Source organism: Poromitra crassiceps (genome assembly GCF_964638095.1).
Source record: "Poromitra crassiceps genome assembly, chromosome: 12".
Taxonomy (NCBI): domain Eukaryota; kingdom Metazoa; phylum Chordata; class Actinopteri; order Beryciformes; family Melamphaidae; genus Poromitra; species Poromitra crassiceps.
This window is the reverse complement of record NC_139632.1, coordinates 178,908-460,000: the sequence shown is the minus strand read 5'-3', so window position 1 is coordinate 460,000 and position 281,093 is coordinate 178,908. Positions and strand designations below refer to the sequence as shown.

Genomic DNA, 281,093 nt, shown 5'->3' with positions numbered 1-281,093 from the left:
TCCAGATCACATGACCTTAGCCTGGTAAACCATCCAGATCACATGACCATAACCTGGTAAACCATCCAGATCACATGACCTTAACCTGGTAAACCATCCAGATCACATGACCTTAACCTGGTAAACCATCCAGATCACATGACCTTAGCCTGGTAAACCATCCAGATCACATGACCTTAGCCTGGTAAACCATCCAGATCACATGACCTTAGCCTGGTAAACCATCCAGATCACATGACCTTAGCCTGGTAAACCATCCAGAACACATGAGCTTAGCCTGGTAAACCATCCAGAACACATGACTTTAGCCTGGTAAACCATCCAGAACACATGACCTTAGCCTGGTAAACCATCCAGATCACATGACCTTAACCTGGTAAACCATCCAGAACACATGACCTTAGCCTGGTAAACCATCCAGATCACATGACCTTAACCTGGTAAACCATCCAGATCACATGACCTTAACCTGGTAAACCATCCAGATCACATGACCTTAACCTGGTAAAACTTGCAGATCACGTGAACTGAAAAAACGCTAGGCATTTTTACCTTCAAAATAAAAGCAGCAATTTATAGACGGTTTTCACGGGATGGTCAGTCCTGCACTTGAATGTTTTTTTATTTTATGTCCATAGCAAACACTGCAACAGGAAGTGAGCGGGGGTTCAATTTAGAATGTTTTTGTTGTCAAGTTAAAACCGTCTATAACTGGGTAAATAAAAATGAGGGCCGTCGACTCACTACGTATTAAAATTACCTTTTAGTTGTCTGGGTTCTATGTGTTCTGTGTATTTCGGATCACACACACACACACACACACACACACACACACACACACACATACACACACAAAAACGTCGCAACATGCATCAATAAGGCTATTCGTTTATTTAATTGCCATTATTGTGAAGGTTTTAACCAGAAGTTTCAATGTTATTCTGGCTCACTTGACGCTGCTCTGAGTTTTTTGCGGCTTCAGTCTGCACGCAAATCGTTATCACAAACGCCGTGTATAAACGCAAAATCAAAGGTGAGAACGCGACAGTGCAGTGCCGTTTTCATGCAGAGGCCGTCGTTGTCTAAACATGGCCTGATGATGTGAGATCGATCACCTTATCAGCATGCTTTTGACCCTGGCTTGGCTGAATGTCAGGTCCTGTGGGCAACACACCTGGTGAGACTCTATCCCTGATCCCTGTTGTGTAGATGTCTCAACTTGCAGTCCTCCCCCCTCCCCCTCCCTCCCCCCCCCCCGCGCACGTCAAAACTACCACTAAGCCCCCCCCCCCCTCCATCACTCCTCACTTCACCCAATCTCCTTCCTTCCTCCTCCTTAGACACAAAAACAGCTAAACAAACCCACACACAGCTCAGCTGGATGCTGTCTCATATCGGCCGACGTCTCTGTCGTGTGCGCGGGCGTTCATGTGTGTCTCTCCCTCTTCTCTTACTATCATAACAGTAAGGGGAGGGGGCTGTGTGTGTGTGTGTGTGTGTGTGTGTGTGTGTGTGTGTGTGTGTGTGTGTGTGTGTGTGTGTGTGTGTGTGTGTGTGCGTGTGCGTGTGCGTGTGCGTGTGCATGCGTGTGTGTGGCTAACTCCCATCTTTGTCCCGCTCTCCTTGCTCCCATCCTTCCCCCCGGTCGGGCCTTTGAAGAAGCCTAATCCAGGTTCTTTGCTTTGCCATGCTTGTGTCAGGTCCTGCTCTGTGCAGGAGAATGCGTCCCGCCTCTCCCCCTGTCCCGCGTTTATCCCGTAGAGAGGATGTGGGCGCCGGGCGTTTATAAAGCCCAGCTGAATGCTGGGTAAATATGATCTCATCACTGCCACTCTTTTTGATCCACCAGGCAACAACGCTCTCACCTCACTCTCACTCTCAAAACCTTTCTGTATCCTGACGTCCATTCAGCCGCGCGCTCGACCAGCCCGGCGCTCACAATGGGCCCAGTTCATGACAGTAAATAACAGCGGCAGCCATTGCATTGTGTCCTCTGTGCAAGTTGATTTAGTGCTCTTAAATGGGTCATTGTTTTTAGACCCAGTGGTGCTTCCTCTCCAGACCAGGAAGCCCCAACACGGAACCCCCCCACCCCACCCCCCACCCCCCGTGTGGGAGGGAGGGAGGGAGGGAGGGAGGGAGGGCAGAACGTGCAGCTGCAGAGGTGCAGGTTGAATGTGTTTTACAGGCGGGTAAGCTGAGGCCCGCTGTGGACTGCCGGGACGGAAGAGAAAGTTCTGCTCATTTACAAGAGTAAAAGTTCTGTTTGGGACGAGGGGGAAAGTGTGTGTTTGCATGCGTGCATATGTGTGTGGTTTTACTTAAGCCAGAATTAGGCGCACACACCAGACTTATAGGCCGTGGCCACACACATCCAGCATGTCTCTATGTCTCCACAGATCCAGCATGTCTCTATGTCTCCACACACCCAGCATGTCTCTATGTCTCAATGTCTCCACACATCCAGCATGTCTCTATGTCTCCACACATCGAGCATGTCTCTATGTCTCTATGTCTCCACACACCCAGCATGTATCTATGTCTCTATGTCTCCACACACCCAGCATGTCTCTATGTCTCCACACACCCAGCATGTCTCTATGTCTCCACACATCCAGCATGTCTCTCTGTCTCCACACATCCAGCATGTCTCTATGTCTCTATGTCTCCACACACCCAGCATGTCTCTATGTCTCCACGCACCCAGCATGTCTCTAAGTCTCCACACATCCAGCATGTCTCTATGTCTCCACACATCCAGCATGTCTCTAAGTCTCCACACATCCAGCATGTCTCTATGTCTCTATGTCTCCACACACCCAGCATGTCTCTATGTCTCCACGCACCCAGCATGTCTCTATGTCTCCACACACCCAGCATGTCTCTATGTCTCCACACATCCAGCATGTCTCTATGTCTCCACACATCCAGCATGTCTCTATGTCTCCACACACCCAGCATGTATCTATGTCTCTATGTCTCCACACATCCAGCATGTCTTTATGTCTCCACACACCCAGCATGTCTCTATGTCTCCACGCACCCAGCATGTCTCTATGTCTCCACACACCCAGCATGTCTCTATGTCTCCACGCACCCAGCATGTCTCTATGTCTCCACACATCCAGCATGTCTCTATGTCTCCACACATCCAGCATGTCTCTATGTCTCTATGTCTCTATGTCTCCACACATCCAGCATGTTTCTATGTCTCTATGTCTCTGGGTCTCCGTTCATTTCAATACGAGGGATCAGCCGAGCAGCATTTTGGTAAACAAACTGCGTCACTGGGTGGCAACGGCAATGGAACCCTATGGAGCCCAAGTGGCGCGAGGCTTGAGTGGCTGACTCTAGCCAGTTAACTCTGTTTACATTTTAAAAACTGCGACAGTTCACACAACTTTAACACGACATGCATATATTATACATCAGACTCTTGAGCTACTTCTGCTCTCACTCAGAAAGGCAAAATAGAAGCAATGTCATGTATAGTTTTTGAGATAATAACATTTGTTTGACACAACTCATACTATTAACTGTCGCGGGGTTCCGCATTTCTGGGTGGCAAGTGACCTCACGCTGATCCCTCGTATTAATTTCCTATGAGAGCTGTCCGTTGTCAGTGCTGATGCCACAGTCCTGATGTCACAGTGCTGATGTCACAGTGCTGATGCCACAGTGCTGATGTCACAGTGCTGATGTCACAGTGCTGATGTCGTGGCATCAGTTGAGTGTTATGATGCCAACACCTTAAACATTCCAAAACAAAGCAATGGACATAAATCTATCCGTTCAATCCGTATCAATTCTGTACTGAACAATTCTGTTCATATATGTCTGGTCTGCATGTACAGTAATGTGCCATCTCCTCAAATGTGTGTCTGTGTGTGTGCATACTTAGTGGTGAATGAAATGTCACTGCATAAATGTCTCTATACTCAACCTTCGCCTGACTGTGTGTGTATGCATGTGTGTGTGTGTGTGTGTGTGTGTGTGTGTGTGTGTGTGTGCATGTGTGTGTGCATGTGTGTTTCTCTGTGTTTTTCTCACAGAAACTCAGACAGCCACTCTCTCTGCGTGTGGTTCCCTCAGTGTTAAAGCCTAGCCGTCCTTCTCCCAGAGTCACGCGATGGCCGGGCGGTGGGCGCCTGCCAGGGCCTCTGCGGCCTCCGTTCCCAGGGGCCCTGGAGCCTCGGCATGCCCCGCTCCGCTGCAGCCTGGCCCCCGCGCTCCGTGTTTATGTCCTGTGTAATTGCAGACCTCAGCCCGAGCGGGAGGCCGGCGTCTGTCAAAATAGCCGTGTGCTCCCCTCGGCGAGGCCCAAATCACATTAACTCCCGCAGGCAGAACCGCCGTTCCCACAGCCCCCTGCCTGCCTGCCTGCCTGCCTGCCCGGGCCGGGCCGGCGCCCCCGGGCCCACTGATTGGATCGAGGGGAAATGACATGGAAATTCCACTACGAGCCATGTGACCACCTCTCTCACCCACACAAACCAGAACCACACACCAGCCTAATAAGTCCAAACACACCCACTCTGACAGAGACACACGCACACACACACACACACACACACACACACACACACACAACCACTCTGACAGAGACACAGGTACACACACGTACACACAACATACTTTCCCGAACTTTCCCTAATACTTAACCACACACACAACCATAAACACACACACACGTACACATGCACATGCACTAGCACACACACACACACACACACACACGCACGCACGCTCGCACGCACGCACGCATGCACGCACACACACACACACACACACTCTACACATTATCCCTATTCCCTAGACATGCAGACACACACACAGAAATACACACACGTTCTCCCTCCTTCATGGCCCCTGACAAGCGCTGGGGCCCACGCTCGCTCCCACACCTTGAGCAGGCAGCCGTGAAATGGGGCCCGATGCTCTCACAGGGCTTTGCTGGCAGGCCGGCTGGAAACAGCAGTGAGCGGCGTGGTCCTCGTTAGCTCCCTGGTCCTTGTTAGCTCCATGGTCCTCGTTGGCTCCATGGTCCTCATTAGCTCCGTGGACCTCGTTAGCTCCGTGGTCCTCGTTAGCTCCCTGGTCCTCGTTAGCTCTGTGGTCCTCATTAGCTCCCTGGTCCTTGTTAGCGAATGATCCTCGTTAGCTCCGTGGTCCTCGTTAGCTCCCTGGTCCTCATTAGCTCCATGGTCCTCGTTAGCTCCATGGTCCTCGTTAGCTCCGATGACCCCTGCTAGCCCTGCCGTCTCTGGGGAGCGCGTTGTGGAGAGAGCTTGGCTGCCGCTGCTGCCAGTGGGCTGGGAACGGAAAGGTGATGGCCTAAGAACTAACGCACAAGTGCTTAGCCTGTGAGTCAATTAAAGAAAATGTAAATAAGTGACTGAATAACTACCAGAGATGCTCACAAGTCATCTTGCAAATCCAAGTTAAGTCTCTTATGGATGAACGTTCTCTCATCTGCTGCATGCTATCCGGGCTGCTTAGACACTGCATACCTCAAACTAAATAATTCAAAGCATGCACTGTATGTTCCTCACTCATCTATTAGATAACCCGATCTCCATTTTTTTTTTTTATAGCAACGTTTTTGGACCAACGTTGCTATGTTACAATTTCGGCTCCGAAATTGTAAAATGGTAACGTACGTTTCTACAGTGGTGAGCGTGGTTTACGGAGATTTTCCGTTTCAAACCCCTCCCCCTACCCTAACGCTAACCCTAAAATCTCAGAACGTTACCATTTTACAATTTTGGAGCCAAAATTGTAACATAGTTGGTCCAAAACGTTGCTCTTTTACAATTGTCTGTGAGACTGTGTTGCTATTAGCACAGTATTGCATTGATTAATTGACATTATTATTAATAGACATTTCTTAAAGGAAGGCGTTGCCGACTTTCAACACGCTTTGTATCATTACAATGTAATCTATGCAGATGAGCAGCCATTACTTTGTCTGCATGTTTTCCTGCGCCGAGAGCTCTGCAGTTTCACAATGATGCAGAACAGAGAATTGCATGAGGGCCTGAACGAGCCTTAATGACTTGCAGCTGGTGGGGGCGGAGTTTCTGCAGGCAGACAAACGGAGGATATTTCTCCGTATGGAAAACATAGAAAAGGAAAGCGCTGTCCATCTGCTATTACCCAGATTATAATGATACAAAGTGAGATGATAATGATACAAAGTGAGATTATAATGATACAAAGTGAGATGATAATGATACAAAGTGAGATTATAATGATACAAAGTGAGATGATAATGATACAAAGTGAGATTATAATCATACAAAGTGAGATTATAATCATACAAAGTGAGATTATAATGATTAGGGGTGTCACAATATATCGTCCCACGAAATTTCGCGATAGTAAAACGTCACGATATGTATCGTTGAGATGAAATCTCATATCGTGAAAAAAATAAAAAATAAAAAAAAACTTTTTTTTTTTTTTTTTTTTTTTTTTTTCAAAAGTAGACAAAGAAACGTCTTTGTTTGTTGAAGTTCAATGTGTGGAAAGTAGTTCAGTTGAACAAGTCTCTGAAGAGACACATGAGAAGTTATACAGGAGAGAAACCATTCAATTGAGTTTCTGGCAAAACTGTTTACTTGACAGGAAAAACTGAAGATGCATAAAAAATAGACTAAGAAAAGTCTTGTTGTTTGAGTTTGAAGAAAAACTGAAGATGCATAATGAGAATTTATACTGCTGAGAAACCTTTTAGTTCAAAGTAAATCTAAGTGGCGGTGTAACTCATTCTATTTCAAGATAAGCCTTATCTCCAATCTCATGTTTTTTCTAGTTGTTATTGTAATAACAATTTCCCACAACAGCATGTTTTGTATTTGTGCATTTCAAATAAAATACTACTTTTCCAGTCATATATTGTCATTATTCAAGTTTAAAAAAATATTGTTAAAATCGTATCGTATCGTATCGTTATCGTGAACCCAGTATCGTGATACGTATCGTATCGTGAACTGAGTGTATCGTGACACCCCTAATAATGATACAAAGTGAGATTATAATGATACAAAGTGAGATGATAATGATACAAAGTGAGATTATAATCATACAAAGTGAGATGATAATGATACAAAATGAGATTATAATGATACAAAGTGAGATGATAATGATACAAAGTGAGATGATAATGATACAAAGTGAGATGATAATGATACAAAGTGAGATGATAATGATACAAAGTGAGATTATAATGATACAAAGTGAGATGATAATGATACAAAGTGAGATGATAATGATACAAAGTGAGATGATAATGATACAAAGTGAGATGATAATGATACAAAGTGAGATGATAATGATACAAAGTGAGATTATAATCATACAAAGTGAGATGATAATGATACAAAATGAGATTATAATGATACAAAGTGAGATTATAATGATACAAAGTGAGATTATAATGATACAAAGTGGGTTGAAAATGGGCCTCCCTTTAATGTTAATGCACACAAAAAAGATTGTTAGCGAGTCACAAATCTTGAGTCTCAAGTCTTTTGAGGACGAGTCTCAGTCTTTGCAACTCTTGTGTGACTCGAGTCCAAGTCGCAAGTCCAAGTCCCCATCTCTGACCTCAGACAACACCTAATGCTCTTGTTACAGTATCAGCAGCCAGGAGAGCATCGACCAGCACGCTCGCTGACCCTGAGCGGGGAGGCTTGACCACATACTTCTTTTGACCTCCAGCGCATCTCTACTCCCCCCCCCCCCCCCCCCCCTCCAGCCTGGAATCGGGGAATGCAGCCAACACTCTGCCCACACAAACCCCGCCCCTGTGACACTCCTGGAATGCCAAAGCCCTTTTTTTATTTCCACCAATTTAGGTAATTACTGCAGCGGTCACGGTGCTGCGAGCACAGACCGTGACCCTGGGCGGTTGCACAGTGACAGGCCGCGGGGCTGAGACCGTGACCCTGGGCGGTTGCACAGTGACGGGCCGCGGGGCTGAGGTGGCCCGCCGCTTTGTGCTGCCAAAACCAGACCTGCGACAAATTCATCACTGACCCCTCTCTCCCTCTGACAGTCAGGACACCCTCTCCCTCTGACAATCCCATGTTTAATGGCTATAGTGTCCCGCTGACTGGTGTATTGTGTCACACCGGGGATACCAAACATTTCCATGGAGTGTGGTGGAATGTCGGCTTGCATGTCGCTTAAGGACCTGCACGCCATCCGTGGTGAGAGAAAGACATTTGGCCAAGCCCATAGTTGCTTTTTTGATTTACGCTTCAACTGAAGTTCTAATCTCATGATGACTTGATGACTTGATGACATGATGATCTTTTGCAAACGCAGTAAGTGACGTGTCCGTCCACCAAAGTCAAAGCCAAACCGGGGCTGTCAGCACACCGTGTAGAATCCACAGAACATTAGTTGTAACCTCTGCCTTGGTTACTGTTGTTGTTTTTTGCCTCCAGGTCTGAACCGCCACAGCGGTTTGTGCTATCTGTCACATCTTTGCTGTGTCATCAACCATAAGCAAGACTGGCAGTTGTTTTTTATTTTTTTGCAGAAATCTGAATCTTGTTTTTCTCAGAAGCAGACACGTTTTTCTGCATCCAGCGAAAACAGTATTTAGATTAAAGCTGGAGCGTGTAACTTTTGTAGTGTGGAATCTTTGTCTCCCCCTTCTGGTGCTTCTGGTCGTGAAGGAACATGCGCTTTCCTTTGCTCTTTGTTGTCATATAAAAACTGAAAACAGCTATCAACGCTCTGAGCAATAAAATACAACACCTCGTCTTTGTAGCATCCATATTGTTTCCACATTACCATTTATAAGCTCTTGAAAACACAGAGGGAGAATGAATTCCCAACTCGGGAAATGGGACAATCCTAGCAGCATGTGATGCAGCATTTGTCAAAGCCATAGTCTACTATATTAGCGCTGTAACAGAGTGGATACATTGTTTTTAACGTGACAAAATCCCCGCAAAATGACTCGTTTCACTTCAGACTTTGACACATTCGGTCCAATAACATTTGGAAGGTCTAGAAGAGCCGCACGGCTGAATTATTTATCCCCATTATAGTTAGCATAAGGCTAACTGAAAATTAGCCAGCTAGGCCAGGCGGAAGTCTCTCATGTGCAGCGCGGGAATGTCCCCGGTCGACAACTGATGGAAAACAAAGGTCTTGTGGAATACAGAGTTATCGATTTCAGCATTGTGGGAACTCATTTGGCAATGGATTGGATGTAACAGATGTTTATTGAGATGTAAAAGTTAGGCATTGTAGCTTTAAATTAGTTTCCAAGCATAGTTTGTAATGGGAGTCTGCAGTCAGTTCAGTCTAGGTCGCTCTGAGTCTCGCCTATATAGCCAAAGAGAAACACAGGCGAGAGCTCCACCCAGATACAGGCTATATTCACAGGCTGCAAGTGAGAGCTCCACCCAGATACAGGCTATATTCACAGGCTGCAGGCGAGAGCTCCACCCAGATACAGGCTATATTCACAGGCTGCAGGCGAGAGCTCCACCCAGATACAGGCTATATTCACAGGCTGCAGGCGAGAGCTCCACCCAGATACAGGCTATATTCACAGGCTGCAGGCGAGAGCTCCACCCAGATACAGGCTATATTGACAGGCTGCAGGCGAGAGCTCCACCCAGATACAGGCTATATTCACAGTCTGCGGTGGGTAACAGGGGTGTACGCTCTCCCCCTCAGTTGTTTGAATGCACTTTTGATATCAGCCTTACATCCAGTGGAGCTGACGTAAATCTTATTGGCCTTGACAACAGCCACCTATAATCATCTTCAAAGGCAGCGGGGTGGCACTTCTAACAGACTCCAACACACGCGCCTGCCCTCGACCCAGCGGCAGCTCCTGCCCGCGTCCCGCCGCCTGCCCCGCCGCGCGCACGGGGCTCAGGTTGCACCGCATCCAGTAAAGATCCAGTTTCACTGCAGGTGTTCCATCAAAGTGCTGGCTGCTCGGCTGCCGGACTCAGACCCGCGGCCTGTAAAATGCCTGACTGGCTGCAAAGAGCCAGCCAGCGATTAGACTGCATGCGTGTGTCAGGGGGCACAACGTCCCCCCCCCCTCCCCCCCCCCCCCGCTGTGGGGATGTCTGAGCCTCGTGGCCCCCAGGTGTCATCCAGAGGATTCACTCAGACTAGCTCCAGGGCTCCCCTCCCTCTCCTCCACCTCCTTGTGGTACCCAAGTGCCTGGAATTGAAGATGTATTTATTGCAGGGCCAGAGGCTGCATGGGCAGGGAGGGATGAGGAGAGGGAGGGAGGGAGGGAGGTATGGGGAGAGGGAGGCTGCTGCAGCTTATGAAGATGTGGCCGAGGTGACGGCCGTAGGGTTTTGGCTCTTCGTCAGCACCATCGACTCACTCACTCACTCACTCACTCACTCACTCAATGTGTTTCTCCCTCTGCGTTTGGCTGCTCTCTTTGTTTACTGCTCCCTTCTCTCTCCTCTCTGTTTGCCCATCTTTGCTTCGCGGTGTCCATTCTTTCCCTCCTGTCTCTTTTCTCTCTTCTCTCTCTTTATCAGTCTTGATTGGGCGTGAATAGTTATAGAGTCCATTTCAAATGCAAATGGAGTCACTCTGATACAAGTTATGCGCTGCCAATAGCAATTTCTTTAAAGGGAAGCTTTGTCCATTTTAGATCTATAGATTGTTTGCTCTCTTTGAAGTTTATCCAAGTGAAACACATGAAATCTACAACAAAAGAGGACATGATTTGTGTGTTATGTGATTCTAGAGAAATTGAAAATGACTGATTCATTTTATCATTGTCCTTGATGAGTCAAGAAATGTACCATGTAAAAATAAATACTTTCATTTATTTTAGTTTGATGATTATGAAAGACTTGAGATACTTGGGAAGAACAGCCCCCCCCCCAATTATTGTTAAACAAATACAATTTATAGATATGTGTCGTGCATGACACTGGAATGATATCAAAATCAAATCAAACTCTCCTACCGCTTTTCCAAGTTATCATTCTGAGAAACACTTGTTCATAAAGCAAATACAATCATATCAAATGATCTATTAACCTGACATAATGAGCTCCACAACTCAACATTCAACATAGATTAGATTAGTGTCAATAGATTAGATTACTGTAAGTAGATTATAATACTGTAAATTCTGAGTGGAGCGGAGCAAAAACACACTTATGGAAAATATCTTTAACAATTGTCTTATGTACAACTCGGAAAGATCAGTGAAGAATGCATGTAACGCACACTTACTGGTTTCAGAGATATTTTAGCGATTTATACCTGCATGCACCCTAATTTAACGTCCATCGTTATTTTCCTGAAAGAATGAAAGGTCTTTAGTAATCGCTTAATTGTCCTTACAGCTAATAACTCAGTGCAGACCTCCTTGCAAAGGAAATGGTAAAATAAAAAATAAAAAGGGGGGGGAGGTGCAACCACCAAGAAAACAGTTTAAAACCAGCATGGATGATTGAGGTTTTGGGTTGAAGCATGGTTTTTGAAAAAGCACGAGACAAATTAAAATTGATTGATAGTCTGACAGACATTAAAATGGGAAGATTTAGGCTGTTTATGGAGGATAGCTTGGCCCCTGCTCTCCCCCGTGTGTGACCAGACTGAGATCGCTGCTAAGCCTGAGCCCTTCTGGTCTCCTGCTCCCCATTAGACTGAAGCAAAACAGCAAGACAAAAATGGCCTCTCCCTATAAGCAGACCTCTTGAGAGGCCCTCGTAAAAGGTGATTATCTTTTACGGGTTTCCCCTCTCAATCTCAGGTTCTGGCCCGGCAGCCACCGGGCCTCTGCTTTATCAGGCCGAGGGATGGGGAGGACGCAGGAGAGGCAGAGGTGAGGAGAGGTGAATGAGGTGTTGGGGAACTTTCTCTCCCCCCCAAAAAAAATCCTCTCCGTTTGTGCAGTCTACAGACAGCACTAAAGACATAATCTGAAACATGTGTCATTCGCTTGGATTTTCAGTTCCCTGCAACCTTATAGACCGTTTTCACTGAATTGTGTTGCTATAGAGAACAGTTTGGAACCTAGCAAACACTGCAACAAGTATACGCTGGGGGGCGATTTAGAATGTTTATGTTGTCAAGTTGAAAACCATCTATAGATCATGCACATTGCATGATCTAGCTCCCCCCAGAATAATTTTCCTGAAACTGAGATGTGAAAAAAAATATTTGACTTGAGGGAGTCTTTCAAACCGATATTGAATGGATATGGTCATGATGGGAGAGATGGGACACTGTTTCCTCATCCCACTTAGGTTTCTGCACAGGAGCTCACCCTGAAAGGATAGTTATCATCAGATATTTTAGATTTGAAAATGCCTAAATACTTCCTGACCTCCAGAAAGCGGACTTTGAGCAGGCACTGCCAAGAGGCCACAACAAGGCATCTATACTGTGCCTTATCACTCCCTCCCCTCCTTACTCACATCTGTCTCTGCTATGACCCAAATCTATTCCTGAACTGCTGAAAACGAACCGCCGGGTTGCTTAAGGCGCTGGCAGAATGTGATCCCCCCCCCCCTCTATTCTACAAAAGTGTATGGGGAAATCACAGAGGAAGGTTGCAACATGTGTGCCTTTTGTGGAGAGGCTGTAGGAGGGCGGCTGCTGGCACGGACGGGATGCTGTGAGTGAGTGTGCCTTGACATCGCCCACAAAAGGATCCAAGGCAGAGTAGTAGTAGCCCCTTGGCCGGGGACGGTTATCACCACCAGCATCCGCGCTGCTACCGCCTCCAAGACACGGTGGCTCAAACCAGCACCACCCGCGCTGCTACCGCTAACACAGCAGCACTCCTGGAATCTGTCAAACTGTCAGCTGCAAAGGGGGGGGGGGGGAGGGGTGCAATAAAGAGGGACAGGTGGAGGGATGTAACTCACCTTGAAAGCACGCTGGCTAACTGAGAAATCACCCCTTGCAAATGGCAGCGGCATGACAATGGCATTTCTGAGATAAGATCGAGAGCCTGGGCCGGGATGAAAATTGGCGGCTGCGAGCATTGTCTTTGCGGCGATTCCCTGACTCCCCCCCCTATGACGAACCCCAGTATAGCAGCACAGACACTTGGCAGACTGCGGTGTGCCCGCTCGCCTCTATAGAGGGCCCCTGCACATGAGAAAGAGCCAAAGAGACCCCACTTAAAAAAAAAGAAGCAAGATGTAACGCAGCCCCTTTTTTTGATGCTCGTTCTTCTGGGCCTGTGATGCTGCGGCGGCGTGGACTGGTATCCCGGCTACACTGAAAGGGCTGCTGAATTGGATGGAGCTTTAAAGTGGAGCAGGAAAAGCTCTGGAAAATCGGCCCTCAAAGGCACATTTGAACTGGAAAGCCGCTCTTTGAAGCTGTCACTCCGCGCTAGTTGACAATCCTATTATGGCACCAACTCATTGGAATTAAACGTGAGACGAGATATACGGGGCTAAAACACGTTCATCAGGGCCGCCGTCGACGACAGAAAGAAACGTTGTGGTTGTTTTGTGTGTTTGTGCCCCAGCCGGGCCAGATCACCTTATTTGCATTGACGTGTGTAAACGTATCCAGTAGCCATTTCTCTCTCTCTCTCTCTCTCTCTCGCTCTCTCTCTCTCTCTCTCTCTCTCTCTCTCGCTCTCTCTCTCCCCCTCCATCACTTCATTTGTGGACAGCGCGTTAAAGAGACAGAATGGAAAATAGGTTTTATGGCTTTTCTTCTCTCCTATTTCTTCGGGGGGGGGGGGGGGGGGGGGGGGGTCAGAGAAATGGGTCCTTCAAAAGAAAATCCTCAGGAGGTAACGATCCTCCACCTCATCAACCCTGAAGTCTAAACACGTTATGCGCTGAAACGGAGCCCAAAGCCCAATGAAAAGCAGCTCAGGAGGGATATTGTGAGTGAGCGCTCCATGCTGCTGTTTATTTGCCTGATAATAAGAGGATTGCCTTTCTTTCTTCTTCTCTCTCCCCACAATGGGCTTATTTTGAAGCAGGGACATACGATAGCCGGAGTCCTCCGGATCGGCCGGCCGCCATTGTAGGAACTGAGAGATGTCCTCAAATGTGGGATGTGATGACAGTGAAACAAAGCATTGTGGGTAAGAAAGAGTCAGATGAGGAGCGTTCTTCTCTCCCAGGGGACGATGCTACCTGACCTCTGAACGCTCTTTTGCTGACGGGCAACGTTTCTTTTGATATAAGTGTAGCCGGGTGGACTTGCGCTGGTCTGGCCGGAAGTGTAATCTGAGTGCGGAGCTGTGATTAGGCAATAAGACGCACCTGTTGGCGATCCGCGGATGTCAGACTGGGCTTGGTCGCCTCCGCGAAGGGTTGGGATCCCGCACCGCACGTTGTGGTACACATTGATTGGACTCAGCTACATTTAGCAGTTACAGCCAGCGGCCCAGCGGTGTGTTGAGCAGCTTGCGAGGCTGCGACGGGCTGACAACAGCGTGTGCTGTGTTTGGGGAGAGCGGGCCCAGTGACGGAGAGGCGTCTGGCCTTAATTCCTTGTGTGTGTGTGTGCCGGTGGACCACCTGTACAAGGTATATATAATGTGTTGCCTGTATTTTGGGGGGAGGGTGGTTTGCTGTTCACATGCCTGGTGTTAATGTGAATTTGTGTTTGTTTTATAGGGCTCTTTGAGCAGGTGCAACATAGGCCTACAGTGTGGCAATAGGGGGGGAAAACAGAGGTGGGTTTAAATATATGATATGTGTTAATGTGGGGAATTAATGATGTTTTCTCCCATTTGGGTTGCAGTGAGTGGGGCCACTGCCTTGGTTATTTATGTTAGTTTTGTGTTCTTTTTACTGTCATCCTGTCCTGCCATAATCAACCTGTGCTGTTGTGCTGAGCACTGTTTTAATTAACCAAACAACCTTCTTCTAAATAAAGATTGCTATTTTTTATATATTACTCTGCTTCCTAGTATTTGTGCCTTAACGGTGTCTGAACCTGTGGTCTGTGGTATTCAGCCGCCACATAAGCGTCCATTTTGCTACCAGTGTTTTGTTTGGAATAAACAGAAGAATACGTGGGTAGCTAGCATTAGCAGTCATATAGCTACCATGGCTGAACGAATGAGCAGCAACTACAGAAACTCAAACTTCATCAACAGAAACAAGGAAAAATACATCATGTTTCCATTACCCTCAGAAATGCGCAAAATCTAAATATCGCAATAAAAATCGGGTAATGGAAACACGTACATTTCGAAAAACCTCCCAGATATCGCAAAACGTTTTTGCGCTCTCATGAGGTGGTTTTTCAGACATGTCGATATAGCAGTTTATCGCAAAAGTGTAATGGAAACACATTTTCCGCATTTGGATGTCATGTGATGTGACCCATCTTCTCCTTTGGAAAAGGAGCGGAAAAAAATACTTTGAAAGCAAAAAAACTTTGAAGCAACGCTACCTAGAAGAAAGACGAGTGTTGTGCAAAAGCGGAGCCGGGGAAAATAGATAATGTTTAATGGCAGAAATCGATCCATGGTGACAGGCTGCCTGTGTGTGTGCATTTGGCACAGTGGCGAGATGAGGCGATGAAAAGCACACACCGGTGCAGTGCTGCTGACTGAAGTGAATACAGTGAGTAACACATGTTTCAGGTGCAATGTTATAATTATAATACACGACATTCTGATTATTGCACCAAATCAGCCTTTTTCCCCTCCATCTCTAAATCGGACCAGTTGTATTACCTTTTTTCCTCTGTCTGTTGCGCTCACTGCATTCACCGCAGCCAGCAACATGTTGCCACTCATTTTCTTTTGAATTGATAATCAGGCTTGTTTATGTGTGTTGTAACTTCATGTTGAATTTGAGCATGCAGGGGACGGGATATGGGGCAGATCCCTGTGCGTAATCACTGTGGCAGCTGCTGGTAACGGGGAATTGCGTTCAGGTGTGCGCGCCATCAGACCAAACTCAACTTCAATGGAAACGCCTGCAAGTCGCAATTGTACTTTGTCGAAGTTGTATAAATATCGCAATTATTTTGCGAAAAACTGTAATGGAAACACAGCTATTGATAAGTGAGTCAGTGATCAAGTTTGTGCTCAAACTGAAACGTAGGGGTTCGTTTCGTATAAAAACTACATAGCTCGTGGAAGCTCGTGGCATGTCGCCGGTCTTCAGCTTTGCCGGTAGAGAAAGTGACGTCACAGGCGAAAGTGTATGTAGTCTTTCTGATTTATAACTTATAGTGCAACAAACTGCGACTTTCTTGACATGCAAAGTTATGTTTTAAATGGATTTTTTTTTTTTTATATAAAAATAAATAAATTGACAAAATTAACATTGGCACCCCGTGGCACAATTCAAACGGGATCAAAAAAGTAACGTTATTCTCCGTCCACCGCCATTCATATTTCTTCAGCGCTGGTACAGGGAGTACAGGGACTGCCTGGAACTCTCTCAAGGACCCCTGGTGGTCCCTGTACCCCACTTTGAGGACCACTGATCGAGATCATTCAGTATTCATCTCAAATCACTTGAAAATTGTACATTTACTGTGTGTGTGTGTGTGTGCCCCAAAGCACTTTGAACTGTCAAATGATGTGTTCTTTCTGTTCGCTCGCTAACTAACCAGCTAATTTAGCAAAGCAACTTATATTCATATGAACATGCGACTAGCTTCAGATCAGTGGTTCTCAACCTTTTTTGGGCCAGCACCCCCCTATCCATTACCCAGGTCGGTTACCCCCCCGGCCATGGCCGTAGCTAGCTATGAGGACGGGGAGGTCCGGACCTCCCCTAATATTTCAGAGAAAAAAATAAAACAATCTGCATGGAAAAGCATGAAAAACACGGGATCTCTTTTATTTTGAAACGAAAGGCAGGTCAGGCAGGAAGTCATCTGACGCCGCGTCCGCGGTAACTTGATTCTGAGAGAGCAGCACCATGGTGGTGAGTGATGACTCTCTGTCTGCCTGGCGAGATAATTGAAGGTGAGCGAGCTGCGAGACAGTGAGCGAGTGAACGACAGACAGTGAGTGACACTGACAGATTTTTTAGCAACAACCAAGAAAGTAAGTGTCTAGTCTGTCTCTTAAGTAATGTTACCTGTGTGACACGTTGGGATGCTACTGGCTAATCATGCATGATGCCAATTGCCAAGCTCCCGAAGTCAGGTATGCAGGTGGCTATATGCATGGTTTCAGTTTCATGACCCAATAAGTAACAAAAAGAGGTGGTATAAAGTTAAAAACAACATAATATATTTTATTTTATTTTTCAATCGTTCCTATCAGGAATAAATAAATGTCCCTCTGTATGTTTTTTTTTATTATCGATGATGACTTTGTGTGTTGTGTACGGCTTGGGTTGTGTACCTGTGTTTGTAGGTGTCATTTTGATACGAATTTGGCTAAAACAGTTTGTGTTTGTTAGTTACAATTATGTTGACAGGAGAGCTGAGCAGGTGGTGACATGAAAGATAATATACTGAATAATGACATCACAACAGTATAATCCTAATGTTGATTTAAAATGATATATTACTCTAAATATGGCTAAAAAAGGGGAAAAAAAACCCTCAAATTTTTTTCCACCTCCCCTTGCTGGACCTCCCCTATTTCGGAACCCTGGCTACGGCCCTGCCCCCGGCCCCCGCCATATCAAATGTATGTCTAATTGTCTTCCCTGAATATCGATAATGATGATGATGATGATGATAATGATATTGGTAATATTATTGGGAAAGCAAGATGAAGCAGACTGGTCCTCTTCTTCATATTGGTGTATTTGTGGGAGAAGGAGGCATAGGTATTGACGACAGAATACTGGTGCCAACTAGGGTTGCCAACCGTCCCTTAAAATACGGAATCGTCCCGTATTTGTAAGCAAAAAGAGGTGTTCCGTATTGAACTGATACGGGATGCGCTGTGTCCCGTATTCGAGAGACACTGTAGTACAACGCTATTTGAGCGAGTAAACTCCACAGAGGAGTCTCGTCCGCTGGCCATGGCACCGCTGCCTCTTCCCCTATGTAGCCGGTGACAGCGGCCCGGTGTCATGTTACAGCAGTCTAGCGAGAGGCTGTGGACAGTGCGCAGGACACAGGGAGCACTCAAAACAAGTTCCTCATCACCAGGCATCACAATGCCATTGTTTTTTCCACATTGTCAATATATTTAGATGTGATAATAAAGGCTTCGAGAGCCTGCTTTAGGTACCTTGAAAGTGCTTGAATTACTCTTAAAAGCTGTACAAACCCTGCTTACAACAGTAGGCTATTGCAGGTGTAAGACTTGTTACAGTAATCAGAGATATCCTCAGTCTAACTCTAATCCATACTTTTCAATAGCCTAATTGTCCTTTTATTCAGACGATTTCATCTGAAATGTAAAATGTTTTGCACTAATGATGTAAACTCTTGCAGGTCTGTCTATTCAAAAGAATAGCTATGTAAAATTGCTGTTTGCACTGTTGAAAGAAATGTCTTGAATGAGTAGGCTACATGCCAATGTGAAGATAAATTAGGCTATCTCAAAATGTCATTTGCACTACTGTTTATTGTTTTTCTTAACATGTCGAACTTTATCCATAGCGCAATTGGGCCCCGGTGATTTACATGTGAGTGAAGTGTGTGTGTGTGTGTGTGTGTGTGTGGGGGGGGGGGGGGGGGGGAGGGGCTTGCTCTCTCTTACCTCGATAGAGCACCCAGCACTAGAGAGAGCACGGAGAGAGAGAGAGAGAGAGAGAGAGAGAGAGAGAGAGAGAGAGAGAGAGAGAGAGAGAGAGAGAGAGAGAGAGAGAGAGAGAGAGAGAGAGGAGGTTGGGAGAGACACAGAGAGAGAGAGAGAGAGAGAGAGAGAGAGAGAGAGGGAGGTTGGGAGAGACAGAGAGAGAGAGAGAGAGAGAGAGAGAGAGGGAGGTTGGGAGAGAGAGGGGGAGAGAGAGAGAGAGAGAGAGAGAGAGAGAGAGAGGGAGGTTGGGAGAGACAGAGAGAGAGAGAGAGAGAGAGAGAGGGAGGTTGGGAGAGAGAGGGGGAGAGAGAGAGAGAGAGAGAGGGGGAGCGGCTGTAATGAATTGGTGTTAATGAGCTGTTAACTCTGCTCCAGACCAGAGCGCCATAGTATCCCCAACATACGCACGCACGCACGCACGCACACGCACGCACGCACACACACACACACACACACACACACACACACACACACACACAGACACACACACACACACACACACACACAATCAGCTAAACGGCCCCCCGGCTCAGAGGCAGTAGGCTGCATCTTGATCTTGGTGACAGGTCCCAGCCAGGCTGCTGAGCTCATCACAGTCAAATAGCATTTTGAAAATAATTCTGTGTGTTTGTTTTTCCCTCCATGCAGAGCCAGAGGGGTGGAGTTGATCACATCAGGGCAATTGGGTAAGTTGTCACCCATAGAAAAGTATTCTAACTGTACTTGCAAACCCTTCCCTGTGCTTCTCCATGCTTTCTGTCACCCCGGCCTACTGAAATACACTAAAACAAACCAGCTGAAAAGATGGCATATACCTCCAAAAGGCCATTAAAGGAACACTGCCGATTTTCAACCAGCTTTGTATCGTTACAAAATGAGAAGTATCTGAAAACTGTAAACCGTTTCACAGGCATTCATTTAGTTTGACAGTGAGAGTAGATTTGAGTTATGGCTGTTACCAGTGTTGGGCAAGTTACTTTCAAAATGTAATATATTACATATTACTGGTTACTTTCATTTGAAAGTAATATGTTACTTTACAATATTACTGTCTGTGTAGAGTAACTTGTTACTTATTGCACTACTTTTGCATTACTTTCACCAACATAACTGCAGTAGCAGAATGACATCGCCGCCCCGGAACCATCCCCAAAACTTTTTCCCCACAGTCTTGAAGTCAGTGTAAACTGTCCAAAATTCTAAATGTCATCCTTTTCCTTTGTTATTGTCATCTATAGTGGTTATTTGCATAAAAACACACAATTTGATTAGGAAATGATTGTATCCTTATTTAAATATGTGCTTTGATAAAACAAATGTAACTAAATTTGTAACTTGTGTTACCTGACAAAGTAACTGGTATAATATTACTGAAATCCTATTAGTAATAAGTTATATTACTGAGTTACTGCTAAAAGTAATATATTACATGTAATATGTCACTTTTGTAACTAGTTACCCCCAACACTGGCTGTTACACACCAAGAGCGATGTGAATACAGCACGAAATTGCGATGGGAATATGTAATGCAATGTAATGTAATGTAATGTAATGTAATGAATATTGACCCACCTGTCAATCATAGGAACAAATGTGTACACGTCGGAAGCGAATTTCTGAAAAATCGACTTTGGTCCGAAAAAATAAACGGTGCAATAACGCTCAGCGAAACTTTGCTGTTGGTATGCAGCACGGTTGCATTGACTGATATTCACCTTATTCACCACGCCCACTTTTTCTCTCTTCCGCGTTCAACGCAAACGTATTTGTTCTTCCGGTTCAGCGCTAGTTGCCTTCTGTGGCTAATATTAGCCACTAGTTAGTTATGTTATATGGCAGTAAAATGCCACTGAATTACCAAATTGATATAACTTTTAACCATTTCGAGTAACACTGTTTCCATACGGATCACCAGCGTTAGTTTGTTGTTTATAACGTGGCTATATTCATAACGTTTCTATCTCGGATGCGTTATTTCGAATCGCACATAGGTTACGCTAAAACGCACATAGATTACGCCTCGAATCGCACGCAACCTATGTGGGTTTCAGGACGCAACAGCCTCGACTCCACTAACGTCATCTTTAGAGCACAATATTCCTGGAATGCAAGTTTAACTAAACAGTTACATGTCCTCTGCATTCTACATAAAATTAAGATATTACGGGTTGTTTTATTTTGTATGTTACATACATATTGGCCAAGATATGTTAGTTTATGGGGGAGTCATTTTGTCACTTTAGGAGCGGAGTGTGCGCGGCCATTTTGCCTGCGGGGTTTTTGGCAAGTCAAAACGGAAATACTATTACGAAATGACGTAATGCGGAAGCGTCCATGTGTGGGCAAAGAATAAGGTGAATAGGTTCGGAAAATATTATTGACGTGCAAATTAATCGCACAGAAAAAATGCTCCTGATGTGTAAGGACCTTAAGTTGTTAAGCTGACATATTTGACAATCTGACAATACTTCATCTCGTGGTGAGTACCTGAAGCACAACATGTATTTTGGCACTATTAGAATGTGTTTTTGGTAATTTTGAACAGGTGTACCATGGCCGAGCGCTGATTGTGACAGTGTGTTTGTCTAGCTAGCGTCTACAACATGAACGGGATACGAAGCCACCGGAGACTCTCCACCCCACCAGCGTGAGCTGTCCGAGAGAGGCGAAGGCATGGCATGGGCCCGGAGCAAGTCAGCTAGCCAGGTGAGCTAACCTCCTCTCTTCTGTCTGATGACAGCCGTGGACTTCTTTTCATCTTGTTCTTCACATGTTACAGAGCCACTGGTGCCAGTTAAACACCCCTAGACACGAGCATGATGGTTGTTATTAAGAAAACGGAGCACCCGGTACGTAACAACAGGCTAACCTCCACCCTCTCTCTCTCTCTCTCTCTCTCTCCACCCGCACACCGCTGACAAAGAGCAAACGGGCCTAGTGCTGATGCTGAGCCAGATAACCCTGCTCTGCACTTCCAGACCATCTCTCTCTCTCTCTCTCTCTCACGCACACACACACACGCACGCACGCACGCACGCACGCACACAAACATACGCACACACACACACGCACGCACGCACGCGCGCACACACACACACACACACACACACACACACACACACACACACACACACACATATGGCCTGCTCTGTGAGAAACCAAATATGCTTTCCTCTCAGTGCAGACAAGCCTTGTGTGTTTGTGTGTGTGTGTGTGTGTGGGTGTGTGTGTGTGTGTGTGTGTGTGTGTATGTGTGTGTGTTTGTGGATGTGTGTGTGTGTGTGCGCGCGTGTGTGTGCACGTGCGTGTGTGTTTGTGTATGTGTGTGTGTGTGCTTGTGTGTGCGCGCGCACGTGTGTGTGTGTGTGTGCGCGCGCGTGTTTGTGTGTGTGTGTTTGTGCGTGTGTGTTTGTGCGTATGTGTGTGTGTGTGTGTGTGTGTGTGTTTGTGTGTGTGTATGTGCATGTGTCTGAGCATTCCATTGTTGTGAGTGTGTGTGCTGCACGTTAAGCCCGTTGGAGGTAAGAGGCTAATGAGTGGAGGATGCTGTAAAGTGATTTTAGAGGCTTCACTGGAGATTTAAGAGGAGGAAGAAACATGGCCGCCAGCAAGGTGCTTTAATGGCCCCTCACAGCGCAGTGCTTTACTGCTAACAGCTGGTCCAGGTGTTAGCCTGGGCTCTCTCTCTCTCTCTCTCTCTCTCTCTCTCTCACACACACACACACACACACACACACACCGCCTGCCTCATTAAGACCAGCCGTAATAGGAGGGCTGTTTGCGGTCTCAGTGTGTGTTTGCAGCCTGTGTGAGTGAGGGCATGCTAAACTGCCAGCTTGCCTAGAAGGGGAGGAGCCTGTGTGAGTGAGGGCACGCTAAACTGCCAGCTTGAGAAGGGGAGGAGCCTGCGTGAGTGAGGCCATGCTAAACTGCCAGCTTGCCTAGAAGGGGAGGAGCCTGTGTGAGTGAGGGCACGCTAAACTGCCAGCTTGCCTAGAAGGGGAGGAGCCTGTGTGAGGGGGAGGGGAGGGGGAGGAGAAGGGGCACGGAGGGAGAGATGGAGTTGGTTGTCAAGCTCAGGCATTCTGCCGCCATTTGTTGTGTTGGCGTATAAAATACCCCCAGAACCAACCGCCCGCGTTTATAGCATCTCTTCAATGCTAGACAGCGTTTTACGATACCCACACTTGTTGTTGTTGTGCAAGTGGTGTTTTTGTGCGTCGTCAGCCTCGTCTCCCCCTCCTTTTCAGCTCATCTTTCTAAACACCAGTGTGAGACGTTAGCATGGATGGACAGTGGCCATGTTTTGACTATGTGGTGTTTAAAGCGCGCTGCAGTGCGTGAAGTCCACACCCACAACTCCTTATTGAAGTGAAGAGGATGTACAGTAAGTATGTATGAGAGTCCTGGTGTTGCTTCACTGCACGCTGGTCTTTCACGCAAATAGAGAATGTGTCTCTTTTTTTCTTTTTCTCTGATCAAGAAAGCTCTAAAACACCCCCACGAGTCACTCTAATGAAAAGCAGTTGACGCAGCACAATGAAACAGATGATACGAGTGCAGTGCCGTTTGCCCCGCTGCTGCACAGAGTGCTATTTGCCCTGCTCGCTGCTGCACAGAGTGCTATTTGCCCTGCCCGCTGCTGCACAGAGTGCTATTTGCCCTGCCCGCTGCTGCACAGAGCGCCATTTGCCCTGCCCGCTGCTGCACAGAGTGCTATTTGCCCTGCCCGCTGCTGCACAGAGCGCTATTTGCCCTGCCCGCTGCTGCACAGAGTGCTATTTGCCCTGCCCGCTGCTGCACAGAGTGCTATTTGCCCTGCCCGCTGCTGCACAGAGTGCTATTTGCACTGCCCACTGCTGCACAGAGCGCTATTTGCCCTGCTCACTGCTGCACAGAGTGCTATTTGCACTGCCCGCTGTTGCACATTGCCCTGCCCGGTGCTGCACAGAGTACTATTTGCTCTGCCCGCTGCTGCACAGAGTACTATTTGCCCTGCCCGCTGCTGCACAGAGTGCTATTTGCACTGCCCGCTGCTGCACAGAGTACTATTTGCACTGCCCGCTGCTGCACAGAGTACTATTTGCTCTGCCCGCTGCTGCACAGAGTACTATTTGCTCTGCCCGCTGCTGCACAGAGTACTATTTGCCCTGCCCGCTGCTGCACAGAGTACTATTTGCTCTGCCCGCTGCTGCACAGAGTACTATTTGCTCTGCCCGCTGCTGCACAGAGTACTATTTGCTCTGCCCGCTGCTGCACAGAGTACTATTTGCCCTGCCCGCTGCTGCACAGAGTACTATTTGCCCTGCCCGCTGCTGCACAGAGTGCTATTTGCACTGCCCGCTGCTGCACAGAGTGCTATTTGCTCTGCCCGCTGCTGCACAGAGCGCTATTTGCACTGCCCGCTGCTGCACAGAGCGCTATTTGCACTGCCCGCTGCTGCACAGAGTACTATTTGCCCTGCCCGCTGCTGCACCGAGCGCTATTTGCTCTGCCCACTGCTGCACAGAGTGCTATTTGCTCTGCCTGCTGCTGCACACACACACACACACACACACACACACACACACACTTCAGTGACCCAGATCCCCTGGATGGAAAATGAAAGACGCACTCTCTTCAGATGTACTGTAACCTCGCTCACTACATGGTACAGTATGGGCCATGGTACAGTATGGTACATGGTACAGTATGGGCCATGTGGCTGCTAGGAGACCTCTCAACTGACACCAATCTCTCCTCACTCATGAGGTGACCACTGGTTTCCTCCTTAAGAACCTCATTGCTCCAAAAAGTCTTCAACTCTCTCTGAGCATCACGTGACCTCATCTGTTTCACCTCTAACTTCAGCCACAGGCAGGAGAAAAGATGAGAATGTCTCATCACTGATGTGCTGGAAGTTCTGGGTGGAACATCACGGATGTGCTGTAAGTTCTGGGTGGAACACAGACTGACGTCTGACTCCAAGTCTCGAGTGCTCTGCTTTTCAGTCTTCGCTTTCTGCAGCTCAGGAGAACTGCTAGTGAGTGACCCTGTCCCACAGTCGACCTTAGCCACTGTGCCGAGCTCCTCACAAGCCTTCTCTGATTCTTCCTTCTCTGAAGTCTGAAATGGCCTCCTCTGAATTGTCATTCTTTGAAGCCACCCAAGGACACTCCTTCTCCGCAGCATAATCGCCTGCTGCCTCTCTCAGTGGAGTCTCTCCAGCAGCAACACTAGGCACACCATGAAACGCTCGGCGGCATGCCTCCTGTGAAAGCGTCTTTGACGCTGCATCTTGATAGGCTGTCTTGCTCTATTTCCGCGTCTGATTGGTCCATTTCAACCTCGCGCCCCCTGCCGCAGGAACCGCCCAGCGTTTCGCTGTCGCAGACTAGAGGCGGCTTGTCTCTGAGCGGTTTTAACGCTGGACCTTTCGTCCCTTGGCGGGACCTTTCGTTAAGCTACCCAATGACAGCTCTTCCTACACATCCCCCACCCTTCTGTGTACATCTACCTGAAAACGTTTCTACAGCTCCAAGCTGGAAGCTGGTTTCCACGCCCACAAAACGCTGCGACACAGCGGAAAAGCGATTTTGCCATTGTAGGTGTGCACGAGCCGAAAGTCTTCTGCAGCCATCGTGTCTCTCCTCTGAAGCTACCTCTACAGTGTCATGCGGGTGCTCTGACCTGCCGTTCCTTTATTTATTCAGTCACACCCACCACTGCCACAGCTCTGTCTCATACATCAGCTGTTACGTTATGTAGCATGTCTCATCAGCTGTTACGTTATGTACTGTAGCATGTCTCATCAGCTGTTACGTTATGTACTGTAGCATGTCTCATCAGCTGTTACATTATGTATCATCAGCTGTTACGTTATGTATCATCAGCTGTTACGTTATGTACTGTAGCATGTCTCATCAGCTGTTACGTTATGTACTGTAGCATGTCTCATCAGCTGTTACATTATGTATCATCAGCTGTTACGTTATGTATCATCAGCTGTTACGTTATGTACTGTAGCATGTCTCATCAGCTGTTACGTTATGTACTGTAGCATGTCTCATCAGCTGTTACGTTATGTAGCATGTCTCATCAGCTGTTACGTTATGCATCATCAGCTGTTACGTTATGTAGCATGTATCATCAGCTGTTACGTTATATAACATGTTATGTAGCATATTATGTAGCATGTTATGTAACATGTTATGTAGCAGGTAGCATCCCGGCCCTGGAACAGCTCGGACGCTTTGATGCGTGAGGGTTCTGGCAGACCCTCCGCAGGTTCAGAGAGTCCCATAAACGTGGGACAAGAGGAAAGAGGATGGACAATCCAAGACGAGACATAAACTAAGATAGGCTGTCGACAAACTGCGTTGCGGCCGTGGCTGCCGCCATCTTCTTTGGGGACACACTCAGCTCCAGACCGCAGGGGCGGAAGAGCCATATATGGACATGTACGGAAGCCCCATCTGGACAAAAGGGTCCCTCAGTATGAGCAGACAACATTCAATTCACAACATCCCTAAAAAATATAAATAAACATTTAGCTCGCTGCCAAGTGTGAACCGTAACACAAGTGTGAAATCTGCCGTCATGTGTGTGATGCAACTTCCTTTTTGAATTGGTTATATTCTACTGGGTCCCCGGCCTGAGAATGTACTGAATGGTAAAGCTGCTGAGTGTCACAAGCCAAACTTCAACTCTCTCCCTCTCTGCTTAGCCGACCGCAGGCCTGCCGCTTTGATGTCGGCATCAATGTGTCTATTTGTGTCACGTCTCAAAGTTCTAACAGGAAGGCGAGCCGGGCGAACAGGAAGCGCAGCCGGGGTTACATTTGTTGAGGCAGCGAGTTTGGGGATGTGGTTTTTCCCGGGGATCTAGATCTCATCTCTACTCAGCTGCCGACCGTCTTTGTTTGTCATTAGCTCTTCTCTCTTGGTTTTTTTGGTCTTGGTATGCTATATCTATTTTCATTCAAACATGAAACTATAGACATAATACTTTCCAAAGGAACAGGGCCATTCGTGACATCACAATATGATGGTAATCTAACCGAGGACATCAACTTCTGTGGGGGGGGGGGGGGGGACACCGGAGTTTGAGACTGCTGAATCGACAGCGACATTAGAACATAAATAGACCAATGTCGTTTCAACGTATGTGCTACCGTACATTCTGACAGGACAAAAGACAGTCTCCAGCAACTGTCTGTCTGTCTGCCTGCGTGCGTGCGTGCGTGCGTGTGTGTGTGTGTGTGTGTGTGTGTGTGTGTGTGTGTGTGTGTGTGTGCGCGTGCGTGCGTGCGTGGTGCGTGCGTGCAGGGGGGGGGGGGGGTGTGTGGTTTGGTGAAGCCCCCTACAGACATGTAGGAACATGACACACAGTTCCTGCCCGCGTATCCTCACTCACAGACCACAGCACAGGCAGCATTAATGCTAAGCACCTGGATTCCCACAGGCTGCCAGTTAGGCCCAATTGGCGCTAAGTGCTAAATTGGGATATGTGGGAGACGGAGCGCGAGGCCTGCAGTGAATGATCCCTTTCACATCTCCACGCAGACGAGATGAAGAGAGATGAACAGAGCCTTTATATCGGCCGTGGTGCGTTCACATGAGAGGAGACCACACGCCTGAGAGAGAGAGAGAGAGAGAGAGAGAGAGACAGAGGGAGACAGAGACAGAGACAGAGAGAGAGGGAGAGAGAGGGAGAGAGAGAGAGAGGGACAGTGTCTTTCCCAGACGAGCCCATGAGAATCCAATACACTCCCACGCGTCTGGGCTTGCGTGTGGCCACCACACACACACACATGCTCCACACGCCATGGCTCCGTGTTCAGGCCCCGCCCCCCTGCCTTCATAACATCAACCCCTTCACTCCCTCAATCCGGGACACACTCCCCGCCGACTTTGATGCGTTTTTTTTTACTCAATGTGTTACGACAATAATCTCCTTCACCCCAGCAAAGGAGCGGGGCCACGGGGAAGAAAGGCCCTGCCCGCTCTCCAGGCTTTACTCCATCTTTCGCCCCGGCCCTTCGTGGAGCACCACAGTGCGGTTTTCAAAAGAGACCAGGAGCAAATCCCTCTCATGCGCCCACAAAACATCACTGTAGGCTTTTCACTTTGCCTGCTCACAAGGAAAGACCTTTTCTCTCCGCGGCCAGGCGGACACAGTGTCTATCTCTCCATACGCTCCCCACAGATGTTGACACTGTTTGTTGCGGGTTAAGATGCCCTTCTAAAGAGACATTGTTCCCCCTTGTATCTTCTGTGTTATTGAGTTTTTCCTCTCTTTTTTCCCGAAACGCGGAGCCGGAGGGAGAAAGAGAGAGAGAGGGGGAGAAAGGGGGCGAAAGACCTCCGGATGGCAGCCCCGGAGCTCCGGGGGGTCTTTCTTGCCCAGACAGACGCAGCCAAAAGGGCTTCATTGTGGGGAGCAGCAGGCAGCCACCGAGGGGCTGTGTCCTGGAAGTATTGTGCAGCTGGATGGGCCCGAGTCCCTCTCCAGAACAGGGTCAAAGGTGAGCCCCCCCTCTGGGGCTGCTTCATACCTGCCCTGCCCCGCCCTCCTCCCCCCCCCCCCCCCCCCACCTCCCCACTGGCCTGCCGGGCCCTCCACTCTCACGGGTCCGGGGAGCGCCGGCTACAATGGAAACCAGTCAACACGTTATTAAGCAGCTCTTCACATGGAGAGGAGGCCGAGTGGAGAGGCTAATTCGGGGCGGCTCTCCACTTCTCCATGAAGAGCTAATTCGATTAATGGCCCCACGGGAGGGAAGAAGGAGCCGGCTTCTCTGCGGTTTACAAGGCCTCGCCTCAGCACTTCAGCCTCAGCACTTCAGCCTCAGCACTTCAGCCCGATAAGAATCTTATCGTCCAGCAAAAAACTCAAACCTTTGATGGCATCTAAGCTATCGGGCATTGTTGATATGGGTGCGAGTCATGCGGGTGTGTGTGTGTGTGTGTGTCCCATGCATGTGTGTTACTGTGGTGGTGGTGGTGTGTTCTACGGTGAGATGGTGAAAGATCGTGTCAAACATTTGACTGGGTGCAAAGCCAGATCCCGCCCCTATCACCTTATCTCCACACCCCGTGCCTCCAGGGAATGCTTGCTGCTTGCTCTCATGTCTCCATGCGCCGTCAGCACGAGCAACACAAACACACAGCCCTGCTCTCTGGACGAGCAACTCAAACACACAGCCCTGCTCTCTGGACGAGCAACACAAACACACGGCCCTGCTCTCTGGACGAGCAACTCAAACACACAGCCCTGCTCTCTGGACGAGCAACACAAACACACAGCCCTGCTCTCTGGACGAGCCCCTCGATTATTTATGAAATCTGCCTCCCTGGAAAATGTCATCGTACACATGTGACTCTCGTATTTGGCTGTAACACTATTCTTACACCATGTCCAGCGCATTTTGTTTCTTATTGATTTAGCGTGTGTGAAACACTGTTTTTGTTAATGCTCAAACTAGTGTAATACTGATTTTTTTTTCATACTCATTATGCTGTAGCTATTTTTATCATGATCATTATGTTGTCTTTTTCTCTCATGATTTGGTTGTAAAACATTGGGAACAGCGTATTTCTCACAGTATAGCATCGTGGCTGATGCAGTTATTAGTAAGCACTATTTATGTACCATGTTATTCATTTATTTGTCTATAAAGTAGGAAATCGATCCAAAACGATGCGCACAGTATAATAGTTGGAGAATGATACAGTATCACAGGCTATTCATATGGACATAGATAGAAGATAACCCTCCTTCCCATCGTGTTGGACATTATATGAATCCTTTCTGGCAGGTTGCATCCCTGCTAGACAATATTCATAAAGCTTCAGAACACTTCAAACACCTCTTGATTTGTTTTGATCCATTCTCACCGATTGAAATGTGTCAATTGTCTCTTTGAGTGGTTCATCGGCGGAGGTGGTGCAGCTGCACAGGGAGCTGTGGAGCAGAGAGGTGGTGCAGCTGCACAGGGAGCTGTGGAGCAGAGAAGACACAGTGATTTAGCTATAGCACCCAATGAGCAGTGTTTATGACAGGGGATTGGTGCTGGCGGCGGTGGTCATCAGTGATTGGTGCTGTCAGCGGTGATGTACGAGTGCGAAGGGGCATCTCTGACCCCAGATGAACAGTACGTTAACGCTCTCCCCAGGCGAGGCTAAAGCTCTGACCCCCTGTCCCCTCTCCCCACCACAGGGGGTCCCAGTCCCCGCATCTCTCCCCTCCAAAACCCTGCATGGACTCCGTCTCATTGTGTTCCCTCTCCTGGACCGGACCCATTGTCCCCCCGCTCTATATTCCCATGGCTCTCCGGGGGGAACAGCGGGGCTGGAGTCGGGAGTCTTGGTGCCCATCAGCGTGAGTGTCGTCCCCGGAGGGGAGCCTGCATGACCACAGGCTGACCGCTGCGTTTCCCCCAGCGTCCTGCTGCTTGAAATTTGTCGTCCCGTCAGCCGCGGGGCCCCTGATGGGAGATTTGTTGATATGATAACTCGATTATAGGCCCCAGGATGGATGACATGGTGGCAGAGAGCCAGTCTCCTCTCCTTAACCTCTCCTCGGGAGGCCGCAATTAGTGATAGTAATTGCTAAATTAGCAGTCTAGCTACATGTGTGTGGGTCTGGCTACATGAGCTCTGTGAGCTGTGGATGGAATAGATGCCAAGCAGCTGAAGGCTGCTAAAGTCAACACCTCCTTCGGTCAATATAGTTGTGTGTCTCGGTGCATTCACGCCGTAGCACAGAAGGATACAAAGTGACTGTCCAAATATGTTGCTGCTGCAGGGACACAGGGCCAGCATGGCCGCCTTGTCTGTCTTCCACAGGCTCCATTCTTCATGCAGCTCCACGCCTGCAGCTCAGAAGAGATAATTCAATTAACGCAGCCGAGGCCTGCATTTCAAAACCTGCTCTTTTTGTCTGAGAGATTTGCATCATAAAACTCCAAACTCTCTGCCGCGCAGCTGAAGGTCTTCTAACTTCTCATCCTTTCAAAATGTTAAGATGGCAAAATGAGATATACATTCACTTTCAAACGAGGCCGTTACCATGGCCGTTGTGTTCTCATGCACATGTTTCATAGCTGCGCACAATTTCTATTCCTTGCAAAATGTGTTTTTTTTTGGGTTGCAAGATGTCATTGCATTCAATTTCAATGTCTTACAGACTGTGGAAATGACAGATATTGCTCCGGAGAAACGGCCAAACTTCAAACACAAAAGTAACCCTTTAAAACGTCTACAGCGGAGGGTTTCAAAGTGGGAGGCAGGCCGACCCCAGGGGGGTTCCAAACAGTTTCAGGGGAGGCTCAGTCAATGGAAGTGAAGAAATATGAGTTTTTACATTGGTTATCAAAAGGAGATCACATTAGCCTTCGTACATGTTTGTGATTTGGTTAAAGAGATTTGGGGAATTTTACTGTTTTTCTCACTTTTCCAGAGTCAGAAACAAATCAATGCATTCAGACAGACACCCCAAAGCCCCCCCCCCCCCCCCCCCCCCTCCCCCCATCTGAAGTAGCATATGTCAAACCAGCAATAAGCAATGTCAGGCTATCTTGTCTCATCACTGCAAGTGTAGCTCACTGTTTATGAGTCATTGTCACACTAATTTATTTCAACAGAGCAAATTCCAGTTATAGAGAGCCAAAGTCAACGTCACTTCCTGCTTCAGCATAAAGGTCTTCAGGATAAAGGTCTTAAAAAATGTGAATGGTGGTGAACGGCGAGAGACGACACTTTTTTAATCCCATTTGAATTGTGCCATGAGGTCCACATGTACATTTTGTCAATCCAAAAGAGAACTATGCATGTCAAAAAAGTCACAGTTTGTCGTAAAACTGAAACTTAGCGTTTGGTTTTGTATGAAACTGCTCAATCAACTACATCTCTCGTCTCGCACAATAGGCCTATACGTCACATCAACACCAACAACATGGCCTGGCGGGAGATATGTCCCTCGTGCTGCTGGTTGTAGTCTTCCTGATTCATAACTTAGTAGGGCGATAGTGGAGCAGTTTTACGACAAACTGTGACTTTCTTGACTTGCAAAGTTATCTTTTAAATTGACAAACATTATGTGCACCTCCCCTCTGGGGATAAATAAAGTACTCTATCAAAAAGCTATCGTCTCTCTCCATTCGCCACCATTCATATTTTTTTCAGACGCTGGTGCGAATAGGGCCGACCAGAAGGGGAGGGACTTTGGATCTCTATTGACGTGTGTGATGACTTTGTCACTGCTGTTTTTGCTTGAGTATGAAAGACTCAACAGTTCTAAATCCTCAAGCAAGAGAACAGACTTGAAATTAGTTAAATCTAGTCAAGAATAGTTAAGAACAGTTTTGTTCTTCTGACAAATTCCAGTACGTTTATTGTGCTTTAAAGTGATTGTTATCACAAGATAATCCAGATGGTAGACGAAGCAGCTACTCAAAGGCGATTATAGGCTTTCCACGCAGGGGAACACGGTTATTTTATTCAGAAACACAATGAATTGAGAAATTGCATTGAATAATTTTGAATACAATGAAATAGGCCTAGATATCTACGACACATAATATATCAATTAGATTTTGTTTAAATCGTTTACATGTAGAAATTTCTTTTTTTTCCATCTGGCCACAAGGGGGTGCACGTGCATCCAGTGCACCAACGTAAAATTGCCAGTGCAGCTATACTGTCAGCGGCGGTGGAGTCCAGGATTCTGGTCAGTAGTTCAGTTGCGCCTCGGCTTCCATTCAGGTCTATGGAGCTTGTCGACTCTGGCGACCTCTGACATGGGCCGCACTGTGGGTTTAGTCTGACAAATTCAACGTGTTACCATCTGTGCCCCCTCCCTCACCAAGACCCCCCCCCCCCCTCCCCCTGGACAAGTCATCTGTGTCCAGGACCACTGGGTTGGAAAAGTTGCTTACTGTTGTTGTTGTCTCAACCCTGGAGGTTCCTGGACTATGTGTGTGTGTGTGTGTGTGTGTGTGTGTGTGTGTGTGTGTGTGTGTGTGTGTGTGTGTGTGTGTTTGTGTTTGTGTTTGTGTTCCAAAAGTCTTCTGTACTTACAGGAATTACCTTGTCACCTCTGACTGTCTGTGATTTAAACAGAGCAATGGCTGCTTACTATCTCCCTGCACTGGGAGAGAGTCTGGTATAGCGGGGGGAAATGCTCTGTTTACCTTTACAACCATACACTGAAAGTACCAAGCAGGCCTGCTTTATTGCGCAATCCAAATCTTCATCAAAACTTGCCATTTTCAGTGTGTAGCAACAAGCTAGTGTTGTTGTTGTTGTTGTTGTTTCACCGAGGCGGAGGCATTTGAGATCGACAGATGCTAGTTAGCTAGTGACTCGAAATGGTTAACAAGCGAATGTTTTAAGGCTGATGAACATTGTTACAGCCAGCAGGCAGCGGCCTTAGCTAACATACAGTAGCTAGCTAACATGGCGTAATACTGTGATGGGGTCACAGGTGTGTTATATAGAGTATAGAGTATTAACGGCTTCGAACGCGGCTCAGCCAATCACAATCAAGGACCGGAACTATCCATTTTATAAATGTATTTCTATATTGGTCAACAACTTTTTTTTTTTAACAGCTGACCTCAAATCCGGGCGGAGGCTTCTGGTGTAAGTCCTTGTCAAAGGGCCCAGATGTCTTTGCAGTGGCCCTGCCAGCGACTGCACAAGTGTAAATCCACCATAGTCATGTTGCAGCCATCTGCATGCCTGAAGTCTCCCCAAGTATCCTCGGCATCCAGCGGGGCCTGCCCGTTGACGTGTGACTTGACACACGGAGCCGACCGTTAAACCACAAAACATCTTCCGAAGGGAATCTGCAGTGACGTCCGTGTGGTTAGATTCGTTTGTGACGATCAGCGCACAAATCAACAGCTAAAAACCATCCTGTTGTCCCAAAGCCTTAACAGATGGCGGTTGTGGCGACCATACAAACCCAGGACATTTTCCATGCGCGATATGTCATCCTGTTAGCGATGACACCGCAAAACTATATAGGCAAGTCAGCCCACAGACGGAGCAAAACATCCCATTTGTTCATATCAATCACTCAGAGGAATTTGCTTTCTTTTGACATGGTGAAAATGAGTGAAGATTTAGTTGCTAGATTGGGCTGTCGTGTCGGTGAGGTGCCTAATAATATACAGGCCATGGTGTTTTCCTCCTGAGTGGCAGGGCAGCACTAGTGACTGGGCCAAGGCTGTGCTCCCTTTCAACAGGAAGACACTGCCATCTAGTGGGAAGAGTCTACACTGTTGTGATAACTGCAAGTTGCCTATTAGTCACAGAGATAAAAAGACCTACTTGTTCAAACAACTAAAAGCCTCATATTTCTCATTCAAATGTTGAGCTCAATGCACGTGTCAACATTATTTATGCATTATGAACATCTCTCTTACAGCATTATTCTGTGTGGTTGGTGTATTCAAGGCTGCAATGCACAAGTATTATACAATGCTGCCATCTAAAGGCGATTCTGTTTAATACAGTTCACTGGTGGAAATGCAGTGGCAACAACTCTGTCTGAATAAGAATAATAGAGCTGAATGAATTGTCATTACATCAGTGTTTACACACTACAGAGTCTGAACAGATCAACTCCGATGTCTAAATGATGGTGGGGTGGTCATCATGATTGTAGGCTACAGCAAGAGCTGTGGCTCCATCCACGTCTGTATGGAGCCAGACAACACCTTTTCTCAAACGGTAGTCTCACTTGCCAGACTCTCTCGCTGCACCAGGAGAAAGTCTGCGTAATGCCTCCATGATGGGTTAGCGGGGGAAAAATACTCTGTTACCTTTACAACAATCCACCGAAAGTACCAAGCAGGCCTGCTTTATTGCACATTATACAACAGGTAGTTCCCACCAAGCAATCTGATTGCTCAAGGACCGTTCTCAAATGTGCACAACAGCACACAGCGCACTAGTGTCCTCTAGAGTGAGTGTGGCGTCAGTGGAGGACCAAAATGTGTGACTCATTAGCCAATGAACAGCCAGGAAAGGGTCTCATGCTACTTTTGAATGCTAAAATAAAGCTGATAATGTACAATTTGATTCAAGAAAAAAAACACTTTCAAAGTACTACACAAACTGTCCATTTTGCTGCAACTCAACAGTGCTGCTTAATCCAGGACCTCACTTCCTGGAACTCTTGAGAGTAAAAAACTGGTCCATTGGAGTGAATGGAGATGTCGCGACTCTTCTATAAACACGGCTCTGAGCACACCTAGCCGTTCTCAAACGTTCATTTGAGCATGGCCTCATCACTGAAATATCACTCTGCCGGTTTGAGCCGCGCTCAGTGGTTTGAGACTGAGAGCACACCAGTAGACAGACAACAACCTCATTTGCGGGCATGACACCTAGTGGTGCCCTGACGTGGTGCATGTTTGGCCCGGATAAACAGAGAAATGAATGAAGCTACGCCATGTCGGAGGGTCATGCCCCTGAGGTGGAGGTAATGGCCTCAAACCGTGATGAGGCGGAGAGCGAAATTGAAATGGATGAAGATTCGAGAGGGCTGGAGATAAGAGAAAGGATAGATCGAGTGTTTCTAGTGATTCTAGTCAGACAGTAAAGAAAGCGAAAAACGAGACATCTGGTGGGAATTAAAGCATTGAAGAGGATATGGTGTTTTCAATGATCCACATGAGGTGGGACAGTTTGTAGAAGAAAGGTTGGGACTAGTTAATTATGTTAGGATCACTAACAGAAATGATAGGATCACCCCTTTTCACTGCACTGTGGTGGAACAATTTTATCTTGCAACATTTTTCTGCATTGGCTTCAAGGCCCTTACGTTTTTTGTTTCTTTTCTTTTCGGCGCCACCTTTTGCTTTGTTTATGTTCATCATGTTGAGATATAGACATATACTGTTCGTATTTGATCTATTCCCCCGCGGCTGCGTTGAGTGATGTAATTACATTGACATTTTGACATGGAGGAGCCGGGAGGAGCACACTGCACGGAGCAGGCCAAGTCCACTTTTGGAAAAGGGGGGGGGGGGGGGGGGGGGGGCATGCAATATCCATGATGACCACTTGACAGAACTCACCACCTCTCTCTTCCCAGTGTGTATTGGGCTGACCTGACTGACACACTGACAGCGTACTTCGGATGCATTGAGGGCCCAAAGCGGCCCAAAATCACAACGGCCCTTCTGGCATTTGCCAGAGCTGCCAAAATGCCAGTCCAGGCCTGTGTGTTACAGAGTGAGCTTGTATGAGAGGTTTCCTCTCAGGTGCCTTAGGTGTCAAGAACATGGCCATGTGGCTGCAGTGTGTAGATGTGTTGGACAATGTGGCAAAGAGGACTGTAGCAGGGAAGATTGTGGAGAGGAGATCAAGTGCCTGCACTGCGAGGGGAGTCATCATGTAGGCTCAGCACAGTGTCCTACAAGCATCAGGGAAGTGAAAGTGATCAAGAGAAGAGAAGAGAAGAGAAGAGAAGAGAAGAGAAGAGAAGAGAAGAGAAGAGAAAGGAATATCTTACGCTGAGGCTGTCAAAAGTATGGATAGAACGGTAGAGAGGGAAGTGGAAAAGGAACCGGAGAGGAGTGGAACTGGACAAAACATAAGTGTGGACAAAAAAAGGCTTTTTGGTGTTCGTGGCGTTTGTGATTAATTGTGCTCTGGAGATGGAGGGGAAATCTGAGAGAATTAAGATGGTGTTGGACGCGGCCAGAAAGTGTTTTTTTATTAGGATGTATCAGGACAGGAGTTGAATGATACACCGAAGGCATATGAAGGTAAGGTAGTGGTTTAAGTTGTAAAGCTGTTACAATACAGTGGATGGCGGTAATGCAACATTTAAGGATGCCAACCACCATAAAAACCCAAAGAAGAAGAAGAAGAAGAAGAATGTCGTGCAACAGTATTCCAGCGCCCGAGGGTATGCGCATGGCGGGGATTTGGCGAAGAAACAAGCCTCTCATCACATCAACTGCAAACACCAGTGTGCGGAAACCAGCAGTGTCCTATTCTTCCAACCATTCGTCAACAGTAAAGGTCTTTGCACACACAGTCCGATTGTTTTCGTCTGCGTTTTCTTAATCTGTCATCTGAAAACACAGACGGGTCCCAGCTCGCTAAAATCTATTGACTGATGCGAAAAACGCAGAAAATCGAACCTTGTCCGAAAACTTAAATGACAAATGTAATTGTCGGACTCGGTGTGTCAATGATGATTGACACAAATGAGGTTGTATTCTTTCTTTTTTTTGTGCGTCAATTTTGGATTTAAATACGGACTTGGTGTGCAAAAGGTATAAGTCTGCCAAATAAATCAAAATTAACAACAAGATAGACGATCCATTTTGCATCGATGCTGTGACCCAGCTCCTGGTTTCCACACAGGTGTTTACAGTTCATGTGATGAGGAAATACTGGCTGGCTCAGCCTGGCTGACTCAACTGGGACTATTTCTTGAAATGGAACTAACACTCTGCAAAAGGTTTCTTACGTTAAGTTTGAACAAATCGTTTTCTCCCTGCTATGACAGTGTTACATTGGCTGACTGAGCAGCTCGGAGCCTGGCTGCTATCAGTTGAAATGGCCGGCAGTGGCAACAACAATCACATTTCCAAATAGCCGTTATTTTTTATAAACTGAACACATAAGGAGCATCTAAATGGTTAGTTTGTCTATTTTCTTTATTTTTTTAGTAAATAAAGTGCCAGTCGAACTGAACCTGTTCGTCACGTGCATAATGAGTCCGTTTCGGACTGAAAACATAATTTGTCTAAGATGACAGGTTGAGAGGCGGGTCATAGTATCATGTCGATGATTTTATTTGACAATTCTGGGGACTGGATTGGGCTTTGGCCAATCCTGGCGTGTTCCGCCTCCAAATCGAGTGGGATTCAGTGTGTTGTGGCGCTCCCCTCGGGAAGAGCCTTTTGAAGGGAGGAGTGGAGCTCAGCGAGCCGCAGGCAGCCAGCTGCCTTCGTGTTTCCGAGCGGAGAGTGCAGCACGTCGGCCTGGAATCTCCGAGGTGCGACCCCTGACAACCAAGCTCTCGGATGCGCCATTATCGCTGCTATAACGATACGATATCCCTGGAATGCGCGTTTTAACGAGCCAGTTACATTTCTTTGCATTCTTAGAGATTATAGTTTTTGTTTTTTGTTCATGTTTCTAACAATTTGTCAAGTTAGTAGTTAGTTTATGGGATAGGAATTCTGCCAGATGACAGGCACTAGGCACCATTTTCTACTTCATTTGGAAGAGAAAATTATCCAGAAATGAAGATTTGATTGACAGCTGCATGTCGTGATATGATTGGTTGAAATGGGGTAGAAATTTGATAGTCAGCAAACTGTACATTACTGTTATCAATGACATCTTGAAAAATGAACTTTTGAAGTGAAAAAGTGTGAAAAACTAAAGAAATTAGATTGTTGTGATTTGTTTTGCATACATTATTAAATAGGTGCACTTCATACCCAGGTATTTGAACTAAAAGAAAAGAAAAGTCATTTTTGGGTTCAGCTCGACTTTAACGGCAGTGGAGCCAAACAGCTCTGAGACTGCTGGCTGGCATCAAATTCCTTGTTTGTAATCTGATTACTTACTGTGAATCTTAAAGTGAATCTTGAATCTTGAGTCCTGCAGATTTGGGAAAAGAAAGACACATTTCTCAGCTGCATTTGAAGGAGCTGGGAAATGGGAGACTAGGCTGGGTTACACTACACTACAGCCTTCACAGGCTGGGTTACACTACAGCCTTCACAGGCTGGGTTACACTATACAGCCTTCACAGGCTGGGTTACACTACAGCCTTCACACTACAGCCTTCACAGGCTGGGTTACATACAGCCTTCACAGGCTGGGTTACATACAGCCTTCACAGACTGGGTTACACTACAGCCTTCACAGGCTGGGTTACATACAGCCTTCACAGGCTGGGTTACACTACAGCCTTCACAGGCTGGGTTACACTACAGCCTTCACAGGCTGGGTTACATACAGCCTTCACAGGCTGGGTTACACTACAGCCTTCACAGGCTGGGTTACACTACAGCCTTCACAGGCTGGGTTACACTACAGCCTTCACAGGCTGGGTTATACACTACTACAGCCTTCACAGGCTGGGTTACACTATAGCCTTCACATGCTGGGTTACACTACAGCCTTCACAGGCTGGGTTACACTACAGCCTTCACAGGCTGGGTTACACTACAGCCTTCACAGGCTGGGTTACATGCAGCCTTCACAGGCTGGGTTACACTACAGCCTTCACAGGCTGGGTTACACTACAGCCTTCACAGGCTGGGTTACACTACAGCCTTCACAGGCTGCGGCCCCTCTGCAGGCTGCGGCCCCAAGGAGACAGCTTTGAGAAAGTTGCATGACTTGTTTTTTCTCTACAGGAAAACACACTGTTGACCTTGCTATTATTAGGCCTATCACTATTGCTTTTCCCACTCACACATAACCAGTGTTGGGAGTAACAACTGTAACTTAACTACTTTTTGCAGTAACTAGTAATCTAACTAATTACTTTTCAAATTTGGTAACTCAGTTACAGTTACTAAAATAGTAACTGGGCTACTAGTTACTTTATAGGACATGAAAATAACAGACAACTTCAGAGGATTATCCGGTTTCTGATCCTCAGACCTCGTTCGGGGAGAGAGCTGCAGCTGCAGCCAGAGCCCCAGAGGCTAATGACCTTGGGTAGGCTATTAATACGCCTCCCCAATAAGCGAATGTTCAATGCCACACTGTAAGACAATCAAAGCGGACTTTTAAAAGTAATGCAAAAGTTACTTTCCGTAGTAACGAATTACTTTGGAGTAACTAGTAACTTTAAAGTAATTGAATTACTTTTTGAGAGAAGAAACTAGTAACTGTAACTAATTACCAATTTTCAGTAACTTGCCCAACACTGCATAACACACCACTGAATGCAACGTTCATGGCTGTTCTCTCGGGGTTGTCGAAAAGCATTCTGGGAAATAAGAAATGACTTAAGTAGAAGAAGGCCTAAACGAAGCAGGTTGAGTGAATTAAGTAAAATACAACACTCCATTACGAGATAACTGTATTGAACCGATGATATCGTTAGAGAATCTGAGGGACGGATTTCTTCTTTTAAGAATATATCAGGTTTTCCTCTTCATGGTTGGTATGGTAGCACAATCCATGAAAAGCGTCAGAATGGCTCCCAAGATTTAAAAAAAGAAAGAAAAAAAGACTAGACTTGCCTTAGCTGTTTTTTTGTTTTTGTTTTACTAGTAATTCCTAGGGTGGAGACTCTGGAGATGATGCGCCATGGAAATCGCCCGTTTCGGGGGCTCCCAAACTCGTGACTGACACACAGACACCACAGTTGCTCCAGTGACATCACTGATGACCTCACAACTGCCTGAGTGACATCACAGTTGCGCAAACACAAATCGTGACTGACACCACCACAGACACACACCACCACCGCCACAGAGCCCACTTACCTGATTTTAACTAAGCTAAATGGTCGTATCAGGTGACAGTTTATCTACCTTATCATTTTTAATTTAGAAAACTAGTAAAGAACTGGGCAAATTATCTTTTTGGACAAATGTCTCTGTTCTCTCATTGTTTCTCTCCCTGTACGTACACACAGAGACACAAACTCAGTGTTGGAGAAAAATATAAGTTCCATTGGCATTTCCTAATCAAATAAGCGAATAGTTGCATACGCATAATTGATGCTATGAGTTAACATGACATGACAACTCACACATAGATTCACCCCAGTGGCATTGAGGACTTCTCCCTTTGCTGAAACCTTGTCGTGCGTCGTGTACCATCACATTTTATAACAGTCTCCCTGTCAGACTGGAGCAGCGCACACACATTTATCCCCCCTCCTCTCTGCCTTTTCCTCTGTCCTGCCTTACAGTATAAAGCATATGTCAAACTGTCAGTCATGGCTGAATATTGGGACTCTGTATGACATGTATACATTGAGATTCAGTCTCTTCTATAACACAGTGTATAGGAGAATGTATGGTATTAAACATACTTTTATACAACATCTTTCTGGCTTCTGGTTTCAAGTTCATTTGGTTTATATATTATATTGCGGATGAGGAGTGGTGAAATTCCATTCTCTAACACTCAGTAATGGTGAGAATATCACTGGCAAACCATATCAAATAAATAGCATATCTTTCATTTAGGTTTCTTAGTTCATATTCTGAACAAAGAGGCACGATTGTGTCAAAGTAGTTCACATACTAGTTCAGCCTTCTCATTCGTCGGGTGTTCCCAGCGTAGACGTATCACATATCAAAAACTGAAATGACAACTCCCCCTCTCCAGCCAGTACATAAATACCTGACACCAGCTTACTCATAGCCCAGAAAGCTGTTCTTTTGTCTGCTTAATACTCTGCCTGAGCTGACAAAGGAGCCGGCATGTATTCAGTTCAGTTCATCCTATTGTTTGGCTTGTTGCTGGGGCAGACGACAAGAGGTAGGATTTATCCTCTTATTATTATTATATGTTTCTTTAATTCTTTACTTGCATGTACGAAGAGTTGAATTCCAAAATGAGTTATAGGTCAAATTTGGTTGTATTTGAATTTATTATTAGTGTTAGTGATACACATTTACTAACAAAAGTCTGGGTTTATTTTTTAGCATGCTATCATTTGTCTTTTTGCAATGATTTAGTTTCCAAAATTGTTTAAATGTGTTCTCGTTATATTATATAACCCAGTGGTTTGAAAGTCATGGTTGTCATACATGCCTTTCAAAGTGTCAAGAGAACCTGTTAGTCCTTCCTGAAAAACAGATTCCAGCACACACGGATCACATAATAAGCAATCTACATCCATGTCTCTCCAGACTCATACAAGCACAAAGAGAAGCCCACAGTGCAGTGGTGTGGCCATTCAGCCTTATGGCACTTTAGGAAATGTTTGGGAGCACCTCAACAACACGGCTAATTGTTTTCAACATTGAAAATGCTCCTACCCGTTTCCCAAAACCACCCACATCCCCTCAAATACTCCCCCCACCAACCCCTCGAACCCCAACCCTCTACGACCTTCCAATCCGGACCCTTTGCCCGTCACCACGGTCCTTCCCACCACCCAGAGCCCCCGGGCCCCTATCCACTCCCTCTACCCACCCCTCGAACCCTGAAGCTTCTGGCATACTCTTCGCGCACGCGCTGGAGGAGGGGCTCCGGGGAGGGTGCACGCACTCTGCGCAGGCCAAAACAGAACATACTCAGTGCTCAGCTCGCTCCTCCAGGCAGTCTGAATGAAATTAAATGTAACGTTCCCAATTATATGTATTAAATTCTAAAAAACGACCCTCAACATTTGGGAAGGCTAAGCCACACAACTAGTTCGTTATAATCGAACGTCATGCTTCAAAGGTGACTTTACGACGGTGAGGACTCAATCACAGCAGATATCCGCTGATAGCCTACCACGGAGATCTCACAGGCACAGGCAGCAAAACCCGACGCGCTGATAGAAAAATCTCAATGGACGCGCCGCGCTGCGCTCAGACCTCACCCCCCGACACGCCCCATGCGATGACGTCATAATCGCCGCGCGCCCTATGCGCTTGGCTGGGCGCGAAGAGTATGCCAGAAGCTTTACTCTCTATGACTTTTATACCCCTGGCTATGGCCCATTTTCCCTAGCCCTGCCCCCTTACTGATCATGTCGCCTCCCACCACCCACATCCCCATAGACATTCCCACAAACAACCCCTCAAATCCAGACTCTCTAAGACAGGCATGTCCAAAGTCCGGCCCTGGGACCAGATGCGGCCCTTTGACCGATCTTAAGTGGCCCTCGGCTTGTCTCTCAAAACATACTATATGTGGCCCTCCACACAGTGTTGGTTAGTCAAGCAAGTTCAAGTTCACATTTTTTCTGTTCACCTAACGATGACAGCACTATCATACAGTTTGTAGACAAGCACCAAGTAGGAACAACACAGGCAGAACCCATGTTTTCAGATGGTAAACAAAATCCTTAGAGTACAATTGTATTGTATGTTCTTTTCCTTTTAATTTTTAATAACCCATATGATGTGAGAAGCAGCTGGCCGGCCCCCCGTTAATTTCCATGATCTAATCTGGCCCCCATTCAAAAAAGTTTGGACACCCCAATATGAAGGTCTTAGAGTCTAAGACCTTCACATGAAGGTCAATATGAAGGTCAATATGAAGGTCTTAGAGTCTAAGACCTTCATATTCCAAGCTACAGCCTCTTTTCCCCAGCCTTGCCCCCTTTCCTTGACCCCCACACCCCCTCCCACCACTCACATCCCCCTAGCCACTCTCTCTAGCCACCCCTCGAACCCCAGCCCTCTATGACCTTCCTATCCCTAGCTATGTCCCCTTTTCCCTAGCTCTGCCCCTTAACCTCACCGCGCCCCTTCCCAGCACCCACACCCCCTAGCCACTCCCCCTATACACGCATAGAGAGCCGCAGGGATGATGTATTTTTGTAGGCAAAATGCGGAAGTCCCGAACTTCCTGGTTCTACACTGTTTCTGTCTATGGGATTTTTGAATGGGTTTTTGCCGCGATGCTTCAAATACGGTCTCTGGGCAACGCAAGATTAATCAAACACGAACCAGAGTTCCGTCGGATAATCTTCACACATGAGGACCACTTTCATGAGTTTTGAAGCGTAAATGCGAGCCCTAGAAGTAAAATGCTCGAGCTAAGCTAATCCAGAACTACACACTGTCGCATAGGCTTCCACGTCACGTCAGCACTCAACCTGGACTGTTGTTGATGTGTGCACTGATTACCCCGGGATGAAGGGGCTGAACCAGGTGAGGGAAAGAGAATTTCCGTGTTCACCCTTTGAAGTGGTGACGTTATTGACGTATATATCCCCATCGACTCAAAAGTGTAGTCTCATTTAGCCGTTTGCTAGCTAGCCGTCCTTTTAACGGCAAGTAAAAGCTTCAAAACCCGTAAAAGTGGTCCTCGTGTGTGAAGATGATGTTACTAAACACTGGTTCGCATTTGATTAAGCCAGCGTTGCCCAGAGAGATTATTAGAAGCATCGTGCCAAAAACCCATTCAAAACTCCCATAGGCGAAAACTGTGAAGAACCAGGGCTGTTAGCATCGATGATTTCCGGACTCGTTACTGCGGCTCTCTATTGAATCCCGACTCTATGACCTTCCTATCTCTAGCTATGGCCCATTTTCCCTAGCTCCGCCCATTTCCCTCACCACACCCCCTCCCACCACCTACACCTCATATGCACTGCCCCTACCCAATCCCGACTCTCTACTACAACCTTCCTATCCCTAGCTATGGCCCCTTTCACCTAGCTGCGTGCCCATTCCTTGATGGAACAGACGGACATGCGGCACAGTGACCTTGAACTTTGACCTTTGACCAACAAAATCGAATCAGTTCATCCTTTAGTCTAAGTGAACGTTTGAGCCACATTTGAAGCAATTTTGTCAAAGCGTTCCTGATATATTGCGCTAACAAGCATGAAAATGGTGTTCTTGAGTTTACAGTAGGGGTGTGCCACCTTAGGCACCTCACGATTCGATTCGATTACGATTAAGGGTGCTACGATTCGATTATTAAACGATTACGATTAATCACGATTTTCGATGCATCTTTTTCACCAAACAGGATTTTTTAAAGTTAACAAACAAATGTACCTCCATTATCTTCAGTTGCGACTGAAGTCCACGCATCACATGTTACAGCCACCCTGCATGCTTTCTTCAGTGATTCCAGTTTCCAGTACTTCGGTTTTGGTCTCGTTTTACAGTTAAGGAACTGCTTTCCGGGCGAAATACTGTATTTTTTGCAAATAAAGCAAAAAAGAAAATTGCTTTTTTTTTTTTTTTGCAATTTTTTGCAAATCGATAATCGAACATTGTGAATCGATTTTAATCGTCACGTGACTAATCGCGATGCATCGATTATATGATTAATCGGCACACCCCTAGTTTACAGTGACCTTAAAGTTTGACTGTTGACTACCAAAAGCTAATCAGTTCATCCGTTAGCCTAAGTGAACGTTTGAGCCAAATTTGAAGCAATTTTGTCAAAGCGTTCCTGAGATATCACGCTGACAAGTGTGAAAATGGTGTTCTTGAGGTCACAGTGACCTTGAACTTTGATCGTTGACCACCAAAAGCTAATCAGCTGATCCTTGTGTCCAAGTGGAGGTTTTGAACCAAATTTGACGAAATTCCGTAAAGGCGCCACCATGTTCTTCTTTGTGCTTTACATTATGTTTATGTTTATGTCTCTCATTTTCATTAAGGGCCTCTCGGGGGGACTTCAGCTCAAACCACAAGCCCCATGACGCTGTCTTCAACCTTCCCAACGAGTGCAACTCCAGCAACCTCAGCTGGCCCAAATCCACCAGCCCTTAACACGTCTTCACCTCTCATTGCACCACCAACTTCAACACCTGTCAGTGCAACTGCAACACCTGTCAGTGCAACTGCAACACCTGTCAGTGCAACTGCAACACCTGTCAGTGCAACTGCAACACCTGTCAAAGAGGCATTGTTCAACTTGAAGTTCAAACTGGAGAGGGTATTCACAGAGACTCTGGCGCACACAACGTCAGCGGATTACCTGGTATTATCAAACCAGGTAGTGTCAGTGGTAAGTCAAAAATCTTTTTCTATCAAGTGTGGCTGCTACGCTATATAATGTGTACAATTTTGAAATGTTTCAAAACGCACATCCTTTGTATCCTCCAGGATTTCCATAAACTTCTGTACATGGATTTATTGATGTGCCTGTTCCTTTTGAATACGAATCCAATTGTTGGTACCTTCTGTTCTTACAGATGAACAACGTCAGTAATGCCGCTTTTGGACGCAATTACAGTCGAAGTCAGATCAACGGCTACAGGTTTGCAGCAAAGGATCTGACTGTTGCATTTTTGCACTTAGGGATTTAGAGGCTGTGAGAGGTCATCTGAGCAATATTTCAAGCAATGCAGATTAACAACTTATCTGTTGCCCCCCCCCCCACCGGTTTCTTCACATCTTTCTGGTTATGAGTTAATTAACTGTCAACCTCTGACATTTCTCACATATTTGAAGCGTTTGAAATGTTTGTTCACAATGATTTTCTCAAACTTTTCAAAATGAATGTAATTGAATTATGTATCTTTGGCAGTCAATACTGAGGGATGATTGTTCATGAACACCTTGCTTTATAGCCCAATATCCAAACGTTTTGTCAGTTACCAGTTCAGTTCAGTTCAGTTCACCTTAGCCCTATGATGGGCCGTGGGCATTCCTTTCGAGGGTAGCCTTTCTTGCAGATTCCAGATCTCCTCTCCAGTCTATGATGTTGTTTATTATCCATTGTATCTTTCTTCTCCCTGTCCTCCTTTGTCAGTGATTTTGGTCTGCGGAGCATTCGTCTACTACAGTAGAACACACATTTTCTATTTTATTTGTTATGGTGCTGCAGATTTCCCCAGGAAAATGGTGCAGCCTGCCCAGGTCCACCTTCATTTTTGACTTCAACCCTGGTGCCAGGAACTTGGGTGCTGGTTTCCTGTTGGTATTAGCTGCAGCTTTAGTTTAGTTTATTGTGCTGCAGCATTTATTCCCTAGGTTCTCCCTGCCTGAGAAAGTGGATCGTCTGGAGCCCTGATGGACTCTTATTTCCTCTTGCCATATTCCAGATTCCTGAGCACTTGCTCATGTCACCATCTAAAGCGACCCTGTGTCAGTACGCTTTTGCAACCTGCCAAAATGTGCAGGTCACAGATTTGCTCTGTCCCAAACCACGGATGGAGGTTGCAAGGCAGGGTAAGGTGTTGTAGTCGAGCTAACCTTGTCTCTCAAAGGAGAAGAGCCTGGTTTCCATTACTGACTTCTCAGTCTTCCTGTCTAAGACCCGTCCCAGATCCGGCGGATGTGTGTTACAGTGTTATCGTTCCTAAATAGAAAGATGGTTTTATATGGTGTTAGGTCATTTTATTTTCGTGTATTAGCTACTCTTCTGCTTTCCTCCAGCACTTACGGGGCTGCCTTCTGCTTGCCACCGTCATCAATGTCCCTCTCCCTCCTCCCCTTTGTCCTTTCTACCACCTTCCTGACGGGCACCTTGCCATACCTACAGCTGCATTCTTCAGACACGATTTCTCTGAACAGGTTTAGCTTGGCTTCCATTACTGGCCCATGCAGGGTTCTCGGCGGCAGTTTGCTCAGGTGTTCGTCCAACTTTCTCCACTCCTCAGCTTCATTGGACTTTGGCCACTTTACCCTGTTCCTTTGTCCTGGGCTCTTCAGGTATTTGGCCCTTTGACTTGACTCCACACTCGGGTTGCTTGCAGGTGCTACTCGATGCACATTGGGGGTGATCAACATCCATTTCCTCCCCCTCCCTCCTTTCTTCCTGCCCTGCTACTGCGACATTGGCCCTAATGGCACTGTGGTTAAGTATTCTTAGAGGTCATGCCCATTCAGATGCCTGCAGAACAGAGTTCATGAGTATAGGTTAAGTACAATCTTTGCCAACGTTTTTGGACCCTCCACACATGAATTCCTGTTGTGTGATCTTAACTTAATTGTTCGTATGCCACCTATTTACTGTATACTTCACTAGCTATGTTCAATAGAGAGTGAAATATGTTATTTGTTTTGGTTTTTAAATTAGGTCTTAAATTCAATTCCAGGTATTACAAGTTTTGTGTTTTGAAACCAATACAGTAGATACTCTTGACATCTAGGCTCATAGTTTTGTGATGGTAATGACATATCTGAACTTTTGTTTCCTTAACCCATTGATACCTGATGCAGCATTTGCTTGTATATCCCTCATTTGTGTGTGTATCCCTTTAAGACTAAGTCTTAAGGGATACACACACAAATGCTGCATCAGGTATCAATGGGTTAATAATCAATTTGGGGGGGTACGGTGGTGCGGTGGTAAGCGCTGTCGCCTCACAGCTCGAAGGTCCTGGGTTCGATTCCCACCTGGGATGCTGTGAACGCTGAAGGAATGCGTGGCCGTCCGCATGTCCTCGAGTGCCCACCGCCCGGGTGGGGTCGTCAAAAGGGCCTTTCTGTGTGGAGTTGGCATGTTCTCCCCGTGGGTTTCCTTCAGGAACCCCCTTCACCAAAACATGCAATATCCTGGTTGCTAATGTGGTTCCTCCTCTGGTCGTTAAGGGCGCCTGTTCGGAGGGAGGGGAACTGGTTGGAATAGCGTGAACCTCCCACGTGCTATGTCCTACCGGTGAAGCTTCCCCTGTCAGGTGAAAAGAAGCGGCTGGCTAACTGCCCATGTCTCGGAGGAAGCATGGAGCCAGTTTCGGCTCTCCCCAGATCGGCAGAGGGTGGAGTAGCAACCAGGAAAAATGTATTAAATTAGCACTAATGGGGGTTAAAAATGGGATAAAAAATCAGGGAAAAAAGTATATATAAAAAAAAAGAAATCAATTTGGGATTTTTATATTTGGCGCGTTGAATGAAAGAAAAAAAGCCTATTTTTTTCTAATTGTCTTCACAGTCGAGGATCAGGATCAGTTGTTGTCGATGCTGATCTGATATTCAATGATGTCAGTTCAATATCTGCCCGTGATGTGACAGCTGCAGTTATATCAGCTGCATCATCTGACTTCCCACTGAACACTTCATCTGTTGTTGTGACAAGTAAGACACTTATACTTATATTTGATCATCATACATGGAATGCCTGAACTAAGATGCTATGTGCTGGTTCTATGTTTTACGGGAAGTGTCTGCTTCCATTCATAAAGGTTTTACCCAAAATGATAATAATACAAGTAAAAATGGCAAACATTGATATAAAAGATACATTCAGATTCACTTATTTTCTGAGTTTGCTTTTGGTCTCAACCAGCATCTGTAAATTAACTTATATTTAAATATTTTTGACTGACCATATTAATTAATGTGCCAGTAATTTGTCACACTGCCTGTTTTCAGTGCTATTTCATAATAAGGTACACTGTGAATACAGACACAAGAGCAGATTTAGAGTTTGATTTAAAAACTTTCTCACTCATTTATAGTACAGTGATTATTAATTTTTATTCTTTGTGTTTTTGGTGGCTTCACACCTGCCATCAACATAGACCGTATAAGATATGGACTATTTTGGCATTGTGACTGACCATCTGCGAGGACAGGCGAGCTGGATCACTGTACAGGCGACCTGTCAATCACGCCCCAAAACATAGTCTGCTTTATCATCTATTTTACTCAAAATAGGACCATAGTTTTCCAAATAAAAATCATGCTGTATTGAAACAGACTGATTGAAAACATTAACTCATTAGGAAATTGTTTACTGGGGTAATACATCGAGAGGTAGGATAATTTCCCCATTGACTTCCATACAACAATATTTCTTTTTGGAGCCAGTCGAGTCGTCCCCTCATGGCCATTCAATAGCATGCAGGTTTAAGACACTTCTGCATTGGCTTCATTTTTCAGGACAGAGTTGCCCCTACATTGCCAAAGCTGGTTGAAAATGAACATTACTCTTCTATGTTGACTTACAGGGGTTAGGCCTACATCCACTCAAGCACCTTCGCCTGTGACAACAGCAGATTTTACCACAGCAAATCTAGGTATGTTGTTTAAGCGCACACACACACACACACACACGATGAATCACAAGTACACGCATGCATAGTATGCATAATATATTAGGCTACCATATATATGTATGTGTATACTGTGTGTAGCCTACATCCACACATCCATGAATTAATCTTGATTTCTTCGTTCTTCCTCAGACCTGACAACCTTTGCTCATGCTGAAGTGAAGCTTACCAGCTTCAAGCAGCTGATGGAAGATGACATGACCGTTCACATTGAAGAGGTTTGTAGCCTATATGGAATTGTTCTCCATTTATATGGTTTCAACTTTTGACATGCAAAAAAATACTGAGAATGCGTAAAGAAAACAGACAGTCAGTCCTCTGTTCTCTTCACCATCAAACAAAGCCTACACAACCTGTCTGTCAGTCCTCTGTTCTCTTCACCACCAGTCTCGTCAAACAAAGCCTACACAACCTGTCTGTCCGCCTCCTTATAGACCCCATGATCTCCAACCAGCTCTCTTCCTGTGAGGCTCGGCGCAAAGCACAGCAGTGACACCATCACATGTCATGTTGTCCAGTGTCTCTTCCTCTGTTTCAGTTCCTCAGGCAGATTGGTGCTGATGCCCTCGGACCTTTGAAGGTAACAGTGAAACGTGTGACCAAATGCAATGGAACTCAGTGTGGTGACGAAGAAACTACCCATCCTCCAACCTTCACTCCCATCACCCCTCTCAACACTCCCAGTACTCCGGGCACTTCCAGTACTCCCAGATCTCCAAACACTAGGTCTCCCAGTACTTCCAGCTCTCCCAGTACTGGAAGTACTCCCAGTACTTCCAGCTCTCCCAGTACCTCCAGCTCTCCCAGTACTCCCAGTACTTCCAGTTCTCACAGCACTTCCTCGTTTTCTTTTGAGACTGACGAGTCCTCCCTTCCATTAGCATGAAGAAGAATATGCTCACAAAATTACATCTATAATGTGGTCAGCTTTGAACCATTATCCATGGAATTATAGCCTAGGATTAGAAACAGGGAGATGATGGAAAATCTGTTGAAACCTGTGTAACTGCCCCCAAAATAAGTCATATAGTTAGTTTTTATCATATGTTTTGCTATCTTGGGCTACAGCCTGCTGTCTGTGTAAAAATAAAAACATTTATTTAGGCCTTACAGCAAAAGCCTATTATTCCTCTCCAAATGAACTGCAATGGATTTGACAGCTGTGTCACTTGTTATGTAGGTTACATAAATGGATACATGTGTTTAAATCAAGTAAAAACTGTTTAAAGCCTATTCTAAGAAGACCTTTCTAGTGTCATAATCATGTTGGGGATTTAAGATTATATCCAGATATTTATTTCATTTATATATTTTGCCTATGATGAAAGTTACCTGGGATTGTTGGATCCTGTTTGCCAAGCGTTCTTTGACATAATGAATATTTTAGCATGTTGCTGAATTTTTATTTTGCAAACGATGGATGTTGTTGTCCCAACTCTACTTCCAGCCACCAGAGGGTGCCAACCTAAACTTCCAGGCCTGGTCTCCTTTTTAAATATACTTTATTCAATTATTCAGTCAGGGGTTACAAACATTTACAGTCATTTATTTTTTATTTTTTATAAACAGTAGAAAGGAATAGTTATCAAAAATAAGAAGTCTGTTAGAAGGTGAGCAGGTGCCAGGGTGTGGGTCTCTTTGTTCTGATGTCCAGTGTTCTTTGTCTTTTCAGTTCCGTTATGATTTGTTTATAGACCACTTCACCTGGGATGACGGCTTGGTGGATAACTGTGGCACACCTCGTCTTCCACAATTTGGCCACGACCACACAAACAACTGTCCAGAGAAAGTCCTGGTGTGGTCCTGGCATTATTTCATTAAAGACACCATACATCACAGCATTATAATTCACAGTAACATTAAAACCAATACCAACCATTTTCCCCCAAACATATTTAGATCTCTCACATTTTAGGAGCAGATGTTCTAATCTATAGTTTCATCCTCCTTGCAGTCGTCCATAGGACACTCTTTGGTTGTGACAAAGCAGCTCCACTTGACGACTGCTCGGACTGCTAGTCTGCCAACTGAGACCAGCCACATGATGTCTCTCTTGTTTTCTGAGAGACTCTTACTAAATATATGTTGAATACAGACCTGAGAGCTTGTTTCATCCAAATGTTTGTAGGGGAAAACACCACCATGCAAGTCATTACACAATTTTACATAATATATATTTTCTGGACATTCATTCCAAAACATAGAGGGCAGCAGAAAGAGGGCAACCCTGTTTCACCCCCTCTTAATTTCAAAAGAGTCTGTTAGAACTCCATTGTCATTTACTTGAGTTATTAATTGGGCATACAACAACTTAACTATACTAATAAAATCATTTTCAAAACCATAACACTTTAAAACTTCCCACAAATATTCCCTTGAAATAAAATAAAATGCTTTATTTTGGTCTAGTCCTATGATGAAAAATTCCTCCTCTGTATTAATTCTATTTCTCAACAAGTTGTCCTACATCAGTCTTCTCTTTATAGCACATGTCTGTTCTTTTTCTATTATTTTTTCTAGGGCATCATTCATTCTATTCCTAATAATCTTTTCAAGTATTTTATAATCAATATTCATCAGTGTGATGTGTCTCCAGTTATCTATTTCTTGTGAGTCACCTTTCTTATAGATCAGTGAGATCACTCCATGGTAGAAGGAGCTGTGTAGGGTGCCTTTCTGGATTCAATCATTGTAGACAGAGGCCAAAAAATCTGCAATATCTAACATACATGCTTAATAAAATTCAGTAGGAAGTCCATCTGGACCTGGTGATTTTCCTTTATTTAATTCTAAGATTGCTTGTTTTACATCACTTTCAGTGATCTCTCCACCCAGTGAGTTTAGGTTGGCCTCCTGTAAATTGATGGGATCCAGAAATGCACTTAGTTTAGTATAGTTTATATTTACCTTTTCATACATGTTTTCACACAGAGACTTAACTGTCTCTCTTTTTCCTTGCTCATCTTTAATGACTTGCCCATTTGCATTTTTAATTGACTCCACATATTTATTCAGAAGTTTCTTTTTTTGCATATTTATCAGACCCTGAACATTAATGGAGGACTCTTTGTTGATCATACGTGCTTGTATACATAGGCAATGATTCATATTATTCATTTTGGTCAATTCCGATTCAATATGACTCAAGTTATCTTTATCTTCTTCTGTTTTATTAGCTTTTGTTTGCAGATCAACATATTTAAACATTAGCTCTTTATATTTTTCATTTTGTTCTTGTTTCAAGATTTTACATTTATGTTTAAAGAAATTCCTGAGTCGAGATTTCATAGTTTCCCATAAATGGACAGCAGACTCAGACAATACATTCAAGCTCTTTATGATTGCAATTTCTTTTTTCAGATCTGCAATGACATCATTATTATTTAGACAGCTAGTATTTAATTTCCAGTAACCTTTCTTCTCGCTCTTGCCGAGGCTCAGCAGAGCTTCAACAGCCAGGTGATCGGAATTGACCAATACTTTAGTTTGATAATTAAATGGCGTAATGCCATCCGTAATATATATACGGTCTATTCTTGTCTTGCACATTGTATCAAAACGAGTAAAGTCAACTTTAGTTGGATGCAATATCCTAAATACATCACTCACACCACAGAAATCACTCATATTTTTAAGTGCCTTTCCTTCCCTGCTAGGCTTATAGTAGCCTGGGTAAACCCATCCCCCACGTGACCTGCTCTCAGACCTGTTCTCAGTCACTATGGTCTGGATTCCCACCATTGTTAAACGATTTCTGGGGCGATTGAAAGACCCGCGCAGACCCGCAGCCACCCCGCAGCCAATGAGTGACGGCGTGACTGCCAACATCAGTCCTGCCGTGATCGGCCAATCAGAGAGTGCGTCTTTGTCAATGACGTGTAACAGCTGCAGCGGCTTAGCACTACCTAGCCGTTAGCATTTGGCCTCTCTAAAGCATAGCTCCCGAGCTAGCTACTAGCTGGCTAGCTATATGGCTATGCAACTACGTGAGGAAATTCAAGTGAAAACAGCTGTTGAGGTTGAGGTCTGTTGATCAAAATAACACCTAGCGTTATCGAAATCGGATTTTAGCGGACCATACAAGCCAGGGCTTCAGAGCTGATCACCTGGACACATTTTATGGCGAAATTATCTGATAAACTTGTCTGTGCTGCTCTGTGGTGATCAGCTAATGTCTTCATAGCATTGTGATTATGATTTAATGCATTATGGAAGATAAACGCTGGTTTAACATAATTAAAATAATTCCCTACCAAACATGTAAAGTGACGCTTCTGGGCAGTAGACCATTTGGGCATAACATTATGTAATGTGACATGAGATTACCACATTTCAATAAATATAACGTTTTTGCACATTTGAATGCTGCTGGTCGTTTGTTTAATGCTGTATATATTGGATATTTAAAGCTGATACACAACACAATTGTGTTGAGGTAATTCTGCAAAGCTCAGTTAAAAATATAACATGTAACACTTTACACAATCAAATCTAACTTATTCACAGCAATACACAGTCCAGTAGTACAGTGGGCTAATTGTTTGAATTATATCGAAATATATTTGCATGGTGTAGCATGTAATGCAGATAATGTAGCTAGATACTCTGACACAGAAAGGCAGACAAGCTAGCAGCAGGGATCTTGTCACACTGATTCCAGATAAACTCCTCTGTCTAGCCAGCTATACAATATTGATCAAAATAACACCTATATCGAAATCGGATTTTAGCGGACCATACAAGCCGGGGCTTCAGAGCTGATCACCTGGACACATTTTACGGCGAAATTATCTGATAAACTTGTCTGTGCAGCTCTGTGGTGATCAGCTAATGTCTTCGCATTGTGATTATGATTTAATGCATTATGGAAGATAAACGCTGGAAGGCTGGGTAGCATTAGCTGACGTCATCCAGGCTACAGTAACATTAGGCTATTATAGTTATGAAACGCTGATTCAAACGTTACAATAATAAGACACAATAGGAGCCAGTTACCCTACTGTAGATAGAGTAATTTCAGACCACCAGATATCACCATATTTATGTTATTAAATGCTGTAACGTTAACGGTAATTCTCATGTGTATGGTTTATTTATAAGCATTCATTGATTGAAGCAGAGTGCTGGTCGGTTAAGTTTCTCTGTAGTCATGTCCTCTGCTCTAGAGAAGGAAACCTCTCTTTGCATTTTATTTTTTAATAAAAGTAGGCTACTTGTGATATCTCACGTGGTCGATCATCATTGCAAATTTATGTGAACAGCTAGGTTTAATGACAAATATGGAATATCACCCAAGGAAATACCACGGTTTAATGCCAACAGATAAACCATACAGATTTGTTGTAATTGTGAACACATAAGGGAGCAAAGACATGGTTTTCAAGTATAACACAATGGACAACTTTTATTCAAAGACAGGATTGAAAAATATAGGTCACTTGTATTCACTTCAGTAATGTCAGGTCTCAGTCGCATTCACGCTAACCTCTTAACGTCTAGCTATAGCTAGGTTACATCTGGATTATGTATAATATACAGAATTAAAAAACCTTACTTCCAACAATTAACTAGCCTGCACTAACTACTGCACAGTAACGTGTACAAATATTGAACGCAACAGTCTCGTTCTGGAGCGAACCCCTCAGCTGAATTCACGTTGGAATATGATATCAAGGCTTGATACATTTGATTGTAGCTACTCATACAGCCGTGTGGAGCTTATCTAGCTAGGTTGCATCTGGAATATGATATCAAGCCAGTAATGTAGCTAGCTAGCGTTAAATAGGTTTATCTGTAACCACGCTGAAATGTGAGGGCATTAACGTTAATATTTCTAGCTAGGTCAAACACACCTTAACGTTATGAGTGTGGCCGTTTTTGATTAACATTAAGTCCACGATCAAGTCTAGCATTTCGGTATATTCCTACCTCTTAACATCTAGCTAGCTAGGTTGGATCTGGAATATGATATCAAGGCTTGATACATTTGATTGTAGCTACTCATACAGCAGTGTGGCGCTTATCTAGCTAGGTTGCATCTGGAATATGATATCAAGCCAGTAATGTCAGGTCTCAGTCGCATTCACGCTAACCTCTTAACGTCTAGCTATAGCTAGGTTACATCTGGATTATGTATAATATACAGTATAATACTACGCTCACTACGTCATGACATTCACATTAACGCCTCCAAAAATCTACTGTAGCTAGCTAGCGTTAAATAGGTTTATCTGTAACCACGCTGAAATGTGAGGGCATTAACGTTAATATTTCAATTAGGTCAAACACACCTTACCGTTATGACTGCGGCCGTTTTTGATTAACATTAGCGTTAAGTCCATGATCAAATCTAGCATTTCGGTATATTCAGTGTGTGTGTGTGAAAAGGATGTTAGCATGCTAGCATTATTAGCACAGAATGTATACAGTCCATGGTACAACGTTAGGCCTTCAAGTCCTGAGGCGAACAGCACTGGAGGATGAAGTCTGCAGACTGGCATTCAGTGTCCAGCATAACAAGCACGCCTGTTTCCTCATCAGGTTGGCAGCAGCTGTATAGATGATGACTGTTCTTCACAGCCACAAATATCTCTCCAGATCTGCGGCCATCTGCAGCAGGGATCGTGTAGACAGTTGTCCTGTTCCTCTTTCATTCCCTGACCACCGTCACGCGATGTTCTCTCTTCTTGTAGCTGGTTGTAACCATTTGCGTGCTAGCAGTACTGAAATGAAAAGTGTTAGCTCATGCGCTAACAACAAAGGTCGCAGAGTGATGACGCCATCTGCTGCACTGCGCATGTGCTCTGTGCACTAAACTGGTTGGATGATGGTTGCGTAATGGAGTGGTCTATCGGGGGGGGGGCAACAACCGCAGGAAATCGTTTAACAATGGTGGGAATCCAGACCATAGTGACTGAGAACAGGTCTGAGAGCAGGTCACGTGGGGGATGGGTTTACCCAGGCTAGGCTTATAGGGTCGTACAGGAATTCGGTCATTACCATCTGTATAAGCATTCATATCACCACAGAGGACTGCATGATAGCCAACAAACAAAAGTTCATGTAGTTTCTTAAATATTCTGACTTTCGCTGCTTTGTCAGGAGGTGTATACACATTAATAATTCTCATTCTCGTGTTTGCATAAAAACAGTCAACTAAAAGGATACGCCCTGGAATAATTTCTCTACTTTGAATAATTTCAGCTTTACTTTTAAAAAATATACCTACACCATCAGCTCTATCAACTCCAATAGAGATAACAGAAGTGCCTTTTGACCACATATTCATTACATCAATCACATCTTCCTGTGTCGTCAACCTTAGTTCTTGTGTAGCCTACATAAAATATCACATTGTGTTTTGAGAAGAGCATTAATTTTTATGTTTCTATTCTCTTTTGACTTGATGCCCTCTCACGTTACAGGTACAAATTGAGAGTACCGTAAATTCCGGACTATAAGACGCACCGGTGTATAAGCCGCGGGACCAAAATTGACTATTTTTTTCTTCTATAAGCCGCACCGGACTATAAGCCGCGGGTGTTTTGATGTTTAATTACCATATGAAAGGGTTCGTGCACAGAGAGGAATGTCGGGAAAGAGATCGCTGTTTGGGGAAGCTCCCATTTATTAACATTTCAACAAAACAAAACAAAAGTCAGGTCACTAATCCCCAGACAAAATCACACAACAATAGGCTACCGTATATGTGCAGCAAACCTGTAACCAGAGAAGTCAAGTCACTAATCCTCGTCTTCCTCTTCTTCCTGCGTACTGAAACCACCAAAGTCCTCATCTTCAGTGTCGGAAACGAACAGGTTCAGGGTGGCTTCGTCAACCACTCTCCTCTCTCCTTCAGGTGCCATGGCACGAGTCCGATACCTCACGAGTCCGACACCTCACGAGTCCGAAAAAAGAGGCTAACTTCCCCCAGACCCTAACCCAAAACCTAACCTCTCCCACCCCCACGCCTAAACCTAACATCCCCCAGACCCTAACCCAAAACCTAACCTCTCCCACCCCCACGCCTAAACCTAACCTCCCCCAGACCCTAACCCAAAACCATGAGGTGTCGGACTCGTGAGGTATCGGACTCGTGAGGTATCGGACTAGGGGGCAGTCCCCGTGGCGTCATCCTCTTCATCCCGCAGCAGTCCAGCGTTTTGGAACCCGTTGGTAATTGTGGATGTTTTCACACTCCTATAATATTCCGTGATCTTCCTTTGTGTGAATTCGCCGAAGTTTGTGATTTTCTCCTGATAGTCGGGAGGGAGTTGTTCAGTAGTTCTCCCCCGGACGGACAGTCCCTTTTGCCCAGGTTACGCGCGGCTGCTCTGTTTGATCGGCGGCTGCTCTCTTTTAATGCGAGATTGACTGCTTTCAACTTGAAAGCTGCCTCGTGTGAATTTCTGCGTACCTTCCCCATGGTAAGTGAGAGTGTTGCTTCTACTGCTCGTCTTGTTGTGAATATTCCTTGATCTTCCTTTGTGTGAATTCGCCGAAGTTTGTGATTTTCTCCTGGTAGTCGGGGGAGGGAGTTGTTGCCCGAGTGGCCGTTTGCTTACCGTAATTACCATATGTAAGTGGTCACGCACAGAGGGGATTGTCGGGAAGAGATGGCTGTTTGAGGAAGCTCCCATTTACCGTATTACAACATTTCAACAAAACAACATAACACAACACCACCGTTGTTTATTTTTACAGTGCACACAGTGTCCGCGGTGTGGTGAAAAGAGGGCAAGAGAGGAAATTAAAACAGAAGTGGATTTATAGTTAGAAAGAGTGCTAAAAAAGAGAGATTTTTTTTTTTTTTTTTTTTTTTTTCTGAAAAAATCCATAGATAAGACGCACCGTTATATAAGCCGCAGGGGCCAAAAAACGGGAAAAAAGCCGCGGCTTATAGTCCGGAATTTACGGTAGAGACATTTAAATCAAGGAGTTGGACATTTTAGCTACTCAGCTGGCCTTGTGCTTTTTTTCATCCCTTTTCAGAGTGGGTGCCTTTTTTGTTTTGCACTCACATGTTCTGTAGTTGCAGGCACGACTGCAGCGGGAGGATCTTCCTCTCTGCTCGAGTCCTGCTCGCTGCTGTCCTGTGAACTTGGTTCTTCACTGGCTGAGTCGAAGTCTCCACCATCTCGATCGCTCTCGTCCTCCGACCCCTCCTCTCCGGTGTCGCCGTTCGAAGGGGGCAGCGTGATGTTATCGGCCCGCATCAGCGGGGTCTCTCTGGTCGCGGCGTCCTCTCTCGCTGTCTCTCCGACGCTCTCTGATGGCCGCTGCTGGGATGCTCCGGGACTGGAGGGCTCTCTCCTGATGGCGTCTCTCACCCGGCTTCGTCCTCTCCCATACACCGCCTGCAGGTTTCTCCTCGTCGTTGGGGCTGGTCTCTCCGCGCTCTGCTCAGTCTCCACTCTCGGCGCGCTCCCGTCCTGCGCGCTCCCGCTCTGTTCTGGCTGCGGGGCGCTCTGCACGAGGGCTGCCGTCTGTGTAGCACCGGCGCTCTCTTGTGCCTGGTTACTTTGTTTGAGAAACTCAAGCAGCTGTTTTCTCTCTTGGTCTTCAGCAACAGATTTTCTTTGAGCTCGTGCTTTGTTGCTGTATGACTGAGGACACTGGAAGTAACTGTGCCCTCCTCCTCCACACAGACTGCACTCAGCAGTGTTACAGTCTTTGGCCTTGTGGCCCAGGTCTCCACACCTCCAGCACTTCACCTGCTGACAGTCTTTGATCTGGTGCTCCGTACTACCACATACGAAGCACCTGGTCACTTGGCCCGGGTAGAAAATGCGGCCGCTGTAGGGGCCGAGCGAGATGGAGCTTGGTATAGTTTTACGTTCATTACCGTCTGTCTTGACTTTGACTTTATACTTCCGGACTTCATACCAGATGCCAAACTGATCTACAGGCTTATACGGCTGCTCGAGAATGTTACAATATCGACTTAAATACAGCTCAACATCATGGTTTGGAGACCCTGCCGGTCCAGAACTTAACCACAATGTTCACAATGTCAATGGAAATGGATGAATCAATCTGCCATTTTTTCCACACATCGTCACTGGCCTTTGAGGCGTAATGCTCCAGGAAGCGGCGGAGTACTGACTCCTGAAAGAAACATAGTTCAAACTCACGTCGGTTTGGCAGAGCAATGAATGAGTAAATGTCTTTGGCACTAAGCCAGTTTGACTTGAAAAGCAGTTCCTTCCCCACGTAGTCGCGTGAGGGAGGTTCGCCTTCTCCAGTAAATTTCAGCCTTGCCCAGTTCTGGACAAAACGGGAGCCAAAGGACGCCATGTCCTCGGCTTGTTGTTTGTACTCATGCACAATATGCTAGTTTATCTAGAGTCCAAAGCTCACAAAACTGCTAGTTGTGCTCAGAGGTAAGAGCAGCCGCCCTTTCCTCTACACTCCACCGGTTTTCCCTCTGCCAGACATTTTTTCGTTGTGTTCTTGAGATAGAGAATCAAAGAATCTCGCCGGTCTTTCCTCGTCCAGACATTTTGAATGTTTTTTATGTTTAAGTTATTGTGTAACTCACCTGTAACCTTTCTTCTCGCTCTTGCCGAGGCTCAGGAGAGCTTCAACAGCAAAGGTGATCAGAATTGACCAATACTTTAGTTTGATAATTCATGGGGGTAGTGCCATCCGTTATATATATACGGTCTATTCTTGTCTTGCACACTGTATCAAAACGAGTAAAATCAACTTTAGTAGTTTTCCCCTCCACAGCCATGTGTCTGACATACAGCAGGACGCAGGTCACGGACGCACAGATCACTTGCTTAAAAGGGGCTTGCTCTCGGAGGCGGACACTGGTATCTGGCTCCTTCTAGTGTTTTACTAGGATATTGCACACGGGGATGACAACTGTCACACCGTCAGTGTGGAGCAAATTCTCCCAGCAAGCTGACTTGACCAATATACAGTACAGACTGATGCAAAACCTTTGAGCTGTGAGCTGTGAGCGGCTGCATAAATCTGGCTTCAATGTTGGATGTTGGAATAAAGGACACTGTCTGAGAGGGGGACACACTGAACTAATTTCATTAGTTATCATCACAAATTAAACGCATCAATAAATGGAATGTACAAAAAAAAATCTAATAATCAGATATTTGTATTCATTCAATTAGATGATAAAGCTGGAACAAAATAGTGGTTCTCAACGTGGAGTCTGGGGACCACCCAAGGGTCTTTGAGGGTGCTCCAAGGGGACCCCAGCAAATTTTTGATATTTAATTTTTGTATTTGCCATTTTAAACATAACATCACAAAGACAGAGAAAAAAAGAAAAAGCACTACATGACAAGACAATAGAAACTAAAAATATAAAATAAAAATAATAGGGATGGGGGGGGGGTGATGCAGGGGTGTCAGCCTGAGCCTGCCATAGCATACAATGATATTTGTACAACAAAGATGCAGCAGATATTAGACATGGGTTTCATTCCCGGCAAATGGCAATATAAAGAAAGAAAGCACAAAGCAAAAAGCAAAAAACAAACAAGAACCCCTTCATACTCAGGTTAAGAACTTGCTAACAGTATCCCAGTGCTCCTCCCCTAGACCCTTATCAAAGTCCTTAAACAGACAGGCTGCACGCTCCATGTTTAATAAGTCCAGGTATTCCTCCAACCATGAGTCCCTGGAGAAGCAGGTTGGTTTACACTCCTTACAATTTAAAATAATTAGTCTCTTAGTGGTTAAACAGGCCAGTGTCCAGAGCTGGTCAACAGTGACATTGTTATTGCCCGTTTTTTTGGCACAACAGACATACTATAGAGGACATACAGAGAAAGGGAAATTAAGAAACTTCGACATTAGGGCTATTACATCTGACCACAATGTTTTTACAGCTGGGCAGTCCGAAAGCAAGTGGAGTAATGAACCTTGATTGCTGCAGTTATGCCAGCACAAGTCTTGACATTTATCATCTATTTTTGATATTCTAACAGCAAATTGATGAACTGTCAGATGTGGAGGGAAGTCATATTTGACCTCAACTTATTGTCTGCTGTTTAAATGTTATGAGAATGAGGATATTGTTATAATAAATGCCTTTTAGGGTGACAATGATGTTTTTGTCTTTTCACTGTTCATTTTGAACTAACATCTAACACTAACAACTTATTGTATATTTTCACTTTGTTCAACCACAAGTTTGGGCTTAGAATTTAAACTGCTATTGATAATGTATAAAGTGATATTAAAAATGTATTAAAAACTCATAAATTGTATACAATGATCAAATTGTATACAATGATCAAATACATTATACATTTATTTTTCTTGTCGATAGAAATTGCAAGAATATTCAATATAAATTATACATTTCTAAAGCATTTTTGCGGTATATTATTATTATTACATAATGCATTATTCATTGTTACACTCATATTTTTTGAAGTACAATGGCACTAAAGTATTGCATCCAGTTAGCCCAGTATGTAAAAGTATGCGTGGAATGAAATCTGCTTTGCAAAAAGGTCAAGGTCACTTTTGACAGTGTTCTAAAAAAAAACTTCAAGGACCCCTAAAAACTGACAAATTAGATCATCAATTTGATTAGACTTATATATATATAATTAGCCCCCTTTTCCTGGGGACCCCCTGGATGACATAAACCCAACAATAAAAGTCAAATATAATTTAGGCCTAGTGTTCCAACAGGGTATGAGACCTTTAAACTATTCCAATAATTTTTTCTCTCAAATTAGATTATAGGAGCAATCTATATAGAAGTCCTCAATAGTGTTTGTGTGTAAACCCACTAAATATCTTTCAGTAGCATATTTCACAACAGCTGGATTGCCTTGATGTAGGCTACAAACTACAAACAACCACAATTCAAATAACGTTTTCCCTAATGAGAATATAGGAGCTCTTTGTGAAGTAGTGTGTGGCCCTTAAAAGGGCCTTTGTGTTGGTGGTGAAGCTCTAGCGGTTTACTTGGAGCTGGTGTACTTGGTGACGGCCTTGGTGCCCTCGGACACGGCGTGCTTGGCCAGCTCACCGGGCAGCAGCAGACGGACAGCGGTCTGGATCTCCCTGGAAGTGATGGTGCGGCGCTTGTTGTAGTGAGCCAGGCGAGACGCCTCACCGGCGATGCGCTCAAAGATGTCGTTGACAAAGGAGTTCATGATGCCCATGGCCTTGGAGGAGATGCCGGTGTCGGGATGGACCTGCTTCAGCACTTTGTACACGTAGATGGCGTAGCTCTCCTTCCTGCTCTTTCTGCGCTTCTTGCCGCCCTTGGCAGCGGTCTTGGTCACGGCTTTCTTGGAGCCCTTCTTGGGCGCTGGCTTAGCTGGTTCAGGCATGACGACTTCTCGGTACTTCAGAGCAGAGAATGATGCCCGCTTAACAAAGCCACTCTATTTATAGGCAGCTCATGCAAATAGCGCTATGCGGTTCCCCGCCTGCGATAGGTTGAGTTTTGTCGCGTGACTGTGGCCTGCTGCATTGCGCGGCTCCCTGTAGGTCTATTCTGATTGGTTGAGATCCAGATGGCGGTTCACTTCCCGCGCGCGAACTCAGACTATTCTCCTCCTCCTTTATTAACAATTCTTTGATCTTTGAACTACATTAATAGAATAGAATAGAATAGAATAGAATAATAGAATAATAGAATAATAGAATAATAGAATAATAGAATAGAATAGAAGAATAATAGAATAATAGAATAATAGAATAATATAATAATATAATAATAGAATAGAATAATAGAATAATAGAATAGAATAATAGAATAATAGAATAATAGAATAATAGAATAATAGAATAATAGAATAATAGAATAATATAATAATAGAATAATAGAATAGAATAATAGAATAATAGAATAGAATAATAGAATAATAGAATAATAGAATAATAGAATAATAGAATAATAGAATAATAGAATAATAGAATAATAGAATAGAATAATAGAATAATAGAATGGAATAGAATAGAATATAATTAAATTGCTCTGCATTTGTCAAACATGAACATGTAATAAGTCTTGCCTCTTCTGATGCATGGCCCCCACAAAGCAGCTCCAATAGTGGGGGAAGGAACATCTCACATTCAGTGCGGTGACATAGTCTACTCTGAATCCAGCATTGCTTGGTCTTTATTAGTTTGGTTAAGATGACCTGAGGTAGCCTTCTTCATCTGTTTCAGGGCCACTATGGGCTTTGTGACTGGGCTCCTGCATGGGTTGGAATGGAGGAGACATCCTGTAGATCTGCCTGTTTCTCAGCTATTCTATCTTCCTCTTCCTCTCTTCCTCTGGCTTCTACACAAGTTCAAACCCTACCTGTCCAGGGGCCTGTACTACGAAGCTAGTTTAACAGATCCGCGATAAGTCCCTTTGATCTGGTTTGACTGAACAGGATCAAAGCTATCTAGTTTAAGGATACTACGACGCTGGTTTTCTAGTCGATAACTGAAGCTGGGATCTGCCTGTGCACGCGCACGTTTTTCGCTCGTGCACAGGCGCGCGTCCACGCGAAAGAGGTGCGCTAGCCAATCACATTATGAACAGCTGAGTTGATCCACGCCCACACCCATTTCCACACCCATTTCCTCGTTCAATGAAGCGCAGTGCATGATCAGAGTTTTAGCGGATATTTAATGTATCCGCGATTTAATGTCAGAATGAAAATCCGCGTTGGATAGTCTGCTGAAGGGCTGTCTAAAGCAGCAGCTTGTATTCACATCAGTCATTTGATTTACTTTGATCAGCGATTTCTGTCTGATACAGCTGCATTGATACAGGCAGCAGCAACAAATGTAAAAGTGTAATCTCAGTCTATACATTTCCACAATCTGTAAGCCTATTTAGACCATAGATTTAGAAACGCATGCTCAATGAATAATGATCTCTATCACTCATGTGTGTGGTTGCACTGATCGAATAATTCATATATAAAATAGCCTAGTATAAAGCCTAATAGCCTACTATAAAAGAGAAAACTGCTGAACTGAATTGAGACGATGCGGGCATAGTTATCATTGATAAAAACTAGCCTATTTTTGCTCATATATTGGCATACAGCCTACAGGACACAGTTCCAGCTGAAAGATGCAAGAATAGCCTGCATATTTAGTATTGGGGCTATCCCATATTTAAACTAATATCTATATTATATGTATAGGCTTTTCTGGCATGTAGGAGAATATCACCCTCACTCCATTTGAGGGTCCGTTCATGATATGCGCCGCGGTGATTAACACGTTCACTGCCAATTACGTGTTTTTACGTCAAACAAAATCCAACCGTTCACTGCCAATGACGTGTTTTTACGTCCAAAAAAAATCGTTTTTTTTTTTTTGACGGTGGGACGTTGATCTAACCCTTTTACGTCTCCTATACCAGAATTGGAGGTATTGAATGTGTATAATCTATTTTACCGACCCACTGAGTGGCGACATGTCTCTCCACAGTAGAAGAGGCGAGCCAAAACTGGAGGGAAAAGCACGAGGAAGCCGTTCTCATACTGTAAAATTGATGGCCAAAACGCTTTCACTTTCGCGCTGACGCACAGCGGTGGCAACGGTGGGGGGTTTCAAGAATAGACTGGATGCACACTTTGAAACACGCACCATAAATAAGCCCAGAATCGCAAGAGCTTCACCCATCCAGACTGCCAGGCAGCAGCCAGGCTGCAGCAACTCGTTTGTCACAGACCCGCTGCAGAGCCAAGGAGGGCGGAGGAGAACGCCCACGGAGGGAGGAGTTGGAAGCAGAGGGGGGTTTCCTGCTGTTATGGAGGAAATTACTGTTCAAAACTATTGTTTAGATGTCTGACGTCTTACTGATGCCAAAAATGAATGGTTAAAGTGACTGTTCTATCGAATTTCACAAAAAGCCGTTTATCTCAGAATAATTTTTCTGATGCTGAAACCATGCTGTATTCAACTGCTAATGCTTACATAACTACTAACTCTACAAACTAACTTTTTTAGACAGAGAAAGCACACATTCTATTAGTCCTTTTGAGATATTGTGTGTTCACAAAATCTTAGCAGAAAAGAATCCTCGGGTCTTGAAAGATGAGCCAGAATCCTCAAAAAAAACCTCTGGCAGAACCTACCTACAGTAAAAAAAAAACGGCTGGCAGTGAATGTGTTAATAGTGATCATATTTCTCCACGCATCGTTGAGCTGTTAAGACATAAAGTGGTAAGTAGGCTTAACACATTGAGTGCCAGCCAGAGAGAGAGAGAGTGTGTGTGTGTCTCCAAACTCCTCCCTCCGTCTGTGCTGCGCAGTGCTCTGCTGCTGGGAGTTTGAGCAGCGACTCTCCCTGGCAGCGAGTGTGGATAGGTCTCACTGTCTCTTGGGTTTGAGAGCCCCGATGAACCCCCGTGCGACTCTAGGCTTTATGCTGCTCACCCAGTCCATTTCTGGAACCCCCCACCGCAGCAGCGCGAAGCGTCCCCGCCTACAGTATAGTGCCTTTTAAACATGAACTCTGGATCATGTCCTGCTAGAGAGAGCAGGATATTTTCAGGTTTTGCCTTTCTAAACATCAGGGGTCTTTGTTAAGAAACAACTGGATATGAGCCGTTTTTTCTGCCAGTGGGCGGGGGGGGGGGGGGGGGGGGGGGGGTGGGGGGCGGCGCGGTAGCATCTATCGAAAACAAGAAATGTGATAGGAAGCAGCTGTAGCTATGAGGCAGTCAAAATAGTGGTCGCACCGTCGTCAATCACTGTGGGTGATCTATTTTACAAGTGGCAACTAGTCATATCTGACTAGTTTTAAATGTAGGCTATTTCTCCCCACAAAAGTTTGATAGCCTATCAGTCAGTCAGCTCCTATCCTCTACGCAGTGGAGAGGCACACAACACTGCCTGCTGATATAATTGGCTGCATCACGTTAGCGACAAATCTGGAGACTTCAAAAAGCATGCCGTTGATTTTAACGGAGTCCATTCCAACGAGGGGTGGCAATGTGCCAAAAAATGAGCGCTTCACATTGCTACATAAAGCAGGCGCAGCCCAGTCAAAATAGTGGTCGGACTGTCGTCAATCACTGTGGGTGATTTATTTTACAAGTGGCATTTCAAGTCATATCTAACTAGTTTTCAATGTATTTCTCCCCACAAAAGTTAGGCTTTTTCTGACATGGGAGCAAGCAAGCAGCAGCAGCAGCAGACCTGATGCACTGGACCTGCCTGGCTGCAGCTGAAGCGCATTGGCCAAACAATCAATCAATCCGTTTTTGCAGCACTTGAGGAAACCGTGAGTTTGCTCGTTGATATAAGCGATTGCCCGAACGATTCATTAATTAATAAACTAGTGAACGTGAAGTGAGTCACGAGCCACACCTGCCCACTACGGATATGCGGATAATAACCTGCCAGCTGTTTAACATGAGCTGCGATTGCGTGGAAGCGGATCTTATACCGGTGGTCGAGGTAGATAAGATACGGACTCGCGGGAGTGCGCGTAGGCCGGCTAATTGTTGTTTAACATGCAGGCCAACCGGCTAGGTGCAGGTTATAATACGGATTCCACTGCATGTTAAGAAGTGGCTTATGAGAATGAGGCTCGTTCGTTTCTGACTGTAAAATCGCCAAGCCATTTCCGCGGGAGGCGGCTGCTTTTGGTCCACGGGTCCCGTGGCTGTGGCTTTGTCTCTGTCTCTGTCTGGAGAGAACTGTCGCCACTTAGTGGTCGGTAAAATAGATTATACACATTCTCTTGCTCCAATAGTGATATAGAAGACGTAAAAGTTGTTGATTGATGTCCCACCGTCAAAAAAAAAAAATGTTTATGTAAGACGAGATATCTCGGCTCTGGCACTCAAGCGTTGGATTATGTAAGACGAGATATCTCGGCTATGGCACTCAACGTGTTAATTTAATTATGTAGCCTACAGAGCCACGAATGTTTTGCTTGTTCTATTCTCAGTTGACTGCAATCTATTTTTCATATGGCGATCTTATGAATGGTGAGTGACTCCAGAGAGCCGATATTATATGGGTCTCTCATGGATTTTGATCTTATCCTCTGAAGCTAACCTGGTCGCGACCAGGTTAGCTTTGCAGCGTCAGTTGCCATGGTGATTGAAAGTTAACTTGCTTTGTAGTACGGCTAAACCAGGTTTAAACTCAAACTTACTCGGATAAGGCATTAAACTAGCTTCGTAGTACAGGCTACTGATATGGAGTCAGTTTAGGAGACATTGTGTCTCTTACAGCCTTAAAAACCCTCTATTCCCTCCCTCCTTCATGGGTGATGCGTTTGGCAGCTGGTATAGAAAATGGGGGTATTTGGATCCTTTGCCCAACTCTCTGATCAATACAATCTCCCCCAGCCATATCTTGTTTTCAATTTTCAATCTATCTCTATTTCAGCCCTGAGATATGCCCCCCTTTAATTTGTATTTATTTATTTTGTATTGCCTTATTGTGCCGTTTGTCTGAGCTTGTCTTGAGTTTATATTAGGTTATGAGTCAGAGGTTGAGGAGGGGGTTTGGGGATGACCGGTGACACAACAGGACCTAGTTTCTGCAAGCTGGTGATGCTTTTGCCAGTTTACACAGCACAACAGATTTTAGGATCGAAAGGCGACTAGCTGTTTACTATTTATTCATATAAATATTTATTCATAACTATTTATTCTAATAAAGTATGAGTTCATTTTAAACGTGTGGTAATATTGCTTGAACAATAGGCATGTGTTCACATGTTATCAGTGATGGAGGTTATTCTAACAGGAATGTACTCTTTGTAAAATTTGGAAAGTGTGCCATTTAAATTGTCTGCTTTAACAAGAGCAAACTATAAGCATGTGTCCACATGTGATCAGTGATGACAGCATAAGAAACAGGAATGTACTCTTTGTAAGATGTGTGTGGCTCTTAAAAGAGCCTTTTTGTCGTTGAGTTGTTGCTAAATGAAGTTAACCTCCGAAGCCGTACAGAGTGCGGCCCTGCCTCTTCAGAGCATACACCACATCCATGGCGGTGACGGTCTTCCTCTTGGCGTGCTCGGTGTAGGTGACGGCATCACGGATGACGTTCTCCAGGAAGACCTTCAACACACCGCGGGTCTCCTCGTAGATCAGACCGGAGATGCGCTTCACTCCGCCGCGGCGAGCCAGACGGCGGATAGCGGGCTTGGTGATTCCCTGGATGTTGTCACGGAGAACTTTACGGTGACGCTTGGCGCCTCCTTTCCCGAGTCCCTTTCCTCCCTTACCTCTTCCAGACATGATGCTGATTCGTTTAGTTCAAGAACAAACTGGTGCAGAAGCTCTGAAGAGTCACAATATAAACCTTCTTTGCGGACCTAAAAGAGGAAGCAAAGAGCGCGCTCAGCTGGGCGGTGCCAAACTCTGAAGTCCTCCCCCACATTTTTTTTCAAAGGAACTTCAGTTGTGGCAAGTTAGCAGAGACTACAAGTACGTTTCCGGTTATGCGACGTTGTCTCCAAAATAAAATTCTTACAAATATAATAAACGATTTTGTGTTTGTTATCGTGTCTAATGTGTCTTTGTCATAATGTCCAACAACATATATGGACAAAGTTGTAGCTGAGTCATCAGGACAAACTTTTTTCAAACTTATTTTTCAAACTTGGGGAAAAAAGTAACTAAACATGAGGTGCCCAGAAAAGAGAGGAAAAATAAAACATCACTACACATGCTGCCTTCCAGACAACTGGGACCTTCAGATTTTCTGGCCTCCTATTAGGAAAAGTGCGCTGGAACGGCACTCAAAGTGGGAGCTCCCACTTGAAAACTGGGAGAAAAAAATCTACCCCCACTAGGCTGGGAACCAGTTGTCTGACGTCACACAACAATGGCCGCAACATGGAGTATGTAGTCCAAAGTATTAAGTGCCTTAATAAAATGTATAATAGAGTCTGTTACATTATGTGTCATTGCTGCTCCTCATTTTCATTTAAATATGTAAGGATGGTGCTCTACTCGTTGTTAAGCTGTCTTGCTATTTGCTAAACAAAAAAAAGTTTGTTGCGGTCCGCCATGTTTCTTGGTTGCGTTTTGCCTTTGTGCTCTGGAATGCTTTGAAGGTGGGGGGTGGGACTTTTCCACTGGGAAACACCCACGTCCCAGGTGTCTGGAAGGCAGCATAAGATCCTCTGAGGGAGAAAAAGGTAAGATTACCTTAAAGGAGAATTTCGTTTTTTTTTAATTGAGAATTAATTGAGAATAGAAACATAAAAATGAATGCTCTTCTCAAAACACAATGTGATATTTTATGTACACAAGAACTAAGGTTGACGACACAGGAAGATGTGATTGATGTAATGAATATGTGGTCAAAAGGCACTTCTGTTATCTCTATTGGAGGTGATAGAGCTGATGGTGTAGGTATATTTTTTTAAAGTAAAGCTGAAATTATTCAAAGTAGAGAAATTATTCCAGGGCGTATCCTTTTAATTGACTGTTTTTATGCAAACACGAGAATGAGAATTATTAATGTGTATACACCTCCTGACAAAGCAGCGAAAGTCAGAATATTTAAGAAACTACATGAACTTTTGTTTGTTCGCTATCATGCAGTCCTCTGTGGTGATATGAATGCTTATACAGATGGTAATGACCGTATTCCTCTACGACCCTATAAGCCTAGCAGGGAAGGAAAGGCACTTAAAAATATGAGTGAGTTCTGTGGTGTGAGTGATGTATTTAGGATGTTGCATCCAACTAAAGTTGACTTTACTCGTTTTGATACAATGTGCAAGACAAGAATAGACCGTATATATATTACGGATGGCATTACGCCATTTAATTATCAAACTAAAGTTTTGGTCAATTCCGATCACCTGGCTGTTGAAGCTCTGCTGAGTCTCGGCAAGAGCGAGAAGAAAGGTTACTGGAAATTAAATACTAGCTGTCTAAATAATAATGATGTCATTGCAGATCTGAAGAAAGAAATTGCAATCATAAAGAGCTTGAATGTATTGTCTGAGTCTGCTGTCCATTTATGGGAAACTATGAAATCTCGACTCAGGAATTTCTTTAAACATAAATGTAAAATCTTGAAACAAGAACAAAATGAAAAATATAAAGAGCTAATGTTTAAATATGTTGATCTGCAAAAAAAAGCTAATAAAACAGAAGAAGATAAAGATAACTTGAGTGATATTGAATCGGAATTGACCAAAATGAATAATATGAATCATTGCCTATGTATACAAGAACGTATGATCAACAAAGAGTCCTCCATTAATGTACAGGGTCTGATAAATATGCAAAAAAAGAAACTTCAGAATAAATATGTGGAGTCAATTAAAAATGCAAATGGTCAAGTCATTAAAGACGAGCAAGGGAAAAGAGAGACAGTTAGGTCTCTGTGTGAAAACATGTATGAAAAGGTAAATATAAACTATACTAAACTGGGTGCATTTCTGGATCCCATCAATTTACAGGAGGCCAACCTAAACTCACTGGGTGGAGAGATCACTGAAAGTGAAGTAAAACAAGCAATCTTAGAATTAAATAAAGGAAAATTACCAGGTCCAGATGGACTTCCTACTGAATTTTATCAAGCATGTATGTTAGATATTGCAGATTTCTTGGCCTCTGTGTACAATGGAACAGGTTACAGTAGCTCGCTCACAGAACACAACATAGCATAAAATAAACAGTAGTAAAATGCGGTAGAAGCAAAAATAAGTAGTGGAAAAGAAGTATGTGGGCAGTGACGATTACACCGTTTGAAACGGACGCCCTTATTTACGGATGAAAATGGGGTATAATTGGGCCTTAAGTCCCGCCTCTTGGTCAGTCTGAGTTGCAGCGGCCTGTGAGCTGGATGGCCCATCTGTTGCTGTTCTTGATGCTGGCACATTGCTAACATAAAGCTTGCGTTTCTCCAACTCCTCCATCAACCTTTAATGAAAAATAAAAAAAAACAGTTGGTGGTGTTCATACATTGAAATAGGAAAATATTGAAAAATGTAAAGATTGTTGCCACATACCTGCGGAGCGGGTCCCTGGAATCAAGTATTCCAGTGAGCTGATCATAGGTGAAAACCCGGCCAGACCGCAGAAATTCATGGACATCGTCTTTTGCCTTTAAAACGGCCTCATCGATGGTCTCCTTTCCTGCATCCTTCATGCAGGTACGGCGTAGGTGAACTCCGAGGGCCTGCTGTGTCTTGTGACATACAGGACAGAGGAGGAAGTGACGGTGTGCAGCACTGCAATTACAGACAAGTTTCAAGTTAGGCCTTATCCAAAACTCAGTAATGTCACAAGTAAGGAGGCAGAAAAAACAGAGTGAAATCCACAGAAATAGACAGAGTCACACACACACACACACACACACACACACACACGCACACACACACACACACACACACACACACACACACACACACACACACACACACACACACACACACACACAACACACACACACACACACACACACACGCACGCACGCACGTACACACACACACACACACACCCACAATGCTTCAAATGTAACGAAGAGAAAACATGTTTGTTTGTGTGGTCGTAAAAAAGGCAGACAGACAGACAGACAGACAGACAGGTTAGCAGGCAGACAAGCAGACAGGCAAACAGACAGACAGACAGGCCGCTCACAACCAGCTTATGGACATGACCCAGGCTACCAAATATGAAAACAAGCTGTCCTTGGAGTTTTTCAACTCAGTCCAGTCAGTGTTGACTTACCTAGCAGAAGCCATTGTAAATATCTGGAAAGGTCTTTGGAGAATCCTTGGTCTGGAGTGAGGTTCTGGTCTTGTCTCAACTCTGAAGTGACTGAACTGATCTGACTTCTCTGTCAGTATTTATAATGAAGCTCTGACGACAGCTATCAGGAGAGAGGGACGTGGGGGGGTGGGGGATTACATGAATGGATGTTAATTAAGGACAGCAATCAAGTGATAATGTTGAGGGCGGAGTCTAGATTTTACTCTGGTTCAACATAAATCCATAGAGGTTTTAACATGAGTTGAAATTATGAATCAGATTAATTCAAAATAACTGTTATTGTTTATGTGTAACAGTCAAATCCCAAATTTGTCAAGAAGGAAGAGCTGAAATTGAAGCATGGCCAGAACCAAGCAGCAGCTCGCCACCAAGGCTGCCCGTAAGAGTGCCTTGGCCACCGGCGGCATCAAGAAGCCTCACCGTTACAGGCCCGGTACTGTGGCGCTCAGAGAGATCCGTCGCTACCAGAAATCCACCGAGCTGCTGATCCGCATCACAAGACAACGGCTCTTTTAAGAGCCACCTCCATATTCACTAAGAGTGTATTCCCTTTGTTAACTGCATCTAACAATTTTAAAAAGTACAATGAAAGAATGCAACCCGCAATATTTAGAGGCCTCCGTTGGCTTACAGCTGTTTGATTCTAGTCTATTTCCTAATAAAGCACTCGTTGCTGTTGCACTTAAAACACAACCATGCATTTTATAAATGTATTACTCCCATTCATAATCTTTGGTTCTACACAGGGCATCCCTGGGGTCTTAAAGTATTAAAGTTGATAAATCAATTTAGGGAAAAAAGTATTAATTTAAAAAAAGTATTAATCACCATTTCAGAGGCATTAGATTTTGTAGCTAATGTGCCTGATGGTGTTACATACATGAGCATACAATCTGAGCAAAACCCCTGAATTGAATAACCTATTGTGACAGACTTTGTGATATGGGAAAATTGAGGTGTTGAAAGTCTCCAAATCACTCCTTGCTTATAATTGGGCCAATCAGATTCTTAACACATACAAGTAATACATATTTAATTCATGTTTAATGAATCATTAACGGACTTCTAATGAATAGTTTGATTGAAGATTAAATGTACCCATCACATCTAATCATGTTGAGTTGAGTTCCCTCCCCTGATATGTGAAGCACTTTGAGTGTCTAGAAAGGCGCTATATAAATCCAATCAATTATTATTATTATTATCACTGATAAGGACACATACGAAAGATAAACACATAAGATAAAAACAAAATGTAAAAAGATCACGAAAGATTATAAAACGATTCGGATATTAACATAAAACATGTATTTCAATTACTATCTTTGTGACCTTTATTATGAAATTTGACTCTCTAACACTCGGTTTCTCAGGAGTAGTTTTATTTTGAAAATCCAAAACACTGCACAGCGAAAGTGTTATCTGCTGTGTTAACTTGACACCAATAATCTTCTGATTGGTCGAGGATCGCGAAGCTGCAACTGACCAATGAACAAGCAGCTCGAGAGGGATATAACCCGGGCTCCCGGCTGTTGCCATTCATTCTTTGATTCTATTTCAAATCATAAGAAAACACGCAAAATGAGTGGACGTGGGAAAACCGGCGGAAAGGCTCGTGCCAAGGCAAAGACCCGCTCATCTCGTGCTGGACTCCAGTTCCCGGTAGGCCGTGTCCACAGGCTGCTGCGTAAAGGAAACTATGCTCACCGTGTCGGTGCTGGAGCCCCGGTGTATCTGGCGGCGGTGCTCGAGTACCTGACCGCTGAGATCCTGGAGTTGGCTGGAAACGCTGCCCGCGACAACAAGAAGAGCCGCATCATCCCCCGTCACCTGCAGCTGGCCGTCCGCAACGACGAGGAGCTCAACAAGCTGCTGGGCGGAGTCACCATCGCTCAGGGCGGCGTGCTGCCCAACATCCAGGCGGTGCTGCTGCCCAAGAAGACCGAGAAGGCCGCCAAGAAGTAACCTGCTCCAGCTTGTCTCCACAACAAACCAACGGCTCTTTTAAGAGCCACCCACTCACTGACAAAGAGCTCTCCTTTTAGCTTTACTAGTTATAATCTCATATTATTACCATCATAATGCTGCCGGTTTGCACACAACTAAAATTTGCTTTGGCACCAAATGGAAAACTACTTTCAGCTATAGATTATTATAGGAGTGATGCTATTTAAAATGACAAGTTGCTGCTCTCGGTGCCAAAATTATACTTCTAAGGAATTGTTTGTTAAAATGCTTCAATTAGTATTATGATAAAGCCTCAAACATAATGTGCACATATTATTTGTGTACCTATTGTAAAGTGTTACCGAATTATTCAGAATGCTGAAATACCATGAAATTGTCTGCTGTATTCTGTTTAAATCTTCACACATTGTTCATTCATTCATGCTCTACTTGTGTAAAAAACGTTTACAACGTGGGATATTTCAAATTTGAATGATGTATGATGTCAAAGTGGCGGCCAGAAGACAACACAGGCTCTGTAAGACTTGTTCAAGGTCTTTTGCTATCATCAATGTCCCCTGGTGTCTCTGAATTATGTGCTATTGCTTGTATTGTAATACTATTACAAATAACTCTGTAGTCTATACATTTGCTGTTTGTTGCCCACATTATAAGCACATTATATGAGGGATCAGCCAAGCAGCATTTTGGTAAACAAACTGCATCACTGGGTGGCAACAGCAATGGAACCTATGGAGTGTGAGCTTTGGGAGGCTTGTTAGTAGGGCACTTTTGAGGGGGTCCAGGTGCCCCCCCCTTATTTTTATTCCTAGTCTGGATTTTTGTCATCCATAGGACCTCTAAAATAAAGATTGTGATGATCCGAAGAAAAAAAATGTTTTTTTCAATGTTTTATTACCCCTATGAGACGTGCGGGATTCCTGTCGGCGAGACTGTCTTTCAGTTTTTAAATGGCTTTATTGGAAAATTATTCAGATACAAGTTATGTAGTCTCTTAGAACAGACGAGTTGGCTTCCGCAATTTTCAAATGCTTCCGCCATACCGTCTGTACTTTGTGGGGGAGAATCATGCACCAACCGGAATGGGAAGTAGAAAGGCGGGTTTTCCGCTCATTAGTCCAATCAGAATTGCAGAAAGGCGGGTCTTCCGCTCATTAGTCCAATCAGAATCCAATATGCCGCATTTTTCGTGGACACGTTTCGTGATTGGTCGGATTCCGTCAAACTTCTTTCCTGTCTGAAGGTTTTTTTCCGAACTTCCTTGTCCATGTTCTGGGGGTGTAACGTACAGACTGTATATAGCTGCATTCGCCAGATGTAGATGAGACAGTCTGTTTTAAGAGACTACAAGTTATGCAGTCAAAATATCAAAATAATAGTTTTTTTGTTTGTTTTTTACATAGTGCATCAATCAATTCAACCATATAAAATAAATTATAGTTTATAATTCATAAATATTCATATAATTATATATATTATATTCATATATATTATATTCATATATTCAGTTTAGCACCAGATACCTCTTCGTATAACTGAAGGTATTTATTTATTAGTTCCTCTTGATTTTTTATGACTGTGACATCATCGGCATAGGCCAGGACAGTTACCCGGTGTCCACTACTTGTTCTTGTCCCCGAGACTGTCTTTCAGAGACTGTGGCACGTTCAAATTTTGAGCTAGGTTAAAGGTAGGGATATCATTTGAAACTGGACAACCTAAGGTTTCCAATGGGGCCAAGACTGTCTTTCAGAGACTGTGGCACGCTCAAATTTTGAGCTAGGTCAAAGGGATATAATTTGAAACTGGACAACCTAAGGTTTCCAATGGGGCCAAGCCTTTCATGCTAGCTTGTCGGGAAGGGAGGTAAATAACTAATTATTCAAAGTCAGACCAAATTTTGGCGAGGGAAAAAACGGCCATCACCATTTTCCAAATGGTCCCTTGACCTGTCACCTCAATATATCTGAATGGAAACCACACCAGGCTCCTGTTTGATTATGGTTCAGTCTGACACAGATACCTCTTAATATGTCTTAAGGTGTTTGTTTATTATGTCTAGTTCCTTTTGACTTTTTGCATAAGCCAGAACAGTCACTCGGTCTCCACCACTGGTTCTCGTCCCACTCAGCCTGGTATCCTCCTTAATTATTATTATTTATTTTTTTAAGTATGTTTATTACATTTGTAGTTATCAGAGGGGCAAACAGTCAGTGTTGAATGGGATAACACATAATATGTCCTCTGTCCCCAGTCACCCACAACACAACACACACAATCTCCACAAAACAGAAAACCAAACAAACAAAAACAAACACACAGAGCATCTACAGCAGGCAGAAGGTTAACACTGTAAAAATAGGTACAGCAGAGGTATCCAGACACAATTAATAGATAAAGGCCCACCACATGTCAAGTCCTAAACAGAAATGTCAGTCCATGCCAGTCCGCAGAGACCACTCCCAACGGCCCGGGCCCTATCCTCTCCAATATAGTCCAGAAAGGGGTTCCAGATTTGAAAACATTTGAATGGCCTATCCTTGAGCCAAAAGCTGATAGCTTCCAAAGAGAGAAGTTCCATAACACTCCGAATCCACTGCAAAACTGTTGGGGCTGAGTCTGAAATCCACTGAAGAAGAACACAAGATGTCTTCAGTGGATTTCATAACACTTTAAAACTTCCCACAAATATTCCCTTGAAATAAAATAAAATGCTTTCTTTTGGTCTAGTCCTATGATAAAAAAAATCCTCTGTATTATTAATTATGTCTCTCAATATTCCTAAGTTGTCCCACATCAGTCTTCCCTTTATAGCACAGGTCTGTTATTTTTCTATTATTTTTTCTAGGGCGTCATTCAATCTATTCATAACTATCTTTGCAAGTATTTTATAATCAATATTCATCAGTGTATCTCTCCAGTTATCTATTTATTGTGAGTCACCCTTCTTATAGATAAGTGATATCACCCCGTGGTAGAAGGAGCTATGTAGAGTGCCTTTCCGGATTCCATCATTGTAGATGGAGGTTAGTAGCCTAAGTCTGCAATCTCAATCATACATGCTTGATAACATTCAGTAGGAAGTCCATCTGTATCTGGTGCTTTTCCTTTATTTAATTCTAAGATTGCTTGTTTTACTTCACTTTCAGTGATCTCTATACCCAGTGAGTTTAGGTTGGCCTCCTGTAAATCGATGGGATCTAGAAATAAACCTAGTTTAGTATCATTTATATTTACCTTCTGATACATGAGACCTAACTGTCTCTCTTTTTCCTTGCTTGTCCTTAATTACTTGCCCACTTGCATTTTTTATTGCCTCCACATATTTATTCAGAAGTTTATTTTTATGCATATTTATCAGACCCTGAACATTACTGGATGACTCTTTGTCTATCATACGTGCTTGTAAACATAGGCAATGCCACATATTATTCATTTTGGTCAACTCAATTCAATTTCACTCAAGTTGTCTTTATCTTCTTCTGTTTTATTAGCTTTTGTTTGCAGATCAACATATTTCAACATTAACCCCTTATATTTTTCATTCTGCTCTTGTTTCAAGATTTTGCATTTATGTTTAAAGAAATTCCTGAGTCGAGATGTCATAGTTTCCCATAAATGGACAGCTGACTCAGACAATACATTCAAACTCTTTATAATAGCTAGTTCTTTCTTCAAATCTGCAATTACATCATTATTATTTAGACAGCTAGTATTTAGTTTCCAAAAACCTTTCTTCTCTCGCCGAGACTCAGCACAGCTTCAACAGCAAGATGATCGGAATTGACCAAGACTTTTGTTTGCCATATATATACATACAGTATGCATGAAGTCTATATGATAGCAAATAGACAGTTCTCATACAAGAAGCACTTTACTCTTATGTCATTTTACTTTTTTATAAAAGAATGGAGATGTAACATCCTCATTCATGCAAAGCTAGAATGGAATGTGCTCTACAGGACACCATAGAATTGTGAGAGTGAACATGACTTTGTCTGACTGAGATGGTTGAATAAATAATGACTCACGTTGATCTCATTTAGTGGTAGTTTACAGTGTGCCAGAGGGCAAATACAACAGTGGTCTTTTCAAGATGAAGTTACCACATCGATGGTCCATGTAAACGTGCTCACTGATATGGTCATTTTATTTGTGAGAATTTTATTTTGAAGGCATAACCGGAAACGCATTTGTTAGTCTCTGCTAACTTGCCGCAGCTGAAGTTGCTTTGAAAAACATGGGGGGGACTTCAGAGTTTGGCACCGCCCTGCAAAGCCCCGCTCTTTCCTTCCTCATTCAGGTCCGCAAAGAAGGTTTATGAACTGAAGCTGTCTGACGTTTTGCATCAGTTTGTCTTTGTCCAAAATATTGCAATACGAATGTCATACAGGCTCCCCAGATATACTAACACAAACTATTGCCACCAGATATCTGGCCTGATGACATTAGAAGAAAGACTCATCATTTTAGGAAAAAAGTACTTAAACAAAGCTGAGCTGAACCCCTCGCTCCAACCAGCAATACTCCAAGAAAGAACAGGCCCCCCGAGATATATCTGCAGCACCCCCTTGTCCTTCTTAACCCAACAAATTTAATCATTTTATGATTTTATGGTTTTATTCTATTATTTCAACCCTCATTGTGAGTTTTATAGCCGGTTAATTATAACGTTTATAAGGTTAATTTTATGATTTTATTCTATTATGTTAACCCTCATTAAGAGTTTTATAGTTGGGCAATCCTGAAATGTAGTATAACATGTTTATAAGGTTACAGGCTATATTGTTTGTTTTGTTTGTTTTGGTGTTCTAACTCTTAATTTCTCCCCTATAGAAAAAATAAATAAAAAAATGCATACGCACACACACACACACACACACATGCGCGCACACGCTGGTGAGTAAGGTGATGATGCTGAGTGTAACAGCCTGCCTCCCTGATCCCCTCCGCCCTTCCATCCACTCCGAGGAACAGAGGGACTGAAGAGGACTGTCAGTCCTGAGCTGTCCCTACAATGTACCAAGATTACTACTACTACTGCGTTTTGCATCAGTTTGTTTTTGCTTTGAAAGAAAACACATTGAAAAAATGAGTGGGCGTGGAAAAGGAGGAAAGGGACTCGGAAAAGGAGGCGCCAAGCGTCACCGTAAAGTTCTTCGTGATAACATCCAGGGAATCACCAAGCCCGCTATCCGCCGTCTGGCTCGGCGCGGCGGAGTGAAGCGTATCTCCGGTCTGATCTACGAGGAGACCCGCGGGGTGCTCAAAGTCTTCCTGAAGAACGTCATCCGTGATGCCGTCACCTACACCGAGCACGCCAAGAGAAAGACCGTCACCGCCATGGATGTGGTGTATGCCGCACTCTGTACGGCTTCGGAGGTTAACTTCATTTACCACCAACAACAACACAAAGGCTCTTTTAAGAGCCACCCAATTTCTCTAAGCAAAGAGTCTATTCCCATTTCCTCTGAGTTGTGTGTAGTACGCTAACCATCTGCATTTTAACCAGTCTATTACTTTTAACACGTTACTGAAAAAATGAATGCTATAGCAGCCGCTAACTGGATTAGTCTGAAATATAACTGCGTTGAATAGTAAACTACAGCTCTGCTGGGGGAAGCGCAAACAAGATCATCTCTAAAGCAATGCTGGACTCACGTCTATGTGAAAATGCATAGGACTCTAAACGTGAAGGCCTCAAAACAAACAATTATGTATAGCGACCTGCCTACAATAGAATACTGTAGCGTTTTAGGTAATCCAAGTATTACCTGTAATGTGATGTGCAATAGAAGTGTCTAGATTGCACCTAGGAACTAATGTGTGTGGGTGTGTTCCTAGGGGGAAGGGGGTATATAGGACCAGCGGCCGGGGGCAGTCAGGCCATGTGGGCGAGCTGACCGGGTGGTTGCAGAGCTAGCAGCGAAGCTAGCTGCTAGGAGCTATATTGTGAAGACAAGAATAAAAAGCCTGTACCAACTTCAAGTCTCCAGTTCCTTGGACAAATACTCACTTCGTTACAATACTATGCGCTGAATAGGTTATTATTGTGGTTAACTCAATATGCTCTAGCTGTTTAGGATACACCCCCTTCTGATAGTTATTTTGTCTGAATTGTTTTCCAAAAGTAGCAGAGGGAATGCATTAGCCTACATGTTAAGTGGGAACATTTGCGATTATTATTATTAGACCAGGCCAGGGCTAGATCTATATAGCCTATAAGGTTACTTCACTATTGGATCTGTCCATGAAGTAGGCTACATCGATGTAGTGTAAAGGCTACTAGCTATTGTTCTGTTTCAAAAGGTCTAAATGGGACCATGCTTCAGCTTAGGCAAACCATATCACACATGTTTTAATAACAACACATGCCTACTTCCTCCATGTTATGGTGTGCTAAGGGAGGCGATTAATGTGCTGAACTTTTGAAATAGTACTTTTATTTTGAGTTTTCTTGTGTTTTTGTATTTTTTTGTAAACCCATCTGAGTCCTTTCTCTCTAAATAAAGACGTTTAAAAAGCGGAAAATATAGATCAAAGGTGCACAACAGACTTGTATTAGTTTGTAAAATGCACTTCATTCAGTTTCTGAAGAAAATAATGAAGGATATTGGAACAATAGTCAGAGTCCGCGCGCGGGAAGTGAAAATACAAATCTGGAGCTCAACCAATCAGAATACACACAGGCAGCTGCGCGTGCAGCTGAGTCGACAGGCACGCGCCGAAAGTCAACCAGTCACAGGCGGGGAACCGCATAGTGCTATTTGCATCAGCTGCCTATAAATAGGGTGCTTCTGTTAAATGGATTTCATTCTCTGCTACCAAGAAGTCATCAACATGCCTGAAGCCGCGAAGTCCGCCCCCAAGAAGGGCTCCAAGAAAGCCGTGACCAAGACCGCTGCCAAGGGCGGCAAGAAGCGCAGAAAGAGCAGGAAGGAGAGCTACGCCATCTACGTGTACAAAGTGCTGAAGCAGGTCCATCCCGACACCGGCATCTCCTCCAAGGCCATGGGCATCATGAACTCCTTTGTCAACGACATCTTTGAGCGCATCGCCGGTGAGGCGTCTCGCCTGGCTCACTACAACAAGCGCTCCACCATCACCTCCAGGGAGATCCAGACCGCTGTCCGTCTGCTGCTGCCCGGTGAGCTGGCCAAGCACGCCGTGTCCGAGGGCACCAAGGCCGTCACCAAGTACACCAGCTCCAAGTAAACTGCTTGTAGCTACATCCACCCAAAGGTCCTTTTAAGGGCCACACACTACTTCCACAAAGAGCTTAACAATTCTTCACCTTCTCTGTAATCAACATATTATTAATTCATGCGTTTACATGGACTTTGTAGCGTTGCCGTTGGACTAACGTTATAGTGTCACACTGACCGCCATGTAAAAGCCTTTCATAATGGCACGACATGGCTCATGGTGTTCCTCCCACCACCTTCCAAATACTGGGTCATCAACCAAAATAAAGCCACATGTCGATCTAGTCTATCTACATTTAAAGTGAGTTGTTGCTATTGGTTTTAATGCCTAACCTTACCTGCACACCAGAGCAATCCACTCCTGACATGTTTTGCTGCTGGAAACCCTTATCCAAACATTGTGTGTTGTTGCATCAGCCATAGAGCGAGAGGCCATGTGGATAGGTGAGGCTCTGAGCTGGACAAAAATAATAGGACGAGCAAGGAGTTCAGTTCCATTATAAACTTTTGTACGGTGACTGTGAACAAGTTTGCCCACATGAATATTGCTTGAAATGAAATGTCCAGCAAATATATATTATGTAAAATTGTGTAATGACTTGCATGTTTGTTTTCCCCTACAAACATTTAGATGAAGCAAGCTCTCAGGTCTGTATTAAAAATATATTTAGTAAGTGTCTCAGAAAACAAAATAGACATGTGGCTGGTCTCTGTCCTATGGACGACTGCAAGGAGGATGAAACTATAGAGCATCTGCTCCTAAACTGTGAGCGATCTAAATATGTTTGGGGGAAAATGGTCAGTTAATGTTACTGTGAATTATAATGCTGTGATGTATGGTGTTTTTGATGAAACAATGCCAGGGCCACACCAGGATTTTTTCTGGACAGTTGTTTGTGTGGTCGTGGCCAAATTGTGGAAGACGCGGTGTGCCACAGTTATCCACCAAGCCGTCATCCAAGGTGAAGTGGTCTATTAAAAAAAAAATATATGTACTGTAAATGTTTGTAACCCCTGACTGAATAATTGAATAAAGTATATTTAAAAAGAGGAAACCCTTATCCACCAGTGTGCCACAGTTATCCACCAAGCCGTCATCCAAGGTGAAGTGGTCTATTAAAAAAAATATATATGTACTGTAAATGTTTGTAACCCCTGACTGAATAATTGAATAAAGTATATTTAAAAAGAGGAAACCCTTATCCACCAGTTGCAGTGAATCAGTCTACAATAACTATGTTGATTGGAAACTCCATTTCCCATGATGCGTCCATCTTCTCCCCTACCCAGTATGTGAGGCATCTACTGTGTGAACCATACTGGACACATCTAGCCTTTTTTCCCCCATACTAGACACATCTGATAATATTCATAAGGTCACTCTTGACGTCACACGAAACGATGAGCGCGGATGTGAATTTTGTAAATAAACAAGACACGTACATGGTTTGAGCTTAGGGCTTTTAGCCTGAATATTAACAAAAGATCCCACTGATTCATAACAGGTCTAAAGTCATGTCATAGCAGTCGGGCGCATTCAGGCCATGTTCACATTACAGGCAAATCTGATTTGCTGATAAAGTCATTAATCATCATTATCTTGATTGGTTTCCCAAATCTGATTTGGGAGTGTGTCCGCACTGCCACACATCTGATTTTCAAGTCGGATCTGTGTCCAGACCTAAACAGCCTATCTGCATGGGTTGCTATGGTAACGACGTGGGCGTCAGTAAATACGTACGTTGGTGACATGTGTTTTTTTTCAGATTTGGTGGATCTGCGCGTCCGCACTGAAGACACACACATTTGAAGCAGATTGGAAACTACCTCCATATGTGGTTTGGGACAAGTGACACAAATCAGACTTGGAGCGTCCAGACTCATAAAACCAATCTGGATAAAGTCATTAATAGGTCACTAAAGTTCACAAATCAGATTTGGCCTCCTAGTCTGAACATGGCCTTAGTGACAAGCAAGACAACAGTAAAACGGACAGATTTTTGGATTGAGTTTGGCGTCAGTGGGTGTAACCCATAAGAGAGCGAGCCTCGTACCCCCAGCGTAGCGTAGCAACAACACCGGAAGTAACTCCAGACTCTGTGTCTATGTCTATGACATCAGTGATGTCACTTGAGCAATTGTGATGTCATCATGTCTGACATCAGTGATGTCACTCGAGCACTCGATGTCATCAGTGATGGGTGATGGTCACTAAGTGATGTCATCAGTGATGCAAAGTTTATCAAATTGTGCACCCTGCATGCAAGTAGAGCAGGCGAGGCCATGCAGCAGCCGAGCTGGACGAGCGCGCAGGATTTCTAGTAACTGATATCTGCCATAATAGACACATCTGATAGGCCTCTAACTGATATCTGCTCAATATGAGCTCAAATCCCTCACTGCCTCCTTACAGCTGTGACAGAAGACAGATCAACCACGCTCTCATAATGTATTAATAGGGTGACCAGATCCCAGCAAACCAAATGTGGGACAAAGAGTGTTTGTGAGGGACAATGTGGGACACGTTGCCAATGCTGAGTAGGGGTGCAACTAACGATTATTTTCATTATCGATTAATCTGTCGATTATGTTAGACTAATCGATTAAATTATTAATTAATAAAATGTCACCATAAATGGCAATCATCAGAAAGCCGGAACAAGAGATTTGTTTTATTAGTCTGTCTCTCTCTCACTCTCTCCTATTGAGATTAAGTATACTTTTTTTTATTATGTCCTGATATGATATTATATGATTTTACTCAGAGTAACATAATGAGACTGAAAACCACAAGTTATTTCTTTTGTTTTATTTATTTTTTCTTTCTTTTCATCTTCCTCAGTCTTTAAACAATTCTCATCATCTCTATACTGCCTTACACTCTAGTTACTATGTGGTGTGCAATGTCAATATATGTCTGTGTTTATTCTTATGTTGATGTGTTTCTGTACAGTGTACATCAGTAGTTTGTACAACCCTGTACCTTTTATGTCCTACATGTTTGTATTATGTACGCGCCTTCTGTGGAAAATAATTTGTAGATGTTTAATTACATAAAGTGCATGAAACCCATGACATTATTCATAGTGGAAATAATTTACCTTTTTTTCCCTCTGGGGACCCACGATGATCGATCGATCGATCTATCGATCTATCTATCTATCTATCTATCTATCTATCTATCTATCTATCTATCTATCTAAAGCGTACTCGTGTAAATATACTACCACGGTGCTAGTATGAAAACGTAAAATGCAAATTGATAGGCTATTTTAGTCTAGTGGACTCAAGCACAGCAAGTTGGATAGCACGGTATAAGTTTATTTGACAATCATGATATTTATCTCGAATGGAGAAAATACATGTTTGGCCAACTTTAATGTAACATCAACCTTTTAAACAAAACATATTTTCAGTTCCATTGATCATGACTGCATCATTCACAGTCACAAAGTTAATGCCTCAGGATCTCTCCCGCCTAAGTCACCACCTGCCTCAGTGTGTTTACCAACACCACAAATCTGACGATTAAAACAAAACTAATAGCAGCATTACAGTACTTTGACTTGTATTCCCTCGTCAGACATCTCTGCTTACTGTAAAACTAGTGTTGTTTGGAATGTAAAGCATATTCAACCATTTTATGAGTCGAAATGTGAGGAAATCCCACTGCGAGTAGAATACTGTGACGGGGTAATGGAGAGGTTTGAAGCTTCCCTGAATAAAATTATAGTCTCCTCGTTGCTAAAAATGACTCCATTTCGAAAGGAAACAAGTTTTCTAACATCTCGAATAAGATTTAGACTTCAGAACTGCTCCGATCTGTGTCTTTTATCCCTAAAATGTGGAAGAGAAAACACAAGTGTCGCCACATTTCAGCAGGACAGAGAGAGAGGCTGTGTGTGTTGAGTCTACATGGTCCTCATGCTGTGTATAAGTCCCGCCTCTTGGGCAGCATGGATGATATTCCAGTCAGACTCTGTAGATCTTTGTGAAGCACAGCAGACTCGAGAAGAAGAATGGCAGAAGTCGCTCCAGCTGCACCCGCCGCTGCCGCCCCGGCGAAAGCGGTCAAAGCCGCCAAGAAGAAGGCGGCGGTGAAGCCGAAGAAGGCCGGCCCCAGCGTCGGTGAGCTCATCCTCAAAGCTGTGTCCGCCTCCAAGGAGCGGAGCGGCGTTTCTCTGGCCGCCGTCAAGAAGAGCCTGGCTGCCGGAGGCTACGACGTGGAGAAGAATAATGCCCGCGTCAAGATCGCCATCAAGAAGCTGGTGGAAAAAGACGCTCTGCTGCAGGTAAAGGGCACCGGGGCGTCCGGCTCCTTCAAGGTCCCCAAGGCTGAAAAGGTGAAGAAACCCGCTGCTAAGAAAGCCGCTCCTAAAGCCAAGAAGCCCGCTGCCAAGAAACCAGCCAAAAGCCCCAAGAAGAAGGTCGCAGCTAAGAAGCCAGCAGCCGCCAAGAAATCCCCCAAGAAAGTCAAGAAGCCCGCTGCATCGCCCAAGAAAGCAGCCAAGAGCCCAGCCAAGAGCCCCAAGAAGGCGACCAAGAGTCCCAAGAAGGTGGTGGCCAAGAAGCCCGCTGCTGCTGTCAAGAAAGCTCCAGCGAAGAAGGTTGCCAAGCCCAAAGCAGCTAAGAAAGCTGCCCCCAAGAAGAAGTAAGCTTCCAGCTTGACTTCTCCCCAAAAAGGCTCTTTTAAGAGCCACCCACAACCTTTTTAAAGAGCATCCCTATTTTTATTTGATGACTAATTATTAAGCTCCACACCATGAAAACACATCATCTTACAACTGGCTAAAATGTTTTTACTAATAAACTGATATAATTGAGACACAATAACTATAGATATGAGTGACACAACGGATATGAAAATGAATCTGGATATATATTTTTATACATGATGTGGTAGGCTACATAAGACACACCAGTAATGCAAACAGCATCGTTATCATCATCAATCACAATATTATGCCTTAATTTCTGCTCATTTCCCACTTTGCAGCTTTTTTGGTTTCCTCTACTTTTCTCTTATTCTAATCTACACAGATCCATCTCTATAAACTAACCATGAATAGACGTGGCTATGGATACTATGTTATTTAGGAAAAAGCAAAAATGTGGCACAAGGAAGCTCTGCAGGCCAAACGTGAATCAGAAAAGAGAAAAAATAGCTTATTGGATACTTAGATTTTAATTAAAGTAATACGTAAATACATGTCTACTGCAACAGTAAACAATGTACATCTTCAACAATAGACAGGAGCACAACATGCAATGCGTTTCAACCTGTACACTCACATGATCATAACATATTTTTCTCTTTTTTCTTTTTCTCTGTACATACATACCTATATATATATATATATATATATATATAGATAATTATTGCTTGGTTTGAGTCTCTATAGATACAGTATATACAGTGTATATATATACAATATATACTGGCAACATTGTACATTTTGAAAAAAGCATAATGAATTGAAATCGTATTGACATAGAGGTGACAGAGAGAGAGAGAGAGAGAGAGAGAGAGAGAGAGAGAGAGAGAGAGAGAGAGAGAGAGAGAGAGAGAGAGAGGGAGAGGGAGTTATTGCTTGGTTTGAGTTTTCGGCGGGCTTTCCTCCAATTGGCCCTATTGATCTGACACGCCTCTGCTCACGCCTCCCCTCGGGCAGACCAATCAGCGTGTAGCAGCACTCCGGCGTTGCCTTTATGAAGCGAGGCTCTTTGAACAGACATTATTTTCTGACTTTTCTCGTCAAGAAGGAAGAGCTGGATTTGAAGGATGGCCAGAACCAAGCAGACCGCTCGTAAATCCACCGGAGGAAAGGCTCCCAGGAAGCAGCTCGCCACCAAGGCTGCCCGTAAGAGCGCCCCGGCCACCGGCGGCGTCAAGAAGCCTCACCGTTACAGGCCCGGTACCGTGGCGCTCAGAGAGATCCGTCGCTACCAGAAATCCACCGAGCTGCTGATCCGCAAGCTGCCCTTCCAGCGCCTGGTCAGAGAGATCGCTCAGGACTTCAAGACCGACCTGCGCTTCCAGAGCTCCGCTGTCATGGCTCTGCAGGAGGCCAGCGAGGCTTACCTGGTCGGCCTGTTTGAGGACACCAATCTGTGCGCCATCCACGCCAAGAGGGTCACCATCATGCCCAAAGACATCCAGCTGGCCCGCCGTATCCGCGGAGAGCGCGCTTAAACTCCCCTGGTACATCACAACACAACGGCTCTTTTAAGAGCCACCTCCATATTCACTAAGAGTATTCCCTTTATCTTCATTTAACAATTTTAAAAAGTGCAATGAAATAATGCAACCCAAAAAGTGCGTTTAGATCTATGTTGTGCTTACAGCTGTTGTGGTCTATTTAATAATAAAGCACTCATACATTGCTGTTGCAACACAATCATGCATTTTATAAATGTATTGCTCCTTTTAGTTAATTAAGACACTTAACAACCATTTTAGAGGTATTACATGTAGCTAATGTGCTGATGGTGAGCATAAGATATCACACAGAATACCACAATCTCATCATCACTGTGAAATCTTAGAGAAATATCAGCTCCTTAGCTTTAACAATTTTAGAACATTTAAAAGCACGTGTCTAATCTATAAATGTTTACACGGCTTGGCTCCTCCTCCTAGGGGAGTTCATTAGAAGGAAGAATAGAAATTTGAGCACAAGGGCAGCATCTAGGGGGGACTGTGAAGTCCAAGCTAGAAAAACCACATTCTCAAAAAACACCTGGTCGATCAAGGCAGCACTAGCTGGAGCACACTGCCTATGGCTATTAGGGAAAGCCCCACTTTTGCGGCATTCAAAAGCCAGCTCAAAAACTGGCTTAAAACAAACCAATTTTGTGAACACTAGCTTACTAGCTGCCATCCAAATCTTCTTCTCTTCCTGCACTAGGCACTTCACCACTTAAGTGTAGCACTTAAGAGAGAGTAAAGTAGCCTTCCATATGGTATTTATGTATTGTTATCATGTAACCTGTCGAATGTAAGGTGTAGTATTCTTCTTTTAGCACTGACATGCTGCATGTACATCCTGTCTGTGTTTTGCTGTAATTTTGATGTCTGTAATGTGTGGTATCTCTTGCGATGACACGTTACATGTATATCAGTTTGTGCGTTGAATGAATGTAATGAGTGATTGTTTTGATATTTATTGGGGACTACGGATGTAAATTAGCATTAGCTAACTCCGGCATATTTACATGTTTTCGTATATAGAGGCTTCTGTATTTCTGAACATGTCCATTAATGTGCATTGTCCCGTCACAATAAACCAGTAAAGTAAAGATATTGTCTAATATTGCAGACCCCTGAATTTAATCAATATCGTATTGTGACAGACTTTGTGATCGGTCTACCATTTGCAGTTACTGCTCAATCAATTTCTTTCTAATAAAAATAAAACAATTTGGATATGAACAGAATATAAAACATCACAAAACATGTGACCTTTATTTTGAAATTTGACTTTACACAAACATCTTTGAAATATAACGCTCGGTTTCTCAGTTTTATTTTGAAAACCCAAAAACCTGCGCAGCGAAAGTGTTATTTACTGTGTTAGCTTGACACCAATAATCTTCTGATTGGTCGAGGATCGCGAAGCTGCAACTGACCAATGAACAAGCAGCTCGAGAGGGATATAACCGGGCCCCGTTCCAATACCCATACTTGTACTTCTTTCTTGTAGTATGTACTGCCGCTGCCCTCACAAAGTATGGATTGTAGTGTGCAGCATGCATGCAAAATGCATACTATTGGGACACACTACATCTGTCGTCACGTGAGCTTCCTGAACTCCGACCTCTTGCTCACTTCCGCCGACGTCCGCAGCGCCACATTTGAGTTTTTTTTTCTTTTTTTTTTCTTTTTTTAATTCAATAAACAAAGTCTGGCAGTAACAAACAGTACATTATACAAAAACTTCAGACTAAACATTTACAAAATTGGAACAGACAATCAAATAAACAAAATAAAATAAATAAAGCAAAAACATTAAGTCAGAGATCTAAACAGGAATCAAGATATACATGTTTTGGTACACACCATGCTTGTTTGGTTTTAACATATTTCAAGGCTTTCTTAAAGTTAATTATCTCATTCATGAACACGCAGCTCAGTCAGTGCGACGTAACTCCAGTAGGTGGCGGTAATGCACAAAAAGTTGTTTGCCAACCGCCATAAAACATTAGAAGAAGAAGAAGAAGACATAACTTCCTGCTGCGCAAAGGATTGTGGGGAAGTTTGGCTGAAGCAGCATGCATCGATGCATACTCCGAAATAGGAGCTGATGTAGTACAACATCCTGGTACTCTTGGCATACTGCATCTGACATACTATGTATTGGGACATACTAAATCTTTTTTTGCCTACTAAATAGTATGGAAGTATGGGTATTGGAACGGGGCCCCGGTCTCCCGGCTGTTGCCAGTCATTCTTTGATTCTATCGCAAATCCTAGAAAACACACAAAATGAGTGGACGGGGTAAAACCGGCGGAAAAGCGTGTATGAAAAGGTAAATATAAACTATGCCAAACTAAGTGCATTTCTGGATCCCATCAATTTACAGGAGGCCAACTTAAACTCACTGGGTGGAGAGATCACTGAAAGTGAAGTAAAAAAAGCAATTTCAGAATTAAATAAAGGAAAATCACCAGGTCCAGATGGACTTCCTACTGAATTCTATCAAGCATGTATGTTAGATATTGCAGATTTCTTGGCCTCGGTGTACAATGATGGAATCCAGAAAGGCACCTTACACAGCTCCTTCTACCATGGAGTGATCTCGCTGATCTATAAGAAAGGTGACTCACAAGAATTGGATAATTGGAGACACATCACACTGATGAATATTGATTATAAAATACTTGCAAAGATTATTATGAATAGACTGAATGATGCCCTAGAAAAAATAATAGAAAAAGAACAGACATGTGCCATAAAGGGCAGACTGATGTGGGACAATTTAGGAATGTTAAGAAATATAATTAATAATACAGAGGAGGAATTTTTCATCATAGGACTAGATCAAAAAAAAGCATTTGATTTTATTTCAAGGGAATATTTGTGGGAAGTTTTAAAGTGTTATGGTTTTGAAAATGATTTTATTAATATGGTTAAGTTGTTGTATGCACAATCGATAACTCAAGTAAACGTGAATGGAGTTCTAACAGACTCTTTTGAAATCAAGAGAGGGGTAAAACAGGGTTGCCCTCTTTCTGCTGCCCTCTATGTTTTAGCCATCAACCCGTTATTAAAAATAATTAAGGAGGATACCAGGCTGAGTGGGACGAGAACCAGTGGTGGAGACCGAGTGACCGTCCTGGCTTATGCCGATGACGTCACGGTCATAGTAAAAAGTCAAAAGGAACTAGACATAGTAAATGAACACCTGAGGACATATGAAGAGGTGTCTGGTGCCAGACTGAACCACAATAAAACAGAAGGAGTCTGGTTTGGAGAGAATAACTCTCGACCTGTAATTAATATAAATGATAGAAATTATATGACAGTTTTAGGTATAAAAATAAGTAATACAAATTGTTACGATGAAAACTGGGACAGCAAAGAAATAGAAATAAAGGAAGAACTTGAGAAATGGGGTAATAAATTAAATAACTATAAAACTAGAATATTAATAATAAAAATGTTTGTTTTATCCAAATTATTGTTTTTAGCAACTGTTTTCCCCCCCAAAGCCCAGACATTAAAGAAAATTTCTAAAACTATAGTGAACTTCATATGGGGAACCACCAGGGAGGTCACAAAAAGGGAGCTACTCTATAAGAGTAAAAAGGAGGGAGGCCTTGGGGCTGTTGATCTGGGGTTAAAAGTAAACATCGCCTTCTGTAAGAATGTTGCATCAGCCATAGAACGAAAGGCCACGTGGATAGGTGAGGCCCTGAGCTGGACCAAAAAAAGAGGACGAGCAAGGAGCTCAGTTCCATATTACAAACTTTTGTATGGTGATCTTGTGGACAAGTTTGCACACATTAACATTGCCTGGAATCAAATGTCCAGCAAATACATATATGTTAAATTGTGTAGTGAATTATATGGTGGTGTTTTCCCCTACAAACATTTGGATGAAACAAGCTCTCAGGTCTGTATCAGAAATATATTTAGTAAAAGTCTCTCAGAAAACAAGAGAGACATTATGTGGCTGGTATCAGTTGGCAGACTGGCAGTCCGAACAGTCGTTAAGTGGAGCTGCTTTGTCACAACCAAAGAGTGTCCTATGGATGACTGTATAGAGGATGAAACCTTAGAACATCTGCTCCTAAATTGCGAGCGATCTAAATATGTTTGGGGGAAAATGGTCAGTATCGGTCTTAATGTTACTGTAAATTATAATGCTGTGATGTATGGTGTTTTTGATGAAACAATGCCAGGGCCACACCAGGACTTTTTCTGGACAGTTGTTTGTGTGGTCGTGGTCAAGCTGTGGAAAACGAGATGTGCCACGGTTATCCACCAAGCCGTCATCCCGGGTGGAGTGGTCTATAAACAAATCATAACAGAACTGAAAAGACTAAGAACACTGGACATCAGAACAAAGAGACCCACACCCTGGCACCTGCTCACCTTCTAACAGACTTCTTTTTTTTTTTTGTGATAATTACTGCTTTCTACTGTTTATACAATGTATTTACTGTAAATGTAACCCCTGATTGAATAATTTAATAAAGTATATTTAAAAAGTAAAACCGGCGGAAAGGCTCGTGCCAAGGCAAAGACCCGCTCATCTCGTGCTGGACTCCAGTTCCCGGTCGGTCGTGTCCACAGGCTGCTGCGTAAAGGAAACTACGCTCACCGTGTCGGTGCTGGAGCCCCGGTGTATCTGGCGGCGGTGCTCGAATATCTGACCGCTGAGATCCTGGAGTTGGCTGGAAACGCTGCCCGCGACAACAAGAAGAGCCGCATCATCCCCCGTCACCTGCAGCTGGCCGTCCGCAACGACGAGGAGCTCAACAAGCTGCTGGGCGGAGTCACCATCGCTCAGGGCGGCGTGCTGCCCAACATCCAGGCGGTGCTGCTGCCCAAGAAGACCGAGAAGGCCGCCAAGAAGTAACCTGCTCCAGCTTGTCTCCACAACAAACCAACGGCTCTTTTAAGAGCCACCCACTCACTGACAAAGAGCTCTCCATTTATCTTTACTAGTTATATTATTACTATCAACATGCTTCCGATTTGCACACGAGATTACACAACATCGTCTAAAAATCCTTTTGAACCAGACTGATGTAATTACTGCAATATAACAAATTTGCAATAAAATGACTTCATGCACTCTGAGCCAAAATGTAATTATACGTCTAACGTGGAATCTATGTTAAAAGGCTTGAATTAGTTGATAAAACTAACCTACAGACACGAATTATTAAGCATGCTGAAATACCCTGAAATAGTCATGTTTAAAACAATATTTTTTGTTCATCATTCATGTTCTAGTTGTGTTTACAACGCAGGATATTTTAAATTATAATGATGTATGACGTCAAAGTGGCGGCCAGGAGACAACACAGTTGGGGCTCTGTAAGAGACTTGTTCAAGGTATTTTGCTAGCATCGTGTCATTGTTCCCTGCTGTATGTCTCTGTATTATTATTATTATTTGTATTACGAATAACCAATACATACACAGCATTTACATGTAGGCTATGTATTGACTTTAATAAAAAAAAAACAGCTGGGGCTCTCAAACTGTTCTTCCTGCATTTCCCCACATTATAGGCACATTATAGGCTACAATTGAGCCTCGCTTGGAAAGCAGACGAGAGCTTCTACTACGTCTTCTTAATTATCTATCATGTAACAAATCAGTGTGGCTGTAGCCTGCTGACAGTGACAGAGCGAAATATCCTGAGACCCACACATGAACGCATCGTCAGACGGTTTCAACTAATACATTATGTTCCATAGCAACACAATTCCTGAGGAAGATGGATCTGTTGTGAACTACTCCCCCCTGGTGGCAAATTGGAGGAACTACATCAAAGGCAGTTCTTTATCCATGTCTTCATTTGAAGATTGTTCATGTTCAGTATGATTTACACTCATGGATTGTCTGTAGCACTTTATGGGTGATTATTCTTCACAGCAACAAATATCAGGATCATGTTAAACCAAGAAAACCAAATTAAATATCTGTATAAATCTGTAGTTTGTATATGGGGACAGTTATTTCCCCCTATATTTTGTTTATTTATTTTGCAATTTTCAGACTTACCAAGACCTAAAGATGATAGAACCTTTCTCAGTACATTTTCAGACCTGTAGTTGCCACCAGTATTTGTGAAAATAGACATGGGTCCTTGAAAGTGTTTGAATTCATGCATAATGTTTCCACATTGTTCTGCTGTGCTGTGTTAGCCTTAAACAGACCACATACTCAGCCTTCATTCTTAATTCTGAGGCTCAACGTTGTTGCCCGCTAGGGAGCTGCAGGCTCCGTTAATGGCTGTACACTACATAACACGTACGCTATGCGACATACATACATACTACTATTCATCACTTACCTCCTTCCCCTGGGCACAATCCTCCGTCACCATGGTGTTCAATTCCACTGTTACGCCGACGATACACAGCTCTACATCTCCACTAAACCCACCTCCACCCTCCCCCCCACCTCCCTCACTGCCTGCCTCCATGACATCAACAGCTGGATGAGCAGGAATTTCTTAAAACTTAATGGCAATAAAACTGAGGCCCTGCTCATCGGCTCCAAAAACACACTCACCAAATCCCAAATCCCCCCCACCCCCCACATCACCATTGACGGTTTCCCTGTTCCCTTTTCTGCACAAGTCAAAAGCCTCGGTGTCACCCTGGACAATACCCTTTCTTTCACCCCCCACATAAAAAATATCACCCGGACTGCCTTCTTTCACATTCGCAACATCTCTAGACTCCGCCCATCCCTCTCCCAATCCAGCACAGAAGTTTTGATCCATGCATTTGTAACATCCAGGATTGATTACTGTAACTCTGTTCTCTCCGGCCTCCCCACCAAACTCCTCAACCGACTCCAGCTCATACAGAACTCTGCCGCCCGGATCATTACCCGCACTAAATCCTCTGATCACATCACCCCCATTCTCATCCAACTCCACTGGCTCCCTGTTCCATACAGAATTAATTACAAAATCCTCCTGCTCACTTATAAAGCTCTCAACCACCAAGCACCCATCTACCTCTCTGACCTCCTGCACGACTACACCCCCTCCCGTTCCCTGCGCTCCTCCACTGCTGGTCTCCTCACTGTCCCTTCACACCGCCTCACTACCATGGGTGCAAGGGCCTTCAGCTGCACTGCCCCCAAGCTCTGGAATTCCCTACCCCCACACATCCGACAGTCCGACACCATCACAACATTCAAATCCCACCTCAAAACCCACCTGTTCAAACTGGCCTACTCCCTCTAACTCCCTGCTGTAATTTGCCTTGTTCTTAATTTGTATATATTTTTACTACTTGAAACTATATGTATATGTTCTATGTATATGTTGTATATGTTTTATTACTTGAAACTGTTTTTATGCACTGTAAGGCGACCTTGGGTGTCATGAAAGGCGCCTCGAAATAAAATGTATTATTATTATTATTATTATACATACATACATACATACAGTACATACATACCATGTTAGTAATAACAATAAAACAGTACCTAACTCCTGCACAAGGTTATTATCTGAAGTTTCACATAATCAGTATTCCCAAATGTTGCATAGTTTCTAAGCAGCCGTAGGCTTTTGGTTCTATCAAAGCCTTTATTTTTTCTATTGAGTGATACACTTTACTAAAATACTCATATCATATCAGAAGTGTTCTTTGTTTTGTGTTCACAGCAGTGATGTCAGTTGGAAGCTCTGGAATATTAAATCATCCATCTTTGCTCACTACATCTGCCTTTTCTTCTTACCCCAGGTGTTCATAAACTACAGGTTAATAACTGATTTTTTTTAATCAAAAAATGTGAAATTATTATTGGTTATCGGACAGGAAAAGCAGATATTTATTGATTATCATATTGGCTGAAAAAAATCAGTCTATAAATCCCCCCTATCTGAAGAACATAAGAGGGGAAATCCCCCACATTTTGCTCCCCAGCGGGCAGCAATGTCAAGGCTCGAAATAAAGAATGAAGGCTGAGACTCCCCTCGAGGCCTGCTCTGCCATCACTAACACAGCACAGGTGAGAAGTGTGTGGAGGCCTGCTCTGCAACACAGCACAGGTGAGAAGTGTGTGGAGGCCTGCTCTGCCATCACTAACACAGCACAGGTGAGAAGTGTGTCGACGCCTGCTCTGCAACACAGCACAGGTGAGAAGTGTGTCGAGGCCTGCTCTGCCATCACTAACACAGCACAGGTGAGAAGTGTGTCGAGGCCTGCTCTGCAACACAGCACAGGTGAGAAGTGTGTTGAGGCCTGCTCTGCCATCACTAACACAGCACAGGTGAGAAGTGTGTCGAGGCCTGCTCTGCCATCACTAACACAGCACAGGTGAGAAGTGTGTCGAGGCCTGCTCTGCCATCACTAACACAGCACAGGTGAGAAGTGTGTCGAGGCCTGCTCTGCAACACAGCACAGGTGATAAGTGTGTCGAGGCCTGCTCTGCCATCACTAACACAGCACAGGTGAGAAGTGTGTCGAGGCCTGCTCTGCCATCACTAACACAGCACAGGTGAGAAGTGTGTGGAGGCCTGCTCTGCCATCACTAACACAGCACAGGTGAGAAGTGTGTCGAGGCCTGCTCTGCCATCACTAACACAGCACAGGTGAGAAGTGTGTCGAGGCCTGCTCTGCCATCACTAACACAGCACAGGTGAGAAGTGTGTCGAGGCCTGCTCTGCAACACAGCACAGGTGATAAGTGTGTCGAGGCCTGCTCTGCCATCACTAACACAGCACAGGTGAGAAGTGTGTCGAGGCCTGCTCTGCCATCACTAACACAGCACAGGTGAGAAGTGTGTGGAGGCCTGCTCTGCCATCACTAACACAGCACAGGTGAGAAGTGTGTCGAGGCCTGCTCTGCAACACAGCACAGGTGAGAAGTGTGTTGAGGCCTGCTCTGCCATCACTAACACAGCACAGGTGAGAAGTGTGTCGAGGCCTGCTCTGCCATCACTAACACAGCACAGGTGAGAAGTGTGTTGAGGCCTGCTCTGCCATCACTAACACAGCACAGGTGAGAAGTGTGTCGAGGCCTGCTCTGCAACACAGCACAGGTGAGAAGTGTGTCGAGGCCTGCTCTGCCATCACTAACACAGCACAGGTGAGAAGTGTGTCGAGGCCTGCTCTGCAACACAGCACAGGTGATAAGTGTGTCGAGGCCTGCTCTGCAACACAGCACAGGTGAGAAGTGTGTTGAGGCCTGCTCTGCAACACAGCACAGGTGATAAGTGTGTCGAGGCCTGCTCTGCCATCACTAACACAGCACAGGTGAGAAGTGTGTTGAGGCCTGCTCTGCAACACAGCACAGGTGATAAGTGTGTCGAGGCCTGCTCTGCCATCACTAACACAGCACAGGTGAGAAGTGTGTCGAGGCCTGCTCTGCCATCACTAACACAGCACAGGTGAGAAGTGTGTGGAGGCCTGCTCTGCAACACAGCACAGGTGAGAAGTGTGTTGAGGCCTGCTCTGCCATCACTAACACAGCACAGGTGAGAAGTGTGTTGAGGCCTGCTCTGCAACACAGCACAGGTGAGAAGTGTGTTGAGGCCTGCTCTGCCATCACTAACACAGCACAGGTGAGAAGTGTGTCAAGGCCTGCTCTGCAACACAGCACAGGTGAGAAGTGTGTTGAGGCCTGCTCTGCCATCACTAACACAGCACAGGTGAGAAGTGTGTCAAGGCCTGCTCTGCCATCACTAACACAGCACAGGTGAGAAGTGTGTGGAGGCCTGCTCTGCCATCACTAACACAGCACAGGTGAGAAGTGTTCACACATTCAAGCATCTCTCCTTTTAATTGTCTGTGAGCTTCTGCTGCTCATCATAAAACATATTATTGTTGTAACAGTGATTAACCTTGATCCATGTCTCAAATGCCATGTTGGGTCCTTGAATTTGGGGAAAAGGTCATTGAAAGTCCTTAAAAGGTCCTTGTTGAGGAAGGTGTGGGAATAGACATTAGCCAGATTTGAGGCTCACATAAACCCTCATACACTACAATACAGTAACTCGTGTGGAACTAAGTCATTATGAGGATAAGGCTTTGAGGAGGAAAATCATCAACTATTGTTTAGCAGCCGCAACATCGCTGTTGGTGTGCATGAAATGTCATTCATACACAAATTATATCACTGGTCCACAACTTAACTCACATCAAACTGTTAGATGGGGGGAAGGTGGGTCTGCGTTCTTCCTGTAGTCCAACCATCTCCACTGTCTTTTGAGGGTTTATGTGAGCCTAAACATGTGGCTAAACTCTATTTCACGTGTAAACAGGTGTCCTACAGGTCTGGAAATGTACTGAGAAAAGTTCTGATCATTTTTAGTAAGGTAAGTTTGAAAATTGCACAAGAATTTGAAAAAGTACTATAATGTACTGTGCCCATATAGTAAACTACAGATTTATACTGTTTTCTTTTATTTTCTAGGTTCATCTTACATATCCCGATATTTGTTGCTGTGAAGAATAATCACCCATAAAGTGCTACAATATCCATCACTGTAAATCATAGTGAATCACACCAAAATCTTCGAATATTTGGAACTTTTGAGATAGCAGTACCCCCAAATCGCCACCAGAGGGCAGTCGTATACAACAGATCCGTCATCCTCAGTGCCCACTGTGTTTCTTTCCGGGTTTAACGCCCTAGAGTAGACTAGAATCACATGACAGCGTTTGTATTTAAGATAATGAAGAAGTTGAACTCCCTCTAGATGAAAATTCTTTGTAACCATTAACGAATGCGCCGTGAAAACTACAATATGCACACACGTCACTGTAAATCAAATAATTTGCATTGCTTATATAAGCTTCTATGGCTTCTATATTCGTTGTGTAAAATATCGATTGGGATTTAGGGGAGCGTTCTCATTGGCTGTCCCAAGTAGCATTCACTGCTGTTTTTCAATGGATCAGGAAGCGCCTGTCAACGACAGAGATCGTGTAGGGACGTGTCACCCTAGCCTAGTTCCCTAGTCTACCAAATACAATTTAAATCCTTAAATCTCAATCCCAGATTTATTTATTTTTTTGCTGGGAAAGGCATGTTCTTCACCTAAATGTATCAAGCTTGGGAAAACAACCCTCTCATAATTATGAAATATTTAACACAAAACTATTTTTTTACGATTATGATTATTAGAGGATTATAACCTAGCTCTGTCATATTCACAATAGGCCTACAACATAATTATCTCTAAATTATGTTATTCTTCAATCTTCATCATTGCTGAGGTTGGCTTTTTAATGGATTTAAATGTCACCATTACTTGGAAAACACGAATTCGGGATCCTCCGACTTCAGCCTTGTGATCCGAGAAAATACCAAATCCAGGCGGGAGTAGGATTTCATCCTACAATCATTTTAAAAACTGCAACAGTTCACACAACTTTAACACGACATGCATATATTATACATCAAACTCTTGAGCCAATTCTGCTCTCACTCAGAATGTCAAAATGTAAGCGTTGTGTGATGTATAGTTGTTGAGATATTAACGTTTGTTTGGCACAACTCATACTATTAACTGCCGCGGGGTTCCGCAGGACCAGAAGATTGATTCATCTTTCCAAGCGTAGACGATCTTTGGTTGAGCTCGTAGCTCGTAGTGGCACTCTGAGAAAAGCCTCTCCTCCCACGCTAGCTACTCTGGACGGCGCTTTCTCTATTCAACACATTCCCTCACAAAGATTCTGTGGCGTCTTGGAAACCATACTTTTAACAGTCTATCTTTTATGATTGAACTCACGTTTTTTTTTTTTGTATTATTATCATAGCGAGCTAGCCTGTGTGGCTAGCTGGCTAGCACAGTGACAGACGCTGGGCTGATTGGAGCCAGCTGGTAGCAGCAGTTAACAGTCAATAGCAAACAAGCTAACTAGCCCGTCTCTCTCTCAGCCTGGATTACTGAAGTGTGTGGGTTCACTCAGGAGGGAAACATGAAGATCACTGTGGAATTCGAGGAATGTTTGAAGGACTCCCCACGATTCAGGTAAGCCATGTCAACCGAGCTTCAGTCCCGTTGTAGTCATGTATTCACGTTATGGGCAAAAGTAACGTTAGCCATCTAAGCTACTTGCTCAGCTATCAGCAGGAGCTGTTTGCAGTCTACCAGTTTTCTATTTTTGTCTGTCAGAAAGCAGCTGCCAACCAGCCGAGGCTTTCTAAAGGGTACACTACTACAACAGAGCAGCCAAGAGGGACCTGGGCCAGTGTCTGTTAGTCTCTATGTAGGCAAAATGATGTCAAGATTGGAGTATAGGTTATATTAAACATGAATGCATTACGCCACAGTCTTTGCCAGTAGCCTACTGGCCATTGTGAAAATGTCAAGGACCCCCCCCCCCCCCCTCTCCCTCCTCCCTGTTGGTGTAGGTTACAGTGGCTCTGTCATTTCATCTTTAGGTCCAACGTATTTTTAAAGACCATAGCTAGAAAACACCACATTGCACCATCTATTTTCTCTCTTAAAGGAACACTCCGCCCATTTTCAACCAGCTTTGTATCATTAGAACATCAGTAGTATATCAGAAAACTGTAAACGGTTTTGAAGTCTGTCATTTAATTTGACAGTTATTGAGTGTTAAAGTGTGGACCAGTGACATCACTGGTCCACACTAACTCAAATTAATAACTCTAACTCAAATCAACTCTCAATAACTGTCAAACTAGATGAATGATGAATAGTTTGACAGTTATTGAGAGTTGATTTGAGTTAATGAGTTATTAATTTGAGTTAGTGTGGACCAGTGATGTCACTGGTCCACACTTTAACACTCAATAACTGTCAAATTAAATGACAGACTTCAAAACTGTTTACAGTTTTCTGATATACTACTGATGTTCTAATGATACAAAGCTGGTTGAAATGGCCAGTGTGTTCCTTTAACTAAGATGACAGGGAACTAGGGCAGGGAACTCCCACTTCTGCCACCAGGTGCAGTAGCTGCTGCATCCCTAGCCCTTACCCTCAGGCTCTTCTAAATGTCGTGTCAACACTGCAGTTGGAAGAGTCCTCCCATCGAGCATAGCGTTTTCCTTAGACAGTCTGTGTTGGGCATTAACACTTTCAGTGCCACGGCCCTTGGGCAAAAGGTTGCTTGCTGTGCCACATAGGCCGCAATGCATTTTAAAACAGTCATATAATTTCTTTAACACATTGAATGCCAGCCATGTTTTCATTCCTGTAGGTAAGTTGTGCCAGGGGTGTTTTTGACGATTCTGGCTCATTTTAGAACAGCCGAGGATTCTTTTCTGTTAAGAATTCATGAACACCAATCATCTAAAAATAACTAATAGAATGTGTGCTTTCTCTGTCTAAAAGAGTTAGTTTGCAGAGTTAGTAGTTATGTAGATATTAGCCGTTGAGTACAGCATGGTTTCAGCGTCTGGAAATTTATTCAGAGATAAATGGCTTTTTGTGAAACAGTCACTTTAACCATTCATTTTTGGCATCAGTAAGACCGTCAGACATTCTAAACAATAGTTTTGAACAGTAATTTCCTCCATAACAACAGGAAACACCCCTCTCATTCAAACTCCTCCCTCCGTGTGTCTTCTCCTCCTTCCTCCTGGCTCTAACAGCGGGCGTGTCAGAAGCGCGTTGCTGCTGCTGCCTGCCTGCCTGTCTGCGTGCGGCCGCTCTCGGGCAAGACGAGTCTGAAATGGATTACTGTCAAATCGCCTCGCCATTTCCTTGAATGGCTTGCTCCCGCGGTGTGTGTGTGTGTGTGTGTGTGTGTGTGTGTGTGTGTGTGTGTGTGTGTGTGTGTGTGTGTGTGTGTGTGTGTGTGTGTGTGTGTGTGTGTGTGTGTGTTCGCGCGTTGCTCCGCGGCTCCGGGGCGGAGGGGATCTCTGTCCGTTCTGTGTGTGTGCCTCCGGGCTTCTGACTGTAAAATCGCCAAGCCATTTCCGCGGGAGGAGGCTGCTTTTGGTCCACGGGTCCGTGGCTGTGGCTTCTCTCGGTCTCTGTCGCCACTTAGTGGTCGGTAAAATAGATTACACACATTGTCTTGCTCCAATAGTTATCTCGAAGATGTAAAAGGGGTTGATTGATGTCCCACCGTCAAAAAAAAAAAATGTTTATGTAAGACGAGTTAGCTCGTCCTTGGCACTCAAGCGCTGGATTATGTAAGACGAGTTAGGTCGTCTATGGCACTTAATGAGTTAATAATTACTATGTAAACACTGAACACGCACAAATAACGATGAGACTCTCTTCTATCACCTGCAAAAAAAAGTTTATTGATCCCATTTTCCGTTCTTTAGTTATGAGCCGGAGAAGATAGCTTGATTGAACGAAAAACAGAGCTTTTTTTCTACGAGCTGAGATAATGAGCCTTTTGTGAAATTAAACATTTCAAGCACATGACTGACTCTGAAGCTAATTTTCTGATGTAGTCACACCTCAAAAATAATTTCCTTCAATAAAACAGTGAAGGCAAGGGAATTTTGTTTGGAAGAATAATATTTTTAGCTGAAACCAGCAGCGCTGGCGCCTGCATGCGCTGCTGGTTGCAGCTTCTTGCTGATCTTTTGCTGCTGGTGGGCATCGGATATTCTGGCTTGCGTTTGCCAACCCTGTCCTGCTGTCTGGGTCTGTGTTGTGTACTTGGCTCTGCGTGCCCACCTCCCCCCCTCCTCCTCCCCCCCCCCCGTTGTGGGAGGAGTGTCTCTCTGCTCTGCTGTTTTCTCTGCCTGAGCTCAGCACTGAAAAAGTCCGCTAGATCCTGCTTTTTTACAGCCGCGTGTACCAGCTCCCATGCTTCGAGTTGAGAATAATAACAAATCCACGGCTGATCATGTGTTGCAGCGGACACGGAGGCTGTTGCAGCGGACACCGAGGTGCGCAATTGTGATAGCAGATTGGCTGCTGCAGGGGCACAGCTAAACGTTGCTTCAATGAAGCCGCTGCATACGGACGGATGCGATGCGATTTCCTTCCCCCCAATGACTTCTTCTGTGTGTTTCACTCCACGTTCTCTCATCTGGAGAGCGCTGTCGCCACCTAAGGGTTCTGTAAAATAGGTTAGACACATTCAATACCTCTGAATATTGTAAGAGGCGATGTAAGAGGCATAGATCGACACCCCCCCGTCAAAAAAAAAAATTCAAGTTATTGACGCCATTTGGCGTCGCTGGCACTCTACGGTAAATTTCTAATGACGCCATATGGCGTCGCTGGCACTGAATGTGTTAAACTCACCTTATTTCTGCACTTTGAAGTCACAGGTAGGGTCGGGTGGGGCAAACTAATTATATCGGAAGCCTAATTGCCGAAAAAAAAGTGAGCGGTGATGGTCTGTCTAAATGCATTGTAGAATGTATGTACAAGACAAAATGATGCCAGTGTGCATGAGTCTGGACTCTGTTTCCAGGCAACTCGGTGATTCTCGTCAAACTTTGTCTTAAAAAAACAACAGCTCACTTTTTTCGGCAACTAGGCTTCCGATATAATTAGTTTGCCCCACCCGACCCTACCTGTGACTTCAAAGTGCAGAAATAAGGTGAGTTTAATGCCCAACACAGATTGTCTAACGAAAATGCTATGCTCGATGGGAGGGCTCTTCCAACTGCAGTGTTGACACGAAATTTAGAAGAGCCTGAGGGTAACCCTAGCCCCATACCCCATAAGTGACCCTAGCCTACTACTGTACTCCATATATATATATATATATATATATATATATATATATATATATATATACACACACATACATACATATACACACACTTGTGCAGTACTAGGGTCACATAGCCTTATATAAGGCAATAGGGGGGGGGAGGCTGTTCAAAACGTTCTCCTACCGTCTCCTACCCGTCCGATTGCAGATCTGAAGATATAATAGTCCTCTTACGGAAGCCAGTAATGTAGCCTGTGCTGTATTTAGGAGAGGAGAAGCTTCCTAGTGCCGACAGGAACCTTGGGAGTTTGAGTATTTCATGACATGTTTTGCTTCCCAGGTGCGCTGGATTTGATCACTGACTGAGCCGTTGTCTCCATGTGACTGCATGTGTTGTTTGCTCGCCACGTGCAATCGGTGCACCATGATAGTAGGGATGGGCATTTCTAGCAAAAACACTATTCGAAATTCGCTGGCCAAATTCGAATTTAATTCGAAATTCGAAAATAAAAATAAAATGTTTTTTTTTTTTTTTTTTTTTTTTGTTGTTGTTGTTGTTGTGAGTGAAATGTTGCATTGTCTCCCCTGATTCTAAGTCTACGGCTTTATTAATTAATATAAAAAGCTTCTGCTGTGGATTTTTAGCTCAAACAAGCATTGCACCACTGAAGTAAAGAACATGTTACATGACATTGACATTTTCGAAAATAAAAAACAGTTTTGACAATCATGAGTGGTTCATTAAATATTTAGTAGGCTCAGGTCTGAGTGCCAAAGGGGTGCCAAAGTCACCCCCTCTCCCTCTTCATGGGATTTCATCCGCCATTCATTTTTCCATAAACCTTGCTTAAAATGCTTATAAAAATTGTTTTACTTGCTCAAACCAAGCGATTTGACTATACTTAGAATCAGGGGAGACAATGCAACATTTCACTCAATTTTTTTTTTTTTTTTTTTTTTTTTTTTCGAATTTCGAATTTCAATAATAAAAGTCGACCTTGATAATAACAACGATTATTCGAAAATTCGAAATTCGATGCCCATCCCTACATGATAGTGAGATCAAACACACCCTGCTGTAAATTCAGCACAGGCTGTGGAAAGACTGCTTTTAAACGGTTGTTTCAAGCAAGCAGTATCATTTTAACCGCCCGGCTAAATAACTGGCTTCCGTAGGAGGATTATCATATCTTCAGATCTGCAATCGGGTGTCGGAGACGGGTAGGAGAGCGTTTTCTCCCCTTGGCACCTCACATCACGCATAGTAACCTTATGTGACGCTGCAGTCCCTGAGCCATTGGCAATGGGGTGATTAAACAAATGGGGGGCCACTGCATCCCCAAAGTCACTAGCTTGTAGCTACCTGCACTATTTTACTAGCAACATATCAATATGTATTTAGATTAGGAAAGGACCTACCAAAGTGGCTGGTAGATGTCAATATCATACTCTACAATCACTCTCAATATTAATGTCACTTTTAACAGCCCCCCCCCCCCTCCAAATCAGAGTCAGCTTTGCTGTAGTAGAGGAAGCGTTGGCTCTCCTCTCCTCTCCTTTGTCACTTGGGCTTCCCAGCGAAAATACTTGAGAAAGTGCTGCCCTCCTTCCCCTCTGCCCTGCCTGCTGTAACATCCTCTCTCACTGAACCAGGACCAGATGTTACAAAGTTGTTTGGAGGAAAATGCAACGGGGTTTTTTTTTTTTTTTAATGAGAACATTTCCTTTATGATCAGCTTGGGAAGGGGGTGGGGGGGGGTCAGTCAGCTCAGCTGTGCTTAAAGCTGAGAGAAGATGGCTGCTCTAAACGCTGGGCTGACGTTAGACCTTCCTCAGGAAGCTGCTGTGTTCAATGTTCATAGAGAGCGAGTACAAGACAACACAACAGGTCTGTTTGGGCTGTTGTGGGGACCCCCGTCATTGTCACTTTACACAATGGGTAAAATTCTGCCACGCAAACTGATTGGTCACCTTCCGATCCGTAGCTACCGCCCATATTCCCTACTAGCTCCGCCCCCTTCCTGACCACGCCTCCTTGTTATGCTCCGCTTGCCTCTAGTTTCAAACCCTGCTGCTTTTATGTCACAGGGTTGCTACGGGTCTGGAAAGTGCTTGGGGGAAAAAAAAAAATCAAGACCTTGAAAGTGCTTTGATTTATAAAGAGGTCCTTAAAAGTGTTTGCATTTCAGTTTTTCTCACAGGATTTTGAGTATTTGTGGTGGGGGACCGCAGACCCCCTAGGGGGGTGCGGGGGCTTGCCCCCCCGCAAGATTTTTTTTTAAACATTTTAAAGTAAAATGCATGAATTTGGTGTACTTTGAGAAAGCTTAAGAGCAAAATTAAAAGGCTAGATCTATGAAGAACATGTCATCATTACTGTGCTGTGGGTTTACAATGGGTTTTAGGCTGACAATGTTGTGCACTAGGGATGTTCATCAATTATCGAAAATCGATAATCGATCGTTAAGGATTGGAATCGATCCTGTGGCATTTGGATCGATTTTTTAATTATTAAAAAAAAAAAAAAAAAAAATTTTTTTTTTTTTTTTTTTTTTTTTTTGGACTAGGTTTGGGTGGAATTCGTTCCTCCTCGCCCCACTCCATTGCACAGCCGACTAACGTGAGGTGGAGCTTCATATAGTCTCTAGTTTTCTGGCTGGGCACGGGCCTTTGTGCCAACAAAACTGTTTTAAACATGAGAAATTCACACCGGCATGCGCCGGGGACAGCAGTGTTGGAGAGGAGACACATTGAAATAAAGAGTTCATTGAGGAGAACACGTTGTCTTTCGTATTTTCTGCCATAGGCATTCATTTTGTTAAAAAAAAAAAAAAAAAAAAAAAAAAAAAAAATTGAAAATATTGAAAATTTTCTAAGTATTAATAAAATCGATAATCGATAATTGATCGTTAATTCTCACCGATTATCGATTTTGGAAATTTTTCAAAATGAACATCCCTATTGTGCACACTGGATAGTTAGTTAGGTTAAGTTAGTTAGGTTAAGTACTAGGGCTGCACGATTAATCGTATTTTCATCGTCATCGCGATATGAAAATGCGCGATGAACACATCGCAAAAGTCACGTGTTATCGCAAAAAAAATAAAAAATAAAAATAATTACAGTGCACCTGAACGCAACATGCAAGATACCGGCTGAATAAGTGTCCAAATGTTCATGTCATTCTGGCCAATACTCCACTTCTGTTATAACATTTCAGTCTGGAATATTTCAATAATCGTTTTGACTAAAAGGCTAAAAGTAATCTCATGTGTAAGAAATGACTGTTCTACATTGAAGTAAAAATGTAAATAATTAACTTGTTGGTTTTGGATTTTTTTATTATTAACTCATTCATGGCCAGTTTAGGACTGCCAATATTTAGCACAGGCCAAAGATTTTCATAATTGTTGGTCATCTTTCAAGACCCACAGTAAATTATCTATTAGCACCAGAGTGATTTGCAATACCTCAAAATGAAGATGTACGTCTCTGGGTTCACCAGGAAAAAAAAAGTAAGCTTTTAGCATGTTCTGTACTCCACTTATAGCCATTTATATACACCCTGTTTTCACCAAAAAGGTCTCTCTGAGAAAAGAAATTGCAGAAAATGGCATTTTTGTACAGCACACATTCTCAGGCAGAACTCGCTCTCAATTATTTTATTTTGAACTGTATTGACATCAGACATGTAAATATTATTCGTTATGACACAAATGAAAAAAAAAAGATATATATATATATATATATATATATATATATACACATGAAGTGCTTTTTTTTAACATTCAACAATACAGTTTACTCAGTGTGAGTGTGCAGACAGACACACAGACAGACAGACAGACAGACAGACACACCGACAGACAGACAGACAGACACACACACACACACACACACACACACACACGATCCCCCTTTTATCTTCGTTGCGTGATTTCTAACCCCACATAGGATAAGCAATAACCACGCCCTGTGGCGCCGGGATTGGCCAGGAGCAACACTGGAGGGCACGCAGCCCAGCGATTTCATATTTTCAATAGCTCTTGAGAACGGACAGCGGGCTGCTGTGACTGCCGCTTCTGCCTTGTTAGCTGTTCGTGTGTTTATTTTGTTTTGTTCTGGTCCACCCGTCCTCGTCCATGTCTCCCTGTCCTATCCTCCCTGCTATTTGATCGTTCCCGTTTTCCCCTCGGCTATTCAACACGTCCTCACCGCCCTCTGATCGATCATTTCCTCATTCCTCCGATGATCAAACACATTCTCTGGATTACTTTCTCCCGTTTTCTCCCGGCTGGCACACAGGAAAGCGACCAGGTCCTGCAGCGCGCCGAGGGGCGTTTCAATGGCGTTTCTCCTGTCTGCACAAGGAAGCGTTTATCCGTTTTCTGCTTTTCCTCCTGCTCAATTTCAAAACAACAGCTGCGGTATGTGTTTGTTCACGTGTTGCCGGCTTGCCTTAGATGCTAGGGACCTGATACTATGTCACAGGCTGGGGAAGTGTTTGAACTACGCGCTGCAGTAATAAAAACAAAAACACGTCAAACACGTCATTGGCCCTGAGGGCTATTTCTGATAACACGTCAAAGACGTCTTTGGCCCTGAATGAGTTAAGTACATACATAAGTGCCTGCGTAGCGAGCAGATGGCGGTATTTGACAATTTAGCAGCTAAATCATAGAATATTGAAAGATATTCCATATTCCAGACTGAAATGCTATAACGGAAGTATTGGCCAGAATGACATCAACATTTATTGGACACTTATTCAGCGGGTATCCTGCATGTTGCGTTCAGGTGCACTGTAAAAAAAAATAAAAAAAAATTGGGTCAACATATTTTTGTGGCGGTCAAAATTATTTTGTGGCGGCCCGCCACAAATTCCTTTATGTGTGGGAAACACTGCATTGAGCCTACAAGAATCTCTGAGTTTGAGCCTTGTGCGCTCCGTCATCTCAAAGTTGCTGTGTCAAGCTCTTCCTCTCTCGACAGGATCACTTCCTGCACTGCGTTGTCATTGCTGCTCAAGATCGTTTGAGTTGATGTGAAGTGTTCATGATCCATTCCCATGTGTGAGCATGTTGATGTGAAGTGTTCATGATCCATTCCCATGTGTGAAGTGTTCATGATCCATTCCCATGTGTGAGCATGCCTGGAAACACATTTGCAAATGTTTAGAGGACTGACGAGACTAGACTGCTATAATGTGATCATCTCTGTGAATTTTTGGCCCGTAATTTTGGAATAATTTGTCCTTGAAAAATGCTTGAAATCTATCATTACAAAAAAGCCCTGATGTCAGGTTTTCGTACCACCCGATTATCATTTTAATACAATTAATTAATTGCGTCGGGAGATAATCTGCAGGACACCATGTATTGATTGTAAGTTGTCGGACTTTGATGAATTTTACAGGACAATGTCCCGCAATTACTGTCCGCTTCAGCTCATTCAGAACGCTGCAGCCCGTCTGGTTTTCAACCAACCCAAATTATCTCATGTCACTCCCCTCTTCCCGGGACCTCCACTGGCTTCCCATCTCGGCACGCATTCAATTCAATGAAAGAAGATAGTAACGCACACCAATAATACGTTCCAGGAGGTGCTGATCACAGGAATCGCGAACTTGAGGATGAAGAAAGTGTCGCTCACTCACTGCTCCATATGCAAAACGTTTTTAATTACCGTAAATTCCGGACTATAAGCCGCGGCTTTTTTCCCGTTTTTTGGCCTTTTTTGCCCCCTGCGGCTTAAATAACGGTGCGTCTTATCTATGGATTTTTCCAGCAAACGGCCACTCGGGAACCTCCAAAATCTATGGATGTTGGTATGAGGCAGAACGAGAGCAAGACAGACATTATGAGAGCGAGACCCTGATTGGATGATGTTGCAAAAAATGTGCCTCGCGACCTGATTGGAGCACTGTGCCACTACTCTCTCTCAGCCACTACGGTAAAACACCCTCCCTCCTCCCTCGCTCCGGGGGGAAAAAGGCAGCGATTGAGCTTGAAAGACAGTCTGAATGAAATTGAATGTAACATTCCCAATTCTATGTATTACATTCTAAAAAACTAACAGCAACATTTTGGAAGGCTAAGCCACACAACTAGCTCGTTGTAATCTAACATCATGCTTCAAAAGATGGAGAACTGGCTGTGTTACGACGATGGCGGCGAGAAGAAGAAGGAAAGAAGGAAATCGAGTAGCAGCACGTAACCTTGGCATCAGGGTGTTGACACAGAGAGCAGACGGCCGAGGTGCCGTTCAGATCCGACTGAAGGCTCAAGTTTGCCAGTGGATCCTGACAGCGTGGAGGAGTGTCAAAACATCCACGATTACCAACGGGTTCCGAAAGGCTGGACTGCTGCGTGATGAAGAGGAGGACGCCGCCAGCTGAGGGCCTTCAGAGGCTGTTCGATTCCGACAGTGACGAAGAGGAGTTCGTTGGTTTTGAGAGCGACAACGAAGGAGAGAGGAGAGTGGCTGACGAAGCCACCCTGAGCCTGTTCGTTTCCGACACTGAAGATGAGGACTTTGGTGGTTTTAGTACGCAGGAAGAAGACGAAGATGAGGATTAATGACTTGACTTTTCTGGTTACAGCCGTGTACTGCACCTTAGCCTAAAAGATGAAGACGAGGATTAATGACTTTTCTGGTAGGCTGATTACCGTATATTTTAAGCAGCCGTGTTACTGCAACTTTAGGCTTACGCGCTTACTGTCGTGTTACAGGCACTTTATTTTGCACTTTAAAAAAAACACATTTAATTTAGCCATTGATATTGCCTCGTCAAGCGCTGTAAGCTTTGTTTTTTGTTATGGTACTACTGTAGGCTATAATGTAGATCAGTGGTTTTCAACCTTTTTCATGCCAAGGACCCCTAAATTTACACAGCACAGTACATGTTCTGTAGCTACTATTGCACTAAATGGTAACACTTGAATACGTTATGCAAATATGCAACTTGTTTTGTTGAAATGTTAATAAATGGGAGCTTCCCCAAACAGCCATCTCTTTCCCGACAATCCCCTCTGTGCACGAAGCCTTACATATGGTAATTAAACATCAAAACACCCGCGGCTTATAGACCGGTGCGGCTTATAGAAGAAAAAAATAGTCACCTTTGAAGGTGCGTCTTATAGACCGGTGCGCCTTATAGTCCGGAATTTACGGTAAATGATGTTTTGGCCTGTGGTCTTCTTCAGATTTAAATCTGACACAGGCCGAAACGTCATTTCATTAAAAACTTTTTGCATATGGAGCAGTGAGTGTGCAACACTTTCTTCATCCTCAAGTACGCATTCAATTCAAGACACTGGTACTGGCCTACAGGGCAGTACACCAGAAAGCTCATCTGTACCTGCAATCTATGGTCAGGTTCCAAACCTCTCACCACTCCCTTCGCTCCTCCACCAGTGCAGGACGCCTCGCCCCTCCTTCACTACGGGGGCTAAAAAGTCGCTCATCCCGATCTCGACTCTTCTCGTCCCTGGCCCCTCAATGGTGGAACGAGCTTCCACCTTCGGTCAGACGTCCGAATCGCTGCCGATCTTTTGGAAAAGACTAAAGACACAGACACCTTTTCAGGCTCCATCTGGGCCCTTCTTGATCTAACTTCTTTCTCTCTCTTAAAAAACAAACAACTAACCTAAACTAAACTTTACCACTATTTCTTCAGAAGTTGTAGTTGTCATAGACTGTGTTGCATAGTTTATTGCTGACAAAAATGTGTTATTGTAAGTCGCTTTGGATAAAAGCGTCTGCCAAATGACGTAATGTAATGTAACAACAGAAACCCTGCTTCCAGTCTCCTAAGTGGGCGTGGTTTATCAGCTTGTGATTGGCTGTCTGTCAATTAAACTTCATTGGCTGACCAGTCTCCTAAGTGGGTGTTAACACTTTCAAAACCTCCGTCGCAGAGGTACAGGAAGTGACTGGCAGTTGGGGTGCCTCTATCTATATTAAATGTCTCTGGTCTCTCCATGTTTTCAGTGACCTTTGCCCACATTGGGAGAGTCATGAGTCAAAGTCGTCCCACCTCAAAGTCCGCTCCGGTCCATCACGGGTTGGGCCTGACCACAGTTTCTTACAACAACACAGTTTTCCACTTTGACCAGCGTCACTTTACTCTTCATGTTATCTTTGGCCAGAGAAGCGGACAGAGCAGGAGAGTCGAGACAGAATGCATAGAAACATGGAATAATATACGCCAACAAACTCTCACTCACTCCACATCTGTTTCCATTTTGCTTTTTTGCTTTCAAGTTGGTGCCGGAGAATATGGAACCCCCGAATGCGGAGAGGGTTGTTTTGAAAGTGGTAATTTGGCACACCCCACGTTTCTTCTCTCCTCCTCTCATCCCCATTTTAGATGGGAAGCTATCTGTGGTCATAGACCGTGCTGCTCAGATGCGCTGGAGCAAAAGAAGATGTATTTTTGGCATGAAACACTGGTAGCCTAGTTTTCCACTTAGACGTTGCTTGAAGCGTTTTCCTGGCTCCACTTCAACTATGTGATTTGAAAGTTCCCTTCAGAGGATCATGGCGTCGCTCGTTAGACGTGTAGGGAGAAGCCCTTTGTCTGTTTTACACATTCAACAGGGATTTAGAGTCAACTTTCCCACAGGCTAACTAAAGCAGAAGCAGGGATGGGTATCGTTAGGATTTTATCGATATCGATACCGCTACTGCTTATCGATACCGATACTTATCGATACTCTTATCGATACTACTCTCCATAATTTGGTGCAAAAAATCAAGACATGACATGAAAAGATGTGAAAAGTTATTTTGTATCAACTTTTTTGCAGAAATAATATATTCACCATTGTGAATATGGTCATTTATTAAATCTACGCCACCTATGTAATAGAAATGTGCAATTACTTTTGAAATTGGGACTCCTATTACAAGAGAAAACGGAGAAAATGACTGTAGTTCACTCTAAGGGGGAGTCCTACTACAACAACCAGAATGCATTGCGCAAGCCCGACTTTCACTTCAGGGACAGATCAAACCAGCATGATCCACTGAGGGTTATTTTCATTTCAACCATGATCTGATCTGGCTGAGCTGTTGAATCAAACAGCACAACTAACGTGGTTCAACTCGCTACCTCAGCTTCCCCGGCTCGTATCCAAGGTTCGTCCTATTTACTGGAACAGCAAACAACGTTTCCATTGCATGAGAAGCTGGCGGGATGGTAACGCTTGTTCCTGTGGTGTGCATTCAAATCGTATAACGCACACCTAGTTGTTTATTATCCCTTACTTAAACAACCTTTTCATCAAGTGTGGATGATGATGATGATGAGCGGTTTACTCTGAGTCAGTGGCAGCTCCACGATATGAAGTCACATGACCAACAGGCCCAGGAGCCGTTTACTCCGAGTGACAGCCGCACATCACTGGCAGTCTGTAATACAGAGCACAGAGCCATGATGAGGAGCGCTGATCATGTAATAGACTTAGATTAGTTTCCCATGGGACGCCAACTGGGGACTTGTTGGCACGCCTGGTTTGCTTCAGGTTAATTTAATGGAGCTGCGCGGTCTATTTGCTTACTTAATGGTTATTAATAATGGCCATTAGCGGCAAAGGGAATTTTGAAAACGACTAACTGCTGTGCACAGTGTGGCGGAAGCTTTATTTCCCAGGGTTGGAATCCTTGAAAGTTTGTCAGTTTGAGGCCTTGAGGGGGGAAATCAGGGCCTTGAACCTTTTTTTTTTTTTTTAGATAAATAGACATGAGATTCAAGATTCAAGATTCAAGATTCTTATTGTCACTCCATAGTACAAGTATCACATGTGAAATTATTGTGCTGTAGGCTCCGTTACAACATAGTGCAAATAACATGAGTCATTGAAAGTGCTTGAACTTATATATTTTGCGCAAAATAATAGAAATTGAAGTTCTTTTGATTTTTTTTATTGAAACATAACATTTGTAAATAGGCTATGCTCCGCTGTCTGCATGCAGTCAGCTCTGACATCACTGTAACACAGCAGCACAGGGAAGAGTTCACACATTCAAGCCTCTCTCTTTTTCATAGTTGTCTTTGAGCTCCTGTGAAGCTGCTAGTTGTCATTAGAAACATGCTCAGTGTTGTAACAGTAACATGTCTCAAACTGGGCTGTGTTGGCTCCTTGAATTTGAAGGATTCGGGCCTCAAAAGTCCCTGAAAAGTCCTAGAATGTCATGTTTAATAAGGTGTGGGGGAAGGTGAACCATTTTGTGTCAATGGAACTGTAGGAAATGGTTAAGGATTTAGGGCAGAGTTAGAAACGTGCACCGAAAGCTGTTACATTTGGCCTGTGGCTGTTAAATGTGTGTAGCGGCCGTCAGGTCAGCTGGTTCGGCTCTGTAACGTTGTGAAAGTGGCTGTTGAGCGTGGGGATGAAGCAGGTGCTTTGGCCGGTGGAGGGAAGCTAGTTTCCTGTCTGTCTCTCTGTCACACTGAGCCGCGGGCGGCACAGCGATCCTGTCTAGAGCCATATGAAATCCGTTTTATTTTTCTCCAAATTCCATTTTATTTTTTCCCGAATTCCGTTTTTTCCGTTTTAATTGTTCTGAATTCTGTGTTTTGCTTTTTACGCTCAATTTACCATCAGAAATAGTGTGTAATATGTGGGGATGAATAAATGTCCACAATTTAATAAGATATAACAATCAGTTTACACAACAATTCACCATTTTTAACAAGTGATTCAAGTCAGAAATACAGTAGATGACTGTACAAAACATTCTATATAATTTTTATGTTTGTAAAGTGTTTTTAAGCTTCTCATTGTGTGCTTCAAGTAAAGAAAAAACAACTGTGAACAAAACATTCACTTCAAACAACAGAAAATGCTTCAAATATTATTTTATTTTGAAAGTTATAACAGGAAGTGGTGGTGTTTATCTTTGCTAACTTGAACGTCTTAACGTGAGTATTAGAGAAAGAAGAAATTGTGTAAAAACGGCATGTGTCACCTGAATAAGAATACACAGCCACAATTGAAACTTTTCCAGCTTCATCATGTGCAAAAGTGGATATTTCGTCTTTCATTCCCTGTTGCCATCTAGACTACGGTCGGAAGGCTTTGAAGGCAAGTAACACTGATAACTGTCTACAAAGTAGGCTATTTAAACAGTCAATTGATCTAACGTGATCAAGACATCTGCAAGTAGTTAACGTTATGCTAACGTTTTAAATGAACAACATAACAGAATTAAATAGAATAGTAAGAACGTCGAATGATGCAGAATCATTCACAGCTGACATCTAACGCTAACGTTATAGCAGGCTACTTCACGCACACTTCAGACAGGGTTCTTTCTGCAGGTTGTCGCTGAAGCGCTGGAATGCTTGGAATGCGCTTGTTAATGCGCTCATTAACTATAGTTACGTTACTGCAGATGAGTCCACTGTAAGGGGCAGACAGCTGTGTGTGTGGAAGAGAGGGAGAGACTGTGTGACATCACCTTATTAACATTATATATTGAATTTCAGCCCAATTATGGCAAATTCTGCAGTATTCCACGTTTTACAGTAGATTCCATTTTTATTGGTCAATTCCGCGATTCCGTCCGCGATTCCGTTAACGCGGATTTCATATGGCTCTAATCCTGTCTCTCTCTCTGTCACACTGAGCCGCGGGCAGCACAGGGATCCTGTCTCTCTGTCACACTGAGCCGCGGGCAGCACAGGGATCCTGTCTCTCTGTCACACTGAGCCGCGGGCAGCACAGGGATCCTGTCTCTCTCTCTGTCACACTGAGCCGCGGGCAGCACAGGGATCCTGTCTCTCTCTCTGTCACACTGAGCCGCGGGCAGCACAGGGATCCTGTCTCTCTCTCTGTCACACTGAGCCGCGGGCAGCACAGGGATCCTGTCTCTCTCTCTGTCACACTGAGCCGCGGGCAGCACAGGGATCCTGTCTCTCTCTCTGTCACACTGAGCCGCGGGCAGCACAGGGATCCTGTCTCTCTCTCTGTCACACTGAGCCGCGGGCAGCACAGGGATCATGGGACATTTAGCTGGGTGTGGTGCAGAGGACACAGGCCATTGTGCAGACCTCCAGGATCAACTTCCTACTTAGAAGAGCCGGATCCCTGTTCACACGAGCAGATACCAACGTTCATGCCAGTGTCTTCTTCCACAAGTACCTCCTCACATCATCACCCTCTGTCTCCCCCGTGACTCAGAACTCCTCTACTCTCTCACGCTCATCTGCGCTCATCAAAAAGGCCTTCTACCGCACTCCTTCATGCTTACTTTTATTTCTCTTTCCAACACTTCAGTCACTTGAATGTTGTCAGGGTACTGGATAGGGCTGGGCAAAAAAATCAATACGGCAATATATCGCGATATTTTATTTCCCGATACTGTATCGATACTTGGACGCCAAGTATCGCGATATTTAAATTTTTTTTTTTTTTTGCAGGCCATTGCCATGCCAGGCCTCGGCATCTGGTGATTCCCACCCCTAATCGATACTGTATTGATATTTCCCATATCGATGCTTTCAGTAACACTCAACACTCAGTAGTTTTGACTAAATTTGTCCACTAACTTATCAGTATAATAAAGTGATGTACATATTATTACACCACCTGGGTGGTACACAGTGTGTTGTATCTTTACCTCTATTATTTAATTTTGAGTAAATTCTGTAGAATATCGCAATATATCGCAATATGTATCGCATCGCAATATATCGTGATACAATCGTATCGTGACCCAAGTCTCGTGATACGTATCGTATCGTGAGATCCTTGCCAATACCCAGCCCTAGTACTGGCGCTCCAACTCTTGCACTTCTGCTGGTTTTCCATCCTACAATAGTTAATTAGATTGACGTGGTGGTAAGTGTGACCCAGGTGTAGCAGGTAGTTAATGACATTGACCTGGTGGTGACCCAGGTGTACAACAGTCCCTGATCGGCTGATTGAAAACCAGACCTGGGATAAGATGCTTATTCTACTGTCAGTCATTCTGGAGAGGAGCACCAGCAAAATGGCTGAACTGTAGCACAATCTAAATGTTAAAACCATCTATGTATTAAATCTCTAGCCTACATTTTTTATTTTTACATGTTCAGTAGTGGATGTCATTTTTATGGCTTTACCATTGTACAAGTTAGGGCTGGGCGATATGACGATATATTTTGTCTGGACGATAGAAAATGTATTTCGTCTCATATGATGCTCTAGCGTTTATATCGTTGTGTTGCAAATCACACTCTTTACGGCAATATTGTCCATCATTTGGATGACGCTGTGCTTTCTTTTTTACTCACGTCCACAGATCACACACGCACCAGACTGTGTCAACAAGCCCCTTGCGTCCCTTTATAAGTGGCACAAATCAGCCGTGAGTAGGCTGAAGAGCAGGGAGATGTTACCTCCACTCCGTCCGCCTAGTCTACCCAGGCATTTGCGCTGTGTTAAGTCCGCGTTTGATCCATATTTGCGTGTGTCCTCCTAACGTTAAACCTGGCAAAACATCTCCTCTCATCATCCTAAGGAAATCCCTTGAGGGCTGACAACAAAACGTCTATCGTTAGCTTTAGCTTTTAGCTTTTCCTGGGTGAGTTGCGTTGGTTAACGTTGTTCTTCTTCTTCTACTGTTTTATTCTTCTTCTACTGAACATGTAGGTATTTTGACGTTGACTAAAGAAATACTGCCGCCTAGTGGCCGCTTTTAGATATGATTCCAAATTAGTGCTTAAATCAAACACATCAAATGCTACGCTAGTGTCCTCTTTGAAAATCGAACTGGTGGCGTGGTTCAGTTTGTGTTTCATTCTACTGCCCTGCAACTAATTATTATTATTTGTGTTGTAAAGAATAGCCATGCTTATCTGTATTCTGAATGCATGTATCCTTTGTGAGGTTTGACAACATTTTAACGGGTTTAACTGCTACATAAATAAATGGCCATGTGGTCATTTTATATAAACTATAAATAGAATTTACAGAAAATATGCTGTATCGTGATATATATCGGTATCGGGATATGAAATGACTTATATCGGGATATGAGATTTTGGTCATATCGCCCAGCCCTAGTACAAGTGTTAACACAATCATTAAGATAATTAACCAATAGCCACTCAATCACAACTCACTCGATCTTTAAATCTACCCTCAGGGAATACAGACATTGAAGTGATACTGTATAATGTGTGTGTCTATACATTCTCCTGGGACTTTGTTTTTCTCCTAAAACTTGTGAACAATACAGGACGACTAAACATCAATGTAACTAAAGTCGTTCACTAATTAGAACGTGAGGGAGGCAGAATTTCACATCATTCCAGAGAACCTTTAAGTGTGTATCTTTCGATAACGACCTCATCTTGTTGATGTTATCCTCCAAGAGCGTGTGCGTCTAATGGTGGGTTTCACCACAGCTGCTGCCCCCCCCGCGCACACACAAACACACACACACACACACACACAAACACACACACACACACACACACACACACACACACACACACACACACACACACACAACACTGCCCCGCTCTAAACAATCACAGGATGTGCATCACAGCGCTCAAGCTCAACCCGTCCTTCACTCCCTGCACAGCCATTGAGTCAGTGCAGAGAAGTGTCAACTCCAGGTCTGCATCAGTATCAGGAAGAAACGCTGTCCCTTCATAGATAGTCAATGACATCACTTCCTCCTCGCATTTAGGATGTTGTTCTGATACAATGAAAGTAGGCCTGGGCAATAATTCAATATGATCATTTATCGTCCTTCAGTGGAATCATATTGTGATTATATGAAGATATTTGAACATCATGACACGTGTTTCTGCTGTCTAAATTGATGATGACAAGCAAATGTGACTTAAGAAGTCTCATAAAATGAAGTATGGTAGAAAGAAATATGATTTGTATATTTCTGTTTTGTTTGACATCATCACACCTGACATTACCATTCGCTTCAATGAGATGAACATGAATCTAAACCGATATTGCACAGCGCTAAATGAAAGCAGATTACAAATTACACCATGCAGTCCCAAAGTAGAGACATGTCGCCCAATGGGGTGGAAACATGAGACGCTGCCCCCTCTGTCCCCTCTATGGGAATCTGTAACCTATATTTTACTCTATGTGTGTCTGAGTGCACAGGAAGTGTTACACACACGTTACATCTCATTTTTAAAACCAGAACAATTCCCCTTTTCGAGCGTGTTGTCTCTGAAGGTCCGAGCGGATATAAACTTCCTCAAAAGCCGTCAGGAAGAGAGCAGACAGACAGACAGACAGACAGACAGACGGGGGGGCTTTTTGAAACGTACTTAATGCCTTTGAAGGGCCGGGGCCACAGACCCACATAAGGATGAGTAACCTGTTAAACGAGCTCACTCCCACATGCGTAACACACACGACCCGCTGGCCCGCTGCCAGCTGCCGTGCAGAGCTCTAGACGCTCTGCTTCCTTTTGCTCAATGAGTCAGTGCAGAGGAGGTACTGACTCCATGTTGAGAGGAGGTGATAGACTGTAGTAGGGATGCACGATATGCATGGGCAATCATATCGGTATCGGCAGATGTTAGTCATTTTTTTTACATCGGGATCGGTCCGATGTTGCAATGTTAATATTGGTTATCGGTATCAGCCAAAATTCTGCCATTGAGAGGAAACATTGTGATAAATCTATGATTTATGGGCTTTTCCAAATGTTTTGGAAATAAAGAAATCCATTACTTTTTCAAATTCACAGTGTTTACATTAGGGGTGTGCCACCTTAGGCACCTCACGATTCGATTTGATTACGATTAAGGGTGCTACGATTCGATTATTAAACGATTACGATTAATCACGATTTTCGATGCATCTTTTTCACCAAACAGGATTCTTTTTTAACACATTCACTGCCAGCAGTTTTTTTTTTTACTGTAGGTAGCTTCTGCCAAGGTTTTTTTTTGAGGATTCTGGCTCATCTTTCAAGAGCCGAGGATTATTTTCTGCTAAGATTTTGTGAACACAAAATATCTCAAAAGAACTAATAGAATGTGTGCTTTCTCTGTCTAAAAGAGTTAGTTTGTAGAGTTAGTAGTTATGTAGACATTAGCAGTTGAATACAGCATGGTTTCAGCGTCTGAAAATTTAAGCTGAGATAAATGGCTTTTTGTGAAATTCGATAGAACAGTCACTTTAACCATTTATTTTTGGCGTCAGACATCTAAACAATAGTTTTGAACAGTAATTTCCTCCATAGCAGCAGGAAACCCCCCTCTCCTTCAAACTCCTCCCTCCGTGTGTGTTCTCCTCCCTCCGTGGCTGCAGCGGTACAAGCGAGGCTCTGCCTGTCTGTGCTGCCTGGCTGCTGGCGGCCGCTCTTTGGGCGAGTCTGCATGGGGCTCGTTCGTTTCGGTTGTGAGCTCAGCTGGAATGAAGCTGCGTGCGATTGTGGGCTTTCTGCCGGTGTTTCAAAGTGTGTTGCACCCATAATCTATTATGCAAATTTGCAATGCCCCACCGCCAGCTCCCAGCGCGAAAGCGAAAGCGTTTTCGCCAATCCATTTTACAGTATGAGAATGGTTTCCTCGCGCGTTCCCCTGCAGTTTTGGCTCGGCTTTTTCTAGTCTGGAGAGCACTGTCGCCACTTAGTGGGTCGGTGGAATGGGTTGTACACGTTCGGTGGCTCCCATATTTTTATAGGAGACGTGTGGGGCGTTGATCCACGTCCCACCGTCAATTTTTTTTTTTTTTTTTTTTGACGAGATATCTCGTCCACGGCAGTCAAGCGTTGGTTTCTGCTTGACGAGATATCTCGTCCACGGCAGTGAACGTGTTAAGCAAGGTATATTTGTCAGTATCCATTAATTAAAGTAAACAAACAAATGTACCTCCATTATCTTCAGTTGCGACTGAAGTCCCCGCATCACATGTTACAGCCACCCTGCATGCTTTCTTCAGTGATTCCAGTTTCCAGTATTTCGGTTTTGGTCTCGTTTTACAGTTAAGAAACTGCTTTCCGGGCGAAATACCATATTTTTTGCAAATAAAGCAAAAAAAAAAATAGCATTTTTTTTTTTTTTTTTTTGCAATTTTTTGCAAATCGATAATCGAACATTGTGAATCGATTTTAATCGTCACGTGACTAATCGCGATGCATCGATTATACGATTAATCGGCACGCCCCTAGTTTACATGTGTTTTTCACTATGTACAAAATGTGATTATCATAGAAATGTGTTTTATACAGATCATATCGACATCGGTAAATATCGGTAATCGGCCATAACAGCTATGTTAATATCGGTTATCGGTATCGGCCAACATTTTCACATCGGTGCACCCCTAGACTGTAGGCAGAGGAGTTACTATGTTTAGAGGAGGTGATAGACTGTAGGCAGAGGAGTTACTATGTTTAGAGGAGGTGATAGACTGTAGGCAGAGGAGTTACTATGTTTAGAGGAGGTGATAGACTGTAGGCAGAGAGGAGTTACTATGTTTAGAGGAGGTGATAGACTGTAGGCAGAGAGGAGTTACTATGTTTAGAGGAGGTGATAGACTGTAGGCAGATGAGTTACTATGTTTAGAGGAGGTGATAGACTGTAGGCAGATGAGGTACTATGTTTAGAGGAGGTGATAGACTGTAGGCAGAGAGGAGTTACTATGTTTAGAGGAGGTGATAGACTGTAGGCAGATGAGTTACTATGTTTAGAGGAGGTGATAGACTGTAGGCAGAGGAGTTACTATGTTTAGAGGAGGTGATAGACTGTAGGCAGAGGAGTTACTATGTTTAGAGGAGGTGATAGACTGTAGGTAGAGGAGTTACTATGTTTAGAGGAGGTGATAGACTGTAGGCAGATGAGGTACTATGTTTAGAGGAGGTGATAGACTGTAGGCAGAGGAGTTACTATGTTTAGAGGAGGTGATAGACTGTAGGCAGAGGAGTTACTATGTTTAGAGGAGGTGATAGACTGTAGGCAGAGGAGTTACTATGTTTAGAGGAGGTGATAGACTGTAGGCAGAGAGGAGTTACTATGTTTAGAGGAGGTGATAGACTGTAGGCAGAGGAGTTACTATGTTTAGAGGAGGTGATAAATTGTAGGCAGAGAGGAGTTACTATGTTTAGAGGAGGTGATAGGCTGTAGGCAGATGCGTTACTATGTTTAGAGGAGGTGATAGACTGTAGGCAGAGAGGAGTTACTATGTTTAGAGGAGGTGATAGACTGTAGGCAGAGGAGTTACTATGTTTAGAGGAGGTGATAAATTGTAGGCAGAGAGGAGTTACTATGTTTAGAGGAGGTGATAGACTGTAGGCAGAGGAGTTACTATGTTTAGAGGAGGTGATAGACTGTAGGCAGAGAGGAGTTACTGTGTTTAGAGGAGGTGATAGACTGTAGGCAGAGGAGTTACTATGTTTTGTGGAGGTGATAGACTGTAGGCAGAGGAGTTACTATGTTTTGAGGAGGTGATGGACTGTAGGCAGAGAGGAGTTACTATGTTTAGAGGAGGTGATAGACTGTAGGCAGAGGAGTTACTATGTTTAGAGGAGGTGATAGACTGTAGGCAGAGGAGTTACTATGTTTAGAGGAGGTGATAGACTGTAGGTAGAGAGGAGTTACTATGTTTAGAGGAGGTGATAGACTGTAGGCAGAGGAGTTACTATGTTTAGTGGAGGTGATAGACTGTAGGCAGAGAGGAGTTACTATGTTTAGAGGAGGTGATGGACTGTAGGCAGAGGAGTTACTATGTTTAGTGGAGGTGATAGACTGTAGGCAGAGGAGTTACTATGTTTAGAGGAGGTGATAGACTGTAGGCAGAGGAGTTACTATGTTTAGTGGAGGTGATAGACTGTAGGCAGAGGAGTTACTATGTTTAGAGGAGGTGATAGACTGTAGGCAGAGGAGTTACTATGTTTAGTGGAGGTGATAGACTGTAGGCAGAGAGGAGTTACTATGTTTAGAGGAGGTGATAGACTGTAGGCAGAGAGGAGTTACTATGTTTAGAGGAGGTGATAGACTGTAGGCAGAGAGGAGTTACTATGTTTAGAGGAGGTGATAGACTGTAGGCAGAGAGGAGTTACTATGTTTAGAGGAGGTGATAGACTGTAGGCAGATGAGTTACTATGTTTAGAGGAGGTGATAGACTGTAGGCAGAGAGGAGTTACTATGTTTAGAGGAGGTGATAGACTGTAGGCAGAGGATTTACTATGTTTAGAGGAGGTGATAGACTGTAGGCAGAGAGGAGTTACTATGTTTAGAGGAGGTGATAGACTGTAGGCAGAGAGGAGTTACTATGTTTAGAGGAGGTGATAGACTGTAGGTAGAGGAGTTACTATGTTTAGTGGAGGTGATAGACTGTAGGCAGAGAGGAGTTACTATGTTTAGAGGAGGTGATAGACTGTAGGCAGAGGAGTTACTATGTTTAGAGGAGGTGATAGACTGTAGGCAGAGAGGAGTTACTATGTTTAGAGGAGGTGATAGACTGTAGGCAGAGGAGTTACTATGTTTAGAGGAGGTGATAGACTGTAGGCAGAGGAGTTACTATGTTTAGAGGAGGTGATAGACTGTAGGCAGATGAGTTACTATGTTTAGAGGAGGTGATAGACTGTAGGCAGAGAGGAGTTACTATGTTTAGAGGAGGTGATAGACTGTAGGCAGAGGATTTACTATGTTTAGAGGAGGTGATAGACTGTAGGCAGAGAGGAGTTACTATGTTTAGAGGAGGTGATAGACTGTAGGTAGAGGAGTTACTATGTTTAGTGGAGGTGATAGACTGTAGGCAGAGAGGAGTTACTATGTTTAGAGGAGGTGATAGACTGTAGGCAGAGGAGTTACTATGTTTAGAGGAGGTGATAGACTGTAGGCAGAGGAGTTACTATGTTTAGTGGAGGTGATAGGCTGTAGGCAGATGCGTTACTATGTTTAGAGGAGGTGATAGACTGTAGGCAGAGGAGTTACTATGTTTAGAGGAGGTGATAGACTGTAGGCAGAGAGGAGTTACTATGTTTAGAGGAGGTGATAGATATAAACACAACTTTATTTATTATAATTAGCGGGATACCCGTCTTGTGCAGTGCATTGAGTGATGTGGCGTTCTCTGCACATTCAACCCGTGGTATGGACCGTGTGCAGGCTGGCCAGCATGGACAGACCGTTCCCCGGCCCCATAAATGTCGTAAAATTAAATTGCTTCCCAACAGATACAAAATCATGAGCATATATGTGTTTGATGTACATACAAAGAACTGCCCCGATCAGATTTGTGAAACACACGTTTAAAAAATCACAGGTTTCTCCTCACCTCACTCTCACTCGCCTCAACAGGCAGTCAGACTGCTGGAGCTCCGCCCCCCAGCTGATTCATGGATGTATTAAAGCACATGGTGAAGTTGTGCATTTTCTCCTCTCTGATTCTCCCCCCAGCGCGCCTCCCCTCAAGTTGTCTCACGCCCCACACTTTGAAAAGCCCTGGTATCTATAGCCCGTTTCAACTTGGCAACATAAACATTCTAAATGCATCCTAGCTTATTTTCTGTTGCAGTCTTTGTTAATTCAGTAGCTGACAGGAAATAAACTAGGTTTCAAACTGTTCCCTAACAACAGAATTCCAATGTAGCCATCGACCCCCCCCCCCCCACACACACACCACTACCACATTTATTTTTATTCACCCAAAGAATGGACGCCGTCTGTGATTGACTACCGATAGGACTGGACTGACTAAAGCCCCTCCCCTTCCTGTTTGCTCTGCTGCAGATGTCAAGGTGCACAGTTGCATGCGCCTCACAGAGAAAGACGCATTGTTTCCCATAGATATGGTGGGCTTATCTCTGGCACATGGTCACAATATTGTCAGTGGCACATCTGCCACAAAATAAAACGATCAACATATTCACGAGTTTCCTGGTGAGACAGTGGGCGCTTCCATGACACCTCCCTCCCTGTTTCCAGCTGCCGGTTGCCTGTTTCCGCCCAGGACCGTTCATAGTGAAAGAGACTGAAAATAATCATAATCATTGTTGTGACTTTGTACCTACCTATGTCTTGTAATGGAGCCCCCCAGCACAATAATTTCACACGTGCATAATTGTACAACGGAGTGACAATATCTTGAATCTTGAAAGAGAGAGACCGCTAAAGCTCCGTTCAATGACCAAATAATAAGAGTTCCGGTTTGGACGTTTAGCCTTCAAAACAAAAGCGGCCGCTATGCAACCACATTTCGGCTAAAATAAGCCTGTACAGTACGAGTGAATTGACATTCACCTCGTTTTTGTAAAATATCGCCGCTATGCAACCACACAACGTTACTATTTTTAGCCATTTCGGATCAGATAAGCCAAACGTTCCCACTTTTTGACAGCGGCGCAAACCTCCTTGCTAGTGAAAAAAAATTAAACAGGAAGTCGACAACGGGCAACCGCTGAGAATCATGGGAAACGTAGGTCCAGGAATAAGGTGAATAGAAGTTGATCTCTAATGCTGCACCTAATGTGCTCATAACATGTCTGTCAGACCAGTAGCATCACATTCACACATCAACTGAGGATCAGATGTCTGTCAGAACAGTAGCATCACACTCAGACACAAACTGAGGATCAGATGCGTGTCAGACCAGTAGCATCACACTCAGACACAAACTGAGGATCAGATGTGTGTCAGAACAGTAGCATCACACTCAGATACAAACTGAGGATCAGATGTGTGTCAGAACAGTAGTATCACATTCAGATACAAACTGAGGATCAGATGTGTGTCAGAACAGTAGCATCACATTCAGACACAAACTGAGGATCAGATGTGTGTCAGAACAGTAGCATCACACTCAGATACAAACTGAGGATCAGATGTGTGTCAGAACAGTAGCAGCACACTCAGATACAAACTGAGGATCAGATGTGTGTCAGAACAGTAGTATCACATTCAGATACAAACTGAGGATCAGATGTGTGTCAGAACAGTAGCATCACATTCAGACACAAACTGAGGATCAGATGCGTGTCAGACCAGTAGCATCACATTCAGATACAAACTGAGGATCAGATGCGTGTCAGAACAGTAGCATCACATTCAGACACAAACTGAGGATCAGATGTGTGTCAGACCAGTAGCATCACATTCAGACACAAACTGAGGATCAGATGCGTGTCAGACCAGTAGCATCACATTCAGATACAAACTGAGGATCAGATGTGTGTCAGAACAGTAGCATCACACTCAGATACAAACTGAGGATCAGATGCGTGTCAGAACAGTAGCATCACACTCAGACACAAACTGAGGATCAGATGTGTGTCAGAACAGTAGCATCACATTCAGATACAAACTGAGGATCAGATGTGTGTCAGAACAGTAGCATCACATTCAGATACAAACTGAGGATCAGATGTGTGTCAGAACAGTAGCATCACACTCAGACACAAACTGAGGATCAGATGTGTGTCAGAACAGTAGCATCACATTCAGATACAAACTGAGGATCAGATGTCTGTCAGACCAGTAGCATCACATTCAGACACAAACTGAGGATCAGATGTGTGTCAGAACAGTAGCATCACACTCAGACACAAACTGAGGATCAGATGTGTGTCAGACCAGTAGCATCACATTCAGACACAAACTGAGGATCAGATGTGTGTCAGACCAGTAGCATCACATTCAGACACAAACTGAGGAGGATCAGATGTGTGTCAGACCAGTAGCATCACATTCAGACACAAACTGAGGATCAGATGTGTGTCAGAACAGTAGCATCACACTCAGACACAAACTGAGGATCAGATGCGTGTCAGACCAGTAGCATCACACTCAGACACAAACTGAGGATCAGATGTGTGTCAGAACAGTAGCATCACATTCAGACACAAACTGAGGATCAGATGTCTGTCAGACCAGTAGCATCACATTCAGACACAAACTGAGGATCAGATGTGTGTCAGAACTAGGGATGTCAACGGTTAACCGTTAATCGATTAACCGTCGCTAACGTCGTTGTTCGGTTATTGCTGTCGGTCTATCAGTTAATATTAAAAAAAAAAAAAAAAAAAAAAAATTTTTTTTTTTTTTTTTTGTCTATTTACTCAATGAGCTCATGCCCAAACAAGGCGTGTCTATTTAGATGCTGAAATGTTAATGCTTTTTGTGTTAGAAATTCTAACACAAAAATAATTTGTGTTGAAATGTTGATGCTTTTTGTTAATGCTTGTTAATGCTTTTTGTGTTAGAAATTCTAACACAAAAAGCATTAATATTTCAGCATCTAAATAGACACGCCTTGTTTGGGCATGAGTTCATTGAGTAAATAGACAAAAAAAAAAAAAAAAAAAAAAAAAAAAAAAATTTTAATATTAAAAAATTATGAATTAACCGATAGGTTAATCGATTATTAGCGTCGGTTAATCGAAAGTGAAATTAACCGAAAATTGACATCCCTAGTCAGAACAGTAGCATCACACTCAGACACAAACTGAGGATCAGATGTGTGTCAGACCAGTAGCATCACATTCAGACACAAACTGAGGATCAGATGTGTGTCAGACCAGTAGCATCACATTCAGACACAAACTGAGGATCAGATGTCTGTCAGACCAGTAGCATCACACTCAGACACAAACTGAGGATCAGATGTCTGTCAGACCAGTAGCATCACACTCAGACACAAACTGAGGATCAGATGTGTGTCAGAACAGTAGCATCACACTCAGACACAAACTGAGGATCAGATGTCTGTCAGAACAGTAGCATCACACTCAGACACAAACTGAGGATCAGATGTCTGTCAGACCAGTAGCATCACACTCAGACACAAACTGAGGATCAGATGTGTGTCAGAACAGTAGCATCACACTCAGACACAAACTGAGGATCAGATGTGTGTCAGAACAGTAGCATCACATTCAGACACAAACTGAGGATCAGATGTGTGTCAGAACAGTAGCATCACACTCAGACACAAACTGAGGATCAGATGTCTGTCAGACCAGTAGCATCACACTCAGACACAAACTGAGGATCAGATGTGTGTCAGACCAGTAGCATCACATTCAGACACAAACTGAGGAGGATCAGCAGCCCTTTGCGTGATCTTGGTCAACTGAAACCGAGCGAGGACCCAAACATTCCCTCATGATGCTGACTAGGCCTCATTCTCACTGATGTGGTTTGCCAGGCAAGACCTTTTTTCCCCTCCTTCTTCATGGCCTCTAGTCTCTTTCATACCACACATGCCTCTTTATATAGCCTCGGCTTCACCCTCACATCCAAACTGCACTAAACTCAGGATGTCTCTGTTCCTCACTTTGTCGTTTCATGCAGGGACAAAGCTAGTAATCATACGTTGCCATTTCCTTTTCCCTTCCTTCTGGAATAGATCCCCCTGCACTGGCCTTGTCTCAGAGGGAGTCACAGCTTTTGAGTCTCAGATGCCAGCAAGTCCTCAGTTGGCTGTAAAAGTAGAAGCCAGCGAATGAGCTGAATGGCTAATATCATAATGTGACACTGAAGTTCATTCACACCAAACAAACCTATGCCAGCTTTGGGCCGGTTCCACTCCATGTTTAATTCAAAGGGTAAAGCTTGATACTGCCAGCTAGTGGGAGTTGAATTCACATTGTGAGCCACCCTAAAAAACACAAATGAGGAGGTACGGTGGTGCAGTGGTAAGCACTATCGCCTCACAGCTCGAAGGTTGTGGGTTCGATTCCCACCTGGTGACGAGGTGAACGCTGAAGGAATGCGTGCCCATCCGCATGTCCTCGAGTGCCCACCGCCCGGGTGGGGTCGGCAAAATGGCCGTTCTGTGTGGAGTTTGCATGTTCTCCCCGTGCCTCCCGGGGGTTTCCTTCATATAGGAACCCCCTTCACAAAAACATGCAATATCCTGGTTGCTAATGTGGTTCCTCCTCTGGTCGTTAAGGGCGCCTGTTCAGAGGGAGGGGAACTGGTTGGAATAGCGTGAACCTCCGACGTGCTATGTCCTACCGGTGAAGCTTCCTCTGTCAGGTGAAAAGAAGCGGCTGGCTGACTGCCCATGTCTCGGAGGAAGCATGGAGCCAGTCTCGGCTCTCCCCAGATCGGCAGAGGATGGAGTAGCAACCAGGATTGAGAAATCAAATGAGCTGCTAAATTAGGGCAAAACTCATAATCACAATTATTTTTGACTGATATAGAGATCACAATTATTTAGCGCGATTACTCATTGACTTTGGCAACATCATGCATTTATTGAACTGATTTATTTGAACTTGAAATTGAATTGAAGAAGAAAAAGATAAATAAATAGGCTAACAAATAAATAATATATACAAATGAATTGTATCTTAATTATCTTGTTTTCAGAATTGTGAGAAGCCAAAACAGTAATTCAGATGTGCTTAATTGCACAGCCCTAGTGGATACAAGGTTCAACCAACTGGTAAAGGACCTGTCCAGGCGGTGGGGGGTGATGAGCTCTATCTTCTCCAGATATCTCCTCCTCACCCGTCTGCTGTTTTGGCGACAACGGCTCCTTATTGTTAAATGGCCGGAGCAAGATAGCTGATGTTTATTCAGGGTCTCTTTTCACATGAAGCAGAATACCAGCAGCATCGTCCCTGCTATCTACTCAGCATCCATCACCTACATCACATGGTGTGAGCTGCTGAGAGATGCAAGCTTCTTGATGCCACAATGCAATGTGACGATAACGTTATCATTATATTGAGAATGTATGAATGAAGTATTTGATTGAGAACATTCTAGGTAAAACCTTCATTCCACCCGTCACTGGCTGCTGTTAGCACGAGAACAAATCATGTTTCTTAAAGTCGAGGAAAAATTGTTCCATGGCTAAAATGAAATAGCCTATCCTTGTTTTGAAGCCATTCAGACCATCTGTATTCTGGGCTGGCTGATAGAGAGCATGGAAAATGATTTAGCATGGTCATTATTCAGACAGGTCAGCTGCTACAGGTCAAGCTGAGCTGTGTTGCACATATCTCTGTTGTATCAACACAGATATGCAAGTGTATCAAAGCTGTTTTATTGTGCAGCTGCGGTATGTTGTTATGCTCGAGTCTAAACAGCAGAGAGAATCAATTAAGCCGCTCTCAGAGCTACTTAACGAGCTGACAACACAGCTTTGTTGATTTGCTTACGTTCTCCTTTATCAGTTAGACTTGGGCTAAGAAGAGAGCTTCCAGGTTGCTGATATCTCCAGGTTTGGATCAATCCTGTGGTTTCCTTGACATAGTAATGCTTTGTTGTGCAATGATTGAAAGACCTTGTTAGTGCAAATAGTGAAGCTAGAAGGCCTTTGCTTGACCTGCACATTCTCAACGAGGTCTGCTGCTGTTGGCATTTTTGGCCTCTGGCACATTGGTTTTGTTCTCACGCAGCTCGCAAGAGACCAGGGGTTTCCCACAGCAAGAGACCAGGGGTTTCCCACAGCAAGAGACCAGGGGTTTCCCACAGCAAGAGCCCAGGGGTTTACCACAGCAAGAGACCAGGGGTTTCCCACAGCAAGAGACCAGGGGTTTCCCACAGCAAGAGACCAGGGGTTTCCCACAGCACGAGACCAGGGGTTTACCACAGCAAGAGACCAGGGGTTTACCACAGCAAGAGACCAGGGGTTTACCACAGCAAGAGACCAGGGGTTTACCACAGCAAGAGACCAGGGGTTTACCACAGCAAGAGACCAGGGGTTTCCCACAGCAAGAGACCAGGGGTTTCCCACAGCAAGAGACCAGGGGTTTCCCACAGCAAGAGACCAGGGGTTTCCCACAGCACGAGACCAGGGGTTTCCCACAGCACGAGACCAGGGGTTTCCCACAGAGCCAAAGCTCCGCCTCCTATTGGTCCCTGATCAGCCAGCTGCATGATCACTGGAGGGCGGGTGACCTGTCGATCACGCCCCCAAAACATATAACTATATATATATATATATATATATATATATATATATATATATAGTTATATATATCAATACCATGGTCTGGGTGAATACTCGATTCTGATTGGCTGCAGGGTGTCCATTAATTTGTGATAATGTACAGTGGTAATGTACACCTAGGTAAATGGTCTGTTCATCGTTCATATCAATGCGCCAGGATCACGACAGAGCCATTTGAGCTCTATACCACAGGGTTAATATGGCACTTTTATAAGTTTAGAAAAAAATGGAATCGGTCAAAGTAACTATTTAGATTACCCCTGTGTGCTCAGTTTATTAAAATAGCGGCTATTTAGAAATCTTGTCGTTTTCGGAGATCTGTTGATGTTGTCAGCTGACAGAAGCCGGGCTCTCAGCTGTCAACTGTCAATCCAGCTCAGTTTACAACTTTGCAGAAAGCCAGCCAGGCGCGCGCCGCCTGTATCACTGACACTGATACAAATCAAGTCGAAGATGAAACAGACGAGATCAACAAAAAGAAAACAACAAAATGGGCAGTTAACACGTTGAGTGCCATAGCCGAGATATCTCGTCTTACATAATCCAACGGTTGAGTGCCATAGACGAGCTATCTCGTCTTACATAAACTTTTTTTTTTTTTGACGGTGGGACATCAATCAACCCCTTTTACGTCTTCTATATCAATATTGGGAGGAAGAGAATGTGTATAATCTATTTTACCGACCACTAAGTGGCGACAGTTCTCTCCCAAGACAGAGAGAAAGCCACAGCCAGCCACAGCCAGAGCCACAGCCAGCCAGCGCGCTGGAGAAAGCCAGTGTAATTTTCAAGGAAGTAGCTGGGCGAAAACTCTTTCGATTTCACACACACACACACACACACGCGCACGCGCGCGCGCGCGCGCACACACACACACACTCGAGTACCTTTGCGCATAAATAAGACCAGAATCGCAAAAGCTTATTCAAAGCTCTCAGCCGACACCTCAAGAAACAGTTTTACAGTCCAGACGGCCGCGGAGAATCCTCCCTCAGCAGCACAGACGGAGGGAGGAGTTTGGAGACACACACACTCTCTCTCTCTCTCTCTCTCTCTAGTCCCGAGAGAGAGAGAGAGAGAGAGAGGAGAGAGAGAGAGAGAGAGAGAGAGAGAGAGAGCACACAGAGTGGGAGACAGACACGCTGTGGGGGCTGTAATCACAGGCAGGTGACTGTTCTGCTGTTTGATTGAATTTCACAAAACTGCGATTATCTCAGCTTCCTGTCTCATACGCTAAAACCATGCTGTACTCAACGGCTAATATCTACATAACTACTAACTCTGCAAACTAACTCTTTTAGACAGAGAAAGCACACATTCTATTAGTTATTTTTAGATGATTGGTGTTCACGAAGTCTTAACAGAAAATAATCCTCGGCTGTTGTAAAATGAGCCAGAATCCTCAAAAAAAAACCTGGCACAACTTACCTACAGGATTGAAAAAACGGCTGGCACTCAATGTGTTAACAGTAACACGTTCTTGTACAAAACATACCTGGACTCCAACATTGAAAGCTTCAGATGGTTTTCAGTCTACTCCGAGCGTGGCATGCGCCATTTCGTCTTATAAGACCCGCCGACGTTAACGTAATTCCCTGGAATGCGAGTTTAAACTAACCTGTTACATGTCGTTGCATTCTTAGACATTGCCGTTTGCTTTATTTTGTATGTTACAGTACATACAATTGGCCAAATTATTAGTTAGTTTATGGGCTAGGAATTCTGCCAGGTGCAGGCAGGTTCTCAACTCATATTCAAGGTTATGAAAACTAGATTTTGATTGCAAAATGCATGAACATATACATGAATGGTCTTGTTTTGTTTCTTTGACAAGTGACCATGGTATAAGCGGGTTAATGCACTTCGATGTGTCCATTATCAGAAATGAATAGACGACGTGGAACCGTGAACCGTCCGAGGCGAAAGCCAAGGACGTTTGCTTCCGCAAAGTCGTGCATTAACCCTTACATATACACACACACACACACACACACACACACACACACACACACACACACACACACACACATCTTGCTCTCTTTCTCTTTACACACACTCAGGCTGGACTTCCTCCAAGGTCAGAGCTGTGAAGCAACATGTTGCCAGAGCCCCTCCTCTTCCTGTCCTCTGTCAGCACTTTCACAAGTCCACCCTGCAGGCCACAGTTATGAGATCACAACATACACTGACTGTATGAAGGACACGTCATGTTCTCATGGTTAGATCACAACATACACTGACTGTATGAAGGACACGTCATGTTCTCATGGTTAGATCACAACACACACTGACTGTATGAAGGACACGTCATGTTCTCATGGTTAGATCACAACACACACTGACTGTATGAAGGACACGTCATGTTCTCATGGTTAGATCACAACATACACTGACTGTATGAAGGACACGTCATTAGGGGTGGGGGAAAAAATCGATTCACCTAAGTATCGCGATTTTTAATGTCACGATTTTTTGGATCGATCTTTTATTCCAGAATCGATAATCGCAAAAAAAAAAAAAAAATTTGGGTGTTTGCAGTCAGGCCACTCACTGAACAGCAGGCCAGGCACCGCCTACTGGTTTACTAGTGGTTTTATTACTTTATTAGTTAGTCTGAAGTAATAATTACACTTCAGGGTTAAAGTGGGTGCATCTCATTGTAAAATTGGACTTCAAACGGCCCAAATCTGGCTTCAAACGGCCCAAATTTCACGCGCGTTGGCCCATATCGGCCTGGCCTGCTTGGTATCTAATGCCCGGCCTGAATTATGATCCCAGTCCGCCCCTGTTTTTAACTATATCGCCCAGCCCTACTCATGATATATAATATACAGTCTCTAGTGTATGATTCAACTTTTCCCATGTTCTAATCTAGTGTAAAAAAGCAAACAAACTGAAAAAAGAAAAGAAAAAAATAAACAAAAATCGTAATATCGAATCGCAATAATCGTAGAATCGCAATACTTAAGAATCGCAATATAAATCGAATCGGCACCCAAGAATCGTGATAGTATCGAATCGGGAGATAAGTGAATCGCCACAGCCCTACACGTCATGTTCTCATGGTTAGATCACAACATACACTGACTGTATGAAGGACACGTCATGTTCTCATGGTTAGACACAAAACTGATGGCTGATTACGATTTTGTTTACGGCCTAGATTTCCTCAACTCAATTTTTAAATCATTATTTATCCACGGAAAAACGACGCCTGCTCTTCCTCACAATTAGTCAGATAAGACCCTAAAATACATAGTTTGAAGGTTTTGGTGCATTTTGCTTGCCAGGGTCCTTAAGGTCAAGTGCCTTACTCAAGGGCACATTGATGTAGTTGGTGAAGGAGCGCAGAATACATTCCCATTCACGTCCCCATCCGTTCCTGCAGGACAATTGGCAGACGTATGCTAGAATAAGTCTATTAGCGTTCTGCTCGAGTATTACTGTGTTGGGTTTGGGCTCAGGCTAATCTCAGTCTAATTCTCCTAATCCCCATGTGTGTGTGTGTGTGTGTGTGTTCTCGTAAACTCAGAGCCAAGTCTTCCAGGGAAGAAGACCTCCTGTGACGGCTTTGGCCTTTGCACTCGTTACTACTGGTTGCTGATGGTTTTGGGGAGCTACTAGGAATTGAAGCTCGCACGAGCATAACTGCAATTTGCACTGGGTGAGAGCGAGGCAGAGCACAGCTAAACGCCTATAAAGTATAAATATAGAAGCATACCGTAGGCTTGTGCTGAGCGCTGTCGTGATCCTGGCCGGGTGAATCATCAAAGATATGCACTTTGTTGCTGCCGACGAAGACGACGTAACAAACATGTCATTTAGAATGTGGCCAGTGTTCCTCTTTTGTCCTAGAGAGAACATGGACTGCTTTATTGCTTTTGACCCTGTTCCTGCCCTCCCTGGGTCTACCTCCCTGGGTCTACCTCCCTGGGTCTACCTCCCTGGGTCTTCCTCCCTGGGTCTACCTCCCTGGGTCTACCTCCCTGGGTCTACCTCACTGGGTCTACCTCCCTGGGTCTACCAAGGTTCTCATCCCATGTCACTGTTTGGCTAAACACAACCTCATAAAATGAACCCTACAATTATTCAGTTCCTTAAAGGCCGGCTTTACCATGAATATATATGAATATATATTAATTCTTAAAAAATCTTAAATTTAAAAAAACAGCCAGAGAAAAAAAAAAGAAAAAAAAAAAAAAAAAAAAAAAAAAAAAATGGGCCAGGTGACGCGTTTCGCGTCGAAACGCGTCACCTGGCCCATTTTTTTTTTTTTTTTTTTTTTTTTTTTTCTTTTTTTTTTTTTTTTCTCTGGCTGTGAACAAGCAATTTCAAAAATTTCAACGGATTCGAAATTTAAGATTTTTTAAGAATTAATATATATTCATATATATTCACGGTAAAGCCGGCCTTTAATATTCCTATGCTGCGAGCAGCAATCGACAGTAAAGCCATTACCAGAGACGCTGCTGCATTTTAACATGGGGGGGGGGGGGTGCATCAAAGGAATGTTATTCAGTCACAGTACACTGAACTGGCTATGTTATTCAGTCACAGTACTAGGGGTGTCAAAAATAATTATAAGATGCATCGCGATGCGGACGTGCACGATTCTGCATCGATTCACAAATGTCAAAAATCGATTATTATTATTTTATTTTTTTTAATAATCAAATAAAATATAATGGAAGTACATGCAGTTGTTTATTTGGATCATAATACAATGCAATTCCAAATGCACTTTTATTTTAAAAGTAGCCACACAGTGAGAAAAAAGAAAGTGAGAAAAAAGAAATCATGTTTGGGGAAAAAAAAGTGATGCATCGATTGAAGATGCATCGAGATGCATCGATAATCGTAATCAAATCGAATCGTAGCCCTCTGAATCATAATCGAATCGTGATGCCAGTGAAGATTCACAGCCCTACAGTACACTGAGTAAACTGGCATTTACCAAAACACAGGATCTGATCTAACTGTCCCTCATGTAGTCTGACTCACTGGTGGAAGCAGGCTGCGGGGATCAGCTCTGCCATTGGCTCCGACCGTTTCAGTCGGAGAAGAAGGGAAATCCCTTTTTGTTCTCTGCATGTCTGCTCTCGAATGCCTCCAACGCTGTGAAATAACAACAGCAATGCTAGCTAGCAAGCTACACGCTGGAAATGGCAAGTTTTGACGAAGATTTTGATTGTGCAATAAAGTAGACCTGCTCGGTACTTTCGGTGGATGGTTGTAAAGATAACAGAGCCTTTTTTCCCCCGCTAGACCCGAGGGAGAGTAAGAGCAGCCAGACTCTCTCCTGCGCTGGTAATGTCCCCGTAACTCTACGTCAATACTGTAAAGCCCTTAACTCTACAAGCATCCTTCACACCGGTATGTCCCCATGTGGCTCTCCTCTGTGTTCACACACTACCTGTGTTATTCCACTGTCATGTGGAAACCTATATTCAAAACACAATAAAGCTGCATAAGTACTGTACTTCACATGAATAACATCCCATACAGTAGGGCTGCACGATATGAGGAAAAGCTGCGATGTGCGATAAGACTGTTCAATATTGCGATGACGGTATGACCTGCGATAAATAAAAAATGCTATAAACAAAAATATTAATGGGTAGGGGTGCTCCGATCCGGCTAAGCCACGATCCGATCCGATTCCGATTCCTGGGGTCACGATTCCGGAATCTAGAATCGATTCTCAATTATGTAGTTTTATATTGCAATAACACACAAAGGTAAATCTAAGACAAAAAATGACAAATGTATTAATGCTGAACTTAAAATTCAACTTCTGAAGTATTAAATTAATTTTGCAATATGAGTGTGTTAATTTAAGCATACGTATCAGTGGCACGGGATTCTCAAAGCCTGTGTTGAGGGTCATACGAACAAAAATGCACTATTGAAGAAAAAAAAAAAAATCAAAAACCAACAAGTTAATTATTTACATTTTTACTTCAATGTAGAACAGTCATTTCTTACACATGAGATTACTTTTAGCCTTTTAGTCATAACTAATATTGAAAGATATTCCATATTCCAGACTGAAATGTTATAACAGAAGTGGAGTATTGGCCAGAATGACATGAACATTTGGACACTTATTCAGCCGGTATCTTGCATGTTGCGTTCAGGTGCACTGTAATTCTTTTTTGTTTTTGTTTTTTGCGATAACACGTGACTTTTGCGATGTGTTCATCGCGCATTTTCATATCGCGATGATGATGAAAATACTATTAATCGTGCAGCCCTACCATACATACAAGTTCTGTACAGTGTACATGTGTGCTATCTACTATGTCCAAGATGCAGTAGTGATTAGAGAAACATCTTCCACCCTCTTGAAATGTACTTGAGCATGGCACAAAATAAAGTATCACTCTAGTCTCCATCGCATGATTAGTTATGGCTGCACTTGTATTTCTATGTATAGCACCATTGTAAGATCACAATGTTTTAAATAGAGTTTCATCATTAATATGTACTTCTGGTACTGTTCCTACAGGCTAAGAGACTGGAGGAAGGCAACTATGAAATGTTACTAGGGGTGCTCCGATCCGGCTAAGCCACGATCCGATCCATTCCGATTCCTGGGGTCACGATCCGATTCCAGAATCGATTCTCGATTCCAACGATTCTCGATTCCAGAATCTAGAATCGATTCTCAATTATGTAGTTTTATATTGCAATAACACACAAAGGTAAATCTAAGACAAAAAAATGACAAATGTATTAATGCTGAACTTCAAATTCAACTTCTGAAGTATTACAGTCAGGGCCTAAATTCATTTTGCAAACTAGGGGGGAATTCCCCCTTATGTTCTTCACATAAGATGGATTTATAGGCTGGGGGGGATCTGTAGACCTTGAGAAGGATTAATAGATTTTTGGGGGAATACATTAACCAGAGTTCAAGAGGTGGTGGCACCGTGGCAGTACAGTACACAAATTACATGAACATTTGGACACTTATTCAGCCGTTATCTTGCATGTTGCGTTCAAGTGCACTGTCATTTTTTTTTTTTTTTTTTTTCAAATACGAAGAAGAATCGATTCTTGGGAGTTTGGAATCGATCCAGGAATCGCGGCATTAAGAATCGCGATCCTTTCAAGAATCTATTTTTTGGAGCACCCCTAAATGTTACCACATATGATTTGCTCTCTAATAATAATAATGTGTGTGGTGAGTGATTGTTGTTGGGGTGAGGTGAGGTTGGTGCTGTGCTGCTGGCCGGCTGTACTTCCTGTGGTGAGCCAAGCTGCTGCTGCTCCTCGTCATGTTTCCAACAGCAAAGCGCCAGATCGGACTCACGCCCGTGGCGCTGCCCAATACGGCCGCTCTCAATCTGGCTGCCTGTGTGCTGCACAATTGTGTATTATGTATCACAATTTAAGTTTCCACGATAGACCCTTCTCACGGGGGCCATTTTGTGTCGAAAAGGCAGGGTAAACACGGGTGCAAGGAAGCAAAACACTAATGAGGGTTTCAAACTTCCATGCTTGGCATTTGGAAACCCTCATTGGTGTTTTGCTTGCACCTGTGTTTATCCTGCCATTTCGACACAAAATGGCCCCCGTGAAAAGGGTCTATTACTAATCGGTGAATGTTTGTATGTCTCTGCAATACCCAACATATGTATTTGTTTAACTTGAGACGCCCACTGTATTTAAAAATAGTCAAGTTGTTGATTACCTTCCCCCCCAGGGAGGTTACACTATGTTTTCAGTGTCGTCTGTCGCATTACAGAAAAGAAAAACTACTGGGTGGATTTTCAGGAAACTTTGTGAAAGGGTTTAGCACGGCTCAAGGAAGAACCCAGTACATCTGATCTGACTCATGCTGCAATTTGCATATCATAGCATACTGGACTATTGGCCTTGGCAGAGGTCTCAGGTCTGTGCTGTCCAAGTGCCCTTCTTCTAGTTTAAACTTTACGATGCAAAAAGGTCAGTAAAATAATTGTGCCCCAAATGATCGACGAGATGATCATGATTAATAATTGTGATCACATCTTCCAAAGATAATCAGGATATCATTTGAGCCATAATTCTGCTCCCCTTTGTACTTGTGCGTGTTCTTCTCACTCTTTCCGTGCTTCACGTCATGCTGTCATGTGGAACATTAACATAGAGACACTGCAGAGCGCGTCATCATTCAGAAACCACGCCCACAACGGGGGAAAACAGAAACCCCCCCCCTCCAATCCTGGCGTTCTCCTAGCCTAGCTAAACCCAGCCCCCACGTGACCTGCTCTCTCAGTTCCCAGTCACTAGCGTCTAGCGAACGGGCCATTCAAAGGTGTTAATGTTAATGTGGGAATCATGGTGGAACCGAATAAAAATGTTTTTGTTTGATACTCTATTCTGTTGTATTGTCATGTGAGAATGAAAACAGCTATAGTAATAGTACTTCAAAACAGTGGTTCTCAAAATGTTTCCACATAAGGATCCTTAAACTGAATAATGTGATGCTAGGTCTGTTGATCAAAATAACACCTATATCGAAATCGGATTTTAGCGGACCATACAAGCCGGGGCTTCAGAGCTGATCACCTGGACACATTTTACGGCGAAATTATCTGATAAACTTGTCTGTGCAGCTCTGTGGTGATCAGCTAATGTCTTCATAACATTGTGATTATGATTTAATGCATTATGGAAGATAAACGCTGGAAGGCTGGGTAGCATTAGCTAACGTCATCCAGGCTACAGTAACATTAGGCTATTATAGTTATGAAACGCTGATTCAAACGCTACAATAATAAGACACAATAGGAGCCAGTTACCCTACTGTAGCTAGAGAGAGTAATTTCAGACCACCAGATATCACCATATTTATGTTATTAAATGCTGTAACGTTAACGGTAATTCTCATGTGTATGGTTTATTTATAAGCATGCATTGATTGAAGCAGAGTGCTGGTCGGTTAAGTTTCTCTGTAGTCATGTCCTCTGCTCCAATCTTCGGTTCGTAGTTTCTTCTGTCTCTCGTCCAGCAGCTGCAGATGTCATCATTATCCACGTTATTGATGATTATTTATAAAAAAAATCTCATTGTGTAAATATTTTGTGAACGCACCAATAGTTAGAGAAGGAAACCTCTCTTTGCATTTTATTTTGTTTTTTAATAAAAGTAGGCTACTTGTGATATCTCACATGGCTTTGATTCATCATTGCAAATTTAGCCCAATTTGTAGAAAATGCAGATGTGAACAGCTAGGTTTAATGACAAATATGGAATATCACCCAAGGAAATACCACGGTTTAATGCCAACAGATAAACCATACAGATTTGTTGTAATTGTGAACACAAATAAGGGAGCAAAGACATGGTTTTCAAGTATAACACAATGTACAACTTTTATTCAAAGACAGGATTGAAAAATATAGGTCACTTGTATTCACTTCAGACAAGACACTACGTTAAAGTCTGAAATTTACCTAGATTTGCTATAAGAATTGACATTTCAGCTTGTCACCTGATGTCATTATTAATGGACACATTGGACAGTACAGTAGTAAAGATTTTGAAAATTTTGATTAATCAATGCAAGTCAGATACAACATGTGCTGTGAGCCTTTTATAATTCAAAAACCTTACTTCCAACAATTAACTAGCCTGCACTAACTACTGCACAGTAACGTGTACAAATATTGAATGCAACAGTCTCGTTCTGGAGCGAACCCCTCAGCTGAATTCACGTTGGAATATGATATCAAGGCTTGATACTCATACAGCAGTGTGGATCTTAACATCTAGCTAGGTTGCATCTGGAATATGATCTGGATTATGTATAATATACAGTATAACATACGCTCACTATGTCATGACATTCACGTTAACGCTATAGCCTCCAAAAATCTACTGTAGCTAGCTAGCGTCAGCTACATCTGTAACCACGCTGAAATGCGAGTGCATTAACGTTATTTCTAGCTAGGTCAAACACACCTTACCGTTATGAGTGTGGCCGTTTTTGATTAACATTAAGTCCACGATCAAGTCTAGCATTTCGGGTATATTCCTACCTCTTAACATCTAGCTAGCTAGGTTGGATCTGGAATATGATATCAAGGCTTGATACATTTGATTGTAGCTACTCATACAGCCGTGTGGAGCTCATCTAGCTAGGTTGCATCTGGAATATGATATCAAGCCAGTAATGTCAGGTCTCAGTCGCATTCACGCTAACCTCTTAACGTCTAGCTATAGCTAGGGTACATCTGGATTATGTATAATATACAGTATAATACTACGCTCACTAGGTCATGACATTCACATTAACGCCTCCAAAAATCTACTGTAGCTAGCTAGCGTTAAATAGGTTTATCTGTAACCACGCTGAAATGTGAGGGCATTAACGTTAATATTTCAATTAGGTCAAACACACCTTACCGTTATGACTGCGGCCGTTTTTGATTAACATTAGCGTTAAGTCCATGATCAAATCTAGCATTTCGGTATATTCAGTGTGTGTGTGTGAAAAGGATGTTAGCATGCTAGCATTATTAGCACAGAATGTATACAGTCCATGGTACAACGTTAGGCCTTCAAGTCCTGAGGCGAACAGCGCCGGAGGATGAAGTCTGCAGACTGGCAACGGCTCTTGCATTCAGTGTCCAGCATAACAAGCACGCCTGTTTCCTCATCAGGTTGGCAGCAGCTGACTGAGAAGGGTATTGAATTAATACCTGAAAGAATAAACAGAGAGGACGTCAGTACAGTAGACACATGTAACAGTATAGATCCCCGTTATGAGGTCTGTTGATCAAAATATCACCTCACGCTATATCGAAATCGCGTTTTAGTGGACGGGCAGCGATCATCCAAACTGGGGTTCATAGCTGGTCTGCGGCTAGCTAGCTAGCAACGTAGCCATCGATTAAAACAGCGTTACATTTATGATCTTTTAGTGATGTTGGTAGGCACACGTAACAGTATAGATCCCCGTTATGAGGTCTGTTGATCAAAAGATCACCAAACGCTATATCGAAATCGGGTCTGAGCGGACGGGCAGCGACCATACAAAGGACAGCTTCTCATCACCTGGACACATTTTACGGCGAAATCATCTGATAAACTGGCTGCGCATAACATTACTTATTTGCGGGAGTGCACGGGGGAAGTGTAGATTAATCGTGCAGCACTAGTACATTAGGTTACAAGTACCGGTACATACCTCAGTCAGACTCTGGCAAATCCGACATGATTTGCTATCCTGTTGGTGTAGTTTCACACCAACCCTATATACCCCCTTCTCGAGTGGTTTGCAGCTGCCCAACTTGCCTTTAGAACGAAGGTTTCTCTTACACAACCTGCAAAAATCGTTCACATTGGTAGTAGCCATCGCGCTCCTGTTGTGGTTGCTAGCCTAGTGAGTTAGCTCGGTGAGTTAGCTAGGTGGAGTTAGCTCGAGCGCTAACAACAAAGGTCGCAGAGTGATGACGCCATCTGTTGCACTGCGCATGTGCTCTGTGCACCAAGCTGATTGGATGACGGTTGGCTGGTGGAGTGGTCTATCGAGGGCGGCCCAACACCCGCTAGAAATCGGTTTGAATGGCTCGATCTCCAGACCATAGTGACTGAGAACAGGTCTGAGAGCAGGTCACGTGGGGGATGGGTTTACCCAGGCTAGCGTTCTCCTATGTCTCCTGCATGGTTGCGTGTTGCACAAAAAGATTGTATATACAGAAGATGAACACTCCAACTTACTTATTGACAGCTAGATCCACATTTTTCTTCTCGCCAATTCTCAATGGCTTCATTGTTTTGCTCAGGAGTACAAAAAAACTTTAACTGGCGATTTTTTACATTTGTTGTCTGAGCAGCCCAACACACAACAGCTTTTAGCTATGTTTAATTCAAGGAAAATGACGCTGGTGTGTGGGAGTGAATGGAGCTCTTTCCCCCGTGGTGGGTGTGTCCTATTTCATGCAGTGTGTCTATTGTCTTCATAACTAGTGAAAGAAATGTGATATGTGTGGACTGGAGTAAGCAGACATTTTTATTTTGTATGTTATTTTCAAACATTCTCGCTTGAGTCGACATTATGCATTAAAGGCAGGAAAGACCAGGGGAAGAGGGGAAATGGGGATAATTTACCACAGAGGGAGTACATGGTATGGACTTTCACATGTAGTAGTACATGGTATGGACTTTTACATGTAGTAGTACATGGTAATATGCACTTTAACATGGAGTAGTACATGGTATGCACTTTAACATGGAGTAGTACCGTAAATTCCGGACTATAAGCCGCGGCTTTTTTCCCGTTTTTTGGCCTTTTTTGCCCCCTGCGGCTTATATAACGGTGCGGCTTATCTATGGATTTTTCCAGCAAACGGCCACTCGGGAACCTCCAAAATCTATGGATGTTGGTATGAGGCAGAACGAGAGCAAGACAGACATTATGAGAGCGAGACCCTGATTGGATGATGTTGCAAAAAATGTGCCTCGCGACCTGATTGGAGCACTGTGCCACTACTCTCTCTCAGCCACTACGGTAAAACACCCTCCCTCCTCCCTCGCTCCGGGGGGAAAAAGGCAGCGATTGAGCCTGAAAGACAGTCTGAATGAAATTGAATGTAACATTCCCAATTCTATGTATTACATTCTAAAAAACTAACAGCAACATTTTGGAAGGCTAAGCCACACAACTAGCTCGTTGTAATCTAACATCATGCTTCAAAAGATGGAGAACTGGCTGTGTTACGACGATGGCGGCGATTGAGCCTGAAAGCCATGTCTGAGACAGTAGCGAGACAGGAACAACAACAACAGCAGCAGCAGCAAAGGATCATGCACAAACCCGAGACGAAAGGGACTGTCCGTCAGGGCGCGGACGACTGTGTCAGCAACTCCCTCCCGACTACCAGGAGAAAATTACAAACTTCGGCGAATTCACACAAAGAAAGATCAAGGAATATTCCATCGGACCGGAGCAGATCATAAATATGGATGAAGTGCCTTTGACGTTCGACCTGCCTCTCACTAGGACTGTTAACAAGAAAGGTGAATCGTCCATCACGTTGAGAACCACAGGTCACGAGAGAACGAATTTCACTTGTGTTCTTGGCTGCACAGCATCTGGAGTAAAGCTCCCGCCGATGGTGATTTTTAAGCATCTCACAATGTGTGATTTTGTCTGGGGATTAGTGACCTGACTTTTGTTTTGTTGAAATGTTAATAAATGGGAGCTTCCCCAAACAGCCATCTCTTTCCCGACAATCCCCTCTGTGCACGAAGCCTTACATATGGTAATTAAACATCAAAACACCCGCGGCTTATAGACCGGTGCGGCTTATATATGTAAAAAACAGTCAACTCTGCAGGTGCGGCTTATAGACCGGTGCGCCTTATAGTCCGGAATTTACATGGTATGCACTTTAACATGGAGTAGTACATGGTATGCACTTTAACATGGAGTAGTACATGGTATGCACTTTAACATGGAGTAGTGAGTAGTACATGGTATGCACTTTAACATGGAGTAGTGAGTAGTAGATGGTATGCACTTTAACATGGAGTAATACATAGTATGCACTTTAACATGGAGTAGTACATGGTATGCACTTTAACATGGAGTAGTACATGGTATGCACTTTAACATGGAGTAGTGAGTAGTACATGGAATGCACTTTAACATGGAGTAGTACATGGTATGCAGTGTGCACTTTAACACACTGAACCTTCTCACCATCTGAGCCTCTGCCTAATCTGTTTGCCTCTGACTTATTGCCCAACACTGAAAATATGGACAAATGCTCCAAATGTTTAGTTTTGTTTTTGTCCCCACAGAGCCACCATAGAGGAAGTGGAGGGGGATGTCTGTGAGTTGGAATCCAAGCTGGACAAAGTGAGTACCACCCATGGAAAACATGGCTTTATTGTTCATTTGTTCAACTTGCCGGCCTGAGAGAGAGGCCATCCTGTAACCGGAGAGCCGCAGGTCTGAACCCCGCAGGCAGCAGCCGCTATGACTCTGGCAAAGTGCCTTTGAGCAACACATTAAAATAGATGTGTGCAGATATGCATGTCTGAGACAGATTTGTGAAGAAACACAATTGTTACACTGCTGTATGTGATTGGGCAATTGAGTGTTTTAAAAGTAAAACTTCGAATGAGGCAATTTTCGCCTCATCGCACGTTGGCTCGAGTTGGCATTTTTCAATTTTAGGGAATAACCTTGCACACATTATGCATTTTTCCCACTTTGGTGTGAACGCACAGTTAGTGGAAATGTATATTTGTGTATTTGGTTAATTTAGGTTCACACTGATCAATTTCAGCTGAACCAGGGCTTGTAAGCAAAAGTTGCATTGACACGTAGCTTGTTTATTAAACAGAGTTTTGCTAACTTGTCATCCAGCAAGGTTAGTAGTAACTTCATTTTGTACTCTGCATATATTTTACTTTCTCTAGTTTTCATACTAATTAAGAACACATGAAGTTTCATTTTGCTAGGCTAGACTTTCCAGGCATCTGTAACTGCTGCTTATACCCATAAAACCCCACATCGGATGACATTCTCAATCCTGGAAGATGAACAAGACCCTCTTGTTCAACCTTTTCATGCATTTTCGACCCCGGCTCAAACTTTAAAATACCCCCGAGTTTGAATAAACCGCTCCAAACATGATCGGTGTGAACCCACCCTTATTAGTTTCCTGTCCTGTTAGCAAACCACTCCCTCCTCGTAGCTCCTCCCCTGCTGACCTGAGAGCAGTGGTTTCGAGACCCTGACGATATTTCTGACGATTTTTCTGGCTGATACCAATTAGGGAGTTAAAAAAAATCTGATATCGATATTTCGGCCGATCTTCTTATATCATAAATATACACATTATACTACACAAAACTTTCGAAATGATCCCTCAAATATCAAATACTTGACAAAGATATTACTTGACGTGACTTGAGATATGTAATGGAGGCAGGATATTTTACAGTTTAACAATACACTTTATTGTCAAATGACATCAGTGCAATGAAACGGTAAACTTCACAGGGAATTTAATAATTATAACTAGAAACACACAAATAGAACAAATATATAAGTTGAGTTAAGAAAAAGGATCAAATATACACAACATGCTGTCTCTACTTAAAGGAACACTCTGCCCATTTTCAACCAGCTTTGTATCATTAGAACATCAGTAGTATATCAGAAAACTGTAAACTGTTTTGAAGTCTGCCATTTAATTTGACAGTTATTGAGTGTTAAAGTGTGGACCAGTGACATCACTGGTCCACACTAACTCAAATGAATAACTCATGAACTCAAATCAACTCAATAACTGTCAAACTAGATGAATGATGAATAGTTTGACAGTTATTGAGAGTTGATTTGAGTTAATGAGTTATTAATTTGAGTTAGTGTGGACCAGTGATGTCACTGGTCCACACTTTAACACTCAATAACTGTCAAATTAAATGACAGACTTCAAAACCGTTTACAGTTTTCTGATATACTACTGATGTTCTAATGATACAAAGCTGGTTGAAAATGGGCGGAGTGTTCCTTTAATAAAATCAAAAATCATCGGCCCACATATCAGCCAATACCGATATATCGACGATAGGCCAATAACGGTGAATAATATGGACTGAGCGATATATGGCTGGTTGACATGCTGAGTGAGGCCCAGAGGGAGAGCCCAGCTCATTGTTCCTGGACCTCCTGGAGGTGAGTCAGCCCCAGGCTCACTTTCCTCTGGCCTTGGAGGGCAGAGTTGCCAGATTAGGCTCTTTTCCACTCATCAGGCTGTGTTGGGTTTTGCACTGTGCACTGTGCATGGAACAAAATTAACTTGGATGGTAGGGCTGGGCAATATAATCGATACGGCAATATATCGCGATATTTTATTTCCCGATACTGTATCGATACTTGGATGCCAAGTATCGCGATATCAAAACAATTTTTTTTTTGCAGGCCATGCCATGCCAGGCCTCTGCATCTGGTGATTCCCACCCCTAATCAATACTGTATTGATATTTCCCATATCGATACGTTCAGTAACACTCAACACTCAGTAGTTTTGACTAAATTTGTCCACTAACTTATCAGTATAAAGTGATGTACATATTATTACACTACCTGGGTGGTACACAGTGTGTGGTATCTTTAGCTCTTATTATTTAATTTTTAGTAAATTCTGTAGAATATTGCAATATATCGCAATATGTATCGCATCGCAATATATCGTGATACAATCGTATCGTGACCCAAGTATCGTGATACGTATCGTATCGTGAGATCCTTGCCAATACCCAGCCCTATTGGACGGGTTTGCATGGTTACAGAGTCGCTTGTGTCCATAGACCTGCATTTGCTTGGGCGGCTTTGTGTGCGTTTTGGCGCTTTTTGAACAGTCTTTGAGCTGGAAACCATCAGCTGTATCTGGCAACACTGCTTGGTGTGTGTGTGTGTGTGTGTGTGTGTGTGTGTGTGTGTGTGTGTGTGTGTGTGTGTGTGTGTGTGTGTGTGTGTGTGTGTGTGTGTGTGTGTGTGTGTGTGTGTGTGTGTGTGTGCATGGCTAGAGTTTGTGCTTTTCTTAGAATCCCCCCCCCACCACACAAGCACTGGAACACAGCTGTGTTTCATCTGAAAGCAACACACTTTTGAATTGGGCCAATATGAAATCTTCTATTGCAAGAGCCATTTCCCAAAGATGTCAAGTACACAGGCTGGATGTCGAGATCTTCTTGGTTCAGGTTAGATGGAGGTCAGATATGATTACTAACAGACAGTTCTGTGTTGTAGGAAAACAAGTGCACATTCACAATAGCTGCCTGCAACCAATGTGTATTTTGTGCAACTGAACAGGCAGTTGTACCATATACTGCCATTGTAGTGCTAAGCTATTAGCAGTTAGCGGTGTAGCACTGTTTGCACTGCACGCACATTGAAGATAAAGGCATCCACATTCTACATTTAATAACGTTAGGGTTGTGCTACAACCCAGGTTTTACGAGTGAGAACGAGAGCTCTCACTAATGGCAAATCTCCACAAATGTTGGCGTCTCCCTTTAACACACAGGCTGCTTACTCTACAGGACGTGTATCCAGTGACATCTTCTCTTACATGATGTTTATTTGCATTAAAGTCAACTAAAGCACATCACAGGGTGCCACTACACTTCCTACCTCCCATCTTCTGCTACCAAAATAATGTGATGTTGGAGTCTGAAATCATCAGTTTTCTCAAGATGGAGGTCGAGTGTTTGGGAAAGGAAACCCGACTTTGACAGAAGAAAGTGAAAGTCAGAAGTCAGGAGCCTCTCTGCCACCTCCTGTGGGAGGGTTTGTTCAGAAGTCAGGAGCCTCTCTGCCACCTCCTGTGGGAGGGTTTGTTCAGAAGTCAGGAGCCTCTCTGCCACCTCCTGTGGGAGGGTTTGTTCAGAAGTCAGGAGCCTCTCTGCCACCTCCTGTGGGAGGAGCCTCTCTGCCACCTCCTGTGGGAGGAGCCTATCTGCCACCTCCTGTGGGAGGGTTTGTTTGAGTTGACACAACCTGGAATGATCCTCCTCGCCCCAATGAGTCAGAAGGGAAATACGTGTCCCACACAAACGTGTTGTTTTCCAGTGTTGGTCATGTACCCTGCAGCACCCCTCTCTCCAACATCCACACATCTGAAATCAATGAATTAATTTAATATATTTTAAGCAGGACATTTCCAGTTTTAGCTTTTCCTAATACAAGTGTTATCTCCCTCTCCCTGTTTCCTACTCTCTTTACTGTCTATACATTTCCCTCTCTCTGTCTGTCTGTCTGTCTCTGTCTGTCTCTCTCTCTCTGTGTCTCTCTGCCTCTCTCTCTCTCTGTCTGTCTGCCTCTGTCTGTCTCTCTCTGTGTCTCTCTGTCTGTCTGTCTCTCTCTCTCTCTCTGTCTGTCTGTCTCTCTGTCTGTCTGTCTGTCTGTCTGTCTGTCTCTCTCTCCGTCTGTCTGTCTGTCTGTCTCTCTCTGTCTCTCTGCCTCTCTCTCTGTCTGTCTGCCTCTCTGTCTGTCTGTCTCTCTGTCTGTCTGTCTGTCTCTGTGTCTCTCTGTCTCTCTCTCTCTCTGCCTCTCTCTCTCTCTCTGTGTCTCTCTGTGTCTCTCTCTCTCTCTGTCTCTCTCTGTCTGTAGCTGGTGAAGCTGTGTATTGGGATGATTGATGCTGGCAAAGCCTACAACACAGCCAACAAACAGTTTGTGAACGGGATCCGGGAACTAGCCCAGCAGTCCACCAAAGATGAGGTCATTGAGGTAAACAAAAACACACCCAGCTTGATCTGGCTGCACCATAGAAACCTGCTAGCATGATTACTTTTCATTATTGGACTTAGTCTTTGCTTACTTACCTATTGTTTTGCTTTGACATGGTTTCTGTATCGTTTACCACTGGAAATCCTCTCTAATTATGATCGTTAAATTATCATTAAATGGAGAGCCAAGGCAGAGTAACATCTGTACAGTCATTTTCTCACAATGTTTTCATGGAGAGGTCTGCCCCTCCTCTGCCTGTGCATCTCTCTCTCTGAGGACCACTCTGAGGGCTGCCCCTCCTCTGCCTGTGTATCTCTCTCTGAGGACCACTCTGAGGGCTGCCCCTCCTCTGCCTGTGCATCTCTCTCTCAGAGGACCACTCTGAGGGCTGCCCCTCCTCTGCCTGTGTATCTCTCTCTGAGGACCACTCTGAGGGCTGCCCCTCCTCTGCCTGTGCATCTCTCTCTCAGAGGACCACTCTGAGGGCTGCCCCTCCTCTGCCTGTGCATCTCTCTCTCAGAGGACCACTCTGAGGGCTGCCCCTCCTCTGCCTGTGTATCTCTCTCTGAGGACCACTCTGAGGGCTGCCCCTCCTCTGCCTGTGCATCTCTCTCTCAGAGGACCACTCTGAGGGCTGCCCCTCCTCTGCCTGTGCATCTCTCTCTCAGAGGACCACTCTGAGGGCTGCCCCTCCTCTGCCTGTGTATCTCTCTCTCAGAGGACCACTCTGAGGGCTGCCCCTCCTCTGCCTGTGCATCTCTCTCTCAGAGGACCACTCTGAGGGCTGCCCCTCCTCTGCCTGTGTATCTCTCTCTCAGAGGACCACTCTGAGCCCTGTGTGTGTCTCATACGAGTGTTTGCATGGAGAGGGCTGCCCGGTGCTTCCTCTCTGTCTCTCTGTGTATTGATTCCCCCTTTGTCTGAAGTTCAGCCACAGCCGTGTGTTTAGAGAGAGAATACACCTCCACAGAGCTCCACAATGACTACTGTACTTGCCACCAGAGATGGGGACTTGGACGTGGGACTTGGACTTGAGTTGCACTTAAGTCACATACACAGTGACTTGAGACCTGCCCTCAAAGACTTGCTACTTGACTTGGAGTTGAGCTTTGGGACTTCATGATCATTAAGGAAATGTCTACTAATGTCATCCAATCAATACTGATCCTGTATGTTAATAAAGGAGTGAGCATAATACATGATATGCTTTGAATTCCTTAGTTGTAGCTATGCAGTGTTCTAAGCAGACCAGATGGCATGCAGCAGATGATGGAACACTCATCCATAAGAGACTTGTCTTGAATTGGACTTGTAATAAAAGACTTGAGACTTGACTTGGACTTGCAAAAAAAGACTTGTGAACATCTCTGCCTGCCCCACAGAAGAATCTGTGCGTGCGCAGTAGAAATGTGCATTTGGCATTTTATTATGATGTAACCTCGTTATAACCCATGCCTAGCTTTGTATTGTTTGCTTCATAGACTTCTTATCTTTGTGTTTTATTATAATGTATTGTCAATTTGTCATCCATCTTAAGTGGCGGTTGTACTATTAGTGTTCTACTCAGTGTGTCTCTCTCTCTCTCTCTCGCAGGTTGTGTTTAACAGTTGTTCTTTTCTCTCCACAGTCCAGTCTCACAAAGTTTGCAGAGAGCCTGCAGGAGATGATCAACTATCACACGGTACGACATGTGAAACAGGAAGTGTTGTTTTCTCTCCACAGCTGGAGGAGAACAGAAAACACAGAGCACGGCCAGCGGTCCACAGTGGCTCTTTAACTGTCACGGCCCCCTGGTGGAGGGAGCACGGTCCACAGTGGCTCTTTAACTGTCACGGCCCTGGTGGAGGGGTTGCTACTAGTCTCAAGCTGGAAAGGGGAAAATGAACGAGAAACTGCTGTTGAGGTGCCATTGAGCAAAGGCACTGATGCTGCATCCACGCGCTCCTTTGGAAGCTCGTACTAACTAGCTGTGAATTCGTAATTACGACATGACGCCATTCAAGTGCTCTTGGTCGGAAAGAGCAACAAACATGGACGCCAAAAGTAAGGTTGTTTTCTCGTGGCTGGTGTTTTCTTACCAAAAGCAAGTAGTGGGTCATTATGGTAGCTACATGTGCGTCTACTAAAATAAATGATAGCTACTATGAACAGAATAACAACATATATAACTTGTTACAGTCAATTGGTGACACAGACTACATACTTTCCGCCATTGTTGTAGTCCCCAAACCTCACGCAATGTCACAACTCGGAACCTCGGGTGTCATCGACAAATTCCCAAATTCCCACTGGTAAATAGGACTTTTGAGGGCCGTTTCACATGCTTGTAAATACGTTATACTGTATCCGAGGAGCACATGAACGCAGCATGAACCCCCACAACTCCTCCAGTAGAGCTGCTTAGTGTTGCTAAAAGCGTGCCCAGCAAACTCCTCCCTTCGTACATCACGGGTAAAAAGAGTGTTTTTGATCCCTGAATGGCGGTGTTGTTTTTTTAGTCACCAATGGAGACTCAGATTTCCTTTGTTTGTGTCTTAAAATAGTCCCTTAAACACTGGAAGGAGCCACAGGGTGAGCTGGAGGCTGTGACTGGACAGTGGAAGTTGACCCTTGTTCTGCTCTGGTCTCTGTTGATTAGCTCTGTGTAGCACGTTTGGGGCTGAGCTCTCAGCAAGCATTTCACGCATGGCAACATGCAGGAGGCGGCAAAGTCCAAAGTCAATATGATATGGTACCATATAGAGAGGCAAAGTGACTGCCTACTTCCTGCTTCAGCACTGTACCAGAGATTTCGTAAAATGCTTATAAAAATAGTTTTACTTCGTCAAACCAAACGGTTCAGCTATATTTAGAATCGGGAGAGACCATAGAACATTTCACTCGGACCAAAACAAAAACAAAAAAAACAGGAAAAAAAATTTCCTTTAAATCTGCGATTTTCTAATGTTTTGGTCAGAGTGAAATGTTATGTGGTCTCTCCTGTTTCTAAATATATCTGAACCGTTTGGTTTGACAAAGTAAAACTATTTTTATAAACATTTTACGAAATGTCTATGGGAAAATAAATGGCGGATGAAAATCTCTGGTACAGTGCTGAAGCAGGAAGTGACGTTCCACTTTAGCTCTCTATATTATGGCAGGGTCAAAAAAAGAAATCATCTTAAAACGACTTAAAGGCATACGCCAACATTTTAGGCTATTTGCTATATTGCCGATATTAAAACTAGAATGTAGAAGCCGTTATCTTCACTCTGCGTGCCGTGCAAACAGCGGTAGAGCTCTCACTGCTACTTAGCTTAGCACTACAATGGCAGTCTATGGTTCTTTTGCCTACTCCGTTCAGTCGCCCATACACATTACAACAGCGCTAGAAACACTCAGATGTACGTGTTGTGACTCGTGTACTCACCACGCCATGAAATAATAATACAAAGTTACGTGAAACGGTCATTTTCGAAGTAAATCCGCATATCGAGAACTAACGAGTAACCGAACCAACAAAGAGTAACCAAAGTTACTTCCTCGTTTGCCATGAGGCGCATGCGCTGTACTGATGACTGCACACAGTTAGCTTCCTATTCGCCTTATGTTCAGCCTTATGGGGTGGGCCAAATTCTTCCGGGTCGTGTTAACACTTCCGCTGGTCACAGCGCGAAATACAAAAGAACGTCATGAAGAAGAGAGTTGTTTTTGTAGAGGACAGTGCAGGGGGTAAAACAAAGAACGTAGCCTACTACTTTGAGCTCGGTACACAGCAAGCAAGCGGAGTATCCACTGTTAGCCAGGTCAGATAACGTTATCGCCGACAATGACGAGCACTTTCTTCTAAAACATACCTGGACTCAACAAAGAAAGCTTCAGATGGTTTTCTCTCCTCCGAGCGCAGCGCGAGCCACTAACGTCTATCCACCTTATTTTTGGCGGCCATTTTTGCTTGATCTGCTGATGGGTGCTTCTTCCGGTGTGATCCTCCCAGCCTTGTTGCTGACAGCTTGACACCCGTCTGGGCGAACAGAGCAAATCACTAATCAGGTCCAGCTTGGCAAAAATCTCGTCGATAAATATCCCTTTAAGAGCGCAGTGCATTCATGGGTAATTAGCCGCTAGTTAGTTATGTTACATGGCAGTAAAACACCACTAAATTACCAAATTGATAGAACTTTTAACCATTTCGAGTAACACTGTTTCCATACGGATCACCAGCGTTAGTTTGTTGTTTATAATGTGGCTATATTCGTAACGTTTTATATCTCGGATGCGTTATTTCGAATCCCACATAGGTTACGCCAAACCCCACATAGGTTACGCCTCGAATCCCACATAAATTACGCTAAAACGCACATAGGTTACGCCTCGAATCCCACATAGGTTCCGCTAAAACCACCACCGCAAAGCGTGTGGGTTTCAGGACGAAACAGTCTCGAGCCACTATCGTCATCTTTAGAGCACAATATTCCTGGAATGCAAGTTTAACTAAACAGTTACATGTCCTCTGCATTCTACATACAATTAAGATATTACGGGTTGTTTTATTTTGTATGTTAAATACTTATTGGCCAAGTTATGTTCAATTCAGCCAGGGTTCAAGGCACTGAGTGTAGGTGGCCATCTTTTCAAATCAAGTAGAATACCATTTAGATGGCAAGCTGCAACAATAAGTCACTTAAACCGGACCTTGTACGCACATTTATTTTTTACAGTGGGGCATTCAAAAATAAGGTGGATAAGACCCGCATACGTTAACATAATTGCCTGGAATGCGAGAATTAATGAGCCAGTTACATGGCATTGCATTCTTACACATTGTCGTTTGCTTTTATTTGGTATGCTACATACAATTGGCTAAATTATTAGTTAATTCAGAGTTAGATGATATTGGAGCAGCCGGCCTTTTTCTTTTTCTTTTTTTTGTTGTTGCCGTAAGTCGTCACACAACCGGGTCAAATGGGCGTGGCTACATAAGGTGAATAATCCCCTAAAAGCCTGACTTTCTCCTCTAAGTTCCCTTATTAGCTTCCTATAGTCCCCTATAGCCTGAAGGAGCCACAGCCACTATAGCCTGAGACCATGACTCAACAGCGGAGACTGCGGTCGTGGCGGCTGACTGGCTGCCGGATACGTTTCTTACCACTCAGCGATCTTCAAGCACATGATCCATTCAAGCACAGTGCTCAATGTGTTTGTCACCGGTCGGTCGGCCATCGCAGCCACACTGCTCGTATTGTGTCGTGTGGCCCTGAAGGCAACACTGCTGTGACCCCGTTTAGAGAGAGGGGGCTTTTGCTGAAGGCTTATTTCTCAGGAAGCGTGCAGGGTAACTGTGTATGACTCACTAACGAGAATAAACACATCACGTCATTTCTCTGCTTATGTTGATGCCTTTATGAGGGGGCTTTACAGAGACAGCCTGTTAGTGTAAATTTAGCTGCATTTAATTAAGACTTGTGCTAAATTGCACCCTGTGATTTGAAACGACCTGGTTTGCTGCAGAGGTGCTGAATGCTGACTTGCAGAAAATCCGGCAGCTTGTAAATTGAATCCTTTATCCAACATGTGTTGCTTTCTTACAGAAGCCACCTACAAGATGTTCTTATAGAAGCACCTACATGATGTTCTTATAGAAGCACCTACATGATGTTCTTATAGAAGCACCTACACGATGTGAAATGCTTGAATTGTGGGACTTGTGGAGGGAAGCTCTGTTGAGCACAGAAGTAATGGCCCTTTCTTTCTTCACAGATATTGTTTGATCAGGCCCAGAGATCAATCAAGACCCAGCTTCAAACCTTTGTCAAAGAGTAAGTATCGGCAGAGCAAAGATTGATGAAGCGCGTAATATCTCCCAAGCAATTTGGAGTACATTTTTGGGGACTTAGCAGATGCTTTTATCCTCACCGACTTAGGTCACAATGAGGCACACTGGAGGTATTTCAGGTGAACAAAGAACACCTTCCATTCAAATCCATGTCAGAGGAATAAAGTTTCTACTGAAGGTAGACACTGCTGAACAAAAAAACTGCTAAGTAAGCGTATAGGAACCAGAAGAAAAAACGACCAAGGCCCTTTTTCACTTTTAAATAAAACATTCATTCAATTATTAACAAACGGACTTATTTCAGCCACATGCTATGCCAATGCAATATACTTTGTCCAGAATGTCCCACATCATATATCTACACGCAACATCCATACATCAATATACATAATACACATTGTTACTAGAGCACAGCGTATCTTTAGACTGTGGGAGGAAACCCAGGCAAACTCCACACAGAAAGGAGCAGGGTGGAGCTTCGAACCCACAACCTTCTTGCTGTGAGGCGACCGTGCTAACCACACATTGACAGTCCCATCACTGCCTTCCAATCACTGCTTTTGATCAGATATGGAGACTTGGACTTGAGTCACACTTACGTTACACACACACACAAAGTGACTTGAGATTTGTCCTCAAAGACTTGAGACTTGACTTGCATTTGAGATTTGGGACTTGAGAACAATCTTTGTTTTTGTGTACTAACATTAAGGAAAGGTCTACTAACAATGATGTCAACTACTAATACAGTCCATGCTTTGAATTCCTTGTCTTAGCCATGCAGTGTTCTAAGCAGACCGGATGGCATGCAGCAGATGATAGAACGCTCATCCGTAAGAGACTTGAAACTTGACTTGGACTTGTGACCAAAGGCTTGAGACTTGAACTGGACTCTAGCTCAAAGACTCAAGACTTGAATTGGATTTGGGACTTGAGAACAATCTTTATTTTTTTGTGTATTAACATTAAGTAAAGGTCTACTAATAATCATTTCAACTAATCGATGCTGATGCTGTGCATGCTAATAGATAAAGGAGTGAGGATAAGTAAATCCTCAGTTTTAGCTGTGCAGTCTTCTAAGCAGAACGGATTCCATGCAGCAGATGATGGAACGCTCATCCGTAAGAGACTTGGACTTGGACTCTAGCTCAAAGACTTGAGACTTGACTTGGACTTGCAAGAAATGACTTGTGAGCATCTCTGCTTTTTAGTTCATGTATTTCCTAGTAGCTGCTCTTTCATCTTCTTTGGTTGAAGCATATAGCATATAGCACGATAAGAGCCTGACAAATATCCCACTGATGATAGCATAGTGGCTGAGAGGGAGAAAGCCTGCTCTCCTCTCATTGAAAACCTGCATATGAATGGAATAAGATGGTGTGTTAGCTGTAGTATCGTCAATATTTTCCCGTTCAAATGTGGTTTCAGACGACCTACTTTAATACAGTGTTGCCTTCCAGACAGCTTGTACCAGTGTGCAAAGCCCCGCCACGGCTTCTGGTTTATTTCATTATTAAGGATTAGCCGTCTTTGCCTCCGGCACAGAAGGGCTAAACAGCCGTATCCGCAGCACCCGGGCTTCTCTGGGAACGCTGGGAAGCATGTTTCCTTCACAGCACCCGGGCTTCTCTGGGAACGCTGGGAAGCATGTTTCCTTCACAATGACTCACTGCCTCACCGCTCTCACATGTGACTTCATCTCACTTAGCGTAAACGCACCAAGAAACACAGCCGGACGACTCGCTATGTGTCCCCCTCAAAATAAGACTCGCAATGTGTCCCCCTCAAAATAAGTGGTGAACTTCTTGTGTCGTTGAAGCTGACATGGCAGTTTAAAGTGAAATCACCACGTGTGTTCCCGTTCCCGTACCACGACCCTCGTGTGTTCCCGTACTATCAGCTGACCCTGAGAGAGCCTCACTTCCTTTGACATGCCGACCTTTCACCTCACATGATTGTGAAAAACAAATAGTGGAAGTGTCTCATTTGACCTCAGAAGCAAGTTTCACGCTCAAGTGTGTCAAAGTAGCATTGTGCTGAATGTAGTTGCTGCAGCTCCCAACAGGTAACATCGATTTATCACTTCAACACACGTAGTTAGATATGCTCAGGATTAGTTGCTGAAAAGCTTCATTCATCAAACCGTTCTGTACATTTGAATGACGCTATAGGAGGAGCTTTGCATTTCATTTTTAACAGATTTGAACAGGCTTAACAGAGAGAGAAGATTCTTATTCGTTACACCCACATATTTAATAAACACCTAAACGATGAACACCTTCTGACATTTAATAGCCTGCAAAACCATCCTGATCACGTGACCTCACATTTATGTTTAATCCTGCGGCTCAGCCCCGCCCTCCAGCCATTTCACCAAATTACAAAAGTGCACGGGCCAATCAGGGACGTGCCTCGTAGTTGACAACATAACCGGCCAATCAGTGACACCGCGGGAGAAAACCGAAAGGCGGCTCCCCTGAAGCAACGAGCGGTAACGAGTGAACACGGCCCTAATTGCAGTTATTGCAGAAACATAATCAATAACGACAATTAAAGGAGAACAATATGCACCAGTGGAGTTTCTCAGCAGAGAAATACATTCTCACCATTCTTCCGAGTGGATTTGGATTGGATTTGACGATGCTGATTGGCTGATGGAGTTGCCTGTCAAGGCAATTACTCACGCCCACTGAAATGGCTGTGGAGGGCTCAGAGTCTCTAGACTGATACCTAGAGTGAAACGGAATATGAAGTCACATGAATCAGGATGGTTTTTGACCAGGCTAGAAATGTAGTAAGTGTTTTTTCTGACCTTCCCTCTCCTCCCTCTCTCTGTCAGAGACCTGCGTAAGTTCAAAGAGGCCAAGAAGCAGTTTGACAAGGTGAGCGAGGAGAAGGAGGTGGCGCTGACCAAGAACGCCCAGGCCCCCCGCAACAAGCAGCACGAGGTGGAGGAAGCCACCAACATCCTGACCGCCACGCGCAAGTGCTTCAGACACATCGTCCTCGACTACGTCTTACAGGTACAGAGCTTCACCCATGGATCCAAAACTCAGCGCTCAAAAGGCAGCATGTAATTTACTACTGCAGTTTTTAAAACCTAACTGGACACCAAAACCACTTTTTTCAGCTGAAAATGTATATATATGGGAATTTAGTAGTGTTGTTGATGGAATCAGGTTCAAATCCTGACGACGTGCGAAGTATTTGAATTCGACATACGTATTTTATAATTTGTATGTATAGACGGTTTTCACAGAATGGTCAGTCCTGCACTTGAATGTTTTTTTTTCTTTTATGTCCATAACAAACACTGCAACAGGAAATGAGCGAGGGTTCAATTTAGAATGTTTTTGTTGTCAAGTTAAAACCGTCTATAGCGACTGCCCTCTACTGGTTGAAACCTGGTTTTGAAATTGAAGTTAAAGGATGGGTTTACCGATGGGGAATATGAATATATATTAATTCTTAAAAAATCTTAAATTTCGAATCCGTTGAAATTTTTGAAATTGCTTGTTCACAGCCAGAGAAAAAAATAAATGGAAAAAAAAAAAAATGGGCCAGGTGACGCGTTTCGACGCGAAACGCGTCACCTGGCCCAATTTTTTTTTTTTTTTTTTTTTCATTTATTTTTTTCTCTGGCTGTGAACAAGCAATTTCAAAAATTTCAACGGATTCGAAATTTAAGATTTTTTAAGAATTAATATATATTCATATTCCCCATCGGTAAACCCATCCTTTAAGTTTCCTAGTGGCTGACCTGAGTTCGGGCTGACTTCTCAGTTTCAAGTTTTCGTCACTACTTGTGTTTTAAAAGGTGCTATATAAATAAAGACTTACTTACTTGCTACAGGCATTTTTTATTTATTTTTTAATTTCCAGGCTAGAAGCACTTCAGCCAAAGCTATATGTGCAGTTTCTCAATAAATTGGAGGAGGTTGGTTTGCTCCTTGAGGGGAAATATTGCCTGAAAATCACATTATATGTCAGAGATAATCTTTCATTTAATTCAACCTAGAAGAACCTAAGCATTAGCATGTCATGTTGATGTTGATGATGTTTATCTTAAATGCTGGAAAACAAATTGTGCAAAATCTTACACCACACGCTACATTCTGTTCCTTTAGGTGTCTACAATATGAAATGTACACACATTATTACAAAATGAAACTGCAATATGGATAGATATATAGATCAAGATAGCTAAAATGCCATAAGCATACAAGCGTCTATGTAAAGCAGATGTCAAGTAGGGGTTGGGAGGGATATAGCACATGAGATGCTGAGTCAAGCTGAGAATGCTGATGTGGCACAGCAGCTGGCTTTAATTCTGTTGCATTCAATGTGAAACACCCAAACTCCTCCACCCATCATACATACAGTACTGCTAAACTGCTGCAGAATGGATTTAGCTGCGTCGTGCTAGCAGTGGAGACCGCAGTAGTGTAGTAGTAGTAGCAGTATTTGCAGTAATAGTAGTAGAAGCAGTAGTAGGCCTAGTAGTAATGGCAGTAGTAGTACTAGCAGAAGTAGAGGCAGTTGCAGTATCAGGGTTCCCACGAGTCCTTGGAATGCTTGAAAGCTTGTTAATTGTGGGGGGGAAAGCCTTGAACGTTGTTTGCATTATAAACATGATCAGTGTTGTAACTGTAATGAACCTTGATCCATCTCAAACTATGCCGTGTTGGGGTCTTGAATTTGAGGGAATTGGGTCTGGAAAATCCCTTGAATTTGATCTTTAAGAAGGTGTGGAAATGGGGAACCCTGAAGTGATAATAGTAGTGCTGCTGTAGCAGTGGTCAAAGTTGGCAATGGTAGTAGTTGGTCTTGATCGTTCCTTGTGGGTAAAGTGGTTTTCCCATAGATTCTTTACCTAACACAAATAACATCCAAGTACACAACAATGACCTTTTTGATTTCAGTTAAAAAGGAGGCAAAAATTAATAAATAATTGACCTTTCAATGTTTTTAAATGGGCCTATACTTTAGTACATTTACTTTTTCATATCTTTAAAGTGATTTAAAATGAGTGCAGAATAAACATCATTGTTTGAGGGAAGCAGCATTTAGAGTAGTAAAGAGTGCAGGGAACGGTCAGAGCCATAGTGCCATGACAGCAGTTGTACCAAAACCATCATGTTTTGATGAAGTGCTCTGAAGAGAAACAGCAGCTGAAGAGAAGAAGAAGACGTCTGTTTGTTTAAACTGGACAGGCTCATTTCAGACCAAGTACAGGAGGAAGTGAAGAGACTCAACATGTTCTCTCTCTCAGTTTAAACCCCTCAGGAGGAGTAGACTGACTTCTTACAGGTGACTGATAGTTTCTTTCAGACTTAGCATATCCACCATAAAAATTAAAATAAAACATACTCATAGTATAATTGCTGAGTCTGGGATATTTTGGGTTGTATTACAGGTTGTGAGTCACCTTAAGACCTTTGCTTGCAAAATAGCAAGATTTTTTAAGGAGATAATCAATACTGACCCCTACCCCCCAAAAAAGGGGAGGGGGGGGGGGGGCGGTATATATCAAAACCCTGCATATCTTTTGCTCAAACATTTTATAAATGCTCAAACTGGTCTAAAGCTGTGTTCACACGAGATATTTATTTTTCTCTCTGTCGCTCGATTCAACCCTTTGGAATCGCTCTGTCGCTCTGTTTAAATCGCTCATCAACAGGCACAATAATTGACGGACATCTGGGGGCTATAACGTTACGCAATGTCATGATGTTTGTCTACTACGAGCCACCGTAGTTGTTTACAAGCTAAGCCTATCAGCGTGCTCCTAACGCGAGCTCTATACCGGTAGTACAGACTTCACTTCATGTCAGCTGTCAGCCTGTCAATCAGCTGTCAATGCGGTTTGTTGCCACACAATAAACCAGCGGTTTGTTCCAAGCCAGTGTGATCCTTGACCCACTCTCACACGGCAGCCAATCAGCGTTGAACAGCGAGCGACTGATGCCAGCGTAATTTCGCTTGAGTTGGGATATTTTATCTCGGGCGACGAGTGTATTTTCTCCCTATCGCTCTGTCTCTGTTGCTCGACGCCCATCGATTTTTCTCCCATGCTAATATACGCTCAATCGCTCGTTTGCATTGACTTTGTATGTAAACTCGATGCCAGCGAAAAACTTGAATAGGTCGGTGTGAACGCACCTTAACACAGAATACCTCAAGGTCAAATTAATCTGAAGGCCTGTTCCTGTCGAAGTGCATCTTCTAAATCCTGATAGGGGTGTCAACATTAATCGATTATAAGATGTATCGCGACGTGGAATCGAATCATTGAAAGATTAATCGTTTATGTTTAAAATGTATCTTGACATTCAGATTTTAAAGCACTTTCTAAATAAAAAAGGGAGTTGAGTTATACTGTTTATTTGACTGCTTGTATTAATTGATGAAAAAGTAGCCATGTGCAGTAATAATATATAAAATTGAGGATGTGATACTTTGAGCTGTATCGAGATGCATCATGGAATTGAATCAGTTTCAGTTTCAGTTTATTTAAAAAAAAGGACAGTACACATTAATCAACATTACTGTAAATGCGCCAGTTTTAGCCAACTGGCTAATTCGCAACTGTAGTCCTTTTGGCAAGATGTTATAAAACCATACACCTAAAACAGAAGCATTAAAAGTAAAACACAATATTTACAACACAATCCAAAATAATAGTAAAAACAATAATACAATACACAATTAACTGATTACAAGTGGTCACATGTTTGATTTGTTAATAGCCAGGTCTTGAGTTTTTTTGTAAAGGTGTGGTAGGTAGCACAGTATCTTATATCAGTTGGTATGATGTTCCAAAACTGAGTGGCTCTGACTGAAAAACAGGATTGACTGAAGGAGCTGGACCTAAACGGCACAGTACAGTCCCCCCTCTGGGAAGATCTTGTGGACCTATTATGAGATGTTTTTTGTTTGACAAAAGTACTGAGAGGTGGAGGGGCCTTACCATTTAAAATTTTAAACAGTAGGCAGGCATCAGTGAATTTTGTCAGGTTTTCCCAGCTGAGGATTCTGTACTTGCTGAGGATGTAACAGTGGTGGTAAGTATACGGTTTTCGGTCCAGCACCTTGAGAGTCTGCTTGTACAGAGAGAGAATGGGTTTCATGGTTGTGTTTTTTGCATGGGTCCAGCTAGTCATACAGTACATGAGATGGGAGATGATCATTGCGTTCATATAGAGAATCGCAGCAGTAGATGTTAAACAATTCCTCATGTATCTGAAATTTGACAAGTTGTATCTGGCAGTCTGTATTACTCTTTTTACCTGCTTTTTGAAAGATAGTGTAGAGTCAAGGATAATGCCAAGATATTCAAAATGAGAGACTATTGGCTCTCCAGCACCAAACACTCCAGGATTACCAGATGTTGAATTTGATTTTGTGAAGTACATACAAACTGTCTTCTGCACATTAAGACACAGTTGAGACTCTGTAAGCCAGTTGCTGACATTCACCATTGCAGCGTACATTGCAGCGAATCAAATCGTTGGCAGATGAATTGTAATTGAATCGAATATATCTTATATTACTACTATGTACTCATGTTTCACAGTTGGCCCACTGCTTCATCAGCCTCTTTTAGGGATGCACCCATACGAAGATTTTGGCCAATACCGATAACCGATATTAACATTGGCGTTATGGCTGATAACCAATATTTAGCGATGTCGATACTATGTGTATAAAAACAAGTTTCTATGATCATCAAATTGTGTACATACTGAAAAAAACACATGTAAAAACACTGTGAATTTGAAAAAGCAGTGTCTTTATTTATTTCCAAAACATTTGGAAAAGCCCATAAAACACAGATTTACACCATGGCTTCCTCTCAATAGGAAAATTGTGGCCAATACCCGTAACGATATTAACATTGCTGTTATTTTGCTCATTGTACTGATACCGATATATTCATGTTACTAACATTGGCCGATAGCAATATGATTGGCGATATATCCTGCATCCTAGCCTCTCTCCTGGCTCGCTGTGAAAAATGAGTTGAGTTTTTTTTTTTATCTAGCCTGTTAGTCTGCTCATAGGAAATCTATAAACGCAGCAGCAGCCAGCACAGCTGAGTTAAATGGCTAGTGCTGTCAGCACTTTTCAAAATCCAGCTGACCTCTGCAACTGCAGCTTGTAGGAAACATTTGAGATGGATTTTTTTCTTCCGTTTTTGTCTTCGTTTTCAATTGTTTTTTTTTGTGGCATTTTTGCTTAATTATATATAGCGCACACTTGACAGCGACACAGGCACAATGCTAGAGAGAGAGGATATGGCAGGTTATGAGCCAGACGTAGGTTCGGCACATTGTAAGAAGGTAGTTGTGTGCTGTGCCACGTAGTGCCCATATCATGCAGGAGGAGGCTCACACGCTTTATGGTCCCGTCACAGAACATCTGCTGTTTGACTGAAGCAAAAAGCAGGATGTGAATCTACTGTAATACAATGGAAAAGCACAGATGATGCAGTAAAACAGATAATACATTGTGTAACTGTTCTGTACACTCATAGACCAGTCACACACCACACACTAATGCCTCTTTTTTCTTTTATTTTTGGATCATTCCACCCCCTCCCATATAATTTGTACTTTGCCAATCCTCCTGCTGCCCCAGTTGTTGCTCCACCCCCTCTGCCGATCTGGGGGAGAGTTGTAGACTAGCACCATGCTTGCTCCGATACATGTGCAGTCGCCAGCTCCTTCTTTTCACCTGACAGCGAGGACTTTCGCCGGCAGGACGTAGCGTGTGGGAGGATCACACTATTCCCCCGAGTTCCCCGCCCCAGTGCCCCACCCCCCTCAAGGGGCTCAAACCTGCGACCCTCATGTTGGAAGGCAGGGTGTGTGGTACCGCTGGCTGCACTATCCCAACTCCCTACACACACCCCAATGTGTGTCCTCTGCACACACTAATTCACACCAACAAGTAGCAGCACAGTCATCTCTCATTAGAAGTAAATGGTGGTTGTATATCTACAAAACTCCAAATAAACCTGGAAAATCCCTGAACATGACTTTACAATCAGGCCAAAACTCTGTTTCCTCACAGTCCAACAAGTCGGGTGGGAAATTACCACCAATTACCAGCCAGAGTGCTAGTAAAGTGTGGCTGTGGTTGGTGAGTTTGTTGACTCCGTCAGGCGCTCTGTCAGTTTGCCAGACATTATTTAGAGGCACTGCTCGAAGAAAACGGCTAATTGGCTGTGAAATAATGCAAGTGTCTTGTAAATGTTGTGGCTTACTGAAGCCACTGTGACCGCACGACAAACAAGTATGTTTCCTGCCCAGGCCATCGGGCATTTGCCATCAGACGAAATTAGGTTAGCAAAATCATTGTCTTTTCAATCACTTCTTTTATAGTATCTGGCCTTTTATGCGTAATTGTTTCTGGTGTTTTTAATCTTTTGTTGGTGTCCTTATTGTTTTGTGATTTGTTTCTCTCACTTGTGAAGCACTTTTATAAACGTTGGTTTTAGAAAGCGCTATATACGCTACATGTAGTTGCTGCTGCTTCTTCTGCTGCCGCTACTACTCTGGATTTCATCGGGATTCGTTGCATATTGTTGCTCAAAGACACTTCGGCAGGGTGGTTGCTTTGAACGTAAGCCAAGATGGCCGTGTGGTGATGTAACAGAATGCAGTACTATCTAGGGATGTTCATCAATTATCGATAATCGATAATTGATCGTTGAGGAATGAATTTGATCACGTGGATTTTTTTCCTGTTTTTTTTTTTTTTTTCGGACTAGGTCTGGGTGGAATTCGTTCCCCCTCGCCCCACTCCATTGCACAGCTGACTAACGTGAGGTGGAGCTTCATATAGTCTCTAGTTTTCTGGCTGGGCACGGGCCTTTGTGCCAACAAAACTGTTTTAAACATGGGGAATTCACACCGGCATGCGCCGGGGACACAAACAAACGCACCCAGCGGTCTGCGGACCTCAGTGAGGCTCAGGCCTGTTGATTTGACTCTTGTGCTGTCAGCTAAGCTGGAAGACGCCGATTGCCTTACATCATGTAACCTGACATGTAACATGTTTGTTTACCTGGCCACAGCGCTAGTGTCTGATATTCTTACTACACAGCGGCATCGCCATTATAGCTGGCCGAGAACGCGCAGCGTTATTACCAGACCAGAGTAAAAAAATATATATATATATATATATATATATTATATATATATATATTATTATTATTATTATGCTATCAATAATCGATAATTGAACGTTAATTTTCCCGAATTTCGATTATGGAAATTGTTCAAAATGACAACACCCCTAGTACTATCAATAGCCTTGCATTCTCTGCACTGGCAGACTTGATGTGATGACATTGAACACATCCCGTCACGGGACGTACGACTGAAGTCCACCAGGGCTCTGTCCACAAGTCCAGAGGGGGGACATTACTGTCCCCTGTCTCCATTTCTGTCTCTTGCTCTCTCTCACTCCCTCTCCCTAACTCACTCTCTCTCTCTCACACACACACACACACACACACGCACACAGAAGAGGTTACATTGCAGCAGGCTGTGTGGATGGTAGGTGGGACAGGCGGTGGGTCAAGTTTGAGACAAAGGGCTCCCCCTGGTGGTGGGCAGAGGTGCTGCAGCCCAGTCATGTTTTGGGGCGACAGTGTGATTATTCAACTTCACTGCTTTCATTTCACGCTTGTCTGCCTTCCTTCATTTGCCTTTTCCTCAGCACAGCTTCTCTGTTCCACAAGCTTCTCTTATGCTTTCTGCTCTCTCTCTCTCTCTCTCTCTATCTCTCTGTCTCAGTAGTCGTGTTTCCATTACCCTCAGAAATGCGCAAAATCTAAATATCGCAATAGAAAGTGGGTAATGGAACACGTAAATTTCGTGTCGATATAGCAGTTTATCGCAAAAGTGTAATGGAAACGCATTTTTCGCATTTGCATGTCATGTGACCCATCTTCTCCTTTGGAAAAGGAGCGGAAAATGAAAGGAAAATGAGGGAGAAAGGGTTCGATAAACCGTGGCAAAACCTCCGCAGCAAGTGGAAAACTTTTAAGCAACGCTACCTAGCAGAAAGACGAGTGTTGTGCAAAAGCGGAGCTGGGGAAAATAGATCATGTTTAATGACAGAAACGGTCCATGGTGACAGGCGCGCAGTTGTAGGCTACCTTTTTTCCTCTGCCTCTCGCGCTCACTGCATTCACTGCAGCCAGCAATATGTTGACACTCATTTTCTTTTGAATTGATAATCAGGCTCGTTTATATGCGTTGTAACTTCATGTGGTGATTTGCATTGACCATTGGTTGGATTTGAGCATGCTGGGGACGGGATATGGGGCAGATCCCCGTGCGTAATCACTGTGGCAGCTGCTGCCACGGGGAATTGCGTTCAGGTGTGTGTGCCGTCACTCAAACTCAACTTCAATGGAAACGCCTACAAGTCGCAATTGGACATTGTTGAAGTTGTAGAAATATCGCAATTATTTTGCGAAAAACTGTAATGGAAACACAGCTTCTGTCTCTCTATCTCGCTCTCTCTCTCTCTCTCCCTCTCTCTCTATCTCTCTGTCTCTCTCTCTCCCTCTCTCTCTATCTCGCTATCTCTCTCTCTCCCTCTCTCTCTATCTCTCCCTCTCTATCTCTCCCTCTCTCTATCTCTCTCTCTCTGTCTCTCTATCTCGCTCTCTCTCTCTGTCTCTCTCTATCTCTCTGTCTCTATCTCTCTATCTCTCTATCTCTCTCTCTCTCCCTCTCTATCTCGCTCTCTCTCTCTCTATCTCGCTCTCTCTCTATCTCGCTCTCTCTATCTCGCTGTCTCTCTATCTCACTCTCTCTCTCTCCCTCTCTATCTCGCTCTCTCTCTATCTCGCTCTCCCTCTCTCTCTATCTCTCTGTCTCTCTCTCTCCCTCTCTCTCTATCTCTCTCTCTATCTCTATGTCTCTATCTCTCTCCCTCTCTCTATCTCATTCAGTCTTTTTCTCCGTCCCTCTTACCCTCTCTTTCTTGCCCCCACTTTCTTTGGTGTATTCAGGTAGCTTGTTGTTGCTTGTTGTGTGTGTGTGTGTGTGTGGGTTGTTGGATATGAATGTTGTTGTTAGGAAGGATGCACAATATTAGATATTTTAAATGTTTTATCTTATTTTTTGTGAATAATATCTGATATGTTTTCCAACTCTTTTGGCTGATTGCCGATACCGATATATGCACGCATTTGTCCCACCTAATTTCATAGAACATGAAGTTTCCCCTGTAGTGGAATTAACACATTATTAAGCCTACTCCTAGGCTGATGCTTCAATTTAGGTTATGTAAAACATGCCATGTATTTTTACAAATTATTATCTAACATTTTCTTTCCAACAAAACTAAGACTCATCCTACTTAAACATGCTTAGATTATGCTCTCCCTGGGTTAAGCTTCATGTCATTTAAGCGCCATTTATATCGGCTATATTTAATTTTAAAGCCTTTATCAGCCGATACTGATGACGTGCCGATGTCATCGTGCATCCCTAGTTGTTGGGCATAAAAGTTAATTTTAAGGCAATTTTAGTTTAGATTTGCAGTTTCATTGAAGAGCATCAAAAGTCTAAATTTCTTTCTTGCACTGTCTTCAATCCAGATCAACGTACTACAATCCAAGAGAAGATCGGAAATCCTTAAATCGGTAAGTATATTTTTCCAACCATCTCAGATGACTGAATGAACATGGGAGGGTCGATGCGGCGGCCATATTGTCTTTGTGATTAATCGGCATCACTGTCTTCTCCACAGATGCTGTCCTTCATGTACGCCCACCTGACCTTCTTCCACCAAGGCTATGACCTCTTCAGCGAACTGCAACCTCTTATGAAACAGCTGGGGGGACAGGTACAGAACACACACACACACACACACACACACACCAGCGTGCACCAGGGTGTTGCCAGCCCTGAAAAGTCATAATTTGTCTTAGTTAATCTAAATTCAAAGCCTTAGCAGGTCTTGAATACAGCTAAATATAGCATTTAGTTTTTAATTGACTGGTGTGTAGTATCCGATAATGTAATAAATTGTCGCAATATAATAAAAATGCAATTAGACGGCGTCTGGAGTGCAGCTATAGATTCCCTGCCTACCAACACAAGAGTCGCAGGTTCGAGGTTGCTCCACCCCCTCTGCCGATCTGGGAGAGTTGGAGACTAGCACATGCTTCCTCCGCTCCGATACATGTGCAGTCGCCAGCTGCTTCTTTTCACCTGACAGCGAGGTGTTTGACCGGCAGGACATAGCGCATGGGAGGATCACGCTATTCCCCCCCAGTAGTTCCCCTGCCCCCCCAAACCGGCGCTCTGACCGACCAGAGGAGGCACTAGTGCAGCGACCAGGACTCATATACCCACTGGCTTCCCACCCGAAGACACGGCCAATTGTGTGTGACCAAGCCAGAAGTATCCCGGGTCTCTGCCCAGACGCCTTCTCATTTGGTACAAGTTGTCCAATTTGATTCCAGTCAGTGTTTTCTCCTGCCAAAACTACTTTGTCAGCAAAGACATTACATTGTTTGGTGAAAATCATGTTTCACTTCCTACTGGTTCTGTTGACGAACATTAATTTCATGCCAACATACACATGATACTCTCTAGGCCCTCGGCGATTCACATTCTTGCAATGTTGTCCGCATACAAAAATATACTCTCATGCAGCCTAAACAAACATGAATCTATTTTGAGGACAGTTGGAAGAAGCTATGTTTACATGTCGGTGTACTGTCATAGGCAGACAGACATTTTATTACGTAGACTATATTCTTCCGTTATGTAAGCAGGAGGTCCTGTCCAAGGAGTTCATCTGGAGGTGGAGGCATTGTTTCAGCTGACGACGCCAAAACCAAATCTCTGCCCATCCTCTCAGGATCATACACACACGATCCTGAGTTTATACTGGCACCAGGAACAGTTAGGCAGGGCTACAACTGCACAGTGACCTTGTGCCTTGACCTTCAGATGACCCCACACTTGGTGTGTGTGTGTGTGTGTGTGTGTGTGTGTGTGTGTGTGTCAACTGACATCTCTATTTGTGTGTGCACACACCCTCCCCTGATAAACAGAGGCTTCCTTCTGGGCCAGAGGAGGGCCTGGACGTGACCATACGATGATTATCATCACAGAGGAACAGAGGAACAGGGGGGCAGGAATGAGGAAGAAGGCAGCCAGAGGACTGGTTGAAGGGTTTTCCCACTGTGGAGAAGCTCACAGGGTTGACAGTCAGCTGAGCGAAACGCAGCAAAGAAACCTAAAATAGGACTAGATCTCAAGATGAAGGGAAAGAAACGGACCGCTTTAGAGAGACAAATGCAGAAGGGAAGTGTGAGACAACACAGACGTATTTGTGGACGCTTGTTGCACTTGCGTTGAGAGGATTGTGTTTCTCTAAAGTCTGAAAATACTGTGGGAGAGGGACCAAGGAAAGGAGGAGTGTAACCAAGGAGGGATGAGGTGGAGAGGATCGGGTGCTTCTGATACCCAAGAAGGGCAGTTTTTCAGTGTGTTTTTCTGAGGTCGAGACTGACAGAAAGGACTTTTTTTTTTGAAAGAGGGTGAAAAAGACCACTTTGCAAACCAATATCTCAGTGGAAGAGAAGTGTGTGGTTTCTCTGCGGGTTCCTCTGAAGCTTGAAACATCAAGAGATTGACTAACGAGTGCCGGGAAAAGAGAAGCGGGATAACCGAGAGGAGGTGGAGGGTGGTCTTCTCCAACCATGGAATGATTGAAGCCGAATGGAAGAGTGTGGAATGTAAAGTCTTGTAGCTCCGAGGCTTGAAACCTCAAAAGAGTGAAGGAGAGGAGAGCAAAGTGTGCGAGAGGGAGAGAAGCCAGGAGGCTCTGCTTTAGAAAGCAGATCCGACGAGGAAGGAGAGAGACTGAGGCTGAGTTTCCTGAAGCCGACCAGCTACTGAACTATACAGATTCCATCGTAAACCTGCCGCTCCCAATTTAGAACGGCAACGTGAGGATTGTGGATGTTTTTTTTTCTTTTTTCTTTTTTCTCTCCATCATGAAGCTGAAGAAGGTGGAGAAGCTCTGCAGGGAGGTGTGGAGGAGCTGCCAACAGGTCTGACACTTCTACTTAACACTGGCAACCAGCTGAGAGAGAGAGCCAGGGGCAGGGGTGGATATGAACACTATCTGGCTGTGGCTTCATGGTTTAGAGGTTCTCAGCTGGCCTAGAAATGTTAAGTTTGGTTAGAAGACATGGTGGAAGTGGCTGGGCAAATTTGGGATCCATCAGATGCTGTGGAGGGGAAAAAAAGTGTTTTACCCCCACGTGACTAGGAGTGACAGAGATGGTAATGCCACCAGTGTGTTAGGAGTGAACGTGATGGTAATGACTAGGAGTGACAGAGATGGTAATGCCACCAGTGTGTTAGGAGTGAAAGTGATGGTAATGACTAGGAGTGACAGAGATGGTAATGCCACCAGTGTGTTAGGAGTGAAAGTGATGGTAATGACTAGGAGTGACAGATGGTAATGCCACCAGTGTGATAGGAGTGAAAGCGATGGTAATGCCTAGGAGTGACAGAGATGGTAATGCCACCAGTGTGATAGGAGTGAAAGTGATGGTAATGCCTAGGAGTTAAAGTGATGGTAATGACTAGGAGTTAAAGTGAGGGTAATGCTACCAGTGTGATAGGAGGAAAGCAATGGTAATGCCTAGGAGTGAAAGCAACGGTAATGCCTAGGAGTGAAAGTGATGGTAATGACTAGGAGTGAAAGTGATGGTAATGACTAGGAGTGAAAGCAATGGTAATGACTAGGAGTGAAAGTGATGGTAATGCCACCAGTGTGATAGGAGTGGAAGCGATGGTAATGACCAGGAGTGAAAGCGATGGTAATGACTAGGAGTCAACGTGATGGTAATGACTAGGAGTGAAAGCGATGGTAATGCCACCAGTGTGATAGGAGGAAAGCAATGGTAATGACTAGGAGTGAAAGCGATGGTAATGGCTCGGAGTGAAAGTGATGGTAATGCCACCAGTGTGATAGGAGTGGAAGCGATGGTAATGACCAGGAGTGAAAGCGATGGTAATGACTAGGAGTCAACGTGATGGTAATGACTAGGAGTGAAAGCGATGGTAATGCCACCAGTGTGATAGGAGGAAAGCAATGGTAATGACTAGGAGTGAAAGCGATGGTAATGGCTCGGAGTGAAAGTGATGGTAATGCCACCAGTGTGATAGGAGTGGAAGCGATGGTAATGACCAGGAGTGAAAGCGATGGTAATGACTAGGAGTCAACGTGATGGTAATGACTAGGAGTCAAAGTGATGGTAATGACTAGGAGTCAAAGTGATGATAATGCCACCAGTGTGATTGGTTTTACTTATAATAGATGAATTATAAGAATAGAATAGATGTTGAAAACTCTCTGAAATCATCTGTCGGGCTACAAACAACCTGTAGGAACAAAAATATGACTATAGGAGAATGAAGTAGTCTTGAATTGTATTGAGAAGCTTTGTGCAGGTAGCACAAACAACATATTGGATATTTTACTTTGTCATGAACTGATAGTCAGGGGGAAACAGGAGATGGGCGCAAAAAATACTGAAACAGTTACATTAAGGCAGGGGTGCCAATACGTCGATCGCGATCGATCGTGAAGGTCGTGTGGTAGATCGCATGGCATTGAGGAAGAAAAAAAAAAAAAACTTTTTTTTTTTTTTACTGTTTTTCCACTGTTTCCACTGTTTTTCCACTGTTTCCACTGTTTTTCCACTGTTCCACTGTTTTCCACTGTATACTCAGTGTATATATATATATAAATAAATATGTTTGGTAGATCACTTTGACTTGGTCATTTTAAAAGTAGCTCCCAAGCTGAAAAAGTGTGGGCACCCCTGCATTAAGGTTTCTCTGGTTGATGAGTGACTGAGCTATGATATATTGAGGTAGACTGGGCATATAGAGGATGTAACATTATCTAGAAACCTTATCTAGCATCAAATGTCTTGATAACCAGCGGGAGCCAAGATCACTGAAGTTCCATTTGGAATGCATTTTCATGACAATCTTATGATTCATCTCAAATGCACTCCTTTCCCCGCTGTGCCTGTTGAAATAACAAAACTGCATCACTAGATAAATGAGTCTAGTGAGCGCACGCATCTCTCTGACACAGCCCCTCAGGCCCGCCCCCTCAGGCCCACCCCTCTCTGACACAGCCCCTCAGGCCCGCCCCTCTCTTACACAGCCCCTCAGGCCCGCCCCCTCAGGCCCGCCCCGAACAGCACACGTTCATCCAAAGGGATCGATTCTGTCTTCTTCCATGAACACCACAGCAGCTGATCAGAGGCACGCGTCAGGATTTGAATGGGGTGCATCAGAGCAGCGGTAGGTGAGAAATAGAGGCAGCAGTTAGTCTCTGCTGACCTGCTCAGTGAGAGAGAGATGATATTACAGGTTAGCTGAATCACCATCACAAAACACACATGGCTTTTACAGACAGATACAAACAGATATACAGCAGTGGGTGGAGTGAAGGGGGGGGGGGGGGCATTTCCCATCTGATGTTATCAGCCTGCTGCCCCGCCCATTTCCTCTCCAAACAAAACAAAAGCGTCCGCCTTCCTCAGATAGACGGCTCCAACATGATGTTCATAATGGCACGTTCCTGGTGCTACAGCCTCTGTAATACTACTTTATATGTGATATAAAACACCATGAAATCTGTCTGCTTTGATGTGATGGAGTTGATCCGTAACAGATGAGCTGCTACTTTTCACCTTGAGAGAGGAAGTGTATTGTGAAGTTCCCACACAAACATCATCTTAAGGAGCCGTCTTCTTGAAGCAGCATCTAGCCTGAGCTAACTGGCATCCAGAAAACAGACTGCGGAGCCAATCTCTAATGGAAAAGCAACGCTGATGTGTTTTTCTGCCACACGTCCAGCTACTGTAGCTGTGCTGCTGATTCTGAATGCTTTGCACTGTTGTTGTTGTTGTTGTTGTTGTTGCTATGACGTCTCTGAGCTTGACAGCCACATCTTGGCTCACCGCTGGCCACACCCACATGACAAGATGCCCAAAGCAAACACTATACACCCAAACACGTCATGAACATCATTGAAAAGCCAATATTACTACGTACATGGGGGGATGAAAACGTGTGTATACACACGGTCACGGACAAACAGTCTGATTAATATGTGACATCCCAATATAATTTATTGCTATGATAAGTTGCCATATTGTGTTACACAGAAGTTGTATCGAGTACTGAAAAGGATCTCGATATGAAGCTGGCTTTGCTCTAGAAAAGTACTGATACACTCACTGAAATTATTTCACCAAGGCTGTACATCTGTGTCTGGGAAACTGTTGCTAACTTTGGTTGATGATGGACAGTATTTACTGTGTTTTTCAAAGTGCTGTAATCACGGTACGGTTTGATTGATAATGAACATTTGACACAGTATGATTACTAGGGCTGTGGCGATTCACTTATCTCCCGATTCGATACTATCATGATTCTTGGGTGCCGATTCGATTTATATTGCGATTCTTAAGTATTGCGATTCTACGATTATTGCGATTCGATATTACGATTTATTGCGATTTTTGTTTATTTTTTTCTTTTATTTTTTCAGTTTGTTTGCTTTTTTACACTACATTAGAACATGGGAAAAGTTGAATCATACACTAGAGACTGTATATTATATATCATGAGTAGGGCTTGGCGATATAGTTAAAAACAGGGGCGGACTGGGATCATAATTCAGGCCGGGCATTAGATACCAAGCAGGCCAGGCCGATATGGGCCGACGCGCGTGGAATTTGGGCCGTTTGAAGCCAGATTTGGGCCGTTTGAAGTCCAATTTTACAATGAGATGCACCCACTTTAACCCTGAAGTGTAATTATTACTTCAGACTAACTAATAAAGTAATAAAACCACTAGTAAACCAGTAGGCGGCACCTGGCCTGCTGTTCAGTGAGTGGCCTGACTGCAAGCACCCAAAAAAATTTTTTTTTTTTTTTTTTTTTTTTGCGATTATCGATTCTGGAATAAAAGATCGATCCAAAAAATCGTGACATTAAAAATCGCGATACTTAGGTGAATCGATTTTTTCCCCCACCCCTAATGATTACCGTAAGGGAGTTTGACCTTGGTTTATCATTAAAGCGGTTATCGTTTTTATCCCTACTTTGCTCATTTCCAAAACAGACAGAAAGAGGAGAAACACGTTACTCATTTGCTTTGGTGGGACAAAACCCCCTCAGGTATTTATAACAATATATCTCCTCAGAATAGTGATGATCCAGGTCCAGGCCTATGATCCAGGTCTAATATGATCCAGGTCCAGGCCTACTCTGATCCAGGTCCAGGTCTAATATGATCCAGGTCCAGGCCTAATATGATACAGGTCTAATATGATCCAGGTCCAGGCCTACTATGATCCAGGTCCAGGCCTACTATGATCCAGGTCCAGGTCTAATATGATCCAGGTCCAGGCCTAATATGATCCAGGTCCAGGCCTACTATGATCCAGGTCCAGGTCTAATATGATCCAGGTCCAGGCCTAATATGGTCCAGGTCTAATATGATCCAGGTCCAGGCCTACTATGATCCAGGTCCAGGCCTACTATGATCCAGGTCTAATATGATCCAGGTCCAGGCCTAATATGATCCAGGTCCAGGCCTAATATGGTCCAGGTCTAATATGATCCAGGTCCAGGTCTACTATGATCCAGGTCCAGGCCTAATATGGTCCAGGTCTAATATGATCCAGGTCCAGGTCTACTATGATCCAGGTCCAGGTCTAATATGGTCCAGGCCTAATATGGTCCAGGTGCAGGCCTAATATGGTCCAGATCCAGGTCCAGGCCTACTATGATCCAGGTCCAGGCCTAATATGATCCAGGTCCAGGCCTACTATGATCCAGATCCAGGCCTAATATGGTCCAGGTCCAGGCCTAATATGATCCAGGTCCAGGCCTAATATGGTCCAGGTCCAGACCTAATATGATCCAGGTCCAGGCCCACTATGATCCAGGTCCAATATGGTCCAGGTCCAGGCCGGCTATGATCCAGATCCAGGCCTACTATGATCCAGGTCCAGGCCTAATATGGTCCAGGCCAAGGCCTAATATGATCCAGGTCCAGGCCTAATATGGTCCAGGTCCAGGCTTACTATGATCCAGGTCTACTCTGATCCAGGTCCAGGCCTACTAGGTCCAGGTCCAGGCCTACTATGATCCAGGTCCAGGCCTAATATGGTCCAGGTCTAATATGGTCCAGTTCCAGGCCTAATATGATCAAGGTCCAGGCCTACTATGATCCAGGTCCAGGTATTTATAACAATATATCTCCTCAGAATAGTGATGATCCAGGTCCAGGCCTATGATCCAGGTCTAATATGATCCAGGTCCAGGCCTACTATGATCCAGGTCCAGGTCTAATATGATCCAGGTCCAGGCCTAATATGATCCAGGTCTAATATGATCCAGGTCCAGGCCTACTATGATCCAGGTCCAGGCCTACTATGATCCAGGTCCAGGTCTAATATGATCCAGGTCCAGGCCTAATATGATCCAGGTCCAGGCCTAATATGGTCCAGGTCTAATATGATCCAGGTCCAGGCCTACTATGATCTAGGTCCAGGCCTACTATGATCCAGGTCCAGGTCTAATATGATCCAGGTCCAGGCCTAATATGATCCAGGTCCAGGCCTAATATGGTCCAGGTCTAATATGATCCAGGTCCAGGTCTACTATGATCCAGGTCCAGGCCTAATATGGTCCAGGTCTAATATGATCCAGGTCCAGGTCTACTATGATCCAGGTCCAGATCCAGGCCTAATATGGTCCAGGTCCAGGCCGGCTATGATCCAGATCCAGGCCTACTATGATCCAGGTCCAGGCCTAATATGGTCCAGGCTAAGGCCTAATATGATCCAGGTCCAGGCCTAATATGGTCCAGGTCCAGGCCTACTATGATCCAGGTCTACTATGATCCAGGTCCAGGCCTACTAGGTCCAGGTCCAGGCCTACTATGATCCAGGTCCAGGCCTAATATGGTCCAGGTCTAATATGGTCCAGTTCCAGGCCTAATATGATCAAGGTCCAGGCCTACTATGATCCAGGTCCAGGTATTTATAACAATATATCTCCTCATGTTGATCCAGGTCCAGGTATTTATAACAATATATCTCCTCATGATCCAGGTCCAGGCCTAATATGATTCAGGTCCAGGCCTACTATGATCCAGATCCAGGCCTACTATGATCCAGGTCCAGGCCTACTATGATCCAGGTCCAGGCCTACTATGATCCAGATCCAGGCCTACTATGATCCAGATCCAGGCCTACTATGATCCAGGTCCAGGCCTACTATGATCCAGGTCCAGGCCTACTATGATCCAGATCCAGGCCTACTATGATCCAGATCCAGGCCTACTATGATCCAGGTCCAGGCCTACTATGATCCAGGTCCAGGCCTAATATGATCCAGGTCCAGGCCTAATATTATCCAGGTCCAGGCCTAATATGATCCAGGTCCAGGCCTACTATGATCCAGGTCCAGGCCTACTATGATCTAGGTGACAGATCAAGGCCTACTATGATCCAGGTCCAGGCCTGGTCCAGGCCTACTATGATCAAGGTCCAGGCCTACTATGATCCAGGTCCAGGCCTAATATGATCCAGGTCCAGGCCTAATATGATCCAGGTCCAGGCCTAATATGATCCAGGTCCAGGCCTAATATGATCCAGGTCCAGGCCTAATATGATCCAGGTCCAGGCCTAATATGATCCAGGTCCAGGCCTAATATTATCCAGGTCCAGGCCTAATATGATCCAGGTCCAGGCCTAATATTATCCAGGTCCAGGCCTAATATTATCCAGGTCCAGGCCTAATATTATCCAGGTCCAGGCCTAATATGATCCAGGTCCAGGCCTACTATTATCCAAGTCCAGGCCTACTATGATCCAGGTCCAGGCCTAATATCGTCCAGGTCCAGGCCTAATATGGTCCAGGTCCAGACCTACTATGATCCAGGTCCAGGCCTACTATGATCTAGGTGACAGATCAAGGCCTACTATGATCCAGGTCCAGGCCTGGTCCAGGCCTACTATGATCAAGGTCCAGGCCTACTATGATCCAGGTCCAGGCCTAATATGATCCAGGTCCAGGCCTAATATGATCCAGGTCCAGGCCTAATATGATCCAGGTCCAGGCCTAATATGATCCAGGATCAGGCCTAATATGATCCAGGTCCAGGCCTAATAGAAGTAGAATTGAGTCTCTAAATGCACCTGCTACTCCTAGACAAAGCACAGTGCTCCCCTCACACTTTCTCTTCTGAACCTGCTCACCTCTTCTCTTCTCCACATGCATTCCTCTGCAGTCCCCCTCAATCACTGACCTTTCATCAGATAGTGATCCTTTTGTGTGGGCGGCTTGAGAAACGCTGATTTAGCTCATTTTGCGGCAACAAAACATCAACTAGAATTTCAGCGCTGTCAGGCGAAACCCGCGCATCCTCATGCCCCGGCGTCACCCAGTGACCTCCGGCACTTCATTTGAGTCCGTTTTTTAATTTGCGGCGTTCTTCTGCGTTCAATGGCTCCTTTGTGTTCTTCTTCACGTGCGACGGCCACTCGCTCGGGAGAAGAGTAGAATCAATCATCTCCCCACATCCAATTTCACACATGACGAGGTCTCTGGAGCTCGTTTGGAGCACGCTCCGTTTAGTACAGAACAGCAGGCCCGGCCCGGGCCCATCGCTTGTTTATCTGCTGTTGGACTCCTTCATGATCCCACGATGTGAAAAGGAAAGATGGAAGCATCGCCACACACTCACTCACACCCTCCTTACAAAGAGCAGTAAAGGAGTGCTATTGAACGAGTACAGGAGATGTATTTGTTACTTTTCTTGTAGTGGTTAGTAGGCACAGCGCTCTCTCCTCATCTCCTTGCTTCATCGTTGTATGGTGAGCTAAACCGAAAGTAAGAATGAGACGAGTTCCCAGTTTGACTTAAAGGAACATGGGGAATGCAGGAGAGTAGGAGAGAACATCTTCTCCTACCTGGTTGGTGTGTGGTCACTCAGGGTGGGATTGAATACCTTTTGAAGTCACCCCAATTCAGGAAATGGATTTTCATTAAATAAAAAAACTTGAAAAGATTCCTTAAAGCAGTGGTTCTCAAATGTTTTCACATGAAGCACCCCTAAACTGACAAAGATTAGACCACGGACTAGGGATGGGAATTTCAACTAATTTCCCCGCCGACTAGTCTCAAATTGTATTTGCGACTAGTCTATAAGCAAGAAAACTCGCAATTGAATATACATATTAAGTAAAAAGTTTAAAATGCAAATGTTTTGTGTATTTAGGAGCTATTTTAGCCCAAACATTCAGTACAAGTTGTTAATTTAAATTCTATTGATGTAACAACAACTGACTGAATAAAGGTGAACAAATGAAAGAGAAATACATTTCTGATACGTTTGCCAATACAATGCATGGCATGTATTATGAATAATGTTGTAGGATGGAGTTCCAGCGTGTCTTCCATGATTGTGTAAGCTATTTTTATGAAGGTGCTATATAATTTATGTTTACCGTAAATTCCGGACTATAAGGCGCACCGGTGTATAAGCCGCACCTTCAAAGTTGACTATTTTTTTCTTATATAAGCCGCACCGGACTATAAGCCGCGGGTGTTTTAATGGTATTTTTTTTTTTTTTTTTTTTTTTTTTTTTTTTTTGTGTTTTAATGTTTAATTACCATATGTAATGCTCCCATTTATTAACATTTCAACAAAACAACATAACACAACACCACCTGTGTTGTTATTTACAGTGCACACAGTGTCATACAGTGTCATACAGTGTCATACAGTGTGGTGAAAAGAGGGCAAGAGAGGAAATTAAAACAGAAGTGGCTTTATAGTTAGAAAGAGTGCTAAAAAAGAGAGATTTTTTTTTTTTTTTTTTTTTTTTTTGAAAAAATCCATAGATAAGCCGCACCGTTATATAAGCCGCAGGGGCCAAAAAAGCCCAAAAAACGGGAAAAAAGGTGCGGCTTATAGTCCGGAATTTACGGTACATTCTAGACAGCCAATGCACTATTGTACGCTCTTATGTTGAAGACAGGAAACGGAAGTGTGTGTGTTGTTGTGGGGGCGCTTGACGCTAGGTTATGCTGGAAGCGGAAGAATAATAGAGCTGGCATCTCATGCTGAGATTGTTCAAGATTGGAGTTGCCCCGTTTATTGGTTTTCATATCAAAGTATTCACCTTATGTTCAGACCTTACAGTGGGCCAAATTCTTCCGGGTCCTTTTAACACGTCCGGCGGTCATGGCCCAAAATAAGAGAGTTGTTTTTGGAGCGGACAGTGAAGGGGTAAAATAAAGAACGTAGCCTACTACTTTGAGCCGGTACACAGCAAGCAAGCGAGTATCCACTGTTAGCCAGGTCAGATAACGTTATCGTCGACAATGACGAGCACTTTCTTGTAAAACATACCTGGACTCCAACAAAGAAAGCTTCAGATAGTTTTCTCTCCTCCGAGAGCAGCTCGAGCCACTTACGTCTATAAGACCCGCAGACGTTAACGTAATTCCCTGTAATGCGAGACTTAACGAGCCAGTTACATGGCGTTGCATTCTTAGACATTGCCGTTTGCCTTTATTTGGTATGTTACATACAATTGGCTAAATTATTTGTTAATTCAGAGTTAGATGCTGCTCAGCCTGTTTACAACGAGGCGGAGGCGTGAAGAACAAGATGCAGCGTTTAACCGACTAGTAAAATAAATAATATAAATAATAATAATAATAATAATAAAATAATAATAATAAATGAGTAGGCGGTTAAACGATTAAACGACTAGTCGCGCACATCCCTACCACGGACCCCCATTTGATAGGATTTTGACCCCCATATGATAATAAGATTGATGCTTTTAGATGTTTTATTACAGGAAGTGTTTCATACCAGAGTGCTTTGGATAGCGTGCCCAGAGCGTTCCAATGTGCACAGACAGTGTACGGAGCTGACTCTGTAATTAGTAGCTAACGTTAGCTATGACAAGCTAACATCAACCCAACAAGAAGAGATAATAATTCTCGCGGAGCCTCTCCTCCACCATGTTTGTTGATTAAAACACTAGCCACTGAGAGTGCTGAAACGCCAGGCACTGTGCTGGGAAGAGGAGCACACCTAGCACGTCTTTACCATGGAGAATGAATTGCAGAAAGGCGGCTGACAGCTCAAAAAAGCTTTCTGTGGACACGGCTCCTGAGGCAGCCATTCCCAACCTGTGGGCTGCAACAGTATTGCAAGTGGCCCACCAAATCATCTGCAGAACATTACAATATTTGTGAGAACAAAAAAATATTATCATGTATGACAATGCATTTCTCCATTGTTGAATGATACCGTTATTAGGTTATCAATTATTGCATTGCCAACAGCCCCTCACTTTTAGCTTCTGATTTCTGTGCGGTGCTGATGGACGGCTCCTTTTATCGTTCACATAAAAAGTGCTGTGAGACGCATCGTTTGGCCTTCGTTCTGTTTAGTCAGATGTGGTTCTGTTCGTTCTGTTTAGTCAGATGTGGGCCGCAACATTGTTTTAGATTTTCAAGTGGGCCATGAGTTGGAAAAAGTTGGAAACCACTTTCCTAAGGAATAGGGCTGGGCAATATAATCGATACGGCAATATATCGCGATATTGTATTTCCCGATACTGTATCGATACTTGGACGCCAAGTATCGCAATATATATATATATATATATATATATATATATATATATATATATATATATATATTTTTTTGCAGGCCATGCATGCATAATTTTGAGTAAATTATGTAGAATATCGCAATATATCGCAATATGTATCGCATCGCAATATATCGTGACCCAAGTATCGTGATACGTATCGTATCGTGAGATCCTTGCCAATACCCAGCCCTACTAAGGAACGAGTGAGTAGGAGTTAGACTCCACATTTTGAATAAAAAGCAAATAAAAAAATGGTGTATGTGTGTGCGAGAGAGAGAGAGAGAGCAGGTGGTTGGGTGAACTTGTCTAATGACTGGTTTGGTCTCTTGCAGTTGGACCAGCTGGTGGTGGACGCAGCCAGAGAGAAGAGGGAGATGGAGCAGAAACACTCCACCATCCAGCAGAAGGTACACACACACACACACACACACACACACACATTTGAATTCTTTATTTGATTCCACAAATCATCTGCTCTTAGTTAAAATTGGCTAAATGGTGTCTGTGGCGGCGGTGTCACGATTGTGATGTCATCATCAGTAATGATATCATCAGTGATGTCACTTGAGCAAGGTTAACAGATTGTACTTAGTTGGTTAAATGTTAAAACATCCTCAAAAATAGCAGCATTCTTATACATTGAAGGTGATAGTGTGGTCAGCGGAATCAACACAGGCCGACTTTCCCTGCAGTCCACACCAGTCTGCTTCATGTTGAGCCAGAACCCTTCTTGAAGGGCCTTTCTGTAGTTCAATGTCTGCCCCCTGCTGGGTGAGAGAAGCCTCCACAGCCACACACAGGTCTGTCATTAATCCATCACAAATGGGCACTTCAGCTCATGTATTGGTCTTAACTGAACTCCTGTTTGCTTGCAGAGGTCATTGAGATCTGGCCAATCAGACCAGACCCCAAGCCCTTGGCTTGTGACACACACACACACACACACACACACACACACACACACACACGTCCATCTCTGAGCCTGGCTGCGTAGTGACTTAATGGCAGCTACATCCCACAAAGCCTTTCTTATTGCACTCAGGCTGTTCCCATTCAAAGTAAAGCCACAGTACTCTGCTGGGATTTTAGACGACCTGCTCTCTACCCCACGGCCAAGGACTCGGTTACACACACACACACACACACACACTAGGGCATTCATGACTAGTGAATTTTACTAGTCAACTAGTCGTTTTTTTGTTTTGTTTTTTTGTTTTGTTTTTATATCTTTAAAAAAGAACATGAGGTATTTACACGACATACATGGACTATCATATCCCATATCCCATATCCCCCACAAAGAACATCAAAACACAACAAAACAAAACAAGAAAACTGCATAAGATACACAATAATCCAAGAACAAACAAGACTATTGGACAAACAACCAAACAAAAACAATGCATTCAGCTCCTATCCTGATTAGCCTAATGACACTGGGGTAAAAAGTTCTTAAAGTCAAACTCGCCATATTTTGGGGATGTCTAAGAATCTGCCTTTGCTCTTGTAGTAAATGTTATCCAACGTATGGTAGCTTGAGAGTTCATTCCACCAGTGAACTACAGCTGGGGGATTGGATGCTTTCCAATTTAAAGCTATGCATTTCCTAGCTGCCAACAGGGCAAGATCTATGTATTTACTTTGAATGCATTGTTTTTGTTTGGTTGTTTGTCCAATAGTCTTGTTTGTTCTTGGATTATTGTGTATCTTATGCAGTTTTCTTGTTTTTTTTTGTTGTGTTTTGATGTTCTTTGTGGGGGATATGGGATATGATAGTCCATTAGGGGTGTCACAGTACATGTATTCGTCCCGTGAGTTCACGGTACGGGCATCACGGTACGTTGTTTTACGGTACATGAAACGACACTACGAATACGTCAAATCCAGAAGCACCTAAACGCTGTTTGAACGCCATTGAATTGAATTGAATTAAACGCCACAGAAGAAGACACACCAAAACAACACAAGGGCCATAGAAATCCACGTTCACAGAATGGAACACAGAATTTTGTGGCGATAAGCTGTTCTGCAAATTATGTCAACATCAAGCCAACGAGGTAAGCTTGCCAATGTAACGTTACGTAGCCGCGACAAAGTCCTTTATAATTGGCCGTTGCGGCTAAACGTTACATAACTCAAAGCTGTTAACTTGTAAACAAGCCACTTACATCGCGTGGGATGAAGCAAGATGCGGTGAGGAAGAGGGGATGTCATGTTCCAATAATCCATTAGATGACCGAACGTAATCATATTATGCTAAACAAAACTCACATCCAATAACGTTAAGGCGCTGACAGGGTTCTTTCCCGTACTTACTGGGAAAGTGAAACCCACCCCGTTGTCTGTCAAACAGTGGGGGTATCTTTCAACAGGGTAGAAGTTCTTCTTCTTCTGCCGTTTTATTCTTCTTCTACTGAACATGTAGGTATTTTGATGTTGACTAAAGAAATACTGCCGCCTAGTGGCCGCTTTTAGATAGGATTCCAAATTAGTGCTTACTTACCCATCGGTAAATCGGCCAATTGCAATCAAAAGGAGTGTGAAATATACAATAATTAATCAAACCTTGAGCTATTCCCCATTCAGTTCTGCCCCCAAGCAGCGTTCATCTCTGTGAGTTTGGATTGATTCAGACCATTTGTATTGGTCAGCACCAGAGAGAGTGGGGCGGTGCTGTAGTACGTCAGGTGACACAGAGTGAGTGGTGCGGTGCTGTAGTACGTCAGGTGACACAGAGTGAGTGGGGCGGTGCTGTAGTACGTCAGGTGACACAGAGTGAGTGGGGCGGTGCTGTAGTACGTCAGGTGACACAGAGTGAGTGGGGCGGTGCTGTAGTACGTCAGGTGACACAGAGTGAGTGGGGCGGTGCTGTAGTACGTAAGGTGACACAGGGATGATCTCAGCCACAAGCCCGTGCATTATTGAGGGCCGGCGGAAGCCCGCGGGTCGGACTTCCAAAACAAACCTGGATGGGTTTCAGCCCAGCAGCACCCTGACTAGGGATGGGAATTGATAAGATTTTAGCGATTCCGATTCCATTTTCGATTCTGCTTATCGATCCGATTCCTTATCGATTATCTTATCGATTCTCATTGGGCAAGGGAAAAAAAAAGAGTACAAACGGGTTTATTAACATTAATTTTCTTTTATATTATTATCATTATAATTATGTATTCTTATTCAGCTCTGAGATCAGATTGCTCTTTTCTTATTCAGCTCTGAGATCAGATTGCTCTTTTCAATCCACCAAGCAGGGATCAGTGTCTGTTAAACTGGCTTTGTTTGGGGGTTTGTATTTTGGGTTGAGCATCTTTGTCATCTCCCTATAGAAAATATATAGTGGGAATGAATGAAACAGAACTAGTGGTTAGAATGACAACATGCAACTTTGACATTTTACTTTAGCTGGCATGTCAGACAAACTAGTCACTGCTCGGTGACATTCGTTTACCCTCGCCTCGGTCATTTTACTCTTCCCTGAATGGGGCTAGAAGTGCGCAGCACAATAAGTACTTTGCTGAAGCCTCTGAACCAGTCTGACTCTGAACGTCATCATCCTCTAAATTAAATGGATGGAAATGGAGTATTGGTGAAATCTGGTTTACGCAATGAAACAAATGGCACAAACAATAAACACACAATAGACAGGGTCTGGAGGAGCGCTAACGTTAGCCGCGCTGCTGTTAGCCACATTATCGTCACTCCGTAGCACATCAGAAACGTGACATTCCTCCAAAATGATTGCATGCTGTGTGGACAAATGCTTCTGCATATTGCTAGTATTTCCCCCCTTTGACGAAATAGAGGTTTTGCAAGCATTGCAAGTGGCACTGTGGTCATCGTTTTGCTTCTGCCTAGACGGTGGCTAGACCGGTGGCTGCGGTCTAAACAAAACAAGGCTGCGTTGCGTGCGTGTCGCAGCGTGTGACGTCATCGCGCATGGAATCGATAGTGGAATTGTTAAGGATTTTGGCTAACGATTACAAGGAATTGATTCACTGGGACCCGGTTCTCAACAAGAACCGGTTCTCGATTCCCATCCCTAACCCTGACCCCTGACCCCGCTGATCCTCAAACCCCGCTGACCGAACACCACTGACCGGAAACACTCCGGTTGGCCTCTGAAGCTGCATGCTGGTCTAGAATACAAACTGAATGGAATAGAAGCTAAATAGGACATAAGGTCTTAATGTTATGTGTAGAGCTCCAACAATTAATCGATTAATCCATTAGTTGTCAACTATTTAACTCATTCACCGCCAGTTTAGGACTGCCAATATTTAGCACAGGCCAAAGATTTTCATAATTGTTGGTCATCTTTCAAGACCCACAGTAAATTATCTATTAGCACCAGAGTGATTTGCAATACCTCAAAATGAAGATGTACGTCTCTGGGTTCACCAGGGAAAAAAAAGTGAGCTTTTAGCATGTTCTGTACTCTACTTATAGCCATTTATATACACCCTGTTTTCACCCAAAAAGTCTCTGTGAGAAAAGAAATTGCAGAAAATGGCATTTATGTACACAGCACACAATATCAGGCAGAACTCGCTCTCAATTCTTTTATTTTGAACTGTATTGACATCAGACATGTAAATATTATTCATTATGACACAAATGACAAAAAAAAATATATATATATATATATATATATATATATATATGAAGTGCTTTTTTTACATTCAACAATACAGTTTGCTCAGTGTGAGTGAGTGTACAGACAGACACACAGACAGACAGACAGACAGACAGACAGACACAGACACACACACGCACACACACACACACACACACACACACACACACACACACACACACACAGAGAGAGAGAGAGTTCTCTCCACGGCTGCTGCTGGATCGCACCTCCTTCCCCATCAGCGTTTTGCCTCCTCTGCTGCTCGTTTCCCTCCTCTCGCTGGGACGAATGCTGCGACACGACACAGGCTTTGGGACCAGGCGCTGCTGTTACCGGATCGATCATGTTCGTCACGGGTTTGACTAGGCAATCCAGGTTCGCCCTGCAGCAAGGCTGGCACATAGGAACGGGGTCCAGGGACCAGGATCGATCATGTTGGTCACGGGTTTGACTACCGCGGTTTCGATGTCCGCTGCTCAGAGCAGCCTGCTCTGCAGCAAGTCGATCAGCTCTGCAGCGCGGCGAGGGGGCATTTCAATGGCGTTTCTCCTCTGCAACAAGGAAGCGCGTTTCCTTTCCACCTTCTTCCTAATTTCAAACAACAGCTGCGGTATGTGTTTGATAACGTGCTGTCGGCTTGACTTTGAGGTTAGGGACCCGAAACTATGTCACAGGCTGGGTAAGTGTTTCAACTATGCGCTGCACTCATAAAAACAAAAACACGTCAAACACGTCATTGGCGGGGAGGGCTATTTCTGATAACACGTCAAAGACGTCATTGGCGGTGAATGAGTTTAATCGCCAACTATTTTGATAATCTGTCGAAATTCTCTGATTCCAGCTTCTTAACACATTGACTGCCAGCCCTTTTTTCAATGCTGTAGGTAGGTTCTGCCAGGTTTTTTTTTTAGGATTCTGGCTCATTTTACAAGAGCCGAGGATTATTTTCTGTTAAGACTTCGTGAACACCAATCATCTAAAAAGAACTAATAGAATGTGTGCTTTCTCTGTCTAAAAGAGTTAGTTTGTAGAGTTAGTAGTTATGTAGATATTAGCCGTTGAGTACAGCATGGTTTCAGAGATTTTCAGAGAGTTTTGAGATAAATGGATTTTTAGAACCACCTCACGTGCCTGTGATTATGGGTGCCCTTGGGCAAGTCTGTATACTGTATTGTGTGTGTGTGTGTGTGTGTGTGTGTCTCCAAACTCCTCCGTCTGTGCTGCTGCTGCTGGCTCCTGCTGGCTCCGCGGCCGCTCTCGGGCAGTCTGGATTACTGTAAAACGGGCTCGTTCGTTTCTTGAGGTGTCGGCTGAGAGCTTTGAAGAAGCTTTTGCGATTCTGGTCTTATTTATGCTCAAAGGTACTCGAGTGTGTGTGTGTGTGCGCACGCGTGTGTGTGTGTGTGTGTGAAATCGAAAGCGTTTTCGCCCAGCTATTTCCTTGAGAATGGCTTTCTCCCGCGGACCCGCGGCTGTTTTTTGCTCTCGGCTTTCTCTCTGTCTGGAGAGCAGTGTCGCCACTTAGCTGGTCGGTAAAATAGATTATACACATTCTCTTCCTCCAATATTGGTATAGGAGACGTAAAAGGGGTTGATCGATGTCCCACCGTCAAAATTTTTTTTTTTTTATGTAAGCCGAGATATCTCGTCTTTGGCACTCAACGGTTGGATCATGTAAGCCGAGATATCTCGTCATTGGCACTCAACGTGTTAAATGTGCTTATTTTCTGGTTTCTTTACTCCTCTATGAAAAACAAGACATTTATTTGAGTATGTCATCTTGGGCTTTGGGAAACACTGAGACATTGTTTCACCATTTGCTGCCATTTTATAGACAAAACGACGAATCTGTTCATGAGAAAATAAGCAGCAGATTAAACAATCAACATTGAAAGTAATCATTAGTTGCAGCCCTCGTTATGCTATGGTGATCAATTGCCCTGAGCTTTAAAATCACAGCAGAGCAGACAAACAACATCCTGTGTTCTTTCTCCAGCTGTCTCACTCTCAACCAATCACAGCAGAGCAGACAAACAACATCTGTGTTCTTTCTCCAGCTGTCTCACTCTCAACCAATCACAGCAGAGCAGACAAACAACATCTGTGTTCTTTCTCCAGCTGTCTCACTCTCAACCAATCACAGCAGAGCAGACAAACATCTGCGTGTGTTCTTTCTCCAGCTGTCTCACTCAGTCAACCACAGCTGCTGTCTGCCTGACCATGTCATTCACTTCTCACTCCCTGCTGTGTGTGTGTGTGTGTGTGTGTGTGTGTGTGTGTGTGTCAGTCTTGCGTCTGGAGACGAGCAGCTTGTTACGCACCAGTACGTCTTAAAAGATCATTCACTCTTCCCTATTTCTTTTCCTTTTTCTTGGCATTTCATTCTGTATTTCTTTCTCCCAACACACACACACACACACATCTCTCTCTCTCTCTCTCTCTCTCTCTCTCTCTCTCTCTCTCTCTCTCTTTCTCATCTTTCAAATGGTACCCGTGCCAACTTCCGCTTGTCCTTGTGTGCCCATCTTCCATCACCCCTCCCTCCGTTCATCAGATGCTATTTTTGTGTCGTCTCGTCCTGCCTCGCTCACTCTCTCTCTCTGTCTCTCATCCCTGCCTCTCTCACTCTCTCTCTCTCGTCTGCCAGTTTGTTCTCCAACACTTCTAACCAAGCCTCCTCTTGTGTTTCTCCTCCTCCTTTCTCTTCCTCCTCTCTCCAGGCTGCTCTCCAGGTAAGCTTTTCTTCCTGTCTTCTTCCCCCTCCTGCGTGCCTGCCGTCATGTCTGCGTCATGTGTGTGTGTGTAGTGTCAGTGCTTGACTCCGCCTCTGCGCTTCACCTCATGCGTTGCATTGAGACGAGCGAGCCGGTTCGTCCCGGGATCGAACTGACGACACGCATGACGCGACGCCATCTGGCAGGTTTCAGTTGTCACTGTGGCGTGTCTCGTGTGTGTGTGTGTGTGTGTGTGTGGTGAACCTCAGTCTATCCCTCTCATTCAGTCTGTGTTGTGATAATAGCATTATATCTTATTGCACCATGCTTTAGTTTACACATAGTTGAATTCTTGTGTGTTTTCTACGCTGGTCTCACACAGGCACAGCATGCTAGTTTGCCCCCTTGTGTTTTGTGCAGGTGCCCCGGAAATACACTGTTTGCTATTCACTGTCTGGCTCAATTCCACATTGAAAATCATTGCATGCTGATAGTACAGTAGCCCAGTATGGGAACAGTGCATTTGCAGTGTTCAAGTGATGTATTGTATTGGCATGTTCTATAAGATAATATAAGATAAGATAAGATAAGATGGCACTATATCGCTCCCCTTGAGGAAATAAGGATGCACAGATGCAACTCTTTGCTATTTTCCTATTAACACATTCACTGCCAGCCGTTTTTTTTTTACTGTAGGTAGCTTCTGCCAAAGGTTTTTTTTGAGGATTCTGGCTCATCTTACAAGAGCCGAGGATTATTTTCTGCTTGGACTTTGTGAACACAAAATATCTCAAAAGTACTAATAGAATGTGTGCTTTCTCTGTCTAAAAGAGTTTGTTTGTAGAGTTAGTAGTTATGTAGATATTAGCCGTTGAGTACAGCATGGTTTCAGCGTCTGAGACTGAAAGCTGAGATAATCGCAGTTTTGTGAAATTCAATCAAACAGGCAGAACAGTCACTTTAACCATTTATTTTTGGCATCAGTGAGACATCAGACATCTAAACAATATAGTTCTGAACCCCCTCTCCTTCAAACTCCTCCCTCCGTGGGCGTGTCTCTGGTGGCTTTCAGCAGCGTTTGTCACAAGCGAGTTTCTGCTGCTGCTGCTGCTGCTGCTGCTGCTGCGAGTTTGAGCAGCCTCCCTCCCTGGCGGCCCCCTCGTCGGCGAGTCTGGATGGGGCTGCTCGTTTCTTGGGTTTTCGGTTGAGAGCTTTGATAAAGCTTTGTGCGATTCTAGGCTTTATGCTGCGTGTTTCAAAGTGTGTTTTGCACCCAGTCTATTTTTGGAACGCCCCACTGTTGTGCGCCCGTGTGCACCAGCGCGAAAGCGTTTTCGCCTACAGTATGAGAATGAGGCTTGTTCGTTTTCGGTTGTGAGCTCAGCTGGAATGAAGCTGCTTGCGATTCTGGGCTTTCTGCTGGTGTTTCAAAGGTGTTTCAAAGTGTGTTGCACGCATAATCTATTATGCAAATTTGCAATCCCCCACCGCCAGCTCCCAAGCGCGAAAGCGAAAGCGTTTTCGCCAATCCATTTTCATGAGAATGGCTTCCTCACGCTGCTTTTTGCTTGGCTTCCTCGAGTCTGGAGAGCACTGTCGCCACTTAGTGGGTCGGTGGAATGGGTTGTACACGTTCGGTGGCTCCCATATTTATATAGGAGATGTAAAAGGGTCAACTCGTCATTGGCAGTGAACGTGTTAAAGGACAGTTTAACACGTTCACTGCCAATGACGAGATATCTCGTCTTACAAAATCCAACGGTTGACTGCCAATGACGAGATATCTCGTCTTAAAAAAAAAAAAAAAAAAATTGACGGTGGGACGTGGATCAACGCCCCCCACGTCTCCTATAAAATTATTGGAGCCACCCAACGTGTACAACCCATTCCACCGACCCACTAAGTGGCGACAGTGCCCTCCAAACTAGAAAAAGCAGACCCAAAACTGCAGGGGAACGCGCGATGAAACCATTCTCATACTGTAGAATGGATTGGCGAAAACGCTTTCGCTTTCGCGCTGATTGCTGGCGGTGAGGGATTGCAAATTTGCATAATAGATTACGGGTGGAACACACTTTGAAACACGCAGCATAAATAAGACCAGAATCGCAAAAGCTTCATCAAAGCTCTCAACCGAAACCGCAAGAAACGAGCGAGGCCATCCAGACTTGCCCAGCGGCCGCCAGCAGACGGGCACAGCAGCAGCAAAGCAGTGAGCCTGGTGACGCGAGGTTACAGCAGCAACAGAAACAAGCTTGTGACACGCCCGCTGCAGCCAAGAAGACACACACGGAGGGAGGAGTTTGAAGGAGAGGGGTGTTTCCTGCTGTTATGGAGGAAATTACTGTTCAAAACTATTGTTTAGATGTCTGACGTCTTACTGATGCCAAAAATGAATGGTTAAAGTGACTGTTCTATCGAATTTCACAAAAAGCCATTTATCTCAGAATAAATTTTCAGACGCTGAAACCATGCTGTATTCAACTGCTAATGCTTACATAACTACTAACTCTACAAACTAACTCTTTTAGACAGAGAAAGCACACATTCTATTAGTTCTTTTGAGAATATTGTGTGTTCACAAAATCCTAACAGAAAAGAATCCTCGGCTCTTGAAAGATGAGCCAGAATCCTCAAAAAAAAAACCTTGGCAGAAGCTAACTACAGTATTGAAAAACGGCTGGCAGTGAATGTGTTAATACGCAAATTTATTTTTCAAAATTAATTTCTAAATGCTTCCACCTAAGCGTCTGTAATTCGAGCACGGAAAACTTGGTCAAAACGGAAAGGGGGGCTCAGGGAAAATAATGTGCGATGATAGGGGGGATTTCCCGGATGTCCCGCCTAAAGACAGCTGATTGGAGAGATATCCAATCAGCTGCATCGGTTCGAACTTACTCCGGTCTGAAGTCAACTTCCTTTGTCGATGTTCTGTGGGCGTGAATTACAGACTGTTTAAGCTGCATTGGCAGAATGGAGAAGAACAGTCTGGCTTGAGAGACTACAGTGTGTGTGACATCACATCAGTGTGTGTGACATTACATCAGTGTGTGTGACATCACATCAGTGTGTGTGACATCACATCAGTGTGTGTGACATCACATCAGTGTAGATCATTTAACAGTGCTCGGATATTTATAAACGCTGTCGGAATATTACAAGTACAGAGGAGGCTGCCAATTGTAAGCCGTAACTTCAGCACAGCTTTACTTTGCGTTTCAGATTGTGACAATACACCTGCCTGCTAAACCATACTGTTTGATCACGTGAACTCACGTTCTGATTGGTCCTCCAGCCATGTCCATAAATTACAAAGTGCACGGGCCAATCAAGGACCTGTCTAACTAGTTGACAACGTAACCGGCCAATGAGCGATGCCGCCCGCACAACAATATGGCGGCTCGAGAAGCAACGAGCGGTAACGTTAAACATCAGTAGAGTAAACAGCCGTTAAGTGCAGTTATTACAGAAATAGACTCAATAACCACAAGTAAACGAGAACAAGAGCATGCACCAGTGGAAAATACATTTTTCAACTTTCCTCTGAGTGGATTTGGATTCTTCTGAGTGGATTTGGATTTGGCGACACTGATTGGCTGAAGGAGTTGTCTGTCAAGGCAATTACTCCCACCCACAGAAATCGATGCAGTCCAGCCTGATGTGTAAGTGAAACAGAATGTGTGTTATGAGGGCTACACATAACATGCTTACAACAACACTTCTAACAACACGTCCGTCATTGAAGAGTTGAAAATGCCAGTAGGTGGAGGCGGGGCCTGGGAGTCCAGTAGATGGAGGCGGGGCCTGGGAGTCCAGTAGGTGGAGGCGGGGCCTGGGAGTCCAGTAGGTGGAGGCGGGGCCTGAGAGTACGTCTTTAATTACAGAAACCTCAGCACCTGGCCAAGTAAGCGTTGAGTCAGCCACCCGATCGACCCCGTGACACTTCCTGCTATGGGCCATTTCCTGCTATGGGCCTGGTCCAAACGATCGCCTTTACTTAAAGGATAGATTGTTGTGCCTGTTCATCCCCACGGACGTACAAGCCATCTCATTCTAAGCCGGTGCAGAAACTTTTCCCCATCATCATCGTTATATTGATGAAACCGCCCGTCCTCGTGAGAGCTGTAGGGGTCCTGAGGTCGTGTTTATTATGCCTCCTATCTGCCTGCCTGAATTATTCAACAGAGGCAGTATGAGACACAGGGCACAGGTGCCTCAGGGGAGCGAGGAGGTGGGATCTGTCTCAGCTCATAAAGAAACGTGAGGACAAGACACAGGCTTTTAAAATAGCCAGGGAGACAGATACACACTGCAGGCATGAGACAGATACACACTGCAGGCATGAGACAGATACATACTGCAGGCATGAGACAGATACACACTACAGGCATGAGACAGATACACACTGCAGGCATGAGACAGATACACACTGCAGGCATGAGACAGATACACACTGCAGGCATGAGACAGATACACACTGCAGGCATGAGACAGATACACACTGCAGGCATGAGTAGGGAAGGGACTCGATACCCGGGTCCGTAAGGACCCGGGTATCGATAAGCCGAAACCCGAAAATCAATAAGGTCCGACCTTATCGATACTGTTATCGAGTACTAGTGGCCGCAGCGCTGCGCTGCTGGTCCGCTGACCGCTGCACCTAGTGTTTCCCCTCTCTGATCTGTGCGCTGGATTCGCTGTGAAGCGCCCTGTCACAGTCAAGCCTGTGTGCTGCCGTGTCGTGCTGCTGCACGTGAGTGACTGTAATAAACTTTTAATTCGATTAAGGATTGAATCACGTGCATCAGGCGTGACGCGACACGCCCCCTGTTCACTGCTCCTTTGATCATTAATTTGGTTGCGATTGCGAATGCGAACACAGACACAGGAGGAAGCGAAGCAACAGGATGGCTGAACGCACCAAACGCTCAAAAGCTTGGCTTCACTTCACTAAAGTTAAAGACAATATAGCCAAATGCCAAATCTGTGACAAGCTGATTGCTTGTAAGGGTGGTAACACATCTGCCATGAATAAGCACCTTAACGTTTGCCATCAAATAAAAGCGAAATGCAGCACCTTTGACTGTCTTCACAAGGAAACCCCGTCTGCTCCAATCGCAGCATCTTCATCATCCACCCAAGGTATGCATTGTCCACGCCTCCGCGGCAAATCCCATTCGTTGACATAATCCACTTGATAAAATAATCCCAAAATATGCGCTCCCAGGCAGTGATGAAAGTTCCTTGTGCCATGCGTCCTGCTCTGTGACAACTCATGACATGTAGCCTACAGTTGTCCCACCATTAGGAGGGCAAGCGGCAATGTAGCCTAATACGGTCACCTACGTGGGTATAGATCATTGATTGTATATATTAGGTATAGAGGCTAGTCTACCCAGTGTGGATATTCAATGTGTATTCCGTAAAAACAAAAAATAAACCCAAATAGTTTGCAGTGCACAATAAATGTTTTCACAGCAATATAAAATTGAGAGAGGGAATTATGACCTGTTTAACTCCTAACAGCTTGTTATAGGCTATAAAAAAAAATACTAATGCCAAGATTTTTGTTTCAATCAAAGCAAATATTTAAATTAAAATACAATCATTAATTTCATAATAATTTGAATGGGGCCCACCCACTCATCATACTTGTATAAAAAAAGTGTCACTAATTTGTCTTCTGTCATATGTACAGTCTATGCTTCTGTCTCATAGAAAAACATTTGGAGGGCCTAATGATGTAATAATTAATGATAGTCCCAAATATGTTTTAACATTCGCTTATCTTAATTAATTTATCATTTTAGATGGTGGTGGTCAGCTCACCCCAGCAGCTGAGTCCACAGCTCGAGCTCCACCCCCCGTACACCAAACTCCCTTCACCCTGGCTGCTAAATGTGCCAGGGTAACAACAATGCCACCTGCTCAAGTGGACGAGTGTCACAGGGCTGTCACAAAGTTTGTGGTGAAGGGGTTGCATCCCTTTGTTACAGTTGAGTCACCAAGTTTTAGGGAGATGACCAAGGCCCTGAATCCACGTTACACCCCTCCCTCCAGGAGTCTTCTGTCCGACACCCTCATCCCTGCATGGTATGATGTGGAGAAACAGAATGTTAAAACCGAGCTGGCAAATGTGGGCAAGATAGCCATCACAAGTGATGGATGGACTAGCATAGCGCAAGACCACTACATAACTGTGACCGCCCATTACATCAGTCAAGGCAAACTTGACCAAAAGGTCCTCCGGATTGTGCTGAAAGACAAGCAGCCCCTTGCCAATTGTCCTCCGCACACCTTGATACTGGACGTCAAAACCAGGTGGAACTCTCTCTTCCTCATGGTTCAGAGGTTCGTCGAACAGTATCCGGCCCTCCAAGCTGCTGTGTTGGATCCACGGCTACGAAAGCCGATGGAGCGGGATAAACTGGATAGGATCACGAATGATGACTTCACCAAAGCAGAAGCTTTCATCAAGGTCATGGTGGACATGTACAAGTCTACACTGTGTGTATCGAGTGACAAGAGCTCCACCTGCGGTGAGATCCTCTGCAGAGCAACTTCACAGTTCAGGAAGGAGACTCTCCGTTTCTGTCTAGCATCAAACAGGCGGTTTGGGGTGACCTCTCTGGACGCTACCATCAGGACAACATCCACAACTTCCTTGAGGAGGCGACTGCGATGGACCCCAGGTTCAAAGCCAAGAGTAACAGGGACTCCACCTGGGACCGTTTGGAAGAGGCAGCTATAGCAGCAAACACTACCGAAGCAGAGGAGTTCCTCCCAGTCTCAGACCTTGAGGAGGACACTAACACAAGCCAGGACCAGGAGGAGGAGGCCGAGTATGATGATGATGATGTCACAGTGATGTTGTCAGATGATGATGATGAAGAGAATCCACCTCTGGTTGCAGTCCCTCCACTACAGCCTAAGAAGAGTGCCTTGGAGGAGCTCTTTGCAGATGAGGAGCGGGAGCTACAGGCTTTTGAGCCGAACAAGATGACCAGCATAGAGAAAGTGAAGAAAGAGATCCAGCTCTACAGAAGCATGACTCCGATCAGTATGAAGGAAGACCCTGTCCTCTGGTGGTGGAGAAAGAGGGATGTGCTGCCCCTGCTAGCTGAACTCTCTCACAGCTACCTTTGTGTTCAAGCCTCCTCCACCCCTTCAGAGAGGGTGTTTTCCACTGCTGGGGACACCATCAGTGGGGAGAGATCCAGGCTCCTGCCTGATAAGGCAGATATGCTCATTTTTCTACAGAAGAACTGTTAAAAAGCGTAAATTCTTTTTTTCTTTTTGTTGTGTAAAGCTGCTAAGCATATTATTTATTTTATTTGTAATGCTTATCCTTCAGCTGCAACAGTTGGGGATAAAATCAAGGCTACAGCAAATTGTGCTCTCAAACTATCCCACCCCTCCCCCCACACACAAAATTATGTCTGAGAATTGTATTATTTTTGCATGAAAATCAGTGTGTGTTAATTGTTTCCACTGGTTCAGTTGTATCAGTACAGAGCACATTGTAAAAAGTCTGGAAACATTTGTGAATAACATTTATTTTCTTTATAGTTGGAAAGTGTTGCTGAGTGCTGATGTCTGTGCTGCTATTATTTTATATTTTTTTACTATTTGCATGTCATGTCATGTGGGCCCTATTCCTTTTCAACTAAATGCACAGCAACATCATCAGCAGTTTTTGTTTATTGAAGGTGAGGCTAATCCTTCTGTTCAGAAATAAAACAGTCACAGACTTAGTTATTGAGCAATAAAAAAACAGTTCTTTAAAAAAAAAATTGTCGTCATGTCTTTCCACCAAATAATACAAAAGAAAAGTATCGATAGTGGACCCGATAAGGACCCGGTTCGTTAAGCAGACTCGAAAATGGTATCAATATCAATAAAAATGAACGAGTCCCATCCCTAGGCATGAGACAGATACACACTGCACTGCAGGCATGAGACATACACACTGCAGGCATGAGACAGATACACACTGCAGGCATGAGGCAGATACACACTGCAGGCCTGAGACAGATACACACTGCAGGCATGAGACAGATATACACTGCAGGCATGAGACAGATACACACTACAGGCATGAGACAGATATACACTGCAGGCATGAGACAGATACTGCAGGCATGAGACAGATACACACTGCAGGCATGAGACAGATATACACTGCAGGCATGAGACAGATACACACACTGCAGGCATGAGACTGATACACACTGCAGGCATGAGACAGAGACACACTGCAGGCATGAGACAGAGACACACTGCAGGCATGAGACAGATACACACTGCAGGCATGAGACAGAGACACACTGCAGGCATGAGACTGATACACACTGCAGGCATGAGACAGAGACACACTGCAGGCATGAGACAGATACACACTGCAGGCATGAGACAGATACACACTGCAGGCATGAGACAGATACTGCAGGCATGAGACAGATACACACTGCAGGCATGAGACAGATACTGCAGGCATGAGACAGATACACACTGCAGGCATGAGACAGATACACATGAGACAGATACACACTGTAACAGCTTTTGTGAATGAATTACCAGGGTTCCCACGCGACCTTCAAATCCTTGGATGTTTGTGAATTTGAGGGGGGGGGGGGATTCAAGTCCTTGAAAGTGTTTGCAAATAGTCGTGAAAAGACAAGGGGTTAGTGTGCAGAAATAGAAATTATTTTGTTTGTTTAGTTGTTGTTTTTTACTTAATGTTACTAATAGGCTACATTCCGCTGTCTGCATGTGTGTCTCCCGTCATCTGTGATCCTTGTTGCACGTGCCTCCTGCCTGGAGACGCTCACCTGCACGAGTGACTGAAGTCAAAAGATGCAGGTTAAACAGCAACGAGCAAGCAGTTACAGTAATAACCAGTGTTGGGCAAGTTACTTTCAAAATGTAATATACTACATATTACTAGTTACTTTCATTTGAAGGTAATAAGTTACATTACAATATTACTTTCTGTGTAGAGTAACTCGTTACTTATTTCACTACTTTTGCATTACTTTGACCAAAACAACAGCAGCAGCAGAATGACATCGCCACCCCGGAACCATCCCAAAAAATAATTTCAACCGCCTTGAAGTCAGTGTAAACCGCCCAAAATTCTAAATGTTATTATTTTCCTTTGTTATTGTCATCTGTAGTGGTTATTTGGGTAAAAACTAGGGATGGGCATTTCTAGCAAAAACACTATTCGAAATTCGCTGGCCAAAGTCGACTTTTAATCGAAATTCGAAAATAAAAATAAAAATGTAAAAAAAATTAAAAATGTAAAAAAAAAAAAATTGTGAGTGAAATGTTGCATTGTCTCCCCTGATTCTAAGTCTACGGCTTTATTAATTAATATAAAAAGCTTCTGCTGTGGATTTTTAGCTCAAACAAGCATTGCACCACTGAAGTAAAGAACATGTTACATGACATTGACATTTTCGAAAATAAAAAACAGTTTTGACAATCATGAGTGGTTCATTAAATATTTAGTAGGCTCAGGTCTGAGTGCCAAAGGGGTGCTAAAGTCACCCCCTCTCCCTCTTCATGGGATTTCATCCGCCATTCATTTTTCCATAAACCTTGCTTAAAATGCTTATAAAAATTGTTTTACTTGCTCAAACCAAGCGATTCGACTATACTTAGAATCAGGGGAGACAATGCAACATTTCACACACAAAAAAAAAAAAATCGAATTTCAATAATAAAAGTCGACCTTGATAATAACAACGATTATTCGAAAATTCTAAATTCGATGCCCATCCCTAGTAAAAACACACAATTTGATTATTAACTGGTTTAATATTACTGAAATTCTATAAGTAATAAGTTATATTACTGAGTTACTGCTAAAAGTAATATGTTACTTTTGTAATGAGTTACCCCCAACACTGGTAATAACCCTCAAAGTGTGTTGGCTCCTTGCATCTGATGGAATTGGGCCTGAAAAGTCCTTGAATTTGATGTTTAAGAAGGTGTGGGGAAACCTGGGCGGGGACATTCAAGTATGTGAATATATTATACATACATCGTTTTACATCCTACCATCGGCTCCTTTTGAACAGTAATGTTAGGAACACACACACAAACACAGGGGGGGAAGAGAGAGAGATGAGAGAGTGAGCTGGGGAAATGCTGTGTGCACGTCGCTTCAACTAGAGTCAGTATAAATGTTTGATGCTCCAGCTCCTCTGCATGCTCCACTTGATTATTCTAACCCACAGCAACAGCCAGCATCACTTACACACACGCACGCTCTCACGCACACACACACTCGCACACACACACACACACACACGCACACACGCACGCACACACACTCAGGTGACCTTCGCTTAGAGAGGAGGAGCTAGGTTGGGAGAGAGGCGGTGAGGGAAGTATTGATGGGACACAGAAGACGAGCTACAGTATGCTGCTTTCAGTGACAGAGGCTGTCAGTGAGATGCTACACAGAGGCAGATTGAGGTAGCCAACGCTTAACTAGACTTACTGGGATACACACTACACACACAGGAACACACACACACACACAGGAACACACTACACACACAGGAACACACACACAGAGGAACACACGCAACAGGCTTGTTATGAAGGTGAAGATTTTCTGCCGTTTCCACTACGTCTGGTATCTGGTGAGTGCACTGCAGGCAGAAGGAGTGAGTTTGAGTGTGTGTATCGGGTGAATACTCATGAGACAGCATGACTGTGTGTGTGTCTTCAGGGTGAGTGTGTTTGATTGTGTGTGTGTCTTCAGGGTGAGTGTGTTTGATTGTGTGTGTGTGTGCCATTTTCAACCCGTCCTCACCAGGAAAACAACAACACGGGTCTATTTTCAAGCGGGTTAAAATGACCGACATTTACAAATGCGACCTCTTGTGGTCGTGTGAGTAAGTGCATGCGTGCACTAGTGCATATGCGGTTGGGAGCTGTAACCAGGAAGTAATGGTGACCTCTGGCGGTGACAGTATGATATTAACGACAGTCTGATATTGAAATGGGTCACTGACAAGTAAAGCGCCCGGCATGGTTTTGCGCAGCCACGACTTGGAGCCTTGCCGCCGACGAGCGGCGACAGCGAGACTGTGCATACTCGAACGTAACTCGTCCAAAACGTTATCGTGTCGTTTACCAAGAACTTGCAATCATGACGGTGGGGGAACATTGTATTGTCCCTCCATTTCGAAACTAATTCCGGTGAGCCTGCAGAAGGCTTTGCTAGATGAGAGACAAGCACTGTTAAATGAGGAAATGGCATTTCCTCATTCCTCACAACAAGGAGTTGGCGGCGCAGAGTCACATTTTCGACGTGCTGCGCCGAGAGGACGCCCAGCTGCCCCTCGGTGGAGTCAGCGCCGCCAATTTCGCTCGAGCATAATTTGCGCTTGAGGGTGAAGGGGTGGGTTTGGCGACTCCTTGTTGCGAGAGACCTGGTCCAGCATGTTCCGTCTTTAACCGTAACCCAAACCATAACCCTAGTAGGATGGGCATTTCTAGCAAAAACACTAGTCGAAATTTGCTGGGCCAAAGTCGACTTTTAGTCAAAATTTGCCCACCACCCCCCAAAAAAAAAATATAAAAAAAATTATTCTAAGTATAGTTGAATTGCTTGGTTTGACTAAGTAAAAAAAAATTATAAGCATTTTATGCAAGGTCTATGGAAAGGGGTGACTTTGGCACTCTTATTGTCTATCCACCTTATTTTTGAATGCCCCACTGTAAAAAAAATAATTGTGGGTACAAGGTCCGGTTTAACGTGACTTATTGTTGCAGCTTGCCATTTCCTTTGTTATACTCTGGCTGCAGACCCGAATTATAAACCGGAACCCGACTTGACAAAAAAACGTTCCAAAAACGAGCCATTCTGCTCTACAGCCGTGTCGTTCGGGTGCTGGGATAACGTAATGCATTGTGGGTAGTCGGCTACTGTGGCTAATGCTAGCGGCTAGCCTAATAGTTACTTTACATGGCAGTAAAACTCCACTGAATGACCACATTGATTGAACTTTTAACCATTTCGAGTAACACTGTTTCCATACGGACCACCAGCGTTGGTTAGTTGTTTATAACGTGACTATTAGGGATGCACCGATTGCCATTTTCTTGGCCGATTCCGATTTCCGATTTTTGAATAGTCTGACTTGCCGATACCGATTTTTGCCGATTCCGATTTTTTTTTCTAAAAACAACAATTGACAGCTTACACAAACGTTTTTGTAACTTTGTTTAAAAATTAAGATTCATAGAACAATTCTTACATCTAATGGGGATCCAAATAAACAAATTTACAATTCTTATCATTTGCATGAAGTAGGACCTTCTCACTCAAACACATCTCAAAATAAAAGTGTTCCAGGTTAGGCTACTGGACAGAGCTTTTTTGTGCAAATACAATGAATACAAAAATTAAATTAAATCCAATAGCCTATATCCCACAGCTATCATGCATTTACTTTTCCAAAAGAAAACAGGTGCAACAGAACATCAAAATGATCCATGGACAAGGAGTTTATAGACTGGCTCCAGACCAGTCCTCTTGAGTAGAGGGGAAATGAGTTTATGAGTTACAGTAACGATCTTCAGTCTGAATATCAGGCGGAGTTTACACACAGTCCAAAGTTTGGTATGCGTATTTTTATCTGCCATCCGAAAAAATATCGTCACGCACAGAAAACGTTGCACACTTGTGAGTCCGATGCATTTTTATTATTATGTCCGTCGTTCTCATGTCGTTCTATTTGCAATACGAAACAAATAGTCTCTCCTGTATCCACGTCACGTTACAACATGACTTGACAGGCTGCAGGCAACAGCGCTGATGTGGAATGGAAAAGCAGGTCGGGGAATGGTTATACTGGACACACTCGCCAAGCCGGCTGTGCGCGGTGGCGGGTTGCTGGAGCACCGCTTCCCGGGGAGAGAGAGCAGAGAGAGAGGGGCCAGTGAGGTGAAGCGAGCCGCTCTGACTGGACTCCAGCCGAGCGGGACACGGCCGCACCTCTGTCTCCACGGCTTATTTTCGACTTGCATGTGTGACAAACTGCGAGCTTTGTCTACTTCACTGACGGTGAAAAAAATCCACAACGAGGAAGATATGCTGGCGTGTGTGGTGTGGTGGCTGGGTGCCTGTCTCGGTGCTTTGGGGTGCGCGCACGTCATGTGAAAATCGGCTCACAGAATCGGCTATTTAGAGTGACCGGAACAGATCACCGATCGAGGCCGATCACGTGAAAATCGGCCATTTCCGGTCACGTGCTGATCGATCGGTGCATCCCTAGTGACTATATTTATAACTTTCATAACGTACTCCAGTTTCCGGTTTATAATTCGGTAACAAAGTATATATAAAAGTATAACAAAGGAAATGGCAAGCTGCAACAATAAGTCACGTTAAACTGGACCTTGTACCCATAATTATTTTTTTACAGTGGGGCATTCAAAAATAACGTGGATATGCATTTTACTAAATGTGTATGGGAAAATAAATGGCGGATGAAAATATCTGGTACAGTGCTGAAGCAGGAAGTAGGTGGTCACTTTGCCTCTCTATATTCAGCCAGACCTACTACGTTAGCCATTAGCAACGTTAGCATTAGCGTAGCGCCGAGATGGCTCAGGGAACAGTAGACAGAATATCAGCTTTTCTTCATGCAGTAACAAGCCTTGAAAGCTTTTCCTTGTGGCCGAGTGTTGCTGTAATGTAGACAGTTTAAGACCATTTCAACTACATTTCTGGCATTTCTAGAGTGCTGCTGCACTGCTGTCAGCTGAGCCTAGAACCCTTCTGCTCCAGTGAGCACTGCACAGCTCCTGTAGGGCTGGGCGATATATCGAATATACTCGATGTATCGCGGCTTGTGCCACGTGAGATGTAGAAATGACTATATCGCGAACATTCGAGTATAATTGTCACGCATTGTTTATAACTTAAGCCGCCGGCATGACTCGCTTCACGTTTCCTCTTGTCAGCTCTCCCTCTCAAGGGAGAGCTCTGTCACACTCAGGAAGGGAGGGGGAATCACATGGATACGTCAAATGCGTCAAACCGCATCAGACACACCCGTCCCCAGTAGGGCATTCACAGACTAGTCGGCTAGTTGACTAGTAAAACCACTAGTCGACACTGTGCTTAGTAGTCGACTAGTCGTTTTAGCAAAAAAAAAAAAAAAAAATCTTTAAGAAAGAACATGAGGTATTTACACGACATACATGGACTATCCCCCACAAAGAACATCAAAACAAAACAAGAAAATGCATAAGATACACAATAATCCAAGAACAAACAAGACTATTGGACAAACAACCAAACAAAAACAATGCATTCAAAGTAAATACATAGATCTTGCCCTGTTGGCAGCTAGGAAATGCATAGCTTTAAATTGGAAAGCATCCAATCCCCCAGCTGTAGTTCACTGGTGGAATGAACTCTCAAGCTACCATACGTTGGATAACATTTACTACAAGAGCAAAGGCAGATTCTTAGACATCCCCAAAATATGGCAGCCACATACAGAGTTTGACTTTAAGAACTTTTTACCCCAGTGTCATTAGGCTTATCAGGATAGGATCTGGATGCATTGTTTTTGTTTGGTTGTTTGTCCAATAGTCTTGTTTGTTCTTGGATTATTGTGTATCTTATGCAGTTTTCTTGTTTTGTTGTGTTGTGTTTTGATGTTCTTTGTGGGGGATATGGGATATGATAGTCCATGTATGTCGTGTAAATACCTCATGTTCTTTCTTAAAGATTTTTTTTTTTTTTTTTTTTTTCTAAAACCACTAGTCGACTACCTTTAGGTACGACTAGTCGACTAGTAAAATCTACTAGTCGTGAATACCCTAGTCCCCAGCAACCAAGGTGAAACATGGCCGCCTCCAGTGTGGGTGTTGACAGTTTCAAATGATAACAAAACAACCACTATTGCAATTTGCAATACATGTCCCGCAAGGTTTCTGAGATTAGGGGGAAGTCTGAGCTGGCGTTACTCTAAACCAAACGTGCGGAGCAGGCAGCGGATTTGTTTGGCGTTAACGTTAGCTGATGTGGTGGCTAACGTTAGCTAGCTGGTTGTGGCTACCTAGTTCAGCAGGCATCGCTCCACAAGCTTGTTGTAACCAAAATCCCCGCGTTTAAAGCACTTCATACTCCCAGAGCTGGCGTAAACCATAGAGAACCTCATGCATTACTCAAAATGAAACGTCCAGGGTTTGTGTCTCCAAAAGCAACTAACGCTAACGTTACACGCAAGGTAACGTGAAGCTAACGTAGCTAGCTGCGGGGCAGTCATGATCTATAAGGAAAACGAATGAGCACATTTACATAAAAGTCAAGATCACAAAGTGTCTTTTCTTTAATCTAGAGGCATCATTTTTCAGTCAAAAGTGAAACGACACAGATATGATGGGCTTATAGTGAGGCTTTCCATGCCTCACTATAGAACACCTGGCCCCAATGCAAAATTCAGACAGCTTATATGTTGCCGGTAACGTCATGCCAATAAGAGTCTAAATTACTATGCCTTTTATGTTTTATCAATATCTGCAGACTAAGCAGCTCGGCTTTCGGTTCTATAAAAGCCCTTATTTTTTGTATTGACTATTGAGTGATGCACTTTACTAAAACAATCATATTATATCAGAAGTGTTGTTTGTGTTCACAATAGTGATGTCAGATTTGCTTAGGTCAGAGCTATGGAATATTAAATCATCCATCTTTGCTCACTACATCTGCCCTTTCTTCTTCTTTTTTACCCCAGGTGTGCATAAAATACAGGTTAAGAACTTATTTTTTTAATACAAAAACGTGAAATAATTATCGGCCAGGAGAAGCATATATTTATCGGTTATTGTATCGGCTCTAAAAATCCATACCGTGCATCCCTAATCTTTGGTCCATATTGCCCAGCCCTACTAAGATCTTTGTTGTCGTCAGTGTTAGGGCTAGTAACGTGTTTTAGTACTAAATGACCATGTTAGTTTTTCAATTATTGTAATCTGTTAGTAGTCACATTACATAGAATATTTTTACTCACTGACTTTTTCATGTATACACGAGACTTTACAAAATGTTTGGTCATGGAAATTTGGTTTAAAGTCATGGAAATCCATTGGTCAAAATGTGTATGAACCCTGAAGGGTTAAATTGAGCATTTATGAGAGATTTCAAAAATATCGAGATATATATCGTGTATCGCGATATAGCCGAAAAACATTGCGATATTCTTTAGAGGCCATATCGCCCAGCCCTAAGCTCCTGCGACAACGTCACATGGACAAACGGTGTCATTCTTAAAGAGACAGGCGCGGGTAAACATAAAAAATATATACATAATAATAATACAAATATTTTCGACTTTCAATAATAAAAGTCGATCTTGATAATAAAAACAATTATTTGAAAATTCCAAATTCGTTGCCCATCCCTATAACTAAGTCATGTTATCATTTTTCTTTTCTTTTTAAATAGGTGCAGTATTGAGTAAGATAGCTTCAGTTGCTTTTCCCACATGCCCCTCGTGCCTTGGCAGCCTGCACGTACATCCACTAAACAAGCTGGTTATTGTAAAAGAGAGAGAGACCTTGCAGCAGAGTGTTCACCCTCTCTCTCTCTCTCTCTGTCTGCCGTCTGTAACATCCGTAGAGAGAGAAGCTCCCGTTGCCCCCGCTCTTCAGTTTGTAATCCGTATAACGTCTGTCCGGCTCAAATAAATACGGGCGGCCTCGAATTCAAATGCCTCGTCAATATTCCCGAAATCAGATAATTATTCAGCCATAACTTACAAAATCATTTAGCTATGCTAGCTGTTACCCCAAACATGACAGCTCCCAGTCCCAACTTTCCGCCCCACACTTTTGACTTCTGGCAAACAACGCAACTTCCGCGAGACTCTCGCGAGACTTGGATCAAGCGGAAGGAAAATGATATCTCTTGATGATAATGTCAGGATGGAATAATCTGATCTGAGGCCATTTTTGTGTGTCTTGCAACTAAACTGAAATAATCTGCCTCCGTGTGAGAGCGAGGAAATCCACATGTTCCTTTTCTCTGTGTGGTTCTCTGGTGTGTGATGTTTTAGGAGGTGAGAGAGTTCGAGCCTCTCCCAGACGGCCGCAGCTTTTGCGCTTGGAGGTCGAGCTCCGTACGTAGCATCGACTTCCGTCCTGTAACCCTACTCCCGCCCCCACCTCTCCTCTCCTCCCCTCCCCCTCGCCCTACACCAACAGACTCCACTGCAGTGTTTGTGTATCTTTATCGCACCTTTGTTGTGAGGCAGTATACATAAGGCCTGCATGATAAATCATATTTTCATCATCATTGTGATATGAACATGCGCAATAAACACATCGCAAAGACTGCTTGAAAGGCAATGAATAACACACACCATGCGTTTACATTCAGCATGCGATCATTGTGTTGTGTTGTAAATCCAGCGCACACCTTTCCCGTGCAGCAGGGTGCTCCGCCCCTCCGTGCAGCAGGGTGCTCCGCCCCTCCGTGCAGCAGGGTGCTCCGCCCCTCCGCCAGAGCCCCAACACACTATGTGGACTTTCAGCTTGAGTCGCTAACAGAGAGCCATGCCCGTTTGGCATAGTCATGTTTGGAGTCTCTTGACCTTTTTTCACATCAGCCGTTTTGTGTCTAAAAGGCAGGAAGTAACACAGGTGCAACCAAAACATTAATGAGGGCCCCGGCACTGGAACACCCAAATGGATTGGAAGTTGGGAACCCTCATTAATATTTGGCTTGCACCTGTGTTACATCCTGCCTTTTAGACACAAAATGGCCGATGTGAAAAAGGCAAATGTTTACAGTATTAAAGCAGAAAGACAACTGTATAGCTAATATTCATACTTCAATATTTATTTTTTCGCTAGTCATATCGTCATCGCAATATTGAACGATGTTATCACACATGGCAGATTTCCCTCACATCGTGCAGGCTAAGTATACATTTGTGGTTATTGTGTTGCTTGTGAAGCATGGGTTTTGGTGCCCCAGGCTGCTGGTTGATGTCAGTGCCGCGTGGTTTGCTGCCCCTGCTGGTTGACGTCAGCGCCGCGTGCTTTGCTGCCCCACAATCGTTGGATCGGTGAATGAATGGATCACTGTCGTCTGGTGAAAATCTTGTGTATCCAAATATCAACTTTTCATGAACTGAGGAAAACAGACTTGTTTTTAGCTTGACCGCTGCATTTCTGAGATTTTCTTTTCCATAAGCCCAAGGGTTCACAAGACATAAAAATCGCCAGAGGTTTTCACCAGACAGTGATAATATCGTACTGGATGTTTTGCATTCTTTGGTCTGTTTTGGGGTTGTGTTAAGAGTGTGTGTGTGTGTTGCATGTTTTCTTTGCACTAAACCGAAATAGGACAACTTCCTTCTTGTGTGAGCCATCATAGCACTGCTGAGGTTTTGCATGCTTCAGGGACTTTGTGTGGCTTCTTTCCCTCCGTCTGTGGAGCTGAGAGGTTTGTAGTCATTGGGAGCAGAGAAGAGCATTGCTTGGCCCTTTACTGCCGAGGTGAACTGAATCCCCTCTACCAGGGTTTCCTTTACTGCCGAGGTGAACTGAATCCCCTCTACCAGGGTTTCCTTTACTGCCGAGGTGAAGTGAATCCCCTCTACCAGGGTTTCCTTTACTGCCGAGGTGAAGTGAATCCCCTCTACCAGGGTTTCCTTTACTGCCGAGGTGAACTGAATCCCCTCTAACAGGGTTTCCTTTACTGCCGAGGTAAAGTGAATCCCCTCTACCAGGGTTTTCTTTACTGCCGAGGTGAAGTTAATCCCCTTTACCAGGGTTTCCTTTACTGCCGAGGTGAACTGAATCCCCTCTACCAGGGTTTCCCCTCATTTGTCGTTGAGACCAAGGTGGCAAAGACTGCAGAAGCTGCGTGGGATGTGCGGGTGTTAAAGTGTCCATAGGGATTTACAGTTACACCAAGATGAAACAAAAAGATGAAAAACAAAGGTTGTGACAAATTATTTTACATTTACATGAAGTCACCTTAGCAGATGTTTACCTCAGTATGCAGAAATATTCAAATAGAATAGGTGAAAATGACATACTGCATGCAAAAAGACCTGCATGTGTGTAAAGAGGAGGTTTGAGGGTACCCATACAACCCTTTCTCATTCAGATATCTTGACTTGAGAGGTCAAGGAACTCCTTTGAAAAATGGCAGTCAGCTTTTCCCTCGTCAAAATGTTGCCTATATTGGAGCATTATTTAGCCAGCTGGCCGACGAGCTAACATGACATGGTTGGTATAAATGGATGCCTTAGGTCTCCTAGTTTCATATGATACCAATACGTTCACCCTAGCTTTAAAAATGAGACTGCGGTGGCGCAGTGGTAAGCGCTGTCGGCTCACAGCTCGAAGGTCCTGGGTTCCATTCCCACCTGGGACGCTGTGACCGCTGAAGGAGTGCGTGCCCGTCCGCATGTCCTCGAGTGCCCACCGCCCGGGTGGGGTCGTCAAAAGGGCCCTTTCTGTGTGGAGTTTGCATGTTCTCCCCGTGCCCCCTGGGGGTTTCCTTCATATAGGAACCCCTCACCAAAACATGCAATATCCTGGTCGCTGAAGTGGTGCCTCCTCTGGTCGTTAGGGGCGCCTGTTCGGAGGGAGGGGAACTCGTTGGAATAGCGTGATCCTCCCACGTGCTATGTCCTACCGGTGAAGCTTCCCCTGTCAGGTGAAAAGAAGCGGCTGGCTAACTGCCCATGTCTCGGGGGATAAATAAATTAAAATTAGCACTAATGGGGGATAAAAATGGGATAAAAAACCTGGGGGGGTGGCGGATGAGACTGCTACAGTAATGTCAGTAATGTGGTTGTGGAGGAAAGGTTTGGTTAGTGGGTGGTAGTGTTTAGTGACCGCCTGGACTGGTACTTTCCATTATCTTTCCATTCAGAAGCCTGACAGACGCACACTGCACCCCGTGAGCACCTAAAATAACCTCTCTTGTCCCAGTGTATGTCATGCTGGAAAAGTGTGTGTGTGTGTGTGTGGGGGGGGGGGGGGGGCAGGGACGTGCACAGATAGACCCCACGTGGGGCTCCAGCACCTGTCCTTTTAGAGTAGCTGTTGCCTTGTGTAACGGCTAATGGGGATCCTAATAAACTAAACTAAACTGTTTCGTAGGCTGTAGGGTTACAGTAGGCTGTAGGGTTACAGTAGGCTGTATGTAAGGTTACAGTAGGCTGTATGTAAGGTTACAGTAGGCTGTAGGGTTACAGTAGGCTGTGTAGGGTTACAGTAGGCTGTAGGGTTACAGTAGGCTGTGTAGGGTTACAGTAGGCTGTAGGGTTACAGTAGGCTGTAGCGGACTCCCTTTTAAGCTAGAGTGAAGAAGATACTGTAATCATATGAAACTCGCTTGAAGCTAGCTTGTCAGGAAGGGGGCTAAATAACACTAAGTTAGGCAAAATTATGCCATGTGTACTTTAAGTAGTACGTTCATATAAATGTCTGGTCTTTATTGTCATAGTACATTTATTTTTATTTTATTTTATTTTTTAATGTGTAAATTGGAAGGAAGGGGACACTTCAAGTGTGGTCACCACACTGTGTTAATCCAGGCCTGACTGTATGTAACTTAAATGTTGTATAATTATGAGAGGGGTGCCCATTTTTCCACTTGAGTACCTGCCCCCTCAACATGTCTGTGCGCGTGACTGGGTTGCAGCATCTCGGAATGCAACATGTCTGACCTTGAGGCGGATGTCACTTTGGTAGCTGGTTGACAATGAGCTGAATGCTGATACGTGCCCAGAATGAGTAAGAAGAGTGTCGCAGGGAGGGCATATTGCTGTCGCTCAAACTGGAAGTTAGCATCGCTTTGGGTTCCCTCATTTGTGAGGAGTATCTTGCTGAACACAAACGTCTCAGTTTCATAAACCTTTCTTAACCACAGAGCCTATTTCAGGTAACGTGATGCTGCCAGATGGACGGTTTAGCTCCACATCACGTTTCACTAAACCAGTCGATCTGGGAATGCAGTAACCCGACCCGCTGACGGAGGCGGGCACTTTTTCCAAGCTACTTGGCAGGTGATTGGATGACCCATCTGTCTATCACCGCTGGTGCGTGTTAACTTCAACCAATCAGATCGCCATGCCTCTGACGTAACGTTTGCAACCGGGGTATGAGCCTGTTGAAATGTTTGTTGCTAATTAGCGGCTAACAGCAGCCAGGAGTGTTTGGCTACGCGCAGCGAATTGACGAGTGGCCGTCCCTTGCGCTATTAATAGTTCATTGATGAAAACGGAGCGCAGTGCCACGTCTGTTTATTTACAATGCTGCCTCGCTATCTCCGTATAAGAACGTAAAGCGCTTTTGCGCAGCTTTGCGTGTGTGTTTTGTGGAAGCTAATGTAGGCTAACATGTGCTCCGGCTAGAGTGATGTGGGCTGGGGCCAGAGTTTTGATTATTGCACGGGAATTTCCACAAACTAACGCATGAGTGATTAATGATTGGATTGGATTAATAAACGTTTTGATATTTTGGAAATGCTGTCCAGTTGAGAAATAACTTCCGCGGCGGCAGCCATGTTGACGAGTGAAAAGAACTACAAAGACCATGTACCCACTACTTGCTTCTCAGTAGCGTCACACAGAAAGCCCGCCTTAGGCTGCCGCTGATTCGTCGAGCCGGACATGGTTCGACCAATCATCCTAACTGCCTGTGCATGACAAGATGGATTACGTCGAGAGAATCTCTTTTGATCTCGCGAGGTTATCCATCTTGCAAGCAAGGTTATATTTCAGGCACCTAACCCCCAAAAAACTACAAAAAGCACATTGTCTTCCTGACACTTTTCCAGGTTTGGTCACTGTGGTAATCAGCCAGTATCATGTTGGCCAGCTCTTGTTAGTATATGTCCAGGTTGAAAGCTTGCTGAGTCTGGATACTGAACAAAATAGAAAGGAAACATGTCAAGTTTCCTGTGTTTCATCAGCTAAAATAAAACATTCCATAATTTTCACTGAACGCTTATTTCTCTCAGCACACGTCATGTGTTTACATCGCTGTTAGTGAGCTTTCTCCTCTGTCGAGAGTTCCTCTCAGTCAAATGGCTTTCTCATATGAGGTGTACCATCTTTGAAATGACTGCATGCTGCACTTATCTCTTTGTTCAGTATAGACCAAATCAGCGGGGATGTTTACATTTACTTCCGGTTACCCCTGGGTCCACACATTATAATGGCGGTGGACAGCCCAAACTGACGTGTTGAAGACAAAAGAAGACAAAAATGGTTCGTCCGTGTTGTGTTGTTGTTTAATATCATTCATAACAACACTTTCACTAACGTTAGTGGACACCAGACTAGCTAACTTACCTGTTGGACCAGACCAGAGTAGACTTGAAGCTAAATTAACGTGGCGTCAGTAGCTCTCTCTGTAACGTTAACGAGTCTGCAAAAAAACAGCGAGTTTGACAGACAAACAAACGTTATTAGCTAGCTAACACTACATAAAACAAACACAGAAGAAAGGCTAGATACGTCGGACAAGCATGTTTACCAACCGTTTAAAAATTTAAATTGAAAGTAGTCGGCCGAAAACAACGAGAAGGTTTGACAGCATTTATTTGACAACACGCACATTTAAACCTGCCGCCTTCCCCAAGTGGTACCCGGAAGTAAATGTTGTTTACATGGTGACGTCACGGTGATTTGGTCTATAGATCAGCAGGTACGTTTGAAGTAGTTTCACATCATCTAATTCTATTTCAAATCTGTTTTGCCCCTTAACCCATTGATACCTGATGCAGCATTTGCGTGTATATCCCTCATTTGTGTGTGTATCCCTTTAAGACGCGGTTCGCGGTCTTAAAGGGATACACACACAAATGCTGCATCAGGTATCAATGGGTTAAGGAAAATCTGGTTTGCAGATAGGTTTTTAAAATAAAACATTTAAGAAATCAGCACATCATACAGAGAAACATCTATGACCAGAGAGGGAGAAAGTCAGAATGGGAAAACCTCAACCTTTTACAGCCTAAGTATTTTTATCTGCTCTTTTTTATGCAGGTTTGGCGTGGTTGCTGTCCAGGAAGTAAACAGGAAATAGTGGTCATTGTCACTTGCTTTCTGAGTTGGAATTAAACACTGAGGTCATTTCCACTCAGTGCAGATAATTATCCATGTTGACAAACTTCATGCACACAGCATACAGTACTCTACTAAGATCAACATGTAAACACAGCTGCCTACCAACATGAGGGCCGCAGGTTCGAGCCCCTGTGTTAGTAAGAGTATATACGTCCTGGTCGCTGCACTAGTGCCTCCTCAGATCGGTCGGGGGGTGCCTGTTCGGGGGGAGGGAAACTGGGGGGGGATAGGGTGATCATCCCTCGTGCTGGGTTAGGGTGTCGGCAGGTGATAAAAGAAAAATATGTAAACACATGTAAAAAGAGTCAATTATGTTATATCAGACAGACTTATTTTGTACATTAGTCATTGAAAATGAGAACCTTGCAAGTTTTCCATTCGTACAGTTACAGTATCAAGCAGCAAAACAGTTGTAGCATGACGTAGGGATGCCCAATATATCGCCAATCATATCGGTAAGTTAGTCATTTTTTAACATATCGCATCGGTCCGATGTTGCGATGTTAATACCGGTTATCGGTATCGGCCAAAAATTGTCACATTGAGCGAGTGGAAACAATGTGGTAAATCTATTATTTATGGGCTTTTCCAAATGTTTTGAAAGTAAAGAAAGACATTACTACTCTTTTCAAATTGACAGTGTTTACATGTGTTTTTCACTATGTACAAAATGTGATTATCATAGAAATGTGTTTTTATACAGATCATATCAACATCTGTAAATGTCGGTTATCGGCCATAACAGCAATGCTAATATCGGTATCGGCTATCGGGCAACATTTTCATATTAGTGCATCCCTAGCATGATGTCTTCAGGTTATTAATTTGCCTTACTTAACATTGCACATCCTGCAATATGACTATTGCACATGTGCACATTGTGATGACAATGCTGAAACGATATAGTGCAGCCCTCACGTAAAGTGACTCCAGAAGGGCACACATACGGCACATGCACACTATACACACACCACACACAACACACATGCACACTATACACACACCACACACAACACAACACACATGCACACTATACACACACCACACACAACACACATGCACACTATACACACACCACACACACAACACACATGCACACTATACACACACCACACACAAGTGTACTCACTACATGTACTGACTGAGGCCATGTCCACACGGAGACGGACGCAATTATTATTTTTTTCGTTTAAGAAAAGTTTTCCATAAACACGGAATCGTTTCAAGAAATGTGTGTATCCACATGAAACCACTGAATACCACTGAAACCGCTGTAGTATATATGCCAGGCCGGTAAGTGGCGCTGTAACGCTGCCACATCACAGTGCAACGTGTGGTTGTCAAACCTCTCACTTCACTATTCACGTTGTATTTGCGAGGGGTATATATAGAGCATTCCGAGTATGTGCGTTACACTCAGGGTTTAAATTTCATTTCATTTCATTTTGTCCAATATTAAAATATTCCAGAATTGCATGTTGTATTAAAAATAAATATTATTTATATCTAACACGTTTAGCCTGATTTTGTTTGTGTTATTGTAAAAACTTAGCCGCCGCTAAGCCTTCTGGGAAATATCCGATGAGGGGAGGGGAGGGGTGGATGTGTGGAGCCATGTTGTACATGCTGTTCTCCGTGTCCACTTGTTGCTGACGGTGGTAATAGAGGAGCATTATATTTTGCTGCAAGAGCCCTAACAGGCTCAGTAGCTGCTGTAGCACGAACGCTAGTGCACTGTAAGCCTAAATTGTTGCTGGCGGAGAGAGGTGGGGCTATGGCGTCATCGGTTCAGGAAAGATGCGTATGGGTTGTAAACACGGAAATGCAAGGGTGGCGTCTTCAGATGTATTCACTCTGGGACCCGGTTTCAAAAATGAGTGTATACTCCCAGAACGTATAGTCCCAGAACGCTGGTTCCGTCTGGACGAAACGTCTATATGACAAAAAACTTTAGTGGATACACCTCAACTCGTCTCCGTGTGGACATGGCCTGAGTGTGACAGATATTGGGGCAAAGCAGGTACATCCTGACCTGGGGGCAAGCTGTGAGCCTGTCTCAGTTTCACCTCATCGCCTGTCAGATCAGCTTCCAACAGGAGGTGATGTGACACGAGTTTGAAGCTTAGAGACCGCTATGACCATTTTATTTTTCCGTCTTTCTTGTGAGAGATACGTTTTGGAGCTGCTTCCTCACGCAGCATGTGAGATGTCCTGGCATGCAGAGGACCGTAGCTACCCCATGTTTCTGTCTTTCCTGCTGGCTTGTGTGAGCATGGTTCAGGTCCATGTTAGCAGCAGCACTGCTTTGCACAGGGTCGCCCGTCTGAGCCCGGGACAGACGGTCCTGCAGCTTGACATTGGGAAAGTGCAGAGTCATGCGTCAGAGCAGGAATATCAGCTCATCCACACGTCAACGTTGATCATGAAACATCTAATTTGACCTCTGTCAGACTCATTTTCCTTTTCCTTCATCCCCTCCTTTCTGTTTTTGCTATTTCCTCCCAATTTCCTCACTTCATCTTTGACTCCCTTTCTTTGCCCGTCCCCCCCTTCTCTCTCTCTCTCTGTCTCTCTCTGTCTCTGTATCTCTCTCTCTGTCTCTCTCTGTCTGTCTTTCTCTCTCTCTCTCTTTCCCTCTGTATCTCTGTCTCTCTCTCTCCCTGTCTCTCTCTCCCTGTCTCTCTGTCTCTCTCTCCCTCTGTCTCTATGTCTCTCTGTCTCTCTCCCTGTCTCTCTGTCTCTCTCTCCCTCTGTCTCTATGTCTCTCTCTCCCTCTCTGTCTCTCTCTCTCTCCCTCTCTCTGTCTCTCTCTCCCTGTCTCTCTCTCCCTCTCTCTCTCTCTCCCTGTCTCTCTGTCTCTCTCTCCCTCTGTCTGTCTCTGTCTCTCCCTCTGTCTCTCTGTCTCTCTATCTCCCTCTGTCTGTCTCTCTCTCTGTCTCTCTCTCTCCCTCTGTCTCTCTCTATGTCTCTCTCTCTCTCTCTGTCTCTCTCGCTCTCCCTCTGTCTCTCTCTCTCTCCCTCTGTCTCTCTGTCTCTCCCTCTCTCTCTCTCTCTGTCTCTCTCTCTCTCTCTCTGTGTCTCTCTCTCTCTCTCAGGACTTCTCGAATGACGACACCAAGCTGGAGTACAATGTGGACGCAGACAACGGCATCGCCATGGAGGGCTACCTGTTCAAGAGGGCCAGCAACGCCTTCAAGACATGGAATAGGTAACGACAGGCACGACTCAATTAGCATCTCGCTGCTGGAAAGGGCAGAGAGGGGTTCCACAGCGTGAGGGTTCCACAGCGTGAGGGGTTCCACAGCGTGAGGGGTTCCACAGTGTGAGGGGTTCCACAGCGTGAGGGTTCCACAGCGTGAGGGTTCCACAGCGTGATGGTTCCACAGTGTGAGGGGTTCCACAGCGTGAGGGGTTCCACAGCGTGAGGGTTCCACAGCGTGAGGGGTTCCACAGCGTGAGGGGTTCCACAGCGTGAGGGGTTTCACAGCGTGAGGGGTTCCACAGCGTGAGGGGTTCCACAGCGTGAGGGGTTCCACAGCGTTAGGGTTCCACAGCGTGAGGGGTTCCACAGCGTGAGGGGTTCCACAGCGTGCTGCACAGTCGAGCGGGAAGAGCTAGAAATGAGCGTCCAAAGCTAGAAACCATCTAGTCTCATTTACAGAACACATCGAGGAAGCGTTATAATAAGGAATGAATTTGAGAGGGCAAGCAGCATCTTCACAACATGCAATATGGTTGTTGTTTTAACTCTGGTGTGATCTTCTCACAGGCGTTGGTTCTCCATCCAAAACAATCAGCTAGTTTACCAGAAGAAATTCAAGGTATGTCAAGTGACTCACACACCTGACCACAATCAAAGATGCATGTGTTTGACTAACCCTTGTAGTTCTAACCAGCACGAAGATCCCCAATCAAATATGCATGTTTGACTAACCCCGACACCCAATGTACACCGGATGCGTTACGGCTGTGTTGCAGATCCGGTAAAACTGCTGGATCAGACTCGCCCTCATGTTAATACAGTAGATATGCAATACTTCCTGTACGGAACAATGATGCACCTGTTCTATTTGTGTCAGATCCTGCATGTGTCTGACAGATGACATGAGTGTGGGTCAGGGTCTGTTCGCAGCCGTACCACATCTGTTCCGGGGCTGGTGGACATTAGCCCTTAGTCCTAACCAGCATAAATATCCCCAATCGTGTGTGTGTGTGTGTGTGTGTGTGTGTGTGTGTCAGGATAACCCTACAGTGGTGGTGGAGGACCTGAGGCTATGTACAGTCAAACACTGTGAGGACATCGAGCGGCGCTTCTGCTTCGAGGTAGTCTCACCCACCAAGTGAGTCCACACACACACACACACAATAACACTACCAGTAGCTGTGGTGTCCTGCATGAGGTGTATTAGGGAACATGCCAAATTGCAGCACAGTGGTGTGACACGGAGCAAAGAGCAGTGGTGTAACACAGAGACAGACGGATCAGACATCAGTGATGTAACAGAGCAGACAGCAGTGGTGTGACAGACAGAGCAGACAGCAGTGATGTAACAGAGCAGACAGCAGTGATGTAACAGAGCAGACAACAATGGTGTGACACAGACACACAGAGCAGACAGCAGTGGTGAGACACAGACACAGAGCAGACAGCAGTGGTGTGACACAGACACACAGAGCAGACAGCAGTGGTGTGACATAGACACACAGAGCAGACAGCAGTGGTGTGACATAGACACACAGAGCAGACAGCAGTGGTGAGACACAGACACAGAGCAGACAGCAGTGGTGTGACACAGAGCAGACAGCAGTGGTGTGACACAGACACACAGAGCAGACAGCAGTGGTGAGACACAGACACAGAGCAGACAGCAGTGGTGTGACACAGAGCAGACAGCAGTGGTGTGACACAGATACACAGAGCAGACAGCAGTGGTGAGACACAGAGACACAGAGCAGACAGCAGTGGTGTGACACAGAGACACAGAGCAGACAGCAGTGGTGAGACACAGAGCAGACAGCAGTGGTGAGACACAGAGACAGAGCAGACAGCAGTGGTGTGACACAGAGACACAGAGCAGACAGCAGTGGTGAGACACAGAGACACAGAGCAGACAGCAGTGGTGAGACACAGACACAGAGCAGACAGCAGTGGTGTGACACAGACACAGAGCAGACAGCAGTGGTGAGACACAGAGACACAGAGCAGACAGCAGTGGTGAGACACAGACACAGAGCAGACAGCAGTGGTGTGACACAGACACAGAGCAGACAGCAGTGGTGTGACACAGATACACACAGAGCAGACAGCAGTGGTGTAACACAGATACACACAGAGCAGACAGCAGTGGTGTAACACAGAGACACAGAGCAGACAGCAGTGGTGAGACACAGAGACACAGAGCAGACAGCAGTGGTGAGACACAGAGACACAGAGCAGACAGCAGTGGTGTGACACAGATACACAGAGCAGACAGCAGTGGTGAGACACAGAGACACAGAGCAGACAGCAGTGGTGTGACACAGATACACAGAGCAGACAGCAGTGGTGAGACACAGACACAGAGCAGACAGCAGTGGTGAGACACAGAGACACAGAGCAGACAGCAGTGGTGAGACACAGAGCAGACAGCAGTGGTGAGACACAGAGACACAGAGCAGACAGCAGTGGTGTGACACAGATACACAGAGCAGACAGCAGTGGTGAGACACAGAGACACAGAGCAGACAGCAGTGGTGAGACACAGAGACACAGAGCAGACAGCAGTGGTGAGACACAGAGACACAGAGCAGACAGCAGTGGTGAGACACAGAGACACAGAGCAGACAGCAGTGGTGTGACACAGATACACAGAGCAGACAGCAGTGGTGAGACACAGAGACACAGAGCAGACAGCAGTGGTGAGACACAGAGACACAGAGCAGACAGCAGTGGTGTGACACAGAGACACAGAGCAGACAGCAGTGGTGTGACACAGATACACAGAGCAGACAGCAGTGGTGAGACACAGACACAGAGCAGACAGCAGTGGTGAGACACAGAGACACAGAGCAGACAGCAGTGGTGAGACACAGACACAGAGCAGACAGCAGTGGTGTGACACAGATACACAGAGCAGACAGCAGTGGTGAGACACAGAGACACAGAGCAGACAGCAGTGGTGTGACACAGACACAGAGCAGACAGCAGTGGTGAGACACAGAGACACAGAGCAGACAGCAGTGGTGAGACACAGAGACACAGAGCAGACAGCAGTGGTGTGACACAGATACACAGAGCAGACAGCAGTGGTGAGACACAGAGACACAGAGCAGACAGCAGTGGTGTGACACAGATACACACAGAGCAGACAGCAGTGGTGTGACACAGATACACACAGAGCAGACAGCAGTGGTGTAACACAGATACACACAGAGCAGACAGCAGTGGTGTAACACAGAGACACAGAGCAGACAGCAGTGGTGAGACACAGAGACACAGAGCAGACAGCAGTGGTGTGACACAGATACACAGAGCAGACAGCAGTGGTGTAACATAGATACACAGAGCAGACAGCAGTGGTGAGACACAGAGACACAGAGCAGACAGCAGTGGTGTAACACAGAGACACAGAGCAGACAGCAGTGGTGAGACACAGAGACACAGAGCAGACAGCAGTGGTGAGACACAGAGCAGACAGCAGTGGTGTGACACAGACACAGAGCAGACAGCAGTGGTGTGACACAGATACACAGAGCAGACAGCAGTGGTGAGACACAGAGACACAGAGCAGACAGCAGTGGTGAGACACAGAGACACAGAGCAGACAGCAGTGGTGAGACACAGAGACACAGAGCAGACAGCAGTGGTGTGACACAGATACACAGAGCAGACAGCAGTGGTGAGACACAGAGACACAGAGCAGACAGCAGTGGTGTGACACAGACACAGAGCAGACAGCAGTGGTGTGACACAGATACACACAGAGCAGACAGCAGTGGTGTAACACAGATACACACAGAGCAGACAGCAGTGGTGTAACACAGAGACACAGAGCAGACAGCAGTGGTGAGACACAGAGACACAGAGCAGACAGCAGTGGTGAGACACAGAGACACAGAGCAGACAGCAGTGGTGTGACACAGATACACAGAGCAGACAGCAGTGGTGAGACACAGAGCAGACAGCAGTGGTGTGACACAGATACACACAGAGCAGACAGCAGTGGTGTGACACAGATACACACAGAGCAGACAGCAGTGGTGTAACACAGATACACACAGAGCAGACAGCAGTGGTGTAACACAGAGACACAGAGCAGACAGCAGTGGTGAGACACAGAGACACAGAGCAGACAGCAGTGGTGAGACACAGAGACACAGAGCAGACAGCAGTGGTGAGACACAGAGACACAGAGCAGACAGCAGTGGTGAGACACAGACACAGAGCAGACAGCAGTGGTGTGACACAGATACACAGAGCAGACAGCAGTGGTGTAACATAGATACACAGAGCAGACAGCAGTGGTGTGACACAGATACACAGAGCAGACAGCAGTGGTGAGACACAGAGACACAGAGCAGACAGCAGTGGTGTGACACAGATACACAGAGCAGACAGCAGTGGTGTAACATAGATACACAGAGCAGACAGCAGTGGTGAGACACAGATACACAGAGCAGACAGCAGTGGTGTGACACAGATACACAGAGCAGACAGCAGTGGTGTAACATAGATACACAGAGCAGACAGCAGTGGTGAGACACAGATACACAGAGCAGACAGCAGTGGTGTGACACAGATACAGAGCAGACAGCAGTGGTGTGACAGATACACAGAGCAGACAGCAGTGGTGTGACAGATACACAGAGCAGACAGCAGTGGTGTGACAGATACACAGAGCAGACAGCAGTGGTGTGACAGATACACAGAGCAGACAGCAGTGGTGTGACACAGATACACAGAACAGACAGCAGTGGTGTGACACAGATACACAGAGCAGACAGCAGTGGTGTGACACAGACACACAGAGCAGACAGCAGTGGTGTGACACAGACACACAGAGCAGACAGCAGTGGTGTGACACAGACACACAGAGCAGACAGCAGTGGTGTGACACACAGACACACAGAGCAGACAGCAGTGGTGAGACACAGATACACAGAGCAGACAGCAGTGGTGTGACACAGACACACAGAGCAGACAGCAGTGGTGTGACACAGATACACAGAGCAGACAGCAGTGGTGTGACACACAGAGCAGACAGCAGTGGTGAGACACAGATACACAGAGCAGACAGCAGTGGTGTGACACACAGAGCAGACAGCAGTGGTGTGACACAGACACACACATCAGACAGCAGTGGTGTGACACAGACACAGAGCAGACAGCAGTGGTGTGACACAGAGACACACACATCAGACAGCAGTGGTGTGACACAGACACAGAGCAGACAGCAGTGGTGAGACACAGATACACAGAGCAGACAGCAGTGGTGTGACACAGATACACAGAGCAGACAGCAGTGGTGTGACACCTGTCTGTCCCAACAGGAGCTGTATGATGCAGGCAGACTCTGAGAAGCTGAGGCAGGCCTGGATCAAAGCCGTGCAGAACAGCATCGCCACCGCCTTCCGCGAGAAGGGAGAAGACGCCGAGGTAAAGCCCAACACAGAGTTTGGAGGGAATAGCGTGATCGTCCCACACGCTACGACTACGTCCTGCCGGTCAAACTACTCTGTCAAAAATCAAAAGTCTGCTTCGCCTCGGACGGTTCACGCCTCCGCGTCGTCCAATCCTTTCTGATAATGTACACCTCGGCGTGCATTAACCCTTACATATACCGTAGTACATCATGTCATTGCAATGCATTCTTTCTTTCACTGCCGCAAGTTCTACTGTTATGTAGCACATCATCTTAATGCTGATCATTCATACACCCACACCCTGCAGTCATCCATATTTCCCCCCCATACCCTATCCTATTACTGTTAAAAGCTGCAACGCCCAAATTTCCCCCCAGGGGTCATAAAGAGTCATCTCATCTCATCCCACCTTATAAATCTGCTCGTCTCTGTCATGGTAGAAGCTGGACAGGAAGTCGTCCACGTCGACAGGGAGCCTGGACTCCGGCGGCGAGCCCAAGGAGAAGTCTCTGAAGGGGGAGAGCGCCCTCCAGAGGGTCCTGGCCATCCCCGGCAACACCTGCTGCTGCGACTGTGGCCAGCCGGACCCCCGCTGGGCCAGCATCAACCTGGGCATCACCCTCTGCATACAGTGCTCAGGCATTCACAGGTAAAGGACTGGTGTTGGGCTGATATAGAGTGAATACATGTTGATTTATAGAGCAGTGAGTGTACACAAAAGAGACGGCAAAGAAAACGGAGACTCGAGTTCAATTCCCAGCAGTGGCACTTCCGGCTTGCTCAGACGTTCCTACAGGTACAATTGCCCCGTGTCTGCAGGTGGGAAGCCAGTGGGGTATGAGTGGGGGAGAGGAACTGGGGGGGATTCATATTGTATATGGATGGACATCAGGGCCGCTCTGTGTACAAAATGTTACACTTGTGACAACCTGTAATTGCATGGCACAGAAAGCAAATAAGGACTCGTATGTATTACTCAAATTACAAAGCTAATTCCTTTTTATGTGTGAAGGTCAGTTGACTCCCTCTCCATAAAAGAGGCGACCACTCAGAGTCCAATCTAACACGCTAATGAGTCTCCATTAATGGGTCTTCATGGTGATTCACAAACATGGTGCATGAGGGGGGGGGGGCAGTGCTGTAATTAAATATCTGTCTTAAAGACAGCACAAACAACGTGTGATGTTTGTTATTTGCGGTTGTCAAGTGAGATGAACATGAAAAGGTCAGATTTTGATAAGTTCCCCTCCACTGCACCAGCAAGGAGCTGCTCCCATCTGAATGAATGATTGTAACACAGAGGGATAAAACGGCAGCCTAAGTGCTGTGTTCGTTTTCTCCAAAACTATCAGTCTAAAACACACCAGTCAAACTATCAGTCTAAAACACAGCAGTAAGAGGCTTTGGGAGGTTCTCTTTAGAGCCACTGGCAGCCACAATCACAGGCTGAAAGGCTGCAGCAGCCCGCTTATAAAAGTGCATAAAGCAATCGACTGTTGGCACCATGTTGAGTCTGTTACTATGTTACTATGTTCTGCTGTTGTCCGTCCGTACGTATGTCCGTCCGTACGTCCGATGTTTGTTAACACGATATCTGAGACATATCTGGACAGAATTTCATCAAATTTGCCTCAAACATCGACTTAGACTCAAGGATGATCTGATTAGATTTTGGTGGTCAAAGGTCAAGGTCACTGTGACCTCTCAAACGCCATTTTCCAGCTTGTTAACGCGATATCTCACGAATGCCTTGACGGAATTTCATCAAATTTGCCTCAAACATCGACTTAGACTCAAGGATGATCTCATTAGATTTTGGTGGTCAAAGGTCAAAGGTCAAGGTCACTGTGACCTCTCGAACGCCATTTTCAAGCTTGTTAACGCGATATCTCAGGAATGGCTTGATAGAATTTCTTCTGATTTGGCTCAAACATCGACTTGGACGCAAGGATGAACTGATTCCATTTTGGTTATCAAAGGTCAAGGTCACTGTGACCTCTCGAATGCCATTTTCAAGCTTGTTAACGCGATATCTCAGGAATGTCTTGATGGAATTTCTTCGAATTTGCCTCAAGCGTCCACTTGGACACAAGGATGAACTGATTACATTTTGGTGGTCAAATTTCAAGGTCACTGTGACCTCACACACCCAATGTCCAAGCTCTGTAACGCAACATCATAGGAGCGACTTGACAGAATTTCTTCCAATTTGCCTCAAATGGCGATTTGGACTCAAGAATGAACTAATGGCGGAGGCATAAGTCTGCGTTGCGGTCGTTCTAGTTAGGTTTATAAATTAAATTTAACAGGAGGCTCCACAGGACACACACACATATATATATACCGTATTTCCTCTAATAGTAACCGGGGCCTTTATTTACTGAGCCGCAGAGAGCCCCCGTCCTATATTAGAGCAGAGGCCTGTATTCGAGTGAGGCCTTTATTTCTTAAAATTAAACTCTCATGGGCATACTCCTTTATTTTTTATTTATTTTTGACTTTTATTGCAAAATATTGCATAAAACCAAACAACGCAAATAAATATTGGTGGTCACTCACTCACTCAGTATCCTCCTCCTCCTCATCTAGTATGTCGGTATCCTCATCATCAACATCATCCAGAACAACAAGTTCATTGTTGACCAGTTCCTCTTCATCTTCCTCATCCTCGGCTGCCTGTCTGTTCTCCTGGTCCCGCTGACGCAGCTAGTGGAACAAAATAGCTAATTTGCATATCGAGTGGAACGAAATAGCTAATTTGCATATCGAGGGTTTATAAGGAGGCTCATTCAACGCAGAGCGTCATTGCGACTTGGGAGCCATGGAGAGTTGTTATACTATTGAGCACAACGCTCTCTTTAAACTTAACGTCAAACTTTCGTCTGGTTCGTTTGGTCGGTGCCATGTTTGTTTTGATTTCTCTGGTTTGTCTGCGTTACGTCCGGTTACGTCACACGGTAGATGCGTTGTGTTATGGGAAATTTACAGTACCGTATTCACCGTAGTTTTTGCTCCTTCGTTTTTTGTTTTTTTTTACCCGGCCTGTATTGAGGGAGGGGCCTTTATTTGTCCGTGCAGGCCGTGCCCCCTGTCCTATATTAGAGCAGAGGCCTGTAATGGAATAGAGGCCACTAATAGAGGAAATACGGTATATATATATCATCTGTCTATTTGATGGAAAAGAACAGATGTTTCTTAGATCAGGTTGTTTTTTTATGAATCATAAAAAGTACCGGCTCTTGAACTGCAGCATCTGGTCATCCTTTGCACTGGGCCTCTAGTTCCAGGTGTTTGTTATTGGTGGGAGGTAGATGTGAGTGCATTTAGGAGAGCCACTCCAGGGGAAAAAGCCTGAAATCCTCAGTATTCATTCTTCTGGCCTACACAGCTATTTTAAGATGACTGCAGGGTTTTTCTGATCACTCCCACTTGGCCAGTAAATCTACAGACCCCAACTCCCACCTTGTGGCTAAAGCGTAAACTGCACCCATGTGTCTTGTAAACTTTGATGGCGGACAAAATGAAAGGGAAAAAAGTACGGAATTGTGTCATTAACATTCCTATACACATGTGCAGAGTTGCATCACTGAAGACTCCTTTACATAATTAAACGCACACTGCTAGTATCTAAGCGTTTCCATTCACCATGAAAGAGTCGTGTGTTTTGTTCTTGTTTGTGGGTTTGTTGTGTTTTGTTCCTGTTTGTGGGTTTCTTGTGTTTTCCTCACACTTGTTGGTGTATTTCCTCCATGTGCAGGAGTTTGGGAGTGCATTTCTCCAAGGTGCGGTCTCTGACTCTGGATACATGGGAGCCAGAACTACTCAAGGTGAGGGAAGAAGGGATGAGAGAGGGGTGGTGACGCGTTCTGGGGAATCACATGGGCTTTTGGTCCTGTCCATCAAATCTACTTGAACCAAAATGCACTGAAATCCTTTTTATTTTATTTTCGTTTGGTACTTTTAATTTATCTGAATTGCCCACACATGCATATCTCCCACCTGCGTCTTATGAGTATCATAGGCTATCAGGTCCATGTTCTCTGCTGTCACATTAATTCACTTTGTTTACATCTTTGACAGTTAATGTGTGAACTGGGGAACGGAGTGATCAACCAGATCTATGAGGCTCGGCGAGAGGAGCTAGCATCCAGAAAACCACAGCCAGGAGACCCAAGGTATGGAAATAGATCTAGACAGTATCATATCTGTTTATCTGGATTTGTTTTATTTTAAATTTTTGGGGGGGTGAATTGAGGAATTCTTATTTCCCCACTGATGTCCATGCATGTTTAGAGTTTTAACAAGTTTCAGGGACAATTCAAACTTAGTCAAATGTTTATCAAATAAAAAAAATAAAAACATCAAAGGTGTAGTTGGGGCGGCTGTGGCTCAGGAGGTAGAGCGGGTCGTCCACTAATCAGAAGGTCGGAGGTTCAATCCCCGGCTCCTCCAGTCCGCATGTCGAAGTGTCCTTGAGCAAGATACTGAACCCCAAATTGCTCCCGATGGCTGTGCCAGCACCCTGCGTGGCAGCTTGCCGCCTTCGGTGTGTGAATGTAGACACATTGTAAAGCGCTTTGGATAAAAGCGCTATATAAATGCAGTCCATTTACTATTTACCATCAATAGTTATGTAAGTTATCATACTATAATCCCTGACATCCTGGGGTGCCCATGCATTTCTAATAGGAGATTACAGCTTTACTGTTTTTGTTTGTTTTTCTCTCCCCTATATTGTCTTATTCCACCTAGAGAAGAGATCTGAAAGCACCAAAATTCACCTGACATCGTCACTGTTTTAGAATAGATATGTATATGTATGTGCTAGCTGGGGTTAATTTCACACCTTCACAACCAAACCCTGTGCCTCTTCTTTCCCACCAGACATGAGATCGAGGCCTACATCAAAGCCAAGTACGTGGAGCGCCGCTTTGTCCGCCGGCCGTCAGACGAGGAGCTCCGCAGCAAGGTGGTTTCCCTCAGCAAACAGGAGAAGAGGCTGAGCAGCAGCTCTGAACATCTGCCCCCCCGACCACCACCGCCCACCCCCAAACTACGACCCGGCTCCAATGCCTCAGGACAGTCCGGTCAGTAAGACAAGTGCACCCTCGACCCAATACTTTGTTACCCGTAACCTTCTCCTTCTCCAATACTTTGTTACCCGTAACCTTCTCCTTCTCCAATACTTTGTTACCTTTGTAACCTTCTCCTTCTCCAATACTTTGTTACCTTTGTAACCTTCTCCTTCTCCAATACTTTGTTACCTTTGTAACCTTCTCCTTCTCCAATACTTTGTTACCTTTGTAACCTTCTCCTTCTCCAATACTTTGTTACCTTTGTAACCTTCTCCTTCTCCAATACTTTGTTACCTTTGTAACCTTCTCCTTCTCCAATACTTTGTTACCTTTGTAACCTCTGCACCTAAAGCCTTTGAGGGAGATTAAAGATGACTTCAAACATCATCATACACTCTTAAAGGTGCGCTCTGTCAGGATTTTTGGGGCCGGTGTGCATGCACAGCAGGGCCCCTACATTCGACTCTGTCGCCCAGATTTGAGCACGGATTCAGGTTCTAAATGTCTTTCCACACTCCCAGCATGCATTTCGGCATAAGCAGAGGCAGAACGCAGCAGATAAGCTCCGGAAAGTTTTTTACAATTTAAAGTTTTATTTCATCACTAAATTAATTTCTGATGACTTTTGATGCCTACAAGCAGGGTAGTAGGTTTCAATAAGTGCCACTTTACGAACATTTATGGCGAAAAATGGCAAAAAGTTCCAGAGCACAATTGGCTGCATCTACATCAGCTGAGCTTTTTATTTGTGTAGTACTGCAGGCGGCCTCTGCGCTGGTATTGCGCAATACCCTCAAGAACGCATCGTCTCAAACTGCCAACAGCGTCATGTGTGCTTGTGACCTAGCAAGTTAATTCTTCCAAGAACGACTAGCAAGAACGTTCTCCCCAAGAACACAAGAACAAGAATGCATTCTTGGTATTGAGAAACGGCCCAGGTATACTGTGGCTAGCTCGTTACACGGACACGGAGGACGCTGCAGCTCCACACTACTTTTTTGCTTGTTACATGGAGGACGCTGCAGCTTGACATGCCACAGTAAGGGTAATGAATATGCTACGTGAACGTTAGCAGGTACTTTAGCCTATGCAGTAGGCTAAGTAATAGGCTATCATCTCATTGTTGCTAGGTATGTCTCCACTATATGCACTCGCGGAGTGGAGACATGAGGAGTCTTTGTTTAGAAAGAGCTGGGGGGAGGGGGGTGCTGGCGAGTGGAGTCCGTAGCAGTTGTATAACATAACACAATAGACAGGCAGTAATTTAAATGAAATCTCCATAACGTTACAGCATATAATAGCGTATAATAACCAATTGCCCGAACAATTCATTAATATGCTACGTCAACGTTAGCGGTCCATAACGTTACAGCGTATAATAACCAATTGCCCGAACGATTAATTCATATGCTACGTGAACGTTAGCAGTCCATAACGTTACAGCGTATAATAAGCTATTCCCCGAACGATTAATTAATGAATATGCTACGTGAACGTTAGCGGGTACTTTAGCCTATGCAGTAGGAGTAATAGGCAATAGGCTACCATGCACCGGCCCTATGCCAGGTTTCCACCTGGCCTTGTTTCATTTGATTTTGCTTTAGTTAAAATTACTGTATAATTACTGGTAATTAATTTGCACCATATTAATAAATGATACAACACATGAAGAAGACAGGAAAAAAAGGCAAAATCTTAAGGAACCTCATGGGACTTATAAGAACATCTCATCTCATAAACAAAGACACAACTGAATTGGATAACAGTGGGTTTTGGATGGTGTGAGAAAAGGCCAAGCGGTGGTCAGCTGAAGGGAGTCAATATAACCCTCTTTTCCTCGTGTGATATTGAGATGTCTTGGAAGATGAGATGTTTCAGTGTTAAAAATCCAAAACAGCAGTCAACTGACAGTAGCTTTTCCTTTAGTGTCACTGTGATAGACTTGTGCCCGTCCCCCTCTTCAAAAACCATATCAAACACTCCAGTATGCTGAAAGCCTGCTGGGAGTTACACTACAGCAAGAGGACAGAGCCAGTGTCCTCTGTGCTCGTGGTTGATTCCCATCGGGGCCGTGGCCCCCCCTTCACGCTGCTGCCAGGTGCCTCTGCCCAGTGGAGGTGCCTCTGCCCAGTGGCATATGTTCTGTTGACAGCATATGTTCTGTTGACAGCATATGTTCTGCTGACAGCATATGTCTGGGCCCTCTCTGCCTGCCATCGCTTCTTGTGCTCTGTCTCTCCTTCAGTGTAGCTGAGCTGGTAGTCTAACCTCCTGTGCTTCCACCCTGTGCCTCTCTCTCTCTCTCATTCTCTTTTGTTTCTCCTCCTCTGGCTGTTCTGTGCTTCTGGACTAACCCCTGCTCTTGCTGCCTGCCCCTAACCCTTCCTACCCCCCCCCCCCACCCCCCGCCACTCACTTGACCCCCGTGGCCCCTCCCTCCACTCCCTGCGACCTCCCATCCTCCCTTGCGTAGCTGCTGCCGGTGGCTCGGAGGCCCGCCGCGACTCTCTCTTCTGTCCCGACGAGCTCCACTCGCTCTTCTCCTACTTTGACACCTCCTCCAAGCTAAGGAGCAGTAAGTACTGAAGGCACTGTCTCGCCTCATCCTTCCCTCTCCAACCCTCCGTCCTGTCCTGCTCACTGCTTGGGACTGTGGACTAACACCCATCCATCCTGTTCCTCCCCCCCATCCCAAGCCTTCCAATGGACCATCCCATCTTGTTATTGTAGAATGTACTTTGGGAATGTACCATGTGTTCTTCCCAGGGAGGGGCGGTGGGTAGTGTTCCTCACACATGATTGTGGTCTTGTGTCTTGCATTTGGTACTTGGGGTTGTATCTTTCTCATCGTTAGGGGTGTGAATCTTTGGGTATCTCATGATTGGCTTTAGATTCCTGGGGTCACAATTCGAAATTCGAAATCAATTCTCGATTCAAAATTATTCCCGCTTCAGTACATAGGGGGATTTCAGGATCTACTCCAGTCCGCTGTGTGCTAAGAAATGCTAAGCAAATTATGGCATGAAAGCAGAATAAAGTGGATGAGATGATGTCGTTTTATATTTAAAAAAAAGTGTTATCAACTGATTGCAATAATGTAAACACAGTAGTACACACAAAGGCAAACCTAAGCCAAAAGGTAACATTTATTCATGCTAAAATTTCACAAATAAAAACGTCTTGGTATTTTTAGTGACTTCAAGAAAAATTAGTTCAAGTAATACAAAAAATGAAAAATGCTCTTACATAGAAAAAACGATTTTTGAAAGTTGAGAATCGATTCATGTAAGAAACGCTATTCTTACATGAATCGAGTTTTTTCTGACACCCCTACTCATCGTGTGTGGTATTCAGGGGCTTGACTCATTGGGTAAGGTGGTGATCTGTTGTTGAATTCACTTTCCATGTTGGCTTCATTTGGGATTTTGTGGGAATACATACATGTACAAAATATTAGGACCACCTGCTCTTTCCAACAAATAATAAAACACACACACACACACAAATTTTAGCAGAATGCCTTCCTCAGGGCTTCATTACCTAGAGACAATAGCTTGTCACGGATCCTTAAAATCCTTGAAAGTTTGTGAATTTGAGAGAAAAAAAATCAAGGCCTTGAAAGTGTTAAAAAAAAATAGACATAAATATAGACATAGGTCATTGAAAGTGCTTGAATTTATGTCTTATGCAAGATTAGAAATGTACATTGTTTTGATTTGAGGCTATACGTTTCGCTGTTTGCACAACAAGCAAGCAGTAACTGTAATTAACCTTGATCTGTGTCTCAAACTATGCCGTGCCGTGCTGGGTGGGTCCGTGCCGTGCTGGGTGGGTCTGTGCCGTGCTGGGTGGGTCCGTGAATCTGAGGGAATTGGGTCTGGAAAGAACTTGAAATGTCCTTGACTTAGATCTTTTTTTAGAACCCCGCTCGTTATGATGATCAGTTGAAAGCTCGTTATGATGATCAGTTGAAAGCTCGTTATGATGATCAGTTGAAAGCTCGTTGTTTAGTTTTGCTTCAGTCATGGAGACACGTTTTAGACGGACTTTGAAACCTTGAGACAAGACATGATGTAAGAAAGGGAGTTGGCAGTAGAAAGTCTAAAGGTGCCCATACGGAAGAGGCATATATACACATATATGTAGTAAACATACATGTAGTATATGTTCATATAAGTATTCGACATATATCCACATATATATCCAGGATATATGTGCATATATGTGCATATGTATCACAATATATGAACATGTATGGAATTGGAACGTTTCATATATGGTCCATATATGTTAGTCCTATATAATTATATATGTGCATACATGTATAGATTGTATATGGACACATATGGTAATTAATTATATGTACATTTGTATGCATTGACACTATACGGACATATATGCTTAATACATATAAAACTATATATGAATAATAACTATACATACATATATGTTTTATTTTATATGAACATATATGACTATTACCTGTGTATAACTGTATGTATTTACCTGTATTCGACATATATCCACCTATATATCCAGGATATGCGTGCATATATGTGCATATATATCACAATAGATGAACATGTATGGAATTGGAACGTTTCATATATGGTCCATATATGTTTGTCGTTTATAATTATATATGTGCATACATGTATAGATTGTATATGGACACATATGGCAATTAATTATATGTACATTTGTATGCATTGACAGTATACGGGCATATATGGTTAATACATATATAACTATATATGAATAATAACTATACATACATATGTTTTATTTTATATGAACATATAATACTATTACCTGTGTATAACTGTATGTATTTATCTGTATTCGACATATATCCACCTATATATCCAGGATAGATGTGCATATATGTGCATATATATCACAATATATGAACATGTATGGAATTGGAACGTTTCATATATGGTCCATATATGTTTGTCCTATATAATTATATATGTGCATACATGTATAGATTGTATATGGACACATATGGCAATTAATTATATGTACATTTGTATGTATTGACACTATACGGGCATATATGGTTAATACATATAAAACTATATATGAATAATAACTATACATACATATATGTTTTATTTTATATGAACATATATGACTATTACCTGTGTATAACTGTATGTATTTATCTCTATTCGACATATATCCACCTATATATCCAGGATATATGTGCATATATATCACAATATATGAACATGTATGGAATCAAAACACATATCTCTTAATTAAAAGAGATGTAATTTTCCAAATTATTTTTGATTGAACAACATCTCAGAAGTGAAACCCACCATGAAAATGGTTAGTTTTGTGCAAGACTTCCAGCACTACTGGATATTTTCAAGGTTTGTCCAGTGTGCATGAGATTTAAAAATAAGGGTTTTTTGACAGTGGAGTCATTAAAATGCCCCACAGTCTATATTATGGTTTTAGTGTAAACATTATATATTATATATGATTTAGAAGCTCATCGTAAAGCTGATTCCAAATATATAATTTAAAAGCTTCATAAATTAAATCCTGTGGAGTTATTAACCATATTAGATCCCTAATCTCTGCCCCAAATGCATCATGGGACTTCCATGCAAATTCTGGAGAAATGTTCACGCCCCCTCCAACCAGTCTCTCTGCTGCACCCTGGATTACTTACATGAACATAGATGATCACATGTATGAGAATACTCATATATGTTAATTGCTTATATGAGCATACCTGCTGACATATGTCAGTAAAGTCATGTTAATTGCTGATATACACATATATGTAGACATATGTAAGTAAAGTCTTCTATGTTAATTGCTGATATACACATATATGTAGACATATGTAAGTTTAACCCTATATGTTCAATGCGTACACAAACATATATGATTACATGTATGAGAATATCCGCATATGTTAACTGATTATATGAGCATATATGTTGACATACATAATAGTAATCATATATGTTTAATGCTTATACGAACACATATTTTGATATGGAAGAGAATAACATATATGTGTGTTGCTTGTATTTGCATATATGCGGAAATATGTAGAAATATTCTTATATGTTAATTGCTTATATGTACATATATCTAAACATATGCGAGAATACCCCTGTATGTCCATTACTTGTATGAACATATATGATCACATGTATGAGAATACTCATATGTTAATTGCTTATATGAGCAAACATGCTTGCATATGTAAGTAAATTCTTATATGTTAATTGCTGATATGCACATATATGTAGACATATGTAAGTTTAACCCTATATGTTCAATGCTTACACAAACATATATGATTACATGTATGCGAACATCCGCATATGTTAATTGATTATATGAGCATATATGTTGACATACGTAATAATAATCATATATGTTTAATGCTTAAATGCACACATATTTTGATATGCAAGAGAATAACATATATGTGTGTTGCTTGAATTTGCATATACGCAGAAATATGTAGAAACATTCTTATATGTTAATTGCTTATATGTACATATATCTAAACATAATAGAATAACCTTGTATGTCCATTACTTGCATGAACATATATGATCACAAGTATGACAATACTCATATATGTTAATTGCTTATATGAGCATACATGCTTACATATGTAAGTAAATTCTTATATGGTAATTGCTGATATGCACATATATGTAGACATATGTAAGTTTAACCCTATATGTTCAATGCTTACACAAACATATATGATTACATGTATGCGAACATCCGCATATGTTAATTGATTATATGAGCATATATGTTGACATACGTAATAATAATCATATATGTTTAATGCTTATATGCACACATATTTTGATATGCAAGAGAATAACATATATGTGTGTTGCTTGCATTTGCATATATGCAGAAATATGTAGAAATATTCTTATATGTTAATTGCTTATATGTACATATATCTAAACATAATAGAATAACCCTGTATGTCCATTACTTGCATGAACATATATGATCACATGTATGACAATACTCATATATGTTAATTGCTTATATGAGCATACATGCTTACATATGTAAGTAAATTCTTATATGTTAATTGCTGATATGCACATATGTGTAGACATATGTAAGTTTAACCCTATATGTTCAATGCTTACACAAACATATATGATTACATGTATGCGAACATCCGCATATGTTAATTGATTATATGAGCATATATGTTGACATACCTAATAATAATCATATATGTTTAATGCTTATATGCACACATATGTTGATATGCAAGAGAATAACATATATGTGTGTTGCTTGCATTTGCATATATGCAGAAATATGTAGAAATATTCTTATATGTTAATTGCTTATATGTACATATATCTAAACATATGCAAGAATAACCCTGTATGCCCATTACTTGCATGCACATATATGATCACATGTATGAGAATACTCATATATGTTAATTGCTTATATGAGCATACATGCTTACATATGTAAGTACATTCTTATATGTTAATTGCTGATATGCACATATGTGTAGACATATGTAAGTTTAACCCTATATGTTCAATGCTTACACAAACATATATGATTACATGTATGCGAACATCCGCATATGTTAATTGATTATATGAGCATATATGTTGACATACCTAATAATAATCATATATGTTTAATGCTTATATGCACACATATGTTGATATGCAAGAGAATAACATATATGTGTGTTGCTTGCATTTGCATATATGCAGAAATATGTAGAAATATTCTTATATGTTAATTGCTTATATGTACATATATCTAAACATATGCAAGAATAACCCTGTATGCCCATTACTTGCATGCACATATATGATCACATGTATGAGAATACTCATATATGTTAATTGCTTATATGAGCATACATGCTTACATATGTAAGTACATTCTTATATGTTAATTGCTGATATGCACATATGTGTAGACATATGTAAGTTTAACCCTATATGTTCAATGCTTACACAAACATATATGATTACATGTATGCGAACATCCGCATATGTTAATTGATTATATGAGCATATATGTTGACATACGTAATAGTGAGGTCTCCAGACCATAGTTCAAGCAGAAGGCCACTCACGCGTAATCCGATCTCAACGTGGTCAAAAAATCCTAGTACGACGTCTGCTATGACGTCAAACATGACGTCAGTTAATCCTCATATATATAGCAAGGGTCCTACGTCACCTCTCTCTCTCTGGCCGACCATAGCAGCAGCAGCCCACGGCAGTCCATCTCCCTTGAAGCCGGCCCCGAAGCGTTGTTTTGCACCAGATCCGCAGACCGAATCAGCACCCACAAGCCTTCTCTACCCGTGGATATTCCCATTCCTGGCATGTCGAGTTCAGTCATCGGTCCCCTGTCCCGGACCGGCCACGGAGCGTACTTGCCTTCCGAGGTGCCTGACGAAGACGTTGGCGAAGCGACCGGACCACAGGCTGCCAACATAGCCCCCCGCGCGCCACTGCGACGGCCCCGGTAGGAGAGCAGAAGACGAAGCGCCGCGCCGCGGACGCCCAAGAACGCGTGCGAGCGTGCCGGAGGGAGAGGCCGATCGGCGCGGACGTGCGAGAGGCCGCGGGCGAAGACCAGTAGAGGCAGCCGCCCCCAGAGCCGGGAGCCGCTGGGGAAATGGAGGCCGCGGGGCCGCCGCGAGACGCCACGTACTTCCTGGTCGCACTGACCCCCAGGCCGCCGGGCAGATTCACGGGGGGAAAGAGAAAGAGAGAGCAAAAAAGTCAGGGTAGTCGCGCCAAGGCAGCCAAGTAGGCCAAGCCGGGAAGCGCCAAGCTAAACTCTAATGTACCAAGATCGAAGGCCCGACCGAGTTAGGAGCGCCGGCCGCAAATAGCCGTTAGCCGCTAAAAGGTCGAAGGCCGGAAAAGTACAATGGCGAAGCGCCAAGGCGGCCAGGTAGGCTAAGCTGGGAAGCGCTATCGCGAGGTGCCCGACCGAGTTGGGAGCGCCAGCCGCAAATAGCTGTAAGTCGCTAAAAAGGTCGAAGGCAGGAAAAGTACAATCGTGAAGCGCCAAGGCGGCCAGGTAGGCTAAGCTGGGAAGCGCTATCACGTGCCCGACCGAGTTGGGAGCGCCAGCCGCAAATAGCTGTAAGTCGCTAAAAAGGTCGAAGGCAGGAAAAGTACAATCGTGAAGCGCCAAGGCGGCCAGGTAGGCTAAGCTGGGAAGCGCTATCACGAGGTGCCCGACCGAGTTGGGAGCGCCAGCCGCAAATAGCTGTAAGTCGCTAAAAAGGTCGAAGGCAGGAAAAGCAAGATCGAAGGCCCGACCGAGTTGGGAGCGCCAGCCGCAAATAGCTGTAAGCCGCTAAAAAGGTCGAAGGCCGGAATAGTGCAATCAACTACTGGCGCCTGCAGATCTCAATTAACCTCCGGTAATCAGATCTTCCTTTTGGGGGATCTCCTAGCCCATGCAGGCGCCCTCCTCTGCCTCAAGAGCAGCGCCACTGGCCAATGGAGTCAAGCGCCAAAGCATTTGCCATGCACGCCGATTGCTAAATAAAGTTTGTCTAATCCTACCAACTGGCCTCTCCTGATTGAAGTGAGGTCTCCAGACCATAGTTCAAGCAGAAGGCCACTCACGCGTAATCCGATCTCAACGTGGTCAAAAAATCCTAGTACGACGTCTGCTATGACGTCAAACATGACGTCAGTTAATCCTCATATATATAGCAAGGGTCCTACGTCACCTCTCTCTCTCTGGCCGACCATAGCAGCAGCAGCCCACGGCAGTCCATCTCCCTTGAAGCCGGCCCCGAAGCGTTGTTTTGCCCCACCCACCTCCCCAGTCCACCACCAACGAGTCTTGACTCCTGATCCCCCACGGGGGGGGGATCTCCTAGCCCATGCAGGCGCCCTCCTCTGCCTCAAGAGCAGCGCCACTGGCCAATGGAGTCAAGCGCCAAAGCATTTGCCATGCACGCCGATTGCTAAATAAAGTTTGTCTAATCCTACCAACTGGCCTCTCCTGATTGAAATAATCATATATGTGTAATGCTTATATGCACACATATTTTGATATGCAAGAGAATAACATATATGTGTGTTGCTTGTATTTGCATATATGCGGAAATATGTAGAAATATTCTTATATGTTAATTGCTTATATGTACATATATCTAAACATATGCAAGAATAACCCTATATGTCCATTACTTACATGAGCATATATGATCACATGTATGGGAGTACTCATATATGTTAATTGCTTATATGAGCATACATGCTTACATATGTAAGTAAATTCTTATATGGTAATTGCTGATATGCACATATATGTAGGCATATGTAAGTTTAACCCTATATGTTCAATGCTTACACAAACATATATGATTACATGTATGCGAACATCCGCATATGTGAATTGATTATATGAGCATATATGTTGACATACGTAATAATAATCATATATGTTTAATGCTCATATGCACACATATTTTGATATGCAAGAGAATAACATATATGTGTGTTGCTTGCATTTGCATATATGCGGAAATATGTAGAAATATTCTTATATGTTAATTGCTTATATGTACATATATCTAAACATATGCAAGAATAACCCTGTATGTCCATTACTTGCATTAACATATATGATCACATGTATGAGAATACTCATATATGTTAATTGCTTATATGAGCATACATGCTTACATATGTAAGTACATTCTTATATGTTAATTGCTGATATGCACATATGTGTAGACATATGTAAGTTTAACCCTATATGTTCAATGCTTACACAAACATATATGATTACATGTATGCGAACATCCGCATATGTTAATTGATTATATGAGCATATATGTTGACATACGTAATAATAATCATATATGTTTAATGCTCATATGCACACATATATTGATATGCAAGAGAATAACATATATGTGTGTTGCTTGTATTTGCATATATGCGGAAATATGTAGAAATATTCTTATATGTTAATTGCTTATATGTACATATATCTAAACATATGCTAGAATAATCCTATATGTCCATTACTTACATGAGCATATATGATCACATGTATGGGAGTACTCATATATGTTAATTGCCTATATGATCATATATGTCAATTTATATTTGGATCACATATATGATCCTCACATATATATGCATATATCTCAGGTGGGTTTGTATGCAAAGTGCATACATGTACATGTATGTGACATATATGTGGACCTTGTGTCGGATGTATGTCCATATATGTGTATATATGCCTCTTCCGTATGGGTGGCCAAATTAGCTGCAAAGTTGCTGATTTAAAATTTCTTGACTGGGTGTGAAAATCTGGGAAGGAAACGTGAATGAGTAACACTCTCTTCCCCCCTTCAAGAACTACCACTGAAGTGCTCTTGAGCAAGGCACTAAACCCCCATCTGCTGCAGTAGAGCTGCTCAGTGGCCAACACTTTGAGTGTGAAGCAGCAGGGCATTGCTGAAAACCAGCATGGGCCAAATGACCTAAAAAGCCCACATTCAGAAGGTGTTCCTTTTATTTGATACATGTGTGTTGCTGTACAGGTGATACATGTGGTTACAGGTGTGTACAGGTGATACATGTGTGTGAAGTGTGTTGCTGTACAGGTGATACATGTGTGTTAAGTGTGTTGCTGTACAGGTGATACATGTGTGTGAAGTGTGTTGCTGTACAGGTGATACATGTGTGTTAAGTGTGTTGCTGTACAGGTGATACATGTGTGTTAAGTGTGTACCTGTACAGGTGATACATGTGTGTGAAGTGTGTTGCTGTACAGGTGATACATGTGTGTTAAGTGTGTACCTGTACAGGTGATACATGTGTGTGAAGTGTGTTGCTGTACAGGTGATACATGTGTGTGAAGTGTGTTGCTGTACAGGTGATACATGTGTGTGAAGTGTGTTGCTGTACAGGTGATACATGTGTGTGAAGTGTGTTGCTGTACAGGTGATACATGTGTGTTAAGTGTGTACCTGTACAGGTGATACATGTGTGTGAAGTGTGTTGCTGTACAGGTGATACATGTGTGTTAAGTGTGTTGCTGTACAGGTGATACATGTGTGTTAAGTGTGTTGCTGTACAGGTGATACATGTGTGTTAAGTGTGTTGCTGTACAGGTGATACATGTGTGTGAAGTGTGTTGCTGTACAGGTGATACATGTGTGTTAAGTGTGTTGCTGTACAGGTGATACATGTGTGTGAAGTGTGTTGCTGTACAGGTGATACATGTGTGTTAAGTGTGTTGCTGTACATGTGATACATGTGTGTTAAGTGTGTACCTGTACAGGTGATACATGTGTGTGAAGTGTGTTGCTGTACAGGTGATACATGTGTGTTAAGTGTGTACCTGTACAGGTGATACATGTGTGTGAAGTGTGTTGCTGTACAGGTGATACATGTGTGTGAAGTGTGTTGCTGTACAGGTGATACATGTGTGTTAAGTGTGTTGCTGTACATGTGATACATGTGTGTTAAGTGTGTACCTGTACAGGTGATACATGTGTGTGAAGTGTGTTGCTGTACAGGTGATACATGTGTGTGAAGTGTGTTGCTGTACAGGTGATACATGTGTGTGAAGTGTGTTGCTGTACAGGTGATACATGTGTGTGAAGTGTGTTGCTGTACAGGTGATACATGTGTGTTAAGTGTGTACCTGTACAGGTGATACATGTGTGTTAAGTGTGTACCTGTACAGGTGATACATGTGTGTTAAGTGTGTACCTGTACAGGTGATACATGTGTGTGAAGTGTGTTGCTGTACAGGTGATACATGTGTGTACCTGTACAGGTGATACATGTGTGTTATGTGTGTACCTGTACAGGTAGATTCTCACACTCAGGCTGTTTGTGTTACAGTCAAAAGTGCGGACAGCGGCATCCAGAACAGTGCTGACGGGAGCAGGGAGATGCTGGCCACCACCCCCTCCACTAACAGCCTGGGAGACGCAGGAGACGCAGGTGTGAGACACACACACACACACAACACATACACAACACATACACATACACACAACACATACACACACACAACACACAAGCAGGATTGAACATTAGCGTAATTTGGTTTGATGTGATTGGAGTACCAGATGGGTGGGTTTTACTGAACCAGGACAGTTCAGATATCATCAGATAAGTTATAAATCTCTCTCTCTCTCACACACACACACACACACACACACACACACACATATATATACTCTCAATTGAATTTCAAATACTCTCCTGTGTAAACATCCTGACACTAATTGTATTATGTTACTAGTCTCGGCTCGCAGACAATTGGAGTTTCAATAATTTCGCTCGAGTTGGGATATTACATCTCGGGCGACGAGCGTATTTTCTCCCTATCGCTCTGTCTCTGACTGCCGCCCAGCGATTTTTCTCCTATACGCTCAATCGCTCGTTTGCATTGACTTTGTATGTAAACTCGATGCCAGCGAAAAACTTTAATAGGTCAGTGTGAACGCAGCTTTACCGGAAACGTGACTGACACCGAGCCCATGGGACCCACTTTCCCAATTTTGATTGAGATTGAAAATGGATGTCCCGAGCAACGTTTGATTCCGTGTTATCCGTTTAAAAGCACGCGACTTCTGCATGAAGGGCCGCCCTCAAGACTCTGGATTGGTTCTGCAATGCGTTTTATTTTTCTCTTTGCTGATAGAGACTGAGAACTGAGTCTATAGTGTCACCCACCCACTGAGATCTGAAGTAGACTCAAACAAACCAGTACGAAAGTATTTGCAGGTAATCTTTGCTTTTGAGCCTAAAACATGACCCTTCCTCTGGCAGAAGCCGCGGAGCCTCCGCCCATGGCCATGCCGGCCGTGCTGCCCCCTCCCTCGCCCTGCAAGGAGCCGGTGTTCTACGAGCCCAAGCAGTACAGCCCGGGCCTCCAGCTGTACTGGGCCTCCTGCGCCCGCAGCCTGCCCCACATGGCCGAGGCCCTGGCCCACGGAGGAGAGGTCAACTGGGTCAACACAGACGACGACAAGAGGACACCGCTTATCATGGCAGTGCAAGGGGTGAGCACCACCACATTACCACTGTGACTAGATGGCAATTTTCTTTTCAATTTTGATTATCTTGGCCAAAATGATCTTGGTAAAAAGATGAAAACTTATCAAACAGTATTGGGTAAAACTTTGTTTGGATCCTCTGCCTACAGAGAGTCCACAGAGTATGTGTCACATTTCAACAGCTTGTTAGTTGACGTTCAACAATTCAACTGTTTTAACAGATGTTCAACAGAGTCTACAGGTATGTGACGCAGTGAACATATATTACACTAGGCCTAGGTGCATGTGTGTGGAAACTTAAAGAGAAGCAAACACAATCTATTTGTTGAATCTCTACTAATATGCGGTTAGAACAACATCTACAGACAAAGCTAAAAAAAACTGTTGAATAATCATCATCATGTCAGAGGGCACTCTGTCTCATGCCTTCTGGCTCTGCCCTTCACTGACGGGATTCTGGGCCAAAATATTTGATTGGTACTCTAAAGCAGGGGTCCCAACCTTTTTTGTGTCGCGGACCAGCAGATAGATGGGGGGGAAAAGTCGCGGACCGGTTGTCAATTTTAATCAAAATAAATAAATAAATAAACAAACAGGCTATAATATTATAGGCTGTGTGGTAGTTGAAACATAGTTTCAAGTTGACGTTCATTTATGTTTGTAGTTTGTAAAAAAAAATGTTGGTAAAAAAAAAAAAATGTTGACCGGGCTCACGGCCCGATACCAAATGCGTTGCGGCCCGGTACCGGTCCGTGGCCCCGGTGGTTAGGAACCACTGCTCTAAAGGCCCAATTATACTCATGTTAAAGACGGAGACGAAGATGGACAGAGCCTTCTGCGTTCATTTCGTGCGTTTTCTGTCCCGTCATCTGAAAGCTTGCGGATACATATGAAACGGAGCAAAACCACACACACACTCAGGCATTTGACTCTCTACTGCCAACTGATGGATGTATTGCTTAACATGATACAAACATGAAAGATGCATGGAAGTATGTGGGCAGCGACGATAATAACGTTTGAAACGGACGCATCTATTTACCTATGAAAATGGAGTATAAATGCGGCATAAGGCGGCGTGCACACACCACGCGTGTGAACGCTTTGGAAATCTTTCCGAGAGCGCTTCCATTGTGCACAGAACACAGCGAGCGCACGGAGCAGTTTTTTGTGCTTTGTTTTGTTTTTCCCTGCAGTCGCGTGCACAACAATCACACGGACGGTAGCCAGCTGGTTTTGTCTGTTTGATGTTGTTGATTGTTCACACTGTGAACATGAAAACCAGATTATTGGCAATTCTGGCAGCAACGGAGGTTGAAGACCCCCCTGGCAGGAGAAGAGGTAGGAGGAGTGACAGTGACGAGCAGCGCGCTTTTCCTCCAAGTGTTCAACTTTTTTCAGCTTGAGACGCCCAGAGCGCTCAGCCAAAAAACGTTTAACACTTTAAAAAATGCAACTATCTGGGAGCCTTTTCTAGTCTACCTCGATGAGGTTAGAGGCGACGCATGACACCCCCGGCTGGTTCCTCATGGAGCCCTTCCGTGGGGACGCCACGCACGACATCTCATAGAAGAGTCGCGACATCTCCGTTCACTCCAATGGACCAGTTTTTTACTCTCAAGACTTCCCGGAAAGTAAGATCCTGGATTAAGCAGCGCTGTCGAGTTGCAGCAAAATGGACAGTTTGTGATGTACTTTGAAAGAGTCCGACGTTTAAAGAATCAAATTGTCTATTATCAGCTTTATTTTAGCGTTCAAAAGTAGCGCAAGCCTCCTTACTGGCTGTTCATTGGCTACTGAGTCACGCATTTTGGACCTCCGCTGACGCCACTCTCGTACTAGATTGCTCTGACAAGCACATATTAGCACCTTATGCGGCTGGTAGCACCACGTTGTAATATTGAATGTCGATGATGTGTATGTAAGCTTTTTCTTTCTTTCCTTTTCCTGTGTCTGAGCCCGTTTGTTTTGTTTTGTTCGTGTGTTCTGACAAAAAATGTGAATAAAATATGGAAGAAAAAATCATCATAAAGCATTTTATTTGCACTGCACTTTTCATTCACAAAGAATCTCAGAGTGCTACAGAGTTCAAAATAATTGTTAACTAATAAACTGTTGAAATGTTACAAATACTCTTTAGACTCTGTCGGTGGACTCAGGAGGCTTTGCAGTAGGCCTGCACGATATGAGGAAAATCTGCGATGTGCGATAATATAGCGATGACGATACGACTTGGGATAAATAATCAAATATTAAAGTATGCATATTAGCTATACAGTTCCTATGTCTTTCTGCTTTAATAATGCTAACATAGACCCCAAACATAGCCTATGCCCACTGAATAAAGAAATGAAATACACACGGACTCTAGCTGAAACTACACACAGCGTGTTTGGGCTTTGGCAGAGGGGCGGAGCGCACTGTTGCAAGGGAAAGGTGTACGCTGGATTTACAACACAAGACAAAATGATCACACGCTGAGTGTGAATGCATGACGCATGTAAATAAAACCACTTTTGTGAGTCATTGCGTTTCAGGCAGTCTTTGCGATGTGTTTATTGCGCATGTTCATATTGCGATGATGATGAAAATACGATTAATTGTGCACCCCTACTTTGCAGTGTTTAAACCCAGCCTCAAGCTTTGGCTTAAGACAGCACAAATGTGTCACCTCCACTGGTTGCCTTGCATTGACCATACTCATCCTGTCTCACACTGATAGACTTGTATCTATTGTGCTGTTTGATGTAGTATACACTTTTACTTTGAATTGTGCGCTGTCCCTGTAAAAAAAAAAAAAAAACGAGAGAGAGAGAGAGAGAGAGAGAGAAAACAAAAACTAGACAAATAAAATTGTCCCAATAGGGTAATTTCATCAACTTAATTTACTATTGCATTTCAAATGTGTGGCATGAACATGGAAGTAAGCTGCAGCCATTGGTAAGAGTCCAGCAGTGGAATGTGAGATCATAATAAGAGTAGAGTATGATTGAAAAGCATGCACCTTTTGCATGGACGTTGTTCCTAAGACTAATGTGGTGTGGTGGTGTATGTGTTCTATCAACACTTACCTGCAGGGGTCCCTGGTCACCTGTGAGTTCCTGCTCCAAAACGCAGCCAATGTGAACCAGCAGGATGCCCAGGGCAGAGGGCCGTTGCACCACGCCACCATCCTGGGACACACAGGGTTCGTCTTCTGCATCTCACTATCATCAGCATCACAGCAACACTCTCCTCTGCATGTCACTACCATCACCACTGCACTGGACACTAAGACACTGAACCCCTAACTGCCAACTGCTCCCCGAAGGAGCAGTTGGCACCGGCTGCAGACGCTGTCGGTGTGTGAATGTGAGCGTCAATGGGTGAATGTGATGTATTCATGTAAAAGCGCTTTGGGTCGTCGATAGACTATATAGAGTGTGCTGTGTAAATACAGTCCATACACCAACACTCTGCATCTCACTAGCATCACCACCAGGCCCCGGACTGGCCATAGGGAGCATAGGGAGTTTTCCCGGTGGCCTGGCCTGCTAAATGGCCTGCAGGCTAAACCCCCTGCATTTTGTTTTCCTTTGATAAAGACATTGCCACCGTACATTGTTGCTGGGATACAGCTGATTAACACAGAGGAGCTAAGATGTTATGGATACCTTTGTTTGAGGTTAATTACTGTATGTTGGGCTAGTTGACCCACTGTAAAGTGTTAATGGAGGCTATCAACTGAGATTATATTTGGCCTCCCAGAAATTAACTAACCTTGCTCTTTATTTCAGGCAAGTGTGTTTGTTCCTGAAAAGAGGAGCTAATCAAAATGCTGCAGACATGGAGGAGAAAACGCCCCTGTCCATGGCCGTGGATGCAGCTAACGCAGATATTGTTACGCTGTGAGTGTCCCGTTTTTCACCTTTTCTGTAGGCAGGGAACACCTGGGAACACCTGGGAGCGGTTGGGATTGTCTTTATGTAGGCAGGGAACACCTGGAAGCGGTTGGGATCGTCTATCAGAGAGTTTTGCCGACCTGTCGCCGCCGGGCCACGATGTCTCACATTTCACTCTTGAAATGGTTAGCCAATCAGAACAAAAGGTCGTTAATATTAATGAGCCTTAAAGACACAGCGATAGAAACAGCCTGTTCTTGGTAGGACTCAGAGAGACGCTGGAAAATGAATATAGTAATATGGTCTATTTTTATGGTTTTTGTAAGCATGGAAAAACACAAAATATCACGAGTGTTGGAAAAAGTTTTGTAAATTCAACACCTCACTGTTAATATATAATAATAAGGCCAGAGTGAATGAAGACCTCCAATGTGAAACAGACTTCACCCTCCTCACCTTGAAGGGGATTATTTTGCAGTATGACCCATTCACTGATCATTATCCAGCTCATTACACGGCTACTAAAGGCATCCATCATTTGGCATGAAATGGTGATTTAAAATTATTTTATTATAAGCTTAAAGTGGAGCTGAACCCAAAAATGACTTTTATTTTATTTTACTTCAAATACCTGGGTATGCAGTGCACCTATTTAATAATGTATGCCAAAAGAAATCACAAAAATCTAATTTCTTTAGTTTTTCACACTTTTTCACATCAAAAGTTCATTTTTCAAGATTTCATTCATAACAGTAATCTACAGTTTGCTGACATCACCTAGTACTATCAAATTTCTACCCCATGTCAACCAATCATATCATGCATGACATGGCAGCTGTCAATCAAATCTTCATTTCAGGATAATTTTCTCTTCCCAATGAAGGAGAAAATGGCGCCTAGTGCCTGTCATCTGGCAGAATTCCTATCCCATAAACTAACTACTAACTTGGCCAATTGTATGTTGATATACACAATAAAGAAAACGGTAATGCCTAAGAATGCAAACAAATGTAAATGGCTCATTAAAACTCGCATTCCAGGAATATTGTATTTACGGCAATAGCGATAATGGCGCGCACCTGAGAGCCTGGTTGTCAGGGGTCGCACCTCGGAGATTCCAGGCCGACGGGCTGCACTCTCCGCTCCGGCAGCTGGCTGCCTGCGGCTCGCTGAGCTCCACTCAGCCACTAAACCTCGTGTCACCAGGCTCTTCCCGAGGAGAGCGCCACAACACGCTGAATCCCACTGGATTTGGGGGTGGAACACGCCAGGATTGGCAAAAGCCAATAAATAAAATAAAATAAAATCATTGACATGCTACTATGACCCGCCTCTCAACCTGTCATCTCAGACAAGTTATGTTTTCAATCTGAAACGGACTCTGACCCACGCGCCACTACGGGTTCAGTTCAACTTTAAGTAACTTACAACATGACTGTCTGCGGTAACCATGGAGTAAGGTATTTTTGCCACATGGTGTTAACCAGTTAATACCGGACTTCTTGACTGAGGAGTGTTTATGATTAGCTCTGAAACAGCATTGTGTCATTCAGAAATAACCTTTCTGTGCAATAAAGATGTTTATCAATGAGTGATTATCCCGCTATCTGAAAACTGAGTTCTAGAAAAGGATAGAAATGACAAAAAATGGAAAAGGAACCCTGTAATTACTGTTAAAATGTAAGCGTCATAATGAATTACATGCAATATCCTCACTGCCCCTACAACTTCCTGTTTCTGTGCCCCGCCCCCCAGGTTGCGATTGGCCAAGATGAACGAGGAGATGCGGGAGGCGGAGGGGCCCTACAGCCAGTCAGGTCAATATCCCACCAACAGCCCCACCGAGATGCAGTACAGGAAATGCATGCAGGAGTTCATTAGCCTGCAGCTGGACGAAACGTAGTGACGCTCCACTCTGTTCCAAACACAGGGGCATCGAGAAAAAACAAGCACAAAACACTAGGCACATAATACTTTCAGGGTCTGGGGTCAGTTCACTTAAAACTGCCGATTCGCAGGAGAAGAGAATGGTATTTTCTCTCAGATAATGTGTTCATTATTGATTGGATATAAACTTGTTTTGTTTAAAAAAAAAAAGTTTTATAATTTTAGAAGAAATTTGAGAGGGAGCTGAGCTGACCCTAACTCTGCCAGATTTGCCCCTGTGTCTTACTGTGTTATATGTGCGACAGCCATGTGAACCCCCCAGCCCTGGCCAGGCGCTGTGTGCTTTAGAGTCAGGTGCTAGACTGTGTTCATGTCAACCCATCAACTCTGGAGACAACCGAAGAGAATCCTTCCTAAATAAGACCAGGAAGTGACTGGTACCCCAGAAACGGTGGTACCTTTCACTGGATAGTAGCTAAATCTTCCTTTTTTCCAAGTCTTTGAATTATAAAAATGTTAGCATGTTTAGTTTACTGGCTGTATTTTAGAGATGTTGAGTGACAAATACTAGCGAATCGGCCATGGGGGAAACACATGTTTTGTGGCGGGGGAAACTCTTCAGTTGTCCTTTACTTTTCCTGGAGAAACGGCCAGTCCAGAAACACTAGCTGTTAATAGTGGAGATGTCTACTGTGTGCAAGCTATACCTGGCAACTGCCACCAATATCCACTGATAGTCACACTTCAAAGTGAAGACAGTTGTCTCTACTGTATCTGGCAATAATCATGACTTTTATGAATGATGGTGTTGACCATCAGAGGAGTTTGGACTTTAAAGGGTGTGGGGTGTTGACCATCAGAGGAGTTTGGACGTTGGAGTGGTGTGGGGTGTTGACCATCAGAGGAGTTTGGACTTTGGAGTGGTGTGGGGTGTTGACCATCAGAGCAGTTTGGACTTTGGAGTGGTGTGGGGTGTTGACCATCAGAGGAGTTTGGACTTTAAAGGGTGTGGGGTGTTGACCATCAGAGCAGTTTGGACTTTAAAGGGTGTGGGGTGTTGACTAGGGTTTAATATTTTTCCGGAAAATGAGCCATACCAGGAAACGGGAAATGAAGCCCTCTTTCCCGGGAATCCCGGGAAATTGTCTTTTTTTTTTCTTTTTTTTTTATGCATCAATGAGAAATATACCTATTAGTTCCCAACCTGACGAATGTATTATTTGGTGCCATTAATATTTATTAATTAAGGCAAAACATCGCAATTTAATAAAGTTTTTAGGCTGTTTTTAGGCTGTATGTAGGTTGTACCTATATAAGCTATATAGTGCCGTTAGGGTTTATATAGTAATTCACCAATCGCCTGGATTGGCGTATGAATAAATCCTGTAGTAGCTAAACATTTTCTTAGAGAGTTGTGGAAACTGCCTTGGAAGGAATGGAGCCGTAAACGCGTTGATCAGCCCGTTTTCATGCTCTTTTACACACAAGATCAATGCTGTCTGATACCTGGCACCGTGTGCTTTTATATGGGCTGCTGCGCTCTGGCGGCTGCACCGCTCCTCTTCCAGCCGTGCCCAGACATAATCTCCATACCGCATACCAGAGCACGGCTTTATCAGACTATCTCCATCCCTCTGTGCACGGACATCGGCTACAACCAGACCATCATGCCCAACCTGGAGCACACGAACCGAGGACGCACGGCTGGGCTGATTGTCGTTTTCACCGCTGGTGAAGTTTAAGCCGTCTCGTAGGCTACTGCATTAACGGTCATGGCACAATCCCCTCAAGCAAGTCAGAAGTGTAGTAGAAAAGAAAAGAAACATTGTGGGCGGGCTTTGTGTTTATTAGGCTATGTGCAATAAGCTTTCAGTGTGTGTTCCACCGGCGCACAGTGCACAAAGGTGCATGGCCAAAACACGCCGAAATAAAATCAGAAATTAATTCCACTCTGCAAAGGATATCAAATTTCAAATGACTGGCTATAGCATTGTTGTTAGAGAAGCTAGTATTAAAATCTGCCTGCAATACCTTGTTATTTGGCGCTATATAAATAGAAAATTGACTGATTGTTGGTTGATTGATTCACTTTGATGTCTCCGAAATGCATATAGGCCTACATCGTGAACATTTAATGACTTTACAATGCTTACAGTAGCCTAATATATTACATGTTCTTTTAAAACATAGGCTACATCATTTAAGAAAGTAAACTGTCTGCATAATCAAATATAGGCCTATTCCAATATGTTCTGCATGTAAAAATACAAAAAAAAATCCCGGTTTCCCATCATTAATTTTCCGGGAAACGGGAAATGTGTTGGATGGCATTTCCCGGGAATCCCATTTCATGGGATTAAACCCTAGTGTTGACCATCAGAGGAGTTTGGACGTTGGAGTGGTGTGGGGTGTTGACCATCAGAGGAGTTTGGACGTTGGAGTGGTGTGGGGTGTTGACCATCAGAGCAGTTTGGACGTTGGAGTGGTGTGGGGTGTTGACCATCAGAGGAGTTTGGACGTTGGAGTGGTGTGGGGTGTTGACCATCAGAGGAGTTTGGACTTTAAAGGGTGTGGGGTGTTGACCATCAGAGGAGTTTGGACGTTGGAGTGGTGTGGGGTGTTGACCATCAGAGCAGTATGGACTTTAAAGGGCGTGGGGTGTTGACCATCAGAGGAGTTTGGACGTTGGAGTGGTGTGGGGTGTTGACCATCAGAGCAGTATGGACTTTAAAGGGCGTGGGGTGTTGACCATCAGAGCAGTTTGGACGTTGGAGTGGTGTGGGGTGTTGACCATCAGAGCAGTATGGACTTTAAAGGGCGTGGGGTGTTGACCATCAGAGGAGTTTGGACGTTGGAGTGGTGTGGGGTGTTGACCATCAGAGCAGTTTGGACGTTGGAGTGGTGTGGGGTGTTGACCATCAGAGCAGTTTGGACGTTGGAGTGGTGTGGGGTGTTGACCATCAGAGCAGTATGGACTTTAAAGGGTGTGGGGTGTTGACCATCAGAGCAGTTTGGACTTTAAAGGGTGCGAGGGTGTCTCATTTTAAATTGGCCTGAGGGAATAATGTATGCACATTGCTTTTGAATGGTTATGCAATGACAGTAGCTTTTCCATGTCCCCATGCTTGTCTGCTTCCCTCTGAGTCTTAACCATTTTAAAGGTCATGTTTACTTGTTTGAAAATGTGCATCTTAATGTTGTGAAGTTGACATGCCTGGTCAGATGAAAATATCTATTTTAGAACCGTTGCATTCATAAACATAATCCTAGGAACCATGTTAGCATTATGGACATTGTTGTAAATTATGTGTATATATACATTTCTATAGAGTCAGTATTTGACAGAATACATAAGCAGAGTTGAGAGTGAGCCTGGAGTTATGTTATGTGTTGTCAGAACACAGTTTGCACAAGGCACGAGGGTCTCTGCTGGCATCATTGAGTTTCTTTAGGGTATTTTTTTATGCGGGTGTTATTTTCTACCTGTTCTGACAACGTTGTGTCTTGGTTCTTAGTCAGTGTGTGTGCTAGCTACTCACTCACCCATTGTCATCACAGGAAATCCAGAATTGTAAGCTGAAAGGCATTTTAATGGCATCTGCTAGTGGACTCCTAAAGGAGAATTACGGTTATTTTCAAGCTGGGCCTTATTTTCATACTTTTTGTCAACATGACTGGTTGTGTTCAAAATTGTATTGACTTCAGTGTCGAGTTTTACACACGTCCAGTTTGCAGGTAGTGCTGCTGTCCAAAATGTCCTGAAAGGACCAACACAATCTCCACAGTCCAACCAAAAAAAGTCAGAGCAGCACAAACTGCAAACTGGAGGTTCATAAAGCTTGATCGTGAAGTGACAATATATTGAACACAATCTAATCATAATGACGGCAAAAAACGAGGTGGTTAAAGGAACACTCCGCCCATTTTCAACCAGCTTTGTATCATTAGAACATCAGTAGTATATCAGAAAACTGTAAACAGTTTTGAAGTCTGTCATTTAATTTGACAGTTATTGAGTTAACTCATTAACTCAAATCAACTCTCAATAACTGTCAAACTATTCATCATTCATCTAGTTTGACAGTTATTGAGAGTTGATTTGAGTTAATGAGTTATTAATTTGAGTTAGTGTGGAGTGTTCCTTTAAGGCCCAGTTTGAAATTGACCATAATGATCCTTTTAAGGGTTTTACTCAAGTATACTACTGTAGGGAAACCATTTGAGTAGAGCCATTTGGAAATTAAGATGGAAAAACTGAATTTGGGGTGAGAAAAATGCTGAATTTGAATTTTTTTTTTGCCCTATTTGAGGATGGTTCACCTTCAAGCAAGAAGTGCAATAGCCTCGAAAAAAAAATATCCACATGTAACCATGTACAGCTTTGTATCACTTACTCTTCCTGTAGCTTATGTATCTTAGTCATTTGGGAGCTTAACAACAAAACAATACAAATAAGAAAAGTCGACATGTGGCTAGAGATGTATGACGCTCACACGAGTATTGTGGATAATGATGTAATAACAGACTCGTACCCGAGTTACAACCCGTGTCTCTGCTCCATACAGCCTGGCCCTCATAGGGCACAAAAGCACTTTGATTAAAACGCTCATCTCCGCTCATCCAAGTCCCTTGAACAGCGCCCCCTTGTGCTGGCAGAACAGCGTGTTTAGCGAGCACGCTGTTCTGCCATGTGATTTTTCCCTGATTGAGATACTGAGATGAGAGTGGTTTGTTTCTCACAGGGGAGAAGGAGGGCAGCTTGCATTTATTTGTGCTGACCACAAGAGGGTGGGCTTTGCTCAGAAATGTCCTCGATGAATGGAGTACTGTGTTGCATTCAGGGCTAGATGTTGTGTCACTGTAGGTAGCCACTCTATCATTAGCTCGTTAAAACAATGTCGTTGCCTGAATGCTGCTTTTCAGCCATTTCTCGCTATTTAAAAATAAGTCAGTAATGTTTTGGACCTAATGATGAGAATGCTCCTTGGGTAGAAAATAAATATGTGTTTTGGTTTTTGTCTGTGTGCAACAGTTGCTTTGAAATGACACAGGAGCCATTTTTGACTGTCACTGCCTCAATGTGAACAACAGATGCACTAGTGATGTGTATACGAGGGGGAGGGGGATGTTTTAGGTAGAAGGGCAGAGTAGAGTTTGAGGTATGTGCTGTGAATGATCCTGACCTCGTTTCACTCTGCCAGAGAATGAGCATCAGCTTGCAGTCTTCCTTGGTAAGCAGAGAGCCTCCTCATCTGCGCCTCCAATCAGCTGATGACAGATAGGAGTGATGAGGGGATGACTGTGACCTTTCAACCACCTCTAAAATCACAGCTCCCCTCACTCAAGTGCTTTTACCCGATTATTAAGTGTATGGCAGAAGTGCAGAGCTGCGCTTCCCAACCTGGGGGGGATGGTTGGAGATTTCTGTGGGCGGTCACTGGATGATGTATACAATCTCAAAACGTTTTAACATATAACATCATGTTTTAAATATTTTTGATAAATGCCTTTTTCTTAATGGATATTGCGGCCGATATGCTTTTTCTGATCATGAATGAAGTAGCCTGAAAAGGGAAATAAATCGAATTTGGTGTCAAAGTTCACCAGGATAAGTTCACCCACAAATTAAAATGTCACCTTCATGCCGGTGGGTGGTCGGGTGAAGTTTTTTTTTTTTTATGGAAGCAGAGTTACAGCATTGTCCTAAACATCTGAAGTGAACGGTGACCAACTTCCAAACAGTAAACACCGCCGCGCACACACACAAAATGATTCCATACTGCTCGCCTGGCGTAATCCAAGTCTCCTGAAGCCCTGAAATGCTGAGTTGACTTGAAAAGATTCAGATTAAACCGGACGGACAAACCCTGTCTTTATTTTGGTCACAAACACTATTTGGCATGCAGCCACGTGCACGGCAGCCAGTACACTCATGCTTTGGAGGCGCCGTGAAATTTGTCCCAGGCGGGAATTGAACCCAGGACCTTCTAGCTGTGAGGCGACAGCGTTATCACCGTGCCCCGTGCTGTGACTTGAAAAGGTGTCATTTATATACTGTTTTTAGTTACAACCACAGTGAAGAAGATTGTAGCTAAAATATAGGCTGAGTAGATAGTGACTGAATTTTTATTTTTGGGTGAATTCATCCTTTAACCAGGCATTTGCAAAAAGACAATGTTGTGAAGTAACACTCTGGTGTAACATGAGGCTCTCTGTTGTAACACTCTGTTCCTTATTGCTTTCATTCACTCGTCTCTCTGTAACGTCACTCTCTTGGTTCTGTACTTTTCTCACTCTCCTCCCAAGAGTCTGTGCCTTTCTTCTGTTCTCTTGTTTCTGAGGCAACACAGCTGTATTTTTGTACATAAAATCCTGCACTTTAAAACAATACAGTTGTTAACAAAAACTAATTGTTGTGGGCTTTGTCTTTTCTTTCCGACTCCATCGCCGACCCTAACGAAAGGCCTCTCTGCCTGCTTTCTCAAACGTTTGCCTGTTCTCTTCCTTCCCACTCATCTTCCTCTGTGTTATTCTGTTTCCTGTTCCTCCTTCCTTCACACTCCTCTTCCTCTGTGTTATTCTGTTTCCTGTTCCTCCTTCCTTCACACTCATCTTCCACTGTGTTATTCTGTTTCCTGTTCCTCCTTCCTTCACACTCATCTTCCTCTGTGTTATTCTGTTTCCTGTTCCTCCTTCCTTCACACTCCTCTTCCTCTGTGTTATTCTGTTTCCTGTTCCTCCTTCCTTCACACTCATCTTCCTCTGTGTTATTCTGTTTCCTGTTCCTCCTTCCTTCACACTCCTCTTCCTCTGTGTTATTCTGTTTCCTGTTCCTCCTTCCTTCACACTCATCTTCCTCTGTGTTATTCTGTTTCCTGTTCCTCCTTCCTTCACACTCCTCTTCCTCTGTGTTATTCTGTTTCCTGTTCCTCCTTCCTTCACACTCCTCTTCCTCTGTGTTATTCTGTTTCCTGTTCCTCCTTCCTTCACACTCCTCTTCCTCTGTGTTATTCTGTTTCCTGTTCCTCCTTCCTTCACACTCATCTTCCTCTGTGTTATTCTGTTTCCTGTTCCTCCTTCCTTCACACTCCTCTTCCTCTGTGTTATTCTGTTTCCTGTTCCTCCTTCCTTCACACTCCTCTTCCTCTGTGTTATTCTGTTTCCTGTTCCTCCTTCCTTCACACTCCTCTTCCTCTGTGTTATTCTGTTTCCTGTTCCTCCTTCCTTCACACTCCTCTTCCTCTGTGTTATTCTGTTTCCTGTTCCTCCTTCCTTCACACTCCTCTTCCTCTGTGTTATTCTGTTTCCTGTTCCTCCTTCCTTCACACTCCTCTTCCTCTGTGTTATTCTGTTTCCTGTTCCTCCTTCCTTCACACTCCTCTTCCTCTGTGTTATTCTGTTTCCTGTTCCTCCTTCCTTCACACTCATCTTCCTCTGTGTTATTCTGTTTCCTGTTCCTCCTTCCTTCACACTCCTCTTCCTCTGTGTTATTCTGTTTCCTGTTCCTCCTTCCTTCACACTCCTCTTCCTCTGTGTTATTCTGTTTCCTGTTCCTCCTTCCTTCACACTCCTCTTCCTCTGTGTTATTCTGTTTCCTGTTCCTCCTTCCTTCACACTCATCTTCCTCTGTGTTATTCTGTTTCCTGTTCCTCCTTCCTTCACACTCCTCTTCCTCTGTGTTATTCTGTTTCCTGTTCCTCCTTCCTTCACACTCATCTTCCTCTGTGTTATTCTGTTTCCTGTTCCTCCTTCCTTCACACTCCTCTTCCTCTGTGTTATTCTGTTTCCTGTTCCTCCTTCCTTCACACTCATCTTCCTCTGTGTTATTCTGTTTCCTGTTCCTCCTTCCTTCACACTCCTCTTTCTCTGTGTTATTCTGTTTCCTGTTCCTCCTTCCTTCACACTCCTCTTCCTCTGTGTTATTCTGTTTCCTGTTCCTCCTTCCTTCACACTCCTCTTCCTCTGTGTTATTCTGTTTCCTGTTCCTCCTTCCTTCACACTCCTCTTCCTCTGTGTTATTCTGTTTCCTGTTCCTCCTTCCTTCACACTCCTCTTCCTCTGTGTTATTCTGTTTCCTGTTCCTCCTTCCTTCACACTCATCTTCCTCTGTGTTATTCTGTTTCCTGTTCCTCCTTCCTTCCCGTCCGTCTTCCTCTGTTATTCCGTTTCATATTTTCGAGCCATGCCAACGCTCTGACAGGTATGGCCGACTTTCTCTTTTCCATTCTAATGACACTGACTACGTTTACATGGACTTCCATAATCCGATTATTGGCCTTAATCTAAATAAGACAATATTCTGTATAAGGTGTTTACATGAGTTGCTTATAGAATATTCCCGTTCACACGCTACAGAGCAGAGTCCGATGAATGACTGAAGACACGCCCACATGACTTCCTACGTCGGAGTTTCCCCTCCTGAATTGAACCCGAAGGCCTTTCTGTCGTGTTTCTACTGGCAGAATGTTGGGACAGCTTTTTTACCGGCGGCAGCCATCGTTCCTTCTGTAAACAAGTTGCGCAACACTCGCTGGAAGGTAGAGCATGTCATCAAGCAGTTTGACTGCCGTGCTTGTCACCAAATGCTGCGAAAAACTCCAATAGGACATCATATTGCGATTCAGGTGTTTACATCTCTACAATTCAATAATGCGACTAACATCGGAATACTCCATGTTTAAATTTTGATTGATTATTGATGATTGCTTACTTCGACTATGTCCTTAGGCAGGTTAAGGTAATCAGGACATGCTGTTTACATGGCAGTCGAGTGCAGGGCCGATTTTACACTTCATGGGCCCCTGGGCTATTCATCTCTGCAGGGCCCCCCCTTCGCCACCGAAAAAAAATTTGAGTGTTTTTTTTTAACCTTTTTTAGACATATTTAAAGGAATATCTCACTTTAAATCAACATTAGGATTATACTGTTGTGATGTCATTATTCAGTATCTTCTCCTTTTCTAAGCCCTAGGCCCTAAGCACGATAAATTCGGGAGCCCTCTCACAGGGTTCCATGTCGTTGTTCCGACCTCTCGCTGTTCCGACCTCCCCTCTCCCAGCCCCCATGCCTAAACCTAACCTCCCCCAGACCCTAACCCAAAACCTAACCTCTCCCACCCCCACGCCTAAACCTAACCTCCCCCAGAGCCTAACCCAAAACCTAACCTCTCCCACCCCCCACGCCTAAACCTAAGGTCGGCATTGCGAGTGGTCGGCATAGCGGGTGGACACCCTCTCACAGTGGATGTTATTACTCTGCAAAAAAATGTGAATGGCGTCAGTAAAAAAAACATTTTTTGCGAAGACCCTGGACAGGGGGCCCAAAAAAAAAACATCAAGGGTCCCCAAATTTTTTTTTTTTTTTTTTTTTTTTTTTTTTTTTTTTGGGCCCCTTGATGTCCCGGGCCCCGGGTAAGCCCGTTGGTAAAATCGGCCCTGGTCGAGTGTCTTATTCAGAGTAATTGTCTTAATCGGGTTAATATTGGAATATTGCAGTCCATGTAAACATAGTCCCTGTGCATGATGTCTTCATGCTCCTGTAGGGCTGCACAATTATGGCTAGAATGATCCTGCCCATGCCTGCTGATGTGCCCTTGAGCAAAACACTGAATCACTACAAACTGTGGAGGGGGGACACATTATGATGTCAGCATAGCATCATACTGTATCAACACATTATGATGTCAGCATAGCATCATACTGTATCAACTTTTCTTCACCTCAACACAATGAAAGTGTTTAATGTTGCCGACGTGCCGATACACAATAATTATTCATCGTGGACATAAAAATGATGTACAGTCCTGCCTGACGATGCAAACAGCACCGACTATTTTGTGTGTTTTAAACGTCAAAGGTTGTGACAAAAAGTAAGATTTATTATCAACAAAAGTTGCACCCATTAGTGCTATTAAATTATACACTGTCCACTACTGAGCCCACAATGCTTGTGTCAACACGGGTGATGAACGAGTTCAACATAGTCACCGCTGGTTGTCTTTGCAGGGCCCAATTTGGCGAGATTAATTGTGCAGCCTTAGCCTGTAGCTCCGCCTCCTCAGTGTCTTGTTTATTGACGTTTGGTTTCCTTCTTGTCTTTGCAGGAGATGAAACCTACCAGGACATTTTCCAGGACTTCTCCCAGATGGCTTCCAACGACCCGGAGAAGCTGAACCGCTACTAGCCATACGACCCGCAGCGGCCCTGATCCACATCCCCCTGTGAGACGTCCACTACTACCCAGAGAGATGTCCACTACTATCCAGAGAGACGTCCACTACTACCCAGAGGGATGTCCACAACTATCCAGAGAGACGTCTACTACTATCCAGAGAGATGTCCACTACTACCCAGAGGGATGTCCACTACTATCCAGAGAGACGTCTACTACTATCCAGAGAGATGTCCACTTCCACCCAGAGAGACTTTCACCCGGAGATGTCCACTTCGACCTGGATAAATGTCTTCTTCTACCCAGAGCAATGTCCACTTCTACCCAGAGAGATGTCCACTTCCACCTGGATAGATGTCTACTTCCACCTGGAGAGATGTCTACTTCCACCTGGATAGATGTCAGCTTCCACACAGAGAGACGTCCACTTTTAGCCAGAGAGACGTCCCTCTCCACTTTTACCCAGAGAGACGTCCACTTTTACCCAGAGAGGCGTCCCTCTCCACTTTTCCCCAGAGAGACGTCCACTTTTCCCCAGAGAGACGTCCACTTCCTCCCCAGAGAGACGTCCACTTCCTCCCCAGAGAGACGTCCACTTCCTCCCCACCAGCATCTGGAAACGTGTGGATTAAAGCGCTGCCACAGATCCAACATGGCCGCCCTTCATCACATTGTAATGACTTGTCCCTCCATACAGGCATTTCACTGAAGTGAACTTGGATGAATAATAATGAGTGGCGTGAACTGCAACCTGTACTATTTTCTTTTGTTATGCTGATGCTTCTCAATAGGACAAACTACAATAAGTGAATGGTTCAGTGTTGTAGCCTTTCAAATGCTTTGCTTTATCCATCACGATGATTTAATTTACTCTGAATGTAGAGCTGCCATCAAGGCTCTTAATTAGATTGCCCGTATTTGCGCTTTTATTTCTGACTTCTCGATAGATGAAAGAAATGCCATTTCTTAATCTAAAGAAAACAACACCGCTGCATTCAGAGTTCTAAAGAGAGGTTCATGCATGAGACTCCTGAAGATGTCCCATTTCTATTTTCAAATACTCAATATATTCAATAGGATTCCCTTCTTTAAAACCATAGGCAAATGCTACAGAACCTCTTTCTGGTGCAGACACATAGGTTTGCTCTCTCTTTGCTAGTGAACCCTGCACACACACACACACACACACACACATATTTGCACAAATCCCTTTGTCTTAAATCTCCACTGATGTTGACCAGTTTTGATGGTAAGACTTTGACGTGTGAGACGATGTACAGTCATTATGGAAGTGCACATGTATTGATGCGTCTAATGTAAAAAAAAAAACTCTTCGTTATTTTTATTTGATTTTAAATGGTAGTTAAATGATAGTTACATTTAAATGATATTTCATTTGTTTTTGAAAATGTTCCACTTGATGATTTTATCTTCCACGTTGTCACCACACGTATACGACCGGGGCAATCACCTTGTTTGTGTGCGTTTGTGAAATGAAGTAGCTTCATTCATCTCCAGATGATTGTGGATTTCTAGATTCAGTCTCATGCTGAGATGAGATTAAAAGTTGCTGAGAAAAACTTTGTACAACATCAACATTTTGGACCGCTAGAGTATGTTCGGCCATTTTGTCCCCATGGCTACTAGCTGTGTTTTACAGGGTTAATACACAGATCTGCTACAAGTCTGGAACTGTATGGGACATTATGGTTTTCAGGTCTTAAATTGCATACAGTCTGAAGATTCTGTAAAAGTACAAAGGTCTTCCGTCCCTATTTAATGCACATTTTATGCAGCTGTAAAGCCACCGTCATTTCATGCGTTGGAGTATTGTTCATATTCACCTTACGGATGCACAATATTGGATTATTATTATTTTATTATTTTTTTACGATTTTTCCAACTCTTTTGGCTGATTGCCAATACCTACCGATATATGCGCATATTTTTATTTTCAAGTTGATTATCAAGTCTCTCCTGTAGTGGAATTAACACATTATTATGCCTACTCTTATCATGACGGCCCACTAGCAGATGCAGAAACAAATACAATGCTTTTCAAAATGTCCACATTCACTGGGCTTTTTTTTTTTATGATTTTTATTGTACTTTTTATTTTTACTTTTTGTTGCATGTTTTTAGCAAGGGGGTTCCTATCTGGAGGAACCCCAGGGGAGTAGGGGGAGAACATGCAAACTGCACAGAGGAGCCCTTAAGCGCAAATTATGCTCGAGCGAAATCGACTGCGCCGAGGGGGTCGCCGCAGCTATCGGTGCAGCTCGGCGTAGGGGGCGTGCAGCTCCTTGAAAATGTGACTCCGCGGCGTCAACTGCTTGTTGAAAGGAATGAGGAAATGCCATTTCCTCATTTAACAGTGCTTGTCCCTCATCTAGCAAAGCCTTCTGCAGGCTCACCGGAATGAGTTTTGAAATGGAGGGACAATACAATGTTCCCCCACCGACATGATTGCAAGTTCTTGGTAAACGACACGATAACGTTTTGGACGAGTTAACGTTCGAGTATGCACAGTCTCGCTGTCGCCACTCGGCGGCGGCAAGGCTCCAAGTCGAGGCTGCGCAAAACCTTGTCAGCGCCTTTACTGATGAGCCCACCTGGTCAGTGGGCACTGAGGACAGCGTCCCAGGTGAGAATCGAACCCAGGACCTTCTTGCTGTGGGGCCACTGTGCCCCCCCCTTCACATTCACTGGGCAAAATAAGAAAAGTACTTCAACTTAGGTTATGTAAAACATGGCATATATTTATTTATGTAACATTTTCTTTTTGCACCGAGCATTTGGGCATAACTAAGGTGTAATTTTATCGACCTGTCATATCAACAGAAATGTTCACTTCTGGCTGATGCAGATATTTCATCATTAAGCCTTTATCAGCCGATACCAATGACGTGCCGATATCATTGTGCATCCTTAGTTGACCTGTCGAGTGATTATGGCCTCGTTCAAAATCTACAAGTCAGGAAATGAAGTCTGGAATTTCAAAATGGAAGATAGGGAGGAACTGTGGTTTTGGTGCTTCTGTTTGACAGACAGCCACAGTGTTGCATGATGGGATTTGAAGTGCAATGTAAAATGCCGCACAGAGGAAACCCTTCACCAATGCAACATGGGATACAATTCTTGTACATTTTGTACAGATGCTCATTATGCTTTTGAAAACACCAGAGAACTTAAGTATAAAGTAGTGGTACTTGAATCATTAAATAAGCTTTTGTAAATGCTGTTATTTTTATCCTTCGGTAATTTTAGCCCATTTTATATTACCTGTCTGTATACCAAGATACATGTATTATACCTGTAATAACTAAGGACTTTAATACATATGCTGCAAAAATATGGACTGAATGTTGAATCTGTTTTGTTTGCTTTATCATCAGTTAATTTTTGCCACGTTGCCCTACTTAGTTAGCCTGGCTCTTAGTGCTATTTTATCTTGGTGCTTACGTCGTGCTATTAAGCTCATTATTGGAATTTGAATGTAAGTGTGAGCATGGAGTCAGTTGGTGAGGGGAAAGGGCAAATGTGAGGTGTGAAGGATGATGGGAAATGTAGTCCAGGAACAGTCCAGAAGTAACACTTTACGCACATTCTTTACTCCAGTACACGTACAGTTACTTGTGTTAAAAAGGGGGGGGGAGAGAGAGAGAAGTACTGATTCAACCTGTTCACTCCAGTAAAGGCAAAAAAAATAAAAAGGTGCAGGCTCTGAAATGTAGAAAAGTAAAATGTATTTCTACCGGCTGTTGTGCAAAGCTAACAAACGTCATATAAATACAGTATTATGTCGTAATAATATATCACGCCATATTAATATAATTCAAAGACTGCATGTTTTAAGATGTATAAAGTCTATACGAGGGATCAGCCAAGCAGCATTTTGGTAAACAAACCGCGTCACTGGGTGGCAACAGCAATGGAGCCCAAGTGGCGTGAGGCTTGACTGTCTGACTCTAGCCGGCCAACTCTGTTTACATTTAAAAAATTGCGACAGTTCAGTTGTGTTAAAATGTAGGGAGTAAAAGTAAAAAGTTGTCAGAAAAATAAATAGTAAAGTACAGATACCTGAAAACCCTACTTAAGTAAAGTTACAAAGTATTTGTTCTTGGTTACCATCTCTGCATATAAGATAGTATTTGTGTGTATCCTGCATGTAGGAGCCAGTTCCTAACTCTTGTCTCTTATTTCTTCAGGGTGTACACGCTGTATTTCTTTGGAGTGGCCTATAGGAGGCAGTATACTTTTACTCTATGACAGTTTACCAGTCAGGTTAAAGAGATCTTAGAAAGAACACAACAGTCAGTAGTGAAGATAACCCTGCTGCTTATTCTGCTGATCTATTCCGAGTTGCCATGAGCTTAACTTAATCTTATTTCTCTAAGGGTTCACCTTACAACAATAACATGACATGAGTGAGAGGGTCAGAACCAGAACCATCAAACTTCTGCATGACAAGCATCTACTTCTCTCTCTGAGCTAAAGCCACAGACTTCTTCCACAAAGTTGTTTTTCTTATAACATTTCTGAATATGAAAGGTGAATGCTACAGGCACTCGTTTTCATGATGAATTTCAGTTTCCAGTAAACACCAATCACGGTTCATAGCTCCAGAACTTTTGACTTAAGCTTGGAGCGAGGTTCTCTTCAAAACATAGGATAAGAAAGATCTATGATGCTCACCAAGTTGCTCCCATCATCCGATACTCCCCACTTTAGTCTCTCAGGTAAATCCAAATAGAAAGTATCTGAATAAGTCATCTTAATACAGACACCAACCAGAGATAATGGTAAAAAAAATGAATACAATAGTACAATATGAACAACCGCCTGTTTGTATTCTAAAACAAGAGCACAGACTTGGAAAGATGCATGATTGGTTGGGGGGGGGGGGTCTGAGGGACCCCCCTTTTTTTTACACTTCAAACAAATGCCCTGCATTTCTATTTTCTACACTACTCTTGGAATAAGTCAACACACACACACACAAATCTCACTCCAAGCTCAAGTCAGATTTGGCAGCCCTGGCATTAGTTGTATATACTGTAGTCCCCCAGTAGTTTCTCACCCAAACTATGACATAGCCCGTACAGCCACTGTGCCTGGCTCATGGGCCGGCTCTTTGGATCGACCACCAGACCTTTTCCAGGAAGTCTGCTCTCTGCTCCCCTGTTGGGAAATGGAGGGTCACCGCTGGAGACGTTTCCCTCCATCAAAACACCACGCTCCATTAACACCATCACCTCGCCGGGCTGCCAGAGAGGAAACCACCCAAGATATCCACGTTATTACAAGGCTAGAACTTCTTATTTCTCTTGAAACATGCAGAGAATATTGATCTGCTTTTCAGCTTGTTAATCAAGGGACATGTTCTCTTTATTTTAATGTGGCGATTTACCTCTTTTCAAGATAATTGACACTTGTTTCAAGAAAAATGATTATCAAGTATCTCGGTGTCTTGTTCTGGAGGGAGGGGGGCAATGGAGCGGGAGGTGGGCCCGTTAGAGCTTTTCACACTGCACTTAGCCGGGGTTAAGTCGGTCTCTTCTTAGCCTGGGGCTCAGAGAGCTGTTAGCCCAGGGCTAAGAAAGCTGTTAGCCCAGGGCTAAGAGAGCTGTTAGCCTGGGGCTGTCTTAGCCCTAGCCCTGGGCTAAGAGCATGTAGTGTGAAAAACAGACCAAACGATTAATTGATTAGTCTAAAATAATCGACGGATTAATCGATAATGAAAATAATCGTTGGTTGCAGCCCATTGGCAACGTGTCCCACATTGTCCCACACAAACATATTCTTTGTCCCACATTTGGTTTGCTGGGATCTGGTCACCCTAGTTGTATTACTGAGGTACTCAAGTGGTAGAAACACTGATGATGATAAATTATAGCAGTTTCCATATTGTTTTAACATTTAAAATAAATGTTTTTAAGATAAAGAAGACAAACATTGAAGTAATTTATGTCTAAGTTTGCACTAAAGGGAGGACCATAATTTTTCACAGGCAAAACCAACTGTCACATGAAGACATCATAACTCATTTTAAATAAACAGAGAGAGAGGACTGACTACAACACACCACACAGGATACAACTGTTCCTCCTGTTGGATTTCACAAGTATCCGCCTCCCCTCTAACCTCACATCACTGCACCTCCAACCTTAGCCTACAGTAGCCTACAGTAGCACGAAGGTGGACCGTGACCTCCATAGTGGACTCCCAACCTCTGCAGTGCTTGTGCAAGGCTCTAGCATCTACAGGATGAAGTTATGGAGGCTAGTTACACATCTCTCTCACATCTGGAGGCAGAAATGATCTCATTGGTTTGTGTGAAACCATGCCCATATAAATGTCACTGGTCAATGTGCTACCCTATGGGGAATAATGGCAAGCGCAACAAAACACAGCAGTAACAAATGTATATTTACCATAATTAAACGAAGGATCTTTGATAAAATACACATGAAGTAAATGTTTGTGAATGAAACGCCAACAATACAGTTAGCAAAGTTTCATCAGGTTTCCATGTTATAAAGCAGTGGTTCCCGACCTTAGGGTCGTGACCCTAAGTGGGGTCGCGACCCTAAGTGGAGTCACCTGGAATTCAAATAGGGTCGCCTGTTTTTTTTTTTACACAATTTAATACTACGGAAGATGGTTAGGGTCACTTGTGGGGTTTTTTGTGTGTGTTTTAGTTAAACAGTGTTGCAGACATTATGTCACATAATGTCACTATATACTGCAAAGGCTTCCATCAATGGACCACAGCCTCAATCAACATTGTGAGTGAGTTTTATTTTTATTTATTTTGTATTTAGATGAAAATCTTTGAGATTATAACTTTAAATCACGATTCTGAGAATAGTCAGAATTCTCAGATTAAAGTCAGAATTCCGAGTTACTGTCAACATTTTGAGAAAAGTCAGCATTTTTATATTAAAGTCAGAATTCTGCAGGAAAAAAGACGCATACTATGTGACATCACTGATGATGTCACTGATGATCGATCGTGTACCAGAATTTGAATGTCTTAGGTCGCTAGATTTTTGTGAAAGCCAAAAAAGGTTGGGAACCTCTGTTCTAAAGGTTTAACCCCCCCAGATGAATCTAATCAATGGCGCTTGATTGCCAATCCCCTCCTGTCCCAGTCATTGCTCCACCCCCTCTACCGATCTGGGGAGAGTTGGAGACTAGCACATGCTTCCTCCGATACATGTGCAGTCGCCAGCCGCTTCTTTTCACCTGTGAGGAGTTTCACCGGCAGGATGTAGCACGTGGGAGGATTATGTTATTCCCCCCAGTTCTCCCCCCCGAACAGGCACCCTGACCGACCAGAGGAGGCACTGGTGCAGTAACCAGGATACACCCTTAATCCGGCTTCCCACCCACAGACACGGCCAATTGTGCCTGTATGGAGGAGGCCTGGCCAAGCCGGAGGTAACACGGGGGCTCGAACCTGCGACCTGTGTGTCGGTAGGTCAAAAATACACCCGACGCCAAAACTTGCTGCAAAGTCGCAAGGCGACGTACCACAGCCGGTGTGATGGGTTCCCCCTGTTAACAAGGACGCCGAAATGAAACTGCCTCCGCGAGGTGAGGCTTCCACGTCGGGTTACACTTCCGGAGTGTTAAAGGCCTAAATATAGTTCCGCGTCAAACTCCTCGCCGAATGCGCCGAGGGGTGCGCCGCGGCCGGCGCAGCCTGCGTGCAGCCCCTCGGAAATGTAACGGCACGAGTATTAATACAATGTAGATGAGGAGATAACAGGAGGGAGTGAAAGCTATGACCAAGTATCTGCACTGCATTCTCTCCTTGGACTAACTTCTAGTCATTGAAATCCTAGTGAAATCACACAATTTCACTCATTTTGCTGGGGACTCCCCTTAGACCGCTCTCAAGCTGACGTGTATACAGGACCAGCTGCCGCCGGCAAGGCTCCAAGTCGAGGCCGGCGGAGAAGGATATCCAAGCCTTCAGTGCCATCGCGTCATCATCAGGACCTCAGCACCTCCAGCACTCAACCAGCAGCAGTTAAGCTGACTCTAGTGTTCATCACACTGAAGAGAATAGTTAAGCTGACTCTAGTGTTCATCACACTGAAGAGAATAGTTAAGCTGACTCTAGTGTTCATCACACTGAAGAGAATAGTTAAGCTGACTCTAGTGTTCATCACACTGAAGAGAATAGTTAAGCTGACTCTAGTGTTCATCACACTGAAGAGAATAGTTAAGCTGACTCTAGTGTTCATCACACTGAAGAGAATAGTTAAGCTGACTCTAGTGTTCATCACACTGAAGAGAATAGTTAAGCTGACTCTAGTGTTCATCACACTGAAGAGAATAGTTAAGCTGACTCTAGTGTTCATCACACTGAAGAGAATAGATAAGCTGACTCTAGTGTTCATCACACTGAAGAGAATAGTTAAGCTGACTCTAGTGTTCATCACACTGAAGAGAATAGTTAAGCTGACTCTAGTGTTCATCACACTGAAGAGAATAGTTAAGCTGACTCTAGTGTTCATCACACTGAAGAGAATAGTTAAGCTGACTCTAGTGTTCATCACACTGAAGAGAATAGTTAAGCTGACTCTAGTGTTCATCACACTGAAGAGAATAGTTAAGCTGACTCTAGTGTTCATCACACTGAAGAGAATAGTTAAGCTGACTCTAGTGTTCATCACACTGAAGAGAATAGGTAAGCTGACTCTAGTGTTCATCACACTGAAGAGAATAGTTAAGCTGACTCTAGTGTTCATCACACTGAAGAGAATAGTTAAGCTGACTCTAGTGTTCATCACACTGAAGAGAATAGTTAAGCTGACTCTAGTGTTCATCACACTGAAGAGAATAGTTAAGCTGACTAGTGTTCATCACACTGAAGAGAATAGTTAAGCTGACTCTAGTGTTCATCACACTGAAGAGAATAGTTAAGCTGACTCTAGTGTTCATCACACTGAAGAGAATAGTTAAGCTGACTAGTGTTCATCACACTGAAGAGAATAGTTAAGGTTTCCTCTAAACAGCCCTGCCTGTTTACTCTGCATGCTGCGGATGAATGGACAGACAGGATTAATAGGCACAGTGTTACGAGCATTCTTTCATACCAGAAAATCCTCCACCACACTCTCACACACACACACACACACACACACACACACACACACACACACACACACACACACACACACACACACACACACACACACTCACACAGCACACTCTCACTGACGAGGGGAAAAAGGTGGTAGAGGTGTTAGAGGTGTTAGACAACGTGCAGTAACGTGTTGTACCATCCACCCCCCTCCCCCACATGTCCTTCATTCCCCAGAGCTCGTGCTTGTTTAGTTTATGTCTAGGAGGGCGTGGCTTATGTCTAGGAGGGCGTGGCTTCCCAGAATGGGCCGGCCCTGCTGCCTGCCTCCCCTTCTTTCTATATTTGAGGAGCTTCTTATTTTTGAGTGAGGGCTCCCCAGAGAGCTGTTCCCCCCACACCACACTGAGCAGCCAGAGAGCTGTTCCCCCCACACCACACTGAGCAGCCAGAGAGCTGTTCCCCCCACACCACACTGAGCAGAGAGCTGTTCCCCCACACCACACTGAGCAGAGAGCTGTTCCCCCCACACCACACTGAGCAGCCAGAGAGCTGTTCCCCCCACACCACACTGAGCAGAGAGCTGTTCCCTCACACCACACTGAGCAGAGAGCTGTTCCCCCCACACCACACTGAGCAGAGAGCTGTTCCCCCCCACACCACACTGAGCAGCCAGAGAGCTGTTACCCCACACCACACTGAGCACCAGAGAGCTGTTCCCCCACACCACACTGAGCAGAGAGCTGTTCCCCCCCACACCACACTGAGCAGAGAGCTGTTCCCCCCACACCACACTGAGCAGCCAGAGAGCTGTTCCCCCCCACACCACACTGAGCAGCCAGAGAGCTGTTCCCCCACACCACACTGAGCAGCCAGAGAGCTGTTCCCCCACACCACACTGAGCAGAGAGTTGTTCCCCCCACACCACACTGAGCAGCCAGAGAGCTGTTCCCCCCACACCACACTGAGCACCAGAGAGCTGTTCCCCCACACCACACTGAGCAGCCAGCTGTTCCCCCACACCACACTGAGCAGCCAGAGCTGTTCCCCCACACCACACTGAGCAGAGAGCTGTTCCCCCCACACCACACTGAGCAGACAGAGAGCTGTTCCCCCCCACACCACACTGAGCACCAGAGAGCTGTTCCCCCACACCACACTGAGCAGAGAGCTGTTCCCCCCACACCACACTGAGCAGAGAGCTGTTCCCCCCACACCACACTGAGCAGAGAGCTGTTCTCCCCACACCACACTGAGCAGAGAGCTGTTCCCCCCACACCACACTGAGCAGAGAGCTGTTCCCCCACACGACACTGAGCAGAGAGCTGTTCCCCCCACACTACACTCAGCAGCCAGAGAGCTGTTCCCCCCACACCACACTGAGCAGCCAGAGAGCTGTTCCCCCACACCACACTGAGCAGCCAGAGAGCTGTTCCCCCACACTACACTGAGCAGCCAGAGAGCTGTTCCCCCACACTACACTGAGCAGCCAGAGAGCTGTTCCCCCAACACCACACTGAGCAGCCAGAGAGCTGTTCCCCCCACACCACACTGAGCACCAGATAGCTGTTCCCCCACACCACACTGAGCAGAGAGCTGTTCCCCCACACCACACTGAGCACCAGAGAGCTGTTCCCCCACACCACACTGAGCAGAGAGCTGTTCCCCCACACCACACTGAGCAGCCAGAGAGCTGTTCCCCCCACACCACACTGAGCACCAGAGAGCTGTTCCCCCACACCACACTGAGCAGAGAGCTGTTCCCGCCCACCACACTGAGCAGAGAGCTGTTCCCCCACACCACACTGAGCAGCCAGAGAGCTGTTCCCCCCACACCACACTGAGCAGAGAGCTGTTCCCCCCACACCACACTGAGCAGAGAGCTGTTGCCCCCACACCACACTGAGCACCAGAGAGCTGTTCCCCCCCACACCACACTGAGCACCAGAGAGCTGTTCCCCCCCACACCACACTGAGCACCAGAGAGCTGTTCCCCCACACCACACTGAGCACTGAGCAGAGAGCTGTTCCCCCACACCACACTGAGCAGAGAGCTGTTCCCCCACACTACACTGAGCAGAGAGCTGTTCCCCCACACCACACTGAGCAGAGAGCTGTTCCCCCCACACCACACAGAGCAACCAGAGAGCTGTTCCCCCACACCACACTGAGCAGCCAGAGAGCTGTTCCCCTCACACCACACTGAGCAGAGAGCTGTTCCCCCCCACACCACACTGAGCACCAGAGAGCTGTTCCCCCACTGAGCAACCAGAGAGCTGTTCCCCCCACACCACACTGAGCACCAGAGAGCTGTTCCCCCCACACCACACTGAGCAGCCAGCGCTCAGCCTTTCCCCCAACCACCCTGCTGCTGCTCCACCACCACCAGGTCTGCTGTCCAGCTGTTCTGAGAGCCTCAGGGTGCAGCCAGCCTCTCATCAGAGAGCTGCATGGAACTCAGAGAGAGAACAGATTTTAAGCATTCGACTGCTCAATGCTCTTATCGTGAGTGACTTATAAGTAGAAATTAACGTACAATGGGCGCAACATTTCTAGTTTATTTTGCGCACGTTTTAAATTTGTTCGAGTGACATCACTCGAGCAACTGGGAGGGTGTGTGTGTGTGTCATCTCATGCTCAGCTGACATCATCAGGTGTGTGACATCATCAGGTGTGTGACATCATCAGGTGTGTGACATCAGTGAAGTCAGCAATGCGAGCAACTTGAGCAATTGTGTCACTCACTGATGACATCAATCGAGCTGAGCATGATCAGTTGGGAAATTGTGCGCCGATGAGGTCACAATGCCAAGAGTCACTTGGGCAACTCGAGCGGTGTCTTTGTGACATCATCACTGATGGCATCACTCATAATGTCAGTGTGTCTGTCATAAATCACTGATTACATCACAATTGTTCAAGTGACGTCACTGATGGCATAGTCATCACTGATGATGTCACAATGTCTATGGCATCACTGACGATGTCACAATATCGATGACATCATCGAGCTGGTTCGCATCCCAATGTGGGACCGTTTTTAACACCAAACCCAGCCTCTAACCCCAAGTTGTTTTTATCGCGTCACCTTAACCAAGATGTTTTAGTTGCCTAAACCAGTTTTTAACCCGAAACCGAACCCAGCCTCGAACCCAGTGATACTCAACTTGCGGCTCCAGGGGCCGGATGCAGCCCGCGATATGGTGCAGAGTGGCCCCCTGACCATTTTCTAATTCACAATGAAAAATAACATGAAATCAAGTTTGACTGAACTCCAGCTAAATTGTCAAATACCGCCATCTGCCACCCAGACACTTAACTAACTAACTTAACCTCACTAACCTAACTTAACCTAACTATCCTGTGTGCACAAAATTGTCCCCCAAAACCTACAATCTGCTATAGAAAAATGTATATTAATGTTTGTTGATTAACTGGCCCCATGCATTACAAAAGTGGCCCCCGGACAAAGCAAGTTGAGTATCCCTGCTTAACCCAACCAAGTTGCTTTTATTGCCTAACCTCAAACCAGATGTTTTAGTTGCCCAAATCCAACCAAGGCGTTTTTGTGCCAGTCAAGTCCTTCTCGCCACGGCGGTTTCACCAGGGCCGATAAGCAGGAAGCCAGGGAGAGCACCTGGGCCACTCTTTGTACAAAATGGGGTCAGATCAAGTTCCAATAACATGGTGCCCTTTAGCAAGAAGAAAAACATCATGACCTCACTGGAAGAAGCAAGCGTCCTCACTTGCCTGGATAAACAAAGGATAAACATGATCATAATTTGATCCATCATTGATCATTTAGACTCAGGCTCAGCTAGAGAACCACAACTAACCCTGGAGCTGGAAGGGATTCTGTCTTGCTCAAGGACACTTCAGCAGGGTGTCCTTGTCCTGAGGTCCCCCAGTTTAAAGTAGCCTCCAAAGCAGCTGGTCTTTCTACTTTATTTTTCCTTTTTGTCTTCTTGTTGTGGGAATCAAATCTGTGAATGTTCTATTACGGGACGGTTCCTCTAACCACTAGGCCACGCCTCTAACCACTAGGCCACGCCTCTAACCACTAGGCCACACCTCTAACCACTAGGCCACACCTCTAACCACTAGGCCACACTGCCGGCCAAGAGAAAACAGGTATGGCCAGTGTGGTCCCGCCCCTCTGGGGTTTCAGACAGTTCTCATCTCAGAGGCTTCAGGAAGGTCATCAATCTGCTCACGTGCTGCTCAGGGAATACATGCAGTGCTTAGTGCTGCTCAGGGAATACATGCAGTGCTTAGTGCTGCTCAGGGAATACATGCAGTGCTTAGTAGACCTGCCACTTGTCCTGCCCCGCTGCTACTGACGGATGCCAGCAGCGACGGAGAGAATTCAAGTCTTCAGACTGTTTGGACATCCATCCGTTAGCTATCTAGAGGCTCAGAGGGGCCACCAGGGGGCCACACGCGTATGTCAACACTCTAAACTTTGGTCATTGGGGCAGGGCAGGTTGGGTCAACAGGCAACTGACTGGGAACTTGATGGGCTTCCTGCAGCCTGGAGCCAACATTGCTAGAGCAGTTTGTGACGGCTGGAGCCATTTCTTTTATTGTATTGTATCTGCAAATAGTTTTTCTAATCGAATCGAAAGAGCGGCACACTTTGGCCATTACTGTCGCATAACCAGCTCAGTGGCCTTGTGGTCCGAGTGTCCGCCCTGAGACTGGGAGGTTGTGAGTTCGATCCCCGGCCGAGTCATACCAAAGACTATAAAAATGGGACCCATTTGCCTCCCTGCTTGGCACTCAGCATCAAAGGGTTGGAATTGGGGGGTTAAATCACCATATGATTCCCGAGCGCGGCGCACGCTGCCGCTCACCGCTCCCCCAGGGGATGGGTCAAATGCGGAGAACAAATTTCACACATTGTGTGACAATCAGTGGGACTTTACTTTACTTGAGTGAACTATTCCGCTCCTCTTTGACTGTTTTCATCGACAGACCTTCATCATGGCTGCCTGTCACTGAGGCTGCTGCTGCGCTGACAATTAAGGCCCAAATATGTGGCTAGTTAGCTTGTTGACCCGTGCCGGCGGTGCCGCTGCTCTCTCATCTGTTCACTCCTTCAACAGTAAGCTGCTACAGTAGCAAACTATTCCTCTACTGTTACAGTAACTGGTCATCTATAGGGCTTTTCACTACACGGGTTCACAGTCAGGGCTAAGAGCATGTATAGTGTGAAAAGCCCTTATAGTAGAGTACGGTAGTAGAGAACCACTTCTGGTTCCTAGAGTACGTGTACTGGTTCCTAGAGTACTATAGTGTACAAGTCAATCTGATTTTTCTATGAGGATTTTGGTTAAATGCTTGAGATACACTGTAAAGTCTGTGGTTAACAAAAGTTTATGAAACGGCTAACTTTGTGTTCAGCAAGATAATCTTCACAAATGAGGACCACTTTTATGATTTCCGAAGCGTAAATGTGTTATTTTATGTGGTTTTTAGAAAAAGTTTATATATATATATATATATATATACACACACACATGATCACTTGTATCCAATAGCATAGCGACACACCTCCATGGTAGCCACTCATCGCACTGCCTTTTTACAGTAAATACGTGTCTATCCACTCATCTGCTCAAACTTCATGCCGCTGACAACGTGCACTCCTCCACCTCCCCGTCTCCACCCAGTCTGTCAACGTGCACTCCTCCACCTCCCTGTCTCCACCCAGTCTGTCAACGTGCACTCCTCCACCTCCCTGTCTCCACACAGTCTGTCAACGTGCACTCCTCCACCTCCCTTTCTCCACAGTCTGTCAACGTGCACTCCTCCACCTCCCTGTCTCCACCCAGTCTGTCAACGTGTACTCCTCCACCTCCCTGTCTCCACCCAGTCTGTCAACGTGCACTCCTCCACCTCCACGTCTCCACACAGTCTGTCAACGTGCACTCCTCCACCTCCCCGTCTCCACACAGTATGTCAACGTGCACTCCTCCACCTCCACGTCTCCACAGTCTGTCAACGTGCACTCCTCCACCTCCCTGTCTCCACCCAGTCTGTCAACGTGCACTCCTCCACCTCCACGTCTCCACCCAGTCTGTCAACGTGCACTCCTCCACCTCCCTGTCTCCACCCAATCTGTCAACGTGCACTCCTCCACCTCCACGTCTCCACACAGTCTGTCAACGTGCACTCCTCCACCTCCACGTCTCCACACAGTCTTCACAAATTCATCAGCTTCATCAGTCACAGGAGAGTCATCAGCCGTCACCACCACCAGTGTCTAGACTCTATGGGGGATATATCTAGATGCTGCTGAGGGCCGTGATTACAAAATCCCCCTGCAGAGTCTGAGCGCCAAAGACTTGATTGAGCATAATTAAATTGCATTAAGTTATATCATCTGCATTTCATGATATCTGTAATAAACCATCATTTTACTTAGGGATTCACTCTCTCATATACACACACGAGGGATCAGGATGTTGCTAAACAAACTGCTTCAACAGACTTATGGGGGCAACTGCCATTTGTTTTAAACAGCAGTTCATTGTCAAACCGTGCGTGTGTGTGTGTGTGTGTGTGTGTGTGTGTGTGTATGTTTGTGTGTGTGTGTATGTACGTTTCTATATGTGTATGTATCACTATTGCTCGAGTGACATCAGTGATGACATCAATTCTGACTTTAATCTCAGAATTCTGACTTTACTGTTAATTTTAAATTATGTGTGGTGTTTAAATAAATAAATAAATAAATAAATAAATAAATAAATAAATAAATAAATAAATAAATAAATAAATAAATAAATAAATAAATAAATAAATAAATTTCAGGTGACCCCAATGGAATTCCAGGCGACCACAAATGGGGGCGCGACCCCAAGGTTGGGAACCACTGGACTTTAGAGTAATTTTCAAGTGAAAAAAATACTAAATTTATCTAGTTCCAGATTTTGAAATGTGAATATTTTCTGGTTTCTTCTATGACAGTAAACTAATTGTCTTTGGGGACTGTTGGTCACGAGTCACAACAAAAGAAGACATTTGAGGATGTCATCTTGGGCTTTGGGGAAAAAGTTATCGACATTTTAAACTATTTTATATAGACCACAACTAATCGATTTATCGAGAAAATAATAGACAGATTAATCGATAATGAAAATAACCATTAGTTGCAGCCATATAGAAGCAACAACATTGCTAAATAGTGCTGCACATTCAACACCAAAGTGCACAGTGACTGATGAAGGGATTGCCAGCCTGTCTGAACACAGAGGGAACCTGCTGTGGATGGACTAAAACTTAAAGAACAGAAGAGAACACATTAACTCATTGAGTGCCAATGACGACAATCGTTGTCAATTCAAATACTAACGTAGAGTGCCAATGATGACGATTGTCGTCAATTGCGTTTTTTGACGGTGGGACGTGGATCAAAGCCTGATCCATCTCCTGTGAAAGTATGGTGGATGTTGAATGTGTAAAAGCTATTTTACGGACCCATTAGGTGGCGACAGTGCTCTCCAGATTAGAGAAAGGCGAGGAAAAAAGAGAGAAGAAGTCATGGGGAAACGGAAATCGCATCGGTATGCATCGATATGCATGAAGCATAACGTTAGCTGTGCCTGCAGCAGCCAATCTGCTGCCACAATTGAGCCCCTCCGTGTCCGCTGCGATAGCCCATCCGCGTGATTAGTTGTGGAGTTGTTATTATTCTCAACTGGAAGCGATGGGAGCCGGTGAAAAATACACGCGGAACGCTGTAAAAAAGCTGGATGTAGCGCACTTTTCAGTGCAGAGCAAACTCAGCAGAGAGCCACCAGAGACACACCCACGGAGGAGGGGTTTGCAGTTGGGATGGGGGGGGGGGGGGCACGCAGGGCAGCATACAACACCGACCCAGACAGACCCAGACAGCAGGACAGGATTGGCAAACACAAGCTAGAATATCTGATGCCCACCAGCAGTAAATCAAGACCAGCAAGAAGCTGCAACCAGCAGCGCACGCAGGGGCCAGCGCTGGTTGCAGCTAAAAAATATTATTTTGCCTAACAAAATTCCTTTGTTTTCACTGTTTTATTGAAGGAAATTATTTTTGAGGTGTCACATCAGAAAATATTAGCTTCAGAGTCAGTCATGTGCTTGAAATGCTTCATTTCACAAAAGGCTAATTATCTCTAGCCTGGTAAACCGCCCGTCACGTGAACTCACATTTCATTTGGTTCTCCGTGACGGTCTGGACCCGCACAGGCAGTTTAAGATGATTGGTCGAGCCATGCCGGCCATTGCCGGGCCGACGAATCAGCGGCGGCCGTAGGCGGGCAGGCTCGTCTGGGCAAGTAGTGGGTACATGGTCTTTGTAGTTCTTTTCACTCGTCAACATCGCGGAAGTGACAGGCAGTCTGAATGAAATTGAATGTAATGTTCCCAATTCTATGTATTAAATTCTAAAAAACGACCCTCAACATTTGGGAAGGCTAAGCCACACAACTAGTTCGTTATAATCTAACTAAATGCTTCGAAGGTGACTTTACGACCGCGAGGACTCAATCAATGAATACCACGGAGATCATCCACAGGCACCTTCCGCGATCTGATTGGTTGAAGTTAACACCCACCAGCGGTGATAGACAGATGGGTCATCCAATCACCTGCCAAGTAGCTTGGACAAAGTGCCCGCCTCCGTCAGCGGGTCTGGTGACTTCAAACCCAGATCGACTGGTTTAGTGAAACCTATGTGGAGCTATACCGTCCATCTGGCAGCGTCAGGTTAAATTATCTCAGCTTCTAGTTTGAAACGTCTCTTTTTGGTGAAATCAACTTATCTTCTCCGGCTCATAACTAAAGAACGGAAAATTATATCAATAAACTTTTTTTTGCTGATGATAGAAGAGAGTCTCATCGTTCTTTGGGCGTGTTCGGTGTTTACATAGTAATATCACACAATATTCTGTGGGCCTCGAGAAATCACTGAAAACGCTCTGAAACTCTGGCACTGGGAGCATCCGTTTTCCAAAAGTGGCTGGCACTCAATAAGAGTTAACTAGTTATGGGGAGGGCATATGTTCCTTCAATAAAGGTCAGTTGGAATAGTCATCAGAAGACCTGAAGCAAACATCAAAAGAACTGCTGCACGTTCAGGGCTCACTACATGTCTCGCAGTAGCCAGCCGTGCATCTACGTCTGGAGCCCGCCCCCCAAGACAAAAAAAAAAGATGTGTGACAGACATGTGAATTGACAAACCACAGACCTTGTGGGCGGTGCATTCGGAATGCATCAGCTAAATAGACTCCGGGTGAAAAACACGTAACTTCCGTCACAGCCCAGCCAATGAGATTTCTCCCACATCTTGAGGGATTTTTGAGGGATACTTGTTCCTCGTGGGAGGTCCTGTGGGAGGTCCGCTATCTTTTAGCTGCGAGAGATAGCGGCAGATTTATGAGCAACGAGCAACTTGGGCCAACACCCACAACAGCCCGCCTCTGTTCAAATGTGAACTTCCATCCAGACGAGTCCAAACAGTCGGACCTGTCCAGGCTCCAGAGCACTCTCACGGACCACCGGCACATCACTCGCTGGTACTCGAGTCCAGCCAGAACTCGCTGGGACCTTGACCTCAGTCCGCAGGCCTGCATGCACTCCCCCCTGTCTCCAAGCTCCCTACCCGGGCCAACAACAGCCCGGTGGGTCGGCTTGTTTGCTTAAACAGCGCTGTGCACCTTTGCCATCCTCTCATCAAGGCTTCCTCAGACGGTGACTACATGGCCGAACATGCAGTCTTCACCGCAGCTCCTCCTCCCACCTCCCTCCTCCTCCCCCTCGCCAGTTTGCTTTGTCAGGTTTACTGACAGACATTATGGCTGTACTGCCCGGAGTCCATGTTGGCCTGCTCCACTGGACACAAACAACCTTGTATGGTGCTTCGTGGTCATACCATTTTCTTCACACTTCCTAAAAAGCACAAGTCTAGCTAGTGGTTAGAGAGCATCTGTAACCCAGACTCCATCCCTGCAAAAGGCCATTTTGCATCTACAGTAGTATAGAAGCTTCCTTTAACACGGTCGGTCTCAACATGGGTCCGTGGACCACCAAGGGGTCCTTAAGGGAATTCCAAATGGTCCCCAGCAAACTGACTAATTGTTCAACTTCACGATTATTTCATTTACAAGACGTTAACACTCAGGGTGGATACAAGTTTCATCATGATACGATATTATATTGATTCTTTGGACAACTATACACAAAGGATCACAAATATCACTATACTGATATCACAAAGGATCACAAATATCACTATACTGATATCACAAAGTCTGCCATGATTTCAATAGGATTCGATTCAATTCAGGGGTCTGCAATCGATATGAGACAATATCATAATATGCTCATTTAACACAATCAGTCACATTTATATCAACATCACAAAAAACAACTAAAAGTTGACATTGTTATTTATGAGCTCTTCCATACATTAAATTTCCAAAATAAAGGTGTATCTTAAAGATGACAATATACTGTATTATTATTTCACTTTGCACCAACGATATTGGATCGTTGACCATTGAATCAATATATCGATCTAGATCTAGATTTGTTGCTCCCCCGTAGCACTTTGTTTTCCAGAACTTCGAGTGCTCATTAAAGGTGCCTGTGGTTAAAGTCGGATAATAATCAGCCTTAGATCTTCTATAAGAGCTGTGCATTTATTTCTGAGCGATGTAAAAAAGCCGCCAGTCTTCAACAGCATTTGACTTTGTTTATTACGAGCATATGGATTCAATCGGCAACTTCCTTAGAAAACCAAGGATTATCCCTATTTTTAATCCCAAATTTTCTAAAGGGGGCATGCGCTTATTTACAATCATTAAAAAGTGGTGTTGAAAGAAAGCGACGGCATCATCTACTATAGGAATGAAAGCTATTCGCTGGCATTTCACTCCAGCTCGATCATGGAGGAAGGCCTGCTCACAGAACTGTTTAAAACAACAGTGAGCTACAATCAGAACCCTAGATGTGGGCAGCTTGGTGTTCCTGACACATGCAATGGTGTCAATGCACCCTCATATCACTTGACAGTAGCAGCAGCACGGCTAGACTCTTTACATTAAAGCAGTGGTTCTCAAATGGCGGTCCGGGGACCCCCAGGGGTCTGTGGCACTTTGCGAGTGGGTCCGCGAAAAGTTTTCAGGAAAATTAAAAATGGCAAAAGCTTCATAGTTCAACAAAAATATTGTATGCTTTAAATCTAAAATGGTTCATGGATTACATTCTAATTTAACAAAGCTATCAATTTCAAAGTCAAGCACGTTACCGTGGAAACAATTAATCTTAGCCCAAAATCACAAATCAGAATGAGGGGGTCCCCGGTATATTTTCTGTCTTGTAAGGGCTCCTTGGCTGAAAAACATTTTGAGAACCTCTGCATTAAAGTATTATATACCAGCACTTTTTACTCCAGGGGTTTTCAAAGAGTGGCAGAGTGAGCCTCCCCTGAGAGAGCATAATTGCTATTATTACTATTATTGTTGTATGTTCCACTCAGACATAAAAAGTAGTTGCAAAATTGTTGTTGTTTTTCTTTATTTTTTAGGATTTTAAAACATATTTATCCTTCTTGTTTCAAAAATCAGCACTGCGCACCCATTGTGCGCAAATCTATCTGCGCACCATAGCGTTGCTTTTCAATCAATGTCTCAACATTCCTTTACATGTGCTCTCACCAATAATACATACAAATGATCAGATATCATAAGTTACATGGCAATGTAACTTAACTTGCTTTTAATGGCTATCTTAAGTTCTGGCCAAGGGACATCAGTTGAAAATTAGCCATTTGGCTAACACTGGCATGTTTACAGTCATGTTAATTAATGTGCACTGTCCCTCAAATAAATCAATAAATACAAATACAAATACAAATGACAAAGGACACAGTTAGCTCGACAAAACCTCAATCATTACACTTTGACAATAGGTTGCCAGATTTTCTGAAATACCGCTTCTCGGTTTGATATAGTAAATCAGATTTTACACATTTCCTAATTGCTTAAGCCACAACTCGCATGTTGGACACTTCTCCGGACTTCCAGGACTGCAGCTGTTTTCCACGACTGTAGCAGCAGTTGTCTGGCTAGCAGAGTGGATAGATGCCCGATGTGCGAGCACAGCTAGCCAGCAGAATATGCTGAATAAGATCAGCACCACGATCACAGCCACCACAATCAACCCCACCGACAACAAAGGCAAGCTGGGGTGTGGTTGTGTGGGCTGCTCAGGTCCCATCAGCGTGTTGTTGTTGTTGGTGTTGGTAGCATTGCCCTTAGTGTCAAAACACCAAGTAATATCTTTGGGCAGGTAGGTATCAGACGCATCCAAGGGACTGACACAGATCCGATAGGCGGATTTTGGCTCAAGGTTAGTCAGGCGAATGCCCCGATGCTCCCCACCCACCATCCTCTCCTCGACGGTGTCGCCTGTCAGTCTGGGCCCCATCCTGGCACAGGTCACCTTATAGGCGGTGAATGGAAAGTCAGTCTCCCAACTGACATCGATAGCAGAGTCATTGACTATGTCATACCAGAATGCCACGCTGGAGGCGGAAAAGTGTTGGGTCACTAAGGGGGACCCTATGGAAGGAGAGGGGGATGGGGCTAGAGCGGTGTCAGCTGGTGAGGTGGGCAGGTGGGTGGGTAGCGGTGCTACTGGTGTGATCTGCATGCACTGGACCAGCTCAGCACTTAGGTTCTGGATCGCCACGCCCCGAACGCTCTCAGGCTTTTGGCACATGAACCCACGCACAGTGAGTGAGGCTGGCAGAGATTTAAGCCACGATATCACCCATTTAATGCTGCAGTCACATAGCCAAAGGTTGTTCTGAACAGTGAGGTGTCTGAGATTCACCAGGCCGTCAAAGACCCCCTGTGTCAGCGACTGCAGTTGGTTGTTGGAAATATCCAGCCTCTCAAGCTTGTGCAATCCTGCAAAGGCCCCCGCAGGGATCCTACTGATCTGATTCTCCTGGAGGTTTAGCTTGACCAGCACCTCCCCTGGGAGGAATGGAGGTGGGTAGGTCAGTGAGTTGCGGGCCAGCGACAGCTCCCTTAGAGTAGCCAGGTCTTGGAAGGTCCCTGGCGCAATTCCATCATCGGTCAACAAGTTTCCATCCAGCAGGAGGCTCTCCAGGCGAGTGACATTCCTAAACACCTCCTCTGCAATAACTGCAATGTGGTTCTCATCTAATTGTAGCTCCTTTAGATCCTCTGGAAGACCAATAGGCACACTGCTCAGGTGGTTTTTGGTGAGGAAGAGCTTCTTTATGCTCACCGCCTGTCGGAAGGCCCCTTCCTCCACTCCTACAGTGGATATGGAGTTATCATCCAGATACAGCTCTTCCAACCAAATAAGTTGAGCCAGAACAGCTTTGGAGATGGTCTGAATGTTGTTCCCTTGGAGGTCGAGAACCCTCGTGTTTTTGGGCAGGTTGATGGGGAACTCATCCAGCTGGTTGCCATAGAGATACACATTTTCCACAGAAGCCATATGATGGAGCTCCAAAGGGAAGTGAGCATTATTGATTTGGTTGTTTTGGAGATAGAGGGTCTTGTAGCCCTCACCAATTCCCAGAGGCACCGAGGTCAGATTACGCTCATGGCAATAAACAAAGATGTGGTTGTGGTTGCAACGGCACACCTCAGGACAGTTGGAGGCCCGCACGGATTGGAGGTGAAGGCCTAGCAGTATGGGTATCCATGTCCTTACAAAGGAGATCCAGTCCTTACTCCATAAACGCCACTGTATCACCATTTCAAAAAGATCAGAACCAGACACAAGACTGGGATACTTGGGGTGGGGCGATGCTCTTTGTTGATGCCACAGGTTCAGGTTTCTTTGGCTGGGCTACGATGACCAATCGTCCAACCTCAGCGGGGATGGATTCATGACATCACTGATGATGTCACATTGACATACAGAATGACATCATCTGTGATTTTCTGACATCACTGATGATCTCACGATGGCTATGTGTGTAAGCAGAGAAGGATTTATAACATCACGGATGATGTCACAATGGCTCTGCGCATGAAGTGAGGATTCCATTAGGAAATTGTCGTGAACACACACACACACACACACATGACCTTCATGCCAAATTTCAGTCCCAGGGCGAAAACTGTGCCCACTAAAGTGTGGTGACCTTTTTGTGGACCAACCCCACATGCCCCACCATTTTGAGTTGTGAGCAGCAGCTCTATGTCACTCTGTTGGTCGGTCGGCCGGTCCACAAAAAAGTTCACCACCCTTTAGCGGGCACATCTCAAGGTGTCAAAATCCGCCTATCGGATTTGTGTCCGTTTTTTTGGGCAGCCTCAGAAAATAAGAAAAGTGAGTTGAGAGCCGTGAGAGAATGAGTTGCCCTCAGGTGATAGAAGTATAATACTGTAGCTACAGTAGTAGTATAAGAGATGAGTCAATGTTTCTTGATAGACACAATAATCATTGCCATTCAGATCAGAAATGGTTAGTAATCCATTCCTGAACATCATGGCAAGAAACAGCACTTGTTTACTGATAATATTTTTTTCATGGTCACTCTGCTGCATTCAGAGTAGAGAGAGAGAGAGAGACAGAGAGAGAGAGAGAGAGAGAGAGAGAGAGAGAGACAGAGAGAGCATGATGATGCCAACATGCGGGGGAGTGGTGGGGGACCCCCCAACCCCCCTGGCAGATTTGGTCCCCCCGATGTTGACTGTATGGCTTTGGCCTTGCTAGCGAGAAACATGCTTCCACGTCAGCCTGGTTGCTGGCAGCCTTGTGTGTAGCGCCGGCCAAAAAGACAAGGAAAAAGTCTTGTTCTACATTCCTCCATGACTTTCTATCTGGGAATGTGAAGGTACGGGATGATTACAAAGTCCTGCCAACATGTACATGCCATTTCATTGATGGGAGTAGACGGACGACAAATCATCTCCGACAAGGAGATCACAGAAGTTTTCCACAGTTTTATGGATGAAACATAAAGTGAGACACATTCCAATATATATATCGTGCAGGACGACACCTATTTTTGTTCATAATAAGATGAACATTATTCGTGGTAAATTGATCCACTCGACCTTTCTCAGGCCTTATGAACCAACAACACCTTTTTCATAAGACTCATTTGTGTTTATTGGGTAGCATTTTTGATACACACAGATAGTACACATTTTTCTTCAAAACATAGGATAAGAAAGATCTGCTCCTCACCAAGTCACTCCCACCATCCAACACTCCCCACTTTAGTCTTTTAGATCTATCCAAATAAGTCATAACTGATGTATGTTATTGTCTTAAAGGGATAGTTTTAGGATTCTTTGATGTGGGGTTCTATGAGGTACTTGCCGGCGTAATCCAAGTCTCCACAAGCCCTGAGATGCCAACTTGAAAAGATGTCATTTAGTACCCTGTTCTTAGCTGGAATCTGCACAGGTGCTGGAGCTATGAGAAGAAGATGAAGACGTGAGGTTCCAGGTGCACATGGCTATATTGCTAAAAACAGGGTGTAGTGACATCTTTTCACCTTGATCGCTCACATGAGCAGCTCCTTCAGGCGCTTTGCTAAGAGAGTGTGCAAGACCACTCCTCTGCACCACTCCATGAAGCTAAAGGTATACAGAGTGGTTGTAGTCCCCACACTCCTACAGTATATTGAGCAGAGAAATGGATCTTATTGAGGAAACAGGGGTGCCTGCTAGAGTGCTTTCACCAACACACCATCCTCAACCTCAACGAAGTTGCAGGAATATACTGTACATCTCCAACGAGGAGGTGCTATGAGGAAGCACACACATATGTATATATATATATATATATATATATATATATATATATATATATATATATATATATATATATATACATATATATATATACTGAGCATGGAAGCCACATGGTTGTGATGGGCGGGGCATGTTGCAAGGATTGGCTGCCTTAAGCAGCTGCTATCTAGCCTGGTAAACCAGCCCGTCACATGAACTCACATTTCACCAAATGAGATGTGAGTTGACGTGACGGGCTGGTTTACCAGGCTAGCTGCTACACGTGACGGGCTGGTTTACCAGGCTAGCTGCTACACGTTCAATTTTTTGTCCCACTGTCATTGACATCTCTGACTTCAGTGATGTCATAAGAGCACCCATCTTATGACATCGCTGATGATGTCATAGGGCTGATGTAAACTTAAGCCTTTGTTCACACCATACGCCAAAGCCACGCTGAAGCTGAGTGTCACGCTAAACCGGTCACACAAGAAGCACTCTCTTTTCCTCAGCTCTCCTCGCTCGGCGCACCTTGCCCCCGTCCGCAACTTGCATTGACTTCATGCCTGGCGGCTCGGGTTCAGCGTGCTGCAAGCTTGGAAAATAGAACAGAATCCTGAGCTATCGCTTCACTTTTGACATCATCAGTGATGATGTCATAAGGGCGCACACACAAACAAGGAGGTTTAGTGATGTCACACACATACAAGGAGGCATTCTGACAAGCCGGGTGAGAATTTAATCATTTTAGGGGCAAGGCCATCTGGCCTTCGCCATCAATTTTTTTTAGGGTAAAGGCCATTACTCTATTGACGTCACATCATGAAGAGCAATTTCTTTCTGAAATGTGTCTTAAAATGATTCAATGATACATCCTTTGCCGAGGCTACACTGAGACCACTGATGCTTTTAAAGCAACTGACAGTAGCAGGCTGGTAGCAGGGCACTGCCAAGGTGGCCTTAATAGGGATCTCAGGGCATCACAGCCGGAGGTGCAATGGAGGCCACCCTGGTGACAAGACTGATCAGTGATGTCATAGGGGGCACACACACATTGATGTCATCAGTGATATCATAATGGGGCACAGACACACACACACACATTGTGACATCACTGATGCAATAACATTTAGTGAGCAACACACACACACACGCTAATAGGGCAGGCGAGGCCGAGCTATGGGCTCGGCTGCACAGTGGCCTTGTATGTTTACATCACATACATTATTTGAAGACGTTTGGCTGAGGTCCTTCTCAAGTGTTGCATGTATTAAGCGTTCAAGTCCTAGACTGCCTGCAAGTTCAGAGCAACAAATACACCTGTTACCAAGAATGATCATGTATTAATTGTTTTTTATGACCAAAATCTTTATTTTCATGTTTCTGTAACATAATACAATAATGGATAGAAAACATTTAAACAGAATACAAACTGAAAGAACACACACACACAAGAAATTGTATATATGACAGCAACATCGATGTTGATGGCTGCTATATTATGAAATGTGCCAATGATCATTCTCCACTCACAGGAATACTTGACATTGAGCTCTGTGGCCGACACTTCATCACATTCCTTACTGTGTGATGTTGGGGATGGAGGAGTTTTAATTTTCCGTCATTCCAGGCAAAAGTGTGTCAGCCAAATGCTTGAAGTTTAAATGAAGTCTATGAGTAAATGTTTGTTTTGAGGTGACGATGTGAAGCTTTTCTCACCATATCATTGATTTGTGTGAATGTTTGCCTTGTGATAATCATCAGCTGGAGGCCATGGTTTTTATTTACGTCATCGTTGATTTGACTGTTGCAGCTTTGCTTCTTCGTGACAAGACTTTCACATGAAGATCATCTTTTCCCCAGATGGCCATGATAAAAAAGAGGGATACACTATAAACGCTGCCTCTGGGGTCAAATATCAAACGCTCCCCTAGAACTTCAATGCCCACCTGGTGTTTTGCAGCCTGTAAAACGGCAGGCTTTCGAAAACAAAACAAACCAAAAGCAAGTGTTGAGAGGAATAAACAGCATGGGCCACTTAACCTCAATTACATCAGGAGTCTTCCTACTGAAGTCATCCTTCTTCAACTCACAGCTGGGTTTCTGCAAAGTCTTTACTCCAGTGGAGGGTAGATTTAAAAGAAAAAGTCAAGGCAAGATTATCTTTAGATACCACAGAACTTTACATAATAGGCCCGTTGTTAAAATTATAGAAAGAAATTGAGAAATACAATCCACCCTGCACCTTTAAGTGGTTGAAAAATTACTTGTGTTGTATCTACTGTCCTGCCAAAATGACAGTTGTTACAAACGTGGAC

General features: G+C 44.1%; 5 protein-coding genes and 4 pseudogenes across 9 annotated transcripts; 7 read left to right on the top strand and 2 right to left on the bottom strand.

Annotated features, from left to right (window-relative positions):
- Nucleotides 1-62,243: 62,243 nt before the first annotated feature.
- On the bottom strand, nt 62,244-62,618 carry LOC310786845 (histone H2B pseudogene; annotated as a pseudogene). Its single transcript has one exon. The product of its transcript is annotated as a histone H2B pseudogene (transcript).
- Nucleotides 62,619-68,195: 5,577 nt separating this feature from the next.
- Nucleotides 68,196-68,507, bottom strand: LOC310786847 (histone H4; the record flags this gene model as incomplete). Its single annotated transcript, XM_083648161.1, has 1 exon — nt 68,196-68,507. One exon carries the CDS (start codon nt 68,505-68,507, stop codon nt 68,196-68,198), a length of 312 nt encoding a protein of 103 aa, XP_083504287.1.
- Nucleotides 68,508-73,583: 5,076 nt separating this feature from the next.
- On the top strand, nt 73,584-74,729 carry LOC310786849 (histone H2A pseudogene; annotated as a pseudogene). The gene has a single exon. The product of its transcript is annotated as a histone H2A pseudogene (transcript).
- Nucleotides 74,730-79,064: 4,335 nt separating this feature from the next.
- On the top strand, nt 79,065-79,360 carry LOC310786848 (histone H4 type VIII-like; the record flags this gene model as incomplete). The annotated part of the gene is given in 2 exon segments (XM_083648162.1): nt 79,065-79,325; nt 79,328-79,360. Coding segments are annotated over 2 exon segments (294 nt in total).
- Nucleotides 79,361-80,813: 1,453 nt separating this feature from the next.
- LOC310786844 (histone H2B) lies at nt 80,814-81,188 on the top strand (the record flags this gene model as incomplete). The annotated part of the gene is made up of 1 exon (XM_083648159.1): nt 80,814-81,188. One exon carries the CDS (start codon nt 80,814-80,816, stop codon nt 81,186-81,188), a length of 375 nt encoding a protein of 124 aa, XP_083504285.1.
- A 4,009-nt stretch (nt 81,189-85,197) lies between these two features.
- LOC310786840 (histone H1 pseudogene) lies at nt 85,198-85,833 on the top strand (annotated as a pseudogene). The gene has a single exon. The product of its transcript is annotated as a histone H1 pseudogene (transcript).
- Nucleotides 85,834-86,960: 1,127 nt separating this feature from the next.
- On the top strand, nt 86,961-87,371 carry LOC310786842 (histone H3.2; the record flags this gene model as incomplete). Its single annotated transcript, XM_083648158.1, has 1 exon — nt 86,961-87,371. One exon carries the CDS (start codon nt 86,961-86,963, stop codon nt 87,369-87,371), a length of 411 nt encoding a protein of 136 aa, XP_083504284.1.
- Nucleotides 87,372-89,887: 2,516 nt separating this feature from the next.
- Nucleotides 89,888-92,555, top strand: LOC310786971 (histone H2A pseudogene; annotated as a pseudogene). The gene is made up of 3 exons: nt 89,888-89,996; nt 90,432-90,608; nt 91,881-92,555. The product of its transcript is annotated as a histone H2A pseudogene (transcript).
- Nucleotides 92,556-99,307: 6,752 nt separating this feature from the next.
- On the top strand, nt 99,308-257,241 carry LOC310786836 (arf-GAP with coiled-coil, ANK repeat and PH domain-containing protein 2-like; the record flags this gene model as incomplete). Its single annotated transcript, XM_083648153.1, has 23 exons — nt 99,308-99,360; nt 143,680-143,737; nt 148,007-148,126; nt 149,754-149,807; nt 153,866-153,924; nt 156,781-156,964; nt 166,567-166,611; nt 166,719-166,814; nt 180,051-180,125; nt 213,299-213,411; nt 213,973-214,024; nt 214,443-214,543; nt 218,733-218,838; nt 219,266-219,474; nt 222,583-222,652; nt 222,906-223,000; nt 223,710-223,912; nt 236,797-236,898; nt 237,733-237,965; nt 241,037-241,146; nt 241,736-241,846; nt 243,596-243,657; nt 253,831-257,241. The coding sequence occupies 23 exons, from the start codon at nt 99,308-99,310 to the stop codon at nt 253,908-253,910; spliced, it is 2,391 nt and encodes a 796-aa protein (XP_083504279.1). The 3' UTR covers nt 253,911-257,241.
- Between the last annotated feature and the right edge of the window lie 23,852 nt (nt 257,242-281,093).